Raw genomic sequence first — 288358 nt, forward strand, 5'->3', positions numbered from 1 at the left:
TGGCTATGCCTCAGAGAGCGGTGACAGTCATGCTTGGAGGCCAGCGATTGTCCCCCTCACAATGGAAGATCTCAGAGCCGGAAAGTGTGTTTTCTTTTGTTTTGTTTGACCAATGTTTCAGCAAGAGCTGCCTTCATCAGACTGATTACGAATGAGTAAGCACTAATCATGTCCCCTCTATTATTATTATTTTTGATCATGAACCCTAGTGTCCCTATTCTGGGCATGTTATAATAGCTGAACAATTGGCAGCAATAGGTGAAAATTCAGCAAATATAGCAGATCCATTATTTTTCCTCAGCTATTTTTGCTATTTGACGCACAACAAAGTATAATCATGTCCCCTCTATTATTATTATTTTTTAATCATGAACCCTAGTGTCCCTATTCTGGGCATGTTATAATAGCTGAACAATTGGCAACAATAGGTGAAAATTCAGCAAATATAGCAGATCCATTATTTTTCCTCAGCTATTTTTGCTATTTGACGCCAGTCAGTATTCAAGATTCACAATTTAAGATTCCAAGATCTTGTATACAAGTAGATAAAAGTTACATTATTTTGTTCTGGTTCCTCAAACACTGTATCAGCAATAATAGTAAACATACTAAAAACAAAGAAATTAAAAGCAATGACTAAAGAGTAGTAGCAATAGTAAGACAGGTACGTTAAGGTGCAAGGTGATAAGCTCCTACTCTTAAAAGGTTTAAATGATTAAAGATTATTTTTTTGTGGCAATTTCCCATTCTTTTAGATGAGATTGTAGAGAGACAGGATACCGATGTCAGAGAGAGGGCAGACATACTGTATGAGACATGACAGAGACAGATTCAAACTTGGCTCCTCGTGGCTGTGGTCCATGCACACGTACCCACACGGGGTGGCAGTGGCTCAGGAGGTGGAGCGGTCGTCTTGGAATCCGAAGGTTCCAGGTTCGATCCCCGGCTCCTCCTGACTATGTGTCGAAGTGTCCTTGAGCAAGACACTGAACCCCTAATTGCTCCCGACGAGCAGGTTGGAGCATTGAATGGTTTCCTCCTCCATCGGTGTGTGAATGGGTGAATGTGAAATACATTGTAAAACGCTTTGGAGAAAAGCGCTATATAAATGCATTTTTTTCCTCCATACTGGCTGAGCCACCAGGCACACTCAAGAATCTCCCTTTTATAGGATTAATTAACAGACTAATTAGAGACAGGTGAGACAAAATCATTTGATACCACTTTACATAAAACATAATGAAGAATGCATTACGTATAAGCATATTAATAACACATCTCTCAAAAGTATAAAATGTTAAAGGTAATGTACGTAAATATAAATGTATATACTAATCACAGAAAGAATGGTTTGGTAAGTGACTGAAAATAAGATGGACTGAAGATTATCAGCCGTGAATACAGAATGTCACTGGTCACTGTAGGTCCTTGACAATGTCCTTGGTGTGACAGTTATTGTGCTACTGGATCTGCTATCAAGGTTCCTTTTCCCTGTCTTCCCTGTGTGTGTGTGTGTGTGTGTGTGTGTGTGTGTGTGTGTGTGTGTGTGTGTGTGTGTGTGTGTGTGTGTGCGTGCGTGCGTGCGTGCGTGCGTGCGTGCGTGCGTGCGTGCGTGCGTGCGTGCGTGCGTGCGTGTGTGCGCGCGCCTGTGTGTGTGTGTGTGTGTGTGTGTGTGTGTGTGTGTGTGTGTGTGTGTGTGTGTGTGTGTGTGTGTGTGTGTGTGTGACAAAAAACGAGAATGTGGTTATATGACTGATATATTCTATCATAGTTTTCACTCTAGTGCCTTAAGAGCAAAGCTGGCCTTGAAAAACACAGCTTCCATTTCCATGACATATTTTTCAAACACAGGGAGGAGTGTGTGTATAGAAACGGCTTGGAGGAGATGTAATGCACACACACACACACACACACACACACACACACACACACACACACACACACACAATGAAAACATTTCTTGTTCGCTCTTTTTCATTTAGTTGTGAGTTTTTCTGCCATGTTGCTGGACAATGATTCGTGATTTATCGATCACCAAAACATATTAATATAAAATATTTACACATAAAATATTTTTTTAGGAAACACATAATACATATACTTGTTTTCCACCTATTACCAGGGCAACCAAGGACAACTGATGACATAAAATTGTTCCTAAATTCATTACATATTCTCATTTGCTCCTCGTACTGCATAATCTAGTCCTATGCACTGTTCATGTGCAGCCCTTAATTAACGAGACTCAGTGAAGGTTTTGGGGCGTATCCCACTGTGTTCGTTAACACACATCATTAATCAGGCGGCTTTCCATTAAGCAGGTCACCCAGGATCATGCTAAACAATTAGGCCTTGATTAAGAGATTGTTCATCAAGTAATCCCCTTTTGGAAGACAATGGCTTGTGAAAGCTAAGAGAACAGTTGGCCTAATACACACAGGACTGTACACAGGAATGACCAGGTTATTAAACAATGTGTGCACTCGCATTTATAGAGGGACAAGGAGCTTGCAGTTCATCCGCAAACCTACTATCGTGTCAAATACACAAGTACACACATCACAGACACACTCACGCACGCACGCACGCACGCACGCACGCACGCACGCACGCACGCACGCACGCACACACACACACACACACACACACACACACACACACACACACACACACACACACACACACACACACACAAAGTTAATCATGCACATTATGTGCACACACACACACTGCCCCCAACCTAATTTATCTGCTGTGTTCTGTGTTCCCTGTTGCTGCCAACCCCCACTGTTGGTCTGGGCAGGATGTAGACTACCATGTGTCTCCTCTGATACACATGGACTCACCAACCATTTCTTTCCACCTGACAGTGAGGAGGTTCACCAGGAGAGCGTAAAGTGTGTGGAGTTTCATGCTATCCTCCCCAGATCCCCTCCCCACTGAGCAGGTGCCCAGACCAATTCAGATTGGTTGTTGGTTACTTCTTCACAGATGGCACATTATTTAGATAGATGTATGCTGTTTTCTTGTACAAGAAAACAGCATACATCTATGCTATGTTAGACAGTTTGATATTTAGACAGATGCTAAGATTTATATGTACTTGCTATCCTATTTGTAGCACTCATTTTACTCATTAGTTCTCTATTCACTCACTTGATTGCGTGCCCTGTTGTTTGGTCACTAGGGTCCTTCATTACGATCTTGCACTTAGTAAGTCATTCTGGATAAAAGCATCTGCTAAATGGTAACCAGTTGCTAGTGCAGAGACTTGACACAATCCCCTGCCAATAACTTCCCACCTGTAAACACCTCTACTTGTCCAAGATGGAGGCACAAGAGCTGGTAATATACTGTACTGTACATGTCTGCAGTGGTGGGTGAAGGTGTTATGTTTACACCACCACCCACTCTCACACACATAAAGATTCCAGTCAGTCAGTCAGTCCATAATTCCATTCTGCTCATTTGTATGCATGTTGGTCTGTTGTATTACTGCACTACACACAGGGGTGGGGGAAAGTTGAAAAAGAACAGTAAAATCTGTACTGTGATGCATATGGTTTGGCTAAGAGAAGTTGCTCTGGAGGCAGTTTGTTGGCACAGATGGCCCGTTAATTGGATGCTTATTCCAGGTTGCGTGGAAGCCTGTCAGTAAAGTCAATAACACTTGCAACAGATTTGCAGGGTCTACCGTAAATTAGGGCTGTAAATTAGCATCATGTGTTCTTGGAGCATGGCAAAGACTTTGTGTAATTATACAACTTGGCTTCACTCGGTCATCCTGGAAATACCAAGTGTTTAAACACTAAAGATGAACAAAAAATATTGTTAACGAGCTGGGAGGCTCTTCCTCAGACCTTACTGGAAACACAAATGTTCCCTAGAAACTTTAGCATGAAATAATTCACTTAAATGTTACTTTAGAGAGAGACACAGTGCTGAGAAAAAACAACAAAAAACACACACATGAGTATGTGGTATTTTCTTCACAACACATACAGTATACAATAGATGCAAACAAATTCTCTCTCTCTCTCTCTCTCTCTCTCTCTCTCTCTCTCTCTCTCTCTCTCTCTCTCTCTCTCTCTCTCTCACACACACTCACTCACTTAGTGTCCACATAGTATTCACTTAGTGTCCACATAGTATTCACTAGTATTGAAATAGTGTCCGCTTAGTATCCACATAGTATATACTGTAGTATTATACAACATGTATAGATCGTCATCAGTTTGTTTGATGTCCAACCTGTTACTATGGTGACACCATCTTGGAACAGCAACCGTGTACCCTGTGTTACTGAGTATCACACACACGCACACGCACACGCACACACACACACACACACACACACACACACACACACACACACACACACACACACACACACACACACACACACACAGGGAACAGTATGTTGCTGAATTATGTTGATAGGAAAAACATCAATTTGTAAAGCTAGCAGCACCATGTTATTGCTTGGTTTTATGTATTCTACTGTATGTCACACTATGGCTACGGTAAGTAGTGCTAGCTGTTCTAGCCAGTATGGCTATCAACAGCGTGGTGATCTGTTCAGTTGTAGCTCAGAGTACAGAGATTTTGTTTATAATGTTCTGCATGTATAGCTTTTGGAATGTACATTTATAGAGCAACTAATGGCTGAGAAAACTAATCCTGTACTACATTGTGAACACCCTAGTTTAAGTTTGACACAAACCCACGTTTTGCAGTATGTTGGTGTTCCACAGTGGTGTGCATTGGGAATTCAGTTGTGGAGTTATATTCCCTGGTAGCACATGATAAATGCATCACTCTCCACATTCGCCAATTGCATAGCCATTATCATTCCCACAGTCTGTCATTAAGGCCCATTGATCCTCCCAGGGTACCACTCAGTGGTACCATATAGCATGTTATCAGGGGAGGACTGCATTGAATCAACTACTGCTACTGCTTGATGCCAGGCTCAATATATGGAAAGTGTGTGGAGGATGGTACTGTATATTCCCTGGTCACTAACGTCATGTTGTCACCCGCATGGATGGAAATATTGTTTGGCTCCCCGGGTCATTTATCAAACGTGGGCCATAAAGGTACATAGGGAGATAGAAGATGAGACATAGAGACAGTGAAAGAAAGAGAGAGAGGGTGGGGGGTGGAGGATGGGGGAGAGCGAGAGAGAGAGAAAGAGAGAGAGAGAGAGAGAGAGAGAGAGAGAGAGAGAGAGAGAGAGAGAGAGAGAGAGGGGCAGGGCTGAAATGCCAATTTTCCCTGCTTGTCCCCAGCAGCTGGCCTAGACTGTGTGACATGTGTGATGAATGGTGTTGCATTGGTACTGCTGCCCTCTCACCTCCGCTCATTGTCACCCGTCCAAAGGCAAAGAGGAGGAGAAAAGCAAGAAGAGAAATCCGCCAACAGCAACAGTAGATGTTTCCTTTAATCAACCACCCCCACCCCGCCAGGCTCGTGCATGTGCATGTGCACGCGCGCACACACAGAGGAGCACGTTCCTTTCCTTCACCCACAGACTCCAAAATGCATACACACATGTGCATGCTTGTACACACACACACACACACACACACACACACACACACACACACACACACACACACACACACACACACACACACACACACACACACACACTACTACACATGCATGTAGAGATACGCAACTATAACAAACGTTACGACGGTAGCATTCATTTGCTGAGCATTGCTTATTTCACCGATCGCCCCATCCAACGTCTCCACAGATCATCTCCACCCTTGTCTGATGTACTGTATGCCACAGCTGCACAGACACATGAGCACACTGTCTTCTGGGGTTCTGCAGAGACAAAGACGTATCACCATGAACTGCCTTCCTTTGGCCGAGGAGGAGGTGAGAAATGAGGGAACATGAATAACACACACTGGCAAACCGTTGGAAATAAAAGATGGGAGCGGATGAGGAAAAGTTGCTTAGTTTGCAAAGAGCAGTGGAGTCATTACTCTCGATCTGCCCCCCAGGCAGGAGCGGAGGCAGAGGTGTGAAATAGGAGCAGTCCCTGCCGAGCCTCGGCTGATGGGTTTGTTTAAAGGGTCACGTTAGATTGGTGAACCCTTTACCATAAATATTAATACAAAGATTTCCCAACCAATGCCTAAGAAACATGTCTTATATCACCTCAACAACCCTCTGTGAATGGTGAACACACTAATCACAAAGGGAGGTGCAACAACATCCCGACCCCCACTGGTGGCTTTCCTCTGTTTAGTCAGATGAGAGGCAAAAGGAAGCAAGGAGTGAGAGAAATACAGCAAAAAATGTACATGAATACATGATTTTAACCACTTTAACCCTGCAACCCTATTTTGTCTTTATGTGACTTAAAACAAATTATAAATTAAAATCACAACGCGCCGTGAGCTTGGAGATCGGATATTTCCGTGCAGCACAACACAGGCATGCAATTAAGTGTAAATCAGGGTTTAGTGTACAGAGATGTTCAAAGGCACAAATACCAAGTTTCTGCCAACCAATTGTTCCCCACTGTAGTACAGTATGCATAATTGCCAAGTAAAATGTAGCATGCATGAGTCCACCAGGGTTGCTGTAGTTAGCTGAGGATATCCGTATGCCTTTTGTTGATTGGTTGGTAGCCAGGTCAATTCAATTCTCACACAAATCTAACAAACGAATTACTTTGCCAATTCCATGAAACACATGTACTGTAAATAATGGCACAACAAAGGCAAATGTGAGCATAGAATTTGCAAAGGTTTTATGGCATGATACATTTATTCAGCTTGTAGACAGTAAACAAGCTGCTTATCTCGGAATACATTCAAATGTAAAATAGTTTGTGCTAGATCTTGAGAGAGCCATTTAAATTCCTCAATCAGAGAGTTTAAGGCGGTTTCATTTTTCAAAAATATTTTATTTGATAGTGATCCAGGTACAAGGAAAGAAAAGAACATGGATTTATTTTACAGGACATGGGAATGAGACTGTAAAAGTTTATTTATTTTGATCCACTTTTTTTTTCTTCTCGGACAAGGACATGCAAGTGAATACAGAAGGTTGTTTACAGAAAGGAAATAGCAGAATGTAGAAATGGCATTGGAGTGGGGCGTCACCTTGCCCCATACTGTACAGAAAGACTTCACCCAAAACATTCTCTTTTTGTTTTTGTTTTATCCCGTTTTATAGCAAAAAGGTAACACACACATAGGCTACAAAGAACCAACAATATTGAGAAAAGGAACAAAAGAGAGGGAAAGCCAAAGTACTTTTCATCCTTCCAAAAAAATGTTTTTCCCCCAGCTTCTTGACAAGCAGATCATGAGCGGTTTTGCTCCTTGTGTTCAAAGAGGTTATTTTATTTACTTCTTTAGATTTGACACAAGAGAAGCAGCGTGGTGAACATGCAGGACAAAGAGTGACTCGTAATTCTGACAGACTTCTCACTTGGTGCTTCACCTTGCTGTGAGCCTATCAAGTCCTTATGGCCTTACTTCTCTGCTCCGACAGCAAACTTTACAAGGAACCCCACCCCCCCCCAAAAAAAGACATTTTATATTCCACAAATCTTTATGCATATTTCACAATATACTTTTATTATCATTTTAATAAATACAAAAACAACAACACTGTGATTTAAAAGAAAACAATGAGTATTAAAGAGACACTAAAACGCATTAGACATTAGAAATATCAATATTAATTTGGTATGTTCTTTTACTGACATCTTGTCTTAAGGTGGATGGACCAGCACATCGAAAATCTGAATCAAAATCCACAGCCGAAAAAAGAAATGAGGACGACAGCATTGGACATGAAAGGGGGATATTTTTCAGCAATGAAACTGGAATGGCATAGTCAAGTGGAGATGCATATGGATATATACACATATATACACACACACACATGAACACCACGAGAATGTAAATTAACCTGAGATACTCTGTGCACCTCATTTCCAGAACACTGGCCACTGGGCAAATGATATGAAATGACAATGGCAAAAAAGACAACAGTACGACAGCTTCTGACCACCTCTCCTTTATCAACATTAGCGGTACAAAAAACAAAACAAAACAAAAAACACTGAACCAGAAACCTCCTGAACATTAATATTGAAAAAACATTGTTATAAGCAGCGTTTTGGAGTCCATAAAAGGCATACAAAGAAATATGTCAGGGTTTTTTTCATAAAAAAAAATAACAACCAATAATAAAACAACAACCAATAATAACATTGTTTATGAAGGAATCACATAGACTGAGAAAGTTAAAGGCTAATTTATGCTTTGGCAAAAACATTTTTTTGTGGAAGCATAAATTAGGCTTTCCGCTGCAGATTGGGAAGTGTGCGTGCTATAGTGGTCAAACGGATAGAAAGTGGCCTGCTCTACTGTATACTGTCTGTGACTGTAGAGACAGAGGCAGTGGGACCTGCTTGTTAACGTACAAGGTTCTTCTCCACGATCAGTTCACTTTTTGTTTTAGCTTCGGGGCCCAAAGCTACACTGTGCACTAAACACTCTGTCGTGTTTTTTTTTCTTTCTTCCCTCAAATGACGCTGAAGGTTATCGACATGGTATTCTGGCAACCGAGGAGCCAAGCTTCAGTCCAGATAATATACAGCACTTCAAATGGTCCAAGCAGGTCATTGCTTTGTTTTCTTTAATGGGTATTATGAAAAACATGTTAGTAAGTGCTTTAAATTAAGCAAAGAATATTGAATAAAAACAAAACAAAAAACTGAACAAACATACACACAAGACAACTAAGAAAACCAAAAACTGTAGCTCCACAGTTAGGATTTTCAAAGCACAGTAACAGATTGAAGTTTAATTTTTTTCTGTAATATCTGACATTTAATGCACATGTTCTATCGTGGAATGATCATAAGAGATACATACTCCTCTGTCTTTGTCTGTCAGATGACCTATTAAGGCTAATTGAAGATCCATGTATCTATTGTAAGTGCTGAGACTGAATCAAGTGGATAGATTTTTCTCATCTCTCTGCTCTACCCCACCCCTTTCCAACGCATGTCACGCGGACACACACGCGCACGCACGCACGCACGCACGCACGCACGCACGCACGCACGCACGCACACACACACACACACACACACACACACACACACACACACACACACACACACACACACACACACACACACACACACACACACACACACACACACACACACACACACACACACACACACTTTGTGTCTGCTGCAGTGCTGTTTGTAGAAAGCGTGCAGCAAGTATATTAATAATATTTAGGCAGTAAAACACAAACATGAAAAGAAAATGTAAATGCTTGCAGACACTCATACAAAAATAGTGAATACACACCCTACACACACACACACACGGATGCACACACGCACACACACTACCTCCCAACCACCACTCCCCGTTTCTGAAAACAAGACAATGCCTGGAGACCCCCAAAACTGTAAGGGCTGTATGTTTCTGACATCAAACTTCTTAGCACAATTTAAATACTCAACTACTTCACCCAATACGGTACCATCTGTGCACAATTCCTCCAGCCTCAACCAAAACCCCCTCGGGACCCTTAAGTCTGCCACCTAATTAGTCTGGACTGTGGGAACGGGCATCTTATCTGTTGCTGTCCATGAGCAAAGCCTACTCTTTAATATCTCTCTGTACATTAGTATATATTCTTCTCTCTACTTTACAGTACAGAAACTCCTCTTCACATATTCTTCCGGTTCTTCATGTCAGCAGGAGCTGTGTTTTTGTGCTTATCACCAAAATTGCAGTGCAAAAACAATAATTAATAATAATGATAATAATAATTAATCAATGGTAACTATTAACAAACGATGGATTATAAAACAATTATTTTATGGCACGACAGCCACTCAATTCACATATAATACAAATAACCAGATAAAATCAACTACCTGTATATGGAAATAAAAAGCTCAAACTGAATTAGGCTTGCATAGCAATGCAACAACAAGGTAAAGAATATATTTACAGGAAACAAAATTTCCCTTTTTTCCCCTCAAGGGCAGTTGCTTTGAAAATCTGTTGTTCTCATATAGTTTTCTTTTTTTTTTTACTGGCTTTTTTCTAACCAAAAAAATAAAAAAGAAGAAAATAAAAATAAAATACAGTAAGGTACGAGGTGGAAAATATTTTCTTGAGGACGAAAACCTTGTGAGATGTACAGTATATCTGTGTCTATACATCACATTTACAGTTCTCTCACGCTGCTTTTCACAAGTGACCCCCGCTTGACTCCTTTCCTCTGAGAGCACACAGGTAAGGATTAAGTCCATTGCACCAACCAGTGAGGCATCATTCTGTTGGGGACCTATCAGGCTTTCTCCACTTCTCAGGCAGGTCACTCTGTGAGAAGCAAATGAAATGGGAAAGAACAAAAACGGTGAAAAAAACATCTATGGCCTTTATTTAACCACATGAACCGTGGCATCGCTATTTTGTGCACATTTTCACTTGTACAAAAAAAGAAAAATTATTAAATTTTTTTGCTTAAATGATCTCTTCATGATGCTGGCCACCTCCGGTAAAATTGCCTATATCCTTATTGAAAAGATCATGTTGTTCCCACCCCAGTATTACAACGGCCTATGTCAAAAGTGTGACCTAGGCCATTTTATTTTGTGTAAGTAACAAGGCTCACTACATGCCGCATGTGCTTATAGATCGGCTATTTTCTATATTTGTTGTATGACAAAGTATAGGGCTTACTGAAAGTTGTCAAGCACGCAATAAGAATACAATAATACACAGTGGTGTGCTGTGGTAATGATAGCACCGATGTAGCACTAAATTGTTTTCTTTTTCTCTATTTACTTGACCATTGACCCTTTGTTGACTAGGGTTCATGGCATTTACTCAGATCGTGCACTTTGTTAGTCACTGTGGAAATGCTGAATTACGTACATAACTCCCCCGAGTACTGTCCTTGTCCATTGGTCCCCAGGAATTCAGCGTGCTCTGTTGCGGTCCACTGTTGTGGCTGTCGGGGGCCATCAGCCTTGCGTGGCCCCGTGGAGCCCTTGGAGGAGGCCGTACCAGAGGAACTGTGGCCCCCAGGGGAGGGGAAGGAAGGTTTACAGTAGGGTAAGCAACCCTCCTCTGAGAAACACACAGAAAACATCCATACATTCATGAGGTTTGAAAATGGGAATGACAAACGGTTCTAATCTTATCTTGGCATAGGAAAAAAAAATGCATGTTTGCTCAGCGTCTGCATAATGTGCCATGCCATGTGTCATTGAGATGAGTTGGTTGCTACAGTGTGCTAAGCCACATGGAGACAAAGACCCTGCAATCGCACCCCCCCTCCACCCACGTCTGACATCTGCAGTGTGCTGTTGCCAGCGGGCAGTGCCAGGCCATGGCACAGAGGACTCACAGCCTCACACATGGGCCCTGCAGCCACCGGCCGTATGAGGGGGGTAAACAAAATAACAGAGGGGGGGCCGTCTGGCTGGTGTGGTATCCCCTGCTGCAGGGCAGTATAACGTTGACCCTCAGCGGTTTCCTCCATAGCAAGAAATCTCATCATACCACTCCCCACTGCTCCACTAATGACTGTAATAGAGTCTGTCCTGACCTCTGCGGATTCTACTGTGCATCAGCCATCTCTGGAAGCCATATGGGAATTAATTTCTGATTGTTTCTTCAGAGATGCTGATGATTATGGCACCTGTCTGTGTCTCATAGGCTCCCTGTCTGTTAGACTTACTGTCTTTGAAAGCCCTGGCACTACGAGGGCAAGGCTCTAAGGATCACACACACACAGATAGATGTGCGCGCTCACTCGCGTGCGCGCACAGTCACACACCCAAACCACACACGTTGTGTGGTTTGCAGAGTGGCTCCTGTGTTTAAGAAAGAAAAGCTGGGGCGATTGTACTGCTTCTCGGTTGCTGGGGCCTCCTCCCTAGGCTGGACAAGAGTAAGGCAATATTGGCCACAGGAGCAGGGGGAGCAGGGAGGCTGAGGGAGTAGCATTCGTGAAGCCAGAGCAAGTGGCAGACAGTGCAATCTGTTCATGGAAGCCCAGTCTCAACTCAGCATGAAAGCTAACTGAGCACAAGAGCTTAGTAAAAATCTGCCTCTGCTAAAGTACAGCAGCATTATATTATGAATTCTCTCTTCAACGCAAAATGAATGATAACTGCAAATGTGCTCCTAGAGAGTTAATACGTTGTCTACTCTAATGACTGATGAATGATAAGAATCATTATTATTTAATTATTCTGCCATGAGACCGTGCTATTATGGCCTCATGATGAATTTTTCATTGATTTTCTTTAATTGGCATGTAGAATACATGTCATATTTCATTTAACAAACTAAAAGATAATAAACAGATGCAGTTCATGTTATGATAATCATGCAAAGTTTGGACATCAAGACATTACCACATGCATACAGTAGAAACACAACAGCTATTATACAATCAGTATAGAAAATTCATAAATAGTACAAATTGTACATTGCCATGTAAAGATTATCATTATCTAAAGGCCTCCTGCTATCAACGGCCTCATAAGTTAGGTTATTATTGCTTCATACACAAAATATGTTACAAACTATAGCCTGTTACAGAAACGTGGCTCAGAGCTAGCAAAGAACAGAGCATCTATGACAGGTTATCATCTGTGTAAAGACATGGGCTACGTGTTTAGCTTCATTGCATTCCATTTCCTCATACCTGTTTTCTGTCCCCGGCGCCCATCATCCCCTCGGTCCATGGAGCCCAGCCTGTCTTGAGCCTGGCGGTGGTGCTCCAGAGACGTGCGTGTCTGTCTGTCAATGGAGCTCTTCATCTCCTCCAGCCCTGATAAGGGCCCTGTCATTGGCTGGCGCTCCAGGGAGGATGCATTCCTCTCCGCAGGGGGGCCCATGCTGCCTACACTCCGGGCTCCCTGGATACGGCCCTGCCCCTGGCAGGGTGGGGGCTCAGGTGGGGGAGGTAGGTCTGTGGTAAGGAAGAACCACATAGTAATTAATTACATGTTATTATATGCGTGCGCATGCACTTAGTAAAATGCAAGCAAAAAATCTAAAAAAAGATCTTGCAAAAGCATCTCAATCAAATTTTGTTTTTGCTAATTGCATGGGTGCAGTAGTTCATTAAAGTAGTCATCAAAACAACAGAAATGTTTTCTCTATTAATTATGGACTTTAAAAAAAGTGAATATAAAAAGCTAATAATCTGTGTTCAAAACAAATTGTGGCAGTACATGTAAAAGAGAGAGCGAGAGAGAATGCTTTTAATAAATAAAGTATATAGAAGAAATCTCTGTAGGCTACTATATAAAGCAGTATCATGAGTGGAGGTCTCACCATCAGCACTAGGATCTCTCCGGTGCGGTGCTGTTCCCTGGCCTCTGGGTTTGCGGGTGGGCCGGGCAGCCCTCTGGTGGCCCAGGCTATGTGTGCCCATTGTGCTGCCATCTGTTGAGAAGGGACTGTTGGGTCGGGGTCTGTGGGACAGGCCTTTACCTGCAGGGAGAGAGAGACAGTGACATACAGTGTGAGTAGGTTAGAATGAGAATAGCAGCGGGAAGGAGGAAGTGAATTATGAATGAAAGATGGAGTCTTAGTTCTAAACTCACAGGACTCTGAGAAAGGCGTCAGTTAAATAATCACAAAGAAGAAAACCTGGATCAGAATAAAAGTTAGAGCTTTGTAGGAAAGAGAACACGCACCAGTGTGAGGTATTACCAGGTAATTATTCCCTTCAACCCAAACAGGTCAGAGTGCAAAGCCAGGGTAGTTATAGAAAGGCTAAGCCAAAGTAAAGGAGAGACAGAGAGAGGAGGGAGAGTGGCATCCTCTGCCCAGCCATGTACTGTACAGTACAGCTCGTGCCATGCACAACCTGGGCACAGCATCAAACCACAGCAGCAACAGAGGGGAAATCACCAGCCAACTTTATGCAGGGAAACATCAGCCAAAAGACAACAGAGGATCGACTATCAGAGCAGAACAGAGGAGATCTTCATCTTCCAGAGGCAGAAGTTCCAGAGCAGCAGGTTGTGGCTTGCTAGGCTCTCTGCACACACACACATGGCACAAACCTCTCTTGCTGAGGCTAGTACCCTCCAGGCGGTAACCAGCCTTATCTGCAGCTGCCACCAGGGCCTGGGCAAAGCTGCAGTGTGTGAAGATGGAGCCATCGGAGGAACTGCCCAAACTGGACCTGTGACTGGAGAAATTACGCTCGTCCTCTGAGGCCGAGCCCCAGCCGTTCACCATGGATCCTGTGGAACACCACAGCTACAATTTCAGCCAGCCTCTGCGTGTAAACCTATTATAGTCTAAGCTTCTGTGTGTGTGTGTGTGTGTGTGTGTGTGTGTGTGTGTGTGTGTGTGTGTGTGTGTGTGTGTGTGTGTGTGTGTGTGTGTGTGTGTGTGTGTGTGTGTGTGTGTGTGTATGTGTGTGTGTACTGTCCTGTACAATATGTGGTTCAATGTCTATCTGTGTGTGTGTGTGTGCGGGCATGTCTGTGCATTATTTTAAAATGTAAAGTCTCATGTTATTTCAACTGTTGGATCCAATTCCATGGACTGCACTTCAATATGAACATCTGCGCTGCTTTGAGGACATTTTGATGGAAGCAGCAGCTCTTTAATCTTACAATGAGGCACAAAATGTAAGTCAAAGTTTGTTCCGTTTGCTGCAGGGCTTCGCTATTGGCAGGAATGAAGCACTTTGTACAGCTCTTCTGTTTTGACCTGCCCTCTTTCAATTGACTCACACACATACTGTAAACACACGCTCACACACGGACATAAATACACACACAAATCCTGACCAGTACATTTCCATACAAGAATAGAGAAGAGCATAACCAAGAACAGTATTGCAAGTGAAACAAATGAGCCTGCTCAAGCAGAAAATACAGTAGCATACAAAATAGCATACTGCATCAAATATCTTATGGTACCATATAAAGTATACTGTATGCCTAGCTCCACTGTCTAAAGCAGTGATTCTCCACCTTTTTCACGTCAAGGACCCCAGTTTGATATGCATTAGGACCCCCTACTTTATTTTGTTGATTTTTTCTTTGCGATGCCAATCTACACAATAAATAGTGTTAATTTAACTTTGAGAATGTACAAATGGTTCCGAATGGACCATTACAGGTCCATTTGACCCAAACGGGACCATTTGGTTCATAACTATCAATAATTTAGCTGTCGCCCCCTGGAAATCCCTCAAGGACACCTTGGGGGTCCCCGGACCCCATGTTGAGAACCAGTCTTAAGTGATATGACTAAGTAGAGATATTGTTTGAATACAAAATCAATATAGCTCAGTTATAGGTGAGTAAACAAGGACACTGGAAATATGTAACCCCATATATCTCTTTCAGGAGGATTAAAGGACGTTGGGATAATATCATGAGGGAGAATTAATCAATACTTTAGCATCCCAGAAGTACCAAAAGATAATGGAAAACCTGACGAGATTGAGGCGGTTCCCGTAAGACTCACATTGTATATGCACAACTTCTTGTGGCTTTCTGCTTGTGAATCAGTGCTACTGTAAGTATGTCCTTATGTTCTCCGATTGTTTTTCCCTCATATGAAGAGCCAAGCCCGCACTTTAAATATAAAAGAATCAGTTTGCCAATAAAAATATGCCACTTTGGCAAGCAAGAGCACAGAGCACAGTCGGCTAATATGACAGCTTTCTGTGGGACTAGCTTGGCAGACATTGCTAAAGTGGCAAGTGCCCAAGCACACCGCTCACGCACGCACACACACACACACACACACACACACACACACACACACACACACACACACACACACACACACTTGGATGAATGGGGGTTCAGATGTCTAATTAGGCACAAAAGAGGGTAAAGGTCACGTGGAGTGGGGGTTGGAGATTTAAAAAAAAAAGTTACACACAGTAAAGGTCAGTGAATAGTATACAAAAAGTCACAAATAGAATTCTGGTGGTAAAAGCAGGCCGGGAGTGAAATAAAGCCAGTTCAAGCCCATCTCAGCTGAAACAATAAGAATGTAGTGTCTCTTTGGTGATGGCAGTCCTCATTCAGCACAACGCAACATAACTAGAAGTGGGCATGAGGACGTCGGTTTGGGGGCAGAGCTAAAGTACCTGCCCACCACCGTGGAGACTGGGGTTTGAATCCTCTGCGGTGCCTCCGGCTTGGCTGGGCACTCCAACGAACACAATTGGCCATGTTCACGGGTGGTAAGCCAGCAAGGGAGGGTGTTCTCTGTCGCTATGCAAGTGACTCCGGTTGGTCGAGGCGTCTGACACTGTTCAGCAGGGAGTGGAACTGGGAAGGATAGCGTGTTCTTCTGTGCACGTTACGCCCTCCCGGTGAAAAGAAGCGGCTGGCGACTTCATGTGTATCAACGGAGACATGTGGTTGTCTACACCCTCCCCAGACCAACAGTAGGGGTTGGCAGTGACATGGACTACAGTATGCACATGGGGGAAATTGGCATAATGACTAAATTGAGGAGAAAATAAATAAATTATGCATAATGCATAATGTGATTCTAGATTGTTAAATAAGACATTAGGAAATCTCTCTAAAATGGATTTCCTCACCTATGAACTTTTTAAACACATTATGACGTTGAGGTGGTTATTGTGCCACTAAAAATACCATACAATTGTAATTTGGTATTTCAAAACATTTTGTATCCATGTTGCAACAAATTACTGTCACATTAATGGAAGTTTTGAAGACCAAGAAGCTGCCCTCAAATTCCCACCATACAGCACAGACTACAGATTACAGACAAGTAACTACATTGTGACCTATCTTGACAAGCAATTTTCTTTGAAAATGTCCTTTTCAGAAAGAAAGAAAGACAATTCCTTGGGTCCAATCCTCCCACAAAGAATAGAGCAGATAATGAAGTATAGGCAATGCCAGCTGAAGCACTGAGGCTTCCAGCTCCTCCACCTCAGCTAAGGAACACTGCCTCAGCAAATCACATCACAAAATGACTTTTCAGTTGCACTGGCTATCTCCTGCTTTACCTTTGGAGCACTTTAATTCTCTGGAACTACACTCCAATCAAACTGTAATCATCGCAAAATAATTTGATAAAAAATCAATCTGGTTTTCTCTTTCTGCTCTGGAATTGTGTTTTATTCTTTGGTCCCCAAGTCAAGGGCCGATCCTTTCTACTATGGGAATGTCATTTTATCATGTCTTGCATCAGAGCAATGGGCGAAACCATGTACTCTAAAAACCACTTGCTGTCACCTCCCATGCTCCATGCACTAATAGAGCAAGGCCAGTAAATGGGAGCTTGCTGGGGGCAGTAAAACCCAGCCTAGGTCCCTGCTGCCACTAAAACTGATTTATACTGACGGAGACCCTCATCTGCATGTCGTTAATCGGGGGAAATCATTCCCCCTGACGAGCAGGCGTCTCTACCTGCCGCCAAGAGACGTGACCCCGCTCCTCCCTAACATGGCAAAGCTTTATGGGAAAGTAATCGCCCAGAACAACCGGGCTCTCCGCTCACTATGGACACAGCCGCCTTTACAGCTATCTACACCACAGCATTATACCACCTACTGTATACCTCCACCTCTGCACACAGAGCTTGATAACACCTGCTTGTTCACTTCATCATGCAGGCTTAGACTAAACATGGCCATCTAATACCCGGTGGAACAGCAGGCTTTACATTTATCTGCTGAAAAATATGCTGTATTATCTCAGCACATAAAATAACACATTGGGAAGCCCAAACAGACAACCTGCTGGAGAAAAATGCCCCCCAGGAGGAGAGAGTTGGCTTTTCCTTTTTTTCTAGGCCAAGAGTGAGGATGTTTGATTTACTGGCCTTTGGTGTAACATTAAGGAAACAGACCTATTTCCATATTATTAAAACAATGACAAATCTATCAAGTGTGGCTTGACAAGAGTCTGCCCCCCCCCCCCCCCCCCCCCCACATTTCTGTACAACCTCAAAATGGTGGCCACGATAAATCTCGGCACTTTCCTCTCAGACTCTCCCACCCCAACCCCCACCCAACCCTGGAGCTAAAACTGCGGCTATGCTGTCAAAGGATGGGGAGCGAGGGAGACTTGCAGAGAGATAAGAAGAAATAGTGCTGTCTTCAGAGTAATACAGTGGAGACGAGATGCAGCAGATTAGGGCCCAGTTGCTGCTTTATATTCCTCTAAATATATCAGCGGCTGCATGTGTCACCACTATTGCAGCCACTGTTCCATCATCCCACAGAAAACTACATGTAGTGCTGCCACCGACTGGGTAGGCCAAGCAAACAGCCGTGTCAACCATATCAACCCCTCCCCTCTCACCCCCTCTCTTTCAGCTCCTATCCTTTGCCTTTGCTCTCTTCTTCCTGACCACTCAATAATTTATTTCTTTGAAGTCTTGCAGAGTAGCATTTAATTTTTTTTTATGCACCAGCTTTACTGAGAGTGCTTAAAGGGATAGTTCACCCCCAAAAAAATCGTATTTTCTATCAATTACACACCCTGTGAAGCCTTGAATTCATGGAGAATCTGGAGATTTTTTTTGTTTTTGTCACATCCCTAAGCCAATAATTTGAGACTCAATGGAGACTCTTTGGAGTCTCCTACTTGAGACTCTGCCAGTCATCAAATTATTGGAATGCAACAAAAATAAAAAATCTCCATGAATTCAAGGCTCCATGGAGTGAGTAATCAATAGAAAGTCATTTTGGGGGTGAACTATCCCTTTAAGCAGATACAACATATGATAACATAGAACAGGGGTACTCAACTACAAATCTTGAGGGTCCACAAATCATTTTTTGAATAAGGCAAAGGTCCGTTTTTTTAAGTCAGTCAATCGAGACAAGCTTATCAAATCGGATCCCCTCCCAACCAACCAACTTAATAAAACTGGGGTGCAGAGCAGCGGCGCAAATCTGGGTTGAGGCTAGAGGGGATCCCCCGCACGTTTCCAAAATGTTGAGTTTTTTTATTTTCCTCTAATCTAGCTAATTTGACACTGTGTTATGTTAATTCTTCATTATTAATAACTTACGATGCATAAGTGGGTTCAGATTCTATTAAAAAAGTATTTTTAACTATTTTAACATTTATTTTAATTATTGTAAATGATTTGGGGGAGTCCAATCTGAATCTAGGGGGAGACAAATCTCCCCCGTACCCCCCGGGATTTCCACGTCTGGTGCAGAGTATGAAAACATACATGAAAATAAACATGAGAACAACAGAACAACAATTCAATACTTTTTCACACCAAGAATCTCCCAAAAATATATCCCTTAAAAAAACACACAGGGAGGTGTCCTGATGAGTACCCCTGTCATAGAGTCATAGTGTACACGTATCTAATGATTGATTGATTGATTGATTGATTGATGTAAACAGCATGAGGTACAGTCAGACATTAAGGCTAAAAGGATAACACAAAAAAGTCCTGGGGACTTGTTTCCATTGTGGTCCTATGTATTAAATTCATCAACATAGTCTCCCTCTGTCAACATACAATAGCCATGCCATCCATGTTATTTACAATTCCCCTGGCTTCAGAGAGGTCAAGTTTCAACCTCCAGTTTACCAATAAGCACCATTTGGTAGAAGAGGAGCAATACAGGAGGTCTAGCATGTTTAGACCATTGACTACGACCCATGGTCGACCCACCAAAGGACAGATTGTTTCAAAAGTATAGCCGAAAATAGTCTCTGACGAACATTTCACTTCAGAAAATAGCAAAACCTGGTCATTATTTCCAAATCTAACAAATGGGAGCATGCTTTGAAAACATTTTCCAAATGGCCAACAGAAATGTAAAGTACATGGCAAGTCGTATGGGCTAAACATGTCAGACCACCGCTATGGGCCTTTAAAGACCCAGCCCCTGCCGTCTCTCCTGTTCCAATGTCATGCCCTTCATGTGTCCCTCCGACAGACGGCTGTAAAAGCTTTCAGTGAGTTGTAAAAATGGAAATGGTGCCTCCAGTCTGGAATGGGATATGCCGCACGTGAAATTTATTTCAAATCTCCCAGGGAAGATATGGTTGGCACTGGTGTGGAGTTAAATCACAGTCACTCTATTCCCTGTACCTCCCCATCTCACTCCTTCCTTTTAATTTCCCTCTCACTCTCCTGTTTAAAATTCATGGACTTTCTTATCTCTTTTTGGGAAACGATAATTACAATTTGCCAGAGCGAGCCAAAGGTACATGATTGAGGTAAATTCAGTAGCATGTTAGTTTACAATTTGCATACAACAGGCTCATAAAGGACACGTTATGAGGAACAATTGTTTACAAGACATTACAAATGGATGTGAATACATTTCAGCGCACAGTTCAACTCATCATAGCATTTCACACCACATCTCATTAAACTAAGCAGTTAATCAATTCAGACACACAAACACAAACTATGTACTGTATATGTATATTATCTGTGCGCGCGTGTGTGTGCGTGTTTGAGACAAAGATTTTTTTGTACATGTACTACACATGTATTACATGTATTAACGTGAACAATTGGAACACTGAAATTCCATCACGTCTTAAAGGGGAAATCCACCCATTTTCAATATTTAACTATGTCATTAATATAGCATAAAGGAGTTGTGTGGAAATAAGAAAAAAGTTCCCCCCTTTTCTTTTTGCCTTGAACTGGAGGATTGATTGTGAGTTTAACGTTGCAAATTACAACGTGATGACTCATCATGTTGTAATTTGCAATGTTAAACCCACAATCAATCCTCCAGTTCAAGGCAACACAGAAAGGGGGGAACTTTTTTCTTATTTCCACACAACTCCTTTATGCTATATTAATGACATAGTTAAATATTGAAAATGGGTGGATTTCCCCTTTAAGGTAACAGCAATATTGAATACCGACTGCATGGCATGGGCCAGCTTACCTGTTAAAGAGCTGTCCAAGTTGTCCATGCTGGAGCCTGGTGTGTGCTCGATACCACGGGGATGCCTGGCCCCGTAGCCTTCATCCTCCTCCTCCTCCTCCTCTTCCTCCTCCTCATCCTCATCAGCGAGATCAGTCTCCAGGTCAGATACCAGTGTGCTAGACACATACCCCACGGGAGGGGCTGGGGCCTGGGGAGGGAGGGAGCCCCCCTGCAAGTGCCTGGTGAGAGAGAAAGACAGCATATAATGTATATTTACGCCCCCCAAAATGCAGCAATGTAGAGTGTTGGTGAGTGGCAGAGCACTCAGCAATTTTTTTTATAAAAGACAGGATGACAGAAAGAGGCAGATCCGAGATGGAAGTGGAACCATCAAAGCTAACTTTACAGCTCAATGCTTTCACATCCTATGCTCTGAATACATTTGGACAATTCCACTAATTCTACGGTGCTGTGGCTTGCATGCTAACACAATGACCCACTAATTGCAGCTGTAGAGAGTACAAAGGCATGCTCTCTGAGCCTGTCGACACGAGGCTGTCACCTCATAGACAGCCCGCACCACTGACAGCCGTGTTTGTTTGAGTAGTGCCATGTCATTGACGTGGTCTGCAGCAGAATTTGGTTGTAATTACTGTCTCTCTCCTGTTGTCAGAGATGCTCTCTAACCAACATAGTCATTACTGGGTAACATGACAAGTCCTTACTGACAACACTGTCCTTTAGCCTTCCACCATGAATGGATGCCAGTCTCGCATTCTCTCTGCATCGCCGACAGATTGAAGCATGGCCTCCATTTGACTTACATGAGCACCACAACAATGGAATGTGCCGCAAGAGGTTTGGTGTGTGTGTGTGTGTGTGTGTGTGTGTATTTGTCAGGGGGGTAGCGTGTCCTAAACATGGGTGGCAATGAAAGTGCGTCTCTCTTGATGAGCAAAATACAGAAGCCATCCAAGTGGTTGCATGGGTCCATAGATGTCAAGAGATGAATGAGTGTTTGTCTGTAGCACAATACAACAACTTCAAAATTGACCTGAGAATACTGTAGGTCTGAATAAGCCCTTGACAATGAACAAAATATACAGTAGGCATTTAAAATTAATGATTTAAAAAAAAGATTAATGATAACTATATTTGTGAGGGCCTTTTCTTAAGTTACTAATGCATGTATTATTAATTGAACAAAAGGAACAAAAAAAAACAATCAGCTACAACGAATGGGAGACTAGCTTGTTAAAGCTGACTCAGCTCAACTCAGAAACCATATGGGACCCCCGACAAGCAAATTAAAAATACTACAGCATAATGCAAAGTTATTAAAAAATAATAATAGGGGCAATATTATGTGATCCATTAAAAACAAGCTTTGAATTGTAAAAAACAATTAAAAAGAATTTAAAAAGTTTGATGCTTGCATTTTCTCAGGTAAGTTAGACCTCAACTTGCCTACAACTACAACCATTACAAATGTGCATCAAATGGGCAAGGCATGGTGCAATGCGCTGCAGTATGCTGCGATTTGCGGTACAATGCCTGAGTAGTTCTGGTACAGTAACTCAGTACAGAGACACCAGGTGCACAATTAACAATTTTAACCATGGCATCCCAATTTTGGGTATGTCATTATGTGCGAATGTTAATGAAATGAATTAAAGAAAATTGAAAATAGCAGATCTACAAGTTCTCAAGGCATCGCGGTGAGACGTGTTGTGAGCTTGTAGATCGGCTACTTTTGAAATAATTCAGAATTTTTTTGGGGTTAAAGGATCTACACCATGAATTTAAAAAAAAATATATATATTTGATATCATATTGTTTATGTCCCTCAAATGTTTTTCAAAAGGTTTGAGCCTAAATCAAGCCTCAGATATACTCATTCCAACTAACTTCTGGCTTATAAAGCACTTTCACCTGCAATACCACATTGTCCTGTTTGGCACGTGGCACTATTGAGCCAGTTTGTATGCATGTTATCTCCTGGTTCTGTGTGGAAAAAGGAAAAAAAAGAAGGAAAAAAAAGTAATAAAAAAAATATATTTATTTTTTAGTTGGAACTGAAAAAACGGGAGGGATTGTATCACTCGTGACGTCACTTTCGGGTGCGAATCAGTTTGGCCTGTTTTGAGACCAAGTTACAGAAAACCCCAGATATGCTGTGCAAGCCTGCGTGTTCAAACTGGGGTATTTTTGGGGATAGAAGAGAGGTAGGGGAGACCAAAAACACACAAAAATGAAGGAAAAGTTAAAATTCATGGTGTAGTCCCATTAAGTTAAAGTGGTTGAAATGGCTGTACTTGTAAATGTCCATTTAAATTCAGTGGGTGTTACTCTACCATGTCTGCTTTGCCATGTCCAGCTGGTATGCTCTGGTCAGCTCATCCAAATGTGCCTGGAGCATGGGCTGCATCTCGTCACGGGGCGAGGGGGTGAGGGTGGCTGTGGACTGCTGGCCAAAGGACACTGCTGCTGGTGAAGAGGCCACCCCGCGAATGGGTGGAGTGGGAACCCTCTCCTCTTCCTCCTCCAACTCATCCTCCATCCCCTGGTGAAGGTACGTTTGCACGGGCATGGGAGGGCCCCAGCCGTCGCTTTCATAACTGGGATAGGATGTGGAGAGGTTACTACACCAATCACATGATGTGTGCTCAGGAGTTATTCTGATCATTTGTATCACAAGACCAGTGTTGGGGAAGGTACGATCAAAATGTAATGCATTACAAGTTACTGGTTTCTTACAACAAAAAAGAATGCTACATTACAATATTACTTTGTTTGCCATGGTTGGGAGGCAGAGATTATGTTTTCACCCGTGTTTGTTTGTGTGTGTGTCTGTCTGTCTGTTTGTTTCGGCACCAAACTTTTCATGCAAGGAAGACCCGCCCCAAATGTTTCGGCCTTGTGGTGGCGTTATACCAGGCCACTTTAGATTTTGTCCATAACTCTTGAAATGTAGGTCGTACAATCAAAACCTCTATTGTACCTTTATTGTAGTATGGACATAGTTGAATTTACTGTACAGTTTGCAATTTGTTAATACAGTATTCAATCAATCCATCCATCAATCAAAACTTTGGTCATGACATATCCCCTGTGGGCAAATATAGGATGAAGGGATAAGCTTGCATGCCCTATGACACCAAAGGTAACAGGATGTCTAAGTGGAATTCATACATGCTAAACCAACCGTGAACCATGAAGCTCTGTGACCTTGTCAAACCTTTTAAAGAATGTCTTTTTTTACAGTGCAGAGGGGAATTGTGGAGCTGCTCTGGCTTTAATTCCCAATAACTGTGTGCTTATAGATCCTGAAATAATACTGCTAATAAAAATGAATGTTCATTAAACGAATTTGTCAGTGCACACTCCATAGGACATAACTGTTGCCAGATAACTGCTGCCATTAAAAGCAGTCTTAGATTTACAGTGTGGTGGACTCCTCATTTTCCAGAGAGACCATTAAAGCAGATGACCCTCCCAGATTGGAAATATGAGTGAGAGCAACACCTACAGTACTAGCCGCGAGACACACACACACTATCATGCCTACAATACTAACCCAGAGACACAGAGCAGCACACCAACAGTACTGGCCCAGACACACAAACCCACTAGCCCAGAGAGACACACTTTTAGAACACAGTTTAACTTTGTCCCAGTTGGTGATTGGTGAATAACATGCCTTGTGGATAAACTGCCCATTGTTTGTGGCCTTTGTCTCTGTTCGGAATAATATAATCATTAATGTTAATAATCACGTTTTTCCAGTGTGGGACAACTACAATCTGAAGCCATCAATGCAATCCATCTAATATTTCTAGTTTTCTAGAAAAAATTGCAGAGGACAGGCTTGTTGGAACGTGTGGTAATTGACAGCTGTCATCGCAATTAGCTTCCTACACTCACACTGTAAGACAAAATACACTTGACTTAGTATCAAAATATGCTGCTTGCCAAAAACTACTTATTTTCAAAGTAATTTACGATGAGTGATGCCGTAATGCAATGAAGCATAAATTAGGCTTCAGCATTGCCGATTTTGGTGAGGTTTGGTGAAGTTTGCTGACGTACCCTCCTTCATGGTGGTCGATGGGATAGTGGTCCATCTCAGTGCCAGGGAGAGGGTGAATAGGGGGAGGGGGCAGGGGAACGTTTGCCCAGTTGGAGCCGTTGGCCTTGGTAGGTTTGGCACTAGCCTTGGTCTTCTTCTTCTTCCCCCCCTTTCCACCTTGGAGGGAAAATGAATAGGAAGATGAAGGGTTAGAAAGAATGATTCCATGAAAATTTAAATGTAAAACACAAAATCTGAATATACAACCAGGGAGAGCTTTGTGAAATATAAACCATCTCCAAATAACGTTAGATATTCCAACCTCAAAATCTATTTAGTGTGGGTATGAAGCCAAAACACTTCCATTGTATGTGCAATTCAGCACGCCCATAGAAAGTCAGACAATTTCATACACAAGATTTCAATGGGCTCTCGCCTGTCACATAGAACCTCAAGGCCGCCAGATGAAAAGCATGCCTCCATTGATTGATTGGCTAGAAAGCTTCAAATCTCCATAGAAACGAGAGAAAATGGCAGTAAAGCAGAGCTTTATGCTCCACCCATCCCTCAGTGTCCCTTTCCACACATTGGCTTTCACAATGAAATATCTCACTTCACGCCACAGCATCATCACGAATGGCTTGTGTAGTGTCACTGTGGTCCTAAGAGAATCACTGAGAGTCTATTACACTTTCATTTATTTTATTACATCAGAAAGCCCCCTCAACCTCATCCATTTGTGCCCATATATGGAGCTGATGATTTGTTTGCGGCTGATGCCAGTTGTATGGCATGACACATTGAGGTTAGACAACACACTCCATATTTGGGCAGAGCTGTTTGTGTGTTGTATGTATGTAACATTTCAATTGAAACTGGCAATAACAATAGTTATTGCCAGTTTAACCACTTACAACCTGGCGTCCCTATTTTGGCAATGTCACTTTTGTCCAAAAATGAAGAAGATCTTAGAAAAAAGCTAAAATAGTATATGTACAAGGCCAAGCTCATAGGACCTTGTTGATCAGCTATACACTATTTTCTTTTTAAACCCATTTCGCAATAGAGGCTATGGCTATTTGGGGGTCCTTGGCATGGGAAAGTTTGGGAACCCCTTCTGTACACGATAGGAGGGAACTCCTTTTGATGAATTCCTTTTGTGGTAAGCTGCAGTTCCTTCCCTTGAAAGCACCTTATATCTCAATCCAGAAAATACAGTAATTCAACGTCACCCGGCGGCCACAGAGACCAGTGACAGCCATCGTTAGGAGCCTCTGTTACAGTATGTACATTTGTATCTGTCATCGGTTGGTCAAACCTTACTGCCAAGGGCCTCTAATCACTTCTCCACAAAAGAAGGCCAAGATCAAATAACCCTGTGCTATGTACAGTAACATCACGTAATCCACTAAACTGACTTGACTTTAGCATGGCTATAAATTAACAAAAAATTGCTGATAACAGCCAATGAAGAGGTAATATTAATTCTGAAAAACACTGTAAAATGTGTACCTCTTCACCAATCAATAAAAAATAAATAAAGTACTTTTTGGACGACGAAAAGAGAATTTACTCCAAAGCTGACTGCATCCCAATACTCTGTGCATGAGAAGAAATATCATGCGCGAGGAGCTGATAAAGGTGTCAGAATAAAATTGATAAAGAATGGAAGTAATAAAAGAAACAACTGTAAGCCCAAGGCAAGAGACACCACAGTGTAACTATAGTCTGAAAGTAATTGGGTTTCCTAATCGCACCTCTGGGCGACGCTCGACTTTTACCAATAACTGGCGAGCTGGCGTGATTGTTCAATCCCCTCCCCTACCCCCAAGTCCCTCCACACAAGACCAGCCATCAATATTGAAAATGAGTCTCTTCCAGGGAAGGATGGTCTGGCACTGGGATGACTGCAGCTCACCCCAAATATGAAAAGTACAGAGGGGAAAACTGTGGCTAGGAGCTACACAGGAATTACACAGCAAACCCATCTCCACGGACAAAACCGGGCCTCTTTTCAAAGGGGAGCTAATACTAAATATAGACGTGGAGCTGGGTATTTATACCTCAGGTCTGGGCGCTCCCAACCTACAGTATAACTGCAGGGCCGCACGGCCTCGAGCTTTGTTTTTATTGGGTGCGTCAGTGCTGAAGAGGGGAACCCACAGAATGGAGACTCCAGAAGGACTCAGCCAGATATAACTTTAGCAGTGGGAGAATAATTGCAAATACAGTGTCCAATTTGCTGACCGAAAGGAATTTCTCATAATAGCTAAGATTAGTAAATTAGTGGATAAATCTATGTGCTTTATACAGTAGGTTACTGTCAAATGTCACCCATGCCGTTTAATGTTGTGCTTTATATTAAGATTTTATATTGTGAGTAGTTGGCAGGTGCAGTAAGATGACAACTTGCTTTGTTCCTCAACCATGGACCATGTAGCTTGTTAGAGGGCCAAAGTGTGTGTGTGTGTGTGTGTGTGTGTGTGTGGGGGGGGGGGGGGGGGGGGTGGAAAGGGTGGTGTATTCTTAGTTACAAAATGCAGGAGATAGCATGGAGACGACTGGCTAACTAAACTCGTCTCTCTTCCTCTCCTCTCCTCTCCTAAGATGCCTTTTAATGAGCAACACATCCCCAGTGGAGATCCATGCTGTCATGAAAGCTGCTCTATTTCTGTTCCTTTTCATCCTTCTCTCCTTTCCCCCAGACCTGACATTCATTATTCCCTACATCTCCAGAGAGATGTGTTAGAGAGAGAGCGACACAGAGAAAGAGAGACAGAGACAGAGAGAGAGAGAGAGGGGGGGGGGGGGGGGGGGGCAATGCACTGGATCTTCTCTCTTCAGAACACTGAGCTTTACTTTAGCTGGAGTCAGAATTAAAGCTCAGTTTGTGGCGAATCAAATGCCCGCCCTCTACTTCTGTAAGCTCATGTGCCTCATACCGTATTGCCTATAGTAGTAGGCAAAGGTGAAATTGACATGCTGTTACTTTTATTGCACAGTGCATCCATCCATCTTTTCAATATCTCCTTCAAACTGTAACTGTTATTCAAAAGGCAGCTTCTTCTTCCACTATCTCACTAAAAGAGGTTTGAGTCATTGGTACAGTAGCCTTTTTCTTTTACAATAGCACACATTCTTATAATAATAGTGTTACTTGAAGTCATACAGTACTGTGTAACATTATTTTAGTAAGTCTGCTAAAGACATATCTGGTAGCTCTGTTGTCATTACAGTGTTTGTCTATATGGACGTACCATTCAAAAAGCAACGCTGTAGGGTCCTAAGACCCGAGGATATTTTGGAACACAATTTGTCAAAAACAGTATCTATTAACTTTAAAATACACACACATTTTGGAGTGAGTGCTAGGGGCAGACACTTGCACATAAAAATGTGCTTTAGAGAAGTTGTAAAAAAAATAAAATAATAATAATAATAATATTTGGAATGGTTATTGTGAAACATATACCAGTAAAAGATTAGATCAAAAACAAATGTTGTTACATTTAAAAACATAACACTTTAAGGGCTACCAATGTAAGTTCCAAGGTTAGAGTCCCATAAGTAGTGTGGGGGGAATCAAATTATTGTGTCCAAATATGGGTGAAATACCTTGTGAAAATATCTCACGGCAGACAAATGAAATACAAATGTAAGCTAAAGGTGATCAAGCACTTGAACTCTCTGCAAAACAAAACAACTAAAAAGGCAAATAAATAACCATTATCTGTTTGCCATCTGGTGGTCACCCATGGTTAATAGTATATATTCTCTTCAATAAATTACACCCCAGAAAGGTCTCTCTTTTCTTTTCTTTAAATCATATTTCCCTCAGTCTGAGGAAATAATACTCCAGAATCCACAATGTCAGGCCCTTCACAAACCTGCCTGGAGCGAATGAAAAGAATCAGTCTGCAAGGCATTCCATCTCCAGCCCTCTGTGTCCCAGTGCATTGAATTAGAGACCAGTTAAAGCAGTGGGTTGTAACTAGATTAAAGAGGAGAGAGGAGGGGAGGCAGGCAGAGAGCTGTGTCTGTGTCCTATAAATGACATTGTAATTCTCTGAACATGGGTTTTAGTGTAGCCGGCCACCATTAGGAGAAGAGGGGAAACGGGAGGTATTTTCGCCACTATATCCAGCCAAGCGTCTCTGATGGTGCGTGTGTGTGTGTGTGTGTGTGTGTGTGTGTGTGTGTGTGTGTGTGTGTGTGTGTGTGTGTGTGTGTGTGTGTGTGTGTGTGTGTGTGTGTACGCACGCACGCGTAAACAATCCACTCTGTCTGAAGGAGTCCCTCTGCCCCCATTTCCGTCTGCTCATACACTCATGGAGAGATAAAGCCTTTACAAGGCCCAGCAGTAACAGCCGAAACCCAAGCACTAGAGCCTGGAGCCATCCTCTATGATCAGATCACAGTAACACTCTTTCTCTGTGACTGTCAGGTGAAATCTTTTCTTTTAATGGGCTCAAACCATATCATACCATGGACTGCTTATTTGAAACAACGATTCACTCTCACTTACAGTACATGATACAGGTACAGAGTCTGCTGTTGAACAATACATCATTGCCTTGAAATGAATAGTAGCTAGTTGGAGCTGAGTGAGCAAAGCGATATTGGTGAGGGAGGACAGTGTTAATATAAAACCCCTGTACATATCAGGTTTGCACATGCAAATAACCAATCAATAAAGCAATTAAGAAGTCAGTTGGTCATAAAGTAAAACGTCAGAGCCCCCCGAAGCGCCCCCCAGAGTGTTTCCCAGCTGTAAACCAACCTGAGAGGCTGCCACTTCGCTCAGAGCTGTTGTGAGAGCTGGTGGTGCTGAAATCTTGTGATTGGTTGTGTGGGATTCTATTAGATAATCCTTCGGCCAATCGATAGTCGGGAATGAAAAGGAGTGCTATAGTGGAGGGTTAAAGGGCAAAAATTACAGTGGCATCAGGTGACTGGCAGTTAGCACAAGCACATGCATACATGCAGTTAGAGCATCAAGCAAGCAGTGGATCAGTACCTCTATCCATGTAAGGTTCCTGTGTTGACTAAGGCTCGTCTCTTTCTCATTGACACGGTTATTGAACTTGGTAATGTATGAAAGACAATGTTTGTTGTACATCTTTAACCACTTTAACCCTGGCATCCCTATTTTGGTCATGTATATGCAAATTCTTTCAAAAATGTAAAATATTTGTAATTGTTTGGTTTTCTTAAATAATGCTTAAGCACTTTCAACCTGGCAACCATTCTAAAATAGCTGATCTACAAGCTCACAACACGTTGCCATGCAAGACGTTGTGATATTGTAAAGTAGATTGTGTCTTTTCACTAGTCGTTATTCGACGAAGTATAGGGCTTATTTGGTTAATAGAAATGTCTAGAAGGACATAAAAGGAGGAAATAATCTTTCATTAAAGTATTTTCAATCAATTACATGTGGTTTGTGAATCCAGTTCTAAAGTATTTGAGTCAGTATAGTTTCCTTTCATTAAACATACTCATATATTATCTTACTTCTTCAAATTATGCAAATAAACATTAGGAAGGGATTTATTAGAGATGCATTACATTACAGAGACTATGTTAAAGGTACAGTCTAATTAATCTATCACTCAGTTGGAAAATGAGATCATAAATATGTATTAGATTAATAACCTAGGAATAGGCCTACTCATTAATCGTTTAAAGTATAAAAAACCTACACAAGGTTTAAAAGACAATCCAACATCAAATCCCTGGTAATTCATTTGGATAATTTTCTTAAATATTAGTCCAGCTAAAATGGACAGGTAATTATTTATGTCTCTGAGAGTGTGCAAATGTAAGGGTACATTTGGTTACATTTGCACACTCTCTCTCTCAGAGTAAAATTAACACTGAGGATTTCACCAATGAGCGGTGACTGTGAACAAGGAAGCAGGGCACTCAATACCTACAGTATCTATACTTTTATAATTATATGGTCATTCTGAAACTGGACCAGTAGCGCCATCTTCAAAACTTCAAGGAGATGGATGCTTGACTTAACTGCACAAGTCCTTCATAATGTGTTTATTCAACCTCCAAAAGTGAAGGCTCAAAATCAGTTATTCTCCTGGAGCAACACGGTTGTGTGGTGAATAAATAGTATAGTAAGTTAAATATGATTATATCCACTGGGGAAAAATTACTCTTTCAAACTCAACCTCCCCACCGTGGACAGTGGGATTCGATTTCAGAGAACAAAAAGGCGTGTGCTTAAACTGAAAACTGCATGTGTCTCATCACAGTAAACTGGGATGCGCATGCACCGGTGTGTGAGTGAGGCACGACGTCATTCGGTTGGGTCACTTAACGTGGTGGTGAAAGTGGTGTCATGGGTTTGCAGTTGATAGTCGCATTCTCGTAAACGCTGTACGGAAACAATCACCCGCATGAAGACACCACCACTGCTGCAAACATTGATATTCTCTCTCTCTTTCTTACTGTTGTTGCAGGAGTTCTTGTCAGGTAGAGAGTAGCCCAGGTTGGCCATCTCCTGCTTGGCCTGGAGCGAGGCCTTCCACTGGGCCTCGGGCAGGTCCACGGCCAGCTCGTGGATGCTGCTGGAGTGGAGGATCTGGGTGGTGGCATAGGGGGTGGCTTGGGATGTCTGGCCTGGGCTGTTGTAGTTGGCTTTAGTGGTGAAGTCGATGCTGCTGTAGATGGCCCCGTCAGACAGCATGGTACCCGTTTTGTCCCCCTGGCCACTAGGGAGATCTAAGAAAAGAGTGCGGAGGGTGCAGTGTAAAAATAAGCCTTTCTTGGCGTCTAATTAAAGATTGACTGTAAACCCAGAAGGTTTAAATAGGAGCAGAACAAGGCTAGACCTCATGGCAGGTTAAGAGGACACAACTGTCTGACAAGGCATTAGATCAGAGTGACCCCATGGGTCACAGGTGCAGGAGAGTTCTCTGAGTAACAAGGCAGTCCAGTCTGCAGCTCAACACTTTGACGACAGCTTGTCTCTTGGCACAATATTCATCCGACTAAAAAACTCATCCCAGTTATTGATTTATTCCAACCCCTCGGACTTCCAACCTTGGTGCTCCTTTTTCTTCCCTTTCCTCCCTTTTATCGTTCTCAATAGATGAGGGATGCTGCTATTTTGCGTGTCCAGGAGAGAGAGGGAGAGAGAGAGAGAGACAGGGAGAGAAAGAGAGCCTGTGGTTTGCATGCCCAGTGAAGGGGGGATGATGTACAGCCATGGTGGAAGCATCCACATCTGCGCCAGTCAAGCTGCGCATGTCCTTCACGACTGGCTGCCCAAGACCATCTTTTCACACACACCCCCACACACACTCTGCCCATCTCTCGCCTCAGATTCTGTTCCTCTGAGGTATGGGCTGTGACACCAAGCTGGACAGTTTACCATTACTCAGCTTGGTGACAGTGGACGCCCTGCTGCTGCTAACGCTCTGGTTGTCCTCTGAAGTGATATATTCTGGAAATGTATATCCCCAACACATACAGGCAATATGCTTTCGTGTACGCATCTCTGCAGACTGCGTCGGACATGACGTGCAACAGGAACCATTGTATTGTGGTACTGAGACAGAGCAGGGAGCCTGGAAGATTCTATCTGCATTCCTTTATCTGTTATGGCCTCTCGCCTGCACCGTACCTTGGAGGGCACAGGGTGGACGTTCACTCACCTCCGCGGCCAAAGTTACTGAGGTCGTTGGGTCCCCCGGAGCCACTGTTAACTGGCAGGCTGGTGGCGGGCCAGGAGTCAGCTAACCAGGGGTAGCCTGGGTCACTGGCATTCAGCAGGCCAGGGCGACTGGGGAGAAACAGAGGCCGGCATGATTAGATGAAACAAAAGCCATGAGTTTCTGGTCAAATCAAAAGCGATCACACTATTACACAGTTTCTTTCTGAATTACACAATGTCCCTTGTTCCCTCACTCTGCTGATTAATAATAAATAAGAATGTGAGAGCAATCAGTAGGAAATACGTGAAATCAAACATTTGGTCCTATGTTTATGTGCGTAAAGTGTTTGTGTGTGTGTGTGTGTGTGTGTGTGTGTGTGTGTGTGTGTGTGTGTGTGTGTGTGTGTGTGTGTGTGTGTGCGCGAGTGAGATAAGCTGGTACTAACTGAAAAAGGTGGTAAAATGTAAGAAACATTATGGAATATGGGTACATTTGTCCTCCCACAAGTTAGAATTCCTTCAGGCAAACACAGCTCTTTATCTCTCCTGTTCCCCTGCTGTGCCTTTGTCAGATTCTCTCACTAATGCAAATACACACTGTAGAGACATTAATGCATGCATTTGCCTGCGCCACATGCAGTCCAACACGTGCACAAGCTCATGTATACACCCGCATGTATGCGCTACCTTGTTCATTAATATCCCATGCACTCTGCTGTGTTTTCCCATCAGCCCCTTGTAGTGATGTCCAGACAGTCTAAATCTTATTTGATGAGACGTCAAAATCCCCTGCCCTGAACCCCCCTCCCCAGATCCCTCGGCCCACTTGTGGGATGCCTGCATATGAGAGGACGTCTCCATTTAACAGGTGTTGTGCCCCTCCTGAGGGGGTGGGAGGCCATAAAAAGTGTCCATTAAGACTTTAACCTGTCATGGGTGACTGCTGGGAGGCCATTAGGCCCGCTTTACTGTACAATCACGTCGGAGGCTCGTTTCCACTGGCAACACAGATGGAGGTAGATGGAAATGTGATATGGGAGCTAAATGCCTTTTGTTTATGTGTCAGTTCACTGATACGCTGCACTCCTCTTGTTTCTAACGACTAGCCATCAAGATGGATTGAGATGTGCTCACTCTGAATTCAATCATGTGTGACGGCTAATTTACTGACCAAAGCACACAGAGGAAACAAAAGAAACCGTGTGTACAAACAAACCTCCGAGTCAACATATCCACAGTAAAAGAAAAGGAAAAAAAGGGCAGGGGAACCGACCGGCTCATTGTTCTGCTCAAGGTCTCCGCTGCAATAGCTCCTTCCTCCTCCTTCCTCCTCCTCTCCCTGACAAATCACAGGCCGTTACAGACAGACAAGTGTGCACGTGTGATAAAGCGGATAGTTTTGACTTCCTGCGGGAGCACGGCACGCCCTGCCGTCAGTGACCTACAGTACAGTCTGCAATAGATCCAATGATACGCACACGCACGTGCGCGCGATACGTCTCGGGGAAGCCACGGAGAGCGACACTTAGCAGCGCCGGGATGCCTGATGAGCTTTTGTCTCCAGCAGGGTGACATGCAGGCCCGGGGGGGGGGGCTGGGGAGACTGGGGTAGAAGAGGCAAGCCCCGAGGACATGGGCAGGTGTTGGTGTGTGGCAGCAGTCAGTCTCTCCCTCAGCTACAGGTTCTAATGAGAAGAGCTACAGTATTCTACAGAGGCGGAGGGGGGTTGTGGGATGAAGGGGGGGGTGGGGTCCAAATGAACTGCATCCCTGACAAGGTAAGAGCCCTCGCCATGGTTTCTGAATGCCAAAACAGGCCCTCGGGGGAGACGAGTCATTCAAATTGATGGCTGTGCATCAGACACGTGCACTTTTATAGGGTAATACATCTCCACCCCCCCGCCTCTCCTCTCCCCTCCCCGTCTGTTTCAGGCTGCCGTGAACCCCCCCCCATTCTCTCCCTCCCAACCCGTCTTTCCCTAACCCTATTTTTCCTTTATTTTCTCCCCATACACCTCCCCGTTTCATGCCTCCTCCCTCCCTGTCGTGCACTCAACATCTGTCAGCCTGGAGTTTCCAAGCGGTTGACAAAGGAGAGCACCAGAGAGGCAGGGCGTTGGTCCCTCTAGTCGACTGCAGCTAGACTGCACCATGGAGGCATCCGTCTGCAGGAAAAGCCTGTGCCTTTGTCTCATTACCAGTCTCACTTTTCCTCACGTGCTCCAGCTAACCCCCCCCCCACCCCCCCACCCACCCAGCCAGCCAGCCAGCCAGGCAGCCAGCCCACCGGAGAAAGACCATTTGGAAGACAGGGAGTTGACAATGGGAACGACTGCATCGTCCTTGTATTTATCACACAGCAGTATTCCAGGAAAGGATAATTAGAATAAGAGTGATTTCTGTTGGGGGGATTTGTTTTATGGGTGACTGCTGTTTGTGTGTGCGTGCGTGCGTGTATATGTGTGTGTGTGTGTGTGTGTGTGTGTGTGTGTGTGTGTGTGTGTGTGTGTGTGTGTGTGTGTGTGTGTGTGTGTGTGTGTGTGTGTGTGTGTGTGTGTGTGTGTGTGTGTGTGTGTGTGTGTGTGTGTGTGTGTGAGTGTGTGTGTGTGTGTGTGTGTGTGCGCGTGTGCGTGTGTGTGTGAGGGGGTGCCATCCAACTTTTTTCCCCTTGTCCAACCAGGGATGGATGGCAACCTTGGCAGATAAGATTTGAAGCCATTTTCCTGTCAGACATTTGAGTTGGCTGTTGTGATAGGTAGGAAAATGTGAAATACTGTCTAAGATGGCACAAGGCTATGCACTGGAAAAAAAAGAAAATAAAAGAAAAAGCAACTGAGAGATATTAATCCAAATACAACCTCATAAATCTAGCATGTTTGTAGTCTCATAAGGCTGCTGGTGAATGGAGCCTGCACCAAAAGCACATTACAATATACTGTAAACATCTAGGAACAACACACATTTCCATTCTATATTCACATGAGGCTGAGAGCATTCTGTCACTTAGCCTTCACGTCCTGGAATGTAAAATAATCTCCATAGCAACAGTCTTGGTGAGACTGGGATCAGCCCACTCTCCTCCTCTATAGGAGTAAATCGGCTTTGCTAAAATATTGATCAGTGCCGAGATAGGAAGTTATTACTACCTCCTAATTACCATCTCCCTATTGGCAGGGGGATAAGGAATGGGCCCTTATCAGCTTTTATCAATTTCAATTGAGCAGCCAATGCCAAGGCGTCCAGGTCTACCAATCTGCAGACTATTCATCTTCCATGAATCATTTATTTTGTGATCGATTAAGTGTAATTGTTCAGTCAGGGCAATTTGGCAGGAGCCAATGAGCAACCGGGAACAGACGCGGCTTCATTTGCTATCGTCTAATTAATGCAATAAACATTGCACGTAACAAATGAACACATTTTCCTGTGATACTCTGCTCATTTTCACTCTGGGGGCAGATGGGGAACCCGCAACATCTGGATGGTGATATCACCAGTTACTTGCGGATCAAGAGTGCTAAGAAGTCTGCAACCTTTTCTAATGTCAGTGAGAATGTAGCAGCCACTGCTGCTGACTAAGGATGTGACAAATATAGAGCACCACAAATACAGACATTTCAAATCCCGTTCAGTGGAGTGAGAATCAGAACCGCTTATGTGGAAAATTGAAGGAAAAACACTACAGCAGAAAGTAGATGAGAAAAGCCATGGCAAGTGGCGTGGCTAATTCTTTGAGAACTGAGCTGGCAGCTCAACAGGAGCAAGAAACGCGCTATATATATATATGTGTGTATATATATATATATATATATATATATATATATATATATATATATATATATATATACATACACACACACACATATACACACATACATATATATATACACACATATATATATATACTAGGGTTGTCCGATATTGGCTTTTTTACCGATAACCGATATACCGATATTGTCAAACTCTTAATTACCGATACCGATATCAACCGATACCGATATATGCGGGGATTATTGTGATTAGGGTAAGCTCAAATTTCATACCACACACACCATACAGTAAGAACTACTGTAAATTATTAAAAAAAAAAAAAAACGATACCGATATTTTCCGATATCGATTTTTATGCTAATATCGGCCGATAATATCGGGAGGCCGATAATATCGAACATCCCTAATATATACACATATATATATATATATATATATATATATATATATATATATACACACATACACACACACACACACACACACACACACACACACACACACACACACACACACACACACACACACACACACACATTCTTTCTACATACACAGTACACTAACAGAAAACAAACAAACACAAACATACTGTAAAAACACGACTGCCAAATTGCTGAAAAGATACACATTCCCAAAAGCCCAGGGATGCACAGGGTCAGACTTCTTTGGGACTCTTTGGGAGTGTTAGAGATCTGGAGGCTTTACCTAGTCAGGTGTGATAAGCACTAGATAGACAGAAGCCCTGGATTCTCTAGGGAGCCCCCTGAATACCCACAAAGGCTCTGTAACTGGTGTCATTGAGATGTGCCCTTTTCTTTGTAGCCACTTTCTCCTCCCGTAACATGCGAGGAAATGGAGCAGGCTATACGGGGGAGCAAGAGGGGTACCTCCACACACCTCTCCCCTGGGTAATTATTTTTACATTATTACATGTGCTCAGATCCCAGCCGCCCACGCAAGGTGACAGGCAAATTTATCACTCCAGGGGGCTTCTGGGTTGCCTGTAGCCGGCAGTGGAAGATAAATGACAAAATAAAAGCCCTCTCTGCTTAAATTGTTTCTGTTAATTCTGCCGGGGAGATTTATGAGTTCATCTATCGATGCATGAACAGAGACGTGGTAGAAATGTATGTTTGTGGACAGATTTGCATTCGAGGTACACAAGCATGTATTGGTGATCTATCAATCCATCAGTCACTTATCAGCGTAAGAATAAGATGGAACATCTGCACAGAAACGAAGGCATGATTTAGGCCAAGTTCAGTTACGTTATGACATGCAAAGTTTAGGCTAGAGGCTTAAAAGAAAATAACGATAGCACAATAAACAATCAGTGTTGAGCTACACTTTAGGGTCAAGCTGTGACAATAGTCATGTATGTATTAATAGAATAATACTGTACTATTACGAGAATACTGATGAATCATCAGGAATACTGATTACTTGTATGTTGTGCTTTGGCAGAGGGTGAAATTATGCTGTATTTCAAATAGCGAATTCCTGGAACACTCACCTTCCGTTGCTCATCAGACCGCCATCAACTCTCTGGAACGTCACTGAGGTCAGAGAAGATGGAAAGGCGAGAGAGATGGGGAGAAAGGAAGAAAAAAGACAAAGCAATATATTAAGTTTTCAGATGCACATTACACTATGATTAGAACAAGGGTTTATTTCCATAAGTTGATGACAAGAAGAAGTATGGCTATTTCAGGTTTGCCCTTGTATGTGTGTAACTACCTACTCCTCTGTTCATGTGTCCTGTCTCTTATATGCAGCTAGATGGTTGATGGATGCACTAAGGGATGCAGATGCCCTCTGTGTCCATACCCTTGCGCGAAAATTAAAACAAAAAAAATGCTATGATGAGGGTTCCAGATTGCCTTGCTTTGCATTACGCACAGAGACATTGTGTTCCTCCCAAGGACGGGATGCCTGATGAGAGCAAAAACTCATTTCATCTCTCTTATTTTGCTCTTGACGTATTATCTGATTTGTGATTAAATCTCAGCCAAAAATGATTAGAAAAGGCCGAGCACTCATTAATCAGGTTGAACCCCCATATCTGCGGGGTGGAAGCTGTGAGTTACTGATCCCCCCGCTAGCAAGGGCTCCCCTACAAGCCATGTATGTGGCCTGTTCCATTACAGTGATCTATAGATAATAAGCCCCCAAACCAGGTCTTTGTCAGCGGCTAGTAAAACTCCAAAGCTCAAAGTGAGCGCTGGCTGCAAAGAAGCCATTTCATCTCTGTTCAGCAACCATGATGACAAGACGACGATATCTAAGCATGTACGACTTCAATGGCTCATACGAAATACACAAGGGGGGGACCGGGGGGGGGGGGGGGGGGGCAGAGCACTTTGGAAATCACCACATACCAAGGTGAAAAAAGAAGAGAGGAAAAACGAGAGTAAGTACTGGTTGAGAGAGAGAGAACTGATAGTAATTTGTCTCATTTATTCCACAGATGGAAATTAAAGAGAAAAGGAGGGCTGAACATTCCTCCACTCCTCATTCAAGTTGATTCCAAAACAAGCCCGGGCACAAGCCAAACACAGTCTGCATGTTAGGCAGAGACACAGTAGGCAGAAAAAGATGATGAGGGGTTTTCCAAGGTTGACGCGGGAATGCTGATGACTGGGGGAAGAAAGACATACAGTAAGTGTAGTCTCTAGGGGCCGCTGATGTAACACCTCTCGTTAGCTTAATTAAGCAGATACTTTCATCACCGTATGTTTTTTGTCGGACAATGAAAGCAAGAGACACAAGTAAAGTCAAATGTTGTCCCAGTGCATGTTAGAACAATGCATAGTTAATTAACCATGTTCTTAATCCAATCTGAAAACCAAAATGCCTAAAAAAGCCTAAATACAAAAGAAAAGAAAACACTAATAGTTTTATTATTTATTTTTATAGAAACGTGGGTTCTGCTTTGCACGTTTATTTGAATGCAATACGGCAGCAGTATCCACCCATAGCTACAGCCACATCCCTTTGTAACCCTACCAACAAACTTGCATTAGAGAGTTGTATCTGGGGAGAGGCATCTTCGCAGCAGCGAGGCCTCTGAAGTCCCTATCTGTGCTCAGGCACATTCTGGGCTGCTGTGGAGGGACTTTAATGTTTGCTGGAGTGACGTGACTGTGAGGCTGTGCCTCACTCGCCTCCTTCTTCCAGATAAGCACTTTCTCCAATATGAATACAGATTAATCCCCCTTAATAAGCATTAAGGGGGATGGGGACATAATCAGCGTATAAAAATTCCATCAAATCTCTTTCCCCGCTGGCCGAGTGCCTCCACAGTGTGGTGATTTACCTCCCCGGTACTGACAGCTTTAGGAGGCCGGGACAAGACACTCTCTGTACATCACCTAATCACCAATACCGAGAAGTGCTGTACTGTGAGACTTTTCAGCCACACTCAGGCTCACATACTGAACACCACCACCTCCATGATACTGCAATCTGCGTCTTCTTCGCCCTCATTTTGTCCTTGCTTTTTGTCCTCCATGTAGTAAAACAATAAGCACCACATACATCAGTTTCGCTAACATAAGCACTTGGGTAACCCTATGTTTATGTCATAAAAGGCGAACCTTCGACGAAAATGGCTAACAGTCGGTGAAAAGTCTACAAGCTCATAACATGTTGCAATGTGATGCAAGACGTCAATGTCACCAGAATAAAGGTAAAGAATAGGGTGCGTGTTGCACAGTGACTGCAGGGCTATAGATAATTTCAAAATCACAATAACAACGGTGAAAATAGAAAAACAATATTGTTTTTTCACTCAGCATGAGACTACATGGATGTGCATATCTGTATAGGCCTATCGCATACCTTTTTTGATATCCTAAATCTTCAGCAATAAATATTCACTCATTGGTTTGCAGGTAACATGAGGGGTGCTGGAAGCACAAAAGCAGGAGCATTTTCTGTACTTGTTCAAGATTTTCTTTATCATCCATGAGGGCATTTATTTCATTTAGTTCCCTTGTCAACAGTGCAAGCTTTGCTCTACACAAGCTGATAAGCTTTGCTGCAGCCACAGGCTATCAGGCACAGATGTTTTTCTCCATCCCTTTCCATTGCACAATAATTCACAGTTCCACAATAGGCCTGTGTTTCAGCCCACAAACGTGGAAATTCACCACTTTGCAATTCCATTATGCACACTGCGAAGTGTCGAAGCTTAGAGCCACAAAAATGGAATTCCAGCAATTTCCATAAACATTTCTAATCTCTCAAACTTTAGACAATTCTTATTTCATGGTTCATTGTAGGGATTTTGTCTATCAAGTGTATCTTTTAAGTTAATACCATAAAAATACAGACATAATAGGCATAGCCTATTTTTTGGTGTTTTAACATACATGCAGGATAGCAGGGCTATAAATGATTTAATCACAATAACAAATACCGGTGTGCGATTGAGCTGAGGTGACGGGTCCGGTTGGATTAAGAGCTGACCAGGGCATGGATAGTCTACTACTCTATAATGTACAATAAGGAATGGACTGAGCAGCTACACAATAAAATCGTCAGTGTTAATATATCCATTTGTAACTCTGAGTAATGCTCTTAGAGTTACATTACCATTGAGGATTTTACTGTGTCAGAGATTTCAGAGGGGGCACTGTGTTGACCCCTGACTCATTGCACTACACTCATCTCCTACACCAGTATTGCACCAGCAGAGAGGAACCCGCCAACTTGTGGGCTCATTTAATCTGTAATAGAGGCTCATTTCTATGTCCTCACATCCCATTGTCATTATCTCTCTCCCCCCCTAAGCTTATGTGGTTAATTTTGAGGTAAAGGGGAGACACTTTGTTGTGAACGGCCGCCCGGCGCCCGCCGGAAAGGGAGAGTTAGTGTTACTTAGAGCCTTACTGTATGTTATATGGCTCTGGTGTTGCTGTGAAGTTGTTGGCACTGCAGTCGCCAGTAAAGTTAATTACGAGATAATTAATTACGTAAAATAATTACGAGTTAAAAGTGCTTTCAAATGAGAGGGCGAGATACACAAGCAAGATGGCGTAAAGGTGGCAAGTTGTCCTACCACAAATTAGCAACAATGCACTCACACATTCAGTGTTCACGGCGCGCGCGGGGTGGGGGGGGGGGGGTAGCGCGCAATGGAGGATCGGGGGCCCATCCTAAATAGCCTGCATCAGGGCCAGCCGTTGCTACACTACGCCACTGTGCCAGTGAGGAGGGTCATGTCCAGAGATCCTTTACAGTGCCAACTAACAGAGTTACACTTATCAAATTAGCTGCTGTTAGCTAATCAGCCAAAGATACGTGTACAAAATAATACTTGAAATGGAGGGAAATCACAGCAATAGAAATACATACATACGTACAATACACATGGGGAAAGGAATTGTGAAAATGAAACATACACCTCGCAAATACCCAACTACCACCTATGGAAGAGAAAGGTACAAGTAAATAATAACCAACGCTGTGTTGGGAGGGGAAACAGAAAGGTAAGTAGTTCTGAGGAGGAGGAATCTGGAGAAGAGGATGTTCTCACCCAGCACCACTAGACTGACACAAAGAAAGGTACACCAGACAGGATGGAGCTTTCATTCAAAACCAGATGGACACAACACACATACAAACAAATACAACACAGTATTTTAAAACAAAAAGCTGTGGGTTGGGCAGGGATGCGGTTTGGGATTTACAGGACCCTGGTAATGGCCAATCACAAATCCAGCTCTCTCTCATTTTAAGTTGATTGAAAACCTCCCCTTTGCTTGGGTGGGTGAGTCTGTGCACCTTGAGAGGAGGTAGGAGGTTTTGGATTTGCATTAGACATCACCTCGGGTCTGTCAAACCAAGCATAAATGTTCAGAGGGGGATTGGGGTGCTGTGGCAGGATGGAATAAGGAGACGGGACAAATGAACAGTACCTGCAGGGGTGAAGGTGAAGGATTGAACTGCAAAACAAGAAGACAGAGAGGTTGTGTGTTAAAAGCCTGAAGAGGTAAGCAGTGCTTTGGGGGCATCTGCACACCAGGGATGAGGCTGTGAGACCACATCATCACCCAATGTGCAGAGAGACAGCCAGGAAAGCAGCCAGCTCCGAGGCCACAGAGATGTGGAGACGACGGCACAGACCAAAGAAAATACACACACACACACACACACACACAGTATGCAACAAACAGAAATGAAGAGCATAATCTTCATAGAGCAAATCCCAGCTGCCTGCAAATAAGACCTTTGACATGTTGTGTTTAATGTGAAAAGGGGAAATAATACATAGAGATATTTAAATGAAGGCAAACCTCTTAATCTACTTGGCATTAAGACTGGATTAATGTTGGTACTGTATTATACCAGCTGTACAACTAGTGTGCATTCATTACCATGTCCTGCTCTGTAATTAAATCTTGTACCCCTGGCATGTTATGTGTACTTGGTTGCTGCAAGTATTGACTGGAGGTCACTCAGTGAGATGTCAGGGTCAGTGTGTGGGAGGAGAGCTGGACCACTTCCAGTTCGTTCTGGTCCAAAGTGACCAGTAGAGAGTCCAGTCTGCCCACTCAGCCCCCACCAGTCTGGGCTATTAACAACACTGTGGGGGGACTTGTCAAAGACTGCGGCCCTTTGAATATGATTCATGTTGACATCTGGCTCCCTGCTGAGCGTCAACGCAGCACCGCCCCCTCCTCCGAACCTTACTGCTAGCAGTGCCTTCAAAACCTCATCAAAATTATGCTAATTCAAAATGAAGATGTCGGATCCTCCTACAGACATTGGCATGGGTGGTAAATTACTGTAGAGAAAGATACACAACTAATAAGCCCCTGTGAAGCGCTAATGTCATAGAGAGTGAGAGAGATTTTGTGTATAAACTTCTAGTCTGTGTTTTAATTTGTATGCATGACTACATGTTGCAGCCCCTGAGCGGTCTAACCTGCGTAGTTGCTCAGGCCCTTCCTCTTCTTTCTTCTCCAGTAGAGCCAGATGCTGAAGCCCATGAGGATGACCCAGCAGGCCCCTCCGATGCCGGCGATGAAAGCTGGCTGCTTCACCACGTCGGTGATTTGCTCTGTGATGCTGTTGTTTCTGTTGCCGCTCATGATCACGTCCCGGAAGTCCTTACCTAGGGGTGCAAAGAAGGGCCACGAGTGTTAACCTGAGTGCACGCTCTGAGAGAAACATGACACGACATTTAGTCACGCGTCGTTTGATGCCTCAAGGTGACTGTGCTACAAAATGGGAATGAACCATCTTGGCGAGTAATTATTGTTAAGGGCTTAAGAATATTCAGTATGGTCTGTATTTATAAATCACAGCACCGACAGATACCGTGAGATAAGGTTTGTGGATTATGGCTCAAAGAAACTAGACTCGGATGAATTACAGCTGAGATATTGACCGAAGGGAGCTGGACATGGATCGAGAGGGTGTGCGGTGAAAACTAATGTGTAGACGGAGGGAGGCAAAGCCCAAAAGCTTATAACAAACCCCTGGGTGAACAGACTGTTTGCTTAGCTCAGCCCGTAATTCACTCCAGGGCCAGTAAAATATACCATGTGAAATGAGAAGAGAGGATCCTTCACTGTATTGATCTCCAATCACAGCTCACCCTGACTGGCCTGTCTGACACTATTTCTTGTAGCGTGATAATACTCAAAGCACACACACAAAATGTTACCACACAAACACAGTATACGTGCACCTGCATGTATACAGTGTTTGTGCATGTGTGTACAAAAGATATCTCGCTCTCTCCGTCTCTATAGATGCACACAATTAAAGAAATGTACACACACTTCACGCAAACACACATGCGTATAGACAGATTCCACACCCACACCCCAACACACACAATAATATATCTGCAAGCTTAGAGCTGCAAGCTCTTGGAGATGGATTATGTGAGTGACATTTGGGAAATAAGAACATGCTACAGGCCAAGCCATCAGTTATGGGTCAAATCAGACACAATCTGCTCCAGTTCCACATAAATCATATACTGTATGGGCATGCAGGCCACATATCAAAATAGTAGTATTTTCAAAATACAGTATCATCAGTTAGGCCACTGCTGTCAACACCATGGAAAACTGTTCGAAAGACCTGCCGTTTAGTGTTGTTTTCTTTCTTTTTTCTTTTTCTTTTTTAAATGGAAAGGACACAATTTTGCAAGCAATTAATTCCACAAACTGTTTTGTGTTTTGTAAACGCAGAGGTCAAGATAGCAAAACTAGTTGTGATAACAACCAAGCAAACCTTACCTATGACAATAGGCTGGGGCTCACTCTTAACACCCACCCCCGCACTGGTGCTGGCAGCCACCTCCACCTGATACACGACCCCCACCTGCAGGCCCCCCACCACCACTGAGCGGATAGCTGCATCAACCGTCTTATTCACATGGAACCGTGTCTCATTACCAAGGCACCAGATCTAAGAGGGAACAAAAGAGGTGGAGATAAATGTATTGAGCAAAAGACATAAAAAGAGAGAGATCAGATGAACCATGGTGGTGCTTCTAATGGGGTCTCCATAGAAGGAAAAGCCCCAGGAAAGCCTTGCTTTTTCCTTGACCAACCTTGTACTCCTGGATGATGCCGTTCTGGTGGTCTGGGGGAGGGGGGTCCCAGGAGATGCTAATGGAGGTGCTGTTCTGGTTGCCTACGGTCAGCACTGTGACCTGTTGAGGGGGGGCACTGGGAGCTGGTGGGACACAGAACCAAGAAGACCACCACATGTATTATTCCATTGTCAGATTGAAGAACAACATTCCGTTCTTAGGTAGAAGAAAAACGAAACAAAAAAAGACGGTGTACACACACACACACACACACACACACACACACACACACACACACACACACACACACACACACACACACACACACACACACACACACACACACACACACACACACACACACACACACACACACACACACACACACACACACACTCTCTTTGGGTAAGCCACAGGTGGCTCTAGACAGTCAGAAAGAATGTCTCATTAGATTGGGATTTGCATCAAAAACATGACAAGTTTGACACATCAAGACTATCTTTAGTATTTCAACTATGATTTAATATCATTTTATTCTCCAGCCTGCTGGATTTTGTTCAGACAGTACAGTTATTGGTTTCCAGAATGACAGGCTTCCTCAAGCGCTCTCAGTCAAAGCTAAGACTCCCCGGCATTGAACCCAGCCATGCAGGTGGCATGTGGGTCAACAGGCTTATAGGATGAGGCCCACACATCCCTTAGACGTGAGGGAAATATGAAGAAATGCATTTTGGGCGCAAAGGAAACATGGGGCTGGGTAAACAATAAACATATTGACTGGTTCTATCGATCAACCAGATGGAGCTAAAGCCAGTGGGCGAGGATCAGAGAGAGGCTCCGGAGCGACGCACCACATCACAATGTATGTGGGCTCCGTCCTGAGAGAGTGGATAGAAAGGAGACAAGGTTTCATTAACCTCACTGTTGTCATTCTGATGGCAGCAATCTTCTGACCCCACAAGGGGTATGAGTAGAAAAAATAAATAACAGCGGACTGGAAATAGCATTTTAGAAATAATGTTTTCTCATTTCCACCAGTGGCTGACAGGAGAGCAGTGCGGCAGCCGAATACTGACAGGTCAATTACTCCCAGGCTTCCTCTCCCTCACCTCGCCCCCGTCCAAAATGGCATGTGTCACCCCGCAAATCTGTGCTCATCTCTCAGCACGATTGGCCACACTGACCCGCGGAGAGCCAAAAGGCCCTGGCACGACGGAAGACGAATGGGTCGAGTGATGAACGCAACACCTTGGCTCAGATTATAAACAATCTAGCGAGGGGAGCATCAGATCAACCATCGTGCTCTAAATCCTGCTTCGCCGCATTAGACGCAGGTGACAAAGTGCCAAGGCTGTGCGTGGCAGCCATCGAAGACAATGTCATTCAAAGTTAATGTTATGAATGATTTAGCAGCTTATTATCATGCATATTTGCGCTAAACAACACACATTTCTCATTAGGGGCCCTGAGGGCTGAGCTAATAGAGCCATTAGTGAAGTGATGTATGGTAGGCAGAAATGTGACCCCCTGTTTCCAGCACATAGACAGTGCCGTGCTGTATTATACCCATATCAAACATCCCAGCATTAATATGAGCCATGGAGTGGTGTCACTGGTGTGAGACAAGCAGTGGGCCTTGTTTGCAAATCCGACACACAGTCGACAGCTACTAGTGATGTGCGGGTCGGGTTTTTCATGACCCGTCCCGCCCCGCCACGGAACCCAACCCGCATCAACCCGCCCCGCGAACCCATATATAAATCTATGGCTCAACCCGCCCCGCGACCCGCGTTAAAAAAGAAAATTGGTAAAATCATGAAGGAAAATAATCTTCAAGTATACACCCCAAGTGTATTCAAACTGTTTTATTGTTATTATTCTTATTCTTATTAGGAATAAAGACAAAACAAGAGCATGTGATTTTATTTTTTTTTTGCGTGTGAGAGCGGCTGACCCGCTCACCCGCACCGCGCATAATTGCCTCTGAAATCCTGACTCGACCCACCCGCGCCGCGGGTTGACCCGCGGGTCCCGTGGGTTACGGGTCGGCCCGCTCATCACTAACAGCTACACTTGACCTATCTGTAAAACACCATTGACTACTCAAATGCAACCATAAATAAGCAATGTATTAGTATAAAATATGGGCTATTCTAGTGGACAATCTCTACTTAGACAATCCGTCAGTAGGATTGAGATCGCAACAAGACTACATTTATTGCAGCAAGACTCAATTTATCATCTCTGATTGACTCGCTGTCCACGTGGAAAGTGAGAAAATGTCTGAAGAAGACTTAAAAGCTCCTTGCAGTATTTTTTTGTTTTGCAGCCAACGTTTTCCGGTGCCAACCTGTAGTGCTACATTAATTCCAGAATCACCATAGACTATTTTAGAAAAAATAAGTCACTTTTAGCTAAAAGTGACGACAATGTAGGATTATACTGTTCCCATCGTCTGGAGGGATAATTGTGCGGCTAGTTAGTTAAATAGGCTCTCCTGTTTTGGATTTGATTTGATAGATGAAGGTAGAAGTGAGTAAACTACGCTCTGAGATACTGCTGTGCTCGCTTTAGGTTTCACCTTTACTTCACACCGCCTTCACCAGATTCGACCTAGTCGATCTCGAACGACAACCTGGTTTATGTTTAAAATTTGTCAAATTGGCTGGAGAGGGGCTTTAAAGCTTTAAAGTGGAGGAGACAGCAGTGGAGTCCAGAGAGTAGCCGGCGTCCTCTCTGGACCTGCTCCGGAGACAATCTAATTATGTTAGCTAATGGACACCCTGAGTTTTAATCACTCTCTGGACCACACTTCCCTATCCATCTAGCTGCCCTGCTCTGCAGTCCCAGCGTCTCTGAGGAGCCTGGAGCAGTGTGTCTGACTGTATATCAGCTATTGGCCAGCCACAGTGGCAGTGCTGCGACAGAAATAGAAAGAGGTTGAGCTCTCTGAGGAACAGATAGAGCAGAAGCAGGGAGCTTTATCAGCCTTGGTAACAGCTGGGACATGCAGGTGCTGGCGGGCTTAGCGAGAGGAGCTGTGTTGGTGTGTGTTTGTGTGTATGCATGTTAGAGTGTGTGTATGGAGGGGGCAACTGTAATGTAATGGCAGTTCCCATCCCCCGTGCAGCATTGCATACACAAGCTGACCACCAGAGATATGGTCCCACTGAGAAAAGAGGAAATAAATGGGCCTGTCAACTCAGCAGGATGTGAACTGTCTCCAGTACAAGATGTAGCGGGACAGGCTGTGTCCTCTGTAGGAACGATTTGTTGTTCGTATTTGCCATTTAGCGTAATGTTGTGAGCATGTACATTCTTTCTTTGTTCACAGCTCAATTGTATTTCAATTACTGAATGCAAAGATAAGTTGGTATAACTTCGGAACATGGGGCTTTTGGACAACTATGTGAATCCTAGTTTAATCAGAGTTGGAAAATGGTGGAGGGACCCAGAAAACAGACAAAAGTGGAGAATGTGTGTGTACGTGCGTACGCCTTTGTGGATTTGTGTGCCGTGTCGCTCTGTGGCTGTCAAAGCTTCTATGAAACAGGCTCGGGAGACGCATCATCCCCTACGGCAGAAAAGCAAGAGAGTGCTGCGTCTAATCACAGCGCAGGCCTGTGGCTGCAGGGTGATGTATTAGGAGGAAGTTGACGATAACACCACCAATCATAAACAAAGAAAAGCACAGCAGAAAGGTCAGTCTACTTGGCAAGAGTGGACAGGACATCTGAAAAAAAAAAACACTGATGTACAGACACACACACCCAAAGAGACAGAGACACACATGCACTTGTGTGCCCGCGCACGCGCACACACACACACACACACACACACACACACACACACACACACACACACACACACACACACACACACACACACACACCCCTACTGTACCATGACTGCATTTGACATGAACGGTGCCTACAGGGACGTATGTCAAGGCGTCATGCCAAACTTGCGTGTGGAAAGACACACACCACCTTGACTCAGCATCCTTAAAAGAAATTCGTATTCCCTATAAATCCTTTTTTCATACCTTCCTCTGTGGTGCGTGCTGTCCTGGATTCACTGTCCATGCCCTGGAACTCATTGAAATAAGGGCGGACCTTGATCTCGTAGACAATCCCCTTTTTGAGTGCGGATAGGACCACGCCGCGCTCGGATGGGACTTTCACATCCTGGGTCTGCCAGGTTCCTGGGGAAGGTAGTCCCGATGTCTGCCTGTAAAGAACTCTGTAGCCCTGGATGAACTGCGACTGACGATCCACCTGAGAAAAAATGGGACGAAAGCAGGATTGGCAAGGAGGTTCAGTACATAAGAAACAAGGGTAGGTAGCTAGATACTGTAGCTAACAAACCAGATTATCCAGCCACAGCAGGGCATAAAACAGATGTACCCTTTTCTTCCTATAGGATTGCATCATGCCACTTTACACTTTACAGGCTGTTACTGTTTTAATGGGCATTTTATCACTGGCTTTGACACAGTCCGTTCAATTACTACCCTGATATTGGCTCACAGTCCCAGCGCCCGTCTCAAAGAGTTTCATTTCCCAATAAAAACACTTTTAGCGGTACAACCGTTAAGGACATGTACCATATAGTACGTCTCAGGTGTTACATGAATGCCAACTAGAGACCAAAGACATATTGAAGCCTAGCACAGAGTGTCATGCAGCAGTAATCACACACACCCTCTGGGGAGCAGAAGAGACTACACACCAGGGAATCTGTAATGACAGATATGTCCCATAGAGAAGACAAAGGGATGTGAGCTGTGATAACCCCGCTGCAAACCAATGAGCCGACCTCCCCAGGAAACTTCAGCTCATTTAGCTAGACAAGGAAAGTTGAATTTATGCAGAAGAAGCGGGCGACATATCTCATTGCAATGGCTTGTTAACAGTAGGAAAAGTGAATAGGGCTTGCAAGTGAGATATTAAGCAGCTGTTTTTCGCCAGTGTAGCCAGAGTAAATCAGCAAAACGAATTCCCTACTTGTGTGTATGGTTAATTAATGGAATGATTTGGGAATATAAAAGCTTTCTGAGAGTGGCCTCTCTGTTTATTGAATGAGACCTGATTGATTAGTTTGCAGCGTTTTGTGTTGATTACACATTACACTCATAAAGCAATGCTTTAGCATTACATTAGCGAGCAACTCTTGGGGTGAGAATTATTATGGAGGTTAATAAACATGTCACAGTTAAAACGGCTAAATTGTGCAAATGTACTTTATTTAAAAATGAAAACAGGCATGTCATGTCACTACATTTTATAAAAAAACTGGGACTATTTAAATAAAGACTGTTAACAAGTCACATTAAATAAATGGCAAAGACAGAGTGCTTAGTGTACATGTTAACATTTTAGTTCAGATCACAGTTGTTTCATGTTTCAGAACAAAACAAACTTTTCATGTTATGTTTGTCCTTATGATGAGGCAAACATGGTATAGTTTGTCTGTATGTGTGTGGTGAGGGAAAAGCTATTCATGTGTGTACTATACAGTAAGTATGTACAGTATGCACTTGGGTAGAAGGAGAATGATGCATAGTCTCTACTGCTACACTCAAAGTGCTGATCTGCAAAGGTGTCTATTAAACATTCATTTCAATCTAGGTGTATCTGTGCAAAGCTGTTGTCTTAATTGAAAATTAACTAAAGATGTACGGAAGATTGATGAGCAACCAGATGTCCCTGACACATCTTTTGATGCTCCCTGCCGCTAAGAGAAGGCATTTTCCGCTGTTTGATGTTTGTGTGCTTTTAAGTTAGCAATTACTATATTTCAAAGCTGCAGCCTTACAGAATACCTTGACTTGAAATTTCCTGACATAAAACAAACAGTAGCCTGAAGGAACACCTATGTGGCTTCAAAGAGGGATCCTCTTTTAATATAAACACTTTTGACTTAACAGTCCAAGGTTGCAAAATAAAAGGCATGAGAGACACAACAGCAGAAAAACACAAGTCAGAACGATGTAGAGTTAAATTAATTGATTTCCTAGTCTGTTCTGGACAGACAGAGGTCTACTCTGCATGCAGACGATTATGTCGGTCAAATATAATTGATGTATGCAACACACCTGATAATTGGCGAATAAGAGCAATACTTACTGTCCATGTAACCTGTATGGTTGTGGGACTCTGGACGACTGGATTGTGCAAGCGAACTATGACCTCACCAAGCTCCTTTTGTACATGTCTGTGGTCCACACCCTGAGCTGGAGGACTTATATCTAGAGAGAGAGAGAGAGAGAAGGGGGGGGGGGGAGATGAACAGGGGAGGGAGAAAGAGAGAAAGGGGGGGGACTCAGTTTTCACACAGTTTCACAGACAGAATTTCTTACAATAAGCCTTAGTCCATCCGAAGTGGTATTGTTAAAAGAATGACTGAAAAGACCAATCAGATTCAACAAAGAGGCTTACATCCAGTGATCATGACTTCATTTTGAAAAGAAGCAGCTTCATCTGCATTAAAATGACCTCATTCTGTTTCTGTATAAAGTCGCTTGTCTGCTTTGGAGAAAAGAAAGAACTTCGGCCCAAAAAGTCCTTTAGATCTGCACTTACTGGGGCCTGGCTGAACAACCACATAAATGAATGAACTCTGAATGCACAACCCTAGACATAAGGACACAGGGACAGAAGATTAATGGACACTATGACACTATTTTCCAGCTCATTTCCCATTCTGCACATGCACGTGTTTTGACTTAAAAGGGAATAAAAAACCCCAGTGCATGTTATACTGATGCTTGCTTTATACTTTCTTCTAATAGATCGACAAGCTTGTAGATCTCCTATTTTCAGCGTGCGACACCAGCAACATATCTTATTATTATTTGTTATTTACCAAGTGAAAAAGGGATAGCAAATAGCTCACAAGAGGAAATGATATTTCAAAGCAGCTTCACTCAGACAACACAACATAGTCATGAATCACAGGCCACACTAATGGAGCAAGACAGGCCAAATGCAGTTTAGAAGACATGAAAAATCAATTCATCTTCATTGACTGCCACTGTCAATAAACATGTCTATGTGTCATCTCAAGACCTTCCCCGCTGAGCAAGAGAGAGATGTGCTTAAAAAACGAGTCCCCGCTCTCTAGGAACAGTAGGCTGCTGGCTTGCATTTGACAGCGCTTAGCCAAAGGTTGCAGGGCTATTTTGGAGGTGGACTTATCAGATCAATGTAATCTGGAGACTGTGGTCTGTCAGGCACCGTAATCAAATTTTCTTTGGATTTGGACACAGTCATTCTCTCCTGTTATGATCATTAACATAGCAGGGATTGCGCTAATGGAGTTATGCCTTCCAAACGTAGACACGTTTATTTTACATAATTGCCTAAGTGTAGCCCTAATGAGCTGGCCTCAGATGGGGAGTTTGACCTTTGCAAAGTTCTGTGCTATCTCAATGTAGCTGCTCAATGAATGCTGCTGAGGGGTTCTGATAACTACAGTACTGTATTACACAAATACTGATTATCGCATTTATTGGCAGTGCTCTTACTGATTAAAACAAGGACGCAGGGCGGCTTTAAAACACTAGATTTTCGGGCCGCTATGCAGGCTTCAAATCCAGCCCTATATTGCGCTGATCAGCACAATGGTCACATAGTTATGGACATTTTAAGTGTTAAACACTGCTGTAGCGCCGCATATGTGCGCATATACCCCTGAACAGCGTTTGTGGTATGTTTGGTGTGGATTGGAGCAACGGGGTACCTGTGGCCCCCAACGTGGCCCCTGGTGTGGCTATTCTAATGGCAGACTCAGGGGTCTGTGGTGTTTGTGGCAAGGTCCGCAAGTTACGTTTGTGGCGTCCACCGTCCGCCCGCCCACTAAGCAATTTTAATATAGGATAGGATTGTGTGGACTAGAGCAGCAGATGTGCTTTCCAGAGCATCACCAACAGAGAAGGAATAATCACAAATATAAATTTAGCCAAAATAGGTAACACAAGTCACAGATTATTTCTTTGATTAGTAATTGTAATAATTACACAAATAGGACAGTAGTGCCGTTATACTGCCCAACTCAGAAAACTGTACATTACGACAGTGAAAACAGATTATTTGTTTTGGAATAATCAAACGCATTCCACAAAATGTGTGTTGTGTTAGCGTACCTTGTGTTCTGACAGGCTCAGACATGGGGCTGGGATCACTCAGGCCCTGGGTGTTGACTGCTCGGACCATGAAAAGATAGATGGTGTTGGGCCGCAACCCTTTGACTGTAAACTGGGTGGTTTTGACATGATCTGCAACTGTTTGCCAGCTGTTGCTCACTGACTGGCTGCAATGAAAGACAAAAGGTTGATAACTGTTAGACATTACAATCCTTTTTACCTCCGCCCAGTGGTGGAAAAAGTACTCACATTTCTAAGTAAAAGTATCAATACTGCAATGTAGAAATACTCTGTTAAGAGTAAGTAAAAGTCCAGAATTCAACATTTATTTTAGAAAAAGTACAAAAGTATTGGTATTAAAATATACTTAAAGTACAAAAGTAGAAAGTACTCATTATGCAGAATGTCCCATTTCATTTTCATGAAATTTGGTGGGAACGATCGATAGGTTGCCCTGACGAGATGATTAACTTTTGGGTCATAAAGGTCAAGTAAGGTCACATTTAAGGGCAAGGTCAAAGTCACATAATCGAATCACTCATATCTCAGGTGGCAATGGCATATCTTGACAGCTTGATTTGACTACTGAGTGCAATCTTTTTCTTTTTTTATGTTTATTATGTTTATTCAGCTTTCAGCATGATCACAGGTTTAAAACGACAGGTGCCATTAAAAACACAACATCAAAAAATTGCAATTGCCGATCTAAAAGTCTAATAACCTAGTCTTTCTAGATGATATTAGTGTGCGCGGGTAACAAGTGAATGATGGTATGTTTCATTGGTTATGCAAACCTGAAGGCTTCAATGACATAGGAGGAGGTAGGGGTTGCTCCAGTCATCCCTGGCTGCCAGGACAAGGACACACTGTTCTTGGTGACATCAGTGACTTGAGGCTTAGAGGGAGGGCCAGGCAGCTCGTTCTCATCACGGCTCTTAATCACCACCAACCCCCCAGATTCTGCAGGGAAAGAGGTGGTACACCAATCCATTGGGTCAATTTGACACCATGTATACACTCATATTTGAATTAAGAGGGACACATTCTGTGGTGGCCAAGAAGAGCTGAAGAGCAAAGAAATGCAGTATTTATTTAGATAGTGGTATACATAAATTCGCTATATGCTTTGCTGTACCTTTGACTTCCAGGAATGCACTCCACGATGTTTCCCCACTCGAGCTGGCAGCCACACAAGTGTAGATCCCAGAGTCTGTGAGCTGCACACACACACACACACACACACACACACACACACACACACACACACACACACACACACACACACACACACACACACACACACACACAGAGTCAACACTTTAAGCTAAATGACTCCCCCTAATAACACTTTCAATGAAAGGGACATTTAATTTTGTGCATCCAAAAAGGAGATGTAATGACTGAGTACAAGTGATCTTCCCATCAGGGATAGGTTGAACAGCTATAGGGTGACTTCTTCATGGGCTTGTCTGGCGCTGGCCAAATTGTGTGTCATTTGTGAGTGCCTCAAAGTGCTGACGCTAATTTCCTAATGAAATCCATTTTCTACTCGCCACCGCTCCATCACTCCCACCCCGCCCCCTTATTTCCCCACTGTCCTGCCGACCACAACAAAGGCGAGCTAATTAATTTAGGGTGGGCTGCTGGAACCCCCTGGACCGATGACAGCTGGCTTGTCTCTCCATCCCTCTTAGGATCTTTGGTTGTTTGTTGGTTTTCGTCCCTGCGCCTTCCTTCGATTTATTAAATAAAATGTCAGTGGTCGGCAGCTTTGTCAAGCATAATGGATATTCCACTGAGACCTCAGAGTGGGGAAAGGAGGATGTGAGCTTTTTAAATTCAATCTACCCTAAATGTATGTATGTGTGTGTGTGTGTGTGTGTGTGTGTGTGTGTGTGTGTGTGTGTGTGTGTGTGTATAAACGTGTGTATATGTTTCTAACCCAAAGCTGGACCCCATCCAGCACTGCACAGCTGAGCCTCGTATGAGCTGTCACGTCACTAAGTGATAGTATCAAGCATTTTGCAAAGATCAATACCCTCTATTCATCTCTTTAGGCATTATGATTCCCAGTGTCCATCTAAGTTACACTTAAGCCATGTCTTATTGGACTGCCTAAGCTACCACCCTGCAGTGTTACATACTTGAGCAATGTCTCTACACGAAAAACTCACACAAGTACAAATCTATATACGCACACACACACATCCTACATTAACATACACACCACACACCGGTGGTGACAATACCGGGGAAGTGGAGTTTGCAGATAAAGAACAAACATAAAGAAGGAATGAAGTTCAGTAGCAGAGAAGAACGTCAAGAGAGAGTAGTGGGAGGAAATGGGGAGGTTGTACCAACAATGTAAAATATCTGCTCACAGAGTGCTTGGACAACAAAATCCAGAAAGTTAGTTTCTGTCAAACCAACATTCACACAGTAAAATCCTCAGTGTTAATGTATGCATTTGTAACTCAGAGATTGTACAAATGTACAAAAATGCATTGTATATGTACAATCTCTTAAAAACAGCACTCAGGATTTTACTGTGCATTGATTGATCGATTGATTGATTACTGCCGTTTAAGACGGGGAGAGTGCCGGCCCTCACCTTGACGCTCTTGATCTGAAGGCTGCCCAGCTCCTGCAGGGACATGCGGGGGTCCTTGCCCAGCAGACTGACCCCATCCTTCAGCCAGCTGATTGAAGGAATAGGATCGCCTGACGCCTGGCACTTGAGCAAGGCCACGCTGTCCACCCCCAGAGTCTGATTGGACGGTCCCTGGCGAATGATGGGCGGCGGCCTGTCCGTGAGCACTGGGACACAGGAGAAAGGGTCGGTGAGTGAGATGACAGCAGTAATCATAGCAATACATCCAGTGACACCGACATCCATTTCAGATAGACGCAGACCTCAGTATAATGGGCTTGACTGTAAAATACATGTCTGAGTGCACTTATAAAAAGTGAGTGAGGGATGTGGTCGACTAACATAAAGTAGGCTGTTTTTCTCAGTAGGTCTTGTAAATCGCACCACAGAACAATGACTAGTATCATGAATTTCCAGGAAGCGCGGGGGGGAGGGTCCAACCTCATTGATGTGGCAGAGGGATGCTAAGCAGTTTCCAGTTACTGCCTGGATACTCATAGAAAGTATTTATACACCGACTCTGTGGTAAAGTGCAGTGGTAAGACTCTGGCCAATTGACTCAGAGCGATTAAAATAAATGCTTTATCAAATACAGTGAGGTACATTTCTTCACAGAAGGTAGTCATGCTTAACACAAGCTTAGGAAGCCCTTCCTTGAGATGTTCACCCTGAATGCAACTAATAGATGACTCTGTTTCAGTTGACTCTGAAAAACGAAGCAAAAGCAATAGCACAGAAAACACTTTATTGCAGTCGCACACTATATTAATGCTAATGATAAAATCTTGAATGAATTATGTTCATTTATGTGATGAGGAATGCCCGTGGGGCCCTTCTGTGAAATAGTGAAAAGTGTCAGAGGTGCTCGCTTGGTGAGTTAGCGCTGTAGCACACAGGCAGTTTATACATTTAGGGTTGAATAATGTGGCGCCCCCGTGGCATCACCGGGCCCACATTAATTAGAAGGTATGGATTAATGATGGCAGACCTGCGGGGGCTAATTACCCAGTCTACCTCAGTAACCTTTCAACACATCCTCATACCCTCTCTTCTCACAGCTATGTCAGAGAGGAGGAAACAATACAAATTCTTCTGCCATGTTATGATCTGCTCTTTCTTTAGGTACACTTAAAGAGAGCAAAAAAACTAATGTCTGACTGTACTGATTTAAGACCACTAGATGAACTACTGCGAGCGAAGTCCAATCCAATGATAATATTTCAACTCTAATTTAGTCCACTGGAATGTTTTTGTTAGTGCAAATGGTGGCCAAATTCATCATGAAGGATCATTTAAATCATAACGCAAACCAAGAAAGCTTTCAAAGCTTTCACCCCTATCGGGCTGGCTTTACTATATTTTACCTTATCCCATCCCGTCACCCAGGGAGTTCTCCGTCTGTCATTGCTATCACCTTGCGTGATTCACAAAGCCATTATGAAACATTTTTCACTTCAACCTCGCCTGAACTGTAAGGGAGACTCATTTTTGCTAATGATACTCTTTGCTCGGATTCATGACTCCCAATGCATTCCTTCCTTCAGGAAATATGACAGTAAGCTATGACATGCCCTGATTAAAGGCACGCCCACTGAGAATGCTGGGTCCAGGGAGTAGATGCGTCTTGTATACAGACTGAAGCTATGATGGAGTGATGGACGCGGAGGAGAGGCTTGATGGAGGCCTTGGGTGTCTGGATCAGGAATTTCTCATTACTGATCTCCTTGAACCCACAGGCTGCCACCACCCCACCCCTCATGTCCCCCAGGGACAGTAAATCACCTGAAGACTGCAGCAGGTGTGGCCATGACCTCACCCTGGCCCTTTTCCTCTCATCTCTACTGTCCTTTTAGCCCTGCACAACACCTTCTGTCTTCCTCTCACACATTCCGGGTGTGTGTTTATTGTTTATTTTAGATCCCCATTAGTGATGCTTAGCCTCAGCAGTGACTATTCTTCCTGGGGTCAAACAGTACAATAAAAAATGTACAGTGCAATTAAAAAAAAAAAATGTGACAAGCATAAATAAAATAACAATTAAAGAACCAATACAATATACACATTCACACACATACCAAGGACAAAAACGATTATCCTAAATGCCTGTCGCACCTCCAACGTTGCTCATGGTGGACTATGCATGGCAGGGGCATACTCTTCCCTGAGCCAGGCCTAAACCTGACCGCATAATGTGTGTGTGTGTGTGTGTGTGTGTGTGTGTGTGTGTGTGTGTGTGTATATATATATATGAAAAATAAAGTGTGTCTGAGGTCCTTTTTCTGTTAGCACGTCCTTCTGTAGACATATGGTTGGGCGTCTATCTTCCTGTCTTAACAGCAGAACAGATTACATACTCCCACACCTCCCAGTACCTCATAATTCATCCCGCAGACAACCCATGTCACTCACTCAATCAATCATTGCCTTCCACTTGCTCTCCCCCTTACTCATATACATAAACATAAGCGCACACACATACATGTGCGCCGTGCATGCATGCTTAACCACTTTAAACCTGCTGTCCCTATTTTGGGCATGTTATTATTGGTGAAATGAAGAAAAAAAAGGTCAAACTCAACTACAAAGAAGTACAATTATAATGTATTCCATAGTCTGTGTCAGTACAGTTTAGGCACATGCTTAAAGGAGAACTAAACCTCTTTTCAGCCTTATCTTCATGGGTGGGTGGGACAGTTCAAAAACCTAATTAACAGGGATCCAAAGCTAATAGAAACTACAGCCTTTTTCTTCCTGGAATGTTAGCATGTTAAATAGAAATGAAAAAAAAAAAGTTTGAAATTCTTGTTTGGAATGACCAAACCTGCCTACCGATGATGTCACTGGTTGGCAGGTTTCTGAACTGTCCACAGCCCTACTCTGAGACACAGACTGAGCAGACAGAAATGGTGGCATTTTATAATGCGCATCAGTGAGGACCATGAAACAAGATTAAAAATGGGTGAAGTGGTCCTTTAAGGGTGATTTGTACTTAGCTGCATGCCAGTGTCGTGCACCGCAAATAGCAGATCTACTAGCTTTAGCTTGTAGAGCTGCTATTTTCGGTGCGTGACACAGCACACACCAAAGTATAACTCACGCTTTAGTGTGCTGGCATTAGGAGAAGGTAATGTGTCTCACCATCTGTGACCTCCAGTTGAGCTTTGGCGAGGATGCTGCCAGCTACGGTCAGGGCCTGGCAGATGTAGTAGCCAGAATCTGCCCGCTGCACAGACGAGATGGTGAGGTCTCCGCCAGGCGACACTGAGAAGCGGCTGTTGGGTTGCTGGGGCTGGTTGGGAAACAGCAGATTCTGCAGGAAGAGCAACACACAGTCGATTAGTGAGGACAAGGCATCCATTATCACTAGGAAAATATCCAAGTAGAACACACTCATAACCTTCCTCCACACTAAACACACACACACACACACACACACACACTTTCAAACAAGTTCATCCTTCACTGGGTTAACGAATTAAGCGCTCAAGCAAAGGATTTGAGGGCTCTGTTTGACAAAACAGAAGCCACTTATTCTTGGGCCAAGCCAGAGGCTCCAGAGTGTTCTGACTCCTGGTAAGGCTGGATTTTCCTCTCTGTTTCAACTCCATAATGGCTTTGGGGAGGCTTGGTTTGCCCACAGAGACCACCACCATTTGAGCTAAACTTCTAGTGAATATAATACAGTTTATCTTTAGAAGAGCAGGAGTGATGGGTGGTAATGAGAGGCGATCAGCCCTGTGACAGCCTGAGGCAAGGCTGTTGACATTGACTAAAACTTCACCTCTAACTCTCGTTTTTTTTCTTCAGTAACCCCCCCTCCCCTCATCCCACACTTTTCTTTTGTTCCATTCATTTAGTTTTCTCCTTTGTTCCTCAAAGCTAAGGATCAGAAAATAATACATTAGCCAGATTCAATTACACCTAATGACTTAATGTAGCAAATTATGTCTTTTTTTTAATGATGCCCTGCCCACCTCCAGTGCATGATATATGTCCACTTCATTATCCCCAAGTGTGACAGAAAGGCCTTTCTCTCGCCTAATTACTGGACTTAATTATCTTTCATTTGTTCTCTCCCTGTGTATGTAGAAGCAGTAGAGAATATACAGTAATAAGCATTGATGAACACAGACAGAGAAAGGTGACTAGGAGAATTGTATTATTATTTGTTTTACTCAAAACTGTAACATATCATTCCAAAAGTTTCATCCTTAAAGTGGCACTATGTAACTTTTTATAACCTATTAAAAAAGGGGAAAGCATTATGTGTCATTTTAGTTAATATAGCATCACAATCATTTTAACCATTTAACCATTATTTTCTACTTTGGCTATTAACCCTTGCATTGTGTTAGAAAACTGCATCCACTTGTGGTGTTAGCGGGTCAAATTTGAACCGTGATTTAAATCAGCCCAAAATACTATTACTAGAAAATACTAGTATTTTCTCCCACCTCATAGCTGACTTGTAATGCATTCATATCCATGTAAACACTTTTTAAAATATTATGTTGGGTTAGGGCTAGGGTTTCATCTTTCAATATATCTCGTTTTCTATTATAAAAATGTTAAAATTGACTCATTAAATTTCCTATAATCAAGGCAATGGATAATGATGTTATACTAAAATGCAAAAATTCACAGTGACTTGCTGTTAATCAAAATCGGTCATATTTTTAAAGCGAACATTTTTAACTAAAATCTTTGCTTCTGGGGGTCCCTGAGAAAATATTTTGAGATGGGGGTCGGTGGCCAAATAGCCTACATATAATTCCTTGACATGAAAAGGTTTGAGCACCACTGATATAGCAACATAGGTTTTTCAGAAAACTGTTAGGATTTAGAAGACATTTTTTTAATCGGCCTCAGGTCTTAATGGGTTAATGAATAAAATGTAATTTTGTCCAATTTGTATGGTAGAGTATGTAAATACAATATAACTTATACAATTGGGGTGGTTGTATTTTATCTCCCGTTCATGTCTCACACAGGATCTGACAATTAAAATGTACCTGATGACCAAGATTCAATTTATCCCCTGAGCAAGCAGGCAGGCTCTATTAGCTCAATGGTAAAAATGTCAGCACTTGCGCAGGAAACCGAGTTCAAGTCCGGGGGTAGAAGAGGAAAGTTACATAATTCAGCTTTAAGCGCAGGAGAGGGTGAATCATGTAGATAGCATAGGACACTAGTAACACTAGTACAGTAAGTAGAACATGTTCACAACATGTAGCGCTGAGTCATACAGGTCACACACACTGTGTCTGTGTCTGTGAGTCTTACATGTAGGCATGTGTTTAACGCAACAAATATTTGAATGAATACGTCACATAAGTATATATTTTACTCCTTGGAGCAACACTTTGGTGTAATTATAGGCCCTTGGGGCTTGGTGTGTGTGTGTGTGTGTGTGTGTGTGTGTGTGTGTGTGTGTGTGTGTGTGTGTGTGTGTGTACCAAGGGCCCAGCTTGAAAGTTTTACATTGAGGCTAATACGGGAGAGACAGTTCATATGAATGGCCTGTATTTTCGCTGTTTTAGCCCTGCTGGTGTCAGAAAGAATTTATCTTAACGCAAGCGGATGGGTTTTTTACAAACTTTAGACTAGATTTTCTTACCTTAATAAAAGTGGTCATAAATACTATATGCTTCCAGTCGCTAGTTTAAAGTCTTCTTTCAATCATCATGATATGCGTTTTGGTAAACTATGGTCCCATTTATTTTAAAATTGACGATAAAGTAGGTTATGCTCTAGGACAGGGGTCTTCAACAGGGGGTCCGGGACCCCTAGGGGGTCCCCAGAGCCCCAGACCCCTAGGGGGTCCGCCAACTCTTTGTGTGATATGATTATTTTTTTTACTTTAACCACTTGAACTCTAGCATCCCTTTTCTGAGGAGAACTTTAGCCAAAAATAGCAGATCTACAAGCTCACAACACCTCGCACTGCGAGGCGTTGTGAGCTTGTAGATCTGCTATTTTTGGCAAAGAGGTATAGGTGTGTAGAGGGAAAAAAGGGCAGACCAAGTAAACAAAAAAAGCTTAATCCAATACACGATTTTATACAATATGTAGTGGGGGTCCCTGCTTCATCTCTCTCTCAGCTAGGGGGTCCTTGGCCTGAAAACGTTGAAGACCCCTGCTCTAGGAGGGGCGGGATGATTCATTCCCCGCCCCCGCTCTTGATTGACAAGCTACCCAACTAATAATGGTCTGGTGGCATTCTGCAGGAAATGACGCGATATTGAAAGATGGCGGATTTGAAATTGCTGAACAATCGGCTTCATTTACGGTCTGTAGAAACCAATGGCGTCACGTTGTCCATTCTTTTTATACAGTGGTTTGTACGTGTGTTTGTATGTGTGCGTGCATGTGTGTGTGCGTGTGTGTGAGAGTAGATGTCTGAAACTCAGCCAGAGCTGAATGGTATCTCTGGCTCATCTACAAGTTCCAACAGGCTCTTAATTGGCAGTGTTGTGGAGCATTGTGAGGACACCCAGGCCTTTCAATGGCTTATCAGTACAAAGTGAGGGATAGGATCGCTCTTATCGGCATAGGTCACAGGGAACTGATTAGCGCTTTGCCAGCCAGCCACACCACCGTTTGGCAGCTGCCTCTGAACAGAGCTGTATCAGTGTGTCTCTTCTGCCGATACTGATGGGAGATAATGTACTTTTTCAGGTGCCTCTCTCTGTGTGTGTGTGTGTGTGTGTGTGTGTGTGTGTGTGTGTGTGTGTGTGTGTGTGTGTGTGTGTGTGTGTGTGTGTGTGTGTGTGTGTGTGTGTGTGTGTGTGTGTGTGAGAGAGAGAGAGAGAGAGATACTAAGTGAAGAGTGGGAGAACTAACAAGTCATGAGCACAGTCAGGAAATGTAGATGCTGCCAAGGGAATACAGACTAAGCGCTGTGTGCTGATAATACAAAACATGAAGTAAACAAAGAATGCTGCAAGATAAGATGATAATGCATTCTCACATTGTAAGAAAGTGTGTGTGCGCGCAACGTACACAGTAAGTTACTCGGGAGTTATTTTATCCATTTCTAACTCTGAGAGATCCATAAGGGTCCATTTGGTTATCTGTATGTAATCTGTATATACAATACAATACAACTAACACAATTGCTGGTTCTCTTCTATTGAGAAAGGTAGATCCTGTGATCAGGTAGGACCACTGCTGGTCCACTAGAGGTATTGCATGAAACCTAAAGCGTAATATCTCCCAAACGAGCTTGACATTTTTTCTCGGCAGTAGAAATGTTGGTGCTAGCTCGCATGGGAGCCCCGGGTTTGAATCCCGGGTAGGACATACATTTTATGCCTTTTGCAGCTTTAACACGTCTTTTTTACTGTGTATAAACAAGCAGAGAGTCTAAGCAGAGTGTTTTGATGTGTATTTCCTTTTTGGCGTTCTTACCTGGCTTCCCTCCTTCTGCCAGAAGACAGCAGGCTGCGGGTTTCCCTTGGTCTCGCATGGGAAGGTGGCGGTACGTCCATGGGCCACTATCTGGTCCCTTGGACGGATAACAAACTGTGGCGCCGCTGGGGGTCAAAAAGGTTTAAAAGAAAAAAAAAATGTCAGTTCAATGGTAAACAATGACAATATGAATCCCTAATAGAGGTGCAACAGTTAATAGAACTCATTGATTTAATCACTTATAGATTATAGATATTTAATAAAATAATACATTTTGGGGGGAAATTATGAAATGTCTTCGGTTTTCAAAAATAATGAACAAAAATAGTGAATAGTGATGAATTGCTGCTGAATTATTCAATTAATTGCAAAAGTAATGGATAGAATAATCGTTATAATAGATCGATAGTTGCAGCCCTATGGTAAACAATGAGAATGAATCTCTAATGAAAGGTTCAGGGATTAAGGTCAACAGGGTTGGGGGGTGTGGGGTCTTCAAGCAAGAACAAGCACTGTACCACACGGCCAAATCAACAATGGGAACGCTGTAGAGAGCTTCCATGCAGCATTATTGATCGTTGGCTTTATTCATTCTGAACAGACAGGAGAAAAAAAGAATATGTACACCAAGGACTGTCATGACTGCCATTGCCATGGTAACCAAGGGGGGCCATTCATCCAGGTGAGGTTGAGGCTGAATGAATGACGGTCACATCTGCATTCATGTGGGGTGACAAGCGCCTCGGTCACAGCACCATTTAGGTTGGACTGCAACACAGAGGCACACAGCCATGCCCTGGAGACATCCAGCTCTATCTACAGAGACAGACACACAGGTGCATGTCTAGAGAAATCACCATCGAATTTTCCTGTGTAAGATTTACTGGGCATCAGAGAGCGGCTGACACACAAAAAAACAGATCAGAAGTAGCTCAGTACTTCAGATCAAAGCTGAAGGTAGAGAGGTGCTTCAGAGATCGAGAGAGAGAGCAGAGAGAGGGGGCGGGGTGGGGTGGGGGGCAGTAGAGAGAAAGGAAGAAAGTAAGACCCTTTCTATTTTCATGTTACCTCAAGCAAACATTTCTCATTCAAAGACCTTGGAGTTGGTTTGAAATTACCATCATTCTTTGAAATTGCGTGTTAAACTGTCTCAGCCAATATTCACTGCTGTATCAAAAGAAAGGCTCCAGTAGCCAGGCAACAGACAGTCCTTTGACTCATAGCTCGATACATTTGAGCACCAAAAGAGAAAAGTTTGCAGTTACACACACGGTGTGCAGAGAAGTTCCTCTGCAATCCCTCGACCTTTCCCCAGTGGCAAGGACAATCTTAGCACCTCACTCTCCATTTCCACTTCACCAAGCAAACAGCTTTCGTAACCAACAGCTTTCATAACTTGTGATGAATCAGAGTGCATAACTGAAAGAGGGCAAAATAAACCGAGTACCCATTCACCTCACAAACACAGAATGACTCACAACAGTACAGAGTGTAATTTGTGCTGACAATTTGTTCTAAAAGAGGAGAGCGCTTTACATAATCTATCTTTATAAACCATCCAACTGTCATAGACTGATGATGAGATGTTTTGTTATATCTGAGCTGTGTTAATGACAGGTACAGTTTGTTTTAGTAAACAGTACATCTGGACTATATTTATCTCAATAGAAAATGCTGAATATTATCAAAACAAACTCGAGGTTTGCAGATGGCTGAACCTTGAGCGTAGTTACATGGCCCTGTGACCTTTCCTTATTTGTCAAACTGTGTGTAGGCCTCCTGCTGACATGAACTATGTTGCCCATGATTACAAATCACCATCACGTTCCGGGCAGAAAAAACTGCCTCCTACGGGCACATTTAAAATCATCAAATTGCAGACATCTAATAATGTCATCTAGGCCCAATAATGCAACACTTTTAATCCTTATCAGTGGATCAGATTTTGATTTTGTGTTAAATATAGTTTTCTTATTGACATAGATAACTCTATGATCACAGATCGGATATCAAAGTGACCCCAATGCTGTTTTTTTGTTTGTTTTGAACTTCCCAAAATCTAAATCCGATCCACTTGGACAGAGATTAAAAGTTTTGAACTCTTGGGCCCTGGAGCCTTCTTTTATCAAACTATCATACTTATTATACAACTGAAAATAAAAGACTTGTTGCAGAACATCTTACATTCATTATTTTTCTTTTGATTGCTGTGTAAGTCCTTGAACTGTCAAGCCAGCTGGTTCCAGTAAGGGCAAACTCTTCCCATTTGGCAGATTTCTCCATGTAATCCCTTTCTGGGAGTATGTATTTGTCAAAGATACACACAGTTGGGAATGAGGCAGATGGCTACAGATTTACAGCATTCCCATTTGGCCCTCTGCAGCTTAGTTAGCTTGTGCCTCTCACATTGTTGGGCCTGATACAGGCCTCCTAAATCACAGTCTGGCAAAGACTGTTTCCTCCTTTTCTCTTCCACTGGTCATTCCATCCCACACATTGCATCACCGCTAACCGCTCACAAGTGTTAACTACAGACTGGCTTCTATCACAGTCCTAAATTTGTCTTTTCTCACACTCATCTCTCACACTTATCTTCATCTGTTTCTCCTCATCTCCTTTCCTAGGCACTTGTGGCACCAGTACACAAACACAGCAGGGGGGTGTATAACGTGATCATCACTCCATCAGAATAAGTCAGTGGCAGGAGTAGGCGGAAAAGTCACAACAAAAAGCCCACAGAGGGATGATAATTGACAACAGAGATGTACAACAAAAAAATGTATTCCTTCCATATATATTAAAAGTATAGATAGGTCATAAGGGTCATACTTGTTCACAACCGTTTACTTACAGTAGCTGTGGACCCGATGATGCTTACTGCTATGTTTACCACAACCAAGGTATCCGCATAACAAACAAACGCATCATGTTTATTGTCTCCGCCAGGCCGAAAGGCATGGCGAGAGAGTATGTTTTACCCCTTGTCCGCCCGTGTGTGTGTCTGTGTGTGTGTCCGTCTGTGAACAGCTAATCTCCGGCACCGTTGGCCCGCTCGCAGCGAAACTGTGCACACACACTCCCTGGATGCCAATTCAGAACCTCTGCCATGCATTTTTCACATGGGCCTGTTATAGCGCCACCAGGAGGCCGATTTGTGCAAAAAAAAAAGTTTTATATTACTCCTACAGATTTTATCCTAACATCACGCAAATCGGTACACAGTATCTCTATAGTGATGTGATCAACATAGATCTGTCCGATTTTTCATATTCCATCCTGATTGGCTAAGATTGGCTTCCAAAGTTTGCAGGATTGGTTTGTTTTGAACAAAATGCCTCAGATCATCTACACAGCATGCGATTTCCGTGTGAACTAGGCTGAGGAAGAAATGCCACTTGAAAATGTTCAAATCAGCCTCATGGTGGCGCTATAACAGGCTGATTTGCGTTTTTACCTATAACTGCACCGATCTGCGTGAAACTTTGCACGCACTCTCCCTAGAGGCCAAGGAAAAACCTTTGCCATGCATTTTTCACATCTGCCTTTTAGAGCGCCACCAGGAGGCTGACTTTTGTAAAACAAATGTTTTGCTATTACTCCTTCAGAATCTGTCCAAAAATCACGCAAATCGGTACACAGTATCTCTATAGTCATGTGATCAAGATGGAAGTGTCCGATATTTCATATTCCATCCTAATTGGCTAACATTGGCTTCCAAAGTTTGCTGGATAGGTCCGTTTGAACAAAATGCCTCAAATCATGAACGCAACGTGCGATTTCTGTGAAATTTTGCACACATATTCCCACTAGGCAGAGGAAAAAATGCCACCCTTTTCACATTGGCCTGTTATAGCGCCACCAGCAGGTCTAATTTCGCAAAACACATTTTTGGAACAAAATGGCTCAAATCATGAATGCAGTGTCCGATTACCGTGCAAGGCCTAAGAAGAAATGCCGCCCCTTTTCACATTGGCTTATTATAGCGCCACCAGGAGGCCACAATAACCTACCTGACCTGGGGAGACCTGTGCTCCGAGGAGCACTTTTTCTAGTTTCTTATTCTGTATTTGACACGGAGGCACAGTGTCGCTGTGATTATTTCTATGATCTGTAACCGTGCCCTTAGCTAGGCTAAACGATAACCCAGTGTTTTGTTGTAGCCAACCACTGGGAGCGCCACAAGTGGCATGGTCAATAATTCAAATTATTGACTGACCTAGTAGAAACTGCAATTCTCTTTTCCAGATCAACACCATACAGTTGGACCATCTTTTTCTAATATGCTTTGAACTACACTTATTTAACCACCCCAGATTTTCGGCTATCGGCTATTTTTGCCGAAGATAGATTTAGTGTCAAAACTAAAAACAGGAGGGGGGCTGTATAGGGTTTAAGTGGTTAAATCCAGGTTCATGCTATGGTTTACTGTCTCTGTCTACCTTCCTGCCTATCTATATTTACTCTAACTAGCAAAACATATCTATACTGTACATCTAAAACAAAAAGATTGACATAGTGGGATGTGTGTAAAAAGAAAACACAGCGAGGCACCCATCAAACATGGATATTTACAGGAAGCCGGCTTCCCAGCTTGGCTCACAGCTCACTCACACGGGTCCTGTTTTGATTCAGAGACCCTTAACGACATGTGAGAGGCTCCTTCCTGTCCCCTCCCAAGGAAACGCATGATCAGGCCCCCATATTTAATTCATGACAAGTCACATCTGCCCCGGGTATGGAGGTGGGGGCACAGCGCACAAAACTCCAGTCGGAGAGAAGAGAACAAATGGACAGATAGACATACATTCATATGACACACACACACACACACACACACACACACACACACACACACACACACACACACACACACACACACACACACACACACACACACACACACACACACACACACACACACACACACACACACACACACACACGCACGCAGAGAGAATCATATTTTATTCAGAAGTCTACGGCAATTACTGTCTCTTTCCCACAGGCAGGCTGAATGTGTAATTTCCTCCATCTTCTCGGAGGCTGACAGCTCGTGACAATTGTGGGACGGCCACTGCTGTTTTGGCAACCTCGGTCCTGCCATTGTGGCAGCATTTGGGCTCCTTCTGCCAGTCAAGACCGTGATGGCTTCCGCGCCTACCCCTCTGTTTCTAACCAACCCCATATCTTTCTTCTCTGCATTCCTCTCCTCTCTCCGCTATGTTAACACAACACATGTCTTCCTCCAGATGTCCCCTCTCACTATCCATTTCTACAGTTTGAAGTGTATCAAATGGCTCTGACCTTGTCTTTCTCACATCTATCAGAACACTCAGTGAGATCTCCCGCTCTGTCTTGGGGTTCGGAGGAAATGAGCCCGTCCAAGACACACAGATCTTAGCGCTGTGTACCACGGGCCAAATCTCCACAGATGGCCTCAAGACGTGCATGTTAAGCAGGGTCCCGATACAGCAGGGGAATAACTATGGAAGATGAGAGATGTCTACTAGGTGTCTACATCTGACATCATCAGAGTACTCGCCTTGTCCACAAATAGCGAAGGACAGAGTCTATATTCTACAAAGCTGAGAATTAGTCATAATTTCATCTCTGTCTTTACATTCCTTGAAACACACATTAAACACATTTTGGGGAGTTAACAAGATGTAACATTGCGGTATATTGCAACAGCCATGTTAGTCAAGTACAGCATGTTACTGTGTGTTAACGGTCAGTGGTCGTCAAGCAGTCGGATGCAGGGGTGTGTATGGGGAGCACATGCAGGATCATGGGATAGGATCAGTAGGATGATGGCCACTTACCTACAGGGCGAGCTGGAGACACGACAATGGAGGAGTGGATACACGACAAAAACAAATCAAGGACAGACACACGTACACAAACACACAAAAAAAGAAGAAGGGGAACAGAACAAACATAATAAAGTAAGACAAAATAAATAATAAGTCAGAATGAATGACATGTTGTGTTGGGGCCAACACGTTTCCAGAACAGGGTAAGAATGACAGAGATGATCCAATAGAACAAGGTTTTCCTCCAATAGTTACTTTTGCTTAACTTTACCTTACACTGATAGCCATAGAAAGCCTAATGTTAGTGCCCCCCGGTGGCCGAATATTTTGCATAATATATAGCATGGAGCTTTCTGGGGGGAGCCGTCCTCTAATCTGCAGATGCAAAATTATGCTATTGGATCTTCTCTGTCTGCATACAATGAAAACTACAGTTCTACAGGTGGTGTGTGTTTGTAGTAGCATGGTGTGTATTCATTGGTAGCGCTGATGCATAGAGCAACTGAACGTCAGAGAGAGAGAGAGGAGAGAGAAAGAGAGGGAGAGATATTCCTGGTGCTAGATATCGTATTCCAGTATTATGAGTATAATTAGACTAAAGTGATCTAGTAGGGAGGATACATTCTGCAGGTGAGACTCAACACCATATTCAAAGGTGTTGGCACAAGTAGTGACCATTTCCCTGTATGAACATGTCTCCCCTCTCTTCCAAGGTCTCAACCAAGACCTGAGCCTCTGTTCTGAAAAAAAGCAGGTTTCGCGTAAATCCCAGTATTTAAAAGGGCTGAAAATTGAAGTCAGCCCTTAACTTGCTGTGTGGCATTAAAGCGCTCCACAGAGACCTTGAATGCTCAGATTTAATAGGCAGAAGAGTAGCGCGCAAGAGAGAGAAGATTATGGTTAGAATGTTTTTATTAACCTTGCAAACCTCAAGCACAGGCCTGTCGGTGTGCACCAGTAAACTGTGAAATGGCTTTACTGCTGACTGGGTGGTTACAGCGTGGCTACCCAACCGCCTTGAGGGGGGGTGGCGGTGGGGGGTGGAGGCAATGTGTGTCGATGCTGCACTTGAAAGTGTAAATAATTAAATGTATTCATAGACTGACTGTCCACATCTCTCTCAGCTTAGAGAGTCAGCACTACTGGACTTCCAGGCTTCATAGGTTATACTGTTCGTCAGGGTCGCACAGTATTCAACGATGAGCTCAATGGTCCATGATGACACCTTTGTGTTGGCTGTTCTGTGAGCTAAATGTGAAAGAACAGTATGGTGCATTTCGTACCTCGGACAGTAAGCGTGGCGGATGCCTCCAGCTTGCCCACACGGTTTTCTGCCACACAGGTGAACGTGCCTTCATCGCTGGTTGAGGCCTTCTTAACCCTGAGCACGTAGTCCTCCTTATCGTACTTGATCTCATACCTGCCAACAGGGAAACAATAGCGTGAGATTTGGGATGTCAGTATCTGTCTGTATCTACAGCATCAAATTGCAGATGTTACAACATTCTGATAAGAATTTGACCCACTGGCGAAATTGGATGTGCTGGTAGTAAAGCTATGCATGTTAAGGTATCTGGCAGCCACCATGCATTACCTCCCTGAGAGGTAAACAGTGTTTAGAAACCAAACCGTTCATTTTGACAAAGGGAGATTGGAAGAAGGTGGATCAATTATTTAGCAATGACACGCAGTACAGGGAGAGGCGTGCTCTCAACTGGAACCCCCAAACTCTTCCAATATTCATGAGACGTTCCTTTGTGTGTGTGTGTGTGTGTGTGTGTGTGTGTGTGTGTGTGTGTGTGTGTGTGTGTGTGTGTGTGTGTGTGTGTGTGTGAGAGCATAATGCACTGTATCTTCACGGTGCTACACAATGAAAAAAGTACTTTGCCTGACAGAGTAACTATAGACCTGCTACATTGGCTTAATGCCTGTAACTATGACCCCATATTTTTTGGGGAACCCAAATGTTCCCACACAGGCAAATGCACTCATTTTGGAGTGGGGATCAAATTTATGATAATTTACCACTGACATCTTGGCTGAAACAAGGGCACGCATTGAGGTTGTGATATTCCCACCATATAATGCAATACGTGTGTTTGTGTGTTGTGTTTGTGTCACTTGGGAGGAGTGGAGACAAAGAAAGAAAGAACAAAATAAGCATCAACCTAAAATCCATTTACTGTTCTGTTCAATATTATCATAATTAGCTTTTAACACTGTATCACCATAACATTTTTTTAAATGAGTATCACAGTTAGCGGTATATTCTAATATGTATGCATGTCTAAGGAGTGCTATAGTAGCAGGGTGTGATGTTAGATTGGTGAGTTGTTCTGGCTTGTAATTAGAAGGGTTTTGCTGGCATGGCAATGTGTGAGGGGTGCGTTGGTGGGGGGAGGGGGGGTCGTGGTGGTATGAGGTTTGGGGTGTCTGATGGCAGTCTGACAGCCAGACAACAGTCTGCTGTCCACAGTCTGTCACTCCACACAATGAGAGAACAGACTGGTGAGGCAGAGACAGAGAGGAGGAGAGATAAGAGTCTTCACACCATTCCGTCTTCAAACACGAATGGCTTTCCTCAAACCATGTTGAATTTAAACACAATACGATTATGTGTATAATGCAGGGGAAGTTAACCGTCTCCCAGTAGCTCAGCAAGGTGAGGACGTCTTGTGTGAACAATGGACTAAAGTCAATGTTTTCTAAAGGTACTAGGCTGTACAGTAACACAAGGCTATGGTCCATTTCCCCTGCACTGGAAAGGACCCCACCGCTCTACCATCAGGTGTACTGATGGCTGTGTGCCACTGGCAGCTGCAAAACTAATCTGTCCCGTCTCCCCGTGTCTCACTTTTTCCCCCCCTGTGTTATGACATTTCCTGAGCAAGCGTTCAAAGGTAGCTTTATTGAAGTGCATTCCTCAACTCAGTTCCACCTCTCCACACAGGTACTTAAAGAGCCATAATGATTATTTGACTGAGTCATGATTAAATACTTTGTTGTAGAGAAAAGGGGATGTACAGTACAGTTCAGGTAATGGTGGGGCAGAGAATAATGCTTTTATTGTTTGAAAATGGCTGGCGGCATCCACAGGAGTGACACAGCACCTTTTTCAGACCAGCCCGCTGTCTTGTAGCAAACAACACAATCTAATGAAGAGAGTGCATCTTCACAGACTATGGCCCTCAGGCCATAGTCTAATTGTCTAGAGGTCTAATGAATCACTTACGCTCTCTTTTATAGTTTGGCTATTTGTTGCAATGTGACATGTTGTGAGCTTGTAGAGATCATTTCAAAACGTTTTGAAAGATCTTGAATTTGGAAAAAATATATATTTTGACATCCCCAAAACAGAGATGCAGGGTTAATGTGGTTAAGACTTTGCCAAAAAATTATGATGCTTTTTTAGGATAATAACACATATTTTTGACACCACTGTACAACAAAAAAAACTATATTACGGTAGGATTTAAAGGGGCTACACTTTTTTTTTTTGGGGGGGGGGGGTATTTTTTGGGCTCCCTAGTGTCTCTTGTACCCCCATTTTTTTTTTTTTTTAACATTCAGTCATTCATTCTCATTTCAGAGATTTTCATAATGGGCGTGTCTGAACAGGCCATCTCAGTTGCATTTCTGCCCATGTAGAATTGACAGAATTGCTCAGTAGCACCCCTCTGCCCAAAAGGACGTTTTGGTATTGCAGCTGAAAGTGCTTTATAAGCCAGAGAGAAGTTAGTTGGAATGAGTATATCTGAGGCTTGATTTAGGCTCAAACCTTTTGAAAAACGTTTGAGGGACATAAACAATATGATATTAAATATTATTATTATTTTTTAAATTCATGGTGTAGACCCTTTAACATAAATATTCTATACCCCTGGATGGCATATAGAGGAGATGGAGTCAGCAGGAGGAGTGAAAGTGACAGGTTAGGCTTCGGAGGAGACCCTGCCCACAGGGCCACAAATACCCATTGTCATCACTGTTAGTCAGCCATACCATTCTGACAGGTTCCCACAGTCTGATACATGTTGCACGGCCATGCCCTCGCAGTAGGCAGGGCACACGTAGCACATAATACCAGACAACATGTGCATTGTTCTTTGGTCCTGTCTCCGTCAGTCTTCCAAAAAAAGGACCTCAGGCTGCCGCATAACTTATTAGAGGCAAACCTGAGCCCAATCAATCTGTAATCAGCTTCCTATTTTGAATCAGCTTAGATGACAGGAGGGGTGGAAAAACTCTGGGATAAGAGGTAGTTGTGGCCACACACACACACACACACACACACACACACACACACACACATATAAATACACACAAGCGAGGGGAACAGTAGCTCTTTCTTGTAGCGGGCTTGGGGTAGGGCTCTGTTCCCCATTAGAGTAGGAATGTAATTACACATGTAATATGGACGGGTTGTGGAAAGAATCGGAGAGCCAAGTTCACTCTAGTGGCCTCTCCCTCCATCTTAACCCGGGGAACACACGCAGACACATACATGCACACACACATGCACACACAGATTACAACATATGCAATCATACAGTATACTGTAGATCATGCCCACACACATACTGTAATGGGAGCAGGGCAGGCACTTGCTTATGCAGTTAGATGTGGAGTGATGAGAATGTAAGCATCATTTCTCTGCCTTGTTGATTAACCACATTAATCGGGGCCTCCCTATTTTGAGCATGTCATTATGGGCAAAGGTTTTCAAAATATTAATGAATTAATGAAGCTCACAACATGTTGCATCGTGATGCTATCTGTCGTAAGACAAAGCATATAGGTCTTAAGTACTGTAGTTAAGTGCATGCAATGCACAGGGCAATGCATTTAGTTCAATCTTTACAAAACAAACTTTTAAAAGCACTACAACTTAAATCCTTGAGTTCATCTCAGGGAGAGAGATCCCTCCATCTGTCATACTGTATGAGCACATAATCACCCGAGTCTCACCCAAAGACAAGTGCCAACTGACTGAACCTGAGAGCACCTTATCTCTTAGGATAGATTGAGTGTGTGTGTGTGTGTGTGTGTGTGTGTGTGTGTGTGTGTGTGTGTGTGTGTGTGTGTGTGTGTGTGTGTGTGTGTGTGTGTGCGCGCGCAGTATACTGTATATACTGTTCGCAGAAAAATGACTCAGCCCGAGTAGATCTTATCTGCCTTACCTCTCTGTGCACAGGACTGCAACTGTGCATGTGTGCATGTGTGTGTGTGTGTGTATGTGTGCGTGTGTGCGTGTGTGCGTGCGTGCGTGCGTGCGTGCGTGCGTGCGTGCGTGCGTGCGTGCGTGCGTGTGTCGGACTCCACATATGGGACCAATGCCAGTTCACACTCCAGTCTGACGCATCTGAGACAAAGTCCCCTCTCTGCTCTGATTCAGCCTGAAAGCCTGATCCTGTTTCACGCCACCTGACTGCCACTTCACCTCAGCCTGATCAAAGGAGCAGGAACCTAACTGCCCAGGCCCTATCAACCATAGGAGGGAATCAATTAAGCGCCGTTATCGCCTCTCATTCAGCCTGCTCAGGGCCCACAGCCAGAGCATCACCCCCCCCCCCCCCCCCTGATTCTCCTCTGAAGCCAGGGTGGTGGCACCTCTTCAGCCAGAATGAGCCATTTATCACATTATGCCCTTGCTGATCAAAGATCAGCTTGGCACCATTACAATCAAGGCGGTTAGGTTGGGGGTTTATGGAGGGTAAGCTGATCCTAAATCTGTCTCTTACTTTAGCGAGTTCAGAGCAGGGGCTCCATGGTAACAGTGACAGTAGAAGAGACTTTAGTTAGACAGAGCGGTTTGGATCAGATGCTGGTGATCTACTGGGAGATGTTGCAGATAGCAAGAAGTAAGGAACAGCAAAGTACAGCACACTGGCATATGACTGGAAGCTTGTGTCTCTGTCAGTGTGTGTGTGTGTGTGTGTGTGTGTGTGTGTGTGTGTGTGTGTGTGTGTGTGTGTGTGCGTGCGTGCGTGCGTGCGTGCGTGCGTGCGTGCGTGCGTGCGTGTGCGTGTGCGTGTGCGCGCGCGCGCGCGCGCGTGCGTGCGTGCGTGAGGATCAAAGGGTGTGGAAATGTTGCAGATACAGTACAGCAAGAAGTAACACTAGCAGATGCCTGGAAGCTTGTGTGTACAGTATGTCTGTCAGTAAGTGTGTGTGTGTGTGCGTGTGCGAGAGGATCAAAGTGTGTGCAAACACCTTCACAATTGCTTTTTCAATATAGCAAATGAGAGACACAGAGTCATGCCACAAATATAGAAAGACACTGGATCCATAATGAATGATCCGCTGTGTATCTGTCTCTAATTAATGCATAGTGTTTTCACGTGTTTTCTTTTGTTTTGCGTTATGTGTTTGATTTTCAGAGCCTGACATTGCTGTTGGCACTCTGTTTCGATACAGCCTAAAAGATAAAAGCCCCCCACTTGCACAATCATGAATACCAGATGTATCCGCTTATATATCAGTGGAAGTAATGGAGACAGGAACCACAGCCTCTCGTCTTTTTTCTGCTGAGTTGCGGAGGTGAGAAATTAATGAAAGTGGATGGTCAGCATAACACAGTCATTCCTGTCAGACTGGCTTTAACAGCTCTCTCAAAAAGAATGACCTACACACCTCTCTAAAACACGCACGCACGCACGCACGCACACACACACACACACACACACACACACACACACACACACACACACACACACACACACACACACACACACACACACACACACACACACACACACACACACACACACACACACACACACACACACGCAATAATTCACACTCACATGCACACACACATAAACAGCCATGAAGGCAACACACACACTACACACTTGCATGGCCGCACACTCACATGTGCGTGCATATGCACACACACACTTGCACAGCCGAACACTCAAATGCGCGCGCACACACACACACACACACACACACACACACACACACACACACACACACACACACACACACACACACACACACACACACACACACACACACACACACACACACACACACACGGAAAAGAGTGAGAAAGAAAGGCTTTTCACTGAGGTGGTGTGCGGTGCAGGGGCTGTGTTTCTGGGGTCACGGGGGACAGAGGACCTGCATACAGATGGACTGCTAGAGCAAAGGGGCTCAGATAAGGAGCCCAGGAGGGCATGCTGGGGCCAGAGGAAAGGAGGGAGGGAGAGAAAGACCAAAGGAAAGAAAAAGATTTGGCCCACACACAGAGCTGGTTGGCAGTAGGAGATAACACACACTGGCCAAGCCTTTTCTATTCACTGGGATTTATTGACTGCTGCGGGGTCTCCCTTCTGGACACCTAGAGGTCTCTGGTGCTCGCCTCCTGGCTCTCCAACATGAAAAGCCAATTCTATGCTTTCTCTATGATTTTTGATTTCCACTTAATCCATACAGAAGCAGCTGGCTCGATACCACCAACCCTAAAGAAGTTATTTCAATCACGGCTAGGTTGAAAATGAACACAGCTGTGCAGAGTGGGAATTCAGTCGGACCAAGCTCCATATTTGGTAGATCAGTCGTATGGTACTGGGTACCGCGCAGGGTACTCTGACAGCGGCTACAGCGGGTACTGCATAAACGGGTGGGACACGCATTCCCAACTTGCATCGTTCCCGAGTACGTCAGTGCCCATTTATAAATTACATTATATTACATTACAGTCATTTAGCAGACGCCTTTATCCAAAGCATCTTACAATAAGTGCATTCAACATAGGTAGGGAACGAAACTACTAATCACCAGAAGTCTTAAGTGCATTTCCTGCAAAAACAAGCAACCAAGAGTATACCTAGCACTAAGGTAAAAGTGCTATATATCAGCTACCTACTTTCTTAAACAGATGAGACAAAATAGCAAAATCAAATGAGCACGAGCTAATACAAAAATCACACCCTGTGTGAAGGAAGCGGTGCCTTTGGGGCGGGCCTTAACTCATTTCAGTTCGTCCCTATTGGTGGTCTGAGTCCACTTACCAAATTTGTACTTGGTAGCATGCTGCAAACTGGAATGATGGCTGTTTAAAGCCCAGCCAATGGGCAGACAGAGGGGGCGGGGCTTAAGTAATGACAGTTAGTCCCTATTGCTGGCTTTAGTCCATGTCCAAAATTTGTACTCCATAGCATGCTGCGAACTTGAGTTATGGCTGTTTGAAGGCCAGCCAATGGGAAGACAGAGGGGGCGGGGCTTCAGCAATTCATGCTGGTCCCTATTGGTGGTCTAAGTCCACATACCAAATGTGGACTTGCTGGCATGCTGCAAACTGGAGTTAAAGCTGTTTAAAATCCCGTGCTCATCCCGTGCTCATACGGGCGCTGGGGGTCCCTGGACCCCTCTTTGATAACGTCATCAATTCATGCTCGTCCCTATTGGTGGTCTAAGTCCACATACCAAATTTGGACTTGGTGGCATGCTGCAAACTGAAGTTATAGCTGTTTGCTTCTTTGCCGTGCTCATCCCGTGCTCAAACAAACGGCCCGTGCTCAAACAAACGGACGGACACGCAGACAGAGTCAAACGTAGAGCGGTTGGCACCGCTAAAAAGTGTATCGACTAAACAAGATCCAATAAAACATACAACAATAAAACAAGAGTTCGTACAACTAGTTAACAACAAGTAAGCCAGACAAAGAGGAAGGGTAGTGTTTCCTGAAGAGGTGGGTTTTCAGCCTGCGGCGAAAGATGGGCAGTGACTCTGCTGTCCTGACATCAGTGGGAAGTTCATTCCACCACTGTGGGGCCAGAACAGAAAAAAGTGGTGACCGTGTCGATCGACCAGAAGGACCCTTGAGTGACGGGGCAATCAGTCGCCCCGAGGTGGCAGACCGAAGTGGTCGGGCAGGGGTGTAGGCATCGACCATAGCCCGGAGGTAAGAAGGAGAATAAATGACCCATTTATTCTTATAACTAACATTATAAGTACTGTGGTAACAGGTACCATACTGTACTGGGTAATCTAACAGATACAGCGAGTACTCTGACAACAGGAACAATAAGTATTGCATAACCGGGTGGGGCATGCATACCTAACTTCGTCATATCGTCATAGACTTCATTCCCAACTGACGTGGTCCCCAAATCAGACGGTACTCAAAGTGCACCAGTTTATTTTTAACGATTTCTCATATCTCGTTTTCAGAGTAATGCTAAATATAGACATTTTTATAGAAGATAAGATACACCTTTATTCATGAGGACAAATTATACATGCCAAATATTGAAATGCCCCTACAAGATTATTTAATTAAGTATATTAGGCTATTTAAAAATACAGGAAAAAAATATATTGGTGCATAATGTGTTAAAGTGTAAATAGTGTTTTTTCCCCCATGTGTGCTAGTGTAGCCAAGTCTGAATGGCATCTGAACTTATTATTCATTAATTCATAATTATTGGCATCTTTATTTATTATAAAAGTCAAAACCTTTGTAAATGAGGGTTCATTCCTCAATGGTTGCTCAAGGTGAAATAAAGGTTGATGATGATGATGATGATGTCTCCAACCATCGCCTAAGGTCACTTCAATATATCAGTGAATTGTTTAGTGAATTATAAAACTACAGCAATCAGTTGTCAATTACAGTATTTTCACAGGCACAGCATACCCCAGTGTGATGGCATCTACATCCAGGTAACAGTACACCACCGTACTTAAATCAAAACAGCTTTTCCGTATTTCCTGTTCTATACCACAGACCCTGGTGCCAGTTCTATACCACAGACCATGGTGCCAGTGCCATCCTGGTAATGTCTGTGTACTCTGTGTGTGCGTGTGCGTGTGTGTGTGTGTGTGTGTGTGTGTGTGTTTACCAGGGAGGCTACTAGAGCCACTGAGCACATTAAAGACCTGTTTATTCAGCTGAAGCTCTAAGACCCTTCCCCCCTGCATGCAAGTTGCACAGTTCACACACAAACACAATCACGTGCACGCGCACAAACAGGGTAAGGGGGAGCAACAAGGACAAGTAGAAGCTATTTGATGGTAAGGGGGAGGGGTCCCACTAAGTCCCTTTCTTTCTACAGCTTATCATAGTAATAAGGACAGTATAACCTTTTCGGATGAAGAGTAAGTAGACACCCCTTCCCACCGCACCCACAAGTGTCTGATCTTTAGGGGTCTTTCACTCCCTTTCCCCAGGGGAGCTTACAGCCAAATGTCACAGCGTGTGTTGGTAGCATATTTGTTAAACTGTAAAATCCTGATTGTTAAATTAACTCGGACAGTGTACAAATGTAACCAAATGGACCCATAAGGGCTACAAATGAGAGACAGTCCTGCTACATATTGGATACTGTGGATTTTAATGTGTAAATATTAACGCTCTTAATAAGGGTAATTGTAAACTAAAAACATGTCATTTCGCACAGTTCCTGCATTTGTGAATATTATTAACTGAAGGAAGAGAAAGTACAAACAACATACATCAACATGGGAGGTATTTCCTACGACACCACAACAAAGACAGCTGAAAATGTCATAATTTTAATATCACACTCTTCATGCATGCCATCGACTTCAGAGAAAAAATTAAGTGCCAATAAAGACAGCAAAGAAAACTAGAGTCCCTGCATTTTAATTGCAAGCACTGTGATACTGATCGTTCAATAATTTGGCTGCCTTTGTTACTAAGGTTCATTACTCGTTCTACTGCCAAACACAACTGTGCTTCAAAGGGATAATACAGAAAGCATCGACGCAAGCAAGCAAGAGTCATCCTCCTCTGTTGTAATTACAAGTGTGCTAATTAGCAAACAAAAATTAGCTGCGCATCTCAGTTCCTGAGCCAACTCAATATCAAAGACATACAGTAAGTGAACTAGTTTTTTTTCCTTCTTTGGTGTGTGTTTGGTTTGGCACAGGAGGACTCATGTGCCACTGCCCAGTGCCCACTGAACCGAATCCAATCAGATACAAATAACCCGCCCACAGTCGGATCTAATGCAAGCGGTGAAAAAGGCATGCGTGCGTGCCGCGTGTGCTTCGTGTAGTGATGCAATCGGTGTATGAGTAAGTTGCTGGCCAGGACACAGCACCAGTCTCTTTGATGCCCAGACGTTGACAATGACACCTCTGTTGACTGCGAATCACGGTGGTGCAACAGGAGCAGCATGGACAACATCATCAGTGTCGGTGGTTTCTCACAGGAAGTGAGACAGACTGGCAGGCAGCGTGTTGGATTACAGCACACACAGCTTTTCTGTCACAAAACACAAGTTTGTGTGTGGGGTGTGTGTGTGGGTGAGATGTCAGTGAGGTTAAGTAGGGTGAATGGGGTTAATGTGTATGCGAAGGGGATATTATCCTCCAGGTTTCTGAGGTGTCTGTGCCAAGGACCCACCTGCACAGCTGCACCTGCACACAGAGTCTGGTCAGGTCCCGTCAGCTGGCTCTCTGTCACAACCTCCCCCCTCCCTCCCCGAATCACCTCTGTCTCTGTCTGTCTTCCAAATTGCCTCAGTTGGGGTTTTTTTTTGCTGACTTTCTCAGCATCTGCCTTCCAGCCTGTTTGTGTCTGCACTTCCCCAATGGTTCTGTCAGTCTCCATGTGTGTCTGTCTGTCTGTCAATTTTGCTGCTGCGTCCTACCTCCCCACTAGATTGATAATGTGGTTGTCTCCTCGCGGACGCCTTTCTTGAAATGTGTCACTATGTATAATCTTTGCCTCTGCCCCTTCGTGTCCGAGTGGTCTGCAGAGACACCCCGGGGGGTCGAGCAGGGGTGGGCCAGCATGTGCAATGCACTGTGTGTCGTGGACAGCCTAATAGGGCGGTTTAATGCCCGTTGGCAAGCAGGGCCAGGTGAGAGCTGGCAGTGTGAGTTATCATCAAGCTGCATCACACACTCACAGTGACACTGATCACTCTGCAGCATCGCTCAGTATAAAATACTACCTGGCACATCAGCAGCACCACACACCTCTCTCTCTCTCTCTCTCTCTCTCTCTCTCTCTCACATCCTGAGGGGAAACGGTACAGTGAGGATCATGATATCAAGAATTAAAAACTGTGTCTGTAGAGTTTATTTACCTCCCACGAGGTACATCGACGTCATCCTTCCTCCAACGGACGTTGGGCTGAGGGTCCCCCTGTACCTGGCAGCGAAACTCCACCGTCTCCTCCTCCAGAACCACCTGATTGATGGGCCGTCGCAGGAAGGTGGGCCGCTCTGCAGGGTGGATGAAGGGGACAGTCACTGAAACGCTTTGCTCACATAGGACATTTCAAACATGATGTGCCATTAGTATTATAATAATAAATTAAAAGATAGATGCGTTCATAGAGGTAATCCATGCATGCAATACGCACATGACAGAAATATAATAGACCAAGAGAATACAGCAATATGTGTTGTGTTTTCAAACAGCAAGGAAAATGTTCAAGTATGAGCCATTGTTATTATAGTTATCTAAAACTAACAAAATAACAAAAAATAGAACTGAAAAAAAAAAAAAAAAAAACATTTTAGTTAAAAGAAATAAAAACTAAAACGATAACCAACTGAAACTATAACTAACTGAAGCTGTATTGTGTGTTTGCAAAACAAACTAAAATCACAGAGAAAATGTCCTTAGTGAAGAAAGATATGATAATGATATGTGTACTGTACATTGTGCATTGTCAATAAACAAATCATTATAAAAAATAAATTGTCCTTAGTTTTAAAAACGTCAAAACGAAATTAAAATAAAAAGGAATGAAAAAAACTATAAAACCTTGGTGTGAGCACATGTGCTGCACAAGTATCTTGGAGCTTACCAAACACTGTGACTTGTGCCGTTTCACTGTCCCGTTCTCCCACCATGTTCGTACCCACACAGATGTACATGCCAGCATCACTCTTCCTGGTGTTGGAGATCATCAGCTTTCCTCCACGAATCTAGGGGCGAGAAACATTCCTCCATCAAAAACGCACACAATTCCTCAGCTGTTTTCAAAAGTTTTGTACAAAATAGCCTCTGTAACACTAATATTACAAAAACATTGAAAATAGCCCATCTACAAGCTCACAACATCATCAAGCTTTTAATGAGAATGCCAGGTTGAAAAGTGGTTACAATATATATTTTTATGGTATCGAATTTGAGTACCGATAAAGTAAATTGAAAGATTATACACAACGTTTTGTACAGTTGTATATTTAGCAATAATAATGTGTGGTTGTAACCACTGGCCTAAACCAATACAGAGCTGCATGCCAATCACAGTAACATTATATCAGTCACCCTCGTTATTCAGGCTAGTACTCACCGTGACTCTGTCATCCTTGTCATCGATGCGTACTTTGTCCTTCTTCCAGTAGATGGTGGGTTCAGGGTGACCTCTGGGAGGGACACACTCCAGGATGGCTGGTTCTCCTGCAGCCACCACTACGTCTGTAGGGTTTTGTCTGAAGTCATCTCGCAACACTGAGGGGAAAACAAGAGGAACCGGGGTTAGCGAGAGCACCGTGACCAAACTATTAATCCTACTGCAGAAATTTTGCAGGTTATGGTTCAGCTTTCCTTCTTGAAAACATCTAATTATTGAAACTTGTTGTCGTCCGTATGTAGTGGGTGTATGCAGTCTTCATCCTGGCTATTTAAATGCGATGTGTGTTTTCATCTGACTGGGCTAGCACAAGTAAAAGCTAATTGGTGCTAATGGAGGTCCCTATGGAGGTAGTAGAACAAACACAGACCGAATGCCCTGAAGCTTGGTGTCACTCACATGTGAGAGCTTAGAGGGGTGCAATGTGCTCAGCACTGTTGGCACACACAAAATCACGGTGGGGCGCACGCACGCACGTGCACACACGCACAAAACACACAAAACCAGTGGGTGGTCTGCCAAACAACTGCTGCCTTGTATCTAATCACCCTCAGGTAGGCCTTTCATCACAAAGATAGCCTCTCACCCTGTCTAGTGTTTAGTCAAACACAACACCAGCTCATTATCAAACATGGAGAGGTGTTGTCTCTCGCATGCACGCACACATACACACACACCACATTTAGTAAATAGTGTAAAAACAGTCTTATTTTTATAAATAAAAAACTCAATTTCTAAATTACTCCAAGCGTCTTTTTATTATGCTCTTTTCATATCAGCACATGTCGGACAACATAAACACAGATACTGATATATCTGTGATAGCAAATATATCAGTCGGCCTACATAAAGCCTTCAGGTAAAAGGAAAAAGGAACAAACAGACATGCAGACCACAGGTCTAGTTCAGGGAAAGCAGTTACTCACTCGTCACCTCAATGTAAAAAGCTATTTATTAGAAACAGGCTTTTAGTTGTTTATAATAAAAAACATTTTGCATTGAGGCATAAAGCCCATAGAACAATAAAATGAACTTGAGACAGATGCGCTTTCACAACAATAATGAATTATCCCATATCTTGTGTGCGGTTTTACAGCCAGAAATGTGGACTTGATTCTAGCTGTGGCTCAGGCAGGGTGCACTCAAACAGACTATTCTAGGTTTGATCTGAAGTGGGGGAAAAAATCCATGATTTTCCATGGTGGGAAATTGTGGCGCGCTGGTGTGTGTCCATCCATGCCTGAGTGAGGGACGCATGAATCCTCTGAAGGATGAAAGCAGAGAGTGGGCTTGTTGGAGGATGTTTGAAGATATTTGAGGAAGGCTAAATTAAGGGCAGCACCACAGGTCTTTATGTAAATTCAACGTGGCAAAGGGGAGGTAAGGAGAGGGAGCCAGGATTATAGAGGGGATAACAGGTCCCTGCGCTGCAGGTCACTCTCATCTTCTCTCTCTCTCTCTCTCTCTCTCTCTCTCGCTCTCTCTCTTTCACTCTCTACCTCTCTCTTCTTTTTTCCATTTCTCTAGCGAAGCTGCACAGCCATTGTGCACTTATTTATTTATTTAGTCCAAGGGGTGGGGGGAGAGCAGGATAGAGGAAGCTTTCAACCCAATTATCCTGGGGGATACGATGGGGAACATAGTGGGACTTTTGTGTGACACAAATTCAAATGAAACCTATGCTCAGGGGAGACAAGAGGGAACACAAAGAGAGCTACGACGGAGGGAGAGAGAGAGAGAGACAAAGAGAGAGACAGAGGTGGAGGAAGAAGGAAGGCTCTCTCATGCAGGGATGTCCTCTAATCTAATGAGCTGAGCCAGGAAAAGAACCAGCTCTGTAGTGGTGGACCCTCTAGCCAGGGTGGGCAAAGCGGCTGACCACTGCTGGGATTCATGTATTTGCATCACAAACAGGACTCCTGCTGTCTAAAAACATAGCCAGGTTTAGACCAGATGCACCCTGTTGTTACTCTGCCTGAGTATTGGTTTAATTGTTCCCTTGCATTCATTGGTGATAGCACCCATGGGATTTGACCATTTCCTTTCAAACAGGGAACAACAAAAGAAACATGCATTATCTGTAATTAATGTCCTGTTTTCTGTGATATTGGACTGTGTGTCACAGTAAAAGCCCCCCCCCCCCATCATCTAATTAATACACAAACACAGAGTGGCCTCACACTAAAGTAATAAAAATGAGCACTTGTTGAGGACTGAACACTGGGTCACAAGCAGCTACGAGCAAACAAACAGATGCATTACTGGTGATGGTATTATGCTCTATATATTGGTGCTGGGTTTCGCTAATGCCAGGACAATTATTTGAACAGATACACTTACAGATCAGATGAGGGAAGAGCAAATCCAAACACACTACAGTGTATTCTATTCTAATCACGACTGTTATGAATTCAAGGCAATGTTTCTAGAATTTATGATAACAACCCCAACTGCATCCCTTGTAGATCAGCTATTTGTGGTGAGAGACACCGTTATGCAACTAAGTAAAAATCTGTTGTACAAAAAAATATGTTGTACAGCAGGTGGGTTGCACCGACAAGGATTAAGTGCTAAAACTGTTTAAATCACAGTTTAGCTAATAATCTTGTTGCACAACATTTTAAGGTTGGATTAAATCTAACCTATGTTTAATTTATATTTCACTTTAAACAAAGATACATTTTAATCAGGTTGCATCAAAGTTCTAGACTGATATTTATGCCATAATCAACGTCATTCATTCTAAACTGTGACTTCAGGTGGTTTAGCTACAGTGGCATTATATTGAAGGTGGATGGAATATCAGAGGAAAATCCCCCACATGAATATAAGGGATAGCCTTAATCACATAACCACGAAAATCAATTTCAAATATATATAATACAAGTTGGGAACGATGTAAATCGGGGACGATGCAAGTTTGAAATGCATGCCCCACTCGGTTATACAATACCAAGTACCCATTGTAAGACTACCCGTCTGTGTCCCTTTCATGCCCATATATGGAGATCTCTGTATCTGTCTGTATCTGTCTGTCTGGCCTAAGGAGCTAGAAGAACAAAAATCCGTAGGGTTTATCCTCTGGGGAGCATGGATGTGCTCAACAAATTCTCTGCAAATCCAGCCAGCAGTTAACAACATACGTATCTTGTTTGGGACCAAAGTATTCGACAGACTGTCCGTCATCGGAATTCTTAGAGCCCTGCCATTAGCCGGGCAAAATATTTCACAGGATTTGTTGTATTGCCTAGTAGGCGGTAAGTTCTCATTTTCCTTACATTTCCGTTTTTTGGTTCACCATTTTGTTCTTCATCACTTTCAAAGTCAATCAATTTGAGGCTAGACTTCTGACTTGCACAGGATGTGCAAGTCTAGCAACTCTTGCAACTCTTGTTTCAGGCTTGCTCCTATGACATGCACGTTTACAGTTTATACCGTCAACATGCACAGCAGTACAGTAATGTACACACCACACAGTAATGATCGAGCACACAGCCATTTGTATGAGGCACCACAACTGCGGTTTGCATTTTGGCAATGACCGATTTCCTTCCAATTATACAGCCAGCCAGTATCTATGTTATATGTGCTGTATGTGGGTCTAATTGAGTGAGACAATGTATCCACAGTCAGAAAGTGAACTGAACTCTGTCTCAAACTCCAGGGCCTTTTAGTATTTAAGCCCATATCAGTAGGCAGACGTGAGGTAATTGCATTCCTATCCCTCTGGAACCCTCAGTTCTTCTTCCTCTGAAAACATCTCACCTCCCATGGAGTTCCAGCTGGCCCCAAACACTGCTGCCTTGCGTACCGCTTATTAATATTTATATATTTTTTACATTTGCACCCCTCTGTTCACAACCACTACATCTGTCAGTCCAGCTGCGGGCTAAGGAGAACTCATATCTGTCCTTGCCTCCCATGTTTTATTTATTTATTTCTCCGACTATCAGAGGAGTGAGCAGATTTTAAAGTAGAAGCATCAGGCAAGGGGGAAAGCGTGGCGAATTGGCAACTCTGGAAGTTGGCTCAGAGTCAAAATTTCAAAACTTAAAAGGAAGGGAGTTGGGTTGCAACTTGCCCTGTGAAACAGCTAAGGACTTGAGTGTGGAAGGCCGTGCCAAAATGGAAACACAGACGTCGCTGTGTCACACACACACACACACACACACACACACACCCCCCTGTGGTAAGCCAGTTTGTCCCTATAATACACTGGCAGGAAAGAGGTCTGTGCCAGCAACCCTTAGGGAGGTCTGTGTATGTGTGTGTGGATGTGTGTGTTCTTAACTGACATGGACTCGGCACACAGTGAACTGGCCTATGACACAATTACATGACAGCACAACAGCCTAGCATCACAGCACTGAGACTAGTAGCGGGGGCAGGGACAAGGTGAGGAAAGATATTTGGTGCTGTGCACCCTGTTCCCCCACCCAGGACATTAGTCACTGGAGGGTGACACTGCTTGTCGGTAAGATTAGTGGGGAGCCTTGAGTGAGGCGTCCAGCCTGCATGCTGAGATAAGTGCCGACATGGGCGTTCTACCTGCCTGTGTGCCTGCCTGTGGTTCACAAGAGGTTGTGCCCATGTTAAAATATTGCAGGCTGAACGTTTAAAACCCCATTCTTTCAGCTGTATAAGATGTGCTACAAATTGACAAACACATTCCCTATGCACACACTTATAGGCAGATAAATCCCATAAACGGTGCAACATTCTTAAAAGCTGCAGGGTCTAGCATCTTCAAATGGCAAATGATTATGTAGTTATTTGGTTGTTATTACATTTTGTTCTCAATTTACAGCAGCAAGACTCCCCATACATTGTCCTGGGTCCAAGCTAAGAAACAGAGGAAGATTAGAGCAGCTAGAAGCCTGGGGGCCACACTACCCGACCCAGACTCACAGCCTTCAATTCCTTCTCCGATTAGAAAATAAACCATGCACGGACTATAAGAGCAGTGTATTTCAAGATATAGCTCCCAGCCATAATATCAAGTGCTTTTTGTGTTTCATCCGGCAGAGTGCTATTACAAGCCCGCCATTTCCAATCTCACCCTTAGAGAAGAGAGACGATAAATATGTCACTTTAAAAAATATACCAAACCCACTATGTGCGCTGTCATTGATGTGTTGTATTGCCACCCACGCTGAAGGCAGGGGAGAAGAATAATGCAACAGTGTATAATAGTATACAATGAAGGGAGATGGGCTCCATTTGTCTGACGCTTTCTCTGGCCATGACTGGCTCATTTGCCCTCCCACCGGCCAGAGCTAACCTTTGCCCCCCCTCCCCCCATCCAGATGTAGAAATTACCCCCGCAGCAGGGAGGCAGCCAGCAGGTTCATACAGATCAGCCTCACATCCGGTGTATTCCTCAACCACGCAGGTTACAGGTCAGATCACAGGAACAGCTGCAAAAATATGGCTGGCTGGTGATGCCCAAGGCTGTGCCTCCGCTGAGGACGGAGGAGAGAGTCTACCATCATTAGCACAGCTCATCACCCCCCCCCCTCGTTCTCTCGCTCTCTCTAGCCATCAGAGCTGGTTTTCTTTCACCCCTTTTGTTACCAGCTCAGTGCTTTCTCTTTTCTCCACACCATCCTCCCTCATTCAAAACCATATGCGGCTTGGCAAGATGAAGTCATATGCATGCACGCGCTATCATTCTCCACACACCATGGCCAGCGCTGATATCATCTCCACCACCGTTCTCCCTATCCGCACATCCTGGGCTAGGGGATGGTAAATAATGCTGTCACTTCCTCGGATAAGGCCCAGGAAATATGTAAAAGAGTGAAGGTAAAGATAATCATATGGTCGGCCGCGATACCATAGTGGGGGAAGGAATTGCAGGTGGGGATATCATATGATATGTGCAACTTTAATGGAGCCTTGGAGGAAATGAAAGAGAGAGAGGGAGTGAGTGTGCTCCAGAACGATGGAGGACATTGATGAAAGGAGAACCATTGAAGGTCAAACTTGAGAGGTGGGCGAGGAGGGGTGTCGATTAGGCGTGGGTGAGAGTAGTGTGGGATGTATACTTGATTGTGCGCTGGTGTCGCGCACCAAAAATAGCTCACAATGCGTCGCTCTGCAACTCGTTGTGAGCTTGAAGATCCCCTTTTTCCCGGCACGCGACACTGGTGTGCAAGTATAAATCAGGCATAAAGAAACGCCTGCACGTTCTATCATGCTATGTCATGCTGGGATTCCATCAGTGTTTCTGTACACAGGCCTAACAAACATCCTCATTTACACCGCAGCCCCTTGCAAGGCTCATTTTTCATACAGAGGTCCTAATTTGGTCTAACGAGCCCCCAACCAACCAACCAACCAACCACCAGCTAGCATCGTAATGATAGCAAGCACAGGTTAGGGGATTGTACCTACCATACACAGCAAAACCATGTGGTGTTGCCCCTGTGAAACAATATAATTATGTCTTAATGAACATCTCTCTATCCCCTTCCAAATTCACACTGGTGCACACGCGCACACACACACACACACACACACACACACACACACACACACACACACACACACACACACACACACACACACACACACACACACACACACACACACACACACACACACACACACACACACACACACACAAATTCCATTTAGACTAATCCATGCTTTATGGTAATGTATAGCTCATTAAAATGTTGGTTAAAAACTCATTAAAATTCACTTGGAGAATAATGGCTTCATTACAGTAATATGCTGAAAAGCAAAGGGAAAGACAAGTAAGAACATGGGGAAGAAAGAGAGCGGAGAGCAACAGCCTTATAATCACTTAATTGTGTCTAAAATGGAATACATTTGCATAATAAATAATGACGCACCCCATCCTCCTTTTTTAATCTTTTCCTTTTCCAGTGAACTCTGTAATTAACCGAAACTACAATTAACGCCGCATTTTAGCCCCAAATATATGTTGGACACTACTGCTCTTTCCATTCTGCTGCTGTGCTTAATGCCACAGTTAATGTACAGTTAAAGTGTGTGTGTGTGTGTGTGTGTGTGTGTGTGTGTGTGTGTGTGTGTGTGTGTGTGTGTGTGTGTGTGTGTGTGTAACTTGGCATACATGGACAGTGCACTGAAACTGGAGCTGGCTGATACTGATGAACAATGTGCCTGTGGCTCTTTGTGACTGCTCCGATAAGGCATGGCGTTGTGCTGATGCTTGCGCTCAGCCCCGAATGGACACTTTACAGCCGGAAGGGGGAGTAAGGAGTGCAAGGAGGGGTGTGGATGAAGTGTGTGTGTGTGTGTGTGTGTGTGTGTGTGTGTGGGTGGGGGTGGGAGGGGGGGCATAGACGGAGACAAGAGCAGAATTGATTTCCTGCCAATTCCAGCGCACAGAGAGCAGCGAGGCAGCAAGGCATGGTGATGGAGCAGGTGGGTATGCTTACTGCATCGGGAGAGAAAGAGGAGAGAACAGGAGGAATGGAGAGGTGTAGGACAGGAGAGCTCAGGCAGAGGTAAACATCTCCTGTTAAAGTCTGCTTGCTGAGATCCGGTTCTGCCGACATAGTAGCCCCCCCCAATCCCCTACCCCGCCCCGACTAAAAGTGCACAGAGACTGCTAGAGTTACATGATCAGAAGGCGTGTGCCAACGCTTAGCCCAGAAGTGGCTGAGTAGGCATGTTGAGAGGGGAATAGCATGGTTCGAGTCAAAACACTTGGAAATCATTGAAAGCGTACTCTTTTAAGCAGTAAAAAAAAAAATCCCAAAAAAACAAGTCTTCCTGTGCCTGGAAGTACTGATTGTTATCGAGAGTAGATTCTCTGTGAAACAAGTTGGCCATGGTTAGTGCTGGTTCCCTGAGTTTTAAGGCTTTTCTTTTTCTCTGTTTGGCCAGGATGTAAATTTAGCTCCAGCGGTCTCCGGGTCTCTGGGTTTAGGCAGACTAAGGAAGGCATGTCACTTTGAATCAGGGCTGGCTGACACATTGGAGGTGGGCTAAAATGCATAGGCCTCTCATTATATTAAGCCTGACTCTGTGGTATGACTTACCCCGACTACTACATTTGGCTCCAATGAATGGCTCAGTCTTATGTTAGGAAGAACATAGCCAGTCAAACACTGAGGAATGGGAAGAAATACAATCTGAACAACTTGAGTAAACTTAGCTTTTTTCTGTACTTGAAATAATGTGTTTTTCCATGTCAATGTCTATTGCAGTACCTTATCTTATTGTGTATTTTCTCTATGTACTGTCTCTAAATTGTTTATGTGTCTCTGTGGGCTATGGGACACCTGCATTTTCCCAAGGGGATATGTATCCATCTTCTTACCTCACATTATTCCCTTCTAAAACCACACTGAGGTCTCTGCTTTATATTCAAACTCCACTTTATATGGTTTTGCTCCTATAGCAGCTCAGGTGTAAGAGATACAAACTGACACAGATCATAATCACTAGCAACTGTTAGAAACACTGGATGCATCTTTTCAAGGCCACCCACGAGGTCTAGAGTATCTGCAGGAGAAAGTTGTTTGCCTGAAGTGTTGTGCAGACCTGATTAAAAGTCAGAGTTACAGTGTTTGATTACGTATGTGAGAGATATTGTGTGTGTGTGTGTGTGTGTGTGTGTGTGTGTGTGTGTGTGTGTGTGTGTGTGTGTGTGTGTGTGTGTGTGTGTGTGTGTGTGTCTTCAGCCTATTATGAGTGTTATAGCTTAATGACATTGAGGAAGTGACCTTCTACAGGGAAAGATAATCCCTGGGATGCCGCTAAACTGTGTCCAGACTGAGAGGATGGGGCTCAATTCCCTGAGACAGACACACACACACAGGCTCAAATGCTCCACGTTGTGAGGCATACTTCCACGTAAACCCCTGCAGCCCAGTTCTGCAGAGTCGACTCTGAAGAATCTTTATATCATCTTTAATAGACCCCCCTCCCCCCAACACACACACACACACTCTTTTCCGTAAAGCTACCCTATTTGCGGCAGCGCCATCCCTGTCTGTTTTATGGTTTGGGCCTGTAATTGGATTGGCAGTAACAGCGGGTTGAGAGCCGTTTGGAGCTTGTAAAAGGTGTCACTCCGCGATGGTGGCCCCCGTTTTAATTAAGCTCTCAGCTGGAGATGAGCACTTTTATCCAGTCAGCTCTGATGAGCCCCCAGTGCAGGAGAGTTCCACACTGTACTGCTGGAGCAGAGAGAGAGACAGGAGCCCAGTTAACTGTGCTCACAGTCTCCATCTTCATGCCTGCACCACCAGGCACGTACCGGGAGACATCTTACAAATTCAGGGTATATACAGTATACATACATTATATAACAATTTAATTTTTTTTCATAAATGATTTACTTCCCAATTTAATACTTTGTCGTATGACAGTGCCCCTGATAAATGGCCACCTACAAGCTCAAAACACAGCTGTGTTGTGAGCTTGTAGATCAGCTATTTTCACAACGTTTTTGTTTCAGAAATTAAAAAATATATATATTTGAAGATTTATACCTACAATAATGACATGCCCAAAATAGGGATGCCAGGTTGAAAGAGGTTAACAGCTTGTGTTTAAATAATATCTACAATTGATCAATTGGCAACACCAGTTATTTTGAATTTCCTGAAAAGTAACGGGTTTGGAGACAAGGTTTCCACCCAACAGCGACGATATGCAGTACATTTATGTACGCGTGTGCGTGTGTGTGTGTGTACGTACATCGTGGGGGCGTGTCCAAGCACCATTACTGTGCATCCTTGTGCTCATTGTGACAGAACCCCACCCATCAGTAGTGTGCAGTCATGTGTGTACTGGTGCAGAATGATGCAGACCCAGCCCTACAACATGGCAACCGCATAACGGGTACACACACAGGAACTCACACAAAGAGTTAACAGAGGACCGTAGAGACCAATGTCACAATGCCATCGTTGCACACTCCGCGTCATCCTGCTTTACTGCCGAGATGCCCCTGTGTGTGTGCGTGTGCGTGTGCGTGTGCATGCGCATGCGTGCGTTCTCGTGAGTGAGGCTGATGCTCTAGGCAGGGCTGCATGTGGCATAATGATTAGAGAGGGGTTCATCACTTTCCATCCCTCCCCCCCACCCCCCCATTCTCCTAATGGCCTCCTCAGATCGTCTTCCCTTTCAATCAATACCGCCTGAGAGGAAGGATCCCACACACCCAATGACACTTTGTTCCACACACTAGTTTACAGGTGACACGTTTCCCTTACCGAGGCTCAGCCTCCAGCTCTGGATCTGATCATCGTTATGGACTTTGAACGGGTTCTGACGTGCAATGCATAAAATCATGAAAGTCGAACAGCTCAAAGCCAAAAGGTGGTTCGGTGTGTTTGCTCGAGTACAGGGAAGGTTTGAGTTCTATCAGTGCATGCTGTGTGGAGAACAGGCAGCCGGGAGCAGAGAAGGCGGGGTGTTAAATCACACACAACCCAGATGCAGAGACATTAAAAGAGATTTATTGATCGCTGTATAGATCTTAACTGTTGAGGAAGAGCGAAAATTAAACTGGATATGGAGATGACCTTTACAACAGCCTCACCCACGGATAGGGCGAGCTGTTTTTCTCTGTCTCTGGTGTTTGAAGGCGCGCGCGCGTGTGTGTGTGTGTGTGTGTGTGTGTGTGTGTGTGTGTGTGTGTGTGTGTGTGTGTGTGTGTGTGTGTGTGAGAATGTGTATATGATTGAGAGGGAGGAGATTTGCCATTGTGTAGAGTTGAGTGTCTGTGCCATGTCTAACAATTCTCTCTGCACAGCCATTACCATCATCCTATGGATGTGCTATATACTTTATGTGTGTCTGTCGAAGCGTGTTTGAATGCGGCACATAACAGCTAAATACTGGGAATAAATGGTGGCGGGGCTACTGCCTGCTCAGCAAATCACTGCTACATTAGGCTCACGTAAGTACCCCACACTCTCCCACCCCACTCTACACACACAATGTCTCACACTGTTCCTTTTATACAGTATATAGCTTAATGTGTGAGTATATGAGTGTGTGTGTGTGTGTATGTGTATGTGTATGTGTATGTGTGTGTGTGTGTGTGTGTGTGTGTGTGTGTGTACATATATATATATATATATATATATATATATATATATATATATATATATATATATATATATAAATTATATATCAGGGCTTCCCTGTGTATGTTTGCACATTTGCACACACTGACAAAGATTTGTGGGTTTGCGCCGAGGCGTGTTCTAACTATCCATTACAGTGGACCAGGTAAACGCTCCATGGAAGCTGCAGCTCCTCGTCCTGACATGACGGAGGAGGAGCCCCTGCATCTCCAGAGAATCCACACAGCAATCCAGCCGCTTATTTCACAATCCAGTTCCTGTTAATTGCATTACAGTGGGGTAATTGTGTTAGCTCCACCCATAATCAGCTTACTGCCGCAGTGCAGCTGGAGATATACCTGTACACTGGGCTTATGTAACCTGTGTGCGGAGGGGGAGGGCAGAAGGGGGTCTCATTCATTTCAGGCCATGGTGTTAAACCCCAGGATGCCATGCCAGGTAAAATATGTAATAACCCCTGGTGTTTGTGTATGCATGTGCGTGCGTGCGTGCCTGCCTGCGTGCGCGTGCCTGCGTACATCATGTGTGTGTTGTGCTGCACACCCAGCTACCCTCTGTTCATATTATCATGCAAATGGAAACAATCTGAAGCACACTGCAGACTGCCATGCTCAGGATCAGTGCAGTGCTCTGTGTCTAAACCATCTCTGCACTGCCTGACACCCTCCCTCTTCCTCTCCTTTTCTCTCTCTCACACACCTTGGTTTCCTCTCGCTTTTTCCATTCATCTGCCTACAAACTTTCCCCTCTGTCAACCCCCCACCCCTGCCGCCTCTGTTTTTGTCAGACGGGCACATCAGCAAGGCAGATTAAACCGTTTCCTACAGTGTTGTCACCAAAGCTTGTGGCTCTTACATGGCTCTGTGTAATGGCTGCATTTCTTTTCAGCGTGAGGTTCATTATTTAGGCAAAGGAACAAAGTTAATGAGGCAACTTCTAATCCGGGGCTATTTGGAGTTCTGTCAACAGTATCGACTGCACTGCGGATGGGATAAGATATCGTTGGAGGCAACCGATGACCTACATAGCAAGGACAAGACAGGGGATCAACGGCAGCACACAACAACACAGTGATCCCACAGCTCTCCAGGGCAAATATTCTGCAGCAGAGACACATAACACTGTGTGTGTGTGTGTGTGTGTGTGTGTGTGTGTGTGTGTGTGTGTGTGTGTGTGTGTGTGTGTGTGTGTGTGTGTGTGTGTGTGTGTGTGTGTGTGTGTGTGTGTGTGTGTGTGTAGCTTTTTCATCTCCTCCCACACAGTATCCTTTATCAACTCAGTCTCCAGACTTGATATCAACCAGCAGGGCAATCTGGTTAGCAGCCAGTTATACAGAACACTATTATCACCAGCCAGCCTCCGAAACAAGACACAATCAATACAGATTCAGCTGTACAATTAGCTAATAATTCAATGAGCTGGGAGTAGTCACCCGGAGATGGGGTGGAGGAGGTTGGCTGTGGTTTGCAGCTTGTGTGTTTTGAACCATGTTCACATGTGCTGCCTTCATGACATCACATGGCCAGTGGCAGATAGAGATGAAGCTATCTACATAGCTCAACCCTGCTGATTAAAGGAACATAATTGGGCTCTACTCAAAATGATACACCTAATAACTTTCCCAATATCCACTTGAACCCTATATACTTCGTTGCACGTCAAATAGCGAACATAGCAGATCTACAAGGTTACAACGCATTGTCAGCTTGTAGAACTGGTATTTTAGCTATTTTTGAAAAGAAAATGAAATCAATTCTTTTGGGGAATTTTCTACCCCCTAAAGTAGATTTTTGCCATTTAAGGTATGAGGGAACAATTCTTTCCTCTGATCACATTTCGGATCCCTGAAAGGTCAATGTGGTACAATGACATTTGAAATCGTCAGCTCTAACCCCAGAAAACAGGCCATTGGAGAGCAAAACGGGCCACCGCTGCGGTGGGGCAGGGGGTGGGGGGGCATTCAACATCCTGATACTCAGCTAGAAAGCATGCTGGCATCACACACTCACTAGGGACAGCTGACAAGCATCAGACACCCATGCATGATACTCTGTCTTTCTCCGTCTTTCTGTCTCTCTCTTCTCTGGATCGTTTCTCCCGTCTCCCCATCTCTCTCTCTCACACAGACACACGCGTGTGCACAAACGTCGTAAACCCACCGTATGTCTGAACACAGAAACAGCCAGACACTGTTCCCCGGGGTAATGAAAGTGCAAGTGGGACTGAGGTTTGCTGTAAAACCCAATTAGTGTGCACGGTGTTATCTGTTCTCTCTGTTAGATGTCCGCATGAATAAATTCTACCACAGACCTGAGGACCAACCAGCTTTGCTGGCTGCCCCCTGCTGGACACACACAAACATGCAGGCCTGTGAGGACAAGGAGTAGATAACATCACTCTGGGTTAATGTGTTCACCATAGGAGGCCCAATCAAAATAAATGAGCATGAAATGACTGTGTGCCAACACTGACGAAAGATAATTCATAAATAATGTCATACATGAAAAACACCAGGCAAAGCAGTGTTATAATAACTGACAACACACGCTCACATGCTCTCACACACACACACACACGTATGTTTCAGTAGCAAATAGTCACGTAGTCAATTCTCAGGTAACGTATGAGTCATGTCAGGAGCCATGTCACCACACATAATTAAAACCGAGCATGCGGCCGCTTCCTGGCACAATCTGCTTTGGTGATCGTCTCAGAGTTGATGTGTCTCGGCTTCAACACAAGCGGTGGCTGACATGGAATGGAGCGGCGGCTGACGTGGAATGGAGAGACGGCTGACGTCGTCTGCCATGCTAGCCTTATCCTTTGCCTTCAAACACCTCCATCTCCCGCAGCCACATAAAAGAGCAGAACAGAGTAGCAGCAGCTGGCGTGCTGTGCATGCCACAATGCTGCTGTATTCATCTGCCATTTCATTCTGTGCTCGCACTTTGATGGCACAAATCACTGTCAGGACAACCCAGGCTGTTTCCAAACACACTGTAAATTGTCCTCAGTGATAAGTTAACTGTGAAAGTGGACACATGGATCCATAGGGTCCATTTGGTTCCATTTATAAACTCTCCGAGTGAAATTAACACTTAGGATTTTACTGTGTACGGAAATAGTGCAAAGAACTCTGCATTCTGGGGACATAAACAACTCGGAACTGCAGCGTGTGTGAGCTTGTATGTATGTGTGTGTGTGTGTATGGGCGTTTGTGCATGTAAGTGTGTATGTACGTCGCACTGATTTATAATTATTCGATTAGTATAGGTTACCTAATCAATCTGAATTAGCATTTAGGATTATCGAAAAACAGACATCATTTTATTGACTTTCCTTACGATATTATTGACTTTGGTGACGCTCGAGATGGCTGAACTCAAGAGAACTAAAGAGCTGAAGGCTAAAGAGCAATCTAGTCAAGGATGGAGAAAGACCAATACACAGAGAGCGAGAATGAGCGAGAGAGAGAGGGAGAGAGAGAGAGAGAGACACAGAGAGAGAGGGAGAGAGAGCAGGTTCCTGGTGCTAGATATCATATTTCAATATTCGGCCTCAAGCGTTGAATAACTGAATATTAACTGAATCCATGATGGCGGCCCAGGGATGGAGAGTTGTATTTTCATACAGTATATATGTCTGATAATGGAAGAAAAAGAACAACAACCACACGAAAGCATCCTCCTCCAGCAGATGTCTTTAATTGAGGGGAGGAACTCCATCCATGCATAACTGCCTCCTATGGCAGTTATGCATCTCAGCATGGATTCCCTGCACCCCGCAAACCTCCCCCACCCATCCTTCTCTCCTATACGCTCTCAATGAACATAACGATCATACAGTATGGGCCTTTCATTACATTAATAAAAGCGACACAGCATGTTTCATCAATGAGAGGGGGAGGGTGGGTTACCATTATTTTATCTCCTATTTAAGGCAAAACACAGTTGACGTGGACCTCCTCTGTTCCGCTCTCTGACCTTTCAGTGGCAGTGACAAAAACACGCTGGCCCGGCTCACTGGACCCTAGCTGAATTATGCATGATGGGGAAGAGAGATGGAGGAAGGAAGATGAAGATGGGGCAAAGAGCCTGTGTGCCACGGTGGTGACACGAGCGCACTGCTGCAGAGAGGAGGGGACCCCTGACCCCACCGTGCCTTTGTGACAGGCTGCAATTAGCATTCTCTACGGGAGTGCAGGTAATTGTTGCATGTTTTACATCAACATGACCCCATGGGCACCATGCGAGGAGATAAACACTTTGAGATAAATAAACGTATGCGGCTCCACAGTTCAGAGGATGACAACCATGCCTATAATAGCTTAAATGATTTCTCTTTCTTTTTTTTTGAAGAACACCGAAAATTCCTCAAAGCATTTGTGTGATTGAAGTAGATCAACTCATTTGGCAGGGAAAAAACTGCTTAAAAATACCTTTTAGATTTCATCTGCTGATTACCATAATCAGTTCATGGCTGACAACACTTTGTGAATGTGTGTGCTATTAATGCCAGCAATTACGGGGGGCTAAATGCAAATGTGCTGCTGTTGGGTAGGGACCGATCGATCTGGGGGTATACAGCGGACGGAAGCCCATCTCTCTGTTTACCACTGCATGCATCGTGTGCGCTTCACCATTCCCCTCTCGTCTTTTGCAAATGAGGAGGAAGACGTTCCACACTTTCACACTTTACAGTACACACTCAACAAATGGGGCCATTGGACCAATTGCCAGAAGAAAAAGTAATTTTACTGAGAAAATGGCTTTCTGACATTCAGAGTAAACTGTGAATAGGCTCCTTGAATTGTAATGGCTGCTCTCCTCCACACTACTCCTGTGGATGCCTCTTGACACTGCCTCAAGCCGTAGATCACTCTCCCATGAGCCCTCACTTCACTGTCAGACCAGCACATTCCACCTTCATTAATAGCCAGCACTCATGTCTGGCTTAAATTAACGCACAGGCTATCAATTAGTGCAGACAAGGCCAGGCCCAGTATACACAGGGGGGGTGGACAAAGACATGCTATAGGTCTGTGAAGGTCTGAAGGGCTGGAGGCTGGACAGCAGAGTGTCTCGTACAGACCATAACTCTCCAAACTGCCCTCCGTCCACCTCCCTCATTTCGCCTCTCCCTGTCCATCTCTCTACCTGTATTTCAGTATAGTGTAGCATGTCGCTAACACACCTGTATTTCATAGTACATCCTTCTCTAAAGCTATTCACTTTTTTTTAAACTTCATGCATTATGTACCACTGTATTCCTCTTCCCTGTCTCCCCAGCCCTCTCAATCACTTAAAAGGGTCCAGTTTAAGATGAAGGGCTCTCTATATCCACGTTAAGTGTATCTACTGTACGCTAATTCTAGTTAAGATGCGGAGGCTAATCCGATTTGCATGAGGATTTGTTTTCCCATGGCTCAGTGTGGAACAGGAGCTCCACCTAAGTCGAAGACTTGGCGGTGCTCCATCACATATTCCCGCACAAAAATGAACAAATGACTTTCTACCTCGACCACTCTCTACCCTAATACGCATGTTTTTCCACTCAGTAATTCACGCATCCATCCATCTCTCTGTCCATCCCTTCCCTTGATGAGTTAATTTCTCTCCCAGTGCCTGTTGTCTGGGCGACCCTGGCGACCCAGGAGAATCTCCTAACAGGCTCCTCTCGCCCATCAGGATCGATTGGTCCACAGCGCCCTGTCAGACGCGATCAATACATCATTCCTTCAGTAACGAGGCTCCGCTCGCTTGCCGCCTCTTCCTTCCCTGCATCACTTTACTTCCATTTTATTATTATTTCTTGCAGGCGATCGATGCAGGCAAACAGGCCCACTGTAAACCACACCACAATTAGAGCAGCCTCTAATCTTCCTGTTGACTCCGCTGCCTTCACAACAGCCAGCAAATAAACCTCCAACACAAATGATAATGAAATCTAATGGGATTCTATGGAATTAAATCACATACAACAACGAAGGGCACCGTACCACAAATCTGAACCAATAAACAAGCTGATAGTACTATACAGTACTGTATATCAGCAGTCAATATTATATTTTCACATAGGCTTAACAGGTCTGTGGAGCAATTTGCCTTCATGGCATTGCATCATTTGGATCAGTGGCTTTCAACAGGTGAATGTAACAAGAACGCATGGGGATCAAAACAACAGACACGTTCTAGACGAACATCATGTCATCATGATCGAATAATGTCAAATATTCTTTTTAGATAACATGGACATGCACGTGTACTCTTCACATATGCGCGCGCGCGCACACACACACACACACACACACACACACACACACACACACACACACACACCTACTTCAGAGAAAGTCTTACCACACTTGAATGAACACAATGGGAATTTTAGATCTATTCTCACTCCCATTAAGTGAATGTGTGTAGAGAGAATTTCATTTCTAGTCCTAATATTGGGAGCGAAAAAATGACATGCTCCGTGGTAAGATAATTCAATAACGAACTCTCGCTATAATTAGGCCAATTTGGTTGGAGGAAGCACTAATGACATCTTTAAAGCACGCACGTCGGCATTTTTTCCACCCAGAAATATAATGAGAGCATATTGCTTTGTCTCTCTCTTTAATATGCCCCCATTCCTCATGTGGATGTTAAAACTGGCTTTGATTATGGGCAATCTCAGATATTCATTTCTGCAATGTCATCAAATTAGCAGCTGGGTTGTGGGGAGACAGAAATAGACAGGGAGCTAATTTGATTATTGAATTATAGATTTAACATGCCTGTGTAGTTTGGGCTGGGGATGAGAGCTGGCCTTCCTGATAGTGATGTGCGGCGAGCTATGGTCTGCGTTCTGTGCAGGCACTGTGCAGAGCAGCCGTGTGTAACTGCAGGAGTAATTAGCAAATCAGGAGCCCAGCTCCCTGTGAAGTCCGGCCCTTTGAAGGAGGCATCTCAGGCTGATTGCGGGCCCCTCTGATGAATATTTGTGAATTTTTCAAGGGAGTGAGAGGCGTTAACGAGGCCTCCTCCATTACCATTTGGAGACCTAATTAGCATCGTTGGAGGAGTGGAGCGGGGCCAAGTGAGAGTGGATCACACTGGGGCTCTCTGTGGCTCCATGTCCCACCGGGCAGCAACAGCAGGAGGACGAGGGGAACGGAGGGAAGCAGACTCCCCAGAGAAGAGACGGGGCCCCAGTCGCACTGACCCACAGGCCAACCACACACACGGCCACCATAGTGGAGCAGAGGGTACAACAAGGCTGACAGGTTCTTTGTCTGACAAGAGGGCCCCACCAAACAAACATGCACAATTTTCTGAGCCCAGGATTTTTCGAAAATATCTCTTAGGATTGTTTCATGTAGTGGTCATTGCTAATGTTTGTAAAAAAAAGTGATTAAATATTGACTGTAGACAGGAGGCTTGCCTGTATTACTCTTATGTCTGTAAGGTACTTGGTAACAGAGGTGCGATGGGGCTGTTACTGGCATCCTCCTATTATTTGTCTCTCCCTTTATCCTTTCTTGACCTCTCTCCAGCAACTCCTCTCATGGAGTCCATTTTCTCTTCACTTTTGTGACTTAAACACCTTCTAGGATCCTCAAGAGTCATCATTGTGTTTGTGTGAGTGCATGTGTGCACGCAGGTGTGTGTTTGTTTGTGTGCTATGCCAAGATGGGGGGTCCAAAGTGACAGATTAATGGGGGTTTCTAGAGGTACCCCACCTTTGCGTCTCATGTCACATTGGGGTCAGGTCAGGTGCAGCTCCCACTCTGTTAACTCTTTTAGCTGACCCTTCACCCCTGGCCACTCAGACCCCAGAGCCCCCGGGTGTCTGAGCGGACGACAGAGGTCATGACTGTTGTCATTAAACATCAACAGTGATTCAGTGGAAACAAATGAGCTATTAGTCTTCATCAGAGCTGACCCTACACACACGCTCGCGGATGCGCACACGCGGGCGCACACACACACACACACACACATACACACACACACACACACACACACACAGACACACACACACACAGACACACACACACACACACACACACACACACACACACACACACACACACACACAGTGACCAAGTATGTCTCAGAGAGGTGAAATAATTCGTCATAGGGCAACAGACACCTGCTATACACATTCTTTTTAATTCCCAGCAGCACCCATGTTTACACAGATAGTCTACTAACACACAAACCTAAATCAAGCCACACATGTGAACCTTGCATACGCAGGCAGCTCTCTAGAACAGGGCAGAGGACCAGTGGTGGTCTTTTAAAATAGTCTGACCAATATTCTCTCTCTCTCTCTGTCCTGTTCTACAAAGAAAGGCTGTCTAAGCATGAGGGCATTAGGTAGGGCTGGCTGTATCAGTATGCAGCATGCAGACAGTGAATCAATGGAGCCTGGAGGACTGGCCACTCTCTCTCTGTCACAGGCCCGGCTATTAATGAGCGGGAACCTGGGCTCGTCCACTCCCCTCGTGGCCACATGCTAAATTACTAGCCGTGAATCAACACAGCATTTACGGGCATCCACAAATGGAAGTGGCTAAATCCACAAGGACAAGCAGACCTTGTGTAAATGAAGGGGGGGGGGGGGGGGGGGGGGGGGCAGAGGAATCCAATATAAACAAAATCTACACTGAAAACATGAAGGATAGAGCATATAGGGAAAATAGGTTTCCTCCAATTCTATGCAATGCTATTTGGCCTTTCTGTGGTGTGTAGGGATCAATGTGTTATTGCCTCTCATAAATGCCGCAGCACACACCTGCCCAGGCACTCACACACTCATCAATAGATGCATGCATGTGAAGAAAAAAAAAAAGCCACAAAAAGCCAGAATGAGGGAGAAAAAATTGGGATAGATAGTGTGATATTATAACAGGCCATATAAATCAGATACGCAGTAAAATAATAAATAGGTAAACAAACAGCAAAGCGGCGGGAGGAAAAAGCTTTTAAACATTTACGCGCGGCGTCGGGAGATGCCGTCGGCTGACCTCTAATGGGAGTGGGGTGGGGGGTGGGGGGGTGGCGCGGGGGAGTGGTAAAAGCCTGATAAAATAAGAGACCGTAACCTCACTCCATTTAGCCATCAGACAAAGAGATGCTTTATGGAGTGCATGGGCAATATCGCCGTGAGGCCACAACAGGCTGCTGCACCTCAGCAGCTGTTTCTTTAGTCTGTCTGTCTATCGCTGCGCTCGTCCAAATGAACGATGCACACCATAACACAGATAAAAGCTTTTTTTTCTGTATGAATATTATGAGGCTCAGAGGGGAAGGAAATGTGTGAGAGCTTGTGTCCGTGCAAACACAGAAACGTGTGTGTGTGTGTGTGTGTGTGTGTGTGTGTGTGTGTGTGTGTGTGTGTATACTGCATGTAGGTAAAACAGTGTGCCCACAGAGAGCAAGAGGCGAAGTATGGAGATTATCTCTAATTACCACCCCTTATAATCATAAGCATGTGCAGAGGGAGGTCTCTCCGACCAACACACACACACACACACACACACACACACACACACACACACACACACACACACACACACACACACACACACACACACACACACACACACACACACACACACACACACACACACACACACACACACACACACACACACACAAAGAAGGAAAGATGAAATTGCCTGTATCAACATATCTGCAGTGCAATGATTTCTGCAATACACAGATCCTACGAGTGAGCGAGTCGCTTCCTATGTTTGTTCACACAATTTACAGGTACAATTCTTCTGCCACTGGAGTCAGATACAAGGGCTCAAACTTGTGTTATGCAAATACCTCACTCCAAAAAAAAAGTGAAAAAAAAGAAAATAATGCATGTGCGTATGTTACAGAAGGTATTGTCTGCACTGTCGGGCAATCAAACGGATTGGCTTACTGGAATTCGAGCCGGTGGTTTTTGAATTCCTGCCAAATGGAGGCGTTTGAATGAAATAGGGAGCCGCTGCTTGCCTGATTTAATGGGTGTGTGACTTTGAGAATGTGGCCGGTATGGCTTGGCCTGGCTGTACCTTCCTGATGGAGAGTGTGGCTGTTTGTAGGTCATTGTGCTTTTGACGGTGTGTCAGTATGTGTCAAACGTTAAATGCTACAGAATGGGCCTCCACTAAAAGTGCCATGGGACCACAGCACTCGCCCTCCCTCCATCTCAGTGGTGACAGTCCACCACTGAGGGGGAGACAGTGTAATTTCACTGCTGGCTGATGTCCATTCAACTTGAGTGATGAGGGAGTAGGCCCACACACACACACACACACACACACACACACACACACACACACACACACACACACACACACACACACACACACACACACACACACACACACACACACACACACACACACACACACACACACACACACACACACACACACACACACACACACACACACACACACACACACACACACACAAAATACGTGCATGTAGCATGCACACATACAGTACAGTACATACACTTGCACATGAGTATGCATGCACGTGCGCAAACACGTGAAATGACACAAAAACGCCAGACTCACAGCAAGGCCAGCTGTGTTGACAGGCCCATTAAATGCCCTCTGTCCACCATTTCAGTCTTGTCACCCTCCAATTCCAGTGAAATATACAGGCCCGGGGAGCCTTACTGTACGCTCCAGTGCACCAAGGCCCCTCCTGAGACATTATAATCCAACACACTGTCCCTGCGCCTGCACCCCAATCCCGCTCTTCATTATCACACCGAAAACAGAGGCATTTCAGCATAATAGCTTGCCATTCTGCCTGCCATCAGGTGCTTTTCAAGGTAAGGGTTGATGAGAATATGTATGGACCTCTGAGAGAAAGAGACAGCGAGAGTGAGAGCGAGAGAGAGAGAGAGCGAGAGAGAAAGATAAAGCCAGTGAGTGAGACACAATGACCAGAAATGGGGAGCCCCTCTGGGGTTAAGGAGAACCCCTCTGTGATGGGACCCTGATGAAGACAAATGGACAGACCCAATATGGGCCGAATATATGGCATCACCTATGTGCAACGGGGGAGGGTCAGAGCCGGACGGATGACGAACCTCCATCCTAATTGGTGACCCGAAGGGTTAGAAGTGGGGGAGCTGGGGGGGCTCTCCAGTGAGTGAGTGAAGCGGGTGTCAATCTACCATGAGCGTGGGTTAGAGGTCAGGCGATCAGTTTGGGGGGGGACTGAATGTATCTCTGAAACATTAGTGTATCTAGGTGGTCTGTCTGCTGCTAAGAGAAAAGGGGGGTTGATACAGCAGCACCCCATAACTTTAACGCTACAACACAACATCCCTTTGTTTGGACATTACACAGTAAAATTCTCAGTGTTAATTGCACACATTAACAGTGAGCATTTAACTGTATAAGATCCAACAGCTGGACAGAAGTACGCAGCACCAAAGACGAAAGGAAGCCCGGTGGGTGAAAGTTTAAAAAGCCTTTAATGTGTCAGGGCCTGTAGACACTTTTAAAATCAAGGTTAAAATCCGCCAAAGGGACGCCGACCGGTTTCAACACACAAGTGTCTTCCTCAGGGCGTGGCTATAGGATATGCTGTACTCGGCACCAAACACTGGTCAGAGAGAGAGGACATACAGTAACTTTGTTTAGTGTTTAGAAATAAAAAACAAGAACAAAGGGAACAAAGTAGTAAGGATGTGAGAGAGAGCTGCTAGCTCTTTGTTTATGTGGCCTGTCTGGTTAATATATTGGATATTGAGCGAAGCCTACAGTAAAACATAAAAAAAGAGAAAGAATCCAGAGAGCTCTTCTTGTTGAACACTAATCCAAGTTTGAACATTGCCCTCTCTGCTTTGGCACTGTAGCAGCAGCTGGAGAGAAATCGATCACACGCCTGAATTAATATTTAATCAGAGAGCCTCCAACGCTCTTAGCCAAGGCCCCAGTCGGCCACTAAGCAAACATGCTCGGCACAAAGACAGACAGTAGGATATGGGCAGGGGTTGAGGCCAAGTACACTGCAGAGTGGACTATAGCTGCCAGTTTATGTACTGTATTGTGAACATGAACACAGATACACACAACACAATGTCTGAATGTCCACATGTGCAAGTGTGCACGCGCGCAGACGCGCACACAAACACGTCCGTGCACACACACACCCGGCAACAGCGGTGGTCTAAATTGAAGTGGACCAAACTAGCTTTGTCTGCCAGCGAGCAGGCCAGGTTGTCTGACATTTCATCTCCTTGTCAGTCAGAGCCCATTCCCATCTCACAGAATCATGCACCTAGGCCCAGTGTATTATTATCTGCTGAGAATAATATGCAGCTTGGCTTTAATGGACAGGACAAAGGCAGGCAGTAATCCTGTGGAGAGGAATGTCAACATATTTCTCCATACAACATTATAGAAGCGACACTACAAAAGATGGATGTCAACTTGAATGACTACAATGTCCAAACTCACTCACTCACGCGCTCGCTCGCTTGTGCGTGCACACACACACACACACACACACACACACACACGAGGGGCAACAGCCTATGACTGACACAGTTAATCACGCTGTCCTCTGATTGGGGAAGAATGGGCCAGAGAAAACCATTTAGGGATGTGAGAAACAGTTGTAGACCCTGTTATTTGCTACCTTGGCAACAGATGGAAATGCATTTTATTGTTGTGTGTCATTGTCAGCTGACAAAAATAATGGTGGGGTGTTTTGGCCAAGACCTGTCTATGGCTATGAATCATTTTTCTACCTGGCGTGTCAACACAAGGCAGCATGTAACAAAATTCTCCTTGTCATTGTCATCCTTTTCAGACAACAATTGTAAAAAAAAAAAAATCTTCCATAAATTTATTTCAGAGCGGAAATGAAACAGTATGTAATGGAAATGTGTTCTGTGTGTACTTTCACACTGCTGTTATTGATTGGGCTCTTGGAATGACACAGTGAGAATGCACAGAGGGCTGTTTGACAGGCATCGCTCCTCAGAAAGTACTTTTGGTTTTGTGACAAAAAAGGCACAAAAGGAAAAAAAAAAACAATCCCAAGTGAATCAAAAAGGCTTTGGGGAGGCTTTATCTGGCGGCTCCATGTGGAAATGATAATGACCATCTTGAACCGCGAAAGGACAACCATTCATCTTAACCCTGGTCTGCCTGGCAAAACTCATAATCCCCTCTAACACCCAAGACCCACCGCTACAGACAGACAGCAGGGGGAGAAAAAGAAATGCCACTTTGAAGGCCCAATTTAAGTCAAAACAAAAGCACAGTTGTCCCCTATGTTTTTGGACTCCGCCTGGTTATTTGACATTCGCCTGAAAACTCCCCATCTGCTAGCCGGCTTTGATCCAACCTTTTTTTTATACCAAATCCTCACCTTTACTCCTCTGAGCTTATGTCACTCCCTCCTTCCCTCTCCATCCATCCCTCTGTCCCCATAGCTATCGCTTTCTTCCACCCTCCTTCCTTTCTACTGGGCCTTCAATCAGGCTAATTCCTTTTCCCAAGCGATGGATCATTTCATTCCGTCTCCACTCTTTTATTCCACCATTCCCCCCCACCATGCAAGCCTCCTCTCCAGCCCTTCATTTTTTAAACATGTTCTATCTATCATAGTGGGAAGCCTGATATGAGCCTCGCTGTGCCCCACCCATCTTGCTCGGCAGCCCTGCTTTCTTTTCCCTTCTTTTCCCCCTTAAACCAGTCATCAGGATGAGCGATGGGGAAGGTTAGATAGAAGGCCTCCTGGCCTCCCCTGCCTGCCCCAGGTGACAGTACTAAATACTGCTGTCTCAAGGGGAGTGAATAGTCTCTCCATTTATTTCTGAAATGACTCGCGCCCTCCCATGTTTTGTTCAATCAGTGTGTGTGTGTGTGTGTGTGTGTGTGTGTGTGTGTGTGTGTGTGTGTGTGTGTGTGTGTGTGTGTGTGTGTGTGTGTGTGTGTGTGTGTGTGTGTGTGTGTGTGTGAATGTTTTATGTGTGTGCCAGGACCTGTGTTTTCTTTGCTATATAACTGCTGGCATGTAAAAAGCTACTGTAATAGCTTTAGTTTTTCCTTAAGTTCAAAGGAAATATAGCTTTTTAAATTACGTTAGTATCAAGAAACCAGCAACCATGAAAATGATTCGAAGCCCACAGCATAATTAAAAGAAAAATACAAGAGCGCCTATATTCTAGAGCTCCTATATTAAAATTGTCTTGTGGGTGGATGTTGGGTTGACGGTGGACGGTGGGCATCACAAACGTGACATGCCCATATATGGAGACTATTCTGGCGCACAGATAGTTTGGCATGCGTAACGCCGAGAACCCAAGAGAGTAGTGATGTACCGAATGGTACGTTGGCCGGATCTGCAGTTCTTTGAAAATGTTAATAAATTCGCAAATCCCCATATATGAGTAGCCTGATGTCATCAATATAACATAATAGTACTGACGTCAGTACTCTGACAACAAGTACAACTGGTATTGCATAAACGGGTAGGGCATGCGTTCCAAACTTGCATCGTTCCCGGGTAGGCCGGTGCCCGTTTATAACTATGTTAACGGGTACTGCACCAGGTACTCTAACAACAAGTACAGCGAGTACTCTGACAACAGGTACAGCGGTTATTGCATAACCAAGTGGGGCATGTATTCCCAACTTGAATTTAAATGTATATTTTATGAATAACCTTCATTGTAATATAAATATGGTTAACAGCTTAAACCCCAGCATCGGTATTGTGCGGAAAACCTTTGCTGAAAAAGCTGAAGAAGCGTTGTGAGCTTGTCGATCGGCTATTTTCTTCCCCACAATAACAGAAAACGTCTTTATTTGAAAAAATCCAGGATAAGTATCCAGGTTCGTTTTGGATGTCTGAATGTTGTATGTTAAGTTGGCTGAGGTTTTTGTTATAGGACAATTAATAGAGAAGGCATGGCAGTTGCGCTGGAGAACGATGTATCTGTAACTCACAGCCTGGACAATAAATATGTTTATGTATTCTGTTTGTGGACATCTTGTATGTTAATTTTTTGAGTGTCCTGTAAGCCTGTGCAGCCCGCACAGGCTTACAGGACACTGTACACAGGGCATCTTGTGGTGCAGAACACTATACTTTAAAAAAAAAGAGAGAGAGAGAGAGAGAGAGAGAGAGAGAGAGAGAGAGAGAGAGAGAGAGAGAGAGAGAGAAAGAGAGAGAGAGAGCGAGAGAGAGAGAGAGAGCGAGAGGGTGTATACATAGTACTAAGGAAAAACCTAATAGCTCTATAGCTTTGTGTGAACACTATAGAGTAAATGTAGCCGATATGTTAGGACAACTATGCGTGTGCGTGCGAGAGAGAGAGTTGGGAGAGGGGTCTCTGCTGGAATCTCAGATGCAGGGTCTCTGGGTCTGTCTGTCTGGAGCCTGACAGCTCCCTCCAGGGGTCACTGTGTCTGATTGATGATCCAACCTCATTCCCTCATCCTCAATCCTGGTCATTTCCACTAGACTAGACCAAGAGCACTAACTTAAGAAAGATTCATCATGCATTTAACAGATCAAACAGCATTGGATTCAATCTCAAGATTACAACGCAATCTTCAAAGAGAGAGAGAGAGGAAATATACCTATAGCGTAATAAGCCCCGAAACAAAGCTATAGACAGAAAGACAAAAAGGATGATTGACAGTTCCATACCCAGAGAGAAGTAAAGACAGACGGAGGAGAAAGAGAGGCAACACAATGGAGTCTTAACGACACACTGGTAAATCTGATGAAGTGTCATGGGGAAAATGGTAAGTGAGGCTAAGTGACTCAATGGATGACTAAGTGAATAAATAAAGGGGAGAAGATTGAGGTGGCCGTCTGCCACGGCGCCATACTATTTGAGCACCCTCTTGTGTACACAAGCCCAGGTTGCTAAGGGCTGAGTTTCCACACTACCGACAATTATTATCGTTGGGTTCTGAGCTAATTAGAGCCCGGCGAGCTCCAGGCTGGAAGCCCGGAAGATGAGGTAAGTCACCGGAGGGATGAAGATAGAGGTGATAGGCTCCATTTTCAACTTGAAGTGCTTTTCATACCACGGGAGGAGGTTGTGGTGTTTATGCCACAGACTGTAAACCAGAAACAGCCCCTAGGTGAGGGAGTTGATGTGGCGGGGAGAATGGTTGACGAGCGGCTGTTAACGCTGCTCTCTCTTGCACACACACATAAATACAGGTGCACACACATCGCTGTCCCTGTCCCATGACACCAAAGAGAGCCAGATGTTGGATTTCGGTGCCCAAGTTAATCCAGGCCCACCATGTCTCCTCCCCACCCATGGTGGAGTAACCTAATAACACTGTGTGTACTCAAACAACACAGTGTTGGCAGGACTCCCCCTGTACCAATCCTTGTCCGCTGCCAACACACACACGGCTCTCTTTTAACAGTCTTGCTGCAAACCCCACTCCTTCCGAGAGAGAAAATAAACACTCCCCACAAACGCAGTGAGCTGCAGTGTTTCTTAAAGGCTGAAAAAGGAAAAGAGAGAAGAGGGGGAGGAGAGGACTGATGATTACCCTTCTCTCTCAAGACATTATTAGGCAATATGTTATAATTAATTGAATTGTGGTCTTGTTGGTACATGAGGGTTCTTGGCTGATGCACTTTCTCATTAGCTTTGCAGAAACCGGCCCTAACCTAATGAACAATAATAATACTCGCCAGTAGAAATGTGTTAGGGAGATGAAGCCTGATGGCCTCTGCTGGTAATTGGGCTCCCTCGCACTCATTAAGGGTGGAAAGCAATAAAAAAGCAATAACACTCACAAAGTGCCATCAGAGGAAGAATGCAGCACTTTCTTTTTGAAAATTCATCAGTAGTGAAGCCCTGCCTATTAAATGAATGAGAGCCCAGGGCCAAATAAACATCTCCCACTCCACACAGACTGTTTGATGGGTAAACACCCTTTGATGTGCTCACAGCCAGATACTAGACACTTTATATAGACATGACCATCAGGTCAAGGATACGCACATGGGAGATCTTTGGTTAACTGGTGTAGCTAGCAGTGTTGCAATTCAAGGTCAACAGCATTTTGTGTGACTACCCCACTGTGGTCGTGTCCGTGCACAAGTTTGCATGTGTCCATGTTTCTACATATGACTGTTTATGTATTGGGGACGTGCACGCTTGTTCCGTGCAATCCGCAGAAACACTGCCAACTTCTGCGAATGGGGATTTTCAGCCCCATTCATTACCCAGTCTCACTCAACAGCGATGCTCATCACTGCTTTGTTATTCTGAGCAATCAACCCTGTGAATCTGTCATGTATCGGAATATTCAAATAAACAATTACCTTTGACTGGGTCAGACAACAATGTCAGGAATGTAACTTCCTCTGCATTGTGTGTGTTTCGGCTTGCCTCGCTCACTAAGCCTGTGGTTTTCAAGCCTTGAAAGCGGAGGGTAGTATTTAAGCCGATGGTGACACACAAGTCATCCTCAGGTCTCATTCCTCTGGAGCCCTCTGCATGATGCTGACAGGGTGAGCAAGGACTCACTCAGTGTTACACTGCAGTTAGGCGAGGTAGACAAAGCCCGTCTCTCTAACACTCATACTCCCACCCATCCAGTTGGAATAAACTTGATAAATTGAAAACTCAGGTGATGCTTTTTGGGGAGGTTCAGCCAGGGAATTCAAAACCACCTTTAGAAAGTTTTCAGAGTTTATTCCAGCAGTTCAGGCTGCACCAGGTTGTCAGAAAATGACAAGGCAGCGAGTCTGAGCTGCCTGCTTTCATCCAAGATGGCAAATCCTCAGGCACAGAGGAAAGCAGAGGAGGAAAATAGGAGGCGCAAGGAAGGAGGCGATGATAATGCCACCGCACAGACACTCTGTCTCTGTGTGTCTCTTTTATTCCTAGCCTGCTTTATTTCCTATGTGCTGCATCAGCTCCCTGTCAGCTGATTGGCTCTGGGGGGTGGCACAGGAAGAGACATTTTCATTTCACGACATGTCTCAGGCGTCAGATTATCACCACATAGGTCACTTACACACTGTAGACTGAAAAACAAGATTCACCAGTAGGGGGGGGGGGGGGGGCTGAGGGGAATGTGATTATTTTATTTTGAGAATACACAGTAAAATCCTCAATGTAAATGTATCCATTTGTAACTCAGAGTGTATACAAATATAACCAAATGGACCCCTACAGTTCCATTTGGCTACATTTGTACACTCTCCGAGTTAAATAAACACATTTGTGTTTGAGCATTTGTGTAGGCCCGTACCACTGATGTGGTATGCTGATCTTGCTAAAACACAGAAACATGTTTTTTTGCTAGCATCCACACCTCGGTTTAGCTGTGCTAACCACAGGTAAAAACAAAGCTAGGGTGTAATTGTTCCTTTGCAGTAGGGCTAACCCTAACAACCACAGAGCTACTCGCTCACACTCACACATATGTTCATTCACTTGCGGCACTCTGTGATGTTTCCCTCGGGGAGCCTTCCGTTATGTGCCTTTCCTCTGCTGGAGCCATGTGTTCTTAAGAAAAGAGGCATTCATGAGTGCATCTTAAAACACAGACATGGATGTGCGCACACCCGCCCACATATAAATGCACGTGCACAACAAGTACTGTACAGTGCATAGGCACGCACACGCACACACACGCACACGCACACAAAGAAACCCAGAGTCGGAATTAACTTATGTTTTCTTCTCGGAGATGTGGTCTGGAAGAGGGCCTGCTGACAGCCTTATACACTTCTACTCAGCCTGTCCAAGAACTTTGGACAGGCTGAGAGAGAAGAAAGGCCATCAAAGTTTTTCCTCCAGAAAACCTTCCTTTCCATCTTCAATAATCACAACAGAGCTGATGTAATGTTTATGGATGCTTGTTTCCTCCACATCCCCCACCCCCCTCCCCTCCTCTCTGTCTCTCTGCTTATGTCATCATGGAATTGTGGAGAAAAGTGGAAGAATGGCTGCATGAAGGCACTCTCCACTTGGCAGGGCTACAGACATTCTGCATTCTGCAGGGACAAACAAACTTCACAACCATATCTGATTTCGCTACAACCATGGCACACGATCTGAGCTGGCGTGACACCACTCTTTCCCGATACATCCCCCACTGCTGGGTGACGAAAACCACCTGTTCTGTTCGACTCAGCCAAAATGAAGTTGTTACACTAGACATTGTAATGAGAGTATACGAGGTAGTGTAAATCACTGGGATACAGACAGGAACAAAGTGCTACCGCTGCCCATATGGAGAGCCATGTCTTTGATGTTCCTACAGTACCACTGCAGCGGCCTGGAGAGAGATCTGTACTACACCATACAGCTCCCTGAAGTACCCTCCACCCCTCTCTCTTCCTCCCTCGCTCTCTCGTTCTCTCTGGTGGTATAGGAGACCATAAGAACAAAGGAGCCCCTCACTAGTTGTGCTGCTATCTGACTGTGGCCTCTACAAGATGGAGTCTGTCTGGATCACCTCCTGCCCTTCACTCCCCAACAGCGGCCCTGGGGAGATAACACTAGACCAAGAGGAATGCCGTATGTTGGCGAGAGAGAAGGAGACACTGAGACAAGAGAGGACTGTGATGCTCAACATGTGGATAAGACAGAGGAGATCTATGCTTGCCTTCCCGCTACGCTGGGAATGAAATCACACAGTGAGCACTACGTAAGTGGGAGAAGAGCCAAGCACGCAAGTAGGATACTAACGGGAACAGGACTCGCTCAGTGTGTCTGAACTCTGAACGTGTGGAACAGGAGAAGACAGCTGTTGCAGCGGCGAGAGGAATTGAAGCGGACTGGAGAGCAGGGCAGATGAACTCCTTCCTTTGTGGGAGTGATATGTATTTTATGGCTACAGAGCGGGTGGTGACCCTGCCCTCGGCCTCTTGGGGACCATGGAAATGGGCTGTGTGTGTGTGGGGTGTGTGTGTGCGCGTGTGCGTGTGTGGGGGGGCTATGGATGACAGTTTAACAGTCCCCCAAGGCTTATACACCTCCATCCCCCTGATGGAGCCCACAGAGAGAGGGCACTCTGACACAGTTCTGCCTTGGGCCTCATCAGCACCTCCAGCTGTTCCTCACACCAGCAGCCCATCTGGCACCAGGCAGCCCGGATCAAACCAGCACAAAATCAGGGCTGAAGCAACACTGGGGAGTGACTTGCTGCAGTGCTGTCACACACACATACGAATGCACACGCTTGCACAAGTACAGCGTTGTAAGACAACCTCAGACCACATCCGCTCCGTTTTAATTTAAGCCAATTAAGCTGATTTTCTAGGCTTTATTTTCTCTTCAGTTTTCCCACTCTCATTCCCTCTATACACTCACCAGGATCCCAGCTGGGCTTAAACACACACAGACGGGTCTTCAGAACAAATATTAACTGCTCAGCCTCAGAGGATTGGGGCGAGATCCTTGTTTGAGTGGGTGTGCTTTTTTGGTGGGCACAAGAACATATGTCGGAAATCCTGTTAAAGGCGTTAGGTCTAAGCCCGGTGCTAGCTCTGCTTAGCCCTTTGCACTGTGGTCATGATTTTGGTATGTCTATCAAGCACTGTGTCTTCATTTACTTTTTGTCTGGTCTATCACTGTGTGTGTGTGTGTGTGTGTGTGTGTGTGTGTGTGTGTGTGTGTGTGTGTGTGTGTGTGTGTGTGTGTGTGTGTGTGTGTGTGTGTGTGTGTGTGTGTGTGTGTGTGTGTACGGGGCTAACAATGTACACAAACACAACCTAGAAAGTATTTGTTCTTTAAATTAACCACTTAAGCACTATACTTTTTTAAAGTTTCAAAATGAACCCCCCCCTCCCTCCAAAAATAGCCAATCTGATGCGTTGTGAGCTTGTGGGACGACTATTCTCTATGTGTTTAAAAAAAACAAAATGTCCATCATATAAAGCACTTACCTATAGAAGACAAGGTGGTGGGGGTAGACAGGAGGCGAGAGGTGCAGCAGGTGTAGGCGTGGGTGGGGAGAGAACAAAGACCAGTTAGTTACAGAGCAAAATAACGTCAAACAACAACAATTCAAAGTAAGCCGTGGAGACCATTGCATTTCATGTGGGTCTAAGAAGACCTATATGTGACCTGGGCTTACCAACAGAACCTTGTCTGAGACCCCTATCATATTCCCCATCCCATCACAACCTGCCCACCCCCCACCCAACCTCCCATCCTGCACTCTGACAGCTGCTAATCCCTTGACCTCTGATCCCAGGATATTCACTCTCCCAACCTTGACCGTTTTTCTTTTTTTCCTTTTCTTTCTTTATGCCTGGCGGATTCCCATTATCCATTATCATTGTGTTGTCTGGAGCCAAGAAAAACAATTAAAAACCCCCAAGGACTGACATCCTCTCATGGGCTAAAAGGCAAGGCAAGGGACGTGAGGGACGTGAGGGAATGTGGGGATCTGCAGGGTGCCAAGTGTATGTCCACAGGGTGCCCGGCAGGTTATTATGACACAACATAATGGCCGAGCCTTCCCTCACACCCAACGATAGACAGAACGAGACCATTGGAAAAATGGGCACCTATTCAGTATTTTCTATTACCCAAAAGTCTTTCATCATTCACAATCCTTTATCTGAAGCAATTATATTTTGACCTATAGAGAGTAGGACATTATTATGGCTGATTTGATGTATGCATGTTACCTTTGGCCCGACTGGATCAAAGTAAAGTATGCGTGAGTCACTGGCAGATACCTGTAGAGGTCAAAGTGCATGGCCATTACTGCCATATTTCACCAATTCAGAAACACTTTGCCACCTCATCACATCGTCAGTCCCATTTAAGACTGAGAACGTTATCTCTCTCTCCGTGGGTGTGATGTTAAATAAACAATAGAGATAGCAGATGAAGGAGGTAGAAAGAAAGGGCAAGGGAGATTTGCACAAAGCTTTCTTGAATGCATGAATGAGACAGCTGTCAATGCCCTAAAAATGTCACAGGCAATCAGTGTGGAGATATTTCATACGTGAAAGCATTAACACCTGCATCCCCAAGGCAAAACTGCAGCTACAGAAGCGATAACCTATTATGCCTTATTCTCCCTCTTTGCACTCAAATCTCAACCCATTAACCAGAGCTGATTGCTACATAAAAGCAGGGGCTGTGTGCGGAGTGGTGAGCACACTTTCAAAGCAACAATGCAATTCAGGCACAGGTTGTGAATTACTCCCCACTACTCTCTAATCTCAGAAGACAACGTAAAGAACATATATATGCTTCGAAGAAGCAAAGGTTTAGCCAACTTCCTCTCACATTACATGTGGTTACAGAGGATTGGTCATTTAATTTAAAACAACCTTTTTAAAATGTAGTTCCCCCCCCCCCCCCCCCATGTATTAATCGCCTATTCCCCCCATGTGTACTGAAGTCCCTGTCGCTGCCAACCGCACTGTAGGCCTGGGGAGGGGGTCACTGTCAGTGCCAATTGTGTTCATTGGAGCGTCTGGCCAAGCCGAAGGCACCACTGCCGGGAATTAAACCCAGGTCTCCGTGGCAGATAGCGAGTGTTCCGCCTCTAGGCCACCCAGACACCCAGAGGAGTGATTATTTGAGAATTCAGTATGCTCATTTAGCAGACTGATTTGACCTTGCACTGCACCATCTATCCATAGATAGTGTGAGTTAGATACCTGCATATCACCCCAAAAATGCAAAAAAATAAGTACTTCAACAATGAGTGCTTCGGCAAGGTCAAAGAAAAAAATAAATAGAGAAAACAACCAAATGAACATGAGAAACAATGCACTGTGAAGAGGCAGATTCAGTCCCTATGGCCTAATCGGGATTAGATCAAAGGTACATCAGTAAGGTCTTTGTTGTGATCTGGCTGTGCTGGCACCCCTTCGACCCAATTGTATGAACTCTGACCCCAAGGCAGAGAGGCCTGCCTGCCCTGCACTCAACTATTCTGGCACCCTCCAGAATCCAGCACCAGACGGTACACTCCCAATGTTCATTATTATTCATCTTTTTCATTCATTTCTTCATTTTTTTTGCGCCCCCTCCACTAAGAGAGGGATAAGCGAGGTTGATGGGGAGAGCACCCACCCCCAGTCTCACTGCATGCATCTCCTCTCTCATGCCATAGAGAGAACCAAAGTGAATAGAGCTGCATGACTGAAGTTGAGTGCTGCAAAGAAGTGGATTTGTGGAGAAATTGCCAAGAGGACAGTGGCCTCATCTTTCTGAGGTCAGCATGCTAGGTGCTTAGAGAAGCTCAGTCTTTCCTAAGTAAGGATTTCCAATCAATTTCAATAGTCCCCGCGGCAGCAACCATCCCAGGATCCCACGCAAGTGCTGTCATTTCCCCTTCAAGTGGCTGTGAGCAGGCTGCTTACGGTGATGTGCTGAGCTGAGCCATGTTAATTGCTTGAGATAGGATCCTGTGTGGTTTGTGGGATAATTTTTAAGGGTGGATTGTTGTGGTTACAGAGATATTCTCTGGCCCATGAGATAGAGATTAGCCGATTAGTGGGAAGGTACACTGCACAACTTTCCTGTGGGACTATAAGACAATATGAGTCATCTATTAGCACACAAGGGGAGGCTGAGGATTAAAGCCTGAGTTATACTTAGTTGCGTGTGGGTGTCGCGCACGAAACATAACAAATTTAAAAGCTTGCAACATGTCGTGCTGCAACGCGTTGTGAGCTTGTACTGTAGATCTGCCATTTTCAGTGTCGACACCAGCACACAACCAAGTATAAATCAGGCATTACAGTACAGTCTCTGGAACTGACTGTGTGTGTGTGTCCTTGACAATGATTTTCTGTTTATAAGTCCAGAATGAGACGTTCTTTGTTTTTGTATTAGAATTTTGCAACTTTTGCTCTTTTATACAGACTAATACTTTTTCATAATCTTAACTGTTTTATTAAAAAAACTATACAAAAACTAAAAGGAGAGTGACGCATGGGTGCAAGGTGACCATATAATATGGTAATAATATATATCATCTATAATCCACAATTATTTACCTTTTTGTACCTACTGTCTACCGCTTCAACAAATTCCTCTACTAATGCTTAATTCATGCAACGTCTTATGAGGGAATCGTGCACAGAAAATAGCTGATCAATACAAGCATGTGTCATATTGCAATGTGTTGTGTGTGCGTGACTGCATTGTACAGCGAAGTAAAATTCAGACTTAAGCCGGCACATGCCTTTATTCTTAACAAAGTCATGATACTTCAGTGTGTGAGTGAGGCCAGCACTGAAATGACTTGCCTTGCTGTTATTTCTGTGCCACTGGACTCTACCACGGCAGTACAAGGCTGGGTGACCACAGAGGAGTAGCTCTGGTCTGGCTGTGGTTGCTGGACCCAGCCCTGGGATCTAGGCTGGGAGTCCAAATCAAATGCTGCCTTGCTTCCCTATTTACACCCCTCATTTGACTGAAGCAACAAAACGCCTCCGCAAAGGAGAGTACAGGCAGGCATTCTCCTTCATTTCCTCTGCGTTGAGATCCGGACAACCAGGCCTACTGTACTGCACATGTGGAACCATGTGCACATCTCTCACTCACTCACTCACACACACACACACACACACACACACACACACACACACACACACACACACACACACACACACACACACACACACACACACACACACACACACACACACACACACACACACACACACACACACACACACCATCCCTCTCTCTTTACTGGCTTTATACTGTGTATATCTACACATCTGCCTCTGTGCTGATCATTAGCACACACTTGAAACCCATAGAACGAAATAAGCAGCGTCCATCTCTGCATGATCAAAGGCCCTCCGCTGTGGTTAAAACAAAGCCAACAGCCTAGTTCGTACAGAGCCCACAGCAATCACACACAGTAACAAGATGTTTATCAGAGAGAGAGAGAGAGAGAGAGAGAGAGAGAGAGACAGAGACTTTGACCAAAGTAGGCAGCTTGGAGCAAATAAATGAAGTCTTGATTGCTGACAAAACCAACAATGTAGAAAATATCACATTTCCTGTGTAATGCCCATACATATTTTAAAGCTGATGACAACTGAATTATGTGAAGGGAAATTTTCCCTTGCTGCGTTTATAACAATAAAGAATGGCTACAGACAGCAGATAAAACAAACAAACAAAAGAACATTAATTTCAGTGGCGGAGGTTCACAGCTAGTACTATAAAATCTACTCCCAAACACCACTTACTCAACATGTCTTACTAAACCCAAAAGTTTGTGCCAAATGACAATTCAGCAGTTGACTCTCCTTTCTCTAAAAACTCTCCTCAGTGAAATCTGTAGTGTAAAAAAACACTCAGATTGTATTGTCTCCCTTTCAAATGTTATAAATTCAATGAAAAAAATAAATATATATACGCGTCATGTGTCATGTTCCAGCTTTAGGTTACAATATGGGGTGTATTAACATGGCAATTCAAATTCTTTCAAAGAAAGAAAATGATGGTATTTAAGGTAAAAAATATTAATAATAATTCAACAGAAAAGATTGTTAAAATTGGTTGTTGAAACACTGAGCAATGGCAAAATGACTGATTGTCAATAGTGGCCTTCATACTTTCGTTTTGCCGGCTCTCATTACAACAGTCGGGTGTATTAATTATGATAACATGACCTAAATGCCTCAGGCTGTGGAAAGGTCATAGGGAAGGGAGTGGATGAGGATGGGAGTGGGTCCTCAATACACAGTCAAATCCTCAGTGTTAAATCTAACTCGGAGTACAAATGTATCCAAATGGACTCGTAAGGGTCCATTCGGTTACGGTTGTATTCTTTCAGAGTTAAATTAAAATTCAGGGTTTTACAGTGTAGGACGGAAGGAATATACATTAGCCTACAGCTAGTCAATATGCACACATTGTTAAAAGATCTATGCAAGCTGCCATTGACCGGTGTAGAAGCAGCCAAATGAAGTGAGGGGGCATTAGAACGATCCATACTAGGTGCATCCGTCTTTTCTTGACATTTAAACTGATCACACCCTCTCACCGTCACATCTTTCACTGTCTCATAACAACTAGAGGTTGACTCATCCAATCGCCACCTTCATGAGAAGAATTGTCTTGCACACACTATGGGACTACTGCAGAATACCACATGATGGGGGAAAATAATTAAATGATTCTTGTGCGTGGATAATTATTCCCAGTGGCGGAAGTACAACATTTATTTATTTTACTTAATATAGCAAAACATGTAGAAATACTAGATTTAGATTACGTAATTGAGTAATAGTCCTGTATTTCAAAATGTTACTGGAACAAAAGTATACAAGTATTGGCATCAAAATATACTTATAGTACCAAAGTAAAAAGTACTCTATACACTGTATGTAACGCTGGGTGGATTAACCTATAATAATACATCACAAAGCATCTGTATGTTTTATATATTAATAAAAATCTGCAAAGTAACTAAAGTTGTCAATGCATCACGAATGTTTCACATCAAACTATCAATTCGGTGATGCATACAGGTTAATGCTTTTATTCACTGTTACACAAATACTTAAAAAATAATAATAACTTGCACACTCATGACACTTAAATTAATGCAAAATATCTCAAGTTAAGTCAAAAGCACTTACTTGAGAAAATCTACTAAATTATTGGCCAGAATGTCCACCACTGGTTCTGGCATATTGAAGGATTGGGTTCATCATAAGTTCTTAGTGGTCCGATCTAGGGGGAAGCTTGTGCATTGTGTATAGTGTGGTGCTAAACCTGAGCTTGTGTGGTACAACGACAATCCTCGCTATAACCCTACAATTACAACCCCAACCATCAAAACCTCCTGTCCCCTGAACACGATGGACCGTTTTCACAGACCATCAAGTGAGGAGGGGCTGAATTAGGCCTTTAATGGGCAAAGCCACGCTGGGCACAATTATAGACCACTACCAGCCAGTCTGCCCGCTGGACTCCACCCATGTGTGCACCCTGGGGTCGCTACCTCCTGGAATCCAGTTGGTGACTGTTGAGTAAGAGCATTGGTACCCCACACATGTGGGCCAACTGGTATTTGCCAGGCTTCCACATGTGTGTTGGTCAGGAGTGAATTGGCATCATGTGACGATATATGGCAAAAAAAAGTTCCATTAACTCTGCAGCCAAGCCAATTAAATTGGGGGTGGGGAGGTACAGGATGCCCACATTCACCCAGCATCTGTTGAAAGAATTTAGAGCTACACATGGTACCAGTGGTCTACTCCCCAAGAAATTCCAGTGCATTTTTCAACAGTTAGCATACAAAATACAAAGTGACGAATTTCATTGCTACTCAGAACAGAAGCTAAAAATATCCATTATGAAGACGGAGTGTCATTCTCTCCGTTTGTGTTTTCTACGGCTGAGCCCCTTTCTCTGGATCCAGAAGGAACCTCCAGCTGTGTCTTGTGCCACCATGTGCATAAAAGAGGCCCATCAAAGAACATATTTCTTTCATTCCAGGCAATTTCCCTAATCCCTGATGAGCTGCAGGGGAGAGGAAAACATTATGGATGTGGGTTAGCAGGTGGCAGGGAAGGGATTGAGTGGGCGGAGTGTGTGTGTGTGTGTGTGTGTGTGTGTGTGTGTGTGTGTGTGTGTGTGTGTGTGTGTGTGTGTGTGTGTGTGTGTGTGTGTGTGTGTGTGTGTGTGTGTGTGTGTGTGTGTGCGTGTGCGTGTGCGTGTGCGTGTGTGCGTGTGCGTGTGCGTGTGCGCATTTGTCTGAATATCTCTGAATGCTTTTGCATTACAAATGGATCACACATCCTCCATTAATGACTTAACTATATAACTTATCTCGGTTTATTTTGTACTTTAAATGTGCATGCATGCATGTGTGAGTGAGTGTGTGTGTTAGTGAGCATGTGTGTGCTTTTAGCAGTCGGAGGCAGGCCCATTTCCCCCAGGAAAAGGGACTGAGCACCCTTCAAGAAGCTCCCAAGGATTAGTTTATCCTCTACTAATCACTGATAAACGCTTTCCATTGGTGTCGCCTGCTCACTCTCTCACTCTTAAGAGTCCTCTCGCTGCAGGCTACCCTTAACAGAAAGAGAGAGAGCTGAGGATAAAGGCTTAACACACCATGCAAGTAAGACAAGATGCAAATTAGTCTTTTTTTTTATTAACGACTTAAGCCCTGTACTTCATCGTACAACAAATAGTTAAAATAGCAGATCTACAAGCTCACAACATGTTGCAAATTCTTTTTTTTTTGTATTTTCTTTTTGTTTGGGAGGGGGGGGGGGGTCAGGTTATACGTTTTCTCTTATAATGACATGCCTGAAATATGGATGCCAGGTTCAAAGTGGTTAAGCTTTGATTAAAAAAAGGGGGGATAAAGCATTAGCTACTACTACCTCCAGTGCACACACAGCTGCCAGTGTTTCTACAAGTTCTGCTGCAGGTGATGGTCCAGTGACTAGTGACTGGCCTCTCTCTCATACCTCAAGTCAGGGAACAGTGGGAGGAATGGCCTCCAGAAGGCAGTCAGCCCAATTCCCCCCACATCACCACCAGCCTCCCTGACAGCTCAGAGACATCGGCTGCAGTAATAAGCATCAGCAGCCCACATTGTCAGCGGTTCCTTTTTTGTGCTCTGACAAACCTCTAGGCCCTGGGAGGAGGCGTGGGCTGAGGGAGGCGAGGACAGAGTGCAGCTTGTTACCACTGAGTGAGTGTCAGTCTGGGGCATCATGTCTGCTCCAGAATCAGGCTGTGCATTTTATGCCGTGCTTGGTTTCTGCCCAACAATGGTGAATATTTGGAGGGCAGGGATGTGAGCGCAAAGTTCTATGTGCAAAGTTAAAGGGTACTGCTGATCTCTTCGATTTCAACTTGGAATCTCTGTGGCATACTGAAAACAAGACTAGATGAAAACCTAGTATATGGCTGGGTCTTGATGAAACACTGGAGGGCTCTTAATTTGATGGGAGTGGGACTGCATGAGTTCATCCATTCCAAACTTATCAAATATATCATAAACTTTCCATAAATATTATATTTACATCCATACCCACATACAAATGAGTAGAACTATGCAAACTTTAACAAAATGCATTATGAGCAGCATTCAAGCATAGGGACAGATCACACAGCAGGAAACAAAGCACAGGCATCTTGATGACAGTAACATAACGCATGGATGGCTCAATACAATGAACACTTAAAATCCTAATATGAATATTTCTCAGTCAAGTAAATAAACATTTCTCATATTCTACTTTGTTCTTGAGAGCCATCCGTTTGTTTCATGAGTGACTATCTTTTTGATTTCATATAAACAGGGCAGATTATCTCTTTGAGCATTTAACTTTCTTCATTAAGTTGTTTGTTTGAAATTCAGCCATGAAAGAATTAGTTACAAATGTCATTCCAATTTATTTATTTAATTGCCTTTTCGAGATTGGTTAATTGACTATTGGGAACTGTAGATTATATTATAGTTGTCGACCTGTCCAAAGTCAGAGACAACATGAAATATATAAATATTCTTGACAATCAGCGGTGAGTGCCCTGTTGTGGATATAATGGGATTGACCAGTTATGACATTACATTCATTGTGTGCACCATTGTCACCATGCAAAATATAATAACAATAATTGAATATAATAAAACAAATGCCAAATTTTAAGCCTGAAAGTCGAATGTAATTTCTGAGGTAATTTGACAGCCCTAGCCCCCAGAGACGAAATCGAAATCAAACGATATCCGATGGGTTCCAAGATTGATCTACTGTACATAGTTATAAATCATGGACATTTGAACTTCATCACATAAACCAATACTTTTACCAGAGACTGTTTTTGGCAAGACTTTTCAAATCAATCGTCCTCCTTGACCTTTTAAATATTTTTTGGAATATGCAGTATATGGTATGTTTTGGTAGATAATTCAAGATGGTAAACTGGAGTCATAGTTAAAGGCTAAACATGCCAGACCAAGTTTTATTGACTATCATGAGGAAGTGGCCTTTCTACAGACTGCTCTCCTACCTTGCTAGCAGAATACTAGCTAAGGCCAGTTTCCATCAATTACTTTCTATAGACCTGCTCTGCTACCTTACTAGCTAGCAGAAGTCTAGCAGCTAAGGCCAGTTTCCATTACTTTCTGGCAAAAGATCTTGGCATTGACAATAAACATGGGGAGGGAGGAAGAGGAGGGGGAGGGACGAAAACTGTGAAATCTGACTGGCTGTCTTCCAAGTCCCCTATTCTTCTTTTTATCTGAACCCTGCCCTCACACTCTGTCTGGCTGCCTGCCAGGGAAACTGTGTTATTATTCCTGCCCCTTTTACCACCGCTCCTCCAACTCTCTTTTCTCTGGCTTTTTCTTAATAGCCCTCACAACCACCAGTAGTGCATAATGATCAGCTATATCCCAAAACACAAGTGTACATTATACTGTATAGAAATAGGAGATTTGAAAAAGGCACCCTGATTTGACGGACGGGTTCCTTTCTCTCCGCCTTAATCTTTGCCTATAGGTCCCCCAAGTATCCCCCAGCTGAGCAGCTGGGGGTGCTTAAAGAGCACGCTTTCACTGCCTGCCACTTCCTCCTCCCTCCCTCTACCACTGGGTGAGCCAATGATTTATGAAGCACACAAATTTGTAAATGAGCATGCACCCCTCAAACAACAAGGCACACCACAAACCTGCTGATGAGATACAAAAAGAGTGGAGCTTAGCTTACAGATGCATCATAAGGGCCCTCCAGCCTGTATGGTCGGTGCAATTCCCCATTAAGAAAGTGGAGCTAATGACAGCCTAAAATAAAGATTTAATCACGCACAGGTGCCAGGACAAAATCATCTGTGTGGGCAGGTGTCATTTGAAGATGTTTAGAGATGTTCTGCTATGGGAATGCTGAACAGCACGGCTGACAGGATTGATGGAAGATTCATTTGGTGAGAATCATCACAGTATCTGGTGCAACAGTCACACTGTTATTTGGTTGGATGCGGATAAACCTTTTATTATGATAAAAAATGCTAAAAAAAATTGCTAAGGAGGGGGGTCTGGAGATGTGGAATCAGGGAGAGGAGAGAGCAGGTGCATGGGAATTCAAAACTCATTGCATATGCATGTTAGTGAATCGTTAAACTCATACAGCAGGCCATGGCTTGGGGAAAGATAATGCTGAAGTGGGATGATAAGCAATGGATCTGAGTAGAGCTGCTCTGACCCTAGAACATGGCAGGAAATCTACCAGGAGGGGGGTCTCTGGGTCTACTGCTGAGCCCTCGCACCAAGGTTTATCCTGACTTTAGTACGAGGGCATGGGCCTCCCCAGCCATCCTGAGTGCTCCCCAGTCAACAGTGGAACTAATGTGCTTGAACAAGACATCTAATGGGTCCTGCCAGTATCAAAGGCCTCCCCTGGAAAAGGCCCGTTTCAACAGGGGTCCCCTCGGCAAAAACAGGATTGAGGGGGAACCCAGAGTGCTTAGATCATAGCACAGTCACACAGGGAACACAACAGGCCGCTATAATGACAAGCAACAAAATGAAAGTACACAGACCCCACATAGGGAACAATTCAGGATATTATGGAGATCTGCCTTTTTTGAGATTTCTAATAAAAGTCTCGTCTTTTGGAGTATAACGATGGGTGGAATGCATTTTGATTTTTGTTGTTTTTCTCGAGGATCACTCCTCTCAGAAACCATACCGGGTTGGTATAATCACCAGCAACCAGACAGGCAGGCTGAATATGATACAATATCGAGAGATTTATTATAAAATTCAGGCAGCTGAAAAAGCGAGGGAAGAAAGAGGGGGGAAAATAGAAAGCCTCCTCATCCCTGCTAGGCAATGTAATAACCTTTTAAATCATGTTTGACATTTTTAAGTTGGGCACAGTGGAGATTCTGGCAATATCTGAGCTCTGATATTAAAGCCAGTTTCTGGCGGTAATCTCATTGCTTTGTTTGACGACTCGCAATATGACACCTAACACCCCCCCCCCCCACCTCCCTCCAATCCACCCCACCAAATTTTCCCCCAGAGACACCCCTCTCCCCACACAGATCTGCCCTTGCTCTGACACTGGTTGCTAATGGTCCCTGCCGCGGAGGCAAGGCCAGTGGCAACAACAGGATGCTGGGACCTTTCTGTTGAATATGCACATGCTCTAGGGTTTGAATGGGGGAGATGAGGGCTCTTTTTGCTATGTAAATAACAACGTGGAGATTAGATGGTTAACTGTCCCTCAACTCTCCCTCAATCCAGCTGCTGTTAGAGGGACTGACAGCCCAACTGTCGAAAGTCTAGGTAGACACAGGTGTCTGGAAACACCGTCAATTTCACCCAAGCTCCTGCAGTGAGATAATGTCCCCCACAGTGGAGGTGGATGACACTGAAATGCATGCCATAGTCAAACACTGTGTGTTTCACTCTGGTTTGATTCTGCGTGTGTCAACAACATAGTGCCAATTTATCGTTACAGTCGAGTGGAATTAAATTAGCTGTCAACACATTGGTGGGAGGAGAATCATCATCAAACCTGCGACTGGTCCTGACTGTCTAAACCTAACAACACAGTGTCAAGCCACAATCTGTTGCCCGCTACAAAAAGCGAGTGTCCGGCTTAGGGGTGTTCGATATTGAAAAAAAAACTATCACGATATTTTTCAAGAGATATCACGATAGACGATATATATCACCATATTTTTTTTAATGTTCGTTTTTAGGAGTATTATTATTTTATGATTATTAATAACATATATGATGATTAATTATATTATATGATTATAACATTTTTATAAGATATGATCATGGGGCACGTATAATCATTATATTATATAATATAATGAATCATCATATCTTATTAATTAATGTGTTCACAGACAGACTACAGGCTACATACAGATAGATAGATAGATGGATATAATATTTGTTTTTATGCTGCTGATAGATAGATAGATAGATATAGATATAATATTAGTTTTTATGCTGCTGATAGATAGATAGATAGATAGATATAATATTAGTTTTTATGCTGATAGATAGATAGATAGATAGATATATGTAGATATAATATTAGTTTTTATGCTGATAGATAGATAGATAGATAGATATATGTAGATATAATATTAGTTTTTATGCTGATAGATAGATAGATAGATATATGTAGATATATTATTAGTTTTGATGCTGATAGATAGATAGATATATCTAGATATAATATTCGTGTTTAAGCTGATAGATAGATAGATAGATAGATAGATATATGTATATATAATATTAGTTTTTATGCTGATAGATAGATAGATAGATAGATAGATAGATAGATAGATAGATAGATAGATATATGTAGATATAATATTAGTTTTTATGCTGATAGATAGATAGATATATGTAGACATAATATTAGCTTTTATGCTGATAGATAGATAGATATATGTAGATAATATAATATTAGTTTTTATGCTGATAGATAGATAGATAGATAGATAGATATAGATATAATATTAGTTTTTATGCTGCTCATAGATAGATAGATAATCTATTCCTTTTATCCAGCTGTTGTATCATGTGACATTCAGTGTAGGCTGCTTGATGGTGAGTTAGTAGTGTAACAGACTGCTTCAGACAGAACATCTGACAGTCAGTGGTGGAATGTAACTAAGTACATGTACTTAAGTACACATTTGAGGAATTTTCACTTTATTGGATTATCTTAAATTTTCAGTACTTTTACTTCTACTCCACTACATCTCAGAGGCAAATATTGTTCTTTTACTCCACTACAATTTAGTTACTTTGTAGATTTGTATTATTACAAAACACGCATTAACCACTTTATCCCTATATACTTCGGCTATTTGAAAATAGCCGATCTACAAGCTCACAAGGCGTCGCTTTGCGACCCGTTGTGAGCTTGTGAGTATTTCTGCATTGCAGTACTGATACTTTTACTTAAGTACTTTTTTCCACCACTGCTGACAGTAGCCTACTACACCTACCTGTCACACAATGGATCATTGATATGTATATGCATCCAGCTAATGTTAATTCATGGTGTTGATAAGCTTTTGTAAGCGAGGTACGAATTGTTTGTAATCGATACGCGAGGTCCGTCGGCCCATGTGCGTGCGTACACTCTTTATGCGGGCAGCGGTGATACCTTCGCTGTTTCACCCGCGTTTGGTTAAAAGTTATATCGAGTGACGTTCGAACATTGCAAACTTTGCAATTAACTTTAGTTTGCACCGTGTCGGTGAGCCTGACTCTCAGTCTCCATCCATTACTGCTGTTGTGCAGACTAACACAAGTACGACGGTCCACTCGCTGCAAAGAAGAAAGGGGGCGGGGACTTTGGGAGCATGTGTGATGAACACAACAGATCTTCAAGCAATCAATGTGGTCCGGACGTGCGGTTGAGACGCGTTGTTAGCTTGTAGATCTGCTATTTTTGGCGAACGAAACCGTCGTACTGCAGAAGTATAAATTAAGGTATAGAACTGCAAATCATAGAATGTGAGTGCACACTCTATGACTGAGTGACTCACTTTATGACGATAGATACGATATCTCTGAAAACGCATATCGTGGGGACATTCTATCGTCTCGACGATAGTTATCACAATATCGAACACCCCTAGTCCGGCTGTGGTACAAGAGACAGGTGTGAGAGACAACAGCCAGACCTGGACTTTGGTGAGTGTTAGAGGAGAGGAGAGGTAGCACAACAGGCATGTGTTAATTAGTGCAGCACAAGTGTCATCATAATGAGGCCTAATCACCTGAGCGTGGCATCAAACATAAGGCAACGTACGGGCACTGTACCCCACCTCACTGACCCAGAATACAGCGAGTCCCACGAGAGAGAGAGAGAGGGGGAGAGAGAGGGAGAGAGCACGTGAGCGAGCAAGAGAGCGAGAGCGAGAGAGAGAGAGAGAGTGTGCAAGAGCAAGAGATAGACAGAGAATAACAAGGGAAGAAAGAGCCACAGTGACTCTGGCAGTAGTGTGCATGCCAGCGGCCGGCTCTGTGTTGTGTATGCATCTCTACTCTCCAGTGGCGTAGTTAGGTGTTGTGTCTTGGATTAGACGCTGGTCTAATTGGCCCACTGGGCACCAGGGAGAGAGCCCGGGAGCAGGGCTGCTGTGACAGCGATTTCCCCAGCAAATAAATCATCTAGTCGCTGCTTTCAGCACGCTGCTTACATCTCAACGCCCCTGTCATTAACGCCAAGCCTGCTCAGCACAGGACATATATTTACAGCCATTGATTTGATTATGGTTATTATATATGGCACCGCTCAAGAGCGCACCGGCCCACGTGGTGCACAAACCTCCCGAGGTAGATTTCTACAGGAGTCAGAGCCCTGTGTCATAACAGCGACAGCTTAGACTGTGTCAAAAGCATGTTTATGTAACTGAGATATTGTTTACGAAGAGAAAAAAGACCTTACTCGCTGGTGAACAGCGTAATGACAGGCACATAGGGAGTCACGTGCATTCCCACAGGTGTGCGTTACCATAGAGAGCGCAATGTTGAGCCAGCTGAAGCAGTGTGCAGGAGGAGACTTGTCCTCATCTGTCTCTTATCCTCTTGGTCTCTGGACTAGAAAGGTGGTACGTAGTGGCAGAAGAGGGACCACTGAGAACTCTCAACAACCCCATCAGGGGTTGACAGACAGCTAAGCCTTAAAGAGAACCCCCTCAACCCCCCCCCATACACACACACGTATCACTCACCCATTTCTGGATTATACGACATATGACCAGCAAAGAACACGAGTATATGGACTGGCGTGTTATGTCATCAGAGAAAAGCTGCCACGCACAGACGGAAACTATTGCCCGCAACCCAGCACTTACCAAAGAGGCACACTGAGATTATGATTGGATGGATGCAAATTATACCCAAGAGCTGGCAGCTTAGTTAGAGGGAGGATTAAAATCTACTTCACTTCAAGAGCTTTCTGGTCATAATGCCCACAGGAACATACATGGGCACGCACACACACACTCACGCATGCACCCCACACACACACACACACACACACACACACACACACACTTTAGTTAACCTTAACACAATCAGTGTACTAGGGGGCAGTGGCAAGCTGCCAAATATACAGTACACAGACTAAAAGCCATTTCGTAAAGCCTCTAAAACACTTGGAATCCAGACCACAACATCCCAGGATTCCTTTGGAGCCTGGCGGATGGTACTAGGGAGTGAATGAGGTTAGTGTGTGGCTTTAGTTGCCTTATAGCCCTAGACCAGCCTGCTGGGCTTTCCTTTAAAATGTACAATTGATGCAGTTCTTATTTCCAACAGCAAAAAAATGCTGTAACAACAATGTAACAAAATTACGACATTCCCAAATGAGGGATCAATGCAGGAGCTGAAAGGTTATTCTACACATTGTCCACAGAGTGAAAATTAAGGGCTAATCTCCACAGAGGGCTGCACAGGGCTTTTAAGTCAGATTTATATTTAAGCTATATAATCTCACAAACGCGTTGCACTACGACGTGAGCTTGTAGATTGGCTATTTTTTGCCCAAGTATAAATCAGGCATTAGGCTGCGTGCAGAGAAGCCAGGTAAACATCTCTAGATGCACTAATCAGTTCACCCCCCCGAATGACCTCCCCAGGGGATGGATGGATGAATGCACACAAAAACCCTCCTCTCCCTACAGCCACCTTTCCGTGGCAACCAGGATTTCTGCCTAGCCCCCCCCCCCCCTTACACACACACACACACACCCTCTCCAAATCCCATCCTTTTAGCCCTCTCAGAGGATGAGCAGTGCCCCTCCCCTCCTATCACTCTCGACGGAGCTGCCACCGCCTGAGCCACCATATTGTCATTAAAGAGCGTGGCATGGCGAGGGAGCAGAGGAAGCCCCCGGGCCGCCTCTGAGTAGTACCACTGCACCACTAAGGATGGCCTTCTGTCCCAGCCAGAGTGCTGCTCACACAAAAGGTAGACAAACCCATACTGCAAACGAGACAGGCAGACGCACAGCCTTGATAGCGCGCGCGTGTGTGCGTGCGTGCGTGCGTGCGTGCGTGCGTGCGTGCGCATGTGTGTGTGTGCGTGTGTGTGTGTTTTGCACTTGCCTAAGTTGCCTCTTCAACAGCAAAGACAAAAAAAAAGACTGCAGATTTTCTTTTTTTATTAATTATGTCAGTAAAATAATAAAACCTGAAACTGAAATATCTGTCTTTTTACTCTTGCTTTTCTTTTTATGGAAATATAAAACATTGTGGTTCTAAAAACAAAACCTCCGAGCTGAACTGTCTGCTGAAGAGACATATCAGGGGTTTTACGCGGCAATGGAACGCAAACTCTCGTCTGCCTTAAGAACTATCAGCAGGCTCCGTCTCCAGTGGATACTGAAACACCGGAGGAGGCCGTAGCAGCCAGGGCTATAATCATCATATGTGCGATGGGTGAGCGTGGGGGAGGTGGGGAGGTGGCAGTGTCTGGGTGGTCTAGAGGGAGGAGAGGGAGAGACACCGGGAGGGAAGCAGAGTCCAAAAAACGAGGGGGCTTTTCTACCAACTGAAAGCGCCTGTGTGTCTTCAGCAGATGGACTATTGTCTGCGGAGTCCTGGGGAGTGGGTGCAGAGAGAGAGAGAGAGCTCCTTGTGCCCAGGGTGGCCCATTCTTTATCCAACACTCCACCTCTCTCTGTCTCCCTTTGGCCTTGGGCTTTGTTATGCTGTGTTTTGTTTGCTGTTGTATTTTTTTGTGCTCCACTATGTCACTATCTCACTTTTGTTAACCTTTTCCCATACAAAACATATATAATAAAGGAGCCGAAAGAGGCACGTTTTTTGTTATTTCTGGGTGGGGTGGGGTCTATTTCTCTACGTAGGGGTCGCTTTGTGCTGTCTGACAAACAAGTTGGAGGGCCGGTCGTGACAGGAAAAGAATGCTGAGTGTAGTTGTTGCAGTCTGTGCCATCAGGCTGTCCCACCCTGGGGAATGAATGTAAAGACCACCACATAAATCACCAGCCACCCAAACAGGCAGAGAGGAAAACAGCCATCAGACAATACTGCTGATTAGAGCAGGGGCCATCATCATGCGCGCGCGCGCACGCGCACACACACACACACACACACACACACACACACACACACACACACACACACACACACACACACACACACACACACACACACACACACACACACACACACACACACACACACACACACACACACACACACACACACACACACACAGTCTCTCCCATGTCTAACCACACTCCTACTGCAGAGAAATCTATGCGCTGCAAAAAAAAATGCTTTTTTAACAATTAAAATTACTAGGGGATTTCCTTTTTTACATACAGGTTCTAACTAACCTGCAGTGAAATTAACTTCAAAACTCCAAACTGTGAATCTGAAAATGGAGTGTTTCGTCACTGTATCCTATACTTTTCTCAGGACATTATAGAGAATCTGTCTTTACTTTGGCCATATGGTAACATTTTCCGGGCCGCTTGTGGTTTGCTGTCTTGCTCTGTTAGAGTCATTAATTACATCACTATTCTACAGACAAGTATATCAGGATCATTCAGAGGGATCCCTCACCACACTTGGAAACATTTCCTAGAACACCAAAGACACACACACACACCCATGTGTCGAGCACCCAAAAACTGGCAGGGCTTGACAAGAGATTCTGACGCAATACTGCTTGCAGGCCCCACCAAAGCCCCCATCCAATCAGAAATCAAATCGTTTCGGGTTGAGGGAGACGTGACGAGGGGCTTAAAGTCTCATCAGAGGTCCGCCTACGTTCCCCTGAAACGAACCTGAAGCTGGAGCACAAGAAGTTAGCTTTATAAAAAGGCCCTGGCATTATTTATGACTCCCTATAAAAGCTGTAGTTAATTACAGTGTTTTAGACTTATAAATTACAGATTGTGAAGCTCCTGGTATAATTAGAGTGGTGGAGGCAGGGCCCTCCGCTCGCTTTCTGGGTAAGGAGGTGGAGAGGAGCAGGGAAGCAGAGTAGTCGGGGAGGCCCTCTCCATTGATGTGGTAAAGCCAGGCCCAAAACACAGCTCCAAAGCAGGGCTCTGCCTGCTGCATGTGGCAGTGCTGGGCTGCTCTCTACATAAGGCACTCAGCCCTCAGCTCTTTGCCTCTCATCCTGCAACAATACAGGTACTACCATGGGGGTGGCTAACACAATACAGAATACTTACACTCACAAGTCAATCTCTAAAAGCTTCGTTCAATAGAGACCAAGGACAATCTCCCACTGGGTGGAAACAAGAGTTTAGGGCGGTCCTTCTGGTGACCATATTTTCACACAACACCCAAACCGGGACCGTTAAATGAATGCGCATGTTCATGCGAGCACATGATCATGCACGCACGCACCATAGTTGTTCTCATCAGGATGGGGGACAATTATTTTCGCTTTAAGCACACCTAGTGCCTGCACCTTTCAATAGAAATATAAAATAGAAATATGATAAACGTCTATGCATGTCCCGAAAATAAGTATTATTTAAAGTGTGGTGAAAACCGGGACAACTTGGTAGTGAAAAAAACCCAAGACATTTTAGTGTTTGAGAGATATTTTTCGGGACTCCCAGTTTGAAACCGTGACAATCCCAGTCACACTAGTGGACACCGTAGGTCCTTCATATTGGGGCGGTGACAGGGTTGGTTCTCAAAGCAGTGTGTGTGCAGGTTTCTTAGCCGCCGTTCTTGCCATTGTTTTAGCAACTACCTTACATTTAGAAGACGTATCTGTTCTGTAGGTGTAGATATTTGAACGTATGTCATTGTTAGACTTATAATACATAATACTAGACACCAGCAACAAACTCCCCTTATCATTATGCTTACAAAACCCATATTTCCTTATGAATGAACCACCCCTGATGGCGGAACAAATCATTCGCAGCAGTGGCCATATGTCCCATAAACAGAGTTATTGATTGGTCTTTTCAGAGGGGTGCAGTGCGGTGGAGAGCCTGTCAGACAGACAGACAGAGGGATGCTAAAGAGGGTTAATCCTGGTCAGCCCCTTGCAGTCATTAGCTGATTCATCTGTGCCTGTTAGCAAAGCCCCATTGCAACATGTGTGGATGAAGAGTGGCCTCAATGCACTCTGGGAGATCCCCCAATGGCCAGGGCATGCCCCAAAGATGTTGCTGGGGTCAGAGGTCGAGTCAATCGCCTGCCTTAATGCACTGTGTATTGTCAGCTTTATCAGTGAGTGTATTAATGCTATTCTGATTATTCCACCCTGTTTATCTCAGAGCCACAGGAATATTTTCTTTAATTAGTACAATTGTAGCATAGATCAGAATGATATAAGTGATATGTTAATGATCTGAATATCAGACTGTCTGCTTGGGTTGTCATGAATGTGTATGTTAGTGTGTGTGTGTGTGTGTGTGTGTGTGTGCAGCTGTGCACTTTGTGCGGTGGGTGAGCATTGGCATACGTTTACGTGGGGCCAGATAACTGATGGGAAGGTCAGCCCGGCCATTGCTGCCTTTAACACATTTGGATGAGTGCCTGAGGTAGTGAGAGCTACTGTAGGTGTGAACCAACCACACACACACACACACACACACACACACACAGCTAAGGAGGAAGACCCTGAGGTGGAGACAGAGAACAAAACACGTCCACAGGGTGTCTTAACAGGCTTAAGCTTAAGACTCGGCTAATCTCTGTGATTCCACAGTGTTCAGGGAAACATTAATAAATATCTTTAGACCTAACCGTGGATCTGTGGTTGTGTTCAGAATCCACAAAACGGTGCTGGAAAGTGCCAATCCACTATAATGGTTTGTAGATAGTTCCAGCTACCCCCTTTATCCATCTCCCACTGTCTGCGGCCGCACACAACTCCAGCATGGGGGCTGTTACCTTGGCATTCTGGAATCAATAGAGCACCATCATTTAGCCGAGGTGAGACAGCGGGGTGACATTCTGTCTCCAAATGAAAAGGCATCACTCCTCACGGAGCCTCGCACAGCCGCTAATAAGCGTTCCTCTTCAACAGGGTGCAGCCACCTCTCACTTGTAACTGCATCATTACTGTACAGAGGAATGCAGGAGGGGGGGACTTGCATTAGACACGGGGGCCATGTCACCGAAGACAGATGCCAGCCTCTGCTGCACCCCCTGCCACCCTCCACCCGTCTCCCCCACTATTCCCTATTTGAGCATTTTGAGCACCCTCCCACCCGCTCCAATTCTTTCTCCTGGCCCCGGGGCTAAAGGCCCTCTCTCATTAGGGGTGCTGACAGGCCCTGTCCGCGCCCTGATCCCTCATCATTAGGGCATGTAAATCTCCTTGTCTCACACACACACACACACACACACACACACACACACACACACACACACACACACACACACACACACACACACACACACACACACACACACACACACGCACACACGCACACACACACATAGCTGTAGATGCACACAGGTCTGACGAGGGCTGGGGTGGGGGATTTGGTGGTGTACCAATCACGCTCACCTGAAGAATGGGAGCCAGTAACCCCGGTATAGGCATAACGATGGGGTTCATGCCTATAATCAGCATGACTGAGGGCAGTATTATGGAGGGGAAGCAAAACATACTGAAAGGAAATACAATGATACGGTAGCTTAGCTCTAGTGCTCGCTGTTGCTGTCGAGGAATGCTAATGTCTGATTTATATTGGTTGCGGGTCGTGTCGTGCACCAAAAGAAAGCTGATCTACAAGCTCACAACGTGTCGTGAGCTAGTACATCAGCTAATTTCGGTGCACAACACTGGCACACAACTAAGTACTTTTAAATCACTCTTAATACGAACTTCTAGTACTCAACGGAAGTGATTTCCTTTTACCGAAAGAAAAATGACCCTCACAAAACAATAGAATAGAACGCATGAAAAAAGGAAACACGTAGACAGTCAGTGAAAAACATGCAAACACACAGAGAGAGAGAGAGAGAGAGAGTGTGTTGAGAGACATGGCAAAGACGAAAGCTGTTGAATCTGGAGGGCACGCATCTGGCGTGTCCCGACTGGGGTGTTGGTGTACTACTGCTGCTGCATGTTTAATTCAGACTAGCACGCTCCTTTCCTCTCCTCCAGCCATGTAAACCAGCCCACAGACATAACATATGGAGACGAAGGATTCCAGGGAGGAGGAGGAGGAGGAGGTGGATGGGAGCAAAGGGAATGTATGAGGGGGGTAGATATGGAAACAAGGCAAGAGAGGAGGGATGGGGATGCTGTAGGCCAGGAGGAGACTGGGTGGGGGTGTTGCAGGAGCAGATGAGCAGACTTAAAGAGAAATAAATAAATAACAGAGAGAGAGAGAAACAGACAGACAGACAGACACACACAGACACAGAGAGAGAGAGAGAGAGAATAATGTACTCCCCAAACAGGCTAGGCTGAATACTATCTTATTCATTTTCAAATGCAACACAATCTTGTGGCCCAGGATACAGCCTCCAAGTGTTCATTACTTTCCAAAGACTGACAAAGGGAACATCACAGTTATTTCAGCCAAGTCCCTATGGACAGCGAGAATACCTATCAGCTTATTCAGACAACAGCTGTAGGAGGGTAGGAGCGTAGGTGTGTGTGTGTGTGTGTGTGTGTGTGTGTGTGTGTGTGTGTGTGTGTGTGTGTGTGTGTGTGTGTGTGTGTGTGTGTGTGTGTGTGTGTGTGTGTGTGTGTGTGTGTGTGTGTGTGTACATGTATTATCCAATCCATGAATGCACTGTAAACAAGGGATTTGCAGTTCACCAGTATGGTGAAAAAAAGAAGAAGCCCAAAACCCCATCAACGTCTCATTGCAATAGTTAAAAACATTACTGTATGCATGTACAGTATGATGGTCAAGTGTTTCAGCCAGTCACTAAAGGTCATAACAGCGTCATGATATGATTGAAAGTGAAAATGACTCACCTGAATGATTGGATTCACAGGGTAGAACCAGACATTGTCATCAGGCAGAAGCAGCAAGAAGGGGAGAGAAGAGGTGAGAGAGAGAGAGACATTAATTTCAACATTGGGCACACTGAGGTTCATAAATATGCAACAAGAGGGAGCGATTGTGTGTGCAATATGTGTGTGTAAGCATTTTTGTGTTGACTCCAAAAAAGCAGTATGCTAAACTGTCTGCTAACTGCTGTATTGTGTCTGATAAGAGCCATGGAATTTGCTGGGTTTACGTGAGCAGCAACATGCCAGACATTGTTTACCTAGCAGGACTTTACGCGTGCAACACACACAGAGGATGAGGGGGAAAGTCATCTCCATTAAGGCCATTTAGCTAAAGCTGGAATTATCAGTAGCACATCAAAGAAAGAGGAAATCCCGTAAAGAGAAAGCAAGTAATAGACACAGACAGGGAAAAGAGAGAGAGAGAGAGAGAGAAATCATTAATGCAAATGCCAGCCCAGGAGCCTGATAGACTGGCGTTATTGGAGGTTACTGCAGTTTTTGGAGGGGGTTCATTATTATTCATGATCATGTTGACTGGTGCAAGGTCTGTGCCCGGCTCTTTGAAGCACTGGGTTGGACTAGGAGTTATTGACCATGGCTGCTGGGGGTACAGGCCCTCAGGGAGTTGTCGGATGGTGTTCGGCGAACGTTGGGTCTGTGTGTGGGGCAGATACATCACTGGGATAGAACAGCAGGTTGCATGTGTGTCTGCACCTGCAGAGCACTTGCATACAGAGATATACATACTTGTGGACTTAAAGTACCTGATAAAAAACCCAAACCCAAACAACAGACTTAAAAAATGAGTTGTTCTATGAACATCACTGCAAACTGAAGCCACTGGCAAAGAGGCCACTTGGATTTGCCGAGCATTGAAATATACTTTCTGAGGTTGCTCAACAGGAAGCCCTTTTCACACAACAAGTCCTGTTACAGGACTATTTCAATGCTGCACAAAAAGCCGTACAGTCTGTCTAACCACACAAAGCAGGCTTGTCCTGTGTAATACTCCATCGGAGTCCATCTGTGCACTTGTGTACCGTGGTGTCTATATCTGCTTTGGAACACACATGATTCCTGTGTGTCTATATACACTATCTTGCTGTGCACAACTAAGTGAATGTAGCCATATGTCCAGCCTAGGAGGCAAGGTGCTGAGAGAGTGATTGGCCCCCTCTTTCCTTCTCAGGGTATGGACAGACCCTGTCAACAGGCCTGTCAGACCAGAGGGGTACTGACAGTCACTCAGTCGCCACCACGACTACTGAGCTGCACTAACAGCATTATCTGCATATTAGCATTGCTCCACCAATAATATTTCCCCCCTGTCCGCCTCACCCCATCGCTGAGCGCCCTCAGCATTTCCCTACAATCGATATACTAGAGCTAGAGACGGGAGGGGGGGTGTCAATGACCTTTCTCCATCTACACAATGACCTACTTCAAAAGAGATGGGACGCAAGACATGATCAGAATGAGAAGGGATGGATGAGTAAATAAATAAAGATCTCCCAATGATGATAACGTAACAGTGGTCTCAGTATCTTTTCAACCACTGAGCAAATATCCACGCAGACAATGCAACGTAGGCTGGCAGGTAAGGCAGGGGAAACAATGCTGATAAGGAAACTACAGCGAGATAGCCTGTTGGAGCACATTGCCTTGGCCAAACTTATGTCCCAAATAGGTAGCGAGATAAGCAGTGATACCGCAATGCTGGTATAACAGGACCCATGTTACGAGTATTGCAGTATCACTGCTTATCTCACTCTTATCCAGGAATCTTAACAAGGCTGCTCTTTGTTTCAAATGAGAGCCTGAACGCTGTAGATACAGCAGCAACGAGGGTCAACCATGCAAGCATAATGTCAACCGCTTGGTCCATGATGCAATAAGTGCATAATACTGATGCAATGTTCTTCTGCGTGATAAGAACATAGGCAACGCCAAGCTTCATCACTGTGCTTTTCTTTACCTCTGTTTTCTCTCTATCTCCCCATGTGACCTCACCTAACCCACCTCTGGGTTTTTCCTCCATTGGAGGGGCAGCCAAGCAGAATTTATCCGTCTGAGATCAAAAAGGTGGAGAGAAGGCAGCTGAAGGGAGGGGGTGGGGGTCTGTGGAGAGATTGCATATCCAAGCGTGAAACCCCGCGACAGACACACGGGTCAACAAACTTCCGGGACGAACACTAGACGGCTCCACCTGACACACAAACACCAAAGAGAGAGCAGCGGTGTGTCTCTTTCATGCAGAAATGTTGAATGAAACAAGGCATAACTTGTGAGAACATGTGTCAATAATGTTTGTCTCATTCTATCCCCTGTCACGCTCAATACAAATGCTATACCACAACATATGCAGTGACACTCACACAAATACACACATTTGTGTGCGTGCACACACACAAATACACACATTTGTGTGCGTGCACACACACAAATACACACATTTGTGTGCGTGCACACACACACACACGCACACACACACACACACACACACACACACACACACACACACACACACACACACACACACACACACACACACACATCTGTGAGACAGTGGTCTCAGGGGAGTGCCAGTGAGGTGTGAAGAGTCTGATGGGATCATAGGGAGACCTGGCCTCTCTCCTCCAATTACTCAACGATCTGGCCTCGTCCTAATCTCCCTCTGAAAACACCCAGGGTTGGAAATGATGCAGAAAACGGCAGGTCGCCTGCCTGGCCACGCAAGCTAATCCCAGTGCACTGGAGTGTGTTTTCTATCCTGCCTCTATAAATACTAATATACTTCTACACCTCCCAAGTTCAGGTATACATTCGATGACACCTCTTTTCTTCTCACAGTCGGTATTGGATTCAATCAACGGCTCCACTCCCGAACCATGTGAGTAAGCAGTCCCCACTGGCCCGCTTTTGTCCTCCGGGCCACAAGCGAAGGTGCAAGCTAATGCAAAATCTGACCTTTTAGCACAAGGCATACAATAGAACGACATATAAGATAAGAGAGGTTGTAACAGAACCTTAAGGTTATGTTGGTGGACTGAGCACAATATGAGACAATATGCCAGTATGAGAGACGCCCAATCCAATGGGTCACTATGCAGCAACATCACTTAAAATAGACTTTGGTCAGAATACAACCACATATATAGGGGTATGTATGTACATAGCTCTTAGGTCTATACTATACAAAAAGCATGATTTGGTTTCCTAAAACAGATTTTAAGAACCACTTGTGTCTATATGTACTGTACAATAAAATGAATGACGGCCCGGCCCCTGATTGAATTTCAGCCTGCATCGACAACATGAACGCTTCAGTTGCCGTCTGCCCATGTGTAACCTAATGAGAATTAACACCTAAAAAATAGCTTGTGATTTCCTTAAGTTAATCAGGATTGAAAATGACTGATGGCTTTAGATGCAGCCCTAAAAATACTGAGCAGCCCACAGGCTTGCCTTTCATCTCAAAGCTCAAATCAAATTGATTGTAACGGTCTGCCACAGCTTCCTCTGTGTCCTTCAGATTCAAACCATGATTTCATCAGGGTCTCATCACACGACTCTGCCTGAAGCTATCTGGATGGAACCCCTGTTTCTTGATCTTTCCTCTGCCAGCAGAAGAGAAATGTCTGTCTCGCTCTATAAATAAGCGAACAGCGTGGGTTGCCAAGTAGAGAACAAAGCAAATAAATGAATACTAAACGAGGCAGTGAATGTCAGTCAAGGTAGGTAGGGTATATCATTCAAGCGAGTTTCTTGGACGGTTGGTGAGGACATGGTGTTTTCACTTTTCATTTGCACCTGCTCTGGCCCTGTCCAGCGTATCATAAGTCAATCTGGTTCTGGTGCCACCACATGCTGTCACCATGGCCACTGAACTTCACAGACAAACATGTGGGGTATTTTTACCCTAGTCCATGCCATTCCTAACCCTACAACAGCTGTTCTCCATCCTGTGGCTGACGCGCACATCTGGTGTCGAGGCCCTAAACAAGCCGAACAACAAAGACGCCTCTCCTTTGAGCGGACACAGTGTGGAGAGGAATAGGCATTCACGCTACGGGGTCAGGGATACAGTCATTTCAATATAGCCTGGGGGCCGGTGTGACCTCCATCATTCTCTTAGCTGAGCACCTGTCCTCGACGTATCGAAGGTGCTCCCCCACACTGAAAGTGAAAAGACATCTTTTTTATGGTGAGGATTAGCCCCCCGCACCCCTCGGCCTTCTCTCGACCACCACGCCCCCCTCCGCACTAAATTACTCCACACAGCATCACCCTGGCTCCCATTAGCCTTTTCAATCTGCCTGCCTTCAGCATGACGAGCCCTGCAGCTACACCGGATGGTAATGATGTGCGTGCACGTCCCCCTTCGTCCCTACCGCAATCAACCCCTCTCAAATATCTCCCCATTCAAAATGTACCCTACCTAAAAAAAATGAAAACCACCCCTGGATTGTAGATGCGCCTAAGTATAATCAGCCGTGGTATGGTGCACTTGTAGGTCCACCAGATTGAAGAGGGCTCTCTCTTTATCTATGGTAGCGATGGAGGGGGGACTCTTCAAGAGCCTATCTCAACGCCCCCCTCAGTCTCCGTGCAGACACCCCCATCCATTAATGACGGCGAGGGGTGGAGACCCCGTAAATTATAGAGGAGTCCCGCACAGTGAACAATAGTGCAGCCCATTCTGCATTCACCACCACATCTACATTCCACCACAGGCCAGGGCACAAGACTTAAAAACCCCTCTACACAACCACTTTTCCATTGACGAGAGACCACCAGAAATTTGAAATAAGATCTGAGATATACTGTATATGTGTATAAGATTTTGTATTGCATTTGCTCACAATGCAGGACAATATAGTACACAGTAGCAGTGTTAAGTGAATACAATGTGAGAAGGGCCGTCTGTTTTGTAGTAAATGTAGAACATGCATCTATTAATGTGTATTTTGATAAGCAGCCAGTCATGGGTGACATTAACATGCAGCTCAGAATACCGATTCTAGCGACACGCAGACGCAGGCTATGAGAAAACACAATAAGTCTGCATCATCTTTGTTCTGGCAGAGCCATCCTTGGCTGTCCTCGCCGTGAAAAATAAATGAAGTGATAATTAACATTCCACTCCCAGCATCTTTTCCATTAAAGCTGCATTAATGAAAGCTGAAGATAAAGACTTGAATGTTCTCCCTCAGTCTCATTCCCCAGAATCAGGCCATTCAAAAGTCACCATTAGCAATTACTCTTTGCGCCTCCAGCATAATATTTCATCTCCTACAATCATGAAAATGATGAGAATCCACTGAAGGACAGTGTTGGTATTTTTCCCATCGACTTTGAATGCAAGTGTGTCCAATAACATCTGCTCGGGTTGCAGCATCCTTTATTATGGATTTCTCTCTCTGTCTCTCTCCCTCTCTTTCCATCTCTCTCTCTCAGACTGTGACCAATAGGTTGTCTCCCAGTGAAGAAGTAAATTTTGCATGTGTAAAAGTGAGAGGGATCCAGAGGTTGACAGAGCATGAAGCAGCAGCCTGACTGTGAATCCTGAATCTCCAGAGGGCTGTGGCACTGCATATCCTACAGCTCAGCTCCATCTCTCTGGCTCTCTTACCGTCTCTGTCCATAAGAAATTATTTTACCTGGCGACACAAGTTCTCTTCTCCACCTCTATTGTGCACTCCCATGAACACCTAAAACGCAATGGAGTCTTGAGTCTGACATTAGTTCATAAGATGCCTTCACTCACTCCACCGCGAGCCCCTCTAGGGTGTGTTCCATGGGCTGCGTCCCCTATAGATAGCCTCTTGTCTAATCCTCAAACACTGTGTACGTGTGTATCCATTAGCAGTGTGGCCCCGTAGGCCCTTCTAGCCTGTGTAGCTCAGGAACTACCCCCACCCCCCAATTCTCTCAATGGGAGAAGATCAGGTTAATATTACATTGGCGAGGGAGACAACATTTCTTATTTATTGAAAGGCAGTCTAGCATGAAAGAGTATTTGTAGGCAGGCCAGTGGATTACCTGACCCCATCTCCCCTTCTATCAGATCAGGATGGCTCCCAATAACTCTCACACCGTTCCAATGCGAGGAGGACAAAGGAGACGATGGACGCTTACTTTCTTAACCTCTCCTCTTAATTTGACCACTCTTAAAGACTGCAGCTGCACATATTCCTGAAAGTCTCCTCTAAAAAAATCCATTGTGAGAGGAATTGAGTATTGCAGTAATTCCGCTAGCTGTCCAAAACACCACCTGATGCTTAGACCCCTTTCATGTTGAGTGTCTTTACAGATTTTTGTGTGCGAGTGTAATTACAAAGAGGTTTGCAGGACACTGTGATCTGCGAACACCAGCCTGCATCTCTTCTCCACTGCTATTTGGGTTGTACCATGCTTTCATAGAGAGCAGTATTCTGCTTCTGTCTGTTACAGTTTGTCAAAGTTGAGAAACATTTCTTTTTGTATTTTTTTTCCATTGGCAATTTCAAGGGTCATCACGGATGACATTCACAAGACGCACAATGACAAGAGCTACTCACATGGAGCGTCCACTCAGGGGATGGGAATGAGTGTGATGATCGAGAAAATGGTGGAAGAAGAATAGCAACACAATAAATAAAGACAGACGGATGAGACTAAAGAGGAAATAGAAGAGGGGAGAAAGCAGTAATTAGGTTGTCTATGACCTTGGAATGGACAGAACGTCATCTGGCAAAACAGACACAGGACACAGAAGAGCTTGTGCTTGTGCGTGTATGAGCTGAATTTATGATGGATTGTAAACCCTGACATTAGGTCCTTGGAGAATGCATGAACACCCAATAGACCTCCTCTCCCTGGGACGAATAGAGGGGAAACCACTTCACACAAGTGACACTTGTGCTTATTTAAAGAGCCAACCAGAATCTTTTTTTTAATCATTTGTTTTGTGTTTTTGAAGAAATTAATTTATTTTGCCAATGTAAATGAACCTTATGAACTCTAGCATCCCTATTCTGGGCAAGTCATAATAGGCAAACATTTGGCGAACATAGGCTAACATTTGGCCAAGATAGCAAATCTACAAGATCACAGCACAATGCATTGCAAGCTTGTAGATCGATGATTTTCACTATCTGACGTACAACAAAGTATATAGGGTATATAGTGGTTAATATGAATATGCTGACTTCTAAAACAGAAATTGTCTTTATTACCAACAATTTATGGCGTATCCTGACCACTCAGTACATTCACTTAAACCCTGACCAGCATTATCAATCAAGGTACATGTGAATGGGTCTGGTTTAAGTGGTGCCAACACAAGGACTCTCTGAATGAGTGTTGTGCTTGTCCTGGCATCATAAATGACCCACACTGGTTTAGAAATGCCGCATCAATGAATGAGAGCTCAACATACAGTGGGCATTGAAAACAGAGGAGTAGGCTCTCATGTTACTATACATTATGTAAAAGCACTTATTCTGTCCTTTCCATTTATTTCCACGGTAGAACTGGCTCCACTCCTCCCCCATTACCCGCCCCCCCCCCCCCCCCCCCCACACACACACACCAAAAAAATATACAACCCTTCAGCGACCAGTGGACCTGACTGACCCCTTTCTACATGAAATGATTCTTTATTCGTATAGTAGCTACTCACATATAGTTTTCTTTGTTTCTGAACAGAGACACTCAGTGCGGAATAAAAGAGTGTCTAGGGAGAAATGACTCCAGGCTCAGTCTTTCCCCCCTTTATTAAAAACCAGAAATACAGCCATACCAATTTACTTCAAATTTGCATTTTGAATTTCAATGTGGAGAGTTAGAGCAAGTCTGCAGGTTATGGGCCCCAGACTGTCACAGCAATAGGCCTCTGGATCTGAAAACCACAGCACTACATGGCCTGGCTATATTTCAGATGGTTGGAAAAATTCAATTTTGATGTTGATAGGGGAGAGGGCATTATCCACTTAGAGTTATTAATTTGGCAGTTCTCAGGGGGGGCGGGGTGTTGCTGTTGAGGCTTTCACACTGTAGATCCACAGATAGTCACAGGCTATAATTGATTTGGCCAGTGTGGATTTACGGGCCAATATTTTTTGCAGGCGAGGTATAAACGAGCAAGAAGAAGCTGGCTGATGTTCCCTCTAATGGCTGACAAGGAGGAGGGGAAAGTGGTGACCCATATATTTACACGCCTTTTTTGACAGCCCCAGGCCAAATTCAATAACACTAAGCACAATAATCATTAGAACATTCTCTGAAGCATTGTTCTGAAGAGATGAGGAAGAAATTAACATTTCTACAGTACACATACAAAATAGACACAGTAATGGATCCAGGTAGATCAAATATACTTATATTTTATATTGCTGTGTACATTTTTGTTTGGCTTTCCAATAGAATAAGAACAAATGGCAGTCATTAAATGGCCTAACAAACATTGTGCCACTTCTCCCATGTGCTTCTCTGTACACAAATAAGGAGGGGGCTCTCTTCCAATTAGGCTTTTGTGTGCACTGTGGCGAAATGATTATCATGTATTTTTCATGTGCCCCACTGTCTCTCCGCTTGGCCTGCAGCACTGACACACAACAACACGACATCAGCATCCGTACAACCTCACAAGAGTGTACACGCACGCACGCACGCACGCACGCACGCACGCGCGCACACACACACACACACACACACACACACACACACACAGCTAACGGGGGAAAACAATCATGGAGTCACATCAAAAAAATATCACTTGATTTACATTCAGCTGACAAAGGAGCACGTACAAATGGCGCGTGCCACACATACACGTGCACACCCACACACACAGAAACAAACAAGCACAAGCTAAAAAATACACAAAAATAAGCAAAGTGTGTTTTGACAGAAAAAGGAGCAGAGAAGGAACCGCTACTCCTGAATATTTCAACAGGAAACAAAAAGGGCGAGTTGGAAGATACAGCAGCTACTGAAAACATGCCAGATGTCTGAGGATTTAATGGGGGTAAATGGAAATCAACTCCCCTTTCACTGCTCAAGACACCCAATCATAACACATTGTTTTAATTGTCCCACTGGATGACACCAACACTGCATGTGGAGGGAAGCTGGCTCCACTGCTGGCTAATATCACATCCAGTTACCACCCACAGACGGGGGCAGATGAATTACAGTAGGGAGCACTGAGGAACGCACTGCAGTGGAAAACAATTAGAGAGACTATTCCGAGACGCTCCTTGACAAATACTAATATGGATGTGTCATCCATGAAAAGAGGCACATTATGTATATTTACTGAATTAAAGAGGCCCAAATCACTTATTTTTCCTGCCAAACGTGGGACGGTGCCAGCATGCCTGTGCTACTTCCAGTCGTGAATTCAGATTAACTATTGGAGTTGAACATGTGAACTGCCGGTACTACCGCGGGTGGAAGTTGAGACCCTGGGGTGGTGGATACGGGAAGGTGTAAAATCCAAAAAGGACCTTGTCTTCTTAGGCAGAAGCTGATAGAGGGAAAATCCATTAAAGTATGCTTTTTAGCATGCTTTTTGCAACATTTTCAAATTGAAATCTCCACAATGTGTCACAGTTAATAGATCTTGTAGATCTGCTATTTTCAAAAAACATTTTTGGAAAATTATAAGAAATAAAAAAAGTAAAAAAAAATAGCCCATAATAACTAATTTGCAAAATGGGGACGCCAGGGTTAAAGTGGTCAAGTCCCCCAATAAGAGTGTGTCTTGCGTTTGATGGGGCGATCATGTGGCATCGGCCCTGCTAACTTCTGTTGTTCCCCACCTGTGTTCATCACTGCCACCGGTTGTCTGAATAAAGGACTCACTGCAGAGCATTTAATGGAAACTGACACTATGGGCAACTTCGTGTCACCAGAGACATCACAGCAAATTAGCTGATAATTAAAATTTTCTCCATTAGGGAAACAGCATAGTAATAACTCACACAGTAGGACCCTCCACCTCCATTAATGTCTTTATTCTCCTCATGCGGGAAGGGAGACAGGGAAGCCTCATCTAGAACTCTAAAACTCAAGACAACAAGGAGGAGAGGGGGAAGGTGCCTATACAGCCGTTATTGTATGACCTGTATCGAACAATATTTACATACAGTATATATATATATACACACACAAACAGTACTGTATGTACAGTCTGTCTGTCTGTCTGTCTGTCTGTCTGTCTGTCTGTGTCTGTGTGTGTGTGTGTGTGTGTGTATGTGTATGTGTCCATGGTGTCTGTATAATCACACAGCTGTTAAAGGGGGTTCAGCCTCCAGCTGTTAGCCTGGTGATGACAGCGGTCCATAGCTCCACCTTCATGCTCACTGATCCGGGTAATTACCTCGTCCATCTGACCCCTTTTGCTCCACAACTACCACCACCACCTTCAAGGCTAAACCTGAGCACGCTGGCTGTCACAGCATCAATGAGACCTGACCTGAGTCAAAAGAACTATGGACAATACGGTTACACCTGACACGGGTCTGTTAGACCACCAATATATAGATTGCCGTCTTTGGCTCTTTTGTTCATAGCGCAAGGACAACGGCGGCATGCCCGCGATGAAACTCCCATCATGCCTAGATAGCTGAGCTCCGCCAAACGCTAATGCCAGCAGTTTGTCAATGCCGCTCATTTTGGCTATCATAAAGTCATCATCTGAGCAGCCAAGCGAAAGGGCTGGGTGGGGGGGGGGGGCGGGTCCTCTAAATGGAGTGGTCCACATAGTAGAGCGGACGGGGAGATGCTGACCCCCGCATGGCCCAAGGACATCTCCATGCCTGCCTCCATCAAGGTAAAAGAACGCACAATCAGCCCTGGCAAAGATTGGCCTCACCACACAACAAGGGGAGGAGGACTGGGGGGGGACAGAGGACACACACCACGCCAAACACCCAGCCTCCATCTCCGCTTCCAGCCCTCGTTGCTCGTGCACTCCCCACTGCTCTCCCTCGGTGAGCAGAAACAAGAAAGGCGCGGGTGATCAGTAATTTCACAGCTGACAGACTTTCCTTTCCCCAATTTCATATCGTTTGTAAAAAGAGGGAAAATCTCTGCTCTGCGTCTGTCCCCAGTGAGATATAATGCATTCTGTTCTTCTCATTTACTACAATATTGGGGGAATGCAAAAGCAAGGCAATCTCAATTGGACCAGCCGTGAGGGGTAAAGGAGCACAAATCGAGGGAGAAGGGGGGGGGGGGGGGGGGGGGGGGGGTGCAGGGGGTGGGCGGAATTAAGACAACACCTACAGTATGTGTCTGCCCCCAAAGATGCCCTTATGTACTGTGTGTGTGCGTGTGTTCGCATGTGCGTGTCAACATGTGGAAGATAGTGCTCTTGCTTCAGCGTAGTGAATATAATTAAAGCAGTGCTTTCAGATACAAACACCTGGACATCTGGCCTGGGTTCTCTTCTCCCCTCAGAATCATGTTTATGCTAGCATGCCTTTTATGTGTCATACGTGTGTATGTGTGTGTGTTCTTAAGTCGACGGATGTTTGCGCAGGCTGATTATTATGCACAAGGCAGCAACACTTGCGGACATCTGTGCTTACGCTAGGCTTCCCAGTCTGTGCGTTGAAGGGGATGGCTTGGCCGAGTCCCAATCCCAGTTCTTCCACCAAGCAGGGGCTGCGTCAGCTGGACTGCACTGGGGGGAGGTGGGGGAGAGGAGGGGGGGGGATCAATGCCGGGGAAACAGCCTCATAATGGCCTGGATTAATGATGAAAAATTTGGCGTCACCCAGTAGGGACCTGTACATTTATCACTGGGGACGTGGGGGAGGTGGGGGGAGGCACTATGAGGCTCTTAGCACCCCCTGACCCTGGGAGGCTGGTGGCAGGACAGTACTGAAACTATGGGCTACTACCGTCTCCAGTTGGAGCCCTAATGGAGCGTGCTCTCCGGGGTATTAGCCCCAGAGCACTGGAGATACTCTTAGATGGACACTGGAGCTGTTGCTGACACTGATGCTTTTCATAGCCCCAAGCAGCGAGTGCTGCCTGCTGCTGCAAACGAAAATGGGAAAGATTCAAGGACCAGTTAAATTCTTTCTCTGCCATTATGCTATTTGGGCCATAGCTTAAGACAGTGTGACGGGGAATAAACCAGAAGCAGTGCATTTAAGTGCATTTCTCAAGCATGACAAATGCCTATCCAAGCACATGACACACACACAGAGGGAGAGAGGGGGAGAGAGGGAGAGAGGGAGAGAGGGAGAGAGTCTATCACGGTTCTCCATTACTAGAGAGTGATAATACGCACAGAAACAATATCTTGTGGTACAATTATGGTCTCCAGAGAGGACAAGGCTTTCACCAAGCACTGAGGATGGATCAGGCTCAGCAGTCCACTGGCCTCCTAGTGACAGAGAGACGAGAGACAGGGCCATTACAGGCCTGTCAGAGACGGAATAGAGGCTGAGGAATCTAAAACTGGAGGCCTTTAAATGCTCCCCCTATTACCCTTCAGCAACTGGACAAAGTAATGTTGTCTTGGAAAGAAAGATGGCTGGCCTGTTGGCCTGGTTGAGCAGAATAACACATGAACTTGTCAGTCATCACAGCAATTGTGTCTTTAATGGATTAAGTTAGATGCATCTTAATAGGCAGCGGATATTCAGCTGTTGGAGTTTATAAAAAACTAAATGCGCTCTGGACACCCTCCCCAGATCCTTGTGCAAAACCTCACCAAACATGCCTACACCAAAGACGGTGGGAGAAACTAAGACATCCAAACTTCCATTAATTTCCTGTATCTGTGTCAAGTGGGTATAGGAGACCAGAAGTAGGATGTGAGAATCTTAATTCCAATTCCAATAAAGAAGTGACCATGAGCACAGATCCTAACAGATTTGTCCCCTTAGTCACAGAAGTATCAGAATCACTTGTATTGTCGGTCCCATCACAGGTTTACAGGTTTAAAACAGTAGGTGAAATTCGTTTTTGTGCAAGCTCCATCTTTTTTATTTTTTTCCAGAAAGAGAAAGAAAAAATCACACCCAGTGTGAAGTGGGCGGTGTGTGGTCATCACAACATGACTCACTTTAAAAAAATACTGCTATTCATAGGGCTGCACATGTGTCATGTGTTTCGCTAGCCAATCACAGTCCTGAATTTGCAAAGTCAGCCAATCACATTACAGTTAGTGGTGATGACACTAGCTGTAATGTGATTGGCTGACTTTGCAAAAGTATCGATTTGCATTAACAATGGAAGGGTTAGGGGGTATACAATGCGTTGTAGACTATTGGCCAATCACGGTGCAGGATTGGTCGGTGTCCTATGATGAAAGAGTAAGTTCAAATGTGAATATCTTTCCGTGGTTTTGTCTGCTCCACGGACGCTATTGTTAAATTAGTTTCCGGTAGTTTCCAGTAGGGAAAGATCGACGGACACGTGAATCCCACCCACTACATTTGATTGGGTAAAGCGCGGCCTGCTTCCTGATCTGAAGGCACGCCCACTCCCACACAATGTGTACACGTTAGGACGAAGCTTCAGGACAGATTCTCTCACGCAGTGCAGAATCTGTTCTTGAGAGATTACGTGAAGCTTGACCAATGTTAGCTTGGCGGACACACGGAAGGACGGAGACGAAAACATACTCTCCACCTCTGGCGGACGGAGACGAAAACATACTCTCCACCTCTGGCGGAGACAAAAATGAAGGTATGTACAGTACATATTTACACATAGCATATCCATGTACATGGGGTTAGACATACGGTGCATGAGCATAGCAGCAGGTACAGTATACTGTACAATACATGATATAGATAGTCAATGTTGGACCCATTCTTCACAAGCCACATTCTGATGTTAAAATGGTCTTTTTCAGACAGACAAACTATGAGGAAATTATCTGTCAGACCTGTCTGTCAGCAACACACTCTCGCAAGATCTAGTAACACTGATAATAGGACATTTGCGAGATCTGGCATTCACGTGGAGTGACCGTGCCTACTTAGGAGACCATTTGTGTACCATTTTGTACAAGTAGCAAAAAATGTGGGATTGGCTATCTTGGAAATATATCAAGGATCTTTGCCTAAACGTAATGCTAACATAATGCCTAACCTGAACCAGCTGCAAGCAATCACGTATTTGCCCCCAACAAATCAAATAATAGCATAGGTGGCTGAACATCTGATATTAGGAGGGATGAGTTCACTTTTTTTTAAGAAAACAGGTCTTATCAACCATTTGATTATGTGTGTGTGCGTGCGTGAGTATGAGTGAGACAGAGAGAGAGAGACAGAGACAGAGAGACAGAGAGAGATAGAGAGAGAGGTGTGTGTGTGTGTGTGTGTGTGTGTGTGTGTGTGTGTGTGTGTGTGTGTGTGTGTGTGAAGAATAACAAAAGGGAAGGGATGCAAATGTAGAACCATCCATCTCATCTTCACTGTCACTCCATCCGGTTGTGAGCATCATACAGAAAGCCCCTCCATGCCTTTCTATTCTAGGCATTTTGTTTTATAGTCTTTCTCCTCTGTGGCTTCCTATGTGGCACACTAGTGCTGACCCTCTGCCCGGGGGATCTGTCATTCCTTCTCCACTTGCTCGCTCTTCAGCACGTTCTCTATACAGGACAATAACACCTCTCCCTTCCCATGCATGGCAAAACACAAATATGATGGGGGAGACAGAGAGCAGCATTTGCCACCCACCTACCCAGGCAGGCCAGTAAAGCTGATTCCAGGCTTAGCGAGCCTTCTCTGGCCACGGCAGGACTATAAATCCCAGGAGGCAGCCCTGTCACAAATGGACATAAGGCCTCTATCCAGGAATGTTGGAATGTAAGCAGATATCAGGCCCTGATGTGGTGGGGTGCAGGGGGGTGGGGGTGCGCACAGGAGGAGCAATTAAGCGTGTGGCGCAGGGAGGAGTGCAGGTGTGTGGACTGGTGATAAGGACAGTGGCGCTTCCATTACTCATTCTCCCACCAACAACAGCAAATAGACTGCCAGCAGATGACGGGGCTGCTCTGGCAGCCTCCAAAAGCTTTTCCTCAGCCGGGGAGAGGAGTGTGTGGCGGAACAGAGGATAAGGAATAGATAGCAACAAAAAGCACATTTCATCACGCCAGGAAAGACAGGGGGAGAAAAATGGCAATATTGTTGAGAGGAGCGTCGTTTAAAGAAAAACGAGTTGACTCTGCAGGCTGACTCATTTCAAAGCAATTAAGATTAATTAGGTGTTGCTGGTGGCAATTTATTTTGGAGATAGTGGGTATTATTATTGCTAGAGTGCTACATTAAAGGGCCGTACAGCAACATTATTCAGAAGGCATTTATTAAAAACACATGAAAACGGGAAAAATATATTACCATTAGTGGATAAATAAACCTTCTCAAGATATAGCATGAATGAATGAGACTCGATGTACTTCCAGTGTTAAAGGAAATCCATTTATCACAAGGACAGATGATTCTGAAATAACACAGACAGTAGACATATAAGTAGAAATGGCAACTAGCCATGCAGCGGAAACACAAAGCGAGAAAAGAAAACATCCTTTTTATCTTGCCCAATTTTAAAGCTATATGAATCCACAACTATCCCCAATAAATGTTGAATCAGGAAAATACATTTAGCTATACCCTCAAAAAGGTTATACTTGCTTTGTTTGACTGCCAATGATTAAATATGTCACCTCACACTTTCTGCATTTTAAATTATTCTAATTGGAGGGACTCAGGGAGAATACAGTACGCTATGGGCTCCCCACCTTCATCTTTTAAGCCAACCTCCAGCCAGTTGTACTTTCTGTTTACCCCCTTATTTTCTCACCAAACCGCATATGGTAGCATATGGAGATCATACGTTGAGGCCATTGCAACCAGGCGTACTTGACTGATTCCCAGGAAGGTGAAGTAAAGTTCCAGGTAAAATCTATTATGGTCCTGCAAGCGAAATTTGATGTCTAAGAGCATCGTTTGAGGTGGAAGATTACTTTCATTCACGTTCACCTATGAAATCAAATCCAATCCAAAATTGGTGACTAACAAGCCAGAACTGTCACTCTGGATGATGGGAATGGATACATCACTTTTTTAAAAGCAAAATACTTTTCTAGAGGAGCTTAAAATGTTTAAATCTCCGCTCAAAATGCACTTATTTGTCATAAGTGAACCATTGTGGTGAACCATTGTTACATGTTATAGCAAATGTTATAGCACTAAATGTTGGCACTTGAAAACAAACATTAAACGGCTTTCAATGAAACACTGGACACAGCCCCCTCCATGATCTGTGCAATCCCATAAGGGGGTAGCTAGGTTAAAGATATGACTGCTAAGGGCGTAGAGGTCTCTTATATCACTCCCCTAAAAATGCTGACATACTCTAAGTTGTCAGTCACAGCAACAGTCTGCCCCAAGGATTCTAATGGCCTCCTTCTCCCGGTCAGCAGATCTTGTGTTCCTGGCCTTGGGCTATGGACATCCTGTCTGCCTGTCCGCCAGGGCAGCCACAGAGCACGACAAGCAGACGCATGCCATTTCATGTGTAGCAGCATGCATATGGATGTGCAGGTTCAACCACTTGACAAGGGATTGAGACCTGAGCAGGGAGCATCACTGCTAAGGGACTGGGGAAAAGGGCATCTCTCCGCAGTGACATACTCATTGTCATCTGTGACATTTATCACTGTCCCCATCAAATATGTGTACTGCCATTTTGATCCAACATTTAGCAAGCAATGCGGGTGGCAATGTGACACAATGCACAGACACGTGGCTAAAGACTTGAACCTGCTGCTAAAAATGCATAGAGTACGATCCACTTGGGAGGAAAAAAAAGGAACAGATTGTGGCCATTTCCAATTTCTGCAGAAATAAATCTATAAGCAATTTTTCCCCTCCTCACTAATATGGCTGTTGGATGCTGATCTCAGCAGTTCCTCATCCCCAGCCGCAGAGCCACGAAACCCAGCAACTACCCTCCCCCTGGCCTCCAGCAGTCTAGGAGCGTGGGCGAAGCACAGGGGAAAACTGTGCTACCTCGACTGGGGAAAGAACATCTTGGCACATGAGGAGACGAAAATATATATTTTTCACTGTACAAACTGAAATTCATACGAATGCAGTAATTTTACTCTGCGCTATTCGTGTATATGAGAAGGGTGGAATAATGTTAGTGGCTCCAGAGAGGCTGCAGCGTAGAGGAAGCGCATGCACGTTCTCTTCGTGTTGTTGGGAGTAGACACTGAGGACACTGTGCTGTGAGACAGGAGAGCAGGATTGGCTTCCTGGCAGGGACACGCTGCCACCTCGCTGTTCCATCCCTCTGTCACCTGCTTGGCATGCCCTCTGTTTAATTAGCTGGGAGTAATCAAATGGTAGGAGATTAAGACCCCAAAAATACTGTAGGCAGATGATAAATCCACAAGAGGCGTGATGGCCTGGTGGAGAGACTGAACAAAAGACTTTTTGTGGGGCCTGCAACTACCCCCCCCCCCCCCCCCCCCGCCTCCACAGAGATAGAGGGAGAGAGACAGAGAAAGGTGGGAATGCTTATCTTCAACGCACCAACAGCACAGTGGACAAAAACAATGTCCTAAATGAGCTGGTCGAGGAGGGGAGAGGGCTGCAGTAATGTTGCCATTACAAGAATAATGGCATTGTCACATTAACACAGTGTACGCCAGGGACAACACACATGTACACAAACCTGCAGTTCATGACCTGATCATTGGCATTATACTGTACGTAATGTAATCTCATACAGTATGGCGGCCATATTAAAACACATTTCTCCCATCACTCATTCAGGAGGAGATTGCTTTCAGCTGTTCTCGCTCATCTCCTGTCTACGGCCGCTTCATTTCACAGGAGCGACGACCAGCAATCCGTTTGTTTGCAATCAATCTCTCTATGCAGTATGCACACATGTACCAGTTTCCTAAAAATCGGGTTCAAATCACAGCTCCTAATGCACAAACAAATTAAACGTGTCTGCTTTTTCACAGCAGTCGCCTTATTTTCGCTCTGTTCTTCACATGTGTGAAGTGAATGGAGTTGGGCTTTCAAGTGGCAGAGATGGTGTAATGGTGGATCACAACCACAGTCTGTCAACCACATCTGTCCCATGCGGCAAGGCCTTGTGGGTTGATCTGTGCTGCACTGAGGCTGGTTGCGATTATTGTGCAAAAAAAAATAATCTTGCTAATGTGTATGTCAATGAAACTGACGACCCACAAGAAAAGCCTACATTAACACAATCATGTCTTCACTGCCAATGCGAGTATTAACACACTGATGTCACAACCGAGGCTCCGTAAGGGCATTTCAAGTCTGCATACGTATTTGTGTCAGTGTAGATGTGTGAGTGAAGGGTGATATACGTGACGTCTGTATATATGCATGCAGTGAGTGCTTGCATGGGGTGAATTTGTCGTAGAGCTGGGCAGTGGGCTAAGCCCCCTGGACTTTACCCCCCACTCATCACCAGAGCTAGAACAGGTGTAACTGGGATTGCACATACGCTCCATGTGGCCTTTCTTTCTGTATACAACATCACACACACACACACACACACACACACACACACACACACACACACACACACACACACACACACACACACACACACACACACACACACACACACACACACACACACACACACACACACACACACACACACACACACACACACACACACACCCCATGTGTGCCTGGAAAGACAGCCAAGTGCTCAGCTCACACACAACCTTGACCTTTTACCAGGGAAACAGGGGGTGCAGTGGGATCAGAGGGAGAGGCAGGGGGGTGCGGGGGAGGGGGGGGGGGGGGGGGGGGGCTGGTTGGGGGAGTTGTGGGAGCACGGCGCCTGGGAGGTAGAACGTGGGGCTGAATTTGAGAGCAAGCGCCAAAGAGGGAATCGGGAATCAGGTATCATTTGCAAAGTGATGCGTGGCTAAAAACGTGACCTTTGATCAAGTAAAGAGTAAACGAGGGGTGACGTTGAGAGGAGGGAGGACTGATAGACTAGTAGGATAAAAAGGCTGACCTTAGCTCAGCTCTGCAGCTGAGGTCAGTCTAAGGGCACTTCCACCCTTCCACACTACTTGTTTGGAGCAGAATCAAACTCTGCACTGTTTACCCTGATCCTCCTCGGACTTAAACAAACACATCGCAGGTGAGGAGACATCCCAAGGCAGTTTTGCTCTGCTTTCACCTGCCCACCACCCCTGCTAATGAACAGTAGTGGAGGGTCCGGCCCAGATGTGGCTTTTCAACTTCAGCACTTCAGTGCCAGGGAAGAGTAAACCGAGGTCTACGCAGAAATGACTAATTAATGCCTTATTCAGGGTAAACACAGTCTGTGCCACATGTGTACACTAAGATACGTGATACTGTGGTCTGTGGTGGTAACTGTGGCACAGCCATACTGTATGGACAGAAAAAAATAAGCCACGGTGTTTTCGCTCTGCCTTTGTTTTAGCTAAGAGTCAGTGGGCGAGACAGGCCTTCCTGGCTTTGATGAGTGTAATTATGCTTTAAAGAGTGCCGCAGGAGTAAATTCATTATCCAGCCAGCTAGCTGTGGCTGCCCGCTCTCTCCATCTCAGTCTCCCCCGGCTCCACACACAGACAGAGCCTGCAGACACACGCACACGCACATGCACACGTACTCACGCACACACACACACAGCATGCTCCCCACAGACCAGCCACCGCTACAGGGCTACAGCTTTGCATCTCTGCAGCCACAGCCCCCTCTCTCATCCAAACTCTGGAACTCTCAATGCAATCCGGCTGATATTGGATGAGAGCGTGGAAAAAAAGTCACACGCACACAAAAGTCGCACGCGCAGAAATGCTACAACACACACAATCTCAAAAACACCCACCCACATTGCTTTAGGGCTGTAATCTCTGCTTCTTCCTGGGGGTTCTCAGGAAAGAAAAAAAAAAACATTGGAATAACAATGACCCCAATTTCCACCCACACACACACTGTACATCAACATACACGCAATGCACTGTGATCCTCATGGCCATGGTAAAGGAAATACATCTACAAAGACATACGCTACATAAACCATAGCCATGTATAAACTATTAAACTCTTAATATTAAAATATGAGTCTGCGTTCTTGATCATTTATATGTACACATTTGGGGTCATTTGTAAAATGTATGTGATTGATTCCCTGGACCAAACGGTTACATTTGGAGGAGAAAATTGGAATTGAGTGAAGGGTCTCAGTAGGCTGGCTGCTGACCCAAGGGAATTGACCAGCAGAATGTATTTCTTAGTTGTGGAGTGAAGCAGTACTTGAAACGATGTGTGACAACTTCAGTGTGTGTGTGTGCGTGTGCGTGTGTGTGTGTACGCACGTGTGTGTGTGTGTGTGTGTGTGTGTGTGTGTGTGTGTGTGTGTGTGTGTGTGTGTGTGTGTGTGTGTGTGTGTGTGTGTGTGTGACTAAACTACATTTTATCTCTCTGTCCCCAGATTTGAGACTGACACAGATGCACCTCCTCTCCTCACCACTTTTTCTGCTCCAGAGATCCTACCAATCTAAGTCCTCACAGCAGGGGCATGTTGGGTACTAACACTCCATCTGCAGAGGGCCACGCCTTCATATCCATCCCTGTGTGTGTGTGTGTGTGTGTGTGTGTGTGTGTGTGTGTGTGTGTGTGTGTGTGTGTGTGTGTGTGTGTGTGTGATTTTGAACTCATGTTACACTAGACGTGTCTTTTGCAGGGGCGCTGATACTGAGTTTCACAGCCATGCCCTTTCAATCTCTGATCCATTCATCATGTGTCAGATTGCGTGCCTATATGCGAAGCTGCGACCATTTTACAAGGCTCCCACGCAGGCGGCGAGTCAGTCAGTGAGACAGCATGTCCGTAGCAAAATGTCTGCACCCTCTGCTCTCATCCCCTCTGCCCTGCGTGTCAGCCTGAGTGTCTATGAGGATTCATCATGCATCTTTAAGAGCCGATCAAGGGGAAAACACCTCCCTCTCGCTTCCTCTCCATCTTCCACTCTCTCTTTCTCTCCCTCTTCCATCTCTCCTCGTCCTCCTCATCCAACATTAATGGCTGTTGTTTTTTTAATGAGGATGTGGGTGTCCCTGTGCAGCGTGTCCACAGAGGGGCTTGCAGAGGGGGGTGGGGGTGAGTGGGTGGGGTGGGGGAGTCAGAACTGGTGGAAAAACACATCCCCCCGGCTGTGAAGCTCAAACATGGGCGTAGCGGGGTGAGACTGAGCGAGCGAGGGTTGGGAGGGGGGATTCACTCTCTCATGGTAAATATTGCCATGCCCTCCTCCAGCCTTCAAGGAGCAAAAAACAAGCCCACCACAGCATTCTTCTTCTCTCTTCTTCACAGCGCATGCAAGCATGATAACCAACGAGTAGAGTGTGTGATGTTATCTGCTATAGAGACTTTGACTTCGTAAGACAAAGCAAAGCAAGACAAAAACATTTTCTTGTAGTTATATCATTGTGCCTTCATTTGATCTCACACAGTAAAATCCACACTGTTGAATAATTAATTTGTGACTCTGAGTTAACACTAAATATTTTACTGCGTAATTTTGAGTTGTGAGGAGTCCAATTGAGAGGAGAGCAAAAAGATTATTATATATTTTTTTACTGTGGAATATTTTTTCACACCAATTATATTAACATTCACAAAAACCCTCTTGAATTAGTTTAGGGTTCATTTTCATTAACCAGTATCTTTTGTCTTTCTTATCCTACCGATCTGCTGATAACCTCAGAAAACAATGCAAACCATGGTATCATGGTTAGTTAGAGCAGTTTACCTACAGTACTTTGGCCTTGGTACCGTTCGTGCCCCCCCCCCAACAAATCAACCAGTGTGACCAGGTGACGATCCACTGTGGGAAGGGGCATGCATTTTAAACAATAGGCAAATGACCATGGATAAGACAGTACATCTGTAAACACAGCTTTCTACTTTGCATGATTACTGCCAAAAAATGTTCGGCATGCTGCATTCTGCATGTTTCATTCTGCTTCCATTACAGCACACTGGTCTAACTACAGGCACAGGCAGACGTAATCAACTAAAAGACCAAACAGTCTTACCCAGTGATGGACAACCCATAGGCAAAACTCATAATTACCGTAGTTACTGTGGATCTGCATTCCAGGATTAGATGTTTTAACTAATTATATTATTGACACACACTTTACTCAGTGCATAAATATATGTTCAAATTGTAATGGTTTTGTTTGGGCTACAATTCATTTTCAATATTAATGGTGTTTCTGAATACCACTAATCTGTCAAGAGGTTGACACACTTGCATGCCACACGTGACAGAAGTAACAGAATGCAGAAACATTCTTAGAGATAAAGTAACAGAAAAATTAAAATGCTAATTATCAACAAGAGCCTACAATAGAAAGACACAATGCGTTTATCGTTCTAATAGCACAAAGAAAGCCTGTGTGTGTGCATATTGTGTGTGTTTAAAGGGGGAGGGCTTATTACCCTTCGGTAACCTCTTCCAGTGCCTATTTGTGAACTCAGCTAAGCGTTTACTGCTACACGTTCCTTAATAACGGTTACATATTTACAGTCTAATAGGAAGCCACTCAGCTGTGGCCACAAAATGGACTTTTCCCTTATTCTGCCCACCTTTCTTTTGTGAGCAGTAATGCTGCTGGAAACACTTACCAGCTGCTACAGTTGTAGCCACTTACAGGGAGAAAAGCAATAGATGGGAGGATTGGAAAAAGACATTAAGGGAAGAGGGGAACTTGACAGCGGAGAGGGAATTTATTTAGTGGACCCCACTTGATTGTACCAGGTGGGTATTTTATCATGACATTGGCTAACAAATAGAAATGTATGGTGATGATTAGGGGGGTCTAATTAAGGGGGCAGAGGGTGCACGACAGGGGCTCTGGGGCAGATTTATTTAGGATTTACAGTTCCTTTTTAGATGCCAACAACAACAATAAAAAAGCTTGTCCAATTTTATTATGGTGCCAAGCTAAGTTAAATGAGAGAAAAGTAGCTTTGCTAATAATTGAAATGTTTGCGCGTATGTTTTAGCAGTTTGTTTGTCTGCATGTGGTGGGGACTCATTCATTCTGTTCCATGTGATTGCAGATGAGTGGGTTTTTTAAATACTTTCTGTATGTGTGTGGGTTGGAGGTTAGGGTTAGTCACTGTATATTTTAGCTACTTTGTTGTATTTCACTACTATTGTTATATTTTAACCTGAAGCGTGTTGAGTTTGCACCTGCATACAAAATAAAGCTGAATCGGTTTAATGTGTGTATTTTAGGGCATTCTGATGTTGAGGAGGAGCGAATGGAACTGTATTCATATAACCTGATAAAGATCATGGCTGGTGGCCAATGCGGCAAAGGCAACTGTGGGTCTGTGAATTAACATCTAGGAAAGCATGTGTTTACTTCGTAGCAGCACTAATAGATTGTATGGCTTTCAGGGGTCAATTCCATTATTAGCTTCAGCAGAAGGACTGGTATGTGGAATCTACTACCAATATTCAATTGTTATGTAATTTGTGTGAACGATCCCTTTGACTAAATATGAAATGCCACTTAAGTTGTCGTTTAACATGTATGCAAGTTTCTATATTTTGGAATTCATGAATTAATTAATTAATTGAAAATAATAAAAAACAAAAAGAAAGATCTATTCATAGAATGTATTGAACAAAAAGGATGTATAGTATATATAATTAAAATGCCATGCCTTCCTTTCTCTTCTGATTGACAAAGGTGCAAGTGGCCTTTGGAGAGAGCAGAGGCAATCCAGGACACAAACTATTGGCCTCAATGGAGACAAGACACATCTTAATCCCATTATCCCTGGCATCCCTATTTTGGGCAAACATAAAAAAAAGATCTAAAATGTTGTGACGTGTTGTGAGCTTGTAGATCGGCTGTTTTCTATGTTTCTATATATAGGCCTAAAGTGGTTAAATAGCTGCAGTGCATTCAAATTAAGTTAATCTTAGTAAATACCCTGCTAAACTTGCAGGGCCACACTATTTGACTATTTTTTACAACCCTGATGGTAATTTATGGCATGCTTAGTAAATTTACCTCTCTGAAGTCTGGCATATCCAGAGTACTCTCTATAGAAAATAAATGCATCAGACTTTAGATTACACTGATAGTTCCATAACGACTAAAATTATAAATTAAAATAAAACCCCATCCAAGGTCACATTTTTAAATTAGTATATACATCTCTGAGAAAAATATAACAAATTCTATGGAAACAGTGTGATGGAGAAATAATTTCTCTAGTATGTTTTCCAGACCTTTAATCTATTAGTGCTCTGCTATGAAATGACACAAAAGACACTTGTTTGATGCATTTGTAGAGCTCTCAACCTTGCTCCCATGGTACACTCAAAGAGTTGAGTGTGCATGTGCGCGCACACGCACGCACACGCACACGCACGCACACACACACACACACACACAAGAGCCTGAAATTACATGCAACAAAGACACCGAGAACTACTAGCTGCCAATTAAATAAGGGAAATGGCCTTCATCATTGTATGATTAATGGACCACCCCATTAGTGCATAATGCCGTAATGCTGCACCCGACCACCATCTCTACCTGTGTGTGTGTGTGTGTGTGTGTGTGTGTGTGTGTGTGTGTGTGTGTGTGTGTGTGTGTGTGTGTGTGTGTGTGTGTGTGTGTGTGTGTGTGTGTGTGTGTGTGTGTGTGTGTGTGTGTGTGTGTGTGTGTGTGTGTGTGTGTGTGTGTGTGTGTGTGTGTATTGTATGAGAGAGAGGGGAGTGTGTGAGGCAATGCTAGTGTCCCTGGGGTGCAATAGAGAGAGTATCCATCGCTCTCTCCTCCCTCTGAGTGATAATTCTGGTGCAATCCAGGCAGGAGTGGGACGGGCAGTGCTGGGTCCTGTGATGAAGCACTCTGGCCTTTAGAAATTCATTTCCACCCAGCATTCATCTCATTCCCATTCACCATCAGCCTACACCTACACCCTGCACCCACATACGTATGCTCTCAGAGCGGCATTACAAACCTATGCTCCATATTCACAGACCCGTCTCTATTTTAGAGACGGGCTTTAAAAAGAAAAAGCTCCATGCAAGCCCTGGAGAACTTCTCTTCAGTGGATAGATGCAAAAAGAAAGACAAAACTAAAAAAAAAAAAAAAAAAAGCATAGTAAGATTAAAGGACAAGAGATTTTCAGTCAGTAGTGGTGTTTAGGTCCACTGCATTGTGGAGCATATGTCCAGGGGAGGATCTGTCACAAATCTGACAGTTTTCATGGCTTAATGAAGACTGCAATCTGTTTTGCTATGCACCAGAGAACAGTATGCCATGGCAGACAGACAGATAGACAGGCTGGGGATGGAGGGAGTACTACCACACACATCTCCTCTGTAGCCTTGGCTGCCAGGCAGCAGAAGCACTCCTAAATGCCAGGTGCAGGGTGACCCACAGATAGATATTCCTAATACTACATCAAGAGCATGTCAAGAATTCCTTGAGAATCCTTAATGACGTTGCAAGACTGTTAAGGGAAGAATGAACCAAGGGCAGAGCGAGCAACGAAAGCGTTCCATTCCAACCTCTCCTAACAAAGGGCTTGCTGCTCACTGCTTCTAGGTGTAGGGATCCAGCAGATGAGCAGGTGTCCCACACTCCTCTCTATGGTTTCCAGATTGCCCTTCAAACACCCTCAAGACAAACATGTCACCTAAGACATCTGCCTAGTGGCCAGTCTCAGTCCCCAAGTCTCCCCCTGAAACACACACATTCTCACCCAGCAACCATTTCCTTGCACCCGCCTTTCATTTAGCAGTCCATCCCGATTTACCCCCTCTCCCCCAATTGCAAACACTGAGAGAACAAGGCACAGAGTGGGCATCTAGCCCCGCCTATCCTTCTGTGCAATCACCCTCTGAGCCAAAACATCAGGATATCCCCTCCCAAAAAAAAGAGTTGGGAGAGAGAGAGATGGGATGGGCTGCACACTTGGCTCCGCCACAGTGCCACAGAAGTTCCATACTGCCAGTCTTCCTGGCAGACTGAAGGGCCCCCGACCGCTGGCACTTGCCAATTGGTGCACCCCACTCTCAATCTCTGTGCCCGCAACCACCCACAGCTGCCATTCAGCAAAACCATGGGAGATGTCATTAATATGTAAGTGTTAATAGGTGGAGCTACACACTAATTGCACACTGGAACGGGATCATGTTTAATATTAGAATCCATTACGCTCCGACTGCTGTGAGCAGAGGCAAATGAATTAAGACAACACATTATTTACCCGTGCACGGGGCAAATGGAGACTGACAGCCCCGAGAAGGTTGACACTCAACATGGCAGCTGTTGCTCACATCTGTTGGCTCCCCTGTCTGTGGCGCTTTGCGGCCCTTTCATAGGAGCCACTCCTGTAATTAGTTGATTTCCCTCCGTTTCACCGCTCAGCCCAGACTAGCTGCAGACTCCAACAAAAAGACTGGGGCTGCTGTGTGGAACCCATGGAATATACAAGCATTTTGTGAGTAAAACAAGGTGTGAATGCTAGCCGCTGAGCAAATTCAGAAATACGCTGAGTATACAGTATATAAGCATGAGCCTATGTGGACCGCTACTGTGTCTGTCACGATAATTTTAGATCTTAATCATTCAGACCAGTTTATGAAACACGGTATTGTCCGTGTGACTGAATATGTATGTCTGACATCTACATTCTCAACTAGTCAATACGCATGGCAAGACAGAAACATTGAATACAAGGACAAAAATAAGATAAAAAGACAGTGACACATTTTTCTCTCCCTCCCCTTTCTTTCATAAAGTCCCTAATGAGCATGTCACTGGCAGAATTAATTTCTTATTGTTTAATTGATCCCCAAACAGCTCTCATCCATCATACGGCTTTTCAATATCTTACTCTTTTAATCTCCTTCTGCCCCTCATCATAATTCTACAGCACAGGCCATTACACACAGAGATGAGAGACGATTGGTAGCATCTTCAATATTGCCTACACGCAAACATGGAGTGGATAGTGCACAAACACATGCCAACGCACGCACACACACACACACACACACACACACACACACACACACACACACACACACACACACACACACACACACACACACACACACACACACACACACACACACACACACACACACACACACACACACACACACACACACACACACAAAATCTGCTTGCATTAAATATGAATACAAACTAGCAGAGCAGTTGATGCAGCAAAAGCATAGACTCAAGGAATGAGAGCTGATGCACCAGGGAATGCATGAGCATCTGTGCTTCATTAATGATTCCTGATGTAGCTCACAAGCTACTGTAATATTCACAAGTGCTGCTCGCAACCAGAGTATTTGGGATGTGTTTGGGATGTCTTACTAAGTAAAGTCAGCAGTATAATGCTGCTCTGCAGCAGTGATTCGCACATTTTTAAATGGTGAGAAGAGAACCCAAATAAAATAAAGAAAATTATAGGTGATGTAATAATTATAATAATCTAATTAGATAATGTCACTTAGCTCAAGTGACAACTGAATATTAATTAAATTAATCTGCTCTGTTCTTTCTTTCCCTGAAGAGCCCCTTGGGGGTCTACCAAACCCACTTTGAGAAAAACAGAACTGAAACCCATTGGTTGTGTAAATATAATGTAATGAATATTTAGTTGTGTACTGTAGCAGCAGTGAATAATATTTATTTAGCCGTGTAACCACAGTGAATGATGCCTACTTGGCTGTGTAACAACAGAGTAATGTTGAGTCGGCGGTGCGGGTAATGCTTGCTTGGCTTGTGCAACAGAGTAATGGCTGTATCCTTTTTTAGATGCAGGAGCGATAGCGGAGAGCGCCATTGTGTGTCGGCACCCACCGACACACCCATCCCAGTGGCGAGCACTGCGCCTGTTCCGTCCCTGACACGCCAACATAATGAATGGCCCGGCTAATGAAGGTTTACTAATTGATTATGGAGCAAACAGAGTATTACTCACCCAATGATGGCAGCTCGCAGGGCAGCTGGGACACCTCGTCAATGCAAACCCAGCCGAGGCCCATGGTCTTATTTGACCAGTGAGGACACTGAGCGGTGGTGGTGGGACTATGTTTTAGTATATATCCTGTCCCATTATCCCCTCCCATGTTTTACACCATGTCCCTACACTGCATATTTCCCAATGTATCCATTAACAATTAATTCCTATAAATGAATATGCTGTACATCTTGCTGTGGGCATACCGAAGTCAACCAGGTGTGTCCGCAGTTACGCGAGCCTGAATGGGGTAGGGGGGATTTCAAGGCTTTAGACTAGAAGCTGTTGTTCAATGAAGCAGATAAAAAGGCTGCTAAGACTGTGGGTGTATGTAGAGGGCCCATTGTCTTTGATTAACTAATTAGTAGACATTATCAAGACTAAACAGAAGTCATTACAAGTAGACCTGGGTGAGGAGGCGCTCATTTCCCCACGGAACACCAACCCCCACCGCTCTCAGGTCCAGCACACTCCTCTGCTGCCCGGACCACCTATTAAATCTATAATAACAACTAATTCCACTTTTTTAATGAAGCTCTAATTGACTTTTGTGAGCAGAAAGTGAGGTGGATGATCCGCCTTGTATGCTTTGATTGTGAATCACTGGAGTGATACAGGGGTTACAATCAATGCAAATCAGGCTTCTCGAAACCCCCCTGCTCTCCCCCTTACTGATGCCCCCCCCTCCTTACATCTGTGTGTTAACGTCTCCTCTGTCATTCACCTCCTCGTAAATATCCTCCAGCACATGTAGACACATGTCAAACAGCCTAACCCTTTTTTGTGACGTCCTATTATCCCGGTTCTCATCTTTCACCGACCCCTTTCATCTCTCCCTCCGTGAATTTTGTAACGTCACGGATGACTCACAGCAAACTGATGCTGAACTCTAGGTTAGGGGTTAAGTACTTGTGCAAACTTGTGAGAATCTTTACCTGTTTGCATGCTATCCTGCGCTAAATGAGAGGTCATGGTGGAGCTAAACATGCAGTATCAGGGCGAGCATATGTTTATGGCATGTCAGAGGAGGACTTTGACAGCATACAGCATTGTGAATGCTACCCACACTGGTCTCTGCCGCTGAGCTCAGCCATAATCAAGAAATCATCATAATTTTCTCTAATCATACGTAAAGAAGGGCAAAATGACTGAAATTAAAAATCAGAAATTACAGTAGCTTGTTATTTTCCACACGCTTTCATAATAGATGTTTACTGCACTTGGGTTCACAATTAAAGTGTTCTGAGCCAAATTGAGCTACAGGCTTACTGGTGGGCTAAGCAAGCACACAAAAAACAGACACAACACACACGCACACATTTTGGTGCAGATGTGTAAATATGTTGTCGGTGTGTAATGAGGGGGTGATGGATGAGCGGTGTGATTGGTCAGGGTGTTGCAGGACCACGCTCCCAGTTGGAAGCATTAGGTAGCTCAGCTGCAGCAGCACACTGGGAGAGGATGGATAAAGGCCAGGCCAGAAAGGGCCGTTCTGGTCTAATTAAGTCCTTTGGGCTGAGGCCGTACTGATCAGAGACTTGTTACTGGAATCCGGTTTCATGTTTCCTAACAATGGGATTTCAAGAGAGGGGATTTGTGGTCCTGCGGGATCCCTACCTAACCTTATGATTCTGCAATTCTCTTCCATTGCGGTTGGTCTGTCTTCCACTGGGCCACTCTGTTTTAAAATCCTATTACTATAACATTAAGTAAATGTTGTGGTGGAGCTCAGTGAGTGGTGTTTATGTACGAGACATTGCAGTGTCCACTGTCAATATGAATCCGCTGCCTGACGCCTGCTGCGCAGACAAGCTCTGTGTGTAAGTGTTGCTGTTTATGTATGCGTGGAGCGTGGCTGGCCGCCATGTGGCTTTCATATCAAGCTGCTGACTCAGTGGTCATGGTGGTGGGTGGCGGGTGCTCTCCTACAGGTTGAGAGATCAAAGCGCGCAGTCTTTGACCCAGGAGGCCTTATACTAAGACCACTATTCAGATCCATTGCCCCAAGGATCAAAATATCGATGGCGATTACAAAGCCGTGCATGCAGGTGGCACAGGGCAAGCTCTCTGTCCAACAGTGCATAATGCTATATTGTGTCTGTGTCTTCTGCTGTATAAGACTCAAGAGTAATAGTTTAAAGACAAAATCCTGCTCATAATGTCTTAGGCCTAACATGTGCATCATAGCCCACTGAAAAAAACCTATGGTTGTTCAAGGACTAATGTTTTAGCACAATGACCCTGATGAGCAACATTATAATTCTCTACAAAGAGAGACCATCATTGTCATTTTCTCTCTAAACAATCCTTGAGATGGGGGGGGTATACAACACAGACTGATGAGACTAATGATTCAGTACTTTTTTTTTACAGCAGCATTACACCTCTCCCTCCACCAGGCAATGGAATCACAGAGGTGTCCATCTTCCTTCCTCACCCCCTACGGTGACATTAACAACTGGGACCTGTAGATGAGCCTCCCATGGAGACGGAGAGGCCAGGACAAACACAGGCGCCATGCCGGCTTTAATGGGAGCCGGGCCCACTCGAGCGGAGCAGTTCATATATTAGAGAGGAGAGCAAAGACGAGAAGCCGGGAGACAAGAGCAAACACCGGCAGCAAACACACGACAGGAGTGCCTTTTGCCTCCTCGCCTGCATGCCCCGAGATCATCACTCTCTGCAGCATAATGTGACAGAGAGGAGAGAGTAAAGACACACAGAGAGGAAAACACAGAGGGACAGAGAACTCAGGACATGATCGTTCTTAGTCAATACACCAAAAATAGCTGGATATGAAATCATAAAAACCTTGTTTTGTTTTGTTTTTGTTTAGTTTTTTATTGGAGGCCCGTAACAAAAGGGTGATGAACGAGGAGGAGAGGAAGAGGGTGGGGTAGGGTGGGGTAGGGTGGGGGGGAGGCAAGTAAAGCCTCGTCCACCTGATGCCATAATGCTGAATTGTCGTGACGGTTTTCTCTTTTCTTGTGGCCCAAAGTGCTGGGCAGAAACACAAAGAACAGACCGGGCTCTCTGCAGGACACTCTTTGTGTGCCATCCCTGTTCACAAAGCATTCAGCTGCCTGGACACCTCGTTAGCCCACTCCCCACAGCTCTCACATGGCAAGGGCCTGACCGCCCATCCCCTGCTGGGCCTCGCTGCTACACTGAAGCCGGCACACGCGCACACACACACACACACACACACACACACACACACACACACACACACACACACACACACACACACACACACACACACACACACACACACACACACACACACACACACACACACACACACACACACACACACACACACACACACACACACACACACACACACACACACACACGCGTGTGCATGCACGTGTGCACCCACACACAATCTATACACACAAACACAGAACGATGCGGTATGAGACCCAGACGCAAACACACGTCACATGCACACACACATACAGCATACAGGCGTGCACACACAGAAACACCCCCACACAATGTGTGCCTGCCGGACATAAAGGCGGCAACAGAAATACGATGTCATAAAACCCACCTGTTCTACAGAGCCTTCCCTTTCCAAGGCCTCTCCTTCTCAGAGTGTTAGAGCTCATCTATTCAGATGAGGTCCTCCACAAAGGCGGGTCACGCTCTACTCATTCACATCATGCTCATCGCCCAGGTCTAGTAATGATGAAGGGACACACACACAAACACAGTCCCCCCTATGCTTTCTTCTCCCCACAAAGAACTTGGGGTTGGTGCTGGGGTGGGGTGGTTGATGTTGGTTCTTTTACTGCGTCTCCACTCTTTCATCTCTTAAGCCTGATTTATACTTCATTGTGCGGCGTGTCATGCGCTGGAAATAGCTGATCTACAAACAAACAATGCAGCGCATTGCTAAATAATTAAACTAAATACTCCTAGCTATACATACAGTATCAATAATTACAGTATGCCCAGCGTGCAAGGATGTATAAATCAGGCCTTATGGCTTAAGGTTAATTTATAGTTTGCTGCATGGCCTTCCCGCTTGACAAAAATAACATATTTTTCAACTGAAAGATGTTTTTCAGATGAAAATTGGTTCCTTTGGTTGGGTGAAGCGGTCTTGCGGCTAAGTATAAATTAGCCCTCACTGTCACATCTCTGCTGAGGCTTGGTCTGAGCAGGGATGCAGGGTCAACTGAGGTGGAATGCTGAGGACAGATGTTAACAACAAGGGTCAGCCAACAAAATAGAGTTCCAACTGAGATCGACAGCAGAGGACGGTGGAGGGACGTCAAGGGGACAAATAGTAAATAACAGCTAGTGGTTGTGGCGTGCTCATTTCCTCTAAAGAGCAAAAGGCCATCCACACCAAAAATGATAACTCTGACAATAATAATAATGATGTAAGCATCCATACTGATGAATGATAACGTTCGATAAACATGTTGAACGTGAAGCCTTTTAAATGTTGATGGATTTTTAATGGCTACCAGTGTTTGAATGGCTATCAGTGTTTCTATTCTTCATCAAATCACTGAAAGTGATCTCAACGATATCGTTCACCACTGTCATTGTCGTTATCAACTCCATCCACTTGGATGGAGATTTTTAAAACCCAGTTTCCTTTATAGTTATTGCTCTTGAGTGGACAGGCCTTAAAGATATACTGTGCAAAGCGCCATATTCAAATTAGCCAACTTATTCAACAGTCATCTTTATTCGCTGATGAAGCTGACTGCAGTAATTGTTCCATATTTTTTTTTAAAGAGGCAAAGTTTTGACAAGCTGTAGTAGGCAGTTAATAGTCACTCCTTAGCTTGTTTCCTCTCCACACTTCAGCTTGGCTCCACAAGTTCAGCCTGGGAATAATTGACACATAAAATAATACACGGCAGCTGCAACAGCAGACACTTGCACCTTAAATCAACACGTGTGTCCCTGCTCATCCGCTAGGGGATAAATTATTTTGACATTGTAAAGCTCCTGAATTTTCCCACTTTCAATCCTCCCAAGGCTGCTCAAGACTGTCTTACACTCCAGCCAGTGGGCCGCTCCTGTTAGTGTGCCCTGGAATATTAAGTAGGTTTAGCGCTTAGCTCACTTAGACCGAGCCAAATAAATATTCAGGCATTAGTTACGGCCTCATACGCAGTGAAAATAAGCTGCGCCAAGTCAATGCACCAAAACAAGCCGATTCACCACACTTCGACTCATTCCAGCTACAAAGAAAAGCACAGCAAATTTCGAGGCGAAAAAATAAATAAATAAAAGCAGGGGGACGGGTGCCTTTGTGCACAAAGTCACAGTGAAACACATGAATACAATTACAGACAAGTACAAGTGTGCACAAACATAGTGTGTACACACAGATGCAAACGCAAAATAAATACACAGTTGCTACTTGCTACAACTGAACAAATATACAAATATGAAAGCACACACACACACTAAAACACAGTATCATTTGTTTACAAATGGAACCAAATGATTCCATTTGTACACTCTCAGGGTCAAATTAACACTTGTTAGGATTTTACAGTTCTAGCGCACACACACACACACACACACACACACACACACACACACACACACACACACACACACACACACACACACACACACACACACACACACACACACACACACACACACACACACACACACACACACACACCATTACATGTGATGATGTACCATATAGGGAGCTATCAGTCAGTGTATCCGTAGTCACCTCCATACATATATCAGTCTGCACAACTCATGCATCCAGCAGTGCTGGACTCATATGTTACTGTCCCTCTACCTTGTCAGTGTCCATCCACACCCACCGCCAGACCCCCCACCACATCAATCAACCCACTGCTGCTGCTTTTTTAATCTGTTCCCACCCCGAAGGACCAAGGACGCTTCAAAATTACAGTGAGGAAAGGTCACCCCTTCCAATTAGAACATCATCAGTGATGCACACCAGGGGGTCATTCCCTGCAGCACGTCGTAGGACGTCATAAATCCTCAAGACATCCCAAGAAGAAACGCCCACCGAGGCAGACGAGGAGATGAGCAGGCAGAGACTCAAAATGGCTGACTGATTGCACTTCAGTTCAATGAAAAGCCTGAAAATGCATCGACCACCGTTAGCCTACAGTATAGAGGAGATGCCTGGCTTGGATAGGATAGGAATTTGGATTGATAGCATGTGTTCTGGCATTTGAAACCAGGGAGATGGCATTATTCCCTGAAGATGAGCCACATTATTGTCTTCCCCTTCATTGACCCCATGACGACCCCAGGGCTGAGATCAATCAACTCTCCAATTAGTCTGAGATCAAACCGCCCTCAGCACACTCACTGCCCACTCTACTCACTTGTTCGACCTCACACCGCTCCTCTACACACACGCACAGCCAAGAGCCAGAGAGGTCATGATGGTTATTGTATGAACGAAGAGGAAAGATATTTTGGATTAAATGTGTGGTGACATATGTGGACCCCATTCACTTGGCGTAGCAGGGTAGAAAATATTTAATAGGAGATGGATGTGGGGGGGGGGGAGAGAGAGAGAGAGAGAGAGAGAGAGAGAGAGAGAGAGAGAGAGAGAGAGAGAGAGAGAGAGAGAGAGAGACTAGGTCACTGAGCTTTCCATCTCTCTTGGGCTGATCGCAGCCAATTAGAGAACAAGTGACAGCTCAACTGCACGCTCATGACACAACTAGACCACAGCACTGCTGTGAGCCCCAGCACCCCACTATACAGGCCTGGGCCGGACCCAAACAAGCCCTCAATAGCCCTTTCAACGACACCCTCAACCCAGAGTCCCTCCAAAAGGAAATGGCTGGCAGAAGCAGGGCTCTCTGCTTGCATCCGTTATGGATGGCCAACTCTCTTGACATCTGATGTTGTCAAGAGTTGCCGTGACGACCTGGCAAAATCCATTGACCTTTGCCCTGGCGGATCAAAACTTCTGAACCCGAGACGAGAGGAAGCCAAGGCGCTGGACGGGGGATTGGATGGGGGTTCACTAGAGGGTGGGGGTTGGTTCAAATATCCAATGGCAGCTGTCATTGCAGCATTGCCTTCCTGTGTCGGGATAATGGCACAGTGCCTTCCGCGGTATACATTGGGGGGGTTGGGCACCAGGTTGTCCGCTGTCAGAGCGCCAGCTCAAAACCTGTGATTAATGAGGGAGGGCATCTCACCACAGGCAACACAGCAGCCCGTGCTACAATGGTGACATCAACAAAAAAATAATCCCCAGACTGTATGGTGGAATGGGTACGTGTTTACAACTAGCCGATGTCTTAGCAATTTTTAAACCTAACCCTAAAACCGTAGATGCACACCGGTATTGAGCAGATCACAAGCTCACAATGTACAGTATCACCCTGCAACACATCGTGAGCTTGTAGATCTGTTATTTTCGGTGTGCGACACTGGCACACAACTAAGTATACGTCAAGCATAATGCCAAACCCCTAAACCTGGCCTCTAAATGCCTAATCCTAACCTTCAGGTTCTGCCACACCGGGAGTGTTTATTTCAATTCGCATTCATTTAAGCTGCTGTTTGTATCATGACATGAGTACATCCAGACAGATTGCTAATATTATTCAAAGATAAAGCAAAATCAATTTCTTCCGAAGGGTTGATTTTTCACTGAGAAAGCATCAACCTGTATGAATGAGGCATTAATAGTTTGATGTGAAATATTCATAGACACATTTTCAAATTGTTTATCACACTACCCGGTGTATAAGGACCTTAGCGCTATTTTTTTTTTAAACTAGTATACTGTATACACAACCATTGCTCTTGTGAGGACCAAAGTCTATTTCTCAAATTCTACTATACTTGTGGGGACATTTGGCCCCGCAAGTATAGTAATCCATGTACTGTACACACACAAAATCATACACAGTAGGTAAGTATTCTCGTATTCATCCGACTCCTGTTTTGCCACACTGGGCGACTGAACATCAACTGTAGGCCATGCGACCATGGTTGAATCCTGAATGACAGGGAGAAATGATGGGGGTTGAGGGACACCCAGCAGGGGGTGGGACAGGACAGCCCTCCGCATGTCTAACGTCTGCCACTCAACCAAGTTAATGATGCCACGTTCACGGGACAACCCCTCCCCCCCTGCTGTGTCAGAGACAGAGAAGAGCGAGAGAAAGTGTGTGTGTGTGTGTGTGTGTGTGTGTGTGTGTGTGTGTGTGTGTGTGTGTGTGTGTGTGTGTGTGTGTGTGTTCGTGTGTGCGTGTGTGTGTGTGTGTTCGTGTGTGCGTGCATGCGTGTTTGTGGGGGTGGGTGGGTGGGGTGGCACATACATGTAACCAAAAAGAGGTGAGACACTGTTGAGACAAAGGGGTTGGGAGGAATATTTATGACAATCAACACTCCTGTTGGCATTGCTGGGATGATTTTTAGATGAATCACCCACCCCCCCCCCCCTCCCTCTCCCTCCGGACCAACGGGCTGTCTCCTTCCTTCACTGGCACCCTTAATCGAGTCAACATACTTATTAAGGTTTATGAGAAATGCAGTTAATTTCATTAGATGCCAGTCATTGCACTGCTATCTGATTCTTTCATAGCGAGGGGGTGGGGGCGGGGTGGGGGGGTATGTGCTCACTGGCTGCTGGGTTGAAATTGTTATCATCTACCGGCAGTTTGGAAGCAGCAATTTAGAGGATAAGGGAGGGGCTGAGGAGGGATGGGGGTGGTGGCTGGGGGATGGACTGAGGCAAGACGCTGAGGAGAGATAACAGAGAGTTCTGTCTGAGAGTCAGCAAATGCAGTGGGATCGTGCCAGATTTAGAGCCACAAAATGCCTTACAATGCGGAAAAAAAGGTATTTTTGAAAGTGTGAAAATATGATACTGCCCAGCAAATAAAAAAAAGGGATAATGGTTCTTGGAGAGGAGAGTAACAATCTGCCGAATTTGTCACAGGGCATGTAATGAGCGGCCGGGTTCTCTCTTAGATCCAGTTTTGAGGTTATTGCAATAACAACATAGCTTATAGGAGCCGCAAGCATGAGCGAGCTGATGGATGTTCATATCCTTTGGCCTGTAATCGAGTTATCTGTGCTTCTCTTCCTCTGACACCAGGATAACCCCTGCCTTCCCTGGCTATCTTCCTCTTCATACATCTCCCAATAACACTAGCCTAACTGTGTTAGCAGCGTAAGCTAGGGATGCTCTCTAGACTGCCAAATGGACCAGCGTACTGCTCCATCATCCTAGCCAAGGGGTCAGAGGATGGTCAATCGATGGTCAACCAGAGGTCCCATCCAGAGTTGCCCAAAGGTCAGCCTATCTGGACCCAAAGGTGCAAGTGGCCTATCAGCCCTCCTGCACTGGTGACAATGGCAGCTAAATCACTGGGACAACTCCCTTCCGCTTGAGCACAGGGTTTCTGATAAAAATGGGTAATTTCCCATGTCCTCGAATGGATGATTTTATATTACTGTGGTTTGTTTATGCAGAATGAGAAATCGAGGGCTAACACAGTAAAATCCTCAGTGTTCATTTAGCCATTTGTAACCAAAGGGACCCTTATGGGTCTATGTGGTGACATTTGTACACCCTCCTAGTTAAATGAACACTCAGGATTTTACGGTGTACACGGTATTTGACATGGTGTCCATACCGGTGTGTGTGTGATATTTGTATTTATTCATTTATTTTCTTTTGGAGGGGGGGGGGGGTGTTAAAACATTAAACTAATAACATATTAGTTGCATAAACAAATAGCCCGCTAATTGCAGTTGCGTTCCCACTCATGTTTTGAATAATATCATTTTCCATATCCCCCTCCGCAGCACTGGCAGAATCGATATTCATGAAGTGTCAGCCGCGCTGTAATTCATGTGTCTATTCCACAGTTACACCACGGGGACCTTTAAAAGAAAGAGGGAAAAAAGTGAGAGCTTAAATTTCCCAGTTAATGCCTGGGAATGGCTTATGTTGGCCAATTAAGCTGTTCTTTTCAGCTCCATTACAACACGGTGTCTTGGGGTTCATTTTTCCCTTACTATGCCATTCAGGCCTCAAATGGGCAAACGTTCAGACTGCCAGTTGGACGGTCAAGACACTAGAGTATTAGGAGGCCGCAGGGTACTCTATGTGTGTGCGTGTGTACTGTATGTGTGTAGGGATGTGCACTGGCGTGCCATGCACTTGCATGCATGCACATTTTCACTTGCACGCGTGTGTGTGTGTGCTTTTTGTCATCATCCAGCCTGCCTTGTGTAAGGGTTCCAAATAAACGTACGGTGATGTGCCTTTGTGTGTGGAGGGCCAATTTACGCGTGAAACAGGAGAGCGTTAATGGCTTTTAAAGATCGGTGGAGTCAAATGAGTGTGCTCATCAGTCAGCCACACACCCCCCTGGTGATCACTCAGTGTCGTTAGATTTCATTTCCTGTGGAAGAAAGGGATCTCTGTGGATCCAAGACAAATCCCTGCAATTATAGCCACGCTTAAGATGATTCACTGCCCTCATTTCTGGCATTCTGGGTGGTGTAGTGAGGGCTGTATGGCACTATGGAGTATGCAGTTTAGATGAATAAATATCACAATAATAAATCACAGGGTGCACATTAAATAAACTGTTTACGATTTTTACTGAAACAGAATACAAAATTCTGAGTTTTGAACAGAAAAGCAAATGACAGCAACAGCAGCAAATGAAACCAACTACGCGCGCACACACACCCACACACACACACACACACACACACACACACACACACACACACACACACACACACACACACACACACACACACCACACCCACACACACACGTATGTGCATTAATAGCTTTGCCCTGGACAGTGTGTAGAGCACAGGGGCCAACAGAGAGAGGCACTGAGATAAGATTCTGCTTAGCATTTGAATAGGGTGCTCTGATTTCTATGCAGTTGGCCTTTGGCCATGCTGGTGCTTAAGCATGGGTCTGACTAAAGCCTGTGTCTGGTCTCTACACTGCAGGCTCATATCTGGCACCGCACAAAGTCTGTCAGTCCCTCAGTTTGTCTTTCAGTCTCACTTGACTAGCTGGCTGGCTAGATGACTGTCAGGCTGTTTAATAATCAGTGTGGCTAGCTGCTAATCGTCCTTCCAGCTGTAAAAGCAGGTGGCACGCACATACCAGGGGCTCCCAGACTCAAACACCATGTGATGTCATCTCTCTGCACCTGGTCACACTGCATTACACACACCTGATATGGCCAGTTCCAGCTATATGAAGTCATTACGCCTGGATCTGGATCTGACGCTGAGGGACATGTCCGCCTGAAGTGGATGCTGTGTCCACTGCAGGTGGCTGCTGAATGTGCAACACTTCATCTCTGTTTCTCCTCTCTCACCTCAGCAAACCCAGCAAGTCTTGGGACATATCCCAGAACAGTGTGAAGCCTAATTTATACTCCGTAGTACGATGGTGTCCCTTGCCAGAAAGAACAGATCTACAAGCCAATAACGTGCCACGTTGTTAGCTTGTAGATCTGTTATTTTCGGCCAACATCACCCTTGCATGATGGAGGATAAATTGAGTTTATGGTAGGCATAAGTGAGTGTTTTAGGTCGTTTAAACATGTTTCTTTATTGTATTGGAGGTTCCGAGCGTAAGTTTTTCACATATGTACCTAAGCAGTGCATGTAAGTGACAATAAAGTGAATCTGAATCAGAGTGCAGTGTCTCCCTGGGCACTGAGAGCTGTAAACACCACACTGCACAAGGTCAACTGCACAGAAAGGCTGTGAAGGCTGGGCTACAGAAATAAGCGCCTTCACAGCTGTCTCAGTAAACGCAACCCTTAAAAAAACATTTGATCTTGCCCTTTTACACTTTTAAAACTGATCAAAACACTTTTGGTATCACTTTCAAATGGCAGGAAAGGAAATGAGCATAAGGGAGTGTAAAGGGGAGTGTGTGTGTGTGTGTGTGTGTGTGTGTGTGTGTGTGTGTGTGTGTGTGTGTGTGTGTGTGTGTGTGTGTGTGTGTGTGTGTGTGTGTGGGGGGGGTCAACTTCAGTCTGCAGCTGCTGAGGGCTCTGGTGGCTGATAGGTGTCCCTTACAGCAAACGTAACCCGAGTCAAACACAATATCTGTCCACGCTACCAAGAGATCACCAAGTCATAACATATCCTGGGCCTCTATAACTCTGCCATGGCCTACAGCCAAGCGATTGCCTGGTAATAGTTTGAGGAACAATTGGCAACAAAGAAGGAGAAAAATAAAAGGCTCTTGGAACTATGCTATCAACAACATCAAGTACAGCCAACAACACGCAGTCAAATCGTTTTGGAAAACCTCAGTACAGTAAGTGCAATTTGTGGGACTAACCTCAAACACTAGAATGATGCATACTGTGAAACCAGGAGTGGAACGCCATTGACCATATTCGCACAGCGGACATTTTTGGGGGTGGCGTGTTAATGAAAGTGCATGTTCATGCACATGCATGATCGTGCAAGGAAATTAATGTATGTGCACATACCTGTATGTATATGTACACCATAGCTGTCCTATCAGAATTGGTGACAATTATTTTAGCTATAAACACACCTAGTAACTGCCCCTTTCAACAGAACAGAACATGATAAAGGTCCTTTATAGAGTAGGGCCATTCTCACGAAAATCATAATCAAGGTTAAGCCACATTCCACGGATAACTTCAGTCAGGACCTCATAGGCTGCATGTCATATCTTCTACCTCCTCTCTCTCTCTGCAGTTCATTGTCAAAATAGAACAGAAATGTCACATCTTTGTTCTCATAAGGCCTTCACGTAGTGACAAGGCTGACCAGTCACTCACTTAGAAAAAAAAACGTCCCAATAACCCTTCACCTAAAACGTGTGTGTGTGTGTGTGTGTGTGTGTGTGTGTGTGTGTGTGTGTGTGTGTGTGTGTGTGTGTGTGTGTGTGTGTGTGTCCAATAAGATCTATCCATCAGAGTGCCAGTGTGCAGTGTGACAGTCTTAACCTAAAACAAACAGGCTGAATCACGGGCCTGGCTCAGTCTTGACCCTTTCATAAGACCAATCCCCAGCAGCAGCAGCAGTGTTGGCCAAGGGTGTGGGTGTGTGCGCGTGTGTGCGTGCGTGCGTGCGTGCGTGCGTGCGTGCGTGCGTGCGTGCGTGCGTGCGTGCGTGCGTGCGTGCGTGCGTGCGTGCGTGCGTGCGTGCGTGCGTGCGTGCGTGATGTATACATGCACGTGCATTGCGTGTGAATGGATGTGTGTTTAAGGTTGTGGAAGAGAATAACTGAAAAATATTGGGCATTTGAAACATGGACGTCAGTGTTGAAATAACACACCATTCCACACACCAGAGGGTGAATCAATTTCGGCGGCATTCGACTCAAACCCATATCAGCTGGCCCACTGCCTCATCACCCCCCCTCATACACACACATAATATACCCCCCCCCCCCTTCCTCAGCTCCACATGATGGATTACCATCCCTGGTAGTCTCAGAGGGTCTCGGAGGGTGGAAGGGTGGGGGCTGGGGGGCGGTCACAGCGGGGACAGATTCATCGGAGGGGGAGCGTTGGGTTAAGGAATTATGGTTTGACAGAGATCTGGGGTGGATAGGAGAGGGCAGAGGGTTCTCCAGGGGTCAGCGGATCCAATAGCGGCTGGACTCGAGCGGCAGGCCACCCTCGGAACGCCGCAGCCTCAGGGGATTAGATCGAGGGTCGCGTTTTTCGATTAATATTATTATCACTCACTTGTCCCCCTCGCCCACTCGTCAGCGAATACGGCAGTATCAGACATATTCATCTAAAACCTGCTGTATAAAACACACCTGTGCAGCAATTTAGGATTGACTTGTAGTTGTTGGGTTATCTGCAGGCATTCTGGAAGAGAGATTAATAGACTGATATGGCGGGCTATATGGCGAATTCATTTTGACAATCTACACAATGAATCTGCTTACTGGACAACTGCAAGCAAGACAGACCTGGAAAGAATTGCACACAATCGGTCAATATTAAAACAGAAATGAGAGCGCAGTCCACCCCGGGAAGCAAGGATCCCTACAGCCAGCCTGTTTTTTGAAGTTGATCAATACTCAGCCTGCAGACAGGTTTAAATTATTTACAGCTCTGTCTACATCTCAAATTGCTTGATCAGAGGGAGAGAGACTGAGAGGGAGAGAGAGGAAGCTAAAAGGCAGAGAGAAACAAACAGAAAGGAAAACACAATAGGGGAAAGAGAGGAGAATGATGAGATTGGAAAAGTAGACGGAGGCAGAATTGAATTGGAGAGTTCATTTCGTAGAACCTGTTTGTCAGAGAATTGTTCACTTCTCTCCACAGCCCTCCAGCTCCGTTGAAGAGTATAGCTTCAGCTGCAGACACTACAATTTAGGAGCCATGCTTTAGGTGCAATGCTAAGATTTATATTTCAGCTACTACAAAGCGAGCACCCTCAGCATGGAGCAGCGGGGTGAGAGAAAGATGGAGAGGGGGGAATAGGGGGAAGAGAGCAAGGAGAAAAAGACGAGAGGGGGGGAAAGGAGGGAGCGACAGAGCAATAGACCCGCATTGTCAGAGTGGAGAGGCCATCAATAACAGCGTAGCTGTAAAGAGAGAGAGTAAGAGAGAAAGAGCAAGAGAGAGAGAGAGAGAGAGAGAGGGGAGAGCATGAACGAGCAAGAGAAAGGGTATAAAAAAAAAGAAACAACAAAACCCAGCTCGTCGGGTGCTTCATCTTGCCCGGGCACTAATGGGCGTGAGAAGAAGCGGCTGGCTCAGCACTCTCCGCCTGACGGCTCACTCCTCCGCTGACGGCCCGTGGCGGCCATGACAGAGAGCCGCACACGCTTGTTTATTCACACTCGTTTAATCCTGTTTTTTTACACTCCACCTCTCCGCCCCGCCAAGGCTCACACCTTGGGGCAAGCAGGGGTGACGTGTGTTTTCTTTTTTCTATTTCTGGGGGGGAGGAGGCTGAGTGAGAGAGAAGACCGAAAAAAGAAAGAGGCAGATGGAGAAGGACATAGGCATGAGAGAGATGCGTTGCGAGGGATGTGTCAAAGGTCATCCTGAACCTAGGAGAGGGAGAGGGAGTCAGAGAGAGAGGGAGAGAGTCAGAGAGAGTGAGAGTGAGAGAGAGAGAGAGAGAAAGAGAGAGAGAGAGAGAGAGGCAGAGGCAGAGAGAGAGCAAGAGCGAGAGCAAGAGCAAGAGCGAGAGAGAGCGAGAGCTCCTCTCCTGCTCTCATTTCCACCAAAGGCAACACAGTGTAGGGTATTTCCCTGGGTGGAAACGAGGAGGTCAAGGCTGGGACACCAGGTCCACCGAGGATAGAAGAAGTGCAGTCTCAGGATATACTGTAGTTGTGTGTGTGTGCAAGGTCAGAGTGCTGGCTGGGAACTTGTGTGCGTGTGTGCTATGATTTATCTCCCAGTGAGAGTCCCTTATCTGAGTGTCTGTTCCATTTGTGCAGGTTGGTCTTGTTTCCCTGCCTTGCCCAGGTGTTGGCTGCAGAGACAGATGCACAAAGAGGGAGGAAAGTACTCATTCGCTCTGGTCAGCCAGCAAGCTGATAGATGAGATAAGGAGTCCAATATGTGTGCAACTATATCGCCTGGTGTGACTGTGTGTGTGTGTGTGTGTGTGCGTGCGTGGGAGAGAAACAGAGAGAGAAAGACAAACAGAGAGAATCTGTGTAAGAAAGAAAGAGTGCATTGTATGTATTATTCCTGTGTGTGTGTGTGTGTGTGTGTGTGTGTGTGTGTGTGTGTGTGTGTGTGTGTGTGTGTGTGTGTGTGTGTGTGTGTGTGTGTGTGTGTTCTTAGTGATAACAACACCTCTCTATGGCTGCCAGCTGCCTCAGAGCTGCACAGACCTGACAGTTTCAATCAGGGATTTTGTTTTCTCTCTCACATTTCATCATAGGTAAGAGATTTCTTGCTTGCTCTCATCATCTCTCCCTTATCACAGGACAACATTCCACCTCTTTCTGCATCCATTTCCCATCAGTGTTTTCTTCCAATTCCACCATCCTTTTCTGATCAACTGAAACACCTCCATCACAGGTGTTTCAGAATACCAACTGGTATATCCCTGGATAACTGAACAAATATAAACACAACAGAACATACTGATAACCACACAGCAGCTATGGAGGTTTTATTTCTCACTAGTATGCATCATTAACAGGCTTTAATTGTTGCGGCATCCCTCATTACCCTCCATTATTTCTCAAGGACTTAAAGCTGCAATCCGATAAGATTTATGTCCTATCCGGCTGAAATGTATACTGCCAAGCTAAGACGGAATGCCCACTTGACCAGGGTTGATAATGCGCTTTGAGTTTCAGGCAATACCTCTTGTCAACCAGTAGGTGTCCTACTATCTAATTGTCTTAATAGAAGAGCAGGGAAACCATCTCCATCCACTGCAGATGAGCTAGTTATATCGTATCATACTCTACCATACAGATTGGTCAAAATAACAATTTATTTACAAAAACAAGTCCCGGATTACAGCTTTAATGGTTTCATGACATCACATTTCTGAACTTTGAGCATTCAGTGGATTTTCTATGGTCGGGGGTTTTCTGAATAATTTGGCTTTATAAAAGTGCTGTGATGGCCCGTGGACTTTGACATCACAGTCCATTAATCCCGCCCCCTCTCCTACCCAATGATTGACAGGCAAAATCCCTCAACAGCGACACCCGCAGTCAAATATGTTTTTTTTTCATTGCAGCTGAAAAGGCCTCAGAACACAGAGAAAAAAACCTGCCATGGCTCACTGGAGTGGATTCTTTTGTTAAAACCTTTTATTATACCTTTGAGGGACCATGACAAAGACTTTTAATGTTTTGTAAACCAGCATGTCATGAAACCTTTAAGAGAGCAGAGTCCAATGAGATGTATGTGTGTGTGTGTGTGTGTGTGTGTGTGCCAGGCGCGTGTGTGTTAGGGTTATGTGCATGTGTGTGTGGGAGTGTCCACTGCTTGTGTAAGCCTGTCATTCCATGTTGCCATTTCTTAACTGGACTAATGAGTCCAGATGAGCTTGTGAAAGGCTCCAGTGCAGTGCAGCACAGCCCAGACTCCCCACCTGGCCAGCTCCTCCTGGCCTGTCCCTTTATTAGCTTCTCCTCATGCTGGACACACCAGGAACAGCTTGGTACCCTCCTCAACCCTCCACCTCTCCACTCACACCTCTCCCAGCTCCATTTTCCTACTAATTACCTTGTTGTACGAGCACCAAATGCTACCTAACCAGTCGCTTAATTGCAGAAGTGGTACATTAGACGATATCAAAGGACCTTTTGAAAAGTCATCCGATCCCATTCCGAGCGGCATTTAGAACCCAATCCGAGACATCTGTTTCATTTCTGTGTCATTTACATTTTCTTTTTTTAAAGGTTACAATTCGAAGGAAGTAAAAGGGTGTCGTTCCGCCCCTGATAACTCCACACAGTAAAATCCTTAGTGCTAATTTAACACAGAGTGTATTTTGTACACTCACAAATTGTAAAAATGTGTACACTCTCAGGGTTACAAATTATAAAAACACTGAGGATTTTACTGTGTATGCATTTCCCGGTGGATAATTACACCCCCCCCCCCAATCAACCACTCCCCCCCCCCCCCACACACACACAATGCAATACCTGTCAGAGCGGCTGCACCGCATCCGCCATTCAATTATAAGTGCAACCACACATCCCACCACAGTACATGCTTGTATCTGGGGCGCTACATGCTTGGCGCTAGGCTAGCCATCCACCTGAAGAGATAGGGGCTAATTAACATTTTCCTTGGGATCCCATCGCCCCAGGTGCGTCTTGTCACACTTACATATACACTCGTATCCGCGGCATAAGCAAATTTATTCAACACGGTGGCTGGGGCAACATTTTCTGACACAAGCTTCAGTATGATTTATGAACCTGCTCATTGACCCAGTTTATGTTGAGAAGAGGAGAGGGGATGCATCCCCTCTTATCTGCTGCACATCCATCCAGCGGCACCGGAGCTGGAGTCAGTTGGGGGCGAGCGTGTGAGGAAGAAGATTACAACACCCTCTAGGCAACGTATTCAAGAGCCCCTTTCCCCCCATATTCTCTTAATAATCAGATCCATAGGGCAGCGAACAAAAGATCCAGTGAGATCTTCTCCATCGAAAAAGGAACACAGTGACGGACGACTATTATTGTCACGTTCTGCACATTATACTGCAAGGCACAGACAGTGAAAGTAAAGTGACGCTGGTTCACAGACTGCCAATTATGAACAGTGTGTGTGTGTGTGTGTGTGTGTGTGTGTGTGTGTGTGTGTGTGTGTGTGTGTGTGTGTGTGTGTGTGTGTGTGTGTGTGTGTGTGTGTGTGTGTGTGTGTGTGTGTGTGTGTGTGTGTGTGTGTGTGTGTTCATTCAATGGATAATAACTTAATACAGAAGACAAGGATGGAAGACTGCTCTCAGTCAATGCAATAGTCTGGCCAATCTGGCTCATATTAATAATGCAGGACCAGCTCTCTGAGGCCTCTCCACCCTCTAGCCCTCTCCTCTCCTCTCCTCTCCTATACAGAAGAATGGCAAGTGAGTCCCAGCTTGTTGTCCAGTGCACCGCAGTGCTGCTCTACTCAGTAGACACAGAGTTCAATCGCCTTCAGAGCTGCAATTCAATTATCTCAACAGGGTCCTGCTCAACCACTCGTGAACGTAAAGGGGGGGGGGGAGGGGGGTATTGGGGGTAAAGGTGTGCTCAGTACATGGGGGACGAGGAGGAGGGAAGGAGACAGGCAAGGCATTATCGTAAAGACACAACAGATTCAACACGGATTCATATTTAAATGCTACTTATAACAGTTTTCTCTGGTGCGATTAGCTCTAGCTTTACAATCACTAGAGGGGTGTCGGGACCTGATAAAGCTAATCACCAGGGTAAGCCCCCGTGGTGGGATTTACCTCCCCACACACACACACACACACACACACACAGCGCTCCCCTTCAACTCCCTCCATCAGCTCTTCCCCCACCCCTGGAAGACCGGGCGGAGAGCGAAAGCCCGAGGCTTTACACTGAACCTTCCGTTCTCAACCACACAATCACTTCAGCATCCCAGGTAATGTCCATCATATCTGTGTGTTCTTATTCTCACACTTCACTACCTCTTCCTTAGCCGCCTGACTGCTGGCTTCCTGACCTCTTGCCCCTCACCTCTGAGAAGGCGTCTCAATCCAAACCCCCTCGACTGCAAAAGAACCAAAGGACTACGGTATGAGAGAGAGAAGCCACGCAACAATGTGAAAAGGGGAAAAAATAAAAGAATAATCAGGAGACTTCATCAATTTTTCATGAATTTTCATTTAGGCTGTGAGAGCCCTCTTACAGCGATCGATAGATCAAGCTGCTGTCACGCAGTTAGCACCTGGGGGCTGCTGGGTGGCTCTAGGGAGGGGAGGGGACGAGATCAGAGGCAGTCGGTGGTTGGAAACCATCTCTAGTCTCTGCGATGAGCACACTCTATTTGCCTATGTCCCCTTCACTACCACCGATGATTATAATCACCGTATGCCTGATTTGTACGTGGCTGTGCGGCGGCACAGAAAATAGCAGCTCTACAAGCGCACAACATGTCGCAGCATGACGCTTAAAATCTGATATTTTAATTCATTCATTATACGATGTAAGATGTTTACAGGTTGCAGAGACCACTTCCTTGAGTCCCACTGGGCGGAAGCCCACACAAAAAACTATTATTAAAAATATATATGTATGTGTATATGTATGTATGTATGTATAAATATATATATATATATATATATATATATATATATTTATTTATTTTTTCTTTTTTTTTTCTTTTTTTTTTGGGGTGGATCAAAGATATTGCCGGCATTTCTAGCTATTTCCTTTGCGTTAAATGTACAGGCTCTGAAATGAAGTGATGTAACCTCTTGTCAGCATAGGGTCTATTTGGTTTTATTTTTAGTATATTCAATTCAAGTGTCCTTTCATATCGTCTTAACTTTGCTGTCTTGATGTCTTAATGCTTAATGTTTTGTGTAAAGCACTTTGAATTGTTGTGCTAAATACACAAACTTGTCTTGCATTGGCTTGACTAAAATTGCCTTACCTAAAATGTTTGCTTTGTCTGCCTGGAAGAAAAGTTGTCATCTCAGTGTTTGCATAGGGGAGATGAAAATGCCAAATTCACAGATATTGCCAAGTGGATTGGAACATGTAAACTGAAAACAACACATTGATACATTGGCATTCATTAGTTAGGTACAAGAGCAGCTAGTCAAGACTAAATACCGGTAGTACTGTGTCATTTCTATCATGATCAACTTCATTAAAGGCTGTAATTTTATAGAGGAGAACTGTTAAAGGTAGGGTAAGTGATATTTTTTGTTAAAACAAAAAGTATTTTGTTAAAAGGTTAAAGCACTATATTCTGATAGTAATCATTGCTATAGAGTGTTTGTTCAGTACTAGGAGTCTCCCCGTCTTTCTAGCTCTTTAATAAACAGAAAATACATTTTCCGGTAGGTGTCAAAATCTCAGCCAATCAGGAGAAAGTACCCATTTTTAAGCTTCATTTTTATAGTGTTCCAGTTCCAATTTTGCCTGCTCATTTCTTAGTGTCATCACTTTCAATTTCACTTGTTTAATCTATATCCTGATTGAGTTCTCTATCCTGATTGGATAAAATTGGAAATGAAACTGAAACTGAAACGAAAATTCCTTTTCTGTTTTATAAAGAGCTGGAGAGACAAGGAGACTCCTTTTACTGAACAAACACTCTATAGCAATGAGTACTATCAGAATATAGAGCTATTTAACACTTATTTTAACCAAAGAAAATCACTTACCCTACCTTTAACTCTTTGACTGCCAATATTTTGCTAAGATCCAGTCTGCCAGTGACGAGAATGACGATATTTTGTGTTTTCAGTGATTTTCCACTAGATGGCGCTGTTCGCTTGACTATGGGTCACTGTTTGGCTCTCTGTGAAGCAGAGGAGCAGCAGGTCACGTGATCGCAAAAAAAAAAAACAGCCCATTCATTTCCTTGTTATTCGATTTGGGAGAATGGCTTTATCTCTGTTTGTGTTGCTTTTTGGCGAAAACAGCCTACACTCAACTTCCCCTCAGCTATGGAACGGATGATCGTGGCGGCTCACCCCCCCCCCCCCCCCCCCATTTCAACAGGACTCGGATATGTCTTTTAAATCGATCGGGGATCGATCATACGGAGATGATTATTCAATGATTTTTCAAAGGTTAGCGAAAACACTGGCATTGACATGGCAAATTATGTTTTATTTCTGGCAGTTAAAGAGTTAAAGAGCGCAGGTTGGTGGCCAACAGCAGGTCTTTCTTTCTTACTTTAATTAAAGCAGTTTCTTTGATTAAACCAGCATATATCATCATTCCACTTCTTGCAAGAGACCCCATTCTCTTAACAATGCATAAGAAACCACAGATTATTGATTGGTTGGAACAGCAGACTTCATGAAAGGCTCTCTCTTAAGCACATGGAACCAGCTAGAATACTATGGCACAAGTCCAATATGCTCCAATGACCTGAGATCTGCCAACTCTTCTCCCTCCTGCAAGAGAAGGGCCCCTATACAAATCAATAAGTAGCAGTGAAAGACAACTGACTGCAGTGACATAACGGTATGAGAAAGCATTGTCTCCTGAATGGCTGTTTGAAACAGTGTTTTAAATAGTTATTGAATATGGTAACCTTCCTTTTTCTAGCCTGCAGGAGGACTGGGGATTGAGACCCTTGGGATCTATTCAATGGGAAGCCCACTCTGAATCTGCTGGGAGGGCTTATCTTCAAAGGTAAGTTGATCCACAGGTCAGGTTTTGCTCACCCATACAGCCCTGGCAGCCTGTGTCAAATGTCCATCAGGACTTTCATCTGAGTGTGTTGCTCTACCCCCCTCCCACCTGTGATAGATCCATGTTTGACAGGCCACCACCTCCCTGTGGCATGGTCTGACAGCAGCTCAATATCCAACTCAGTTGTCTACTGACAATGTTCAATGCAACTCAGAAGACCCCTTGGGCTATATATCTCAAATTCATCAGAATCGCACAGTTCCAGGCTCTGCATGGAAGTTTTGAACATAATCACACCAATTTCCATGTCTACAGGAAACAGGACTGCAGATGATTACTGTTAGTGTTAACCTATCAAGCCTGCTCTTTCAGACGTTCATAAAGAGGACAATGTGGTGCAAATTCAACACTTACATTATGTGTAATTACAGAAGCCTTCTAGCAAACGCTACAGCAATTTCCTTTTGCGAATGAGCAACACAATTGTTATTTAAAATAATGACATTATTAAATGTTGGCTGGAAATAGCAACGTGAAAACATTATGTCTCATTTTTAATCATGCTCAAATAAACCCAGTCATTCCATCTAGGCAGAGGGCCAAAACCTTTCCATTTACAGCTAGAATAATAATTGATTCATCTAAATCGCTAAACAATTTTAGAAAGGGACCAAGGATGACAAAGCTTGGGTACAGTACTCTGTAGTAAGACAGCATTGCTAGCTTGATGTTCAGTTTTTTTGGCAAGCAACTCCGCCACGCGATGGTGTATTACTCAATCAAGACAATAGAGAGTGAGGACTCACATGCTACTTCCAAGGATGCATTGCGGCTGACGGCTTCGCCCAGGTAGTTGCGGGCAACACAGACGTAGGCACCCTCGTCCGGTTTGCTTCGGCGTCCGTGAACAATGCGCAGGAAGAAAAGCGAGCCACTGGGAAGCAGCATGCGGTGCGAACGTGGGTCATCTTTGTCCGTTTCCACGCGCTCCCCGTCCTTGTACCACTCTACTGTAGGGGTGGGACGACCCTCCGCCTTGCAGTTGAGCGTGGCAGGCTCCCCTTTGGACACGATCAGGTCAGAGGGGTGCTCCACAATCCGGGGTGGGGAGTCCTCCTGGCGCAGACGAGATCCTGGAAAGAGAAGAGAGAGGTGGAATAGGTAAGGGAAGCGACGCTTACAGTGTACACACCATTTTAATAATTGTTTTTACAATCACACAAGCAGTTTTAAATCACTTCAAATGCTGAAAAACAGCTGCTAATATACAGTTGCACACAGGCTAACAATCCAATTAAATAGTACAAGTGATAGTTAGGGTTATTTGTGAGACTTTGGGGCGAATGGAGGCCACAGGCTAAGCCTCTCAACCACCAGTTCAACGGAGTCAAAGAGCAGCCATCTGCTCTTCTCAACCCTGTATGCAAGGGCTCGTGGTCGTGGGTAATTGGACCCAAGGGTGAAGAGTATATGAAGAAAGCTTACATTTGAACTACACACAACAAACACACATGTTCACGCTCATTTATATGCACATAAGGTATATACGCTGCTGCATGCCCCGCACGCACGCACGCACACACACACACACACACACACACACACACACACACACACACACACACACACACACACACACACACACACACACACACACACACACACACACACACACACACACACACACACACACACACACAGAGAGAGGTGCATGTGTGGCCACACACTGCACCTCAAACAAATGATATTAGGGGCTCCAATGTCGGAGCAGTGTGTGTCTGTGTGTGATGTGAATTGTTCATGCAGCGATCCAGACTGTGGTAAAACGTTAATCCCCTGGGGCTGACAACATAGGTCAGCTCCTTTCTTCTGGGGCTCACAGTGGGCCAGTTCTGGGAGTCTGGCCGCTATGATAATGCTGCCCCAGTCAGAGGGCTCTGTGTGTCTGTGACCAAGTCTTAACCCTGGAGATAAGACACCACCACAGGCCACACACATTTACATCGCCAAGGCCCCTGGGATGCAGGCAGCACACAAGCAGGAGCTTGATCCTCCGCCAAACTGTCAAACACAGTTACAGCGTTAGGCAAAGTCATGGGGTCGACCTTTTCAGACAGTCTTTTCCTCATCCATTTTAAACCACATTCAATGCTCAATCAAATAGCTCTGACACAGCTGCCAGTCAGTTGTTACTTATCCACTGCTGAGTTAAACTGTGAGGCTCAACGGGTAGTTTTGACCAAGCATTCATTTGATTGGATGAAATAGTGCCTCCAACGATAAGGCACCTCAACCATGCTCAAATTAAGTATTGTCAGGACTTGTGGACCCAAAAGCAGGAACTCACTCGAACACAAAAACAGAACAAAACAGACAAGAAAAGCCAATTGGAATGGGATCTGAAAATTCTGACTCATTTCCCAGCAATCGGCATTTTGTGCAAGACTGGGGCGAAAAAAGTCTGGCGGAGACAAAGATTACACTTAAACTAGACTTTACTTGGCAGACCAGGCGAACATCCAATCCATTACTTACAGAGAACAGTCAAACATGACACAAAGTAAAGTAAGAACCAGCTAAGAGGGACACATGGCAAGAGTCTTAACAGTCTCTCAGAGCTCATTGTTGACAATCAGGTGAACCCACTCAGGGCAATCGAGGCTCATCAAAACTCCGGGGAGAAGGGAGTGGTAGAGGGGAAAATAGGGAGGAATTACGGCAATTGGGAGGGACGGTGGTGGCAGACCATGACAAAATATGCCTTGTCATTGTAATTATCGCTCTGCCATAAACAGAAATATCACACCTTTAACAGACATGTTAATCATTCTAGCCATGATGATGTTGCTTTGCTAGGCCATTGGGATCTTTATAAGGAGCTAGTAGCTATTTTACAAACTCACTAGTTTTCTTTTCTTTTAAGTAACAAACAGTACGTGCACCGGCCTACTTGGGAACGATGAAAGTTGGGAACAATCTAAATAGGGAATGCATGCCCCCCCCTGTTATGCAATACTCGTTGTCAGAGTACCCGTTGTAACCTTCTCAGATCTCTGTATCTGCCTGTCTGCCTGTGTCCCTTTTGTGCCCATATATGGAGTTCCCTGAAGTTATCAGTATATTTATGGCCATATCGAGGGGATTGGAGGTTCAGGAAAGTGGTAAATGTCTGTGGAGAATGTGTGGAGAATGTCTGAAGAGTGCAAACTGACTGTAATAAGTAATCAAATGGCAGGTGTGGAGAATTCGCCAAATCATCAAGCTTAGGCTGGGGTTGCCATGGCAATCAATTGGCTCATTTGGGCCATGGCCAGAGCCTTTTCTGGCGGTTCTGGACAACAGCCTATCCGACCGTCTCGACGCCGGCCACTGCACTCCTTCAGGTCTGCGGCGCCTTCGTATCGAGTTTGAAGTCGGTCGGTCAGACCGACTTCACTGCTTGCCACTGCTGTTGTACCGTAATGGCTCACCTGCCAGCGAGGAGCCCCCACCGGGAGAGGAGGTAGAGCCTTCGTCCTACTGCCCCAGCCCATAGGATTACGTGCAGTGACAAATATCCCCCTTCTACCCGTTGGGTAGGCCAACTGGTTGACAATGTCAATAAAGTGATTTGAAGCGTTTCTTTCCGTTGGGAGAGTGAGACAACAGACATTAAACTTACAGATTGTAGTTTTAAAATGCTTGGTGTCCTTCCCAAGGGCAGTTGCAGCAGGGTAACTTACAGGGTGATGTGTTACTGTATAGAAGTGCAGCATCCCACATAACCCTTTGTGCCTACGTCAGGGCTAACTGCAGAAATGGGACTCAGGCAGAGCAGTGGAGATTCCAGCTCTTTGTTTAGCTGGGTGTGCACTATGCACATGTTCTCACTCTCTCTCATACAGTACATCAGTCCCCTGAGGAAGCCCCCTATACTTCCCCCGCACACTGTAGTTCATAGGCAAAAGGACAAGCTTGGGGAGAAAAGTACTCATCAGCACAAAATACACTTCAAAGTCCCTGAGTGTGGCGTGTGTGTGCGGCGCGTGTGTGCGTGTCCTTTCCACCACTATCCGCTTTAGCAGGGGTCAACCATCAGACAGTGGCATATTGACCCCTGAACAGGCGGTAGTCTGTTCTCTCCTCTTCCCTAATTTGGGCTAATTCCCTCCATTTCCCTGTCATTGATTAGTGATCAGACCTAGTGTCTTGCTCTAAGTGGGGCCACAGACAGGGAGCTTGTAGCAAAGTGGGTGGGGGGGCAACAGCCGGCTCCTGGGGTATACAACCCAATGATCTAATCTCAGTGGCTTTGTGTGCTTGACTCTAGATCATGTATTGGCCGTGGAACTCCAAAAATCCATGCTGCCACCATTTTCTCTTTAATTGTAGATGTACCTCCTACCTCTCCTTTTTCTCTAATCCTTTCTTTCACCGGCAGTGCAAGGTAATAGCAACTAGCCAGCTCCTAGCCTGCAGCCAGTTTCACATGGCCAATAGTTTGTATGCTGGCAGTAAGTGACTTAATGAATGAAGCACTAATTAACATTGTGACATTGATAAATGGGGGGTGAGATAAAGGAAGGACTTGGAAAGCGCTGTCGCCCTCAGATGGAGTGTCAAATGTGCATTTACTCTTATCTCATTGAAGCATCTGCTATCCCCGTAATCCAGTGGCCCCATGGTACCTTTCCTTACAGGCCAAATCGCATGCACTGAGCTAAACTGTGGTGACTCCATTCGATTTATATCACTCTAATTTCTTTTAATCCAATTTGTATTCCAATCTACTGCCTTCTAATCACTTAAACCTTGAATCTCCATCTGCTCTCCTCCTTTCCTGTGGAAACGAACACAGCAGATGCCTCTACAATTGTCCTTTCACTCTTGCCAGAGGAAGGCTGCTGAGATGGGCAGACGCAGGGCCAGAGGGCCAGACATGACTGGTCAGTGTCCTTCCTGGGTAGAGGTGGTCATGTAGGTGGACTATAGTGAAATCACAGACATATGTTCCTGAATAGGTTTTTCAAAGAATGCGTCAATTTCAATACAAATGAATAACCTCTACGAACAATAACAAGTTCTCCCATCTGATCTCTCCACCACACCCACACCCACACACACACACACACACAATTAGTTTTCTGTGCACTCGCTCACTTGTATGTGTAGTTGTGTACATGTTTTTTTTATTCTGTGCCATCTCACCAGTTCCTGGTTGTGCTCCAGATGTGCACGACCAAAAGATCAGAAAAAAAACACTGATGCATCTCCCCATCCCCCAGCTATCAGGATGTGCTCCTCGCACAAGTGAAAGTACATTTCCAGCTTCCTATTGGGCCCTCTTTCTCCCTCCCTTGATGGTAAATGGGCTTTCTGTTGCTCTCTTAATGCGATCATTGGTGATGTGCAATCAAGTGCTCTCTGAGTTGAGGCGAGTGCACTTCACTGGGTCTCAGGGCACACACGCTCCAATCAAACTGCTGTGTTTCACTCTGTCTGCAATAACACACCATTACTTTTCACCATTGCTGTGCAGCTGCCCAATCCCGGTGGAAGACCAGGGAGAAAACAAGCACACAAAAAGAGCAGGCAAAAACCAGAGAGCCGTTACTGAACCAGAGGCTGCATCTTAGCGATTGACCTCATCAAAATTGTGATGCAGTTTCACCTTATCACTACACAGTGGCACTGTCCTCTTTATATGTTTTACACTATTTATCCTGTGTGTGTAATCTGTGTATTAGTGGTGTCAAACTAATTTTAAAGCGGTTAATTGTGAGTTTGTAGTTAGTCGCGATTAATCACAAATTAATGATACATTTTGTATCTGTTCAAAATGCACATTAAAAGGATTTTTTCAAGTCTGTAATACTTGTATTAACACAGGAGTGGACAAATATGATTGCTTCATGCAAATGTGTGTTTATTTATTATAAATGTGTGAATAATTGTCCAGAAACCTTCAAATGGTACTTTCACCAACTAGTCGACCTTGTTGGTACTAGTCGAATTTTTGTTTGCATTGTTTTAATGCCATTATTATTATTATCCTCCTGCCTTTATTTTTATCAAAAGGGGGTCAAAAGTATGCCCAATAATAGGCATTTTATAGGTTAACATCGACTTGTCGTCTACCACTGGGTAAAATTAGTCGACAAGTAAAAATCTCTAGTCGTGAAAGCCCTACAATGTAACTTAAATTAAAAAAAACGAAATGGTTGACCTCAAACAGGATTACACAAAATAAAACAAAAAGTGAAGACATTGTAGACTCTCTGTTATATTCATAAGATGCATGCATAAGTGTTTAAACTGTTCCCTCATTTTACTGGGTGGGGACGCCCTGGAACCCCTAAAGGAGTCGGACCCCTGACACACACACACACACACACACACACACACACACACACACACACACACACACACACACACACACACACACACACACACACACACACACACACACACACACACACACACACACACACACACACACACACACACGATATAAACCTAGACTTAAACAGAGCCCTCTGTCCCTCAGCCTGCTAAAAACAAAGCAGTGAATCAGTACCCTATCTACCATAGCAGTGACCACACAAGAAGAAGGCCTCTTTCTATTAACTTTATCATATATTTATTCATGTGTGCAACAGAAGGTCAGCCCTTTGATGATCTTTTTGTAATTATTTTTATTAGCTCCCAGGAGAAATTCTAGCCCACCAACCAAATCAATAGCTACACCAGTTTCAGCCGGAGCATAAAAGGAAGGGCTCCCCAAAGAGATATCAGTTATTCTGCCAAAAGACATGTGCGCGTGCTGATCACACGTAACCAATGGCAACCTCGGACCCAGGCGAGAGTTCCTGTCACATAAGCTCCATAAAACATTAAACTGGAAAACCCAAGATCCAGACCAACATTAAGCATTAGGCTACACTGTGATCTGGGCTCTAAAATGGAGAGAAGACAGAGTGCACTAAAACACAGTACACAGTGCCAAGTAGCAGGGTGAATATACATTTATCTAAAAGGAATTAAAAAAAAACGCAAATACGTTTCTGCGCGATTGAATTGAACCATTCATTAGCTCATTCATGTTGTCTGCCTGCACTCTGTTTCGTCTGGCACTCTCTATTCCAGTGGTTCTCAAAGATTTTCATATGAAGGACCCCCATACAAGTGTTGTTGAGATGGTTTAAAAAATATCTAATTCAAAATCAATTAAAAACATTCCAGCATGTTTGAAAATCATCAAAATCATCAAAATGCAATGCGTTGTGAGTTTGTAGATCAGCTATTTCCAAATAGCCGACGTAGTGGTTGAACTAATGTTGATGCTATATTAACTCATTTAGCTGGGGACGCCCTGGAACCCCCTCAAGGACCCCCGAGCCTGGGGTTCCCGGGCCCACTTTGAGAACCACTACTCTATCCAGTAGTACTGTACTACTAATCCATCCATCTCCCCCTCCCCATCACCCAATATCTATCTCTGTCTCTTCACTTGCTCCCTGTCCAGTTATGTCCCGTCTAAGCCGAGTACAAGGGGGTGGGGGGACAACTTAAGGGTCATATCCGTCATGTCATCAAATGGGAGAGAGTGGCAGGGGGGAAACTGAGGGTGGTGATAGGAGGATGTTACTGGCCCTGCTCACGCCTCTGCGCTGCCTGGCTGGCTCACCATGACACTCGCGGCTCGCTCTGCACCTAGATTCATCTTCTTTACAGGGGGCTGTCAGTGGCGTCACAGCACAGCAGCTCCAACATACCTCTGCAACGTGCGCAGACTGTGCGCGCGCACACACACACACACACACACACACACACACACGCACGCACGCACGCACACACACACACACACACACTTCATCTTTGAGGTGTCACCAAAGACAACCTGCTGTCTATGCTGGAATCCATATACTGTAATACTGTATACAGAGCTGCATTCTCATATAACAGAGAGAGAGACAGGACAGACAGGGGAGAGCTAGACAGAAAGAAAGAGGGAGACAGACTGAGAATGAGAAGAAGAATGAGAGAGCGATAGAGCGCACAGGCTCAGAGCAGATTCCAGCCTCATCCTCAGACATAGCAAGGTTTCTCCACAGATGGAGAGCGAGCTAGCGAACTCACATGCTGTGCTCAGTTCCACCTCAGCGCTCTGCACACTGCCCCCCCCCCCCTTCCACCCCCTTCTCGCTGCTAAGATCTATACAGTGAAAGCAAACACAAGAGCGCCTGGGTAACTCTAGGAGCTGATCAGAACCTTTCACTGCAGCCATGCTTGCTTCCAACAATTATCAGATTGAATTCCACTCTGTGAGAATATTTCAGGCTGGGCTGGTGCGGCGGCATGTCTTATTGACTTTGTGTATTTTCCCCCTCTCCCTCATGCAGTTAGAGCATATAAATAGATAACTGTGGGAAACGACATATCAGATTCTGTTGCAAGAGGGCTGATTCACATACCTTTCATTTCAAGCAGTGCCCCCCCTCAGTTCTTTTTTCACCTCATTCTCCCTATCAGCATCTATCAACAGCAAGTGATGCTATCTCTGTTCCAGGAGATGTCCTGTCAAAGCAGAACTGAGATTGCCGACTTGAAACAAGATAATAAAAGGAGGTGAGTACTGTAGATGGGCTTTGGGTCTCTATAATGCTAAGTATAACTAAAATGGCTAAGTAGTAGAGGTGCGTCGATGAGGACATTTTGGGTCTGATTAGTGTAAGGCAGTGGTTCCCAAAAGTTGTGCCAATAAGGTACACTGGTGTGCCGTGAGACAAGTCCAATTACAAGTCCATAAAGTATATCAGTAATTTTGTGTGCACTCATTTTCCAACACAGAAGCAAATTCTATACCCTAAAAATATATATTTTAACCACGTTCAACCTGGCGCCACTATTTGGGCATGCCATTATACAGTACTGTGGGCAAAAATGTAAAATTATTATTTTAGTTTTTTAATAAAATGAAAATCCACAATTTCTAAAAAATAGCAATTCTACAAGCTCACAATATGTTGCGATGCATTGTGAGGTTTTAAATTGGATATTTTCGCTATAAATACAGGCGTGTGTTGGGATTTTGGTGCGCCTTGGGCACAAAAGCTTTGAAATCCACTGGTGTAAGGAATCCAGCTCTGCCTCTCTGCAGGACTGTCAGGCTACTGGCGGGGACACTGAACTGTGTGATGCAGATCAAATGATTTCCAATGCCCAGGTCACTCAAGCATGCAGCTCACTCTCTATGCCCACCTTGCACAGCCTTCACAGCAACATGTGCTTAGTCATGTGTCTGCCTGCCTCTGCACTCCACTACTATCATCTGAAACATCTCAGTGAGAGTGTGAAAATATAATAGTCCATTGTTACACTCTCAAAGATAAATTATCAGTGAATTTAGCTGTGTATTGATGGCCTTGTAAATAAATATAGTAAATAATAAGTACACACACACACACACACACACACACACACACACACACACACACACACACACACACACACACACACACACACACACACACACACACACACACACACACACACAGCTAAACTGAGAATGCATAATATATTATATATTAAAGTCTCAAACTATCAGTTATGCATGCAACAATGATGATACTGGTGTTCAGGCTGTGCTTCTAATGTATACGTGCACCTGTGTGTGCACGAGCATGACTGAGTTTGTGCATATACAGGTAGGAACAGTTACACTCAAAATTGTTTAGCCAATTCCTTAGTTTGAAGTGAGGGCTACTCGAAACAGTTCATACCAAGGGGAGGGGAGGGAGGGGGGCAATGAAATGAATGGCACCGATTGATTCTCCCTCAAGCATTGTAATCTCTTTACTCCACCTGCATTGCCGATCTGCCCCGGCAAATTGAATAGGGAGAAATAAATAACTGCTTTATTGCTTTCGAAATGAGGGGGAAGGAAGGGGATGGAGGGGGAGGGAACAGAGGGGGGTGTTCAGGTGTCCATGATAAACAGTGTTGAAAGATGAGTGGATAATTTGAGGTGCGCTGCGGGGCCTGACCTGTACTGAACACATTGCAATCTCCCTGCATGTCAAGTAGGGTAGTCAGCACCTTCAGCCAGCCCACTGGCCCAGGGGCCAGCATGAGAATGTGTGGAATAAGACACACATCCAGTCCACATACCATCTGTATCATTGACTGAGGTAGCAGAGAAAGCTAATCAAATGGCCCTTGGAGTTCACTGTTTGTGTTTTCCTAAGCTGAAGCATATAGGGCCTCAGGATGAGATTTATTAAATTCCTATTCTATGGGACACTTCATCTGGTCTGGCTTAAGGTGAGAAGGTCAGGGGTGCCGGCAGTAAGTGGATGAAGAACTCGTTCAATTTACCCAGGGCCATATATTTGTTCTAACACAAAAGCAATAGGCTTTGATGGTCCTTAATGTTGCCTACAGCCACCACTCCAAAATGTCATAATTCTACCACTGGCCGCATGTTACTTTTGACTAATGTCTGTGAGTAGCTCTGCAGAAACATCATCATCATAATCCAAGAAGTGGAGCTGGAGAGTTCAAACGTTCAGGGCTACGATTAAGGCTTTCTTCCAATCTGCGGGAATGGTTGTGACATTTGGCTCATGCCCTCCCCTTCACTGAGACTTCTACAACAAAGACAGGCTCACCAGCAGCAAATGTATAAATCAACTCACCCATGGCTAAGGTGGCTGCATTCACACAGCCCTGAAATGCTGTGCCTACACAGCAGAGAGACAAACAATCTAAGATACTGTATGATAATGATACCGCAACACATATTTTGTACCTTATCATACCATAAGGCTAGGCAATATGGACAAAATCAAATATTAAAATATGTTTGACCAAATAGCTCAATATCGTGGCGATATCGTATTGTGGCGATATCTTTTTTTCTTCTTCTTCTTGAATTAAAATCATGAAACGACTTATGCCGTATCACCAAATCCAAAATCCCAGATGATCTAGTCTCATATCCAAAGCATTTTGGTGTTACAATTTATCCTCAGCAACATGTTGGCGTGCGCACACACACACACACACGCACAAAATAGCATTAGGCCCTGGCCTACACCTTAAACAGAAATGAATTAATATCAGTTATTCAACAATACTCTAAGTTAAAGTGTGGTGGTATTTCTTGGTTTACCCTTGAGTAGAAACTGAGACGACACGGTGCCTTCTGGGAAGAATCTGGCGTTGTTTATTGCCAAACAATTGACACAGTATACAGGTTTGGTTTAGCAGGAGCGGGGTGGTGGGATGAGAAAAAGCCTCAAGCATAACCACTCAGCAGCTCTTATATACTCCTTGAGAGACATGATTACACAATATTGGAACACTCGAGAATATGACTACTGCATGAAATTAATATCACACCTTCTGACCAATGACCTATTAATATCTCCAGACCACCTATCCTGACCGTCTTGGCCTTACAAGGTGGGCAGCAGGCAAGAGGGTCAGGTGCTTGTTGACCAATCCTCTGATGTGGCAACAGCCCTTAGAACTGACAGTGACTTGCAGTTCTAATTCAAGGTCCCCTTTCTGACTATACTTCCAGTGATCTCCTTTACAGTGAATTCCCCTACATACACATAAATAGATGTCACAAGACATTAACAAAAGTAACATTTGGCTATCCGTGCCTGCGTACTATAGTGTTGATTCCATGTGATTGCATTCCAGGGTGTTTCAAAACAATAAAGAGAGCGGGGAGTGGGCAGTCATGGTTGGGTGATCCATGTACCTGGCTGGAGATGTAGATGGTGGAATGGGCCGTTTATTCACAGACTCCAGCACTCTGTGCTGCGTTACTGCCGTGTGACGCCGCTGCTGCGTGTGACGGATATGCACTTGAGTGTCTTGGTCTGGGCTCTCCGTCTTCACACATGTCACAGTGAGCGGCACCTCATGCATTTTCATCAACAGGTCTGAACTTATCTTTAAGACACTGGTGAGACACTCAACTCGGCCACCAGTCTCACAAACACTTCACGGTGAAGTACAACGTATTTATAAGGTTTTGAATCACAGAAAAAACAGCGGATGAAAAGAGCGAGGGGATACATCTATTGTTACTGTAATCAAAAGACTGCTGAAATGCTATAAACTAACATGTACAGTATGTGGCTTAATGTACGCATGTTCTACACCGATGATAGAGCCTTCTGTATCATAGTCGTTTGCATTCCATGATACACTAAACATGCTTTCATAATCATTCATAATAGTCTGTACTTTATGTGTGTGAGAGCATGTGTGTGCATGTGTGGTGCCTTCTTCTACGTAACAGTTATTTGTAAACCCGTGCCTCTGCCACTCAACCTGAACATCCCATCCCTCTATATCTTTAGGTTGCCATGACAGACAGCCAACCAGAGGCAAATGGATGCAGAGTAATTAGACGCTTTCCCAAACTGCCACATATTACAGAAAAACACAGATAAGGCAAACGTTCCTTGTCTGCCACTGGATTTAAGAACCTACAAGCGCAGGATATAGTGCACCCTGACTTCCTCCCCATTTACCCCGCTGGTATGCTAGTCATCTTCTGGGGTGAGAACAACAACAGAGGAATCTATGTTTTATAGATTCATGCTGTGGGTTGTGATTGTTGCCGGGACATGCCACTGATCAATAACAGGCTTATTCGTCATCATCTAATTATCTGTGAATTATATAAGAGTAATTATATCAACATTCCCAGGCTGTCCTAAGCTTATAATCGTGTGTTTTGGAAACAAGGACACTGAGAGAAAAGATCAAGGATTAAAAGTGTGTGTGTGTGTGTGTGTGTGTGTGTGTGTGTGTGTGTGTGTGTGTGTGTGTGTGTGTGTGTGTGTGTGTGTGTGTGTGTGTGTGTGTGTGTGTGTGTGTGTGTGTGTGTGTGTGTGTGTGTGTGTGTGTGTGTGTGTGTGTGTGTGTGTGTGTGTGTGTGTGTGTGTGTTGAGACCCAGTGGGGCAGGCACAGGTGTGTTTTCTGTAAGTACAGGTGTGTGAAACAGGTGAGGGCCCTGGCCTCCCTCTGCACCTTGCAGTCGTCCATGCTCAATAAATCATATCACCACTCGCCCCATCCCCACCTCCTCCACAGGCCCGCGTATAGGAGCCTCACAGGTGTACCACAACTCCACCTCTGTGTTTGAATTCCACCCCCATGCGCATTACAAAGTGCATGTGAACTTGAGAGAGAAATCAGGGGGACCTACATAAAATGAGAGATGAAGAGAGATGCACAGTGACAAAGACAGAGAAACCCTCTGAAACACGAAAATGGATGAAGAAATGAGAAAGGAACAACTATCGTTCCGCTTGGCCCAGCACTTATCATTAAAAATGTCCTTTTGCTTTTCAATCTCACGTTCTCTCAGTCTTTTGTTTCTCTAGGCAAAAGCATCCAGGCATTAGAGTCTGTGTAAATGTCAGGGGTATGCTTGGCTGACGCTTAGCGGAGCGAAGGTAAAACAGGGGGAAGTGGTATTATCTCCCCTACGCTCTGTAGTTCCTCGCAGCACAGTCAGCCATGTGCACTGTACGATGCAGCTGACATTTTCTCATGCCATTTCTGCTGCGTGGGAATAATAGCAAAGGTATTAACCGATATTGTTGAAGAATCCCAAAGTGTCTGCTTCATCTGTCATTTCTGTGACCGTTGAGAATGCCGTTTCGTGACCACGAGGGAGCTCGCAGAGCTTCCACTGTGTGCCCTAAACTGAAGGTGTGGAGTGATGCCTGTTGAAACGCGATCCACAGAGTAGCCAGGAAAGGCTGTTCAACTATCATATGAGTTGACAGCCCCCCGTCACAAGTCAAACTGCATGCATGTAAGCACGCCGCACACTCACGTGCACACACACAGCTTGCACACAGTGAGACTATGGCCAGTAATCCAATTCTCTTTATGCACAAACGCTGCACTATACTCTTCATTCTCATCCCATAGTTCTTCTCACCACCTGATTCACTCACTGTCCTTACTCGGCATACAGTTTTGATGTTAATCAAAGAGTAAACAGTGTTCTTAAGTGTGTGATGAGGATGTGTGCGAGTGGCCTCAGTGACAGTGATGAGAGTGCAGGAGACAGTGCTTCCTGCAGATCCCAGATGAAGGCTCATCATTAAGGCAGGCCCATCCAGCAAATGAACCTCAATTACAATAACGCTGCCTAAACGCTGCCAACTCAAGCAGAACAATCACATTTGGGGGCGACGGGCAAGACATTACAATGGCTCTTACACAATGACCTCAGCCTGCTTCATCATTCACATACACTATTTTAATCTGGGCTTACTTTCCATTACAGGGCAGTGCTTTAAAGATCTTTTCTCATTCAATCACAACCATCAAGAGTACTGTTACTCTCCTGGGGTGTGGGGGGCCTCAGCATTAACCACTTTCAACCTGGCGTCCCCATTTTGGCCATGTATTATAGGATATGTATTTTTTATTCACAAAATAAAACAAATAACCATAAATAACCATAAATAACAAAAATGTTTCACTACAACAAGAATATTTTCATGTGCATTCTCTTTAAAAGAATAGCTTGAATAATTGTAAAATAACTATTCTCTCAGTTGTCATGTTTACATTTTCTCTCTTTCCCTCACATATACGTAGGCCTACACTAACACTACAGTTGTGCACTTGCACGCACGCATTCGCACTTGCATTCCCTTGACTCGCAGCAGTGACCACAGTTCCAGAGGCGGATGCTAGACATTGTACTCTTATCTGGGCCACGGGGGACTTCAGGTGCTCTCATAGACATACTGGAGTTGGGCCATATTTCACCACCTCTCAACGTGTCACCCCAAATAAATATGATGTCACCAGCCACAGGATCAGACACAAGTATGCAGGGGTTCCTCAGAATAGCACAGGGTCAAGAGTGCAGGTCCACTATGCTATGCATGTTCTATTCCAGCTTCAAAAACAGCATGGTCTAGGCTTGGAGACGACTGGACAGGGAAAAAGACAGCTGCTCACTAATAAATTCCAGGAAAATAAATACCCTCTAAACCAGTTTAATTCACCTTACAAATATTTCCATCCCAAAGTCAGATGAAACTTTTCTTTTCCCCTCCACTTCCCTCTTCCTGCCCGCCTAGTCTCTTTGTACCCTTCTGCAGCATCCATCTCACCTTTTTATGTGCCTCTCCAACACACACACACACACACACACACACACACACACACACACACACACACACACACACACACACACACACACACACACACACACACACACACACACACACACACACACACACACACACACACACACACACAGAGTATTAATCACAGCACACTAAACAGTGACTGACGCCATTCACAAGGCTTGGCTTTGTTGTCTATGGTGCCCAGTGAATACAACTCCAGACCTTTTTTGTCTGCCTAAGTGGACTCTTAGCAGAAGCTCCTCCCTCTCTAAGGACCCTCAGAAAGGCTATTTGATAGGGAGTTCTGGTGGGGTGGAGGAGGAGAGCGAGGAAGAGGGGGAGGAAGGTGACAGGGAAATGATTGGGAGGAGAGATTCACTGCTGCTCCCAGGGAGATGTGCTGCCCTCTTCCTCTGGTCATCCAGCCATTCCATCAGCAAGTGCTTAGCAACCAGTGGGTTCAGCTCAACAGAGTGTGGGACAATGAAAAGAGGAGGGTGACAGAGAGAGAGAGAGAGAGAGAGAGAGAGAGAGAGAGAGAGAGAGAGAGAGAGAGAGAGAGAGAGAGAGAGAGAGAGAGAGAGAGAGAGAGAGAGAGAGAGAGAGAGAGAGAGAGAGAGAGAGAGAGAGACGCAGAGAGAGAGACAGAGAGAGACAGAGAGAGACAGAGACAAATAGAAGGAGAAATAGAGATTCAAATCTCTACAAGAAAAGGTAACCAGGCTTGTTGGAGCAGGGGGTTGTGACAACTGCTAAAACATAAGCTAACCAAACTAAAGCCAAATCCCAGCTCTGAGTTGTAACCCCTGGTTTATACTTGGTTTTGCACTGGTGTTATGCACCAAACATATCTCATCATCATTATCATCATCGATTTAACTCAAGACCATGTTCACATGGTATGGAGCACAATACATAACAATTTTCGCAAAGACGTAGCAAATAAATGTACAAATAACATTTGGCTTATCAGATTGCAGTAATAACATTAATTTCAGCATAGATGGGTGAGTTATATATCTGATCTACAAGCTCACAATGTGTTGCAGTGCGACGTATTGTGAGCTCGTAGATCAGCTTTTTTTGGTGTGCAACACCGGTGCGCAACTAAGTATAAATCAGCCTAGAAGGTACAAAAGAAATGGCTGACAGGCATAGGAGGCCTGCAATGTCCTGCCTTCAACAACAGTAAAAAGGAAAGGCATACATTTATTTAAGCTGTGCAAATAACACAAAGCAAACACAAGAGTGAGTCATTGCTTATGATAAAGCAAGTGTGGAAATAATGCTCCATTATGCAACCGTTTGGAAGAATTATTCATCAACATTTGTGGTGTCCTATTTCCTCATTCCATTATTATGATCCCTTCATTTTGAGTGAGTGCATGAATGTGTGTGTGTGTGTGTGTGTGTGTGTGTGTGTGTGTGTGTGTGTGTGTGTGTGTGTGTGTGTGTGTGTGTGTGTGTGTGTGTGTGTGTGTGTGTGTGTGTGTGTGTTACAAGGTGTGCCCCATCCCCTTCCAAACTGCATGATTCATACTTCAGGTCTATGAATTGTAAAGGCTATATGTCTTCCGTTCTGCCATCATCATCCACTGATGACAGATTGGACCAGTCCCTATCAGAATTTCTGTCACCTAGGCTCTCCAATTTTGTTGATTTATGCAAGTCATCACATTTACTCTGCAGTTGGGGCTGTTTTAATTCCCTCCATTAAACCAGCTCACTTGTAGGCGAATGATTACCAGGAAGCCTTGTAAAATCGTAAAAAAAAAAGAAGGAAAAAAAGCGCTGACTTAGCACTCCACATTATATTGGCTGACGAGGCCTGAGGCTCAGCTTTTGAATGTCCACTAGATAAAGAAATTAAACAGTATCAATCTCATCTGCAGTCAACATCACTGTCATTGCAGATTAATCAACCAAATGTGAGGTAATGAACAGGGGCACCTCCATGGCTTAGGTTTAAAACAGATTACACAACCAGGCAAACCATTGCCCTGAAAAGTTAATGTCTACTGTAGAGACCTCTGCCTGCATCAAAGCAGTAATGTTCACCTCCCTTCATTCTCCACAGCCCCTTTCGGAACCCTGTATTTACCTTTTTGCATTTGGGATGATGGTATCCCAAATACAAAAAGGTATTCAGGGCTCTGAAAGGGTCTAGATTCTCCACAGGTTTGGTTTCTATTTTTTTTCCTTTTGTGCTTTAATATATATCTAGTTGGGCTACCTCTGGTCTGATTAATTGAAGGAAATTGTTTTAGATGGGATTTATAAATTAATAAAGCTGGTAACCAGGCAGGAGGTAGCAATAGCAAAATAATGTATTACTATTATTATGATAATAACAACAATAATAATATTAATAATTATTATTTGTATTATTATTATTACTTTGTTTTACTACTACTATTATTGCTGTCTCACAAGGAAGGGTTTTACCTTGGCCCAGGGGAGCTGTAGCCAGTTTTATAAAACTTTAGGAACTTTCATAAAGTATCTAAATTCAGACATTATGAAAACAGGTTGACTACATTACTTCTAATTTAAAAAAAATGTAGGCTATAGATTTCATTACATCAAAGAAAACACACAGCAGGTGTCTAACATAGTGCCCTGATGCTGTTCCAGATCAAAGAGTTATCATTCTAACCTATTCTAACCCTATCACTGATAATACAGGTTTAAAGTAGCTGCAATAAATAGCCTAAATAAAATATATTTTAAATAGGCCTATACATTCATTCAAGAAATGAGTTTAAGACCTACTAGGCTACACTTGAAAAGCACTAGTTGAGCAATTTAAATACATTACAACCACAGTTCTTCAGTCATGAAAACTAACTGAAAATGCAAGGGTTTTCACAAAAATAAAGCCTTGGAAGGCAAACCAATTAACAGCTGCAAGGCTACGGCGATTTGAAAATAGCAGAGCTACAAGCTCACAACGTGTCCCGATGCAACGCGTTGTGAGCTTGTTGATCTGCTATTTTTTTTTTTAAAGAAGAAAAAATCTTGGGGGGAAAAAATAATTTTTGGAACATTTTTGAAACATTTTAACAACACAAATCTTGTATGGGGGTCCCCTGGCACAAATATTTTCAGATGGTAGTATGGGGTAGTATGAGTATGGGGGTCCTTGCCATGAATATGGTTGAGAGCCACAGTTTGTGGACTGCACAGCACAACCACATGTAACAACAAAATACAGCAGAATAGCCTGTATCCCTATTGCTGACAATGAGCAGAAGAGAAAGTTTTTAACCCAAACGAGTAAAAATGTTAGTCAACTCACCATCAACTTGAAAATACAGTAATCCACCGACCAGGATGAACGCTAGCGGACCCATACTAGCATATTAATCCACGGCTGTCGCGCAAATCCTTGATTTGACAGGGGAAAATATGTCCAGAAGACAGACAAATCTACTCCTTCTGCTGTTGAGGATTAGATACAGGTCCTAGTTACTGACACACGCCAGTTTCAATGTTAAAGAAGTGAGAGGATCCATAATATAGTTAGTATGCTACCCAGATCGAGATCGAGACATTATCCACAAACACTGAAACCAAATCAGTTACTGCCTGGTGATCTATTAGCCTACTCCCGCTTGTCCCGGGAGTTATAATTCGCAATCATATATTTTATTTCCAAGGTGAGCTAAACTACGGATTAATTCGAAGTGAAGCACAAGAAATGAGTTTACAAATTCAGTCACTGTCTGAAAAAGAAACATTTGCTTCCTTTGCGATGCGCGTCTTCGCGGTTCCTTGAGACGTTTCTCTGTCAAATCTTCGCCGATGTCTCCACAGTTCAGCCCAGCGTGGTGGTGCTTCAGGCTCAGCTTAAAGTCTAAAAAATAACCTCTTCTTAGAATTGTGTTTTTTTATTACAAAGTGAACACGTTCCCCAGAAACTCCAGGCGATGATCCTGGGCTAAAAAAAAGCACTGTAAATGTACAGTCAAGGAGACGCACTACAACAAGTCAGAGACATGATCCTCTCTCTCTCTCAGCACTGCTATGCGCCCATGATGTCTATGCGGCTCAGCCGCAGCCCCGACTGAAACGCTCTGAGGAGAGCAGCTCAGCGGGAGCAGAGCAGAGGATAGGAGGATAGAACCAGGGGTTATCACCATGCTGGCTTGTGGTGGACATTTTTGTCAAAATTCTATTTTTTTGCCATGGACATACACATGAGTGGACAATAATATTAACAGAACACATAAAGAACTATAGCCTTAAAATTACTTTTACAGGTCTGTAACTCTGAGAGTGAACAAATGGAACCTGTACGAGTTCCTAATGTGCCATAGTGTCATAGTAAATCAGTGTCATGAAGAAAACCTGGAGACTGACATTCAGTAATTGGGTCTTGATCAATTGATCAAAATAAGATCTATATAAGAGCATCATAATATTATGCAAAAAACAAACTTTTTTTGTTTTTGACAAGGACAAGTCTTTGCCACGAACACATTTTGTCCTTGTATGGACATATATATTGATGACCCCTGATAGATGGGCATGGCAGAGAAGCGGCTCTGGGCTGCATGGGGCAGGCAGTCTGAAACGGCCAACGTTCTGAAGAAGTAGCCTGCCCTGGACTGAAACCTTTGAAGAGGCAAGAAATTGTCGCTGTTTAGCTGAATGCATGGCATATGCCATTCATGGAAGCATTGCCATTGATTCCATTTTATATACAGGACCCCAATGGAAACATCCATAGTGCTTGGGTTTATCCTTTTGTATGAAACTGTACCTCTGTGCTTTTTTTTTGCAAACTGTTAATAAAGTATTCAATCAATCAATCAAGCCTAGTAAGCCTACAAATGGATGGGTTGGAGAGTATGTAAATGCACATTGATGCAAAGATGCAGATGACGTTGTGAGTTGCAGGTCAGCATTATTTGACATGTTTTCAGAAATCATATTTCTGAATTGATCTCAGGTTGGTATATGAGTCAATGGCTGATTGACGAGGCATTTAGGCTTCTCTGAGGCAGCAGAGAGCCAAGTGGCATTACTGCACATCAGCAATTGTATGATGTTGTTTACTAGTCCTGCTAAATCGTTAAGTAGGCTAAATAATAATAATAATAATAATAATAAAGACAATCAACTGAAAAAATAGGATACACACACACCCTCCCACCCACCCCCCACCCCCCCCCCACACACACACACACACACACACGCGCGCGCGCACACACCCCCCAACAACACCCCACACACACACACACACACCCACCCACCCACCCACACGCACGCACGCACGCACACACGCGCGCGCGCGCACACACACACACACACACACACACACACACACACACACACACACACACACACACACACACACACACACACACACACACAAAGGATGATGCTCATTAATTAGGCATGTATATGCAACACCTACAGGTGTAACATATTGACTGGTCGGAAGAAGCTAATAGGTTAAGACAAGTGTCCATTCATTCAGTGCATTGCCTCAGAATACTGGATAGTGAAGTCCTGTGCCCGGTCCATACTTCTTCCCCAAAGCCTGTTATACTGGTGAGCTATGCGCTGTGAGCTCCCCCTACTGGTCACAGTCCCTGGTCAACTATGCTACCTAAGTGGCAAGTGCAGAAAAAAAGCAGGCTCTTCCCTGCTGCATTGGTTTATCAAGAGATACAAATAACAGACGTTTACACCCTTAAACACTTAAAAGACTATTATCATTAGAGAAATAACGTCACAATGAAACACTCTTTTTTTTTTACTCTGAGTATTCAGCTTTTGTAAGAAGTTTTTTTTTTTGCACATAACAGGCATTATCATTGCACAACAGGCTAATGTGTTAATATAGCCTATTACATAATCAGTTGTATATGTTTTACCAAATAATTACGCTATCAGATAAAACATACCAAACCTGAATCTGCAAACAAAAAAACGTAGCAATGATAAGCATCATTTTCAAACAAAGAGAACACATTTATCTAAACCAGCAGCACACAAAGGTCTAGGATTCAAATTGAACAAGTTGGTACAGATTACTGTTCCCTTTGAACCTGAGCAAACAGCACACGAGCAGCAACATGGCCTGTACAGATTGTATGTCCCCTTTTATATCTTTTACATCAAAGAAAACCATAGAAGAAAGATCATACAACAAAATCACACACAGTATGTGCCCTGAAGCTGTTTTAGAAAACCATACCCTCCCAATAAAAACACAGCACCCAACACCATGACATACCCTGCTTTGGGTGAGGGAACCACTTCTATTGCCTTTAGCTTCAAGTGCCTGTGTTTTTTCGTCTTTGTTTGTTTGTTAAGCCACATGTTAGAACTTGCCCTATAAAGTCCATACTGGCAACTGGCGACATGTTGTACGTTTGCTAGTTTGCTCCCATTGCAGGCTGTGCTGTCAGCTGGCCAGACACAGTGATTTGTCTTCATATTTTAATATGTTTGTGAGCTGCATGCAAATGCTTGGCTTTCGCACTGCCTCCATTCTGTCCTAGATTCTACCAAAGGCACACTAACAAAACACACACACACACACACACACACACACACACACACACACACACACACACACACACACACACACACACACACACACACACACACACACACACACACACACACACACACACACACACACACACACACACGCACAAACACGCACGCACACAAAGCCAAACAGAAATTTATTGTGTCATCAGTGTTTCTGAAGGTTCACGGAGACCAGAACAAAAAAGGTCATTTAGTGAGAAGAAGAGCGCTCTTCAAACATAAATAATGAAGTATAATGGCTTCATTTCGTTCATGCTCAGCCCAATGTTTCTTTTGAGGGGAAGTACCGTTTTACCCTGGCATTCTAACATAACCATCGTCTGAAAGTGGATTTATTTTAATTAAAATGGAGGTGATGTTTACTCTGAGCCAGACATAACATATAAATGAGATAGTGACGCAAAGGCAGGATTTGAGAGCTCATGCATGGGCACTCTAATATAAGCTCATTCTTCATTCCAGTAAAAAAAAAAGAGGAACACCTTTAACTAAGACAACACTAACAATATCACATGACCATTTTAACTAGACTATTTTCTGGGTTGAAGATGTAGCTGAAAACCATTCAAAAATGTTATTTATAACTCTACGATGACAACCCCACCGCTTGCACATGCTGAAATGGATAGTTTGCGTTAACCTAAACAAATCATGCCCCAATAACTGTCAGCTTTTTGTGCAATTATGTGTCTTTAATTAAATAAAAACTGATAATCAATCAAATAATATCCCCAGACCATCTGCTCACCACAGGAGGGATATTGGGCACATCCATTCATTATGATGGTTGTTTGAATTGATTGATTCATGACTACATCTGGTCAAGTTGATTCTCAAAGTCCTCTGACATTAGCCATGACATCAGCTTAAATGATAAACGGATAGTGAATTCAATATTTACCTATTCAACAGATTATACTGTAAAATCCTCAGTGTTCATTTATGCAGCTCTGAGAGTGTTCAAATGAAACCAAATGGACCTTACATTTTTACACTCTCAGAATGATAGTACGATCACCCAGGATTATACTGTGTACCAATCTAGCTATCTAGAGGAACGGCACAGCCATAGAATAGTTTTGCATGATGAATCCCTCTTTCAACTACGGAGTCCTACATACCCATTCATTAAACTGTCCTCTAATTGTTGCTATTAATGATTAAGTATATGTTATTTTTTAATCAAGCACAGTGGAGTGTGTGTGAGATACAGTGTTTGTTTGTTTTGGAGAGGGAGTCTGCGGATCATAGGGGGTCTCCAAGTAGAGAGTGTGTTATCTCCGAGACAATCAGGAGTGTACAGCAACAGCACACACCCACAGGGGGGGTTGGAGCAACTTGGAGGACATCCAATCTTGCGACAATGCCTGCTGCATTCTAATTGCATATAACCAAGGGTACATTTCAAATGCAAGCCATGAAGCAAATGCGCACGATGAAAAAAGTATTCAGGGGAAAAGCTGCTTGTCCTGCGAGTGCGAGGGAGGGGGGGGGGGCTGCCTTTGGGGGGCCGAGAGAGGAAAGTGTTTTTAATTGTGTGCCAGGTCAGAGGTTCAGGTAGCAACATCACTCACGATCAGATCAGAGTGGTATTTGGGGAGCTCTTAGCTGGACATCTTTCATGGCTGAGTATCCTGTTACTGGGTTTTGGCCTCTATGTGGGGATGATTAGGAGCTGGAGGTAGGGGTGTGTAGAGGGCGGAGTGGGGGTTTGGGGGTGTGGGGTGTGGAGGGGTGATTAATGTAGATGTCAGTAGCTGCGCTCCCTCCTCCGCTCCCCCTCCAGCATCCGTAATGACACCTGGGGATGGGTAGAATGGGTCTACCTGAAACCCTGGCTCCCTCAGCAGGGCATGATTCTTCCCCATGATCCTCCTCTGTCAGCAGTCCTGTCACTGGGCCTGGATCAGACCCTTATTAATGGGCCTCTATGTCAACCATTGGATATTAAGCTGTGCTCTACTCATGCTACTCTGGGCAATAACACTTAAGCATGTGCATGAACACAATCGTACACGCAATACACAGAGAGTCGTATACATATGCGCATGCACAGATGCATGTGCCTATAGCTCATACACAAATTATGACATGAGCATTGAAATATTATTTCCTTATTTAACAGATTGCACCGATTCACACACAGCACGTTAAAGGATCAATAGATATGTTTGATTTTTCAGTCAACTCTCGCATTAATTCTGCAACAAACCCAACAGTTGAAAGCCAATAAAAAATGATGCTGAAAAAGCAATGAACCTCTGCTGATGATGAATTGTTAAGCCTAACAAACAATAGATACTATCAATACTGTTAAAGGGTGTTTGTGTGTAAGGGCTCATTTTAGCTACTGTCCAGTTTACTGTTAATATAAATATAACCATGACCTTACACACGTACAGAATATGGGCAAGCCTCTGCTGATATTAGTGCTTTGAATGCTACGGCAAATATAGTTCTGTTCTCTCTGATATGGACTGCACACACACACACACACACACACACACACACACACACACACACACACACACACACACACACACACACACACACACACACACACACACACACACACACACACACACACACACACACACACACACACACACACACACACACACACACACACACGCACAATTTCATACACACAGGCAGACTGTAGACACAGTATGGAGGACATGACATCTGAGCTCAGTGCGGAGAGAGGATTCTATCAGCAGGACATGAACTCTGTATGTAATGCATCACCCCCACTTCCTCTGCTCTCACTGGAGGGCTGAAGAGTGAGGGTGGAGGCAACCTATCAAATGTTACAATCGGGCATTGGTGTGTACCTGTTTTTCACATCATGTATAGTCATGTACCGTACCTGTCCTGGCCTCAGCTTTAGGTGTAAATGTGTTATCAAACTGTAGTTGTGCTTGCAAATTACAAGGACATACAGCTGCTATGAGGCACAGAACCATTGCAAAGCGTATTCACATTTACAAGATATCTGGGAAGAACTAGAACCACACAGAATTCACAGGTGGCTATTTTCTAGAGGGGATGCCCACATGAATCCTGAATAATGAAATGATTGTTCTTGATCCCACCATACCTGAGCTGTATAAACACTTAGAAAGGCCTATGGCGAGACTATATGACAGACAGAGGATAAAGTATGACCATTGTGCAGTCTACGCGTCATTGAGGAAAATATCAACAAACAACGGCTGAGATCACATAGCTAAGGTGCCACTGTTTCAAAGCCCTGACGTCACTGCCAGTAGAGGGCGCTTTCCGCAGGTTCATGGCTTTACTTTTTGTATTGATATCCTCATTGGGGAATCTTAGATCGCTTCATATAAGAACTGTGTTCCAAAAATAAACACACCACCCTGGCGTTTTTACTCATATGGATATGAAGCATCGACTGAAGGTGTAAATGTACACATTTACCCAAAGAGTAACACAATATGAACACTAGAAACGAGTCAAACAACCCAAAGACTACATTTCCCATGAACGCGGCTGCTGTGGGGACAGTGATTTCAGACCCGGAAGTAGTAGTACTTTTAAGGCAGAATTAATTCCATTTTCGCCAGAAACAGGCTGCATCAAATATGAATGAATATCTTAAACGATGCAGAGCCACCCCCCAGACAAAAACGCCAGGGTGGTGTGTTTATGTTTGGAACACAGTTCTCATATGACGTGATCTAAGATTCCCAAATGGGGATTTCAACACAAAAAATAAAGCCAAGAACTCGCGGAACAGCGCCCTCTAATGGCAGTCCAGTGGCAGTGACGTCAGACTTCGGTGCTCTATATGCAATGGTAAAATATCCTACGGTAAAGTTCATATTTTGTCTGAGAGTTGAACCCATTGGGTTTAATGCATTTTTATACCCAAGCTGCAATATCAGTGCCATGTTCTTTTCCTCACAGAACTCTGATCCTTTTATCATTTCCCATTCTTTTCATATTAATTTGTTCAGAAGTCATGAGTCAAAGCCTGCAGACAGCTTAGAAGCATATGCCTTGGAGACAAACTCAACAAATATTGGGGGATGTGTCTTGATTTATGACATTGCCTCCACTGTGCAGGTTGAATGGCCCGGAGGGTGCAATGTCTGGCTGCAAGAAAGGGGAAACCGAGTTCACTCCAATCATGATAAAAGAATATTCGACATAAGTCACTATATGCAACATCGGATATAGAGTTCAGGTGTGCCAGATATGTTAGGTTGAATATCCTGAAGAGTTTTCAGATCTTTAAAGAAATGTATCAACCCCTGACGTTCAGTGCTCGTCATTTAGACAATGTGACATCTGAGTTGCTCGTCAGTCTCAGTGGGGAGCAGACATTCCTTTGCTGACTGTCTGGATGTCTTTTTGCACGTAACTCCCTCTTCCAAAAATAAATCTGGGCTTCCCGTACTGTTGAGTGTCTTATGGCCACAATGGAAAACCCAGGCATGGCGGAGCTGTTCTACACCTGTATGGCACAGGCAAAGGAGGAGGCTGGGCTTTATTACCTCTGGCTGCTGTAATTACTGAGTGAATGGGGTAATAATTCACACCTGAGCTCAGAGGAAATTCCCAAAGAAGGCTAGAGCATCTGTCCACAGGTATCTTGAGAGCATCTTCCATAAAGGATTATGTCAGGGCTTCGAAACCAGTGTGCTTGTGTAGTGAACTCAATGATGCCATTAGAAATGGAAAACAAAATACATAAAAAAGACTTCAAATTTCAGTAAAAAACACCAATTTAAAAAACCTAAAGAACCTAAAATTCCTTTGGCCCACTGCGCCTTGTCCAGGTGTTCAGTGTGCTTGTTTGCATAAACCTTTGTGTGAGATTTCCAAACACCCAATACATCACAGTTGTTCTGGGGAATATCCTGTTGCATGACTGATAATTGTAAAAGCAGGTTCTCTAAATTACACTAGTATGAGCTAAGTTTAGGGTCAGGGAATCCAAAATAAATTCCACAGGATCATCTATATCCTTCCTCTATCGTCTCTTTTCCATGTCAACCTCTCTTCTCCCTCCCACTCATATTCTCCATCCAGCCTTGCTTTTTCTTCCACCAGATTCCTGTCCTTTCTGGAATTCCCCTGCCTAGATGTAGAGCAGCCTGCGCATTAGTGTCCTGAGAGCTGTAGCTCATTAGCCAGCCTGCTTTGCCTGAACAAAGTCTCATAATCTCACTATGTGGAAACTTGTCTCGTCTGCCACCCCAACCCCCATTGAGTCAGGGAAGACCTAGATAACAGGGTGCTAGCTGTTGTCGTGACAGGACAGGGTAAACAGTTCAGCCCACTGAGTGATGGCTAGTCGGAACTAATGAGTGAGGAGTGAATACTTGAGCTCTGACGAGTCAGAGTGTATAGGGGGGATGAGAGGGAGCAAAGAAGGGAGGACAACAGCTTCTCAAGCATCTCTCCAGCCCCTTTCCTTATCGTTCTGCACATTGGCCTTCTACTCAAATCCTCCTCCTCAGACCCAGAGACACAGACATCATTAGCAGGACTCTTGGCATGTTACGCAGCCCACAGATAGTCTCGGGCCTGCTCAACTGACATCGGGCCAAGGACAGGCTTCAAGTTTGGCGGGGGGAACCCAAACACTTACAGGCCATTTTCTTTATTTATAAACCTATATACCCCCCTGGGGGATCGAAGCCCCCCAGGGGTCTATACTAGGCCCCCTCACACCAAATATCTGTGCCAAAAATAGCCAATCTACTGTACAAGCTCACAACACGTTGGGAGCTTGTAGATTGGCTCTTTCACTGAATGTTCACCCCCAGAATATGGATGTTAGGGTTCATGTGATTAAAAATGCCAGCAGTCGTTATAATCAGGCAGCAACAGTATCAAGTCAATAAACAGCATTTTAGGGAACTCAGTCATAAAACGTCTTTGCAGTCCTCAAAGGAAGGAAGTGGAGGGAGACGGAGATAGATAAGAAGAAAGGAAACAGTACACACAGAGCAGCCATTTTACCATGCAATCAAGAGGAGTCAGACTTCACCAGATAATTCCTGTGTAATTACAGTAACAAGTGGTTTAATTGTTGACTACTTGGAGGTTTATGATGGAGCGTTGAAATGATAGTGACTTCTTCTGGCTGTCTTGCATAGTTCCAGTTCGTTCATCGGGGGAAAACAGAACATAAAACCGTTCTGGCCATTGAGATTTTAGAAGCTAGACAGCCAGGCAGGGAATACATGCCTTCTTTTAATAAGCAAAAGGCACCGTTGTATCAATAGGTGGGCTTGGCACTAAGGTTCAAGGTTTTTTATTGATGCATGATCTTGTGTATGGGATGGGTACAAGATTAAACTTAAGGTGTTATGGAATAATAAGGGTAATAATAATAATAATAATAATAATAATAATAATAATAATAATAATAATAATAATAATAATAATAATGATAATAATAATAATACACATCAACAAGGAAATAAAAAATAAAAAATCAAAGAATAGCTTTGTTTGTTGGTCTGAAAGGTGCTTCAAGTGCTGTGTGCAAGATTCCTACTCCTAAAGACTTGAAGCGGTTTTTGATTTGAATAGTTATGGTTAAAACCGCAACATGAATCAACCTCAAGAATAGAGCACAAAGCTTCAAACATAGTTAGCAGGCTAAAAGAAGCAGTAGAAACTGCTGCTTTCTTATAAGAGTTTCTTGGTTAACACAAGAGTTACATAAAACCTTTGTGCTACCATTAAATTATTTTGTCTGTTATTTTGGCAGATAGGCAAAGTAAACGTGAACATGAGGTCTGCTGTGATTTATGAATACGTATGAGCTGGATTTCAAGCGCATAACATACGTGAGCTTTTTTTTCCTGTTAAATGGCTGTTTCTCTTGTTGCAGAAGTTTTCCTCAGAATGCGTGCTTCATTAACCTCTCAACTGAGCGCTTTATTCCTGAATGAAGTCCTGAAATAAAAATATTATTATTTCAACACAAGCCCCATCTTTGCTCTCTATACTTTCCACTGTAGACTGGCTGTAATCATGACTGGGGAAATAATATTCCACCTCAAGTACATTAGGTTGTCTGTTACTCAACTCTAGTCAGGCAGGCGTTAGATGGAAAATGGATGAATCTCTATAATATGTAATATGTACTATAGCTCAAAGCTCTTGGATATACAGTAACATATCAAGCCAATATTTAATTTATCCATAAATAATATTCATATTATTCACTGTCAATGATCTAACTCTCAGCTAAACACTGGAATCACAAAATGGACTTGGGTCTCTGTTTAAATACTGATGTGACTCTCTCAGGCCACAAATAACATTTGAATTTGAAGTCTAAAATTGAGTAGTTTTCCCCATTAAATAGACAGCCACTCCACTGCATGATATTGACAAAACCAAGTCATGGGAATACGTAGTGGAGGTTAAAGCATAATTGCCCACCCCCCCCTAAAATGGAATGAGATTTAGAGCCTCGGGTCAGAGTCAATCCCAAAGGATGCATCAGGGCACCCTGGCCAGACTACAGCTACGGTGACCCCTTTGGGAAAGACAACTGTCTGGTCACTAGGGACCCCCAGGCACCCGTAACCTCCATAACTGTCCAATGTTACCCATCTGAGGCCAGTGGATGAGGTGACACAGACAAAGCTACACATAGACACTTACTACCTCGAAATTACTTTAAGCCCATTTCCCAAAGGGAATCCACAACATTGCTGGATGAAAAATAGCCGGCATATAGGCATGTATCCACCCTGTGCCCCCCGCCCACACACACACATGCACGCACGCACACACATACATGCACACACACGTGCAGGCACACTCGCGCAGGCATGCACAAACAGGTATGCACACAATAATGGCTGTGAAAAAAATACTTAAAACAACACATATTCCAATGCAACAAATGCACGTTTTACTGCACATTCCTGAGGCGGAAACTGAGTATATAAAATAGTGGACAAAAGACGAGAGAAGCGGAGAAGATGACCGCGTCTCAGCTGAATCACTCAGACTGGGCTCGGTTCAGACCACTATCCTGATAATAAATGAATGGATGCGTGTACAGTAAGTGGATTCCACAGTGAGCAAATGTCCACAGCAACTCCTAACCTGTGACCTCTCTCTCTCTGTTTTCTAACTGACTCTCACAAATCACCCCACCCCCTTGAATGGATGAATTACACCGACAGTATGGATCGTCATTGTCTCCCTCGCGCTCTAATGAAGCTGGGCTTTGCACCCCTGACATTTCCATCCCTCTGGGCCTTGCTGTGCCCGGCCACAGCCTCACACCCTGCATGGCTGGCCTTGCTGCTTCACACTCTAATTGCTGCCTCATAAGCAAGCGCCACAGCAACAAATCCAGTTAACGACAGGGGCATATTGATCCCAGGCAGGCAGCACCCCCATGTCCCTGGGTATGGGAGGAGGGGTGAGCAGGGGTGTGGTAGCTTTTAAAACCTCAGGGACAACCTGCACCAAATAAAGAGCAGGTCTCTGTGACAATATAAAAACCAAAAGAAGGTCAGAGTGAAACAATTACTGCGTGGTGGGCCTGACCCCAACTGTAGGGAAACAATAGTCTGCAGGTTGGTGGTGGAGGTGTGCAGGAGGGGGTGGGGGGGGGCTAAAGAAGGAGGCCCTCATTACAGAGCCAGAACAGGAGACCTGCTCAATTTGCTCCATTAATGAGCGCTGAAGAAGCACTTTCACGCTGTCCCAGCAGAGCTATTACGGGCCGAGTTGGAGCGCTGAGGAAGTCAGACGTAGCACCATGCCACAAATACTGCAACACTGGAACATTAGGGCAAATGGACCTGAAAGCCATGAATACACAAAGGCTGTTCAAATAGCAGCTTGTAAATCCATCCATGCTGTCATCAATCCAAAGAGGTTGTATTGATAGCTTAAATACGTTACGCTTAGATGGCGCTTTAATCATAACTTCTTGTTATTCATGGCTTCCTAACAGCCATGCATATGTTTAAATGATGTCAAAAACAAAGTTGGTTTATAGCAAGTGTGCCAGCACATATTGCAAAGTTGGAAATTGTACGGTATGCAGAAAACAGAATGCCTAATTGGCAGTGAAAGCAGGATGCATATTATGTAAACCTCTCATTTACACACCAAAACAACACAAGGAAAAAAGTAATGCTCCATTTTCATCTATTTTATCAGCACTGCCGAGCTTACATTTTGAACACCTTGTGATAGAATGAGGCCAAACAAACGAAAGCTCAGAGAAAGCCTTTTTGCTGAAGCTCAACATCCATCATAGTCAAACACCCCTAGAAAGTTACCCACCGTAACTGCAGGTATATAAGTAAACATAAAAAATAGATTTTGCAGGCTTATCTGGCTAACTTTCAATCCAATCAGCATGTTGTTTGACCTGCTACACTGAGAACAAGTCTTTTTTAGTTTTTAGCCCATCTAGTGTCGGAGGCTTGGAGCTCTAGCAATGGCGTCTGTCAACTACTTGGATCCCAAACAACATATCGTTGCTGCCCGGCGGGAACCAGCTAACTCCATTTCCAGCTTCTTTTTTTTTTTCCATAAATCAACGCTATAGACCAATTATTTGTTTACCAACATTGAGACTGGATACACAGGTGATTGTTTCATGCAATCAATTCTAAGCCTGTTGTTTCGGGGTGTGCTAGTTTCAGCACACCCCAACCCCCTCTTGTGTGTTGGCTAGTGCTGCGCGCCCTAGCGAGACCTAGCAGAATGGGTTTGACGCTTGCGCAGTATGGCGCTTGCAACCAGCGTGACGTCGTCTGTTAAGGGGTCTATTGAACACCCTTTACGTCTGTGTAAAAAAATTAAAATTAGCCAATGAAAAGTATCAAAAAGCACCTCTGACAAAACCTCCCAACGCCATTGGATCCTCAAACTGTCCGTCAAACCACGCAACTCCACCCCCTCTCCTCCTGCTGCTGTGCCATTCCACAGCACAACGCAGTGAGCGCACACAGACAGAGGACAGATATGCTGCGGACATAAACAAACTGTAACAACACAGTGTTTTCCCCCCGTAGTCTGTTAAAACTATGCAGTGTTTATCAAACTTAGCACTGACGTTAATGTTATGAAAACAAGTAATTCTATTTCTAAAATCTATGAAGTGTTTAATGAGGAGAGCAATGTGACAAGAAAAGAAAGGAGTTCATAGCATTGCTCTCGCTAGCTCTACTGAAACTCCAACTCTGTGAACCCCTCTTTGCAGAAGTTATTGTAATATTTAAAGTCCTGTTTATTATTGTAGGCCTTTATAATATGTGTCATGAAGGATCAGGGCATTAATTCATACGTTGTGATGCATTGTGAGCTTGGAGATCCATTGTCAGCTTAGCCCAAGCCCCCATTTGAAACCTCTCCCTCCGCTGCGATTGGAGCTACAGTATTGTCAGGCGTCAGCTGTTCGGACAAAACTCCTAACTCCACTTGAGCTGGATTTGGGTAAAGTGGTGATAATATAATTATACATGCAAGTATCTGACAATATATAAAGTCACTATACCAACTTTGATGTGGCAGTATTGCTTTGTTTTAAAAACTTATATTTTGTTTTTTTCATTTCCTGAAAAAAGAACGTTTTGGAGTTAGCTGATTGCGGCCAGACAGCAGAGATATCTTAAAAGTTAAAACCTATAAGGAAATTTGGCATTGAATTTGATCCGAAGAGGATGTCCCCTACTGACTGATGATGCAGTGGCCTTTGTTTTGGCATGACCATTAGGCCAAAATGTCCAATTGCACATATTTTACTCCCCCCAAAAGATATCTTGAAAACTCCTGGCAGGATTGCCATGGAATTTGCACCTCCATGATCCCCAGAGGAATGTTCCTATTGATTTTGGTCGCCTTGCCTTTAGCGCAACCATTAGGTAAAAAATGACCATGTCGCACTGCCACACAAATGATCTCAAATGTCGTTCCAAGACCTCGTCCTTCTCCTCGTTCGTCCTTGGCCTTCGTGCATGCAAAGTTTCACGGCAGTCAGATGCTGCGTTCATAATTTGACACGGGCTAGTCCCGACTACAAGCCAATCGTAGACAGTTGGAATGGAATCTGAAAAATCTGACAGATACATCTTGATCACATGGCAACAGAGCATGCATTTTGGACAAACTCTGTAGCAGTAGCAGAAAAAAAGTGTGTTTAGCAAAAAATGCAAAATGGCGGAAAAACTTATCAGGCGGAAATAAGCGTGGTAAGATGTCGTATTACGCGCCACCTAGGTGAAGAAAAACAAATCGGAGTGCAGGGAGGGGGGGGGGGGAATATTCTGAGATTATAAACTAATTTCTGAGAAAATAAACTCGGAAAAGTTTAGTTAAGGAGGCACGTCCCTTCACTTTGGATCGGGCAAAGGAAATAGGCTACTCTTGAATTAAATTAATCTATAGAAGAACACATTATTCAATGCGTTATGGCTACGCGCTTGGCAGAGGATTCCTGCGCGCCGGATATTTATGAAGAGAAACCACAAAGAGATCAGTTTTGTTTATGGACGCATTACTTGCAATTAATCACATCCTACACAGAAACAAACAATGACGATGAATCATTCATTAATCCACATTGTGTTATAGAAGTCCAAAAGAGGAGGAAACTGTCTCAGCGCAAAAGACGCTGCTCTTCGAAACTCAAGCCTTGAGGATTGACTAGTCTAATTAATATGTCGTACCCTACTGTTTCCGTCCAGAGTGGAGTACCCCGAAATAATGGTAATTTGAATCGCATCAAAGAACAAATTCATATAATGGAATAATACATGATGAATCTCCTAGGGTAGGTACCCTCTATACTGCCTGATGGAGGGGAAAGGAACTGATTGGAATAACATGTTCCTTCCACGCGCTACGTCCTACCGGGGAAACTCCCCCCTGTCAGGTGATAAGATAAGGTGAGCCTGCTCACTCCTCATGCATTGAAGGAAGCATGAGCTCAGTTCGGGGCTCTCCCCAGGCTGGCAGAGGGAGAGTAGCACCCAGGATTACAGCTTAGGCAATTGGCACTGGGTGAAAAAATCGGTTACAAAAATCCTGGGATAAAAAATGGAATAAAAATATAATGGATCATCATGAATGTCACTATGTTCATAGAAACGTTCAATCGTTATTCATGGTCCAATTTATGCACAATTACGCACGGCGTCCCAACAAATGATGCTGCCGTGGACCCAACGTGATAAAACATTTAATCCAATCTGTTTTTCCTGCGCAGCCACAACGAGTTGACTTACAATGATGATATACTGTATAGGTAGAAATATGTATTGTCTATCAACAGTTATCCTAACAGGTATCTGTTCATGTTCATGTTCAGCAATGTACATCCTAGTGGTCCATGTGTAAGTGCGCCAGAGTCCATTTAGTCAAAAGTCAAAAGTCAGTATCAGACAGTGCAGGTCTTACATTCTCATGCAGGGGTCAAGCTTGACACAAAGGACTGGCCAAGTCCCTATGTGGTTTGCAGAGGAGTGATGTCATCATAGGGATGGGAAGTGCCCTCTAGGGTAGCATTCTGGTTCCTCCTCATCCTCCCCGCCACCAGATTGTCCACTTCTTCCTCACCTGCTTGTTCGCAGGCATCTAAAATCACTGAATACAGACGCGATCAGGAGCATAGCAGAACAAGGGAATGGCCAAAACTGGACTAGTTGTCATATGCTGATTTTGCTGGCTTCCTCTCTGTTATTTTACCAAATAAACCCAAATCAGTGCCAGTCTTTTAATTTCTGGCACAATCCCCTTGTGTACCTCAAGAACTTGTCTTCACCCCAACATATCTGCTTGGGTTCAACATCTTCTCCTGAGGGCGTGTCCAGGTGGCATAGAGATAAAACACTTGCCCACCACCAATGACCTTCAGTGAACACAACTGGCAGCAGTTGGGAGGCCAGTAGGGGATGTTGTCCTTGTCGCTGCACTAGCAACTCCTACTGACTGGTCAGGCATCTGTTCAGCAGGGAGGGGAACTGGTGGGGATAGCGTGAACCTCTGCATGCAGTATGCCCTCCCAGTGAAACTCCTCACTGTCAGGTGAAGAGCAGCGGCTGGTGACTCCATGTGTATCGGAGGAAGCATGCGGTTGTCTACAGACACAATCCCCAACAGTATCGGTTGGCAGCGACAGGGACCACAGGGGAATTGGCGATGACTAAATAGGACAAAGAATGAAAATAACAAACTGTTGTTAAAAAGCTCTTCTCCCGAGCTACCCACTGATTTTTTGGCCACAAATTATCCAGCATAATGAGACATTACTAGATGATTTCAGACTCTAGAACAGGCTGCTGATTAACAGCTGCTTCAAGGACATTCCATTACCACGATGTCACTCCCTCCCTCTGTTGTACCATTCATTTTCTCTCTGTCACAGAACAGTCATGTCATTCATATATGCATTAAATACAAATACAAACACACATTCAGTGATAAGTAAGAACAGAGGAAGATCACACTTGCTGCTACAATAGCTGACTTTTAATTCAAACATTTTTGTCATATAAGCTGGTACACTGTTCTAATGCAAGGACATTAGTTATGATATGAATACATAAAGAAAGCTGACTGTATAGATTAACTGTAATTTAATGAATGTACTTCTAAATCATAATCTAGATGTAGATGGTAAAGTGAACAATTTCAGAAATGTCCATCAGTGTTCTAGATGTCCTTGTGGTGAAAACACACAGAACAATGAAAGGTCATGTTGATGTCACCAGCTTGCAAGTACTTTGGGTGCTGTTTATGCTCTAACAAGTCACTTCCAATTACCACACCTGTGTACTTCAGCAGCTATATGCGTTTAACCACATGCAACATGCAATATTCTGGGAATGTGATATACAGTAATGGGTGAACATTCAGCAAAAATAGCCAATCATTCTGTGAAATAGCCGATCTACAAGTTCACATTGTGTGCTTCTAAATCAGCAATTTTGTGTAGAGGGTGTAGAGGGAAGAAAGGAGGGGACCAAGTATAGATCCTTGGGGTGCGTGCGTGAGTGTGTGTGCTGTTTCAGTGTGAATTAAACTCAAAATAAAACAACATGCAAAGACTGAAATGTTATAATATACAAAAACAAATTATTAATTCATTCCCTTTGGGAACAACTTATGAATATAATATAGCTAATGCAAAACCGGGGAACTCATTACTCTCCATTCCCTGGATGTTACCAGTAGCTGTGGTTAGAGCTGTAGTCTGGGCAGTAAACAGAATGAGTGTGTGAGCATGCAGCCTTGGGTCAACAACATGATTTGGTTTTTACTACAATGGCTCCACAGTGCAGCACTGTTGGACTTGAAACTTTACTGTCTGCCATTATGGTCTAGCACATGGAAAATAAAAGGTCATTTCTGCTATAAAAGAGTTTGAAAAGAGAACAACAGCTATCCTGTAGATAGATAGATCCTTCTAATTGTGGGTGGTATTAAAACTAGACTATTACACAAAATATTACATTTAATTAATCTATCCATGGCTTTACATTGTCATCTCCTCTTGTTACTCTGTGTATGTGAGTTAATAGAAAATAAAAACATGTTCTATCCTACAGTCGTGTTGGCTAGCTGAAAATGGGAGAATTCAACATTCGGTTAAAGCTGTACAGCCTCTGAAATACTGTGGCATTAGTACTCCAAATGTCTTCAAAATGAAAAGAAGGATATAAGAAAAAACAAGTGTGGATGTCCGGGTCAAGAGAGATTGCAACAATTTGCAAGTTGTGAGCAGTTTGAGCTCAGTTTAATGATTTTCTATGAGACAGTGTCATTCCAACACCTGGAGAAAAAAGGCCTAGTTTTAATAAGGCCCCTTGTTCTGAAACTACCTATTGATTTTTGCTGTGGCGGGTTGTGGGGCAGTGACCTGCTTTGGTTCCTTGCTCCCACAGAAGCTAAATTGAGCCATTTAGAAGCTGGTTCTGTCTTTAGAGACTTGGACTCAACATATAGTCCCCCGGCTAATTTATTTCTATCAGGTGGAACTTTTCTCTCGTGCTGCAGAATTCTACCCCAATGGGTCTGCTTCTGGAGAGCCAGGGCTCCCACAAGACAATTTCCCATTTCCTCTCAGCTGGCTCCACTGAGTTTAGGGCTCACCCCTTTGCTCAATTACAGATGAACAGCATGTGTATCACTGTACTAACCACAAAAACCCAATATGCAGCACAGCTATCTAGAAAAAGAAAAGAAAAGAAACACCCCATCAAATAATGTGGAGAACTATAAAGTTGCGACAGTGTGTTATAGTATATTGCTCTGTACTGTATCTCCATTAATGTTGGGCTGCCTGATCCACTGAAATGTGCTGATTGTTGACATGAAAACAACAACAGCAACAACAACAACAGCAACAACAACAACAACAACAACAACAACAACAACAACAACAACAACAGTACAGAGAGTTACACATGCACCAGCTAACAATGTAATAATATAAACAGTTGTACATTTCTTTACACACACACACACACACACACACACACACACACACACACACACACACACACACACACACACACACACACACACACACACACACACACACACACACACACACACACACACACACACACACACACACACACACACACACACCTCATAGCAGACAGATATTAAGACTAATAGTTGCCAACCACAGCTGTGGTTATTAGAGAGTGCAATGGATCTTGCAATAGCAAATGGGCCAATGTAGTGGTGATATCGCAATTGTTAGTACTAATCGAGTTAACAGAGAAATAAAGTGCAACTGAAGCCATGATTATTGGAATTGGAAGAAGAAGAATTAGTTTGAAGTCCACATGCTGGAGTCTCCCAGAGATAAGCTAACACTTCTAACATATGGTGAAGTGGAGAACCAATGAAGGAAAGACCATCACAAGCACTTTATCCATCTCATTTTTCACACAATACTCTTCGAGCCAGAAACCAACTTGCCACAGCAAGTGCAAGACCAAAATGGATGTCTGTCCATTCTTATGGACTGTAGGTTTTACAGCACAACCCATATCAACATATCACATTGAATAACCAATAGTTATGGAACCGATGTGGGTGAGTATACAGTAAAAAATCCTTTAACGGTTCAGGTTCATAACATACCCTTACGCGTCCTTTTGGTTCCATTTGTTTACTGTGTGTAGTTTGTACTGTAAATGTACTCTTGCTGGAAGAATTCAGCAGATGAATGGGAAGAGAAAAAAAACCCAGTCTAATAAATGATCTGAACCAGAGATAAAACCAGAATTCCTTCAAGTGAAGTTAAGAAACCAACCCCCTTCCAGAGTGATGAACAGTGGGTGAAATGAACGTGAACAGCATACAAATGTGGCTGTGTTTAAGAGGATATACCCCAAATCATGAAACAATCCAGAAAGGAATGGGGCAAACAATGATATGAAAATAACAGAGAGAGAGGAAAAATACATAAAACTCAAGGTCACTCTGGCTTTAACCCCTCAAGGCCGCAAAACATTTCACTGTACAGTCCACAGCACATTCACAGCTCAAGCCAATTTTACTGGAGGAATCAATATGGCTGAAATATTGGGCTTTTATCAGTTGCTACATTCAGCTGGGGGCTGTGTGAGTGTAGTAATGTGTTCAGATAGATTTGATTTTAACAGCTAAGACATTGAGAAGGGGGGTTGGCATAATAAGAGGGGAACACATGGGTACAGAAGACTAATAGCTTGAGGTAATAATGATAATGACAATAATAATAATAATCTTATAATAAATGCACAAAATCTCTGTACGTATGTACAGTATGTATGTACGTCTGTAGGTCACGTATCTCGACTTCAAACTCGGTGCGCTGATGACCCGAGGAACATTTATATCCCCGGTGTGGAGTTAGATGAATAGGCGGTTGTCCAGAAACACTGATCTGTCCAATATACCCATATATAGGCATATATGGAGATCTGGTTGTCCAGAACCGCAGATCTTTTAAAGACAGGCCACGCCCCCCACATGGCCACACTCCCACACATGATACATCATTTTAAAGCTACAGATGTCCTTTGTAAGGAACACCAGGACTCAATAGAGTCACATGTATAGTATTAGAGAAACTTTAAAAACCTGATGTCCACTACCTAACAATGCACAAGGAATACTGCTGGGTTTCAGGAGGATATGGGACCGACGAACTTCAAACCCGGCGCACACATCGGCGAGGACTTCATTGAGTGCGGTGCCCAGCCTAGAGTCGTTCGAATAGGTGGTCGTCCAGAAACGTCAAACCGACCGATATGACCTAATATAGGCATATATAGACTGGAAATACAGTTGTCCGGAGCCACCTGATATCTCCAAATACGAGCATAAAAGGGACAAGGACAAACAGATACAGAGATCTTCCTTTTATGGGCACAAAAGGGCCACAGACGGGTATAACGGGTTTTGCATAACCGGGTGGGGATGAATTTCCTATTTGCATCGTTACCAAGTTGTCTAGCAGTAGTAATACTAATAACCGCTTCGCGGCCCTCACATCTAGGCCCGATCAGCTACATCACAGCTACGTTGCACTGGTGATCCAACTGATATGGCCATAATGGAGATGCGCAGTAGGGTGGGGTCCTAGTGACCAAGAACAAAGGTGCTGTGGCCAAAGATAAAGTTGCTGCAAACATTAACTGTACAATATGTAAGTACATTGAAGGCGGGGAAAGAAGTCTTAGCCAGAGCACTGATCAACAGTCTGTGGCAAGTTTTGGGGCAAGTGGAGTGATCGCGTGCTGAGCAACCCCGGATGTACTTTTGGAGGTCATTTCAATTATAGTAGTAGGATAGTAGGATGGATACAATAACAACAACAACCATAATCATGTTCAACATCGACAAATATTTCCACAAATAATTTAGAAAGATATCTTGGTGCTCATGGAACAAAAACGATTCAAGGAGACTTAAAGCCAGACTTCAGTATTTGTAGCACTTTTCAGCTGTTAAATAGTTAGTAGGAATCATTACATAGCACTATCATTGCATAGCACTACAATGCAATGATTCCTGAGCCACCATTGACAATAGCATCCTGAGTGCGAAGTTCAACATTTTAGGTGCATCTTGAGATTGTATTTGGCTAAAAGTGACGTGTCATTATCCCTCCCTACATGCTCACTCGCTGCTAGTCCATCTGGTTTCCATAGCAAGCCATGCTAAGGCTAAGGTATGATTTCAAACCACAGCAGCATGATTTGGTGAGAAAATTTGAGGCGGAAACTTAACAGGAGGGGAGCTTTAATGTGCAATAAATGGACTCATATGTTCATAATTCTTTATAAAATATAGGATAGAGGATAAATGTAAATTGTGTCTTGAGAGACCAGTATACTTATGTCATACCGTGGTTGTACTTAAGGCCTAATAGCAACAGTAATTGATTGTCATTCATATTTTATGTTGTTTAATTAGATAAACACAAGACCCAATTCTCATTATACTATACATTACATTATTTAGTGGGCCCTTGTTTTATTTGTGTCAGCATGCTGCAGTCACCATGCAGGCATGGGCTTTATAGGGTAGTGAATAATTACATTTATTTAGTCCTATGTAGATATACGTACAGTATATGCAAGTATTTTTATGAGGTACAAATACATACATTAGCAACACTGATATACTGCTCATACAGTATCTGCTTAGTACAGTAATGTGTGCTATACATCTGTACACAATACACATTAATTGGCCCCTGGTCAAAACCACCCGGTGAGTATTTACAAGTAGTGTATGCTTCTCCAGGAGCCTTGGGACATGACATGTATGAGGTGACATGCAGGTGGTTACTGTGGAGTCTGCGCCGGTGGCCTCTAGGAGACCCTGCCAAGGTTCAGAGGTGTGGAATCCAATATGGTGTCAGCCCTCCTGCTGTGGAATAACGGTTCAATCAATGCACCAGAGAACAGCCAAGGAAACCATTACCTGGTCATAGTGCCAAGGAAAGAGGTGGGCCGCTGGAGCCCTGTGGCAGTGCAACAGTCATTAATGCCCTCAATTTGGTTTAATGGCTTTCTCAATCCCAGTTCTTAGCTCCATCTACCCCCCCCCCCCCCTCACACACACACCTCCCAAACTCTTCCCCACCCCCACACCAGGCTGTATTTCGCCTCCTCTCACGGCCTGTAATTAATCCATTCATCTTTAAAAGATCGGATCAATGCTGTCTGGAATGAGGGCTGCCATTCCAATGGATTAACAGTATACAAATAGTGTAACATATAGTGACAGGAATACAGCATTTTCAGTTAGAAAATATTCACAAACAAGTGACACATCTTCAAACCAACATTGCATATGAATATTTGAAAAACAATTGAGTAAAAAATCAGCATGTGTCACAGGTTTGAATTCCTATGGCATATGCTATTACAAAACACAATAGCCATTGCAACTGCAGATGATTTTTCAAATTCTACTGCCATCATATTACTTTCCCAAGCTAAATGTCATGTACAGTACATGAAAAATCAATTTCCAATTAATGTATTTTAAAGAGGAAGAGACAGTGTGCAGGGGGAGGACTGCCATTAGAACAGAACACTGGAAAACAGGTCGAGTCACCATCATGTCTAATATGAAGCTTTCATGAAGGCAACGTTAATGAAAACGTACATTTTATGTAACTGATTCAGAGGGAGCAAAATAGGTAGAACCACAGTGTGTGTGTGTGTGTGTGTGTGTGTGTGTGTGTGTGTGTGTGTGTGTGTGTGTGTGTGTGTGTGTGTGTGTGTGTGTGTGTGTGTGTGCGTGCGTGCGTGCGTGCGTGCGTGCGTGCGTGCGTGCGTGCGTGTGTGTGTGTACATGTACTTGCATGTTGTCGCTGTCAGGCAGAATCCTCATATCTCCATAATTCAACTTTTTATGTTTTTTCATAAATGAACGCCCTACTTTGTCAGACTACAAAAATAGCTGATCTACAAGCTCACAACAAGTTCCATCGCGACATGATGAAATGGTAGATCTGCCATTTTTGCAATTTTTAAAAATCCTTTAAAGATAAAGTAAAAGTGGTTAAGTCTGTTAGTGGATTTTAAAAACATTGATCCAATGAAAAGTATTAACACAAGCTTGAGACTAAATAATAACTACATTGTATCCATTGGAGCCAGATTGGAACACAGCTCCTTTTTTTTCCCATTTCCTGAAAAGTAACAGTTTTGGACATACAAGGTTTCCATCCGACAGCGACGATGTATGTGTGTGTTGACCATTGTAGAAATACTGGAGGACCAGGCGTCATGGGCTCTCCCTCTGACCCCTGCACTAAATCCTGCTCCCCGGCCTGGCTTGGGATCAATAAGTAATTTTTTGGACCTGATTAGTTTGCAGCAGGAAGGTGGCCGCTGTCTGATCTGTCCTAAGGATATAATCAAGCACTAAAACTGCGTTATTGTGCCTGTAATGGAAGCAGGGTAGGCGTAATGATATGAGGTGATACATGTTTTTTTTTCTTTTTCTTTTTTAGGAGGTGATTGTGAAACATGTGTGATTCTGAGCCCTTAAGAGCCCTCCACAGAGCAGGCGGGAGAGGAGACTGGATTGGGGAGGATAGTCTCTGCCTTAAGAAAGACAAATAAATGGTATTCTATAAACTAAAAGCATGGTTATTGAAAATTGAAAAGCATCTGGGTTGTGCTTAGGTTTGTGAAGAGGATGATAAGAGAGGAATGAGAGAGGCCCAGTGAATGAAGGGGGTTGAGGAAGAAAAAAGTCATTTGGGACCTGTTAGGCTCCAGTGAGAGCTGCAGTAAATTTAGCTGTCTTTCCCCAGACTGATGGTTACACTACAGATATGAGGGTAGAAGGCATTAAGTAAATTTATACCATGGCATGGGTGAATTCTCAAATCTGATTGGCTGGAGGGAGGCCATTATTTTTATATAACTGGACACCACTGGTTTTATCACCGTTCTAAAATGAATGGGCTAGCAAGGTTTTAGCATTCCATTTCTACCATACACACGTAGATAACAGTATGAACAAATAGGTTTTCCAGTTGCCCTAAATTAGATTTCTTTTTTCCTGATAATAAAACTGGGACACAGGATGCCAAAAAAAAGGAAAAAAATCACAATGGCCCAATTCATCAACACAAATTACAGAAATATTTATGCATGCACCACATGCAATCCACCTGTATTGCAAGTGCTGATATAATACCATACATTTTGCATGCTCAGTATCTACAGTTTGTACTGCAACACTCAAACCAAGAAAAAAAAACTCCTCACCCTAATCACCTGCAAACCCCATTCAAGTTTGGAATATGAATTCTTCAAAAGCAACATCAGATATTACAACATAACTGTGCCCAACTGTGACCCTTAAGGCCCTATTTAGACGATCTATGTCTAAACGCAGGGCGCAAATTGCATCGTGGGTGTCCACACCAATTTTGCTAGTTAGACTGTTATCTACTGGCAATGCCCAGCGCATGGCGCTAAGGGGTTGTGTTTATACCCTGAATAAGTCATGGGTGTGTTTTGGGCATTAATTAAACCAATCAGAGTGTCGGCTCCCATTACCTTTAAGAAGCAGCTGCGCCTTCATCATACTGTTTATTAAATGACATATTTAGCAAGTTGGAGGATACGCAAACTGTTGGCCAAAATTGCATTCCGCCATCTACGGATATAATGATGTCAGGAGACGCAGGGGGAAGCAATTCGGCCCACCACCAAAACTAGCTGAAGTTTGCACAGTGGCTGTGCTTCTGAGGTCAGAATCACTGCGGTCAGAATCACAATAGCCTAATGTGATTATAAAATCATGAATGCTTCTTCTGAGGGCCACTGATCAGTATACGCACAGACAACATGCTTTGTCTTGAGTCAAGGTCGATATAACAGGTGAAGAAATACAGAGAAATAGATAATTCTACAATCCTTGCACATCTTGCACACTTCAAAACACACACTGGGTTCTAGAAACAACTCATTATGCTCTCTCCGAGCTTGAGGATGTAACATACTCTACGACATGTTAGTGTTCTTCTATACTAAGTACTAAGTTGCTTGATCCATTTTACAGAAGTGCTTTTTGTAAACCTCATATCATGAGGACCCAATCCATATCTACATTGTGTGTTAGAGCAGTGGTTCTCAGCCTGTGGGTCGGGACCCCCAGGGGGATCCCCACATGATTTTGTGGGGTCCCCACCGTATTTATACCTAAAATAAAAAAACTGCATCAAAAGTAATGGTAAATGGTAAAAACTGGTCAAACATTGGCCAACTTGTCAAATAATATAAGAAAGAGGAATTTGCAAATGCAAGCTATCTATACCCAGTAAAATCCTCAGTGTAAATTGAACTCTGAGTTTACACACAATTAACATTAAGGATTTGATTGCGTAAAAAAAACATTGGTGTGGATGATGCCATCATCTACCTGCGCCACATTTTCTACACACTTCCTGTTCCTATTGATAAGTGCAAGAATAATATCTAATGTGCACAAGGTTATCACCAGGTTATCATCGTTTTATGTAAACAATGTGTGTGAGGTTATCAACCAGTTATCAACATGATGTAAACTTTGTGGGCATGCAGATATACTGCCAGGCAGAGGCCTTGTGACAATCTGACCATTTTCCATGTGACATCATCTGAAACAGTCCGTGGTTGTGGTGACTATGATCTTTGATGATTCTGTGCCCATGTGTTTCATGCCTGTAAGGATGCTCTCAGTGGTACCTCTGTAGTAGGCCCACATGACCTTGGGGCCCATTCTGAACTTCTTCAGTCAGAAGAAGACAAAGTAGAGGTGTCGTGAGTTTCTAAGAGATGTGCACTCCAAGGAATTTGAACTGCTGACCCTCTCCACTGCAACGCCAGCTATTGTGTGTAGATTGGGGTGTGCTCTCTGCCTTTCGATCAGCTCTAGCCTCTAATCGTTTATTAACGTTGATAGCCAGGTTGTTCTCCTGGCACCATTGTGTCACTGTCTTCACCTCTCTCCTGTAGGCTGTCTTATCATCATCTATGATCAGGCCTATTACTGGAGCTGTGCCTTCTGACAAATTCATCCATGTCTAATGTATTTTGAATAGATTTTTCATGGGCCAAGATTACAAATTACTCTTTCTTTTATGAAACATGGTGCGACGTAAGATAAGTGGTCAGGACTCATGACAGAACTCTCAGTCTCTGATAGATACTATGCAGCAGACAGATCTGTGAATAGACAGGCAGACAAGCACTGCACGTGTAAACGACAGGTGCTCTATTTCATTTCAGAATCAATCCAAAGTTTTTAGGGTGGTCCTTCATATTGGGGCGGTGACAGGATTGGCTTGGTCATAAATGTGAATCAGCCCCCACTGGACTCCTCTATTACCCCACCAACAACAACGATTGACAGTGTAGTCCTTGAGAATGTGGACCAGTTCCCCGGTAGTTCCGACCTGCTGGCAAAGACCAAGCTACTGGTCTACAAGGCTAGCCTGGAATCCAGACTGATTCGCTCCGTTCTTGGTCCCGCCATGGTCCTATTTGACTCTCATTTCCAAACGTCCAATTACGCAGGCAAGGTACTCACTCTCTTATGGTGCGTGGACCACAGCAAACATATACGTCCTAAAACCAAAGGTGCCTGCATAAAATACTTCATATAATCTGCAAAGAGAAGCGCACTAACATCAGTGTACCCAAGTACATGAACATTGACAGCATTGCCACCATCATCATCAAACAACAGCTGAGATGGACAGGCACGTAGGTCAGAAAAAGCTGGAGGTCAGAAAAAGCGCTTCAAGCACAACATCCGGATCAACCTCAACAAATTCCACATAAATTATTTTATTAATGCATATATTTGCTGGTGACAGAATGTACTGTACATTTATAGGCTACTTATATTTATTGATAGAATATACAACTCAGTCAGACCCAGTGCAGATGTCTACTACCAGACTATTTTGTATAATACATTTTGTATTTTATCTTAATTCTTATCTATCTTGGTTTGGCTCTTGACGCTAATATTATCTGTACCCATCCTGTGATTCACTCTTCTGTTGCTACTATAACATCTCAATTTCCCCATGGGGATACATAAAGGAACAACAAAAAACAGACGAAATACATGAAACATTTAAATAACTACACTACTGCACAATCACATGTTAATTAGTTTGAAATGCAGGGAGAACAAATGCATTGCAGGGGGAGATTAAGTTCTCGGTAAGCGACAGGCAAGCAACAAGAGAATTATCAGGAGGACGTGGTCTTACTCATTTGAATGCATGTTGAATGCAACTCCCAGGTACAATGTCCAATGATGTCATTAACTTCAGCATTCCTACGAGCTGCAGCAATGCTAGACGGAGCTACCACCACCCACACAAATAACCTTCTGAAAGGCCAGAGCATTTCCTGTAATGGATGCCATGAACTCTGTATGCCATGAACTCTGCTAAGTGACATTTCTCATTCCTGAGCGGCCGCTTAAGCGTGATAAAAGAAGCCCTGCCACGTGTCTTATCCAAGAGGTTTAAATGTTGTCACATCTGTACTAGTGATTTACACGTTCAGTGCTAAAAAACTGTCTTTGAGATTCAGGCACTGACCTTTTCCCTAATGCCTGGACCCCAAGTGACCACTATTTGTTTCCCTTGCAGGGAAGCCACATTGTTAAGCTTTTCTCCCAGGGGTGCCATGATGGCGGCCATAAAGTGGGTGTGTGTTTAACAGAGCGGTGGCCAAGGCTGTTGCTATGCCTCGTATGCATACAGGTATACCTCAACTGATTTACAATCTGACCATAAAAATGATGTCTCAGGAAAGGCTCTGGGATTTAGACCAAGGTATAATTCATCCGGTCAGATTCCCCAGTTACTTGTCTTCTTCCTCCCTCTTACTTTACACACATTACAAAAGGCCCATTCTCTCTACTCAAATCATGGCTTTGGCCTCATAGCAAAATATCAATAACACTTCTTAACAAAATAAGTCTGAAAAAGCAATCTGTGCGGGCAACATGGGAATGTTGGAAGGCTTAACAGCACTCTCGGCACTGTTCATGGACATGTCTGCTCCATGAACTCAATATTTTCATTTTCCATTTTTAATGGTTCTCAGTTGCAGCAGAGGAGAGGAGTGCAGTATATTTCACTGAAGCAATCTTACAGATGCAAACTAGCTAGCAAAATGTGCCCTCTACTGGATTCTTACAGCATTGCTTAATGGATGCCTGAGGCTGAGGGTAGAGCAAAGCTTATGATTTCAGACATATAAAAGAACTTCAATCACATGAGCTCTGGAAGAATAACAATAAATCTCAGGGTTAAACAACTTGCATCTGTAACAAACCAAAAAAACAGTATCAGCTTTCAGACAAACTGACCTAAATTGCTCAAATAAATACGACTGGGAACATGGTATAGACAGGTTACAATGTAGTTGTTCTCTGAATGAAGATAAATGGCAGGGTATATTATTATTTTCTGACAAAGGAGTCTCTGGTGATCAGGTGTAAGAACTAAGAGAAGATCTGCCGCAGCAAGTAGAAAGACTAAAATCCATCTTTTAAAGAGTCCCCAGATAGCAGTAAAAATCATTGGAATAATATACCGAGCAGAATCAACATTCGCAATGAATTGAGAAAATCTTAAGCCAACATATGCGTCCACTACCTGGGTCTCATACCACCAGCTCAGTGCATCACACAAAGGCCATCTCTCCCAGTGCTTCATCTGGCCGGTGTCAAAATGTCAGCCCCCCAGGGGCTCAGGAGGATACATCTAATTTCATTTTGTGTGATCATGTAGGCATGTGGAGTTTTAGAGAGACATGATGCAGGCATGCATTTGGGGTGAGTCTTATTAAAAGAGAAAGAAAGCTTTCCTGCTATGTCCGTCACGAGTAATATAATTGCTATCTATGCCAAGGTGACAGACAAGGGTCTAACGTGAAGCTTTTCTTTCCTGCTGGCCAGTGGCCACATGAGTGAGTGGGGGTCTGAGAGGGAGCGGTTCTTCTTCTGTCTCTGAAGTGAGGCAATGGACCGTTGTACGCCACTACAGGTTGGGCTTTACAAGCCGGATCCAAATCAAAGCAATTAGTCCATAATTTGGTCCATAAACCCAGAATGAAAGCGGCCAGTGAGGGGGAAAATTACAGGAATACATTTACATGTCTGGAGTTTTATATGAAATGTTAAGGCTGTATTCGAAACATGTAAGCATAGCAGCAAGGCTGCAACTTAAATCCACATCTACTGTACTGGCTAATATACACATGTAAAGTATAATGCTCTCTCTCTCATTCTCTCTCTCTCTCTCTCTCTCTCTCTCTCTCTCTCTCTCCTACTAGACACCACCAGGGATATAAATGTGACAAACAGGATTTTTAAAATCACAATCCACAATCCACATTGCTAATTAGGGAGGTTAATTGGTTGGGTTAGTGCCAAGTAGTGCGAATGACAGATGTATGAAAAATCTGGACGGAGAAATTCTCCATCTAATTTCCATCATCAACAGAGCGGCAGCACTAGCATTAAAGACTGAAAATGATTTAGCATCAGAGGGGTTAAAAATATGTGACAGCAGGGCCAGATGTTTTTTTTAAACAGAGCATGTCTGTACAGTAGGTCAGCATGGAAGGACAACTGAAAGAAGTCACCAGCTAGAGGTCCATCCCACGACCCTGCCTCACAGTGACTACAGGACACCACAAACATGACAGACAACAATGACACTATGACAGAGACAGACGAGCCGGTAGAACAATGAGATGTGAATGATGCAAGCACCACCGAAGAAGAGTACACCCGGAATTGACGTCATTTAAAAAAAGAAAGGCTTTACGGAAAAAAACAAGCGTCATTCAAACGGCCACAGCTGTGCAATGGATTACGACGAGCGGATAATTTTATATACTACGACACACCCGTGCGTGTATATGAGCCGATCTCCGTGAGGACGGAGGTCACGGAGAATATTCCATGATTTTACAGTACAGTAAAATCACTATTTTTTTCTGACAAGGGGACAGTAGACAATGTTTATTTATTTATTTATTCTGGCAGTGAAAGATTTAAGGTAATAAAATCAAGTGTAAAATTCGGCAAAAACCCATCCGCTTTCTGACACCAACAGGGGTGAAACAGCGAGACTGCAGGCCATTCATATGAACCGTCACTTCCTATACAGCCTAAATTTACAACTCAGAAGCTGGCCCCTTGGTATAACCCCACGTCCCCGAGTATGACGTGAGAGAAAAATGGCCGCAGTGTAAATATGTTCAATACAATTGCAGGGAGGCACACGTCCTCAAACGTGTCTTTCTTATAGCCTACTCCTTGTAAGTTAATAGGTAACACAGCATAACTTTTGAGAGATATTCCTCTTTCACACAAAGTATTACATGTCCCATAATCTAATCGCTGGCTGGCCCACACAATAAGAGCCATAACAGATAGGGGCCACATCTCATCCCTGCCCCTGGTCAGCACTGGTCCTTATCTGTAGGAAAACACATTTTGGCTGGCGCTCATCCCTGTGCAAGGGGCTGGGTTGCTGACGTTGGAGTCCCAAGGCTTAACCCGGGCTTACCTCTCCTCCTGTCTCGCAGTAGATATGTCCCATCACACAAGACACTAGCATTGCAAAAAATTGACAATTTACAAAGCCTGTGGAGTTATTAAACTTTAATCCTGTGAAGAAGAGCATAATATTCCAACCATAAATTATAGATGACACAGGTTAGAATCCACTATATGACCTCTATTCCACCCAAACCCATCATGGTGGGTTTTAATAAACTGTATTATCAACTGGCTGTGGATCCTGTCAGCACCTAGATGGAATTTCATTTATATAATAGAAAACTAACTAAAGCGCTGGTAGAAGCCAGTCGGAGACAGAATCTAATCCTGATATGAATTACCACTAGGGTTGTTCAGGGTCTGGCTAAACCTGTGTATACAAGGGGACTGTGCGTTTGGACAATGTATAGGGAAGACCTATGGTGCAATATGAACAGTAATGTTTGTTTGTTTGTCACTTGGGCGACTCAGTGAGTGTACTGCAAGTGATGCATTTCATCAATCAGGTCCTAAACAGTTAATGCTGTAGTTGTGGTACTGAATTGTCACTTCCCCATCTGTCAAAAATTGGCAAAAGGTGGTAAATGTTTTCAAAAATTCAGCAGAGACCAATTGTCCTTCATCTCAATGATTTGATCAATCCCCCCATCCAACCCCACCCGACATGAGCAAAGCTGGCTGTCCTCCAAACAGCACCAAGGGCTGTGATTGTCTTTCCACAAGGTTTCATGTTGTTCTCTAGCCAGCATCGAAAGGTTACACTGACAACTCTATGGCATGGTGTTGCCCTCAGGCAACAAACCACTGTTTTGAAATACAGTATACAAAGAAAATCATATCACCGGACATAAATTAAGGACTGAATGGGGGTGGGGGTGGGGGCAGTCCTTTCAATATAAATCTCACTTTTTAACATGTTTATGATCATGTATATCCATATAAATATATATGCACATTATGCATGTGCATGAATAGTTAACGTGTATTTCCTTTTTCTGTTTGCTGCCTTGGGGCAACATTCTGCATTTACACCACTTTTGTTCGGGCAATATCATGCTAAAGTGGTCCCAGCTGACATGAGCGCTCACAGGCGAATAGGAGAAGTGCAGACAGGCGGTGTCTGTCTGTTTGTGGTGGTTCTAAAACTTCCAATGTGGTGCATGGCAGTGGTTTAGTCTGACTGAGGAGTGAGGGCCCTCTCAGTTGGCTGTGCTCCCTGGATAGGCCCTTGGGCCCTTTACTATTCAATTAATGAGTTATATGGAGGAATGCGATATATTAAAAAAAGGTCATACTACAGAGGGTTAATTTTATTAACTACTGATATCCCACTAATTTCCCTAGATTTATCAAAAAGTTATACAAGTTGTGTACACCTTGTGTACTGTATAATATCACTTGTTTTTAAGGGAGACTTTGTGAAATAGTTGTAAATAAGATAAATGATCCCAGCAGCTACAATAACCTATTCCGTTCCGTCGTTTTACTGAAATGGTGCTGACAAGTATATATTTTGCAGTGCAAACGTATTCCAACTTTACTCATGAAACCTACATTTTGAAGAAAGGACCATTTCAGCTGATTCCCACTTTTTCCCCTTTGTGTGAGACGGTAAGAAAAACCTTCCCTGCCCACAACAGAACATACCAGTACAGCTAGATCAGCACGTTTCATGCCCAAGGCAAAAGTATAAGGTACTAAGGTACAAGTTTGAATGACTTAATGTCCCAGCTCAATTTCATAAACAAGGATATTATGCCACTGTATGATCAGCCTAATGTTTGGCTAAACATTTCCCATACATTACAAGTAATATATTGGAGATAATAGATGGTCATTAATGATACTGTGAAGTGGGGAAACAAAACCTAGCTAGTCAGCACGGTTTATCAGCCAGAGAGATCGGATTGTGGCTCAGACAATACTTTTTGTGGCTGGGAACAGTTTGTAGCTGTCAGACATAGGTCATATAGCTGTCTTTAGCTGAGGTCAGTGTGTTTGTAGTGTGACCTGGAGCTGGGGTGATTTCCTGTATCCCATGGTTATCCCATACAAGTCCTGACCAGGGGCCTCTCATTAGAGACTAGAAACTCTGCTGTTAAATTGAAGGGCAGTGATGTTGACTCCCTGATCCTGGTGTAATGGGACCCAGGGTCATCATTATCAAGTGTGCAGGGCCTACATCATGGAGGCTTTTATGGTTCTTAAACAGCTGCTTTTATACCCCCCAAACCGCATTCCTCTTCCATCTCCTTCAGAGAACCTCCCTTCCCCACAGTGCTAATCCTGGACAGTTAGAGGAATAGTGTATTTATGGGATGTAAACATTGTGCAGCTGCAGCCTCTCAGAGTGGGCTTATGCTGCAATATACTGTAGAGAGGACAGCCTGAGAGGAACATCGTAACACTTTTGACTCCATTGTCGACCTGAGGATTCAGCATCACTCTCTTTAGGAACTAAACAATACACATTCAAAAGTGTTACACATCAGCCAGATACTATCTAAATTGATTACATTTTCAGCATGAAGTGAACTAGATGAAAAATGCCCTCCATATGTAATGGGGTTGCATACTGTAAATCCGCATAAGCATAAACAAGAGCTGTACTAACGGAACGTGTTTGTTCCTCTGGGGATCTTTGAGTTCAACTAAAGGATAAACAATGTTTGCGAGGCACATATGGCCCATAGCTACAGAGGCTTTGGAGACCCAGCAGTGGCTGTCAGCCGTGAACATGACTATCAGCATGGCGGAGACACAACAACGTGGAAGCAAACACAGTAATTACCCAGTCAGAGAGCAGGATTGTGTTTGTGGGTAAATGACGGGTGGTTATGATAAGTGGTGAGGCTATTGTGCCAGCAGGCCCTGCCTAGCCCCACCAAAGGTGGGAGTCGGGCAGGAGAGAAGATTACAGTTGCAACTGTCTCATTGGCTCACTGCGTGTGGGCCTCATAAAAGAGCGAGCTTGATAGCTGCCATTACAGTTTTTTTTTGTTTTTTTCCCGTTCAGAAGCAAAACACCTCCAGCAGTCTCTCCTCCCCACAGAAATGAGAAGAAATTCAGCATTAGTCAGTTTATTGCCTAAAACACATTGTTTGATAGGGAATAGTTTCAATTTTCCCATCACAGTGGTGAAGCCACGCAGGGGTTATAATTGAGCATACTTTACCATTTCCATGTAAATGAGGTTCATTGAACACTGTTGGGGGCTACAGTTGCATGCCCTTGTTAATATGCACATCTTTGACAAGGCCAAAGACATTTTTTACCCTTTCAAAGCTTAGAGTGAAACAGAAAATCAGGTACAGTAACATGTTGCCTCTAATGCTGTGACCAATATAATGCTGGTGTTTTAATGCCTTTATTGCCTGGGGCATGCAGCAGAGAATGAGCATCTAATTCTTCCCTAATGCCGTTTCCCTGTAGAATTTCGACCTGGCTGGCCTCATGTATGAGGGTGAATGTATGTTCTGAACTGCCCCCGCTCTAAGCATGCTGCATGTGAGGTGCGTCGGAGCTGCACCAATTGGCTGTGATCTAACCCCCAAGGGGCCAGGCCAGCGTGTGGTCCTGGGGTCAGCCAGGCCCCCCTTTTTAGTCTCTGCTCTCTGCTCGGCTTCTTTTATGCAACTCTCTCCGCTAGTTACAGGAGCTCTGCTTCTTTTGCAGGTGCTGACCTCCTTCTCAGGCAATCCATCAGTGGCCTATGTGTGCACTGTACTGTGTGTGTGTGTGTGTGTGTGTGTGTGTGTGTGTGTGTGTGTGTGTGTGTGTGTGTGTGTGTGTGTGTGTGCGTGTGTTTGCATACAATGTGTGTATGCATACATACATACCGTATATATACACACGCGTGCATGCATGCGTGTCAGCGCGTGCACACACACACACACACACACACACACACACACACACACACACACACACACACACACACACACACACACACACACACACACACACACACACACACACACACACACACACACACACACACACACACACACACACACACACACACACACACACACACACACACACACACACACACACACACACACACACACACACACACACACAGTGTCATCACACTAAGTACAGCTGGGCCAGGGTTGCAGGTGAGCAGCACACAGTGGGTGTACTGTAGATGGTCTGGGTTGGCAGTATGAGGACGTAATGGTGGGACATTATAAGGAAGTGGCATAATAGGAAGTACTAAGCTCCCTTTAATTTGTGAATAAGCATAGAGGCCTTGGAACTGTGGCTATAGTGCCTTCCATGTTACCGGCACCCAGAGAGACACAACAGTCTCTTAGCATTAAGTGTAACCGTCAGCAGAGCACCGGGAAGAATAAATCGAACAGCGCAACCAAGCAACACATTAATTTCACGTAACATTAGGGGACTGAGTGATGATTTATCAAAACAGTGTTTAGTAGGAGTAGGAGGGGAGAAAAAACAAGGTACATGCATTAACTTCTGGTTGACATGGTTGTACACAATGTTTTATGCCGCCTTTAAATGTGGCCAGAATGTACAGGGGGAAGAACACATTTGAATTTTATAGTCAATCAGTCACGAGAATAGTGAGTCGTGTTAAAACTATATTTACATACTGAGAGAATGAGGAAAAAGTGAGCTTAGCTCTCAGAGGGGTGGTTGTTTTCCCATCCATAGGAAACAGCATTCTCTTGTACATACCGTAATACACTAGCATGCATACAGATGCTTCTATCACACAGATTCATGATGGCTTCTCAGCACATTGTGTAACTGATACTTTAAATGAATAAAGAGTCACAAAGGAATTTAGAAGGTTGAGCATACTATAGAATACTGAAGAAATACGTGTTTTCTGGATTCAAGAAGCTGATGTTGCAAATCTACGACTAACTACTGAATTTAAAAAAGCAGCACACAATTATTTTAGATAGTTTCAGCATAATGTCATGTAGAACTAGAAGGGAAGGTGACGAAGTTGAAGGCCATGTTGTTAAATTAGCGTAAGGTGATTTATTTACCAATGGAGACATTATATATATTATTAATCCCATAAAGCATTCCCAAACTGTCACTGTGAGTGATAAAATATGGAATTTGTCTGTCTCTGGTTAATAATATTACCCAACGTGGAAAAGTGCCTGATTCGAATCCACCATGGTGTCGAGCGCCTACACAAACACAATTGGCCCGTGTTCGGGGGAGGAAGCTGGGCGGCGAGGGTGCTATTAGTCACTGCACGTATTCCTACAGGCTGGGGCGGCACCTGTCAGTGGGGAGTGTTGGGCGGGAGGAGTAGGGCGAAGTCATCCAGAGCGCTTCGACCGCTATGCCCATAAATGGTCAAGTGCATAATGCAAACAAAGCGGGGGCTCGCAACTCTTTCAACTTTTGAATGCTCCAAGCTTTTATTTGCGACAAACAGCAGATACGTTTCGACCCTTTCAGTCTTTTTCGAGTATACTAATGTATACTATGTGCATAATGTATAAATGGGGCCGACCAACTTCGGTGGGCACTGCACCGAGAGTGCAGTGTCTGCCGTCAAGTCCTTTTGATATGCAGTTGTCCAGGATCCGACTGATATGCCCATATATGCCAATATGTAGGAATATACTGATAACATCAGGGATCTCCATATATGGGTATAAAAGGTACATGGACTGACAGACACGGATATCTCCATATATGGGCATAAAGAGACACAGGAGACAGACAGATACAGAGATCTCCATATGGGCACAAAAGGGACACAGACAGACGGGTATAATGGGTACTCTGACAAAGCCCCTGACGCTATGACTCAGACATACCCGTCCGATCGGCGGTGCGATGCAGGTGTGAGGGCCACATAGCAGCCCAAACCTCTTGTATATATATGTCCCCTTTCAGATGAACAAGCTACATTGTTTGTCCAATTCTCCAGTTCCAGCCTGTGGTCCAGTATTAAAAACCTATTGGGGTTTGATCAGAGTTCAACCCCAAGAAGTAAGTGAGCACACGGCAGGGCTCTCTGTGCATTGCTTAGCCACATTATCCACCCCCCCACACACACACACACACACACCCGACACCCCCCAGCCCAAGTATCATTACTCCCTCATTACTGGTTCAAACCCAGCCATGGGGAGACAGCATGGAATCATAACGCACTCATTTAGTGACAGATCCAGCTGCAGATTATACTCTGTATTGGCCTGGACGGCATTGTAAAACATTTCCATTGTTTCAAGTTACAGTCAACACACACACACACACACACACACACACACACACACACACACACACACACACACACACACACACACACACACACACACACACACACACACACACACACACACACACACACACACACACACACACACACACACATTTTGGCTATGTTGGGGATGCGTTTTACAAGGTGCTTATTATTTTTGAATTGATATGAGACATTTATGCTGGGTTACTTATCATAAAGTATGCATGCATAAAACTGCATAAAACAATGTTTAATATTTCAGGGTTTACACACCAGGTCTGAGGAAGAGCCTGGTGGCTCGAAACGTTGCCAAATAAATTTCGCAAGTGGGAGCATCATACTATATCATCATATAATATCATGCAGATATTATTATTTTCTTTCTTTTTTCTTTACATATAAGGCAATTTCAATATAAGGATATGCAACATGTCAATTGGACTCCCTGCTTGGCTGTCATCACAAAGTGACTTTGGATGTTCAATTAATGATGGCAGAATGAAATATTTACATGAGTCGCATTGATAGAAAAAAAAGGACAATGGAGAAAAAAGCCAATGTTGGATATTAACCAACAATATGTGGGCAGTCAGTTAACTCACAATAGGCAGTCTGCAGCCACTCATTAGAGGGAGACAATCGAGAGCAAACCCACTCAACCACAGGCCCTGCCCTCTCTCCCCCCTGACATTTGCTCAGTTCTTCCATTGTCTCAATGCATACATATACCAACATTTGCCCCAACCATGTACTGTAGCACAGTATAATAAATGTATTTACACTTACCTAAGAGAGAGAAGGAAAGCCCAACAACAAGTCCGGAGGCAAAAAAGGGGAGAAAAAAAAAGACAGAATTTGGATATTAGTTGTTGCAGGAAATAAACACAACAAGGCTGCAACCCAATATGCATGACATTTGATTGTAATAGTGTTCAAAAGTCAATGTTTTTCTATGTCCATAATAACATGACATATAACTTATAAACTACTATGGATGTCTGTAGAATGTCCATTAAATGTACACATTTCCACAGAAAATACAAGCACATACAATACATACATTGCCTGTCTTTGTGGTGTAGTACATAAAATCTATCCACCAAGTAGGATCTTGACATCCTGAACGATTGAACAAGGCACCTTTTGTCAAGTGTAGAAAGGACCCATTGAAATAGGCAAACATATGGAGAAGAAATAATTTTAAAAAATCCACCTTTATTATTATGGCCGTTTCCTATATCCATGTTTACAACCAGGAAAGATCTGTTTAAGAGCCACTGTCTGATCTAATGAGATGTCACTTGATTTAGGGTGAGTCCGCTTGAGCGCTACACTGTTTCATGAAGGCCGCTCTGACGGTCAATAGAAATCAATACAGCCGATACAATTATTAATACAGTTCTAGGCAGTTGGATGTGAATGAGACAGATGACATTAGCCCAGATTGATCTGGAGGGAAATAGATTTCATGAAGCACTGAATGCCTTCATTATATTTCACATAATGGAGAGGCTCTGGTTTCTCAAATGTAGGAGCAAAGCATTTCTTCAGTTTCCACTACAATGTTATCAGCAGTGACATGGTTCAAATGATCAATATGGAGTTTGTATGACACAAACCATTTTTTGCCAGTTATTATTGGTACATGTCTGGGAGTCATTTACTCTCTTTTACATTTCCTTTCAATGTCTACATTTAACCACAGGCTTTGTTTTTAATTAATTACGCTTTTCTTTAGGAAAATAAGAACAGATTGATGAAACATAATATAAAATACAAATGCAAAAAAAAAGCATGGATATTCTGACTAGACACAATGTTACACTCAAACACTGAGGCAAATAGTAAAATACTGCTCGTCAATCACCTCACTAATAAAGCATGGGGGTGTCTTCTCCCCAAGAAGATACAGAGTCTCAGCTGTCTGTCACAAATGAATATTCACCCTGCTGACTATGGGTCTTTGGCAGTAAATAACAGAGCATTAACATTGGCAAACACAAAAATATGGTCCCTGTATTTGGTACAAAGGATCGTGTTTGAGTAACCTCTAGGTCTACAGCACAAATCCCCCATAGCTTTGTTTAAATTCAGAAGCAATATTTTCTGTTGTGGGTGGGGAATTGAGCAAATTAAATGGGTTTTATTGGAGATTTTATTTAATCTGAAGCCCAGTGATAAGCCATTTTGATTGGAGGAACTGGCAAGCTAAGTTACTAATACACCACTGTAGGAACCACGCTGTGTTGCTCCTACACACGTGACAGCATCTCATTTGGTCCACATTATAGATTCATTGTGCTTCCATAAACCTAAAGGATTTATTTCCTATAATGAAAAAGATTTTTGATGAGCTATTCTGGGAACTGGACGAAAAAGTGAAGAGACGATAACCTCTTGATGTTATACAGACATCATAATCAAACTAAATTAGCTACACACCTTTATACAAATATTTCTTTAGTAGAGATAATATAGACAAATTGAAGATTTAGCAGACCAGAGCGAATTACAAAGTGCAAGACTGCTCTGTGTATAACTGCAGTCCCGGGTTTCCAGAAGAAGGCCCATTTCCAGTTCCGGTTCAGGTTCCCATACAAGGTTTCTGTTAGCCAGTAGTATATGCCGGCCAAAATAACCAATCTACAAGCTCCTAACGTGCCACATCGCATCACAACACAACTATTGTGAGCTTGTATTTCTGCTATTTCTGTCGAATGTTTGCCCCAGAATAGGGCTCTTATAATGTTTTCATATGGTGTCATATCTGTTAAGTAAAAGCCTGGGGAAGTGCAATGGAAGGAAGAAATAGAACGAGTCACAGTGTGTCCTGGATTGTGTCGACACAGAAGCAGCTGGTGTTTGAGCTAAGCAGCTGCTCTTGCTCCTCCCAGGCCAGTCAGACAAGATGGGAGGGCTGCCCTCTTTCCACACAGGTAGACTGGCAAGGCCACCATCAGTGTCAAACATAATTACTGTATAGCTGGGCAACACATACTTTCACACACATGCACCCACCCACACGCACGCACAAACGCACGCACGCACGCACGCACGCACGCACGCACGCACGCACGCCTCCTGATTGGTCCCTGACCGACCTACCACCAGGCTCCTTCCGCTGCAGCAGCGGTTGTTTATGCCGAGTTTGCTAAACATGAGAAAAATATCCAGTTTTTGGAAGAAAGAAAAAAACATGTTATGCCAATCACTATACTGCACACAAGATGTTCCTTAATTTTTTTCAAAGACCACGTCTAAAATAAGAATTGAATACATGCAATATCAATACGAGGCAACTGAAAAATTATTTTTGTGGTAGTGGATGGAGAGAGAGGATTTTTGTCGAACCTAGCAACAGCAACCAATGGGTGCGGATGACGAGCGTGTCGAGGAGCGAATTCCTCGTGAGAAGGAGGCCAAGTCAGCAAAAAGCGGAGTGGAAAAGCTGAGGAAAGTCCAGCTTTTTAGCTGAGGTTTGAGGCAAAACGGCAACCAATCAGAAACATGCTGTATTTTTCCAAGAACTTCTTCCTTATTGAGGCATATAAAGGTGATGGCGATGTTTTAGATGTTTCTGACCAACCCATTTAGCAGAAAGCCACTATCGCTGATGGTCTAAACTACGCATAAGGATGCATGAAGGTCTATTCATGGCCATGTTTCTACTCTGTTCATGCCGTGCACATACGTTGGAAGGTGGAGAAATCGGGACCACTACATCTGCCACTCCTCAAAGACTAGAACCAAAATATGATATAAATATAATATCTATCTGCATTTAAATGCCTGTCTGAAACATGTCTGGGCTCTGAAGATAATAGTGCACTTATCAAGTGATATCTGCCATATAAACAAATCATTGCTGAAGTGACATGAATAGCTGAATATTGATGTTGATGTGACTGACTAGTTTGGATCTGACACTGGATTGAGGCAGTCAGTGGAAGCAGTGTAAAACACTAAAAGATTGTTTTATCATTTCTCCACAGCCTCTGCCAGAGTTTTATCTACTATGAAGAATTATCAGGTTCCAAATGCTTTGGCACAGTTCAGGTTCACATTAAGTTATCTGTGTGCATAATGGTTCATGCCGAACAAAGACATGATTATAACAGGATAGCCTTTAGCTCCAATGTGGGTGTTGAACACACCAATCAAATCGTTTTGAATTCAGCAGAATTTAAATCTAAAATGATACCAAGACTGTAATTATAGATCAGAAGCTTAACCTCATGGAGATTTGAACAAAAAGGGACAAACACAGCTCATTTTAATCACCAGTGACTTGCTGCATGTGGAACTGTGCTAATAATTCTTTAATTAACATGTTGAGAAAGGGCAGTGATGGTCCCCTCCCCCCATGTTCTATTTCTCTCTTCACTAGTATGTGTGTACCATTATGTAAAATGGAGATGTCCTCTTCACTAGTATGTGTGTACTACATGTAAAATGGAGATGTCCTCTCGCTAGTATGTGTGTACCTACAGTATGTGCAGGACAAAGCATGGTTGGAGATAGAAGTATGGACAGAAGCAGAATCTGTGACAGAGGGATTTATTGGGGTGCATTCAACCTTAGTTGAGGCACCACAGCAGAGGTAAGCAAGTAAGTGTTACAGTACACCCCTGGCCTCAACCCAATCCAACCCTCACTGTAGGCTGTGGGACTTGCCTGTCATGAATGTTTTCAGGCCAGTTTCCGAGTGAATCCTGGGAAAACGCTGTAACACTGCACTTCAATTTCCTCCCCTGCTCCCTCTATAGATGGGGAGCAGAGAGCAGCTGGAGAGAGGAGATAAAGTCATGTTCTCTGTTCCTTCAGCATCCCAGTATACCTTGCCATGTTATCCACAGTGCTGGAAGGACACTGATAGAAGCTCAAACCTCTAGAAGGGCTGGGAGTAGTAGAAAGTGGAGGCTTTCATTCCTATTACCTGCCCACAAGAGCACCTTGAACTACCGCCTCTCTTGTTTTCAGTTGCTGATTTGATTTTACTGATCATCCTTTCTCCATTGCTAAACGCTATTCTGTAACAATATAATGCAGACGCCTCACACGCAACTCCCCACCCCCACCACCATTTCTTAATGAAATTAGATTTTGCCTCACTGGAAACACCGCCGGTGGCAAACTGAGGTGACAAAGAATATCATCTTCAAAGGTTACTTCCTTCTTCTGGGTTCATATTGCCTTTTCTCTTGCTATCACAAGTACAAGTTCATCACTATCCTAAAGAAGAGAAATATGAGGGGCTTTTAAATGGCGTCAATAAAACATTTTTTTTATATAATTCCAGCACTGAATATTGAGAATGATATATCTCAATAATCACTTTACTAGTTTTGTTTTACATGTTATGATTAGCCATGAGCACTTAATCATCTAATGCCTTTGTATTATGTGGTCAAGTCTGTGGGGCATATTGTGATATTAATCAAAACTCTAATAAGATTAAATGAAATGGCAGATACTTCGTCAACTAATGCAAGCTGCATTATTCTAACAAGACCAGGAGACCTGGTTCTGCCAGACCCAGAATAAAGTGTATGGACGAAAGGGGGACAGACTTTTATAAGCCGGACTTCACATGACGTGTCAGCCTGTGTATGCCCATGTATGGACGAAAGGGGGACAGACTTTTGTGGCTGGGGCCTAAGGACAAAGGGGGCATGCCCATGTATGGAGAAAACAGGTACAAAACATGCCCATGTATGGACGAAAGAGGGACAGACTTTTATGGCTGGGGCCTAAGGACAAAGGGGGCATGCCCATGTATGGAGAAAACAGGTACAAAGCCAGACCCCCTGGGTCTGGCAAATATTGGAACGAGAGGGTGCCACTGAGGGATCAGAAGTTGTATTTCCTTTTAAAGTCAATAGGCTGTCTTGTTTTATGCAATTGAAAGAAATCATCAAAACCATCATACATCAAGTCCATTGGCTGAATGACAGTTAATTAGAATCTAAGGAAAGGGCTTCTCCAGTAGCTCTTATGACTTCTTCAAAGCACTAAGCCTTTCATACCATTTTCACACACTGGGTTAGGGTTTCCCATCCCCTGAGTATTAAAGGAGAATTCCGGTCATTTTAAGTGTTATGTTTGATGTGTGTCAAATCACTTACCAACGTAGGAATGAAAATCGCGTAACTCCACAGAGCCCCCTATCGACCCCCACCGTTGTCATTATAGGAGGATATAGGATAGCCCAAATTCGCCTATTTTAACCAATGCAAAGTCTGTTTTTTTGCTTCTAGTACTCATTGTTGAGTCCCATGATAATGTAACAGGCGCTAAAACTCCCGACAAGCTAACGGCTAATAACAAACGAGCTAACGCTGGGGCTGCTTATCTCTCTGCATGGCAGCCCCAGGTTGCCAGGTCGGGAGAGAAACCAGCAACCAGCATTAGCTCGTTCTGTTATTAGCCGTTAGCTTGTCGGGAGTTTTAGCGCCTGTTACATTATCATGGGACTCAACAATGAGTACTAGAAGCAAAAAAACAGACTTTGCATTGGTTAAAATAGGCGAATTTGGGCTATCCTATATCCTCCTATAATGACAACGGTGGGGGTCGATAGGGGGCTCTGTGGAGTTACGCGATTTTCATTCCTACGTTGGTAAGTGATTTGACACACATCAAACATAACACTTAAAATGACAGGAATTCTCCTTTAAAGCAAAATGGCCACCACGTGTATATTTAGGTCAATGTGTCATGATCCAAGTAATCCAGGGAACCTGCGGTTCAAGAGTTATAGGTCAAAACGTGAAGTGACCTGTTATAGCGCCACCATGAGGCCGATTTGAAAACAATGGGGCAGAGGTTGTGCGTGCAAAGCTTCACGCGAATGGTCCAACGGTGATTAACTGCTCTTGTACAGACAGACAGACAGACAGACAGACAGACAGACAGACAGACAGACAGGCAGACAGGCAGACAGACAGACAGACAGACAGACAGACAGACAGACAGACAGGCAGACAGACAGACAGACAGACAGACAGACAGACAGGCAGGCAGGCAGGCAGGCAGGCAGGCAGGCAGGCAGGCAGGCAGACAGACAGACAGACAGACAGACAGACAGACAGACAGACAGTACAAGACAAGACAAGACAGACACGCGGACGGACAGTAGTGAAAACATAGACAACAAAAAAACTGTCTCAGTTTTTCACCCATTCACACACCATAGCAGACAACTAGGCACCAACCTGCTCATCTGGAGCAATTAGAGGTTAAGCTTCTTCTTGTGTGCTTGTGTTATTATTACTGCAGTTTTCTACTTAGCTAGATGCAAGGCAAATTGGCTCCTGAGTAACAGCGACACATTATCGGCTGCTTTGTGCCCTGAAATTGTATATCTCTCTCCAAATCCCAATATGAAAACCCATCTCTTCAGACAGAACATTTCGTCCCCCTCGCTCCCCTTAATCAGATCCCCTTCCTTATATCTCACCCTAATTTATCCTTGTCTCGATTAAATAAACCCTTCTTCTACCCTCCCTTATGATGGCACTGGCCGCTTATCTGATCTTCTGGGATAACAGGAACATTATTAAAAACTATAGCTCTGACTTTTGTACTACTCCTTAATATTAGTTGCTTGTAGATGTTGATGTATTATATTGAAGGAAGTGTAGCTTATTCCATAGTTGTACTGAATATGTTTGAAATGTACGGTACAAATGTTTGATATACAATTTGCGATATACATTTGAATACATGGGGTACAGGGGTAAGTTCGTGCCCACCACCATAGTTTGCGGTTGGGGAGGGCAGTGTCTGTTGCTCTAATAGCGACTCCTACAGGTTAGTCGGGCCCCTGTTGAGCAGGGAGAAGAACTGGGACCCATAGCATGTTCCCCTGCACGTGTTACGTTATGCTGGTGAAACTCTAATAAAAGATCAAAACGTATTAGGGTGATTATAAGGTTCAACATTTGAATATGGCTAGTCAATTGTATTTATGTGCAATTGTCTATTAAAATGACAAATTACATATTGCATAACAATTCCATAATTGTCATAAAGTGCCAAATGTAAATGGATTTTTTTCATTTAGCATACATAAGTGGAACATTTTAATGTAATATGCATATTAAATATAACATTTTCCATTCAATTACACTACCCATAGACTTCCATCAACAATATCTTATCGGCAGCTTTTGGATGTTTCGTCAAGTGTAGAAGCTCAGAGTCAGCACAGAAAATCACCAAGGCTTGCTGCACTAATGAAACAATAACTCTACCGTCAGACGTTCAAACATTTGGCATTCAAAGCTAGCCAGTTATCAAACATCTGGACCCAGAGCTGCCAAGCGTGGACCCAGTGGACTCTAAATGACTCAGTGGGCGCCACTGTTCACAATACAGTCCTCAGTTCATTAGGAGCATCCAATCGCTCCAGCAATTATCACACATATCTCAATCCTGAGGTGTTATTGTGGGGATCCATCTTGTCCTGAATCCAGTGGTTAATGTGGTCACCTGCTGGCCAGTTGGCAGCTGTCCTGGACTGGGCAAGGGCCTCTCTAGTTTGTTAGGCCAGTTCCTCTAAAGCCAAAGCAGGGGGTTAATTGAGCAGATGTTGGTAAACATGCAGGTCATTGGTGGAATGGAATCTGCACCCCTTTACAAAAAAAAAGTATCTTTAATGCTCCTCAAATGAACTGATACATTTTGTAGCAGAAATACGCACATATGGCTGAGGGACGAACATCTGGCCAATGAGCTATTCATCTTTCATAGCCTTTGCTGTACTGCCAAAAAGAAGTGTCAGTCTGGCAAACAAGCTAGAGTTAGAAGGACAGATCAATTCCACAATAAGACAAATCACTGCTGCCTTGCTTCCATTAAAACTCAAATAAATGCTTATAACATCTACTGTTGCTTATTGTCATGTTTTACCAAATAAGAGCCTGTCTCTATTAAACACACAGGTAAAAAAAATGTTTTGCTTCCATAGTGAGAAAACAACTGATGTTCATTATATGCTTTATTTGGGTGTGGCATTCTCACCTTTAATGTGCAGATAAAAGCGTGTCTCTAATAATTGCCACCTAATGTATGCCTTTTAGTATTAGTTGCTGAAAAAACTACCACTGGGCCACTGTTGATATGAATTAATGCAATCTGGGTGAAGACATGACAAACAATACAGTATTTCCCAATTCAAACAGTTACAAATGAGTGCTCCGCTGCTTTAGGGGTGTTTTTATTTTATTTATTTATTTAAGTGATGACACTTTTGTAATAACAGCAAATGCTGGTTCATACATAGTGAATGTATCTTTATTTGTTTTGTCTCCCTTAGCTAACACGGCCCTTGTCTCTAACCAGCTGTTTGTGCTACAGTAATTGCTGCGCTATTTTCCACTGTTAATCTAGCGCTGCGCAGTTCTAACTGCTTATGAATTGATAACAATAATGGAAATCAGCAGAGACAATGGAGTGAGATTACAGGCGGAAAATACCCCTTTCTTCCTATAATGGCAGCAATATTGACGGTGGAATCAGAGAGTACAACATATGGGAACTATAAGAGAACCTTTTAAATGTCATACAATAGCTGCATAATTAGCATACACTTAATACATCTGGCAGATTGGGGAATATGAGTAATGGAGTGAAGGTGCTGGCTGTCTGCTTTCTCAGGGCTGATGTTTGGTAGATTGAGATGTTATAGAGACAAACTTGAATGAAGCCTAATGGAAGGCTTCATTTTCTGACACTTTCTGCAAATACTCTTTGTAAAAAATATCATCTACACACAAATACACAGAAGTGGACAACTTGTTTCCTCTCAATCTGGAATATTAACAATGTGGTCAATCCTGAGGTCAATTCCCTATCACAGAGGTTAAAACTCAATACAGTAGATACATATGAAACAGCTTGAAAGCAGTGCTGCTCTGAATGGTGTTTGTCTTGTTTGGCTTCTCATTCATATTCCCAAGCAAACATGACATTTAGAGAGATTAATACAACATTTAAAAGTACAATTCACAATTTAGGCATTTAGCAGCAGATGCTTAGCCTGGCTCCAGGCTCAGCCCCTGAATCGCTAGCCTCGCATTCAGGGTCTGGTGACGCTGTAGTTTTCTCGGTTGAAAATCTATTCGGCAGCCCGGCCCAATCGGGATCGGGATAATATAGTATGAAGCAATCGCCAAAGAGTCCCACTTTGGCCACGCCCCCATGTCAGAAAACGTCTGCACTGAGGGCTTTCAGACTGAATAATGGAGTGAATAAATGAAAATTCAGGCTAAGTGTCAGGCTAGCAGACGCTCTTATCCAGAGCCACTTACAAGTGCAAGATCAGAGTAAATGGCATGAACCCTATAGTCAACAAACGACAGGGTAAATGGTCATGTAACTAGAGCACAAATACAATTTAGTGCTTCAAAGAAACTACCAGGTAAACATAAACCCTAGCATCTGTCTAAACATGCTATCTAAATAACATTCTTTGCGTTTGTGGTCAAGCAAAAACTAATCTAACTAGAAAAGTGTGCACCTCAGAGTCTCAGATCTCTGTCACAGACCCAGCTGTGTCAGTTGGGGTCCAGCCATCAGGACACAAGGAAGCTGCAGGGGTATATAGTTTGATGGAACAGATGGTGCAACTTTTCGTGTTTGTGCCGCCCCCTATGGGCAGAAGTGAAGGCGCTTTTGGACGTGTGGTGTCGAGACCCCTCAACATACAATTGCAATTTGGGTTTCTGTTCTTTCAATGATTTTTGTAAGAATTAGGCCCCGTCCACAGATTCTTGAAAGCAACTACAGGCAAACAGTATGGTGTATCAAGTTTGATGGCCATTGTCACATGATTTGCAAATACCAAGGAAAGAAAACATGTTTCTGCAACAAACAGTTACATTTCTAGCATGTATGGCTCTGCATTGTTTAAATCTGACTGATACATGTAAATGGGATGATTGGATTGCATACATGATATATGTATGGAGTATCAAAACCTTGTTTGACGGTCATGGTCACAACTCAGTGAGTCGTGAAACTTACGTTTCTAAAACAAACAATGGCATTTGTAGCATTTGTGGTGCCCCCTATGGGTGGAATTGAATCGCTTTGGGTTTTGCGTTGTTTAGACGCCCCTCAATGTGTGATTAAAATTTGGGGTAGATCGACCCCTGCATTCATGATTTCAGACAGATGGACTCACTAGTGTGGTGTAGGTAGCGAAAAGCGGACACATTTTAAATCATAACCTTTGATAGACTAATGATAAAACAAAATTGACTCAAGGCATTAGCAATCAGACTTACAGAGAAATTGAAATGACAGAAATCTGTTTAGAATTACGTGCACATGTGGGATCTTGAGACAGGGGACATGTTGTGCGCACATATTGCATAAAAATAACACAGTATGGCTCTGCGGTCCATCAGAACATAATACATAAGCGTGGAGGTAGAATGCCGTGTAGAGTTCAGGGAGGATCTGGCAGTGAAGAGTTGCTGGTAGACTGGGCAACTACTGCCGAAGTACTATGGGAGACTAAATTAAACACTTGGGGTGTCTTCGGGGACAAAGGAAGCCGGAAGACAAGGAGACCTGGTGGTGGAATGAGGGAGTACAGGAAAGTGTGGAGAGGAAGAGGTTGGCAAAGAATAAATGGGATAGCCGGAGAGACAGGCAGGAGTACAAGTAGATGTGGGGTAAAGTGAAGAGAGAGGTGGCGAAGGCTAAGGAAAAGGAGTATGAGGAGAAGTCAGGCAGGAGGCACCGTGGACTATGATGTTCACGGACAACATTGTGATATGTAGTGAGACAAGGGAACAGGTTGAAGAGAGTCTGGAAAGGTGCCGGCATGCATTAGCTAGAAGGGGAATGAAAGTCAGCAGGAGTAAGATGGAGCTGTCAGGCAAGAGGAGAAGAGAAAGGTCAAAGAGGAGGTTTATGGATGCGGTGAGAGAGGGCATGAAGGTGGCTGGAGTGAAAAAGCAGATGGAAACAGATGATCTGCTGTGGCAATCCCAATGGGAATTAGAAAAAAGAAGATTTGGCTCAGTCCTGACAATTTGGCTACTATGTGTGTGTGTGTGTGTGTGTGTGTGTGTGTGTGTGTGTGTGTGTGTGTGTGTGTGTGTGTGTGTGTGTGTGTGTGTGTGTGTGTGTGTACAATGGGTAAATTAAGTATTGAACGCATCAACGTTTTCCCAATATATTTTCAATGATGCTATTCACATGTTTTTTTTTGTTTGTTTTTTACCAGACATTGGTATTAACTCAAGAAATCCACACATGTACAAACATTACAAAAGTAAAGTCCACAAATAATTTGTTCTGTTACCAAGCAGTCACACAAGAAACATTTCATGGTGGATAAAAGCAAAGAGGTCTCTCAAGACATTTGCAACCGGATTGTTGCTCAGCATCAGAATGGAGCTGGGTACAGACGTATTTCAGAGCATCTTAATATTCCATTAAACACCGTTGGGGACAATGGCACCATTGGGACCATTGGAAGAAGCATCACTTCAGCATCAACAGAACAGATTTCTGACCAGGGAGTCAGAGGGATTGTCAGAAGTGTACTCAAAGAGCCAAGGACCACTCGGAAAGGGCTCCAGAAATGATGAGGATGACACGTGGCTGGACCTTCAAGCAGGACAACGATCCAAAGTACACAGCAAAGGAGACTCTCAACGGGTTTCAGAGAAAGAAAGTTCAATTCGATTGAACATTTGACGTTTTTTTTTTTTTAACTAAAGAAAAGGGTTCACCAGAGGGCACTAAAGTATCTCTGAGATTTAAAGACAATCTGTGCGGAGGAATGGGCCAAAATCCCACCTGAGCAGTGTAGGCGATTAGTTACTACATACAAGAAGTGCCTTGAAGCTGTCATTACAAACAAAGGCTTCTCCACTAAGAATTTAATTAATTTCAGTTAGCGTGTTCAATACCCGGTAGTGCCATAACACCCGGTGTTATGGCACTTAATTACACATAATTATCATTTATGGACTTGTATGTTGTGATTTATTTTCATGTGTGGATTACTTGAGTTAATGTCTGGTAGAAATATCCTATGAATTGCATATTTGGAAATATATGTACTGAGGAAAAAGCTGACACGTTCAATACTTATTTTCCCCAAGTTGTATATATTTTGGGTGGGTCTCTCATAATGAGTCGAGTGGGTCGGGTTATAAAAAAATAATTGACCCGTGCATCACTCATTTGTATACACTTTCAGAGTTAGATTCACACTTTTACAGTATAGTTGGTGTACTACTAGCAAAGCTGCTAGATAACGAACAACCGTCCATGTGCTCCTCCATCCACGGTCTACCGCAGTTCTCCATCCACCCAGGCAGAAACAAAGGCGCAGTAGATTGAGTTTGGCGAAACAGAGGACAGCATGGTGGTGGTGGTGGTGGAGCAATATTAGATCTCAGTTACAGCTGGGCTACCAAAGGCACGGGCCTACCCCACAGGGACCGTACCTTCAAGCACCTAATGTAATCAAAGCCACACATCACACATGTGTTCACAGTAGGCACGCACAGACATGGGGCAAAAGATGAACAGTTCTCAGCAAGCCTTGCCGTTAGTCAAATCATCATCGCTCAAATCTGATTTGGGTCCAGAGTGTCCTCCTGGCTGCAATTTCCTTTATTAAAACAACCAGATACCAATTTGGGCCCATTCTGTGTTTTTAGGATTTAGTATTTTTGAGGGGGCAATGTGATGATGCAGGGCTGGTGGGGGGTGTCTGTAATTGGCAAGCTGTTTAATGACACAGTTTTAATAGTGAGATAAATAGAGCCATGAAGTCTCACAAGGGCATACACCACTCTGCTCTACTGGCAGAGACGAGAATGGATGTGTGAATGCGGCTGCTGCATCTGTCAGTTTGGGATCGGCCATGCTGTTCCGCATTCTCTATTGCCTCACAATTCCATTGCCCCACAATTCCATTGAAGATGCCAGGCAACCCAGGTTCACTCTCCTTTACATTTTTAAGGGTGTAGTTCACCCAAAAAATTATTTGTTGTCTCCGCCAGGCCGAAAGGCATGGCCGAGACTATGTTTTGCCCCCTGTCCGTCCGTCTGTCCGTCCCTGTGTGTGTCCGTCAGTCTGCGAGCAACTAATCTCTGGCACCGCTCGCCCGGTCGTTGCGAAACTGTGCACACACACTGCACTCCCTGGATGCCGAAGCCGAACCTCTGCCCCCAAATTTTCACATGGGCCTGTTATAGTGCCACCAGAAAGCCGAATTTGGCAAAACAATTATTTTGATATTACTCCTTCAGATTTTGTCCACACATCACGCAAATCGGTACACAGTATCTCTATAGTCATGTGATCAACACAGATCTGTCCGATTTTCCATATTCCATCCTGATTGGCTAAGATTGGCTTCCAAAGTTTGGAGGATTGGTTCGTTTTGAACAAAATGTGTCAAATCATGAACGCAGCATGCGATTTCCGTGCAAATTTGCACGCATATTTCCACTAGGCCGAGGAAGAAATGCCACTTGAACGTTTTCAAATCAGCCTCATGGTGGCGCTATAACCTCTGCACCGATCTGTGTGAAACTTTGCATGCACACTCCCTAGAGGCCAAGGAAAAACCTTTGCCCTGCATTTTTCACATCTGCCTTTTACAGCGCCACCAGGAGGCTGACTTTTTACTATTACTCCTTCAGATTCTGTCCAAACATCACGCAAAGTGGTACACAGTATCTCTATAGTCATGTAATCAAGACGAATGTGTCCGATATTTCATATTCCATCCTAATTTCCTAACATTGGCTTCCAAAGTTAGCAGGATAGCTCCCTTTTGAACAAAATGCCTCAAATCATGAACGCAGCATCCGATTACCGTGATATTTTGCACTCACATTCCCACTAGGCCGAGGAAGAAATGCCAAACTCCGAGGAGCACTTTTTCTAGTTTTTTTTATCAATTAAACATCCCATGAAGCCTTGAATTCATGGAGATTATTTTTTGCTTTCGTCGCATTCTTGAGCTAATAATTCGATAAAGGGGTGGCTGGTCAGTAGGAGACACTCCGCTAGTCATCAAATTATTGCCTCAGGAATGCAACAAAATCGCCATGAATTCAAGGCTTCATGGGGTGTGTTGAATTGATAGAAAATACGATTTTTTTGGGGTGAACTACTCCTTTAACCACATGAACCCTAGCATCCCTATTCTGGCCATGTTAGAATAGTTAAACATTTTGCGGAAATAGCAGATCTACCAGAGAGTCAATCTGTAGATTGGCTAGTTTCAGCGAAGATATTTGGTGTAGAGGGGGAAAAATGGAGGGGACCAAGAATAGGCCCCTGGGGGTATAGACTCTATATACTTTGTATACTGTATATACTCTATATTAGAGTTTAAGTGGTTATGTCAATGGTCCTGTTGGCAAGTGTGCCATTATTTAATGAAGTGAATAAATAAAAAAGTAAACGCTAGTACATCTGATATCTGCCTGTGATATTTGAACAGTGAAATGTCCTTGATTATATAGTGAAAAAAGTACGACAAAAATAGCCAATCCACAAGCTCAAAATGTTGTGAGCTTGTAGATCGGCGATTTTCAATATTTCTGTCCTAAAATGACATACGCAAGATAGTTACGCCAGGTTGAAAGTGGTTAACTTCATATATACCACAAAGAATATTTGTTTGAGACAGCGGTTCATGTTGGGTAAACAGAAGAAAATCAAACATTACATTTATGATCACACTCAAACAAAACAGCCTGCATCTCCCACAATCATTTTCACATGTGTGAAATGAAGTGAATCTTGTGTGCCAGCATGGTGAAGGTCAAAATGTGGGTATAGAGAAATACTCCATCTGTTCTGGTAAATTATTAACAGCCCATTAAAATTGTATTCACATTAAATGTCTTCCATTTCTTAATTATGAGTCTTTGGGTTTCCTCATTGCCAAGCCATTTGATTTGAATTTCTGATGTCACATGGAACCTTTGAGTAGTTCCTCATATTTGATTTTACACTGAGATTACTGAAATTGGAAATGAAAATGCTCCACAAACACACAACATGTTGCCTAAAACAATTTGTGGTATTTACATTTTATGTTATATGATTATAAATAAATAAATACAACTGTTTAGAGCTGCAAGCAGAACAAGGTACAGGTATACTGTATGCATGTTGAGATGTAGATTCATATGTTTCAGTAAGTACTCTAGTGATTCACTACATGTGGCATGTGCAAAACATCATAAAACGGGTCTTTGTCAAGCTAGAGGATCTCTAGTCTGTACCTGTCTGAAAGCATGCAGATCTGCTGTAGCTTCTTCTGTACATAAATGCTGCCACCTGGTGATATGTTATAGACACCCCATCCATGTGCAATGAAACTGATCTGTAAATGTATAGGCTGATTTATACTTCATTGTACGATGGTGTGGCTCGCCGAAAAGTGTTCTACAAGCTATGACAGAGTATAAATTAAGCATATGGAGGCACACAATGATTTCATGCCAGCCTCAACACACCATATTCTTCTCATCGGAGCACCGGGCCAGGGAACTGTTTTCATTACAGGCAACACGGCCACTCTTAATTGGAATGTTGACCAGCTGCATACTGATTGGACTAGGAAGGTCATAGCAGCAAAGACCTCAGAGGGTAAGGAAACAAAAAACACATACTTTCTACTCTCTTTCTCCTGTACATCAATCAAAATGGCTTCTCCGGGAGGAGGGGTTAATAGTATTATTTGTCATGCCAACCGGGGACGTCAGCAGTCATGCCCATTAGATGTGATGTCTTTATCGTGAGACATGACAGCAGCCAACCCATCCGCCTCTCCTCCATGTGGAACAATGCCAGGCCGTTAAAACCCTTGAGGGTTGTTTGAACCAATACACTGCCAGACAATCACATCAATAAACAAGGACATGCAGTCATTCAGATTGTCTTGATGTGTGTGTTGTGTGGGAAGAAGAAAAAACGATATAAAAAAACAAAAAGGTCATACTGTCTTGCAAAAGGGCTATTAGCATGTTCATAAAAGGCGAATACGATTTTTGACACCACATTCATGAATGATCAATCAGTGTTTACGACAGCTTCAGTACACATTTTACCATGTAACATTTATGCAACAAGACTGCACTGTGAATTCCAAAACAAGAATCCCCATTTACAACTTCCGCCTACATTTAGATGGCAATAAATAGACAAATAAAGATCCCTGTTGCCCAATAGAGACCTGTTGTAAAAAGCAAGACAATCATCTAAGCGACATCAACAGCACCATCGCTCTGAGATAAGATTAACATTATTAACATTATTAACAACACTTTTCTGATGCAGCGGCATGTCCACACTTTTTTGACAAGGGTGGCCCTATTGGGGTGTGAACACATAGCCTGGCATTGCCAGACTGATGACGTGGATTCACTCACACGTTCCTCCACGGTATGGGAACGTGTGAGTGAATCCACCTCATCAGTCTGGTAATGCCAGGCTAGTGAACACGCACACACAGGTGTACGTATGCACGCATGCACGCACACTGGCACACAAGACAGAATAGCATTAATTACCATTTTTGTGTCCACTACTAACATATCTACTTAAAAACTAACATTCGAGTTTTACTGTGTTTCAACGTGTGGCACCAAACAAATTATATTATTATATTATATCTCTGCTGTCCAGCCAGAAACTGCTAACTCCAAAACGCTCATTGTTTAGGAAACGCAAAAACAAAATATACGTTTTTCAGGAAATGAAGAAAACCTTATATTTTTAAAACAAAGCAATACTGCCTCATCAAAGTTGGTATAGTGACTTTATATATTGTCAGATACTTGCATGTGTCATTATATTATCAACACTTTAACCAAATCGCGGGTAAATCAACACTTTACCCAGCGCAAGTGGAGTTAGCAGTTTCAGACGAGCAGAAATCAAGCTGAAGTGGAGTTAGGTGTCCAAACAACAGTAGCTCCACTCGCTGCTGAGGGAGAGGTTTCAAAAGGGTACAAATTCTCAAAAGCTAACAATGGATCTCCAAGCTCACAATGCATCACAACAACGTGTGAATTAATGCCCTGATGCTTCATGCCACTTGTTATATAGGCCTACAATAATAAACAGGACTTTAAATATTACAATAACTTCTGCAAAGAGGTAGTAGAATAGCGCGACAGAAATGCTATGAACGCCTTTCTTCTTGTCACATTGCTCTCCTCATTAAACACACAATAGATTTTAGAAATATAATTACTTGTTTTCATAACATTAGCGTCAGTGCTAAGTTTGATAAACAGGTACACTGCATAGTTTTAACAGACTACGGGGAGCTTGTTTACGTGGTCCTCCTCCTCGTTCACTGCGCAACGCGCTCTACTCATGCTGTTGAAAAGCAGCGCTGTAGAGGAGAGGGGGGAGTTGTTTGTTTTTGACGGACAGTTTGAGGATCCAATGGAGTTGGGAGTTTTCGTCAGAGGCGCTTTTTAATACTTTTCATTGGTTCAAATGTTTTGATATTTTACACAGACCTAAAGGGTGTTCAATAGCCTTGATTTATGAAAAAAAAAAAAAAAACTGAAAATGGAGTTAGCTGGTCCTGGCTGGACACCGACGATATCATAATAGTTGGGTGCTAATAGAGCGCATCATTTATTTACGGTCATTGTCTATTTTCATCTTTTGAAATGCATTCAAATCAAAGTTAATCCCATGTATATGGTGTTTCTTTACAGGTAGAAGATGCGTGTTGAATTTGAATACTCTAGCAAAGAAACCAAAATAAATTTGCAATGAAACTTCATCTGACCGTCATTGTTGTCTTGTCACAATTAAGACTCTCAGACAACCAGTCAGTCAGTGCTGTGAGTTTTCGATCGGCAAGGCTACGAGTCTCTGAACGACCGAGAGAGCACCCTGAGTGTATTCCAACACTCTCAGAGCTATTTCTGAATGCACAAAATGTGTATGGGGTGGCAACATAACCTTAAACAAACCACGGCCTCATAAACAAACCACGGCCATGTCACTATGACAACATAACCACAAACAAACAAACAAACAAACCCGATGACTCATTGTGACATCATCATTCAAACCCGATGACTCATTCTGACATCATCATTCAACCCCGATGACTCATTGTGATCATCAGGATTAGTAATATAAAGTTATCATTACTTGAGTATAGTAGCAATTGTACATAACATGACATAGCAAACACCATGATGACATGCCAAAAAAGAAAAAAAAGAAAAGAAAGAAGAAAAAAAACATCTAACAAAACATTATTGATTAATTGCAAATTACTTTTATTGATGTGTATTTCTCTAGGTGTCAATGTGCATATGGGTTTGGAAGCATTTTGAAGGACTGAGGATCATTTATTTTAGTGCATCTACATGATTAGTCTAATTTTGATCGTCGTTAAATTATGTGTGTTAGGAACGTTATACATGTCTCGTTAATGATACTGATATCACCTCAACACCCTTACAAAGTGTCACTTAAAAAAGACAAGCTAGAGGAAGGAAAAGTGTGTGAATAAATTCAAAGATTTTGTAAAAGGGGCCATATCCCCCGGATGGGAGAGCTTAGTGAGATGGGAGTGAGATTGTACTCCAGTTATTTACTATCCCGGGGGTCTGTTTTATCAAGAGTGTGGACATCAATTTGTTTTCCTATGGAAAACCAAAAACAGGAACAAAGCAGATAGGAATCTGGTGAAGTAGGAAGAAAAACACAATTTGTCATTGCTTTTATGGTTAAAATGGCAAATAATAGATTTTTCTCATTCATGTAAACAGTGCATTACCATAGAAATGGCCTCTTGCATGCACATGAGTGGGCCAGTCTAGGGTGAGAGGGGGGTAGAGTTGTTAATCCTGTTGGTTTCCTCCAGCCCCCAGTTCCTATCCTGGGAGGACAGGAACAATAATAACCCATAGAGATTCACCGGGAAGCACAACGCTGCAAGCTTAGTGTGCATCTCTGCATTTTTATTTCTTTTTCTTTTTCTTTTTATGGCATTCTGGCTTGGACTAAAACCATATAGTTCTGTTTCCCTGGATCCTTGAATGAGAGAAAAATTAAATATATGTCGAGTAGTCTAATTTGTTCCTTTTGTCTTCTTCTTCTTATTTATCTATTATTATTTGTATTTATTTTTACAAACAATGAAATACATTTTTGAAAATGTATCAATTGCCTTAAACAAATTATAATAATCTAAATATCTCCACCTCATGGCTAAAAGCCATTTTATCTTCAGCTTTCATTATATGTTATAAGTGGGTTAAAGTTTGCCAGTAATGGAAACTGTAGATAATCTCTGCTACACTCACTGAGTTGTGTTTTGGAGTATGCTGACATTCTGCTGAGAAAAATTCATAGAAATGGCAATGGAATAAATGAGCTGCAAAGTAAACCATCACACGGAACTAAGAATAAAAGATTAGTCATGCCTGTCATGAAATCCTCCTATAATTCTAGTAACCTGACGGTGGTGTCTTGGGAACCTGACGGTGGTGTCTTCGGTGGTGTTCGATCAAACTGCGCATGCGTCTTGGTGTGCGTTGCCAGGTTTCGCGAGAGAAACAAGCAGCAAGGTCTATAAAAACAGCAAGGTCTATGAAAACAAGGCCAAACGAAACGAACCCTACAAGCAACAAGGTCTATGAAAAGAAGGCCAAACGAAGCGCCTTCACACATATACCTTGCCTCTTGGAAAACAGCAGATCTACAAGCTCACAACGCGTCCCCACACCCATCTGCACTTTCACAACCAACGCCAAAACACAATACCACCAATATTGCCCCTAAACCGCTTACAATAGGCCTACATGGCAACTAGCCTCCTTCCACACCATAGACCCCGCCCACTCTCTGAGTGCATTCTGTTATTCTGCGAGTAACATGCCTACGCCATTCTCCGTGCTGTGTGTGTGGGTGGGGGGAGATGAATCTGATCGCACCACAACTTGGGTCCGCGGCCGTGTATGCGTGGACACGCACGTGCGCATGCACGCTAGGGAGCCACGTGTCACAATGTACATTATTTGTGTTTGTGCGACGCCCGTGTGTGTGTTCGCGACGGGAGGATGTACCGTGGTGTGTATGTGTGTGTGTGTCTGTGTTTGTGCGCGCTCGCGACGGCCGACGGGGGACGGTGTTTGTGTGTGTTCTGTGCCTCCACGACGGGATGTGCGTGTGTGTGCACACACGACTACACTATTGGTTCTCAAAGTGGGGTCCGGGGACCCCCAGGGGTCCTTGAGGGAGTTCCAGGGGGTCCCCAGCTAAATGATAGATTAGGCACCAAATGGACCCTTATGGGTCTGTAACTCTGAGAGTGTACAAATGGAACCAAATGGACTCAAAGGGGTCCATTTGGTTCCATTTGTACACTCTCAGAGTTAAATAAACATAGACTTTACTATATAAATTGGGGTCCAAGACATAGAAATGCCATTAAATGGGGATCCATAGCCCTAATGCATGTCAAACTGGGGATAGTTTGACATGAAATTAAAATGGTTGTGATTCACTGCTAGAGCCGTAAAAAAAAAAATCTCTTATGGGGGTCCCTGGCATATCTTTTCAAATGGGGGTCCGCGGGCTAACAAGTGTCAATTTGGGGGTCCTTGACATAAAAACGTTTGAGAACCACTGCACTACACAGTACAAACTCACTTTCGATCCCTGATAAACTGTCTGTTCTCAGCGCATAAGCCAAACTGCACACTTTGGGTGCTCATATTCCCCTACGGGTATGGTCTAGTAAATATAAACATTAGAGGTGTAACGCTCCTCAAAAAAATTGGTTTGGTTCGTACCTCGGTTTTGAAACCATGAGGTTCAGGTTTTTTCATTATTGTTCTACTTTTTTAATTAAAGATGATAAAAAAATAAATTAAAATAAAATAAAAAACTAATGACAAATAAGGAGTTGGTTGAAAACCAAATAAGAATTTCCTACCATTAAAGAAACCCCAATTGAAAAAACAAAAAAAAAGATGAATTTCTAAATTATACACTGCTATGAATTGTGAAATAAATCATAACACTACAACAGCATAAACAGAAATGGGAATATAATATTGGATATGAATATAGTACGTTATGGGAAGATCTACTACAGAGCTCACAAAAAGCTCTGGTTAGTACTACAATTTAAGATACTCCACCCCACAGAGGATGCATCGACATCGATACATATATTTTGGAAGTGCACACATCTGAATAGCTTTTGGAATAATATTTATAAACATAGGTCTGAGATACTACAAAAAGAGGTTCCTCCGGACCCCCGAATATCCATATTGGGAGATGTAGAGACGCTCAAGGAATTTACGAAGGATGAGAGGAAATCTTAATAATAAAAATAACAAAAAAAGGTTATTCTGACCAATTGGAAAGCTAAGGAGCCACCCACACTCAAACAATGGTGGAGAGAACTTCTGTCATACTCCACCTCAGAAAATGTTAAAGGGAAATCAATGAAATTCGATAGGATATGGGGCAACATTGTCAACAATATAAGAAATATTGAGGGGAAACTATCCCAATAAGAAAATAAAATAAAAATAATAAATAATGGAATATATACACCTTTTAAACTTGGTATATGGTATCGATCGCCTCACAACATCTAGGTCCAAGTGCTATGCACCAGTATGACGCTTCCGTTTTCCGGTGAAAACGAATGGAATTCTGGGTAACGCAGTAATAAACAAACGGCCTGCAGTGACGGTAATGACCAGCAGAGGCTGCTAAAAATCGTTTTTTTGAAATCTGAACTGTACAACTTTAACATACAGAGCACAAAACAACAAAAACCCAACACAAGACAACACATAGTGTCATGCCTTGTACTTAGGCCTATGTGCATTTATTCAAATTATAGCATACATTGATATACAGTAGAAATGAAAAATTAGAACAAGGGTACTGTGCAGTCACAGTCAACAGTGCTAAAGGTTGTTAATTTTCAGCGTTATTTTATTGATGGGCCGAGTACAATCCCACTTGTTACAGCAGAACTTCATTTGCGAGCACATGTACTTGTGTGGAACAAGTCTGTTAATCTGGCATCGATTGACTTGACAAGTTGACAGCTTCCTTTAAGTACTTCTTACAGAGTCCTCTTTTCACCACTCGTCAAAAAAGTTTTAAATACACTTTTTACAACTAATAGTGAAAATACCCAAATCATGCAAGCACTGCTTTTGGGTCAAAACATTTGAATCTGCTGGATGAATAATGTCTAGAAGACAGGGTTAAGAAAATATCACTGGGATTGGATTGGTATTTAAGATAAGACAGTGCCTTCATACCTGTCTAACTACTTCTCCAAAGTGAGTGACACCCACAGCATAGGGAGCACCCATGATCTGGTACCCCCCAAATTTAGCACAAACATGGGAAAATTCTCATTCTATTACTAGTGCTGCCGTAATGTGGATTGCCCTGACATCATCCATTAAAGCAGTGGTTCTCAACCTGTGGGTTGGGACCCCTAGGGGGGTCCCCACATGATTTTTGGGGGGTCCCCAGATTAAAGTGAAGTCACAATTTAAGGACTTTAAAGACCTTTTTAATACCTAAAAAAAAGGAGAAAATACCATATTGCATCAAAAGTAATCAACAAACTCTACTGTAAAAACTGATGAAACATTGGCTAAATTGTTTTGAAAATAGCCAATCTACAAGCTCACAACGCCTCGCAATGCGAGGTGTTGTGAGCTTATAGTTCAGCTATTTTCACAACATTTATCTATGGAATCGAGTTGAACTAAATGTAATGCCTCAACTCCTACAATTCCAAGTTCTTGTCAGGGTGGGGGGTAGGGGGGGGGTCCCCAGTTCAAATGTGATCATTTTGGGGGGTCACGGCATGAAAAGGTTGAGAACCACTGCATTAAAGGATGTGAATCACTGGTTTCTTTCAAAACTGGCCTGAAAAAGCATCTATCAGGAAACTATAAGTGGAGTTAGATATTAATTCCCATTGAAATGAGAGGTCATACACTGGCGCCCTTTTCTCCTCTGTAAATATAGCTATTTGTATCAGTCGATGACATGTATTAATGTGTTAATATTCTATGCTCTGTTGATGAATTGAATACATAGGACCACAACTGACGTTTGTGTTATCCTTAGCCTAAATGCTTACCATACTGTTTAATTCTTTTTTTTACTAATAAAGTATTCAATCAATCAATCAATCATGATCATTTGGCACAGGAGTTTGTGTAAGCTACATCAAATACATGATAACATGTGATGTGTCACTGAAGGATACTCAAGGGATCAATGCTGCTGATTGATAGATGTGACCACAGTTAACAATACGTGCATGTTTAACCACACACACACACACACACACACACACACACACACACACACACACACACACACACACACACACACACACACACACACACACACACACACACACACACACACCTTATTAATATGCCACCGTTTTGATGTCAACTGCCTATGACATGTCAGATCCCTGACAGTCCTTCTAACGAAATGACAGCTTTGACAGAGGTCGTCTGCTTTTTAATTCAACCTTTACAGGTGAGCAGTTAACACAGGCATGCTAAGCCAGACAGTTATTTATTTTATTATTTAAAACTTTTTAAACTGCAATCCATCAAATACAAAAATTGCAGTGATTGAATTATCACCCAAAAAAACTCAAAACAGGAAATACAGGTTGAATAACAACAGTTAAATTTCAAGGAACGGTACTTAGCTATTCAAGCTCCATGATCATTCCATTGCCATGGATGTTTTTTTTTCCTCCCCAAAGCATTGTTAGTGATGTTATTTATATGAGCATACACATTTGCACTTAGATACAGTGGTCACCTATTCACATACGCACCGGAGTCTCTGAAAGGTACCCACCATAACCCACCATAACCTTAGGTTGTGAAAGGTTGGGGGTGTGGCTATGCCTTGGGGGTGTGTTTTAAGTTTTTCATTTTAGGTGGACAGTAGGTGGCAGAAGAGAGCAGAGGAAAGCAATTACTCTACTTGCAGTTTATTTCTTAAAAGCAGAAGTCATTAGAGAACTTATGAATGCAGACAATTTATCATTGAATTAATAAAACAAACTTATGTACTAGAGTATTTCCAATTTCCAGTAGTTTTACTTTATTTTATACATAGGCTATTTGAAAATAGCTGATCTACAAGCTCACAATTTTCACAATGCTATTTTGAAACATTTTACACAACAGTGTATTTTCAAACATTTTACAGTGGTGTAAAGTAACAAATTACATTTACTCAAGTACTGTACATAAGTAAAGATTTTAGGTATTTTTACTTTACTAGATTATTTCCAATTTCCAGTACATTTATTTCTACTCCACTATACATCTCAGAGGCAAATATTGTTCTTTTACTCCACTACAATTATTTGAAAACTTTAGTTGTTACTTTGTAGATTTTGATTATTACAAAACATACATTAACCACTTCCACTTTATATAAACGTTGGCTATTTAAAAATAGCCATGTGATGCGTTGTGAACTTATAGATCTGCTATTTTTATATATTTTGATAACCTGTGAAACGGGACATTCTACATGTATTTTTATGTGGTATATGTGGTGGCTTTTACTTTAAGTAAAATATCTGAGTACTTCTTCCACCACTGAAGAACAACAATTAAAGAACAGAGGATAAGCCAGTGTTTTTCTCATTCTTTTTTTTCTCTCTCTCAGTCATAGGAGACAGCTGTTGCGACCAGTGTTGCCAGAGTTTGCGAGAGAAATAAGCAAACAGGTCTATGAAAACAAGCCCAAAAGAGATTGATTATTATAGGCCACATGAGCACATTAAACCTATATGCACCTCAAGTTCTCAAATAAAAAGCAGCCAGCTTCTACCAATATTTGCAAGCAACTTTACAGAAAAACAGGTTGCTTATAATAAGCAAACATGGCAACGCTGGTCGCGACCCCTTCCTTTCATTCAGTGAGAGAGGATCATGGTTAACATATGCTAATAGACAGTCAGTGGCTTCAAGCTTGGCCATTGTTGTCACAAAACAAGTTTGGCCACCTTCACACACAGTTAGGTAGGCTACAGTCAGCAGGGAGAGGGGGTTGGGGGAGAATTTAGCTTTTTTTTAAATCATGTTCTCAGTGGTGGAAAAAATGCTCACATTAGCTCAAGCACCCCTCTCTCTCTCTGTCTTCAGTATTAACTGGGTATCAACTGCCTTTTAAGGTCAACCCTAAATGCTTAAGTAAGAGTCCCTCTTGTGGTTAAAGCTGATGTCCAGTGATTTTGCGGCCCGGGTTTAAATCCCACGCTATGAGCTTGCAAATTCCATGCGGAATGTCCAGTTTTTGTTACCACAATATAAAAATACTCTGTTACAAGTAAAAGGCCTGTGTTAAAAATGTTACTGAGTAAAACTACAAAGTACTGGCATCAAAATATTTTCAAACATTTTACACAACAGTGTATTTTCAAACATTTTACTGTGGTGTAAAGTAACACATTACATTACACAAGTGCTGTACATAAGTAAAGATTTTAGGTATTTTTTTTTCTTTACTGGAGTATTTCCCTCTCTCTCTCTCTTTCTCTCTACTTGTTATGCAGAAAGTCCTCTTTCACACGTTATGTCAAAATGTAAAATAGCAGATCTACAAGCTCACAACGTGTAGCTTAGTTCTGCTATTTTTAAATAGACAACTTTATATAAGGTTAATGGTTAATGTATGTTTTGTAATAATAATCAAAATCTACAAAGTAACTAAAGTTTTCAAACACTTCGTGTGTGTGTGTGTGTGTGTGTGTGTGTGTGTGTGTGTGTGTGTGTGTGTGTGTGTGTGTGTGTGTGTGTGTGTGTGTGTGTCTGACAGTGTGTGGGCACAGACAGACAGACAGTAGGGGGAGGTAGGTAGCAGGTAGCAAAACCGGTTATGTTAATGATATACTGTGTAGCCTACACTACAGTATTCCAAATAAGCTGAGGAACTCTGCTATCAGGTTCCCCTCCCCCCTACAGTACCTCTGTTCCCAGCACACCGTGGAACCACACGTTACTGCCGGACCCCCGGCAGTAACTCTGAGGACCCTCTAGGGGTCTTGGACCTCCTGTCGAAGACCCCTGATTTAATCATCATTCTCTCTCTCTCTCTCTCTCTCTCTCTCTCTCTCTCTCTCTCTCTCTCTCTCTCTCTCTCTCTCTCTCTCTCTCTCTCTCTCTCTCTCTCTCTCTCTCTCTCTCTCTCTCTCTCGAAATCCGCGGGCTAATAAGTGTCAATTTGGGGGTCCTTCACATGAAAAAGTTTGAGAACCACTGCTCTGATCTCCTCTCCTCTCCCCCCCCCCCTTGCACTTTGGCTAATTAATATTGACTGTTGTAAGTGAAAAGGTTAAGAAATGTTCAAAAAGTTTACTGTTTCAGTTTTTGAGAGGCTGCAGCCAGTGTGTGCAGTTCAGATTTATGTTGTTCCTGTAAGGATAATTATTGTTCCAATTCCAAATATGGAATCTGTAGCAGCAAAATACTTAAAAAGATAAAAACTGTTTTCTATTGTTCAATTAAATTGGATTCAGTTCTAAAAGGCTAAAAACTGTACACGTCTTTTTTTTTTAGGGGGGGGCACGGGGAAAGTAATATAAAGTAACATGTAATATATTACTCTTGATTCCAAGTAATAAGTTATATAATATTATTACTTTTCAAAGGAGTAATAAGTAATAGGTAACATATTACTCTCCTAAGTAATATAGCCCAACACTGATTATAAAACATATACATTAACCACTTTAGCCCTATATTATACCATGGCCATTAGAAAATAGACGATCTACAAGCTCGTAGATCGGCTACTTTCAAACATTTCAGTACTTTTACTTTTGGTACTTTAAGTATATTTTGATGCCAATACTTTGTACTTTTACTCAAGTAACATTTTGAACACAGGCCTTACTTACTTTTTTAAAATACATTTTGATACCAAGCGCCACCTCGTGGCTGGACGGCCACACTACACTTTCTAATTATTTCAATGGGAGGCGCTAAGAATCTGTGGGCGTCAACTTTGAAAGGTACCTAAAGAAACCTTTGAAAACCTCTGATGTCCAATAGGTGGCCGTTTGAAGATCGTGCATGAATGAACAGGTGACCACTGTAGATTGCTAAACCAAAGCCATTAGTTGATAATATGCTGTCTGTTTCTCGCTGTTACTCATCTCTGAATTGCATTAATGTGCCATGCTGATCGCAGGATGTGTTTGTCATCCTGTCTCAATGTGGATGTGTGTGTTTGTATGTGTGTATGTGTGTATGTGTGTATGTATGTGCTGCGTGCGTGCGTGGGTGTGCGTGTGCGTGGGTGGGTGATCGTTTTTGTGTATGTGCACATGTGCATGTTTATTGGGCATTGTTTGGCCTTTTCTTTCCTCTCTGGGGAATAACTGTGTTAATATGGCTTTCTTGTCTGCTTTATGAAGGCTTATGTCAAACTGAAACTCCAGTCGGATATTAAAGGGATCAGCGTGAGCCCATGATTGAACTGCTAGCCAAACCCATTGTTTACATTAGCACCTCAATTACTCACCTACATTACAGCCCTGGGGCACAGTATTGCGCACATGAAGTGGAAGACACTGCTGCACAAAAAGCATATACACACCTATCAAAAACAACCATGATATCTCTCAAACGTCATTGTGCATGCCTCACAACAGGGGCATACTTCATTTTGCTGTGATACTTAAAAAAAACTGTTGTAAACTAAACAAAAATAAATCCTTTAGGGCTAGATCCCTGAAAATCATGTAATTAGTACTTATTCCAAAATGAGGGTAGTTCTAGGCAATGCAACCGTAAAGAGAATATAGAACCAAATCCATCCATAAACAAACATGGTGCAATGTAGAAGGCAGCCATGTCAACATTATCTCCTCCCATTGCTGCTGTGGTGCAGATAGAAAACACATGACTGGTTGAGTGTCCTCCTACCCCACCATGTGGTCTGTTCCTGACATGCTCCTTCTGACTGGATATGATGCTGAGAGGAAGTCACACAGAGAAGGAGATCATTGTAAAGAAATATAGTGCAAACACATGCTGACCCTGATCCCACCACCAGCCACTGCCCACTTTATGATTTATAGGGCACAGGCGGGGTGAATATTTCATTGTAACACTAGTACATATGGGCTAATATTCCATCTTGAGGTCCAGAGCATTAGGGAAAGGCATGAATACATTGAGTTTGTAATGCCTAGCCCCAATCAATCAGGGCATACAGTGGGTGGAATAGCTTAGAAAGGCGCTCTGCTTTCATTACCCAGACAAATCATACATTACAGTAGTAAATTATACACAAATCTCGGGTTACATTCCCCTGACCCGATGGGCAAGGAAATCTCGCAGAACAGATTATGTGTGGTTATTATGTCTGGTTTCATGTTTGAATATGGGCTATAGAAGATACATAAAAGGGCCAAAATAGCTTCAGAATGGGATATAAAAGTGCAGAGTCCTCCTTATAATATCTGATGGTCTTTATGGCAAAAACATAAGGCTTTGAGAGTGGAAAGCCTATTTCAGTGCCTCCAGAGGAAACCCAGTATGGCGCATAATACAATGCTATAATATCGGGGTAATATACAATGTCATGAATAAAATTAGTTTTCTAAAATTATGGCTTTTCATTTCCCAAGAAATCGATCCTGACAGCCACATTTTGTGGGGCATATTTCTTCAAGCCATAATACCGATACCATTGTTTGTAAGTGCTAGTAAAAGGCCACCTCGTCTGTCTCTGTTTTAGTAAGAGCCTCATAGAGTACATGTTAAATTTAGTCACTGACGGGATGGGAGACAAAATGCTGCACCTGTGATAGGCTGAACCTCATCACATGGTCAGCCCACGTGTCTGTGATTGCCTGAACCTTATCACATGGTCAGACCGCGTCTCTGAGCAAAGGAGTAATTTTCTTTTCATTGTGGACCAGGATAACTGCTCCCATACTGCAGCTTCACCTGAAATATAGCTTATTAAAATGAATTTGCTTACATGGAAGACAGTTCTATGCACCAGTTGTGTATGTAGGTTAACCCTGTGCACTAGTCAGCACTCATGTGTACTGTATCTGGGATTACTATGGGGTCCAGGGCACCCCTGTTGGGAATGAATACACCTCAAGAGCAATCCACTCAGCAACCCTGGAGGCAGGTGTATAGAACCGACTGGCAGGGGGCAGCCTGGGTCTCCTTTCTTACCTGCAAGCCCATCCATCCTGAACCTTGAATTTAGACTCTTCTCCCTCAGGGTAAGCCATACCCCAACCCCAACACTTTCACCCTTATTTATTGTGCCGCCGTGTGTGTGTGTGTGTGTGTGTGTGTGTGTGTGTGGGTGTGTGTGTGTGTGTGTGTGTGTGTGTGTGTGTGTGTGTGTGTGTGTGTGTGTGTGTGTGTGTGTGTGTGCTTGTTTGCGCACACACAGGCATGTGATATGTTGGCCATTGTATGGTCATGTGCTTGCGTATGTCAGTTCATGTGAGCCGCTTTTCTTTTTTTACACTTTGCCAGTCAGGCAGTAGGATCTGGAGGCAGCTATGGAGGAAGGGAGCTTGTCAGAGCTGTCTCACTGGGTGATGTTAATATGGCAATGCTAAGCTGGTAAAGGACTTAAGCAGCTTACAAAGTACAGGGAAATAAACTTGATGATTCCACAGCAGTTTGCAAGACTCTTTCTTTTTTTTCCTTCTTTTTTTTCTTCTTCTAATCCTAGAGAGTTTAAATGCACAGCCTACCTCATGCTGGCAATATGACAACTAGGCTGATTAAAATGTGCACACTAGAAGGCAAATCTACATTTCACATGCTGTCTTGTGAAAGAAGCTAAACTGTTTTGGAAAGTACCAACAGCAAAAAGGCAACACTTTGCTGCCTCGATTGACCAAACACAGCAACCCCCCCCCCCCCCCCCCCCCCCCCCCAAGTATGACGTAAGAGCGAAATGGCCACTGTGTGAATATGGTCAATGATGCCGTCATCATTGGTCACACAGAAGTTGTATTCTGGTTTCCATCAGGAATCAGTTTTTCTGGTGTTGTGGCAAATCCCTTGGTTAATTAGCAGACAAATCAACTACATATCAGTGTTTGTATTTAGCCTCTTTCATCCTATCTCCCAATAGATGAACAAAAAAAAAGGTATATTGCCTTTCGATACGAGATCAAGGGCCAAAGAACCGATCAATAGGAATTGGCAAACACATCTAAACAGCTAACAGTGTTACTCACAGAACAGTAAATTCTCCCTATAGACCCAGCAGCCACACCCCAGAGTCCCTCAGCACACAGTGGACCAGTGTGCATGTGATGGATCCATGCCGATGGCCTCTAAAGCCATCAATCACTCAAATGGCTCCCATACTTCTGATAAAATGTAATTCCAAACGTAAGATATTATATGGAGAATATGTCCATCATTGTTCAGTGATGTGATGTCATATTGGACAGTAGGGGCTGATGTTTTATTGTTTTAGTCTCATGGTTTTATAGATTTCCTGTCAGTTTGTTGGATATCAGCGCTGACCTGGAGACTGACCTTGTCAGAACAGGGGTCCATTGACGGTAGCTCGCTTTGCTGACCTCGTCTGTGGGCGTTCCCCTCGCTACTCCCCACACTCCCCACGCCGTCTCCTCATATCTCGGCCTCAGTAGACGCTAGCTACCCACACGCTCACCCAAATTCCTCCTGCAATGATAATACCCCCAATAACAGCCCTAATCCCAACATGCCATGCTGCTCAATTACAGTCTTCAGGCGTATGGGATTTAGGAGCAGAGATGATGGGAGGAGGAAGGGTGGGGGCTGGAGGAGAGCGGAACGAGAGTAAGGAAAATAGGAAAAGGAAGGGATAAGGGGGAGGAGAGACTGCTTTTTTACTGCTATGAAGGGCTGCAGACGAGGAGACAGGCACAGCAGCAGTGGGTAAATCCCAAATAGCCTGTCACCAACCGACAGCGCACTGGAGCGTGCAGAGCACGGAACAGCACAACGGACTGGCAGACTGGGTTGAGCCAGGGTGGGGAGAGGGGGATAGAGGTTGTCTTCTGAGGCTGCATGAGACGTTAAGGGCCGGGCCAATTTGACTTCACAACACAGACAGGAGGTTGGAGAAAAATACAACGGGTGACAGAGATGGGGGACAGGGTGGAAGGGGTCACAATTTCAAGCTCGACTCACAAAACATTTCTTCCAGCAATTGTAGCAGCACTCGTAGCAGGAGGAGGCGGCGTGCCGAGGGAAAAATAGAGAGAGCCGTGGAGAGAGTGAGAAAAGGAGGGGAAGAAGAAGGAGACTGAGTGGAAGAGAGTGAAAGTTGAGCTTAGAAATAAGGCATGGGGCTTATGTCTCCACACTGGCATTTACAGAATTGGGGCACAAATACACGTCTCTCCTACTCATCTCTTTAGTCGTGGTTGCTGATTGAGGGCGCTGGCATGAAGATGAGCTGTAATCAACTCCCCATCACAACAGCAGCCATCTCACACTGTCACACTGCCAGAGGTGCAAGGAGATCCTGCAACCGAGTGACAAGTGAGTTTTTGCAGAGCAGATTACATTCATGCTCACGTCAGTGTTTCAGCTTGTTTGCATAGCAAGCACATCAGTAGGACTTCCATTGGCATCTGAATATGAGTCGAATAATGATTTGTTCCATTAGGCAGTGGTGGACAGACTGGAGCATAGTGACTTCCCTTCCCTGGGATACTGATGGTTCCCCTTATATTTATCGTGATGACCACTACAAATATTTTTTGAGGAGGTGGCATTACTTTTCCAGTATACAACAAGGGTGAAAAGATTGGATTAAAAAGACCTCTCTCTCTCTCTCTCTCTCTCTCTCTCTCTCTCTCTCTCTCTCTCTCTCTCTCTCTCTCTCTCTCTCTCTCTCTCTCTCTCTCTCTCTCTCTCTCTCTCTCTCTCTCTCTCTCTCTCTCTCTCTCTCTCTCTCTCCCCCCCCCCCCTCTCTCCCCCCCACTCTCTCGGAATCAGAAAAGAAAAAAGAATCCTCCATCTAACTTGGTCCAGGGGGAACCCTCATGTTCTCTTGTCAGGTTCTGTTCCACTGATTCTCTCACTGACCCTGCACTGTCCTCATGTCAGGCCCAAAGCACACATACAGACCCCAGTGAGCAAAGCTGTGGCTACCAAAGCATGAAGTGAAAAAAGAAAACAGTGACAATGAACACAGCAGATAAAGCAGCTTGATCAGGTACCAGTGTCACTGATCACTGGACAGAAATGGATGCAACAACAGAGTGTGCAGAGCAGCTGTGGACGAGGGCTGGAAATCTTACTGGAGTGTAACGTCAAAGCAGACCATTCAGGCCTACACCACTGAACTGAACAGATAAAGATTACCTACAAAAACCCTAAAAGAGATAACCTAGCAGCACCTTTTAGTAGGGTGACTACTCTCTCTGCATCATCCACCAAACCACAGGCCCCAAATATATCATGGAATGTATGTGTAGTGCCCCAGACAAGACCCGGCCACAACAGCTCTGCCAATCGAGCTTTGCTCTATTGGCACGGTGGGTTGTGCTTCGGTTTGCCAAGTGGGGTTCAATCCCTGCTCAGTGCGAATCCCATTTGGCGTAGTCGGCAGGACATGGAGGAGGCTCTCGCGTGAGGGACATGAAGGACGTTGTGCGTCGTGAGGGGCGTGATGCGTGAAGTGTGAATCGCGAGGACGTGCTCCCCCCAAAAAAGAGAGGGTAGATGTAGTGCCCCAGCCACAACAGCTCCTCCTATCGAGCTTATCACGGTGGGTTATGCGTCAGTTTGCCCAGTGGGATTCAATCCCAGCTTGGTGCGAATCACTACATGTGCAACTGTTATGATACTGAAAACTTACTTTTGGGCCCTTCAAAACAAGTAAAGAAATTCTAAATAAATAAAATAAAATAAAAGTATTCCCCACTTTATTTTGTCTTTGTATTTTGAATCCACTTCCTGAACAGACAGTGGGTTTCCCTTAAATGAATCAAGGACTTTATATTCATAAAAGCAATAAATATTCATGAATGGTATATTTTCTTGTTAACAATTTTCAGATGAGAAAGATTTTTTATTTCCATCTCCACAACTGCACCAGAACATTCTCCTTCTTTGCCATTTCACCATCAATATTTAAAAAAATAAATAATCTAAACTGCCAGCAACTCTAAATGTCATTGAATGTAGATATGAAATCGCCCTCTGGGTTTCAAATCCTATTGCAGCACCCAGGGTCACACGACACAGTTTAATTTAGTCTCCAGTGGCTTTCTCAACTGTGAGGTAATCTCTATGTATGGAAGGAGATCAAGAGCTTTAAAAGGCCACTTGCAGATGGGCCCCATTGGGCAGTCAGGTTGCCTACCCATCAAGTGGCATCACTCACTAGTAACATGTGGGCAGAGTGTGTAGCCCAGTGAGTGTGGGAGCTAGTATTCATAGCAGGCAGCCTAATTAATCTACAGATAGGTCTGCATGCCACACAGCAGGGGGTGGAAGTCCAAAGGAGTTTCCATAGAGATGTCCTGGCCGAGCAGCTTTGCCTATTTTCCAGCAGATTGCACTCTCCTCGCCAAACGGAGAAGCATAAACAGAGTTTAGAGTGCGAGGAGCAACTGGTGCAGCATCTGGCTCCCACGTTTACATGCAAGGGGACACGATTAATGGAGTGGATTAGCATATCTATGTGGGGACCTCAGAAGTGTGCATTCTAATTACTTCCACAGCCAACACAGCCAAGACAAGCTAACTCCCTTCCTCTTCTTCTGGGCCAGCAGCGGAAGGAAGGAGAGAGTCATCCTAACAACACCAGAGAGGCAGAGGGAAAGCAATGATGTCAGCTGTCTGGAATAGTTTCAGTGTTGACATCATGACATTTACCTCAACAGAGGGGAAGCAGAAGGAACCTAATGTATGCCCGGAACCACTATAAAATGGTGACAGCACTGTGTCTTAACAATTCATACTGAGGTCATCAGTTTAGAAAGACAACACTCACTCACTCACTCTCTCTCTCAGTCACTCACTCACTCACTCATTCACTCACTCACAACCTGTAATAAAGGGTTGAGAATGTATTTATCTTGCAATCTTATCTGAGCAGCTTGGCAAGGAGAGGCAGTTGTAACACCGTCACTGACAGCTGGTTTACAGGGCAATCAGGTGGCTCTGTTGCCAACAAAACCAAGGTTAAGCTCAAATCTGTTTATTTCACTCAACAATTATACTCTAGGACTCCAGAATGTATTCAACAACAGCACAATGATAATCTATTTAATAGACAAGCTAGTGGCAATCTGATCTTAGTTTATACTGTCCTTACCATAACAAGGCAAGGTGTTCTATGTTATAAAAAATATAAATACAAAATAATACTGTTATTTTTTGCTGTAAGACCTTGAAATCTGCATCCTTTCTGACTGGTGATAGAGGCATACACGGCCCAGCATAATGTCTACTGAAGAGACTGCTTCTCCCCCACACATGATAACATGTCTCATTACAGGGGGTCCAGCAGCCCATGATGGACCCAGACCTTCTGGCAGTGGAGCCATTAAGAGACAGTTAAGCAGCCACATACAGAATTAAATAAGTCACAGATACTACTTATCTAATCATGTATGTTGTTGTGGTAACACACTAAAGGAACTAGAGAAATGAACACAAGCTTACCCTTATGTCTGCACAACACAACAAAAGGGTGTTGCCAAAAGTGAAGGACAAAACGGCAGCAAGATTTCCCTCAGTCACAGTGGGTGAGTGGAATATGACTTTCGCAGGTCCACAACTTGAGCAACTTGAGCAGCTGTCAGTTTGGCAGACATGACTATCATTACTATCAGGACAGAGAAGCTTTGAGGCGCCCGCTGGCCTAGCGGTCCGGGCGCATACTACATATAGGCTCTAATGAGTGTTGCGGGTTCAAATCCCAATCTCGACAACCTTGTCCTGCGTGTCATTCCCCGTCTCTTTCTACCAGTTTCCTGTCTCGCTCTACATACTGTCAAAAAAGCCCCAAAATATATATCTATTTTTTAAAAGAACAGAGAATATTTATACAGTATAATGTTCATGTAGACTCATAGACGCATGTACTGTAGGTTTGTAGTTATTACTAGACCTTGAAACCACATGTAATGATGTCAGGAAAGCCACCTTAACACGCAGAGGCGTCAGAACATGTTTCTCCATTATAAACTGCAAACACACAGTCACATGCTCTACAGTCAGTACACACTGTACCTTTAACATTCCCCTCACTGTTGACAACCTCTACGCTTGAATACTCGACTGAGCTTTCAAAAGCCTGTCTACATTATTGAATAGCATGGGTTTGAAATGAAATGGTAAAGCATCCCCAGTGGCTCTAGCTTTCCCTCACACAACTGGTTATCCAACTGCTTCCTCTTCAATCCAGGTCTTCAATTATCCATCAATCAGGTGCTCAGCATTTTCTTGCATGCTTGCAGCAATTACAGAACTTCAATCAGCTCTACAGTAGGTGCACATTCAGTGGGAAATTGAACGCAAGCCACTGCATGGGTAAGAACTTCTCATTATAAGCTCAAGAGGTGAGTTAGTTAAGTTGAATACAGTTATAGTAACTATGGTGCATCCATTCAGAGATAAGTGAGTTTGGTGCGTGCGTGCGTGCGTGCGTGCGTGCGTGCGTGCGTGCGTGCGCGCGTGCGTGCGTGCGTGAATAAATGTGCAATACTGTATGAGTTTATACATTACAATGCAGACCGACAGTGAAATGAATGATAGTGATGCCACCCCACACTATCCCCACATCTCCTGTTGGTAACTGGGTCAGGAACATAAACATGTTTAAACAGGAGCTGGATCTTCAATGTTGCCTCCATAGACAAGATGCAGAGTGACACTAAGGATACAAGCCTGCACTGAAATATGGATGCAATGGGACAGAGTCCATATTCCCAGCACCCAGGAATGATGACTCTGTGTGTGTGTGTGTGTGTGTGTGTGTGTGTGTGTGTGTGTGTGTGTGTGTGTGTGTGTGTGTGTGTGTGTGTATTACTACTAGACGTACGTGGCCCTCACGTCTAGAGTTCGATGCCTACGTGCCAGTGCCGCCGTGTCCCTTTTATGGTCATACTGTATATGGAGATCTCTGTATTTGTCAGTCCTTGTCCCTTTTATTCCCATGTATGGAGATCCCTGATGTCATGATTATATAACCAATTGAGAGGCAGAATCACGATCCACGATCGTAGCACAATTTATTTTTCATGTTGGTTTTTGGGATTATTATTATAATATGATTATTAATGAAATATATGATGATGCATTATGTATATGATTATTAATATTATTATTATAAGATTATATATATATATATATATATATATCTAACTATATAAATGGCGACCAACTTCCGCACCCTCGGTGTCCACACCCCACAGCTCTGTTATCGACTAAACAACGCACCGCCAGACCACATGTCGCCAACTGACTCGCCACGCCGGCCGCGCTGAATTTACGCCTCGCGTAGGGGACATCTCACTGCTCAATACACCTTTTCCACCGCGCAACATAATTAATTCTACTCACCAAATGTCGGACAAAACGGAAGGGGAGGCAGCTTCGTACCGTTTACCGTGCGCACGACCTCATCACCACAACAGCACGCAGCCGCTGCGGGGGTTTTTTCCTTTTTTTCCACACTTTTTTTTTGGTCACCATTTTCTCCAGGCACCATTTCTGGTGTAACGTCGGGTGTTTCTTTTCACCAGCCAATCACCTTTCACGTTGCCACGTGCGTTGCCACGTCGCGAAACGGAAGGGGAGGCAGCTTCGTACCGTTTACCGTGCGCACGACCTCATCACCACAACAGCACGCAGCCGCTGCGGGGGTTTTTTCCTTTTTTTCCACACTTTTTTTTTGGTCACCATTTTCTCCAGGCACCATTTCTGGTGTAACGTCGGGTGTTTCTTTTCACCAGCCAATCACCTTTCACGTTGCCACGTGCGTTGCCACGTCGCGCTGACGTACGCTAAACAAGCGCTGCCGTGCGCACAATGCAAACGAGCCCAAAGGCGCGCAAAAATCAGCCGACCATTGCTTAGACACAAAGTCAGACCTGGCAACGCAGCCTACGCCAATCATGTGTGAGAGATCTACAAGCTATGGGGCAGAGACGCCACCGTATCTTAGCAACAACTACAGCGCTCACTCTCATTGGTCGTGTCACGCTAAGAGCAGTCTCCAGACAATGGCATCGCAGACAGCTTGCTGTTACTGCTGTAGCCATCACAGGCAGTTGCAGCACGACGGACAGGGCGCTGTGATAGCTGCCATGTCGCTAACGCTAACCTGGTTGTCATGCCTGCAGCGGCTGTGCAATCACTTTGTCAACAATGCACGTTCGTGTGGTGAATGTCTATATTGCTGCTCAGTTCGTCCATTGTAGATGGTGTATGTTTGTGTGTGTCTTCTGGAGAACTATGTAGCTCCACAGCAACTACAGTAACTAACGTAATGGCAGGACCGCCCCGTGCAACGCATGTTAGCCTGCATTATGGTCATGTAGTAATTTCAGATAATTTCGCTCCGATTACAGCAGTGTTTATCAACCCTTTCACGCCCCCCCCCCCCCCCCCCCCCCCCCCCCCCAAATACACGTACTTGATCTGGGACCCCCCCATTCTGTTTGACTCCGTTCCACAAGTAAATATTGTGAAAATAGCCGATCTACAAGCTCGAAACGCCTCACGTTCAGAGGCTTTGTAAGCTTGGAGATCGGCTATTTTCTACATGATTGCCTCTTTCTTACATTCTTTGCCAATGTGGCCCATGTTTTCATAGCATAGTTTATTGACTACTTCTGTTGCAGAAATGGCCATTTCCTTTACTTTCGGTTTTTTATTGTCTCCGCCAGGCCGAAAGGCATGGCGCAAGACTATGTTTCACCCCCTCTCCGTCCGTCTGTGATAGCTAATCTCTCACATCGTTGACTTGATCGCAGCAAAATAACAGCCCGATGTGGAGAGTCAGTGAGAGCTGGATAAACGACGTAAAATGTGTCAAAAGGAGTCTGTACGGCTGTCGATAAATGAACACATGACGTCGGTGGGAGAGCAGATATTGTGTCTTTTGGACAAACAGCAGCGTGGTGCTGATGTTTGTTGTGTGAAGCAGCTTAATGTCAGAGTGTTTGTGTTGGAGCGCCTCAGTGCGGCTGCAGAGTTCATGTGCAACCTCTTCCAGAGAGACACAGAGACACTAGAAACTCTGCTGGGGAAAAAAAACACTGCTGGGCATTGACTTTCCTATGGACATTGATCTACACACTGCAGGTATATCTGCTACACACACAACATCAAACTACACACTGCAGGTATGATGCAGCGTTTGCATTACAGCCAGCATGCCAGCGTAGTTCCCATATGGTTTCAAGGTGGGCTAAACCATATGGACCCCATGTCAGCAATGTCAGCGGCATCCACTTCAGTCCCAACTGCGATGCCCATGCAGGCTATAAGTAGCTTCTACCTGGCCCTTAGGTGGGCCCCAACTAGCCATGTTTATGTGGGACCAAGGCGCGTCCTAACTGGGTTTGCCCATGCAGGCTTTAACTGGGTTCTACCTGGGCCCTAGGTGTACCCTAACCAACCACAGTGCAGTGCCCATCGCTCCAATTGTTGTGACGTCAGGGCTCTCAATACTGCACATTGGTGGAGGAGGAGGGGCCGCAGGGCGACCGCACACATCGCTGAACCAATGGTAGCCCACGGATGTTTCCTCTGTGGATTTACAATCTGCCCCTCTATGCCACATATCATCCGCACTACAGGGTCTTCACTGACCGAGCCACGGCCCCACTGACCCTCATGACGCTACGCCACTTAAACGTGCGGCAGCATGCGCTGGGTTGCCAGGTTTGCACAGCCTGCGCCAGAAACAAGCAACCACCTTCATGAAAAAAAATCAAACACCGAAATGGTCCGCAATGTTCCAGGGGTGTCCCCGCGCGTCCCAACACTCCACAGGGGGTCAGTGGACCATCAGGGGGTCCGCGGACCCCCTGTGGACCCCCTGAAAAATAAGAAATGTTATTTCTTCAAATTTTTTCCTTTTTCAAAAAAACTTTTCTACAGTTTCACTCCGGCGATTTGGGTCCCCCTATAAACACACGCCTGGGCCCCGTGCGCGGCTGGGGTTGAGGGGGGCGTAGCCCCCCGAAACTCTAGTATATATATATATATAGAGAGAGAGAGAGAGAGAGAGAGAGAGAGAGAGAGAGAGAGAGAGAGAGAGAGAGAGAGAGAGAGAGAGAGAGAGAGAGAGAGACACACACACACACACACACACACACACACACACACACACACACACACACACACACACACACACACACACACACACACAGAGAGAGAGAGAGAGAGAGAGAGAGAGAGAGAGAGATAGATAGATCATCTATTTGTTTTTATGCTGCTGTTCTCTCATGTGACATTCATTGTAGGCTGCTGTAATATTTGAGTGAGTAGGCTATTGTAACTGTATAGGACAACTGCTGGTCAACTATTTTGAGCAGACTGATGAAAGCCTAGTTTTTAACGGTTGCATTTACCATACAAAGGCATCAGAGCGAGCTGGACAAAGATGTGCGCCTTATAACTGCCCCTGTGTCAGTTTGAAATGTTTTGGTTCCTACCTACCTGCTGCTACATTTGGGCGGAACTACTTCTTTGGCGCAGTAGCGTTTCCAACCGGACGTTTTTTAACGATGCACGCTTAGCAAAAAGCTAAAAAGCTCCGCTAATTCCCTCCTTAAATCAAGTCATTATAAGACTATAAGGTGGTCAATAATGTTGTCTTTGGAATGTACATGACATGACAATTACGGAAATATTACCATGACTCGGTCGCTTTAATGGACTACGGACATTACCGCAAGTGACTGCAAAGAGAAGATAGTAAGTGCAAAATTATTAGCTGGTTAGCAGTTTGCGCAAGCGGAACGGTGTCTCACACACACACATTATGTGTGTGTGTGTGTGTCAGTGTTTCCGTTAGCCGGTATTTACCGGCCATTGACCGATAAAATGTTTAATTGGCCGTTAATTAAAAACATCACCGGCCACCGTGGCCAGCTGGGAAAAGGCTGTTAATAGGCTATTTTATCATTTAAGCCTATTATTAATATTATTATTTGGATAAAGTAGTACAACTATTACAACCCATCATAATCATTTAAAGTTTTTATCATGATCTGACAATGTAAGTGTGGGTTCCCGACAGCCTGCTGCTGCCGTGCCTCACAGACAGTGTGCTCTGCAAAATGCAGGGCAAAGGTTTGTCATTGGCCTCTAGAGAGTACGATTACAAAGTTGTACACAGATCGGTGCAGTTACAGGTAAAAACACAAATCGGCCTGTTATAGCGCCACCATGTGGCTGATTTGAACATTTTCAAGTGGCAATTCTTCCTCAGCAATCAGGATGCAATATGAAAAATTTGAAAGACCATTTTCGTTTAATGGCAGATACTGTGTACCGATTTGCGTGATGTTTGGACAAAATCTGAAGGAGTACTATCAAAAAATGCGTTTGGCAAAAATCGGCCTCCTGGAGGCGCTATAACAGGCCCATGTGAAAAAATTGGGGCAAAGGTTCTGCGCTGGCATCCAGGGAGTGTGTGTGCACAGTTTCGCTGCCATCAAGCCACCGGTGCCGGAGATTAGTTGTTCACAGGCGGACGGACGGACGGACGGACGGACGGACGGACGGACGGGCGGACGGACGGACAGGGTGCATAGTCTCAGCCATGCCTTTTGGCCTGGTGTAGACAACAAAATAAATTACATTTTGATTTCTGTTCGCAAAACATTTTAATCGTAACTTAATAATCTACAAGAAACTACAAAGGGTTCTATATGGATTCTCTAGTAACTATTACTGTGTCAAAACTGTACAGACACCTTTCATTCAATTAAAGCCGGTGGTGGGTTTAAATCCACAGTGCTGCCCCAAGTTAAATTTCAACACATACACTTGTTTGGTTGGCAAGTTAGCAGGTCACTGGTGCATCTAAAATAACTATTTCATGCCTTTTGCTGGGATTTCACGATGATAGATTTGTCAACCTATAGACATATACTGTAATGGTTGTATCTGCTGCCAGTCAACACACTGTATAATATTAAAGGACGACTTCACCCATTTTCAACCTGTCTTCATATAATTGGTCCTCACTAATGCGATATGGCACCATTTTTGTCTGCTCAGTCTGTGTCTCAGAGGAGGGCTGTGGACAGTTCAGAAACCCGTCTACCAGTGACATCATCGATGGGGAATCTAAGATAATAGAAACTACAGGCTTTATATTCCTGGAAAGTTAGCATGCTATAATGGAAGCCATTGTTCTTGCGTTAATAAAAATCAAAATATTGTTTTATAAATCTTGAAGATGTTCTTCATTGTGTGACAAATGGCAAAGATAGCTGATCTGTGTCAATGTGACATATTCTGAGATTGTAGGTTGGCTACTTTCATTTGACACAATTAGATCAGCAAAAAATAGCTCATCTACAAGCTCACAATGTATCGCAATACAACACATTGTGAGCTCAGATCTGCGGTTTTGCCATTTCCTTTTTTTTCCCTGCCCAAAATAGGGATGCCAGTGTTAATGTGGCACTGGCATTATACTGTATGGCATGAGCATAGTGGTTATTATCCTCCTAATTGCCTCTAATTGCACTACACTGAGAACATTTCTACACTGTGTGAAACAATATTTTGGTAGCCTGGTTCCAGACGAATCTGTCATTGCAAAAAGAAAATGCCCTCGGCAGATTAGGTCTGGCCCCTCTCAACAGAGATTGTATTTCTCTCCCTCCGAAGTTGTGAGGGACCAATCAGGGCCCAGTATGCAAATATTGGGCGGGTTTATCACCAGAGGCATTCTTTTTTATTTGCCCTTCGGAAATGCAGGTTCCACACAGAGATTCCAGACTAATATCTATGCAGTGATATTAGTCTGGCCATGCCAGGCTAATATTTTGGACCATCTTTATTCAGAGTGTACATGGAACACCCAAAATTCTCTCCTCCTTCATTTGACACAGTAGAATCCTCAGCGTTAATTTAAGTCTATAGTGTACAAATTTACCTAAATAGACACGCAGGTATTTGGGTAAATCTTTACACTTTCAAATTAACACTGAGTATATTACTGTGTATACATTGTCCTACGGCCAATGTGCCATAAATAAAATAATACCAACATGAGCATTAATATTTAATAAATGTGTACAGTCATAAAACATGAACTGACAATTTAATTATATGCCACTGCATTTGATGAATAGTACTGGAGTTCATGCATCTAATCTTGCATTTAACAATGAAATCAATAATAGCATTAATCAAGTTCTAGCATCACTACACAGTGTGAGGTACAAATATGACGCGGGGAAGGAGGTGGAATGAGATAGCAGGTGCACAAGAGAAAGAAAATATGTCTTGCAAGCAACAGAGTAAAATCTTCACTGCTCAGTGTAACTTTGAATCAAGACTTGAATTTGGCACAGTGAGAGAGAGTAAATGGTGCTAGCTTGTTTGTTAAAGGACTTACTCATCCTGGTGATTCTTAATAAATGTAATGTATTTGTCTGTGTCAAAGCTGAACACACACAGGACAAATAGACTGGCTGGAAGGGACAAGCCTGAAGCAAATAGTGGAGGTAACACAAAGCTTGTTTAACTGTGTGCTTAAAAGGCAACATAGCCAACACTAAAACAAAAGTCCCACAGCATATAGTAGATAATCTAGGAATGTCACTGACTATGGGTCACATTTCCAGCACTGCACACTTCATGAAATTACTTGTGAGCCTTTGAACATAGTGAGTAAATGTACTATACTGTAACACTGCTTCCTCCAATAATCCATTCTAATCATCTTCCTCAGCTATGGGAATGCTGAGGTAGGAGAGAAAATAATACCTCTATCCTCACATATCTCTCCCAAAATAGTCTAAGATGTATGAAATGTCAGATTAGCTCCAATTCTCAGCAGCCAGCTTTCAAAGAGGGGTAATAAATGGATGGGAAATGCACAGTTTGTCTCTAAGGTATTTATAAATCACTCTCTACACATACTCCGCCCCTGTATGGCAGATTTACATTTTTATGAGTTTTAACATAATCTGGAATAGCAGATGTTTGAGATTCTACAGTAGCATATATTGTACTGTAGGCCAGACCAGGCCATCTACATTTTGAAATGTGTCTAATATTGATGTAATCGGGGACCTTCCCTTGCTTTCAGCAGGTGATGCCCCCCGCCTTTCTTTAATTTGCCACTTAAAACTTAAAAGCGTAGTACTCTACGGTTCAACATGCACAAGGTATTTTTGGCTGTACCGCAACTGTGGGGCCAGCCCTATAAACACAATTGTCTCTAACGGTTGGCCAAACAACAAATAGCCATAAGATGCTTAATTTAGAAACCAACCCACGCTTCGCCACTATAGGGGCACAAATGGTCTCCTAAGTGGGCGCTGTCTGACGGCAGATCTCGCAAACGTCCTACTGTATGTTTACTGGTGCTAGATCTGTTTTTGGGACAAAGAAAGGTCAATAACAAGAATCGTTCAGAAGCTGTGTTCACATTATCTCTCCCATTGGAATGAATAGACTCCAACCTACTTCCGGTCTCCTAAGGGCAACCACCAACAATAAGTCACATGGGAAGTAAAAGCCAGTTGGGCTGTCTTGCTCTTCTATTCTATTTGTCTTGGTCCTAGCTTATTGCAGAGTGATCCAGGCTATGGAATGGTCTCTTAATTTCTTTCTTTTTTTAACTTTGTTTATTGGATTTTCCACAGAAGTGTTAAACATCAAAAGTTGGTACTATGCAGATACGTATTAGCTTCCTCCAGTGCAAACCATCAAATACAAAAATTGCAATAAACAGATTGAATTAACATCCAATCACTGAAAACACACAGGAAATACAGGTTAAATAAATAAAAAAAACAGAAAAACACAGACCGATAAACAAAATAAAACAACATCAGTCAAACAGTACATATCCATGACACATCTATAAATCTGCATAACAGCACAACACCTCCGCCACAGCAAGCCCATCACATCAACGTTCCACCAGACCTCGTGTAAATGAGTCTCTTAGCCAATAGAGTGACAAAAGCCAAAACATCCTACCATTTCTTATCATCTGTAGGGCTCTACACTGTATTACCCTCACATTATATAGATTACAACATACCATAATATTTTCAGTCCAAAGTAAAAGAGAATGTGAGTGCCGAGTTTGAAGTCGATCAGTCACACGGCTCTCGAGATGCGTGAACTACAGGCGCACACAGACGGACGGACAGACAGACAGAGATTCAGCCCCTTTATAGTAGGATGGTCCATCATTACTTTTGTCTTAAATGCTGTAATTTCTTTAATATATTTATACACTAAAATTATATATTTTGGAGGCACTGTTAATGGAAGTAGTCTACACAGAGTAGATACTCTGAAGAGAATAATTCTTCCTATCAATTATGAATATTAATGTTTTAAAACATTTCAGAATATATCCTCAAATTAATTTGTATAACAACCCATAACACATACACAAATGGGGCAGAAAATAAACAAAATAACTTCCTTGACCCCGTAACTAAACACAACTGGTCCAGGGCAAGGGGAATGTTCAAAAGGTGCTTTCCAATTAGGCATTAATTCGTCACACAACCTCCCACTTTAATTAAATGTACCACATCAAATGGAGATGTGAAATATGAGGTTATTAATGTGATGACCGATAATGAGTTCCTGCCAAGTGGGGGCCTCCTCGCCCAGCAAAAGCCCGTGCCCTCTGAAAGCTGGTGGCATCACGGCTTAGCCCTAATCCCTCTGCCCGTCAGAAAGACACATTTTCCTAATTGCCTTTTAACTTATATGAAATTAGCACCTACCTAAGTCAAATTATCGTGGTGCGATGTGGATAATGGGGTGGTGGGGGGCGGTGGTGGTAAGAGCATGATAGGCTGGTTTGTGAGCTCATTAATTACTGTGTTTTCAGGGATGGCACTAGGGAAGGGAGAGCTCCAGAGTGGGGATGCCAGGATAGGGGGCTCTCATGGGGACGATCCGTGGGCATTAACTCTCTCCTCCAAGGCTTATCCACACAATGCTATAGGCTTTGCCAGGGGGAAAGAATACTGAAGAGGATTCTGCGTGTATTTTGTAGAAATATGGCGACACAATAAAGTCTACTGGGCTGTTAAAAAGTGGTCCCGGTGATATTAAAAGTCTTATTGGCATTACTGAGGTGATCTCAGCAGAAAATAGTATTCGTTTTAGTCGCCGTTCTACCCATAAAGCCAAAATGTAAAGC

The 288358-nt window shown here is 43.9% G+C and overlaps 1 protein-coding gene across 5 annotated transcripts; it reads right to left on the reverse strand.

Moving 5' to 3' along the window:
• Positions 1-6927: 6927 nt before the first annotated feature.
• On the reverse strand, positions 6928-205522 carry robo2 (roundabout, axon guidance receptor, homolog 2). Of its 5 annotated transcripts, none has more exons than XM_084065106.1 (31): positions 204795-205522; positions 187134-187460; positions 82307-82464; positions 81815-81935; positions 81086-81224; positions 70300-70436; positions 69026-69037; positions 63204-63328; positions 58932-59103; positions 55755-55960; positions 54279-54360; positions 53938-54103; positions 53144-53310; positions 51126-51247; positions 49043-49274; positions 45016-45140; positions 44694-44870; positions 43372-43555; positions 42362-42388; positions 37954-37996; positions 32671-32798; positions 31463-31735; positions 29778-29903; positions 25018-25174; positions 23283-23546; positions 20947-21167; positions 14111-14293; positions 13374-13532; positions 12739-13005; positions 10956-11095; positions 6928-10397 (listed from the first exon to the last, which is right to left on the reverse strand). In XM_084065106.1, the coding sequence occupies exons 1-31, from the start codon at positions 204847-204849 to the stop codon at positions 10347-10349; spliced, it is 4746 nt and encodes a 1581-aa protein (XP_083921232.1). In that variant the 5' UTR covers positions 204850-205522; the 3' UTR covers positions 6928-10346. The 5 variants fall into 5 exon arrangements, with proteins under 5 accessions (XP_083921232.1, XP_083921231.1, XP_083921233.1 ...); XM_084065105.1 differs by having other exon boundaries at positions 10956-11150; XM_084065107.1 differs by lacking the exon at positions 42362-42388 and having other exon boundaries at positions 10956-11150.
• Between the last annotated feature and the right edge of the window lie 82836 nt (positions 205523-288358).

This window comes from Gymnoscopelus microlampas (genome assembly GCF_963454915.1).
Source record: "Gymnoscopelus microlampas genome assembly, chromosome: 8".
Taxonomy (NCBI): domain Eukaryota; kingdom Metazoa; phylum Chordata; class Actinopteri; order Myctophiformes; family Myctophidae; genus Gymnoscopelus; species Gymnoscopelus microlampas.

Coding starts and splice junctions, on each gene's coding strand:
- robo2 (XM_084065105.1), bottom strand. CDS start 204,849: ATGGGTCCGCTAGCGTTCATCCTGGTCGGTGGATTACTGTATTTTCAA. Junction 51,248..53,143: donor TGAGCCTGTCAGAACACAAG/GTACGCTAACAC, acceptor CTCTCTCTCTAG/ATATAAGTCCTCCAGCTCAG. Junction 42,389..43,371: donor GGGCCTGAGCAACTACGCAG/GTTAGACCGCTC, acceptor CTTGTTTTGCAG/TTCAATCCTTCACCTTCACC.